This window comes from Sturnira hondurensis, unplaced genomic scaffold (genome assembly GCF_014824575.4).
Source record: "Sturnira hondurensis isolate 20B ecotype Veracruz unplaced genomic scaffold, ASM1482457v3 Scaffold0000780, whole genome shotgun sequence".
Lineage (NCBI taxonomy): Eukaryota > Metazoa > Chordata > Mammalia > Chiroptera > Phyllostomidae > Sturnira > Sturnira hondurensis.
This window is the reverse complement of record NW_028073411.1, coordinates 19,253,860-19,529,344: the sequence shown is the minus strand read 5'-3', so window position 1 is coordinate 19,529,344 and position 275,485 is coordinate 19,253,860. Positions and strand designations below refer to the sequence as shown.

The window sequence follows — 275,485 nt, the reverse complement described above, 5'->3', positions numbered from 1 at the left end:
CCCTCTGGGGTGTTGGCAGAGTCCAGCAGACAGCAGGTGCAGGGCAGGGCGCCTGGCAGGTGTTGGGGAGAACAGCTACTCACACAGGTGCAGGACCACAGGCTGTCTCCCTCCCTGCCCCACTGCTCGCTCCCAGCTCGGGGAGGCACTGAGCTCTAGGGCAGCAGGCTCAGACTCTGGGACTCTGCCCTCCCAGCCCAGGCGGAGAGGAAACCCTACAGCTCCCCAAGCACAGGGCACTGGTCTCCCACAGAGCATGCTGTTAAAAGGTTGGCAGCCTATGCCACCACCTTCCTTGACCCCGTGCCTTTCAGCGTCCCCAGGGGACAGGAAGAGCAGTGAGCTGGTATAAGAGCACAGGCAGGGCCCTGAGGAGGTGGACTATGCCCTCCGCCCCCTGCAGGTGTGGCCCATGTTTCCCGAGAGGCCTGCTCTGGCCTCGTTTTTCACAGTCCCGGCTCTCCTATGGCACTAGCAGCCAGTACCCATTACAGACTTGTCTCATGTGTACTTCCCACCCTTACTAGAACATCAGCCCCATGAGGCAAAGATCTTCCCCCCCTTTCCCCCCCTATATCCCAGGTAACTAGGATAGTAGTTGGTACACAGTACAAAGCAAGTATTCAAATAATAATAAAGCACAGGCAAGAGATACCTCAGAAGCACCAGGCAGATTTAGTGGCTTCCGTCAGAACAGTTCTGAGGTCCTGGTGGCTCTAGCAGCCCTCATGCCCTTCCTGCATCATACCCGAGGCTTGGGGACCATCAAGGAACCCACAGAGTGGGGTTCTGAGGGTCCAGGCGCCCTTCTTCTCCTCGCAGCCTGCACAGCTGATGCTGCCCTGTGTCCTTCAGCTTAGGCAGGTGCTGTGGACAGACAGGAGTGGGCCCTGCCTCAGATGACATTTGCCATCAGACAAGAACCCGGTTAAAACATTTGGCTTAGTTCCTTCATCTCTGTCCCTTACCACAGTCACACTGTCAGTGTGTTTGGATTTCGACCTGGAGCTTAGCGTCAGAGTGAGTCATAGTGTTAACAGTGGCCTTCGCCTCTGGACACCATGTCTTGGGCTCCAGTCCCTCAGGGAAGTCTGCTGAGCAGGAGTCCTGGCTTGAGGGTGTAGGGAAGCTGGTCCTCAGGGACCCCCTGGGGGTGGAGACTAGACCACTGCCTGCTGAGAGCTTGGGTCGGGGCCTCCGAGGGTGAAAGCCGGGAAACCGGGCCACATCGTGCCCTTTGGCTGCCATTGGCTTTGGTTTCGTGACTGGCCTGATCCATTTGCATTCTTGCTGCTGTTTGTGTGGCAGGGCCGATTGGTTATAAGCTCTGAGGTTCTCATCTTTTTCCAGATCCCCAGATACTGAGTTGCTGTGGCTTCTGGCCATGGTGAAATACCTTCTCACCCTGTGCAATGATAAATAAGGGCCGGCATGAGGCGTCACTGAGAAGAGCGGGCATCAGACTCAGGCTCTTCCCCCAGCCTGTGCCTTTTGTATTTCCTGCTCACGCTGTTCCTCCCACCGTTTATCCCACCTCTCTGTGTTATTTTAAGCATCTAGAACTCATCCCTCCGACAGGGTGGGGGGAGTTGAGTAGCTGGGCAGGAGTGCTGGCTGTCCCCTCCTGTTGGTGCCTTCTGCGCTCTGGTGGAGCGAGACTCAGGTGCGGGAGGTTACACTGTGTTCCATCCCTGAGGGTTGCTTCTCCAAGTCAAACCGCCCAGTTCTCAGGTGTCTCAGGAAGAGACCTGAAGACTTTCATCGTTGTCTGTCCCTCTGTTCATTCACCCACATAGGTATTTGGGGCAGGCTAGGGTGGAGCAGCAGCTGCTCCAGAGGGCCCTGTGCTGAGCTGTGGGAACCCAGAAACAAACCTGGTAGAGCCCTGTCTTCTAGAAGTTCTTTCTCACAAGACAGCAGCGTGGGTACAGTCTTGAACCTGGTGGGGCCCATGCTGGGTGCAGGAATGTCAGGGCGCTACCCTGACCTGAGCAGCGAGCAGGTCTGGGTGGGTGTGGCACATACAGATGAACATCTGCTCAGGGGAGGAGCGGATGCGCAGGGCAGCGACTGGGCCGGACAGGCTGGTGCCGTCCAGGGCAGGCTCTGTCTTGTCTCACAGTGCAGTGTGTCTCAGACACCACACCTCTGTTCTGTGAAGGGGACTTGGGCCCAACACATCCCTAGGGAGTGACCCAGGAGGTTTCGGGGTGGGCCTCTGCTGCCCCCAGACCAAAACAGGCACCACTGCCCTGGGTGGGGAGCCAGGTCCCTGGGGACCAGAGAGGAAGTGTTTTGGCGTGGGGCACCTGGCACGCTGGCCCCTTCCGGAGTGCGCCTTGCACCGACTTGCCTCTTCCCCACCCCCCCACCCCCCCAGAGGGAGTGCCAGCAGGCGGCGAAGATGTGGTCCCTTGTCACAGCAGGCGTGTTTTGCATGGAAAGAAGCTGGGAAATAGCACGCGCATCATGTCCCTTTCATAAGGCACTGGGACTGTGTGTGCCACCAGGCCCGAGCACACTGTGCACTCCGGGTGCTGTTTGGGCAGGTTCCTCTGCTTGGCCCTCAGGCCAGCTTCTGGCACCTCAGCACCCCGATCAGCCGTACCTGCTGCTCCCAGTCCCGGGGGCTCTCACTCTCAGCCCCAGCTCAGCTGGCCCCTCACCTTTGCTGCCCCGTCCCTCGTCCCTGGGTCTCCTCTCCATGCGCTCTGTGTTCTGCAGAGTCCTGGTGTGCTTGTCCTGAAGCACTTGGCCTGCAGTAGTGGTGGGAGGGCCTGCTGCACACCCTGTCCTGGTGTCTCTCAGTGTGCAGGCGCGTGGCCAGGCCGCATGGTTCACTGTCATGTCATTAGTAAGGGGTACTGAAACCCTGGAATTGGACTGGAGCAGAGAGTCGTGTCATCCTGTGTCCTTGAGGCTGGTCTCCAGGAAGAATGATGAGGAAGAGGCATCCCTGCTGAGATAGGCACTGCCGCGGGGACCTTTGTACAGCAGCGCAGGTGATCCTTCATGCACGGTATCAGCAGTTTTAAGTGTGAATGAGTATATAAAGCCTTTATTATGTCTTTCTGAAACTTCAGCATTTGAAGTACTGAGCAGTTTGTGTGTTTCTGGAATAATTTGAGCATATATGTATGTTAACACAGACCACATGTACCAGTAACCGAAGCAGACCAGTGGGCTGGGACCAAATGAGTGGGGGGAGACCCAGAGCCTGAGCCCCAGTCTACACTCTCAGAGACAAGGACCACAGTGACACAGTGCCATGACTGGGCAGTGTGACAGAGCGTCCTTCCCAAGGAGCATGATTGGGGGAGGGAGAGGCTTTCCCCAGGGGGAGGGCTGGGGCAGGCTGGGAGCAAAGGTGGTCCCTGGGCTTTGGGTGGGCAGGGCAGAGTGCAGACAGCAGAGAGAGACATGCAGGAGGGAGCCCTAGGTTAGACCAAAATGACAAAGGCCTGGACGTGGTGCCACCACCTCCATCAGGCACAGGCCCCGCATGTGCTGCCCTGATCATGTGTGGATATGGTGGGATGGCGGGTGCCGGAGGGCACCCTGTCTCTACAGCCATTGGTCTCAGTTCCGACTAAATTCCTGGACAGTTGCACCTGCAAGCCCTGCAGGACCTTGAGCAGACCAGCAAGCACCCAGCTGGGCCCCACTCTTCCAAGAGGGTTAGTGATGGCAGAGCAGGGTCCCAGCCCCAGCCCCAGCCCCAGCCCCCGAGTCAGGAATGCTGGCCGTTGCAGCTTGGCGAGCCAAACTGAGGGCCTTTGTCTTATCATTGTCCCATGGTGATGGCCTTGGAAACCTGCTGCTTCTGCTGGGTGGCTGCAGGCCAGGAGGAGGCTCAGGAGCAGGTTCTGTTAGGGAAGCCGAGGGGTAGGTAGGTGACTGCTGGGTGGCCAGCGACTGGCTACACAGATTCATCAGAAATGGGAGGAGCTGGGCAGAGAGTGTAGCTTTTCTGGGTCTTCAGTTATTTATTGAAGTCAGGCCTTCACCTCTGACAAGCCCCGGCTCTGAGAAGCGTGTGGAAGTCAGGAAACTGAGCAGAACCACACCTACAGAGACAGGCTCGGGGCGGGGGCGGGCAGCGATAGTCCTCACGCAGCACACGTCCTCTGGGCCCTGCCCACCAGACATGGGAGCCAAGGGCTCAGCAGGCAGCTCTCCGGTATGGGGCCTCGCCTCTGCCAGCTGAGATGCTGTCCCTCGCTCCTGAAAACCCTCAGCCAGAAACAGGACTTCCCGTCATCAAAAGATTGTTTCCCTTTGTTACCTGTGGGGAAGGAGGTTAACTCAGGATCCTGCTAGGCCAGGGTGCAGCCCCCAGGGTGCTGTAGGAGGCTTTGGTGTCAGCTGGGTGCTCCAAATAGAAGTGCAGAATAAGGAACTGTCAGGCAGCCGTAGCCTCTTCAGCTCCCGCGGCGGGCGGGGCGTGTTGGAGCAGCAGGACGAGCCCTACGCTTAGGACCAGGGCCGGCCTGTCCTGTCTCCTCTCTGAGCATCAGTTTCCCTGTTCCCAGTTTCCACCACAGGGTGGTGGTCATTCAAGCAGAGCAGATGAGGGGCAGTGACAGCAAAGTCCTGCCTCAGTGGTCTCCCACACTGTGACACACGGGGACACTTTTTAAAAAGGCACTTAGAAGAATTTGGCTCGGCTTATGTAACTAACGCATGTTCGCTGTGGGGAGTTTGGAAGTACTTTAAAGAAGGAAGTCACCTGTCAGCTCACCACCTACAGCTCACTGCTGTGCCCGGGTTTTTTCATACATGTTCCGTGTGGGATCTGAGGACAGGCTGTTTTGTAACCGATTTCCGAGTCAGCTTCCTGAAGCACGTGGGCAGCGCTCTCGCTGAGCTCTGCACACTGCTGTCGGTGCTGCCTGTCACCGCGTCGGGGGAGGTGTCCTGGGTGTGTGACCCACCCTCTCTGTTGTTGGCAGTCTCGACCTGTTCTCCCCTGTTCTGAGTAATTGTATCTCTTAACTGTTTCTGTAGGGCAGTGAGTGTTGGCAGAGGGCAGTCTTGGTCCCCACGCTGCTGGCATCTAGAAGTTGGAGGCTGGTGGCGGGCCCCCAGAGAGTCGTCCTGCCCAGATGGCCTTGGGGCCACAGCTGTGGGACCAGGCAACAGGCTCCTTTCCCAGCCACAGTGGCAGTGCCTGGTCTGAATGCCACCAGTGAGGCCGTGATCTCAAGGAAAATTAAGCTCTCCCCTGTTTAAAGGTCTCTGGAGTCCAGAGGAAGGGGAAGGTTGTGGGGCCCCTGCCGGAGGTCCGTGTGCGGACTGCTGAGCACAGGCCTCACCCGGAGGGGTAAGGCAGCCTGAGAGAGTGTGCTCCCACAGCAGGGCAAAGGCAGAGGTCGGTCGGGGCGGAGGGCAGAGGCCCAGCAGGGCAGCCCTGGGGTCCAGCCAGGCGTGGCAGAGCCTGAGGCAGCCCCTGCTGCAGTGAGCTGGCTTGACCGGCTCCTGAGGGCCCAGTTGGAGAGGGCAGGGCTCTGCTCCTCCAGCCTGGGGGAGGCGGCTGGAGGGGCTTCCCTGCCTGGGAAACACTGAGCTTGGCCCTGCCAACTGGGCCTTCCTGGGGGACTCGCCGAGAGGAGCGCCCAGTCTGACGGTGCAGGCAGCGAGATGGGATGTGCCGCCCTTAAGCAGGCCATCGGATGCCTGTCGCCAATCTCAAGGAGGGGCAGAGGCAGATGGGCCGGGAACCTCCTGGTCCCCACGCGGTCACTGCGAAGCAGAGCCCCAGTGGCAATCATATGGCGACACTGGGCAGGGAGGGTGCCCCACGGCTCCTCCTGCCTACTGCACACAGTGCCCTCCAACCCCCTGCAGGGCCGGCCGTCCCAGGGTGCACCTTTGGAGCTCCACTCAGCCATGTGGTCTGACCCAGCCCCCACAGCCAGGGACACTGAGGCCAAGGACTGGGAGCCCTGTCTGATATGTGCCCCTGGCCTGACACTTCCTGGCTGTGTAGCCCAGGGCCCAAAGCGTGGGTGCAGAGCACCCCTCCCTGCCTGTCTTGTGCAAGGGGGCCAGCCCTGCCAGGTGTCCACTCGCAAAGGCTCCTGGGCACCGCCCACATGGGCCCCTCAGACTGGGCCCAGCCCTCAGGCATGTCAGGACACCCTTGCAGCTGTGGCTCCACTGGTGCCCGCACAGCCCCACTTGTCCTGAGCCCCAGGGCCTGGGTTGACAAGTTGCCCCTGACTCCCACTTGACTCAGGTAATGAGCGCCCACCAACCTCAATGGGCAAGACTGCCCAGCCCAGGACAGGGTGTAACCTTGGGAGGGTGAGGGCTGCCCAGACCAAGCTTAAGGAGTTGGGGAACTACAGGCCCTGGAGGGGGTGGGGGTGTAGCAGGTGGCCCTGGCCAGCAGGTGGCAGCACAGACTGTTCTCGGGGCTGAAGGCTTAGAGAAGGAGCAGTCAGGCCCTGGTTGACTCACCAGACCCAGACCCACCTCTTGCTCCCCAATCCCTGGCCCAGTCCCTCAGGGGGCCCACCGAGCTGGGGCCCCAGAGTAAGAGACCCGTCCGGGACTGTGGCACTTGGGGCATGGCTAGACAGCCCCAGTCCTCCTCCTGGCCAGGCACCCTGTGGACCCTGTGGTGGGACCTACTGTGGGGGGCCAAGGGGCTGGGGCACCTGAGGCTCCTAGAGAGGAGTTTGCGCCCTGGATGAGTGGCTCAGTTGGTTGGAGCATCGCCCTGATACACCAAGGTTGCAGGTTCAATTCCTGGTCAGCACACATACAAGCATCAACCAGTGAATGCATGAATAAGTGGAACAAGAAACTGATGTTTCTGTTTCTGTTTCAAATTAATAAATAAAATGTAAAAACTAGTAAAAATGGGGGGGAGGTCCAAGGAAGAGGGAGACTTAAGGGCCCCAGGGCTTCCTGGAAGGAACTGGAGGGCTGGGCCTGGGACCACAGTGGGGCCAGTTCAGCCCAAGGGGAGAGAATCTAGCAGAGAGTAGGTGTTGGGGAGGAGACCAGGATGGTGGGATGGAGTATTTGGGGGAGATTTGTGGGCTCCTACTCCCCTCCTTGTAGCATCCGCACTGCCCCCTCTCTGAGAGATGGGGCTGAGCAAAGTGTCCGGCTCCACCCCGCCAGGCCCAGATGCTCTTAGATGCTCAGGTTGGGGCTCTGCCACCCTGAACCTCCTCCCTCACTTTGTCCCCCAACCCCAGGCCTGCAGGGCAGCCAAGTCAACAGGATGGCCTGGCCCTGAACAGACACAGCAGGGTGACCACCTGCTTGCTCACTGTTCCATCCTACAGAAACGAAGCAGAACGGGCAGACTCTGGGCAGACCAAAACCCTAGTTTATTTCAGCATCAGCAACATCTCAGCCATCACAAAAATAAACTCTACCAAGGGCGACAGAAGTCTCTACAGCAAGGCTAAGGGCTCAGCTGCCAGGCAGCGAGCCTTGGGATGTGTGGTGGGCACTGCCCGGGCAATAAGTTAGGAAGCAGCAGGGCTGGTGGCCATGGCAGGTGTGGGCCGGGCCTTCACTTCTGGGCGGGCACGAGGTCATCGATGGCCTGGCCCTGCTCCAGCCGCTGCTCCATCTCGATGAGCAGCTTCACGCCATCCACCACCATCTGCACCAGCTCCACCTCGGAGAAGCCCAGGCGGTCGGCGTTGGAGATGTCAAAGACCCCGCCCACAGCGGCGGTGTCCACGCCACCTGGGGAGACAACCGGGTAGGCAGGGCTGAGGCAGCACTGCCCCAGGGGGAGGGAAGTGCTGGCAGACCCTGCCTCACACACCTGTGCCTCGCTTCTGGAGCCGCAGCCTCTTGAGCACATCCGGGAACTTCTCGTGCTTGCCCAGGTGGGGCAGCTTGATGTGCACACCTGCCCGCAGCCCTGTGCCCAGGTTGGACGGGCAGGTGAGGATGTAGCCCAGGTGAGGGTTCCACATGAACTCGAAGTTCTTAGACTTGAAGAGTGTTTCAATCTGGAGGTGGAAAAGGCGGCGTGAGAGGCGAGGCCTGTGGTGGGAGACGCCCCTCCCCTGGAGGACCAGCTGGGCCCAGGAGCCCACCCCCATCCCAGCAGGGCCTGAGCTCAGGGGCCTGACCCTGCCCTCTCCCCAGCACCCAAGGCCCCAGAGCCCTAGTCGTGCCAGCTCCAGTGTGGGGGGCGGCCCACCGGACCTGGGTGAGGCCGTTGCAGAAGCGGGTGAACACCTCCTTCATGTTGCCCCCCTTCTGCATGGAGATGACCCGCAGGTGGTCCTCCTCGTTGATCCACACCAGGAAGGTCTTGTTGTCGTTATGCCTGGGGGAGGGGCACAGTGAAGCCGCCTTCCTGGGCTGTGGTTTCAGGGCACATCACAGGAAGAACCTCACAAGTCTCTGAGGTGTCCTTGGGGGGCCGGCCCAGGCAGGGAGGCCAGGAAGCCTTGGAAAGGGTTCAAAAAGCCCTGAGCTCACCCTGACCTTGCCAGTCATGTTCCTGGGGGTGGGCACTGAGGTGGGGGGCAGGGTGCCCACCTAGGAGGTGAAGGCAGGGAGGAGGCTGTAAACCTCCCCACACCCACTGGCAGGTGGCTGCGTCACCCAGCACCTGGCAGAGTCCCGGAGGAGGGGTCAGGAAGCGAGTGAGAAGGAAAACAAGAAGCTCCAGGTCCCAAGAGGCGGGTGGAAGGGAGAAGCCAGCACGATCTGTCCTCCACCTCCAAGATCCAGAGAGGGAGGCCTCCACCCCACCAGCCGGGCCCCTGCGCTCACTTGGGCGCTCAAGGTCACCTGCGAGGAGGCCTGGGCGGCACCCACAGGCCCCAGGAGTGCAGCCCCTCCCTCTTCCTCCAAGGCTTCAGGGAGCGCGGGCGGAGCAGAGGGGAGGGGAGGCCCGCGGAGGGTGGGGAGGGCACGCACCAGATGCCACGGGCGTCGGGCCAGTCCCGGGCCATGCCCGAGGCCAGCAGCAGGGGCGACACGGGCTTGTCGAAGAGGAAGTGGTCGTCGATGAGCTGCTGCTGCTCCGCCTCGGTCATGCTCCGGAGCGCAAAGTACCTGCCGGCCAGGTCGCCCTCCAGGCTGGACAGGGCTGTGGAGAGGCTCGCTCAGGGGGCCCGCCACCTCCCCGCGTGCGCCCAGCCCTGTGGGAAGCCCAGTCCACGCGCTCCTGGCAGCGGTCCGAGGTGGTGACCTCACCGAGCTCCACGCCACTATCGGCGCGGGGCTGGGCTTCGGTCCCTCGGGAAACCGAACCGCGTTTCCAGATAAGAGCGCGCGGCGGTTCGGGTGACCGTAAACAAGGCAGGCAGCCCGGGGCGGGGACCCCTACCTTCCACAGCGAGCTTCTCAATGGCGCGGCGCTCCCCGCGGCTGCAGTGCGGTGGAAGGCAGAAGCCGCGGATGCTCCGGCCCGTGCGCACCCGCGAGCTCAGCACGTAGTTGGGATCCAGGTCGTCGCCGCCCTGCAGGTAGAGTGGAGTTGAGCGCCGGGACACCCCGCCCCGCCCCCCCAGCCCGACCTGCCCCCGGGCCACCTCGCACCTGCAGGTTGTCAGGGTTGAGGTCGGTCTTGTGCTCGTCACTGGGCTTGTAACCGCCATGTCGGTCCTCAATGATGGGGTCGAAGAGGTCCTTGAACACCTCATACGACTCCTCGTCGCCCGCCACGCAGCCCACGGTCATGATGTACGGGTGGCCTGTGGGGGGGAGGGCGCGGAACGGGGACAGTGACGTCACTGCCAGGCCGGAGGCAGCCGCTGAATGCGCTACAGCTGCGCGCAGGGAAGGGGCGCTGAGACCCCGGCCCGAGGCGCGATCCCAAGGGCACTGGACCCCAGCCCTGGGGACGTCCTGCGGGTGAGGCTCCCGCACCCAGGCCCCGGGGCTGGGCTGCCCATACCAGGGTTGTCCACTCCAGTCTGGATGACGTCGTCCAGCGTGAAGCCGCTCGGCGTGCTCTTGGCGCGCAGCTCAGCGTACAGCTCGGGGGTCAGCACCTTGGCCATGTGGTTGTTGTGGCTGCTGAGGTCGGGGAACTCATCCTCCGCGGGGAAGCGCAGCTTCAGCGCGTTGTGGCTGTTGGAGAAGGGCATGGCGGCGGCGGGCTGCGGGGGACACGGGCATCAGCAGGGCCTGGCTTACCTGGCCTCCCAGGGACCTGCAGACCACCAGGGCCTCGCGGCCCTGGCCCCCAATCAACCCGGGACACGCAGCCAAGGCCAGTGTGGTCCGCGGCGGGCAACTGCACCGCCCAGGACCCCCGCCCTGCGGGCACATACACTCCGCACCCCCCCCCCACCGTGCCCCCAAAGCGCATGATGTCGCGGTCCCCACGCCCGTCTGTGCGCCGAGCCCCCGCCCAGGCACCCAGCGCAGCCGCGGTCCCGGCCCTTGGGCCCACTCACCCGGCGACCAGTGGTGCAGGGAGCGCTCGTTCCTTCCACAGCTCCGGAGCGGCGCAGGAGAACAGCGGCTGCTCCGCGCTCCCGAGGCTCTTAAGGGACGCAACTCAGGCCTCCTATTGGCCGCTATTTATAGCCCATTCATTCCATTGGCCCGCGGTGCGGGGTGGTGTCGCCCCTTTGTCCGCCGCCCGTTGCCCCAAACCAACCCCCACTGGCCACCCACCCTAGGGACCCGCTATACGGGACCCAGCACAGTCCACCTCCCCCACCAGTCGCCAGCCCCTGGACCCGGTGGTCGGCACCTCAGACCCTTGGACATCCTGGAGTTCTCCCTGGTCCGCCTCTGGCGGGAAACTGAGTCAGGAGAGCCACCGGGCACTTGAGGACTTAAGGGCTGTTCTGCATCCTGGATCCCCCACTTCGCTCCTCCCTCCAGTCCCCACGGCTGCGGTCAGGGGCCCGGGCTAGAGCGTCCTGGGCTGCCGCAGCAGTTCCTGACCCCACCCCCCTCCTCCCACCCCAGCCGGTTGCCAGAAGCCAACCTTCTTCAAGGTGCCCGCAGGCATCTCCTGGGCGATCTTGGTGCAGAGTGAAAGGCAACCAGAGGCGCAGTCTGGCTGTGGCCCAGCCCCAGGCACCCACGATGCCTTGACCTTGGGCAAGTCCCTGAGAGCTCTCCCGAGTCTGAGCCAGAGATCCCCGGGCCCTGTTTCTGCTGGTATTTGCCGGCCAGAGAGGCCGCTGGTGGGTGCACGGCCTCGGTCTGCAGACCCCCGCCCAGGGCCCTCTCCTCAGGGGACAGGTTCAACCTCACCACCCCACCCCCAAAGGCAGTCAGCCCAGACGCTGGCTAGCAAAGCCTTGAGGAAACAAGAGCAAACAGTAAGTATGTGTGAGCTTTAAAAACCACTGAAAGTCAGAATCACACAAATGTAAACGACAAGACTCCACCTTCCACTCCCCCCAACACGCCCAGATTATCCAAACTGAGAGAGATTGACAGCAGCCAGTGCTGGCTGTGGGTGGATGCGGGGAGGCAGGCATCCGCCACTGTGGATTGCTACATCCTTTTTGGAAAGTCATTTGGCAGTATCCATTGGCATTTAGCGTGTCCGCACTCCATAACCCTGTGATCCCACTTCTAGGAATTCCGCCTGTAGAAAGGATCCAGCTGTGCTTGTCTCCACAGACAGACAGAAAGATGCACACTGAGAAAACACACAAACCAGCACAGACGTGCCCGGTGCCCATCACCTGGACACTGGCCAGGGGTGGGGAGGCCTGTCCCTCGTGTGGAATACTATACAGCTATTTAAAAAGAGTGTCCCTTGTGTGGCTCAGTTGGTTGGGGATCGCCATTTCCTACACCAAAAGGTTGGGGGTTCAAAAAATAAAACATAGGAACCACAGAGCTCCTGTGGTTCCTGTCCAGCATACGTAGCTCCGAGAATAAAGCAAGAACGGAAAACCCTTGTCTGCGTGTGCATGGAACAAAACCCTCCCGGGCCTGCATCGTGAGTGAGCTCTGCCGGCCACAGGGTGAGCGAACGCAGTCGGCCTGCGAGCAGCTGGGGGAACAATGCACCAGATGGGAGCAGCCGGCAGGGCCGGGGAGCCCGTGTGTCGGGCCGGGGCATTCCTCCCCTGCCCGTGGGGGCATCCAAGGGTGTGGAGTCTCCTTCGCTGTCTCTGGCTGTCCCTGTGGTGACCGCAGAGGGGCCTCCTCCTGGCTCTCTCCCCACAACCCCACACCTTGGCATGCTTTGGCCTGTTCCCAGTCAGCATTTTGGGTTTTCTTTATCCCCCCTTTTTTTTTTGTAAAAAGGCAAATGGTCTAGGCTGGTGGGACAGCAGGTGCCTTTAAGCCTGGAATCCCTGCAGTCTGTGCCCCCTGCAGCCCTTTCCCCCAATTTTAGAAATATCTGCGGCCACCCTCCCCACTCCCAAAGGCCTGATGGGCTCAAGTTTCTGTTTCTGGAAACCAGAGCTGCTGGCTCCTGGAGGCTGACTTGACTTTCAGACCCCAAGGGGGGCGGTCACTCAGAGCTTCCTCTTTGTCTTCAGCCTCTGCGGCTTCTCAGAAGGCTGCCCCACCACCCCCACCGTCAGGCCACCGAGGACCTGGCCATGTTGGGGGTTGGGGAGAGGGAAGGTCCACACTGGAGAGGTGGGTCCGGAGGCCTGGGGCTGCTCTGGCCAAGGTCAGGCCCTGGGGGTGTCCTGCCTGGGTCCTGGCACTCCTCAACCTTCCGAGGTGGGTGTTTTGCCCATTTTACAAATAAGCGAAGGGAAGATTCCAAAGTGGAGTCTGGGGGCCAGGTCAGAGGGGCAGCAATCTCTCAATGATGCTGGGTCCTGGAGTGGCTGGCCCCGTGGTAACCTGCCTGGGCCCACCCTGTGGACCTCTGGCAGGCCAACCGGGACTGACAGCAATGGTGCTCGGCAGCTACGATGCAGGAAGGGGAGGAGGCCTTTGAGGCATTTAGACCTGAATGTCATGGTGAGGCCCCAAACCAGGCAATGGCTGCTTGGGAGCCAGGGGTCCAGCACTGGGAAGGTGCTTCTGGCTGGCCTGGCTGCCATCTGGACCCTCCATTTTCCCCGGGGCCCACAGAAGCCGGTTTGGTGGCGTCTAGGAGAGAAGCTGGTGACATCACCTGGCCAGTTTACAGTCCTCAGAAATCACATCTGCCCTGGAGAGGGAGGGGAGCCTCAAAGGAGTCCCTGGCCTTTCATCTGCCACTCAGCAGGGCTGGCAGAGGTGGGCTAGGTGCAAGGGCCGAGCTGGGGACCTGGGGCCACCCTTGAAGTCAGAGCACAGCTGCTGCTTCCTCCTTCTGCCCTGCCCTGTGCTCTGCAGACCCCGAGGGGAAGCTGGCTGCGGTCAGGAGGGCGGGGCTGGCCAGAGAGGAGGGTCCTCATGTCACATGACCCCTGCCAGGGATGTGGGCAGGGCAGCCACCCTGTTGGCATCCTCAGCTTCTCTTTTTCCTCCAGGATGACCTTGACCATTTCCTCTTGCCTGTTTCCACTTTCCTTCAAATCCGCCATTAGTCCTCTGCAGCCAAATTTACTGTTTGGGGGTTGTTTTTTTTTAAGATTCTACTTATTACTTACGGAGAGGGCAAGGGAGACAGGGAGAGAAACAAGGCCTGCCTCCCAGGCATGTACTCTGACCAGGAATTGAACCATCGACTTTTCTGTTGTGGGACAACACCCATGCCAGCCAGGGCCAAGTTTACTGGTTTTAAATCCCAATTCCACTTTGGCCACATTGACTGTGTGACCTTAGGAAATGACTCAACCTCCCTGAGCCTTAGTTTCTCCATCTGTAAAGTGGCCCGTCACAGGGCTGTGGACAGGAGTCCAGGCAGTGACACTCCGAGGGGCTCATGTGGCATCAGTCACTATTAGGAGAGTCCTGAGACACAAACTGGGCCCTGGGCAATCAGCTGAGGCCTGGGGGAGGCCAGTGCAGATGGGCAGCTCTGGAAGGCTACCTGGAGGAGGGGGCAACAGAGGAGCTGGTCAGCCAGTAACTGCCAAAATGGGAAGTTGGGACCTCAGGAAACCACTGCCTAGTCATGCAGCCCTAATTTAGACTTCATGGGCGCCCTGCCTGGGCTCCACACCACAGCTGAGTGGCTGGGAAGAGAGGAACCTGCACCTAGAGAAGTGGAAAATCAAGATCTCCAGGAGCAATTAGGGGTGGTTCAGGCCCAGCGTCACAGGGGGGTAAAGTCGAGTCTCCTGGAACAGAGGTTACAGAGGTGTGGGTGGGGCTGGGTTGTCGCAAATGTCAGTCGAGAGCAGGAGGCAGGGAGGCCGTGCTGCAGCCCCCCCCCAGGCATCTGGTGGCCGGAGTGCTGGCCCCACAGGTACCTGATCCCACAGAGGGCAGGAGGTCACCAGAAGTCCCTCACCTTCTGACCCTGGGGCTCCCAGACCCAGGCCCAGCCGGGGCAAGGGCATAGAGGGGCTTAGGTAAGGCACCAGGGTTTCCACCTTGGACTCCCAGGCACCCATGGCAAGGGCCACAGACTGGCCAGTCCTGGCCCCAGGGGAGAGAGAGTTTAGAGAGCCCCAGGGGCTGGAAGAACTCCGGGGAGGGGCTGGCTGGGCAGAGGCCTGGCCACTCCCATTTTACCAGGCTGGAGCAGCTGGGCCTTCGAAGTGTGGTCTAGGGTCATTGCTAACTGGCCCTGGGTTAAGGTGCAGGCTAAGCCCCAGGATAGCGGGGTGGACTGGCGCTTCTCTAACCGAGGTCCCCAAGCTCTGGCAGCAGGAAGCTGAGTGCCGCAGGCAGACAGTCCGGGGCCCCTCTCCTCCCTGCACTCCGCCCCTCACTTCCCACAGGAGCCAGCTCGGAATCCGCCTTGCTGAGATACTCAGAGAGCCTCACCTTCCCTTTTCTGCCCCTCCCCCAGCCCCTGGCCCCATCCCCACTGAGCCCACAATGCGCCCAGTTCCCAGTTCATCCAGCTCTCGCACCCTGGCCCTTAAGGGGACCCAGCGCCGCCTTCCTCCGGTAGGCAGCTTCCGCCCTCCGAGGGTGTGGCCCTGCGGGACAGGCCCGGGAGGGAGCCACTTCGAAGACCCCGCCAGACCCCCAATCTCCTGCAGCCTCGCTGACCCCAGCCAAAGCCTTCTAGGGCGACCCTCTTCCATGTTCTGGAAGGCACCCTGGGGCCCAGTCAGGGGTGTTGTAGAGTGTTGTGCAGTGACAAAGCGTCCACGGAAAGGGTCCTCCTGGGGGCTGGGCAGCAGGCGGCCCGTGGCTGCAGAGCTGCCGAGGTCCCTGCCCGGTCGCAGCCCGCAGCGGCCGGCTCCGGGGATCGTGGGACGTCCAGCGGCTCTCCAAGCAGCTCTCCCAGCGGCTAGTGTCGACTCAGGAATAGCACACCTGCTGGGGAAGGGGGGCCGAGGGGCGGTGAGGCGCCGTGACGTCATCAGTGGGCGCCGCGCGCCGCGCCGGAGGCGGAAGGGTTGCAGCCGCGGTACCCCAGCCACGTGCAGAGCCTCCCGGGGCCGCAGTCGGCCAGGCAGTGCAGGTGGGACTCCGTGGGGCCACGCGGCGGTGCGCGGGCCGGGGGCAACCGGCGGATTCGGTGCGTCCCAGAGCCTCTCAGCCCGGTGCCAGCCTAGCCTGGCCTGCTCCCCCTCTGCACGGGCCGGGCCGGGCCAGGTCGGTGCCTCAGTTTTCAGCCCGCTGGACGTCCCCAGCCTTTGCCTCTCTTGCATCCCCCTGCCACCATCCGCCCAGAAGCCCGCCTTGGGGGAGGCTGGGGTGATAAGTTTTCCTTTGAATCTAATTCGGAGCCGAAGGGGCCTCTCACAACCGGAGAATGGGTGCCAGACCCTAGGAGAAAGGGGTTCAGAGCGCCAGGTCCCGACTTTGTGGGAAATCTTGCTGTTGCCTGACCCTCATCTCTCCATCTGTGATTTGGGCTGATGGCTTGTGTCTCATGACCCAGACCAAGAAGGGCTTCAAATGCCGGTCCTGTTCAGCCCTACTGGGCTCCCCAGGTGGACTGTGCCAGGGCTTGAGCCAGCCACCCCACCCCCACCCCATGGCTCAGGATCTGGGAGCCACCATGCACACCCTGCCTCCTGGCTCCTCCACACGCTCATGACCCTCTACCTCCTCCCAAGGCCTTGGCACCACCAGAGAGCGGCACCATGAGTTTCGTGGCTTACGAAGAGCTGATCAAAGAGGGTGACACAGCCATCCTGTCACTGGGCCACGGTGCAATGATGGCAGTGCGAGTGCAGCGTGGGGCACAGACCCAAACCCGGCACGGCGTCCTAAGGCACTCGGTAGACCTCATTGGTCGCCCTTTCGGCTCCAAGGTGACCTGTGGCCGAGGCGGCTGGGTGTACGTGCTGCACCCTACGCCTGAGCTCTGGACGCTGAACCTGCCACACCGCACCCAGATCCTCTACTCCACCGACATCGCCCTGCTCACCATGATGCTGGAGCTGCGGCCTGGCTCTGTGGTCTGTGAGTCCGGTGAGTTCCTGCGCTGCCTCGGAAGTTGATGTGAAGGCGGAGGTCAGCCCCAACGGTCAGGCAGCGTCCAGCAGGCCCTTCATGAAGACAGGCACGCTACTCGGTCTCTGTTTTAACAGGACTTTTCTGGGGAGCTCACTGCAGGGACTGAGGGCAGAATTAAGGAAGCTGGTCAGGTGGCTGGCGCTGTAATCTGAGTGAGAATCGATGGGATTTGACCAAGGATGGGCCCACACGAGGTGACTGTGGCTGGGGCCACCGCACTGCTTGGTGCTGACCGCCATTCCCTAACGCTGTGATGCAGGCAGAGGGTGGCTGGCCCAGTGTCACAGACTGCTGCGAGAGGGAGCCCCAGCCCAGGGCTGAGAGACGCCCCTTCCTGGAAGGTGGCCCGGGCTACTTTGAGGTGCTCAGGGTATATGGGGAGCCTGCCCCGTGCACATCCCCAACCATTACCAGTGTCGCAGAGCCCAGGACCTGGGATGCAGGTAGACATGCCCGAAGGCCAGCTGTTCCCAGGTCTTTGCGTGCAGCCACAGGCACTGGGATGGTCAAGGGTGGACGCTGCAACAGGCAGCCTGGCGAAGAACAGCCCAGGCTCAGGCGCCCCAGCTTCCCAGCATGTTCCTTATGGACTGGACAGCTGGGGTCAGGAGTCACGAGGAGTCCCTAGCCCCACTGCTACCAGTTTTCCGAGGGCCAAGGGCCACCCTGTCACTCCCTGGGCCACGTTCTCTCCATGTGGATGGTTGGATGGTCCCTGCTGCCCAGCCAAACACTTCAAACGGGGAAGAGTCAGATGCAGGCCCAAGGCTCTGGGCCAGGAGTGGGTGGGCTCGGCACAGGCCGAGTCCTCAGCACGAGGGCCCCGGGGTGCCGGTGGCAGGTGGGCAGCAGAGCACAGGTGGTTCCAGCCCGTCTTCTGCTGTGTCCTCAGTCAGTGGGCACGCTCTGGGCCCCTCTGGTGTTGCGGCTCTCCTCTAGGGACTGGAGGCACCGCGGTGGACAAGACAGACCTGATTTCTGCTGCTCGGTGGGACCTTTTCTGCGGTGTGGTTGCTTGAGGCTCGGGAGACAGGGCTGCGTGTTTGGAGTACTCAGAGCAGGGTCCCTGCAGCTCCGGGAGTCAGGGAGACCTGTCTGCAGAGGGATGTTGAATTGGAGATGAGGAGGAGGAGGTATCTGCCAAGAGCCAAAGTGTCACCCCGAGGGAGAGCATCACCCCGAGGGAAAGCACACAGGGGCCAGCATGGCAGGAGCGGGGAGCGGCCTGGGCTCAGAGCATCATTAGCAGTCTGACTCCACCCCTTGTGGAAAGGGAACTCAGCCAGGCTGTGCGGAGAGAGCAAGCCTAGTCCCATGGGGCTGTGGGGGCGATTGCAGAGTCAGGAGGGAGGGGCCCGAGCGGGCTTGGCAGGCAGGTGGGGACAAGACAAGTCGTGGGTCCTGGAGAGATGTGGAAGGAGTTCCTGGTGGATCAGATGTGGGTGGGAGAGGACAGAGTCCAGGGCGCCTCGCAGCGTCTGCTGAGCAGTGGGTGTGGTGGGTGAGGTTGGGGAAGGCTTGGCAGGGAGTAGACTGGGTGTCGAATCTGGCCGCGCCGTGCACTTGTCAGTGCCGAGCTCTCCCTGGGTGTTGCAGGGAGTTGGCCAGTGTGCGGGGGGTGCTGGGTAGGAGTCAAGTGGAGGAATGTGGCTCTGGGGAGTTGTGAAGTAGGTGGCAGCTGCGGCTGTGGGGTGAGGGGAGGTCGGGGGGGGAGGGGGACGCAGGCCCCAACTGGGCGCTGCCGGACATGGGGCCCAGCAGAGGGGCAGCTGCGCGGCGAGGAGAGGAGCTCCGTGGCAAGCTGGTGTCATGGTGCCTGGAGGGGCAGCAGGGCGAGGGCAGAGGAGCCTGGGGGACAGAGAGATGGACCAACCTGAGTGGGCGTGAGCTCAGAGACCTGGGGACCAGCCTCCGCATGGAAGGCGATGGGACAGACCCAGGCCACTTTGTCTGCTCTGAGCAGACACTGTGGAGCCTTAGACCAGTCCCAGCCTCTGGCAGAACCCAGTCTCCAGGTCTGGGCAGTGGGGTTTGCTCCGGCGCTGGTCTGGCCAGGGCAGACACGTGGTCACCCCCTGCTTGCCTGCCCCAGCCCAAGGCCAGAGGGCAGCCGGGCTGAGTGGTACCACTGGCACCCGGGGCTGGCCGGCCTTGCAGGCTCTCTGTGGGTCCCTCGGGGCTCTCAGGCTCCCAGGATTTCTGGGTGGACCCAGGAGTCCTGCCTAACACCCGTCCTATCCCCCAGGAACTGGCAGCGGCTCCGTGTCCCACGCCATCATCCGCACCATCGCGCCCACGGGCCACCTGCACACAGTGGAGTTCCACCAGCAGCGGGCAGAGAAGGCGCGGGAGGAGTTCCAGGAGCACCGTGTGGGCCGCTGGGTGACCGTTCACAACCAGGATGTGTGCCGCAGCGGCTTCGGCGTGAGCCATGAGGCTGATGCCGTCTTCCTGGACATCCCGTCGCCTTGGGAGGCCATAGGCCACGCCTGGGACGCCCTCAAGGTTGAAGGTGCATGGGGTTCTGGGAGGGGCATGCCCTGGGCCCTGAGCTCGACCTGGCCACACAGCCTGAGCGAGGGGTCCCTTGGGCTGGCCGGGCAGCCTCAGGGAGGTTATCTGTGGAGCCAGTGGGGGCCAGAGGGGACAGGTATGCGAGAACGGGGCCCCAGCTGGGTGCCTACTGGGTAGGAATGTCTGGAGCCCTGGGGAATGTGGCTGCCCCTCCTATGGGAGAGGCAGCCCTGCGCAAATAGGGTGTGCCAGAGGTCAGCCCCTGACCCCAGCGGTTCCCGGCAGATTCGCCCCTCCCCCTAGCCAGGAGCCAGGCAAGCTGGCCCCTTTTAGGGAAAAAGTTGGTGCAGAGGCAGAAAGCGGGCTTGGAGCCAGCGAGGCGCTGGCTAGGCTCTGGGTCTTTCCCTTTTCTGGAGAAGGAGCTGATCAGGCAACAACCCCCTCCTAGCAGCTGGGCCTGCATCGAGGTGGGGGGGCAGGGTCTGCCCCTTGGAGAGACAGATGCCCGGTGGCTCCTACAGCAAGGCAGTGGACAGCAGGTCCCCTGCCAGCGGCTCAGGCTTACCCTGGCCTCCCCGGGGCCCGGGGCTCTGCCAAGGTGGCCGGGGCCAGGGAAGGGGTAGCCCTAGCTCCCCCACATCTCTGCCGTCCCCAGCTTTGCCCTGATACCAGTGCCGCTCCCTGCCCACTGCTCTGTGGACACTGGCGGGTGCAGGTCCCAGTCCCAGGAAGGCCAGAGCTGGCCACCCAGTATCCCACTGGTGTGCGCTGAGACTCCCCCCTGCTGAGACCCCGCGCTGGTCGCTGGCTGGGCTCCCTGTGTCTGCTGTGCCCATCCTCCGCATCCCTTTCAGCCCCTGCTCTGGGCCCTTTTTCTCTCTGGATCTGCTTGTTTGGGGCTCAGAGATTCTTGACTCACTCACTCGTGGGGCTGGCGTCTCCTGGCGGTTTCTAGCAGCTTCCCCACCTGTTGTACAAGCCCAGCCTAGTGAGATGCAGTCCCTCCTCTCTGGACCTGGGGCTGGCCAGCAGCCTCAGACCCTTGTCTGCTGGGGCCTCAGTTTCCCTGGCAAGGTACACAGGGGCAGGGTCCCCTCTCGGGAGTGATGCCATCCCCTCTCTGGGCTGGCATCCAGCTACACAGGCCTCCTCAGAGCCCAGACCGCCCTGCAGCTCTGGGGGTCAGGGCTGTGGTGTGACCTCACCTCACAGGCCCTGGAGGGCTTGCCGGGTCACACCCCTTCCTTGCCCTGGTGTCCCAAACTTACCCTGCCAATGTTGGGACCTGGGCTGGCTCTGGACAAGGCTGAGGGGCACGGTGAGCACCCCCAGTGGGAGGCGGCAGGATCAGGCCATCAGCTCTCACCCCTACCTCGTCTCCCTCGGCCTTGGGGCCCAGCTCAGAGCAGGCATCTCCAGTTCCAGGAGCCGGTGACAGCCTCTAATTTCCCGTGACGGCAGTGCCCCCGCCTATGCCTGCATGTGTGATTAGAGGCGCGTGGTGAGGGATCTGTGTGGCAAAAGCTGTTCTGGGCCCAGCATGCTGGCAGCTGCCACATCAAGACCCCACCTGACCCCAACCCAGCTTTTGCCCTGACCCCTGACTCCTGACCCCAGCTGTCTGAGGCTGAGGGAGCCCATGGCCAGCCTCAGGCCCAGGGCCTGGCCCAGCATCCACTCTCCTCTCTCTCAGTGGGTTTGTTTTTTCACCAGAGCCCCTGCCAGGAAGGAGTGGGAGGTGCACCTCCTGGCCACACACACCCATCCCAAGGAGGCTGCCCCGCAGGCCAGGTGTTGGCAGGCTCCCTGCCCTCTGACCCTCTGTCCCGCCTCCTGCAGGTGGGCGCTTCTGCTCCTTCTCGCCGTGCATCGAGCAGGTGCAGCGCACGTGCCAGGCGCTGGCGGCCCGAGGCTTCCTGGAGCTGAGCACGTTGGAGGTGCTGCCTCAGCTGTACAACGTGCGCACCGTCAGCCTGCCCTCGCCAGACCTGGGGACTGCCCCCTGCCCGGACGCCGGCCCGTTCCGCAGCGGTACACCCATGAAGGAGGCCGTGGGCCACACTGGCTACCTGACCTTTGCCACTAAGACCCCGGACTAGTGGCCTACGTACCAGGAGACCCAGGGAGCTGGGAGCATGTGGGCCCAGGCAGGAAGGCGCAGCCTGCCGCAGGCCACCTCGTGTGGGCAACAGATGCCTGCCCCGCCCGTGTGTAGACTGGGCGTGGGGTGGGGTGGGGCAGGGCGGGGCTGGGGGCCTCCTAAGTGGCTGAAGTGGGCAAGCAGCCCCAGGCCTCCGGTCCGCAGGGAGGGAGGCCTCTGCCCTGTGTCCTGCTCATTGCCACGTGAAGTCCCCACAACCACAGGGTTTTCTAAGTGCTGAAGCCCAGGGGTGCTGCCATGGACCCCAGACCCCCAAGGCCCAGCTGCCACACAAGGTCTGTGGACCAGCCCATCTCAAGGTCAGCCCTGCCCTGACCCCTCTGCCACCATCCCCGGTGCTGGCAGGGCCAGGCTGGCCCAGCACCCGGGGAGAGGGGGCCCTGCTGTGCTCCCTGCTGCCCAACCTGCTCCTGAGGGGGAGGGCGGCTGCCTTCCCTCCAGTCCAAGGAGGGGCCCTGCCTACCTGCCTCGTGTGCCGCCCCCCGCCCCCTGCCGCCTCCTGCTCTGTGGTATGGGGCTGGCGTCCCTGCCCCCCCACTGTGCATGAAGGGCCTGGGTGTCCACCCTCGGCCTTTGCCTCCTCACGTGGTCCGGGAAGCCCAGGGCACGGCGCCTGGGAGGGGTTGGCCCTGACTGTGCCTGGTGCAGAAATAAACACTGGGGCCCCGCGTGCTGACTGGTTTCTGGGGTCCCAGGAGGCTGGAGCCCTGCCCCCACTGCAGCACCCAGGCAGGACTCTGGTCCTCTAGTCCCACAGCAAGTGCCCTAGGGCTCCAGACTGCAAGGCCAGGTCTTGGGTGCCTGGAACAAAGGAGCAAGTGTGTGGCCACCCCCATCAGGCTGCAAAAAGGGCCACTTGTCCTTGGCATGGGTGGGGCAGGAGGGAGCAAGTGGAGGGTGGCCCTCGGGCCCCAGAGCTCTGGGTGCCCTTCGCCCCCTGGCCACCCCAGGCTAACCTCTTAGTCACAGCATGGGCGCCTTGCTGACTCGCGTGTTCCCTGAAGGGCCCCAAGACCTGTTACTCTGGCCCAAGGCCACCCCCAGGCTTTGTTGGTCCTTGGAGGGGCTCCAGGCAAGGCAGGAGGGCCCATTGCCCTTGACAGTGTCCCGAGGCGGCTTCCCTGCGCCCCTCTCCTGTGCAGCCTCCTGGGAAGACCTTTGTCCACTTTTGTCCCCTCGGAGTCCCTCAGGGTCCCTGGAACCAGTAGTCTTGCCCAAGGGCTCCCACCCCCACTTTCAGGGCCTGCCCTGACCTTGGACCAAATGCCTGGCCTAGGGGACAGAGGAGGGACGTGGCCTCACCCTGACTTTTGGGCGAGGCCTGTGGCGCGTCTGCTGCTGGCGGGCTTTCCAGGGCCTACAGAGCACATGGCCGGGCTCCCACACACCCTTCAGGGTCCCTCTCAACCATGTCTCTGCACCGCCCACCCCTGGGCAGGGGCATCCTGCTCATCCCTGCTCTGTACCCACAGGCCCCGAGCTGGCTCTCGGGGCTGCCTGCCTGCAGGCTGAGGAAGGGGCCTGATGCCCAGAGAGGCAGAGCCAGTGAGTGACCAATTGTCACACCAGTCACTGAATCAGCCCCCTGGGGCTGGTCACAGGGCAAGGACTCAGCCGGCAACTCCCCTGCCCTCCCAGACACTTGGTGGCCCTCAGTTTTTCCTTGGAAATCCCCACACCCTGCCCTGCACCGCCCCGCCCCTACCGAGTAGCCAAGGCGTGTAGTCCAATTCCCTCTATGGCCCTCAGGGCCCCAGGCCAGGGTCCCACCCCAGGGCTTGGCTTGGAGCCCAGGACACCAGTTTCTGCCACCTCCCCCAGGAAGCCCTACCCAGCCTGGCCTGTCTTCCTCCCCCTGGTGCTGGGTACTGGCTCTCCCTGAGCCTTCCCCACCTGTCTGTCATCCAGGCCACATGCCTGCTGCCTCCAGCTGGTGGACAGATGGGCTCCTACCTGACCCCAGTCCACTGCACAGGTCGGGAAACAGGCCCAGAGGAGACTCCACTCACTGGGGTTCAGACCGCCACACCCCCTCCCACCTAGACCTCCCAGATCAGAGGCCCCTGCCCAGCATGTCCCCCTAGGGTGTGACCCAGGCCAGAGGGGGAGAGATTCCTGCTGTCATGTGGGGAGGCTTAGAAGAGGTGGTGCTATGCAGGCCCCGGAGGGGATGCCGCAAGGTGGAAGAGGGCGAACAGGCCTTCTGAGGCAGGAGCAGGCAGGTGGCAGAGACCCCAGGCCAGCAGAAGCACAGGCTGGTCACCGCGCCCAGGGCTGCTCTGCCCAGGGGCTGTTAGGCTCACTGCCAGCCAGGGCATGTCCCCGTCTCCCCTCGGGGCTCCCGATGCACCCAAGGGGGAGTGTGCTGTTGGGGTCTGGTAGCGCTCAGTCCTCGGATTCACGCAATGTGAATGCGCTGAGCACCCCTGCACCCTGGATCCGGCAGGTCAGGGCAGCCTGCCCTGAGGGGCTCCCTGAGACCAGGCACAGTCAGGTGGGAGCAGAGCAGGGGAGGGGGCAGGCCCTGTGCCTGGCAGGGCCGGGGACAGTCAGTGAGGCCTCCTCACCAGGAGGTGGCCCCTGCAGTCACAGGAGGAGGGTAATAGCCAGGCCACACTGCCCTGGGGGCAGGGGACAGGTGAGGGCCCAGGCTTTGGGCCCACCTGGGTCACTGCTCCCCTCTGGCACGGCTGGGTCGGGGAGAGATGAAGTATCGCATCAGTCAAAGGGGTGTTCACAGGTGGTCCCCAGTTGTTACCTCTGGTGGGGCTGCTGCCACCTGCTCCTCAGGAGCCTCCTACTCTCCATGGCAGATTCCAAGGCCAGAATTTTGGGGCTACTTCTGGGTCCATCTGACACTGTCTTTTGTGCTTTGAGGCACTTAAATAGCTTTTTGCCTCAGCGGTGTTTGAATAGTTTATGGGGAGAGAGGACTGGATGTGGGGACTTCTGGCAAACGCAGGTCCTCTTGTCTTTGTGCTTAGTTAATTGCATAATAAAGCCAAGAACAGGGAGCCTCCGGCTGGGCGTGGGCGTGGGCAGGGGGCACTTCGGCTGCCCTCCACAACTTCCGAGGCTCTGCGGCTGCGAGCCTTCCCCACAGACATGCTGCATAACAAACACCCCCACCCCCCGCGCCCCTGCAGAAAATCATCTCAGACGCCTGAAGCAGCCGACGGCTCCTCTCGGGCCTGTGGCCTGGCGGCTCTTGGCTGACCTCAGCCAGGCCTGTTCACTAGTGGGGAGAGATGAAATGTTCCCCTCCAGACAGTCGGGCACACCCTCTCATGTTCTCCCTTCACACACCAAGGGCGAGCCCGGTCACGCGGCGCAACCTCACGGCGGGGGCTGGAGAGACCCGAGGTTTTAGGGCAGGGGCCCATGGCCATAGGCACAGGGGCGGGTGCAGGGGCAGCAGAGGAGGTGCAGAGTGGGTTCCCAGCAGGAGGGAAGGGACTGCAGGGCCCCGCCAGCCTGGCCGCCGTCCCCGGGCTGCATCTCTGTGCCCAGCTGAGGGCATTTCAAAGTCAGGCCGCCTGCGGAGGGCGGCATCAGCCGGAGGGAATTACTCAGCTCCCACCAGGCCAAGAATAGCTTGGAACTGGGTCACTCTAACCAAGCGTTCTGGTCACAGCCTCCAGCCTTTGAGGATAATCGGCTTCCTCCCCGACATCTGTCCCTTTAAAGAGGGGCAGGCCCGGAGTGGGCACAGTGTCCCCATCTCGGGGACAGGGAGGAGAGTGTGTTTCATGGCTGTCCTTTCGTCCCTGCTTCCTTTGTTCTCCTTGCCCCTGCCCGGCAGGCACCCCCATCCTGCCTGCCCCCACGCACGGGCCGGGGGTGGGGGGGGAGGGTCATGGCCCCAGGAGGTGAGGCACACTGGCCTGGCTCAGTCTGGATGGTGGAGCACCACTCCACCGTCCTCCCACCAACCCCCTGACCTTGCCCTCCACGTGCCCTCCAGCCCCCCAGGACCCCTCCCCCGAGTCCCTCCTGTGTGCTCCTCCCTGTGCGGGCAGACCGAGGCGGTGGCAGTGGCAGGAGTGGGCCAGCCCGCCTCTCCAAGGGCTCCCCACCCCTCTGGACCTGAAGCCCTGCGGCCAGGCCGCCTCCTCTTCCCACAGTGACCACACTGGGGAATGCGGTCCTTCCCCTCCTCACAATGCCTCCCGTGGGTCCGCCCCAGCACTTGGCACAGAGCAACCCTATCGGTCCCTGCCCTCAGCCCTGGGACCCTTCTGGCAGCCCGCCCCACACAGCCGGCAGGACTGAGGGTCCAGGGACCCAGGGACAGACAGACAGAAAGCCTGTGTCCTGGGACTCCATGTGGAGCTGGGTCCCTGGCTACCTGAGCTCAGACACTGGTGTTGGGAGAAGAGATGCTCTGTGGCCTTTTGACAGAATCCAAAGCTCAGCACTCCCCGACTTCCTGTCTCCATAGCAACAGCACAGTGCACCCTCCCCTGTGGGTGGTTTGCCAAGCCGCGGCGGGGTGGGGGGTGGGGGGGCAGGCAGCAGGCAATTCTCCCTCCTGGCCCTCAGGCCTCTGCTGGCCACCCTCATGGCCCACGGTGCAGCCCCAGATGTGACCCCAGTTGGGTGCTGCCGGGTGCCTGCCCTGCCCAGGGTTCTTGGCGCTGCAATAATGGGACAGCTCATCTGCCAGCTTCTCTCCCTCCCAGGGACCTGAGAGCTGCATTCGGGCGGGGTCCCTGGATGGCAGTGCCCCCTTCCCAGGGGGCTACTTAGGAGGCAGAACCTGGGCCCCCTCCCAGACCTCCTGATCAGAAAGTGCATTTTAGGTGGATTCCCCCGAGGGGCTTGAGCATCAAAGTGAGAAGCAGAGAAAGGCCTGGTCAGCTAGACTTTGTCTCTGCCACTAGGAAGCCCAGAGCCATCTGCTGCCTTTTGGGAGTGTCCTTGTCATCCCCTGCTGCTCTTTCCTGATGTCTTACCCCCCGGGTAGCCTGAGGGGGTGATGTCACGGGTCCATGAAGCCCACATGACCTTGTCACCTGGGTACACTGACACCAAGTGGTGCATCAGGATGCCAAAGCCGTCCTTGCGACAATGTGGTGACCACCACCCACCCAGCAGCATCATCTCTGCCACCCTTGTCTCAAGTGCTGTTTGGGCCTCTTTAGTCTTCACAAACCCAGAACTGTTCCAGGCGACAGACCGACCCACTCCTCAGCCCTCGACACAGGCACATTCATGACCAGCGGGCTCTGCAAATGGGTCACCTGGCTGCCCAGTGACATGTGGTTCCCTGCCCCAGGCCAGCTGACTTGGCACCTGGGGGTGGGGCAGCCCAGCGGTCACTGCCAGGGGGACCAGAGCCTCTCAGGCATCTGCTTTCCTGCCTTTGATTTCATGAAACAAAACACACCTTTATGAACTCGAGCGGCGCGGTCACAACTCTGGGAGCCTCCGGTGCTATCTGTGCTGTCGTTCATCAGAACTTAACTCCCCCTCAGTTGGGCGGTGGCCTTTGCTGGGGATCCCCAGGCCCCTCTCTCAAGGAGTCACTGTGTCCCCTGGGGGGCCCCATCTTGCAGGTGCCCAGGACCAAGCAAGCCAAGGCGCTGGGGCCTCTGTGGGCCCTGATCTGAGCGTGCACCACGTGTTCTTGGAGAACTGGGACAGTGCAGACACGCATGGGCTTGCTGCGGGCCCACTGGACAATGGGCAGAGAGGAGGCCTGGGAGCACGAGTCTGTCCCCACCTCTGTGACCTTTTACAAGGTAGAAGGGTGTTGACTTGCTCAAAGGGAAAATGCCCAAGGCCACCGCAATGGTGGCTTTTCGGGGAAGCAGTCAGTCAGAGATCCCTGCCCTGCCTGGGGGGTCACTTCTCCAGCCTCTGCTGCCAGGGCCACCAGGCACCCTGGGGCGGGGCAGGGTGTGTCCGGTTCTCTGGCTGGGTAGGGGGGCAGCAGGTTCTGAGGGCAGGTGGCCTGTCCTTACCCTCCACAGGGGCAACAGTCAGCTGGCCATTCGCTGCTACCCCCCAGGCACGATGGCCACCGACTCGGGGGCGTTAGCCTCAGTGGAGGACAGGCCTCCAGGGTGTCCCCGTGTCCCCAGCACTTCAGTTTGGGGAGGTGGCCCCTCTTCTGGGCTCTGCACTCCAAACAGCTGCCCTCTCTTCTTTTTGCAGACCCTCCTGGCAGCCCTGTTGCCCACCCCTGTCCTGCCGCCCCCCGCAGGCTGTCCCGGCCCAGCGCCTCCGGGAAACAGCTCCAACTTCGTCCACTGCCGTCTCGCGGACGGCGCAGACGGCAGGCGCGGAGCCCGCCGCCCCTCCCAGCCCCTGCCCCGCAGGCCCCAGGCTGCCTCCCGCGCCTGCTCTTTCGTCTGCGGAGACGGCGAATCCAGGCAGGGGCGTGGGGCACTGACCGGGAAAAGCGACCCAGGGCCCGACGTCACCAGCGGACGCGGCGGGCAGGGCGCGGGTGGTGCCCGGAATGCCACGTGGGGGGCGGCCGGGGTGGGGGTGGGGGGCGGCTGCGGCGACCCAAGCTTGTTGCTAGGCTACCGGCACAATGGCCCTTCCCGGCAGCAGGCAGGCGGAAGGAGCCGTGTCTCCGCCGGGAGGAGGGGCCCAGGCTGCCCAGCCCCCGCCCCTTGGACACCGGGGCCCCGGCTGCCCAGCCCCCACCCCCAGGACACCGGGGTCCCGCCCTCCTCGCCGGCCTATCCGCCTGCCTGGCCTCCCGACAGCCAGTTCCCTCGACTCCGGCGCAAAGCGCCGGGCTCGCAGGGGCCGGGCAGAGCGCAGAGGTTGGGTGGGATCCCAGCCCTCCGCTGCCCTCGCCCTGGGCTCTGCCCGCAGCCCCGCCCCGCAGGCCCCAGCCCCGCGCCTTTCGTGTCCAGCCTGGCCTGTTTGTCTGGGACCAGTGCCCCACTTCCTCGCTCTGCGGAAAGACTGCCAGGGCGGCCGCTGGCCGGGGAGGGCTCAGGGCTGGCCTTCCCGCCCCCGCAGGTCGTCACCAGGCCTTCGCCCTGCCCTGGCATGCTCCCCTTCCATGCCCCCCGCCCGGCCCCTCCCGGACGAGGCCTCCCTCACTGGGGTGTCCGAAGCCCCCAGCACCCCCACAACCCTGAGGGCGACATCCCCCCGCCCCCGAGGCCTGTCTCTGACCTCACCACGGTGAGGACCCTCACCGTAGTGCCCAGAGTGCGGGCTAAAACCCATGTTCTTTTCCGCCTGGAACGTGTCCAAACCGACTCCGTCCTGGGCGGACCCAGCAGGTGCTGGTCAGTGCAGCCGGGGAAGCAGCACAGCCCCCAGGCCCCGCTGCACCCCCTCCATCCCCCCCTGCAGGGCTCTCAGCCCTGGGGGCTCCGATCCCCGTCGGGCTGGCCTGTGCCAGCGTGGGCCCTGCAGGTACTGCCCTGACTGTTCCAGGGGTAAGGTTAGAAAAGCAGGGGCTGCGCCTTTCCCACAGCCCCACCACTGCAGCCCGGGGCTTGGGCAAAGGGTCTGTCCTCCCTGAGCCTCAGGCCCCCAACCCGGGGGAACAGGGTACCCACAGGCATGCAAGGAGAAGTGCTCAGGGACACCTCGTGGAACTCTCGACCCCCAACAAAGCGGGTGCTGCTGCATAATTCAAAGTCACGCTGGTGGGCAGCTGGCTTGGCCAAGGCCTCCAGTGACATCCCCACTGCACAGGCATGCACACGCAGGCACACGCAGGCACACGCAGGCACACAGAGCACAAGGGCATGAGTCCTGGGTCCAGGCAGACACAGTTTCAGCAGCTGACTCTGCAGCCTCTCTTCTCCTCCTCGTGGCCCCCACTTGCTTTCCTACCCAGGGTACCCAGACAACTGGACACAGACGCCCCCACGGGGCGGAGCCCTCACAGGGGCCCTGGGCCCAGCTCAGCCTCTGGGGTGGGATGGGTCTGCCCCTCAGCAGGGACAGTCACTCATGAGAAGCAAGGCCAGGGAGGGGGTGGCCCTGTCCCCTCCCCCCATGGGGGGAAGTGGCCAGAGTTTCTCCTGGGCTGGAGAAGAACAAAGAGGCAGCTGCCAGCAGGGCGGGTGGGGGCCCAGGCCTTTGTGTGCCCAGCAGCGGACGGTGACCTCATCGCCCGCCGGAGAAGGGCCCATTCTTCCCGAAGGCGGCCAGCCGTTGGGAATCCGCTTGGGGACAAAGCCGCTGCCACTCGGGGGACCAGCGTGTGGCCACCCCCTCATGGCATAAATTAGGGGAGGCTGTAGTGGGGGAAGGGTGGGTGGCTGCATGTGGTGCGGGGGGGCGCACACGCACACACACGCACCTCAGTGACCCCCAACCCCCACTCTCCGGCGCTGCTCCCCTTCCCCCCACTGTCTGGGCCACTCATTCATTCACCTCGACTCCTTCACGCATCCCACACATGGGCCCTGGGCGCAGAGGAGTGCCTGGCAGGTGAAGGAGCCAACAGTTGGGTGTAGGGTGGGCGCTGCCCTCTTGAGGGGAATGTCACCACAACCCATGGGCTCCAGGGTGGGGTTGGGCAAGGCGAGAGCGACTCAGCTGGAGGGGAGGGCTCTCCGATGCCCCAGTCTGTCCCTGTGGGGACACCGAGGCCGCCGAGGCCTGAGCTTACACAGCAGCCTGGTGTGCTCCCCAGGTGTGGGCAGGAAAACATTTGGTTATCGAGCATGGTGTCAGGTGACAGCCACCCCATGGGGCTAAGGACTTCCTGTCCCCAGAGCCTGGGCGCTCCACAAAGCGTCCTCACAGCCTTGCTGGCCCTCAGCCCTCCCTCCTCAGGGAGCCGGCCCCCGCACCGAGATGACCCCACGTTAGACCCTCCCCATCGGGGCAGCCCAGGGCAGCCAGTGGCAGCAGGGCCACACGGACATCATAGGTCCCCCAGAGACCCCGGAGCTGCCCCACAAATGCACCCATCCCCTCTGGCAACTTGCTCAGCCTCCCCAGCAGTGGAAATGTGGGTCTCCCTCCCCTGGGCCCTGGGCCAGGTGGGCTTCCTGCAGGAGGAGGCAGTGAGTGGGGAGCTGGTCTGGACGGGCAGGCCAGGTCCGTCTAGGAGACAGGCCCAGAGAGCCCAGTGCTGCCAGTGGGCCTTAGTGTCAGGCCCAAGGGGTCTCCTCCACAGAGTGACTGTGTCCCAGCCTCTGCCAGGCTGATGACAGAGGCAAGAGGGTGTCCTGTGTGAAGAGCTCCCTGCTGTGGGCCCTGTTCCTTGAGGGGCTGTGCAGTCGGCTCAGGCTCCGTCCTCAGTGGCCAGCCACCCCGGCCCCTAGACCCTGTCCTGACTTGGGGGCTTTGGTCAGAGGCCTTGGGCTGGGGTCACAGGGATCTCCAAGGCCTGCAGTCGCCCAAGCAGCATAGAGAGCCCCAAGATTTCTGGGGTTGGGAACATCCACAACACCCGCCTGCTGGATGCCAGGCGTCTCTGCACCCCCTTTAAGAACGAGAAAACACTCTCCAGGACCTGGGCCAGCATCCTTGGTTGCAGGGGACCAGGAGGAGGCCTAAGCTTCCAGGGCACTAAGCCCCAAAGTCCAGGGCATGTGGGCCCCCCAGAAGTCCAAAGGCCCTGCCCCCTACCCACAGCAGGGAGCCGGGGGCCGGGGGCGGGGCGGGTGTGTGGAGTAAGTAGGCCAGGGCTTTGTGCTGCGTTGCTATGGCCCTGTCAGCGCTGCTCTGCGGGTTTCCTCCCGGGCCTTGTTCCCAGGACGCCTGAGCAGATGCCAGGCGTCCCTCCCAGCCCTGCTGGCCCCGTCCCCATCTCCATCAGGGGCTGCTCCCAGGCTCCCAGCCCTTCGCTCCCCTAGGCCCCTTGCCCACCCACAGGCGTCATAGCAGGGCGTGTGCATCCCACGTCACCACACACGCGCACACAGGCTCACACGTGTGCGTGCAGACAGGCGTGCCCCACAACACGTGCGCACACGTGTACACAGACCACATATCCACACACACAGCATACATGCACACCTTATGCGGTGCTGGGTGAAGCTGCAGGAGCCCCTGCATTTCATGTATCTGAGGGCTCCTGGACACCCTCGGGCAGGGCGGAGGAGGGAGAGCAGGAGGAGGGGAGGTGCAGCCTGGAGCGGGTCTCAGAGGCCTTGGCCAGGGACCACCCAGCTGCTTCGTCTGTTTGCTGACTGTGGACAGAAGGTGGGGTACTCTGCTGGCCTGGGGCTTAGGGGCTCCACAGGCCTAAAGGGAAGAGGTGAGGGTTCTCCTCTAGGAGGTGGGGGGCCCGCTGGCTGCTGCTGCCCCCACCCCCAGGCTCCCTGTGCACCTCACTTAACTCACCCCCACCACAAAGCTGGCTGCCCACGTCACAGACGGGGCCCGGAGACATGCTGGTGGGGAGTGACTGCAGGGCTCACCTGAGTCCCGCCCTAGACTGATGATGGAGGGTGGAGCCTGAGCACTGGGGGGGGAGCTGCTGGAGAGCAGTGGGGAGGCTCCCCCACCCTGCCTGGCTGTGCCCCGGGCCGCCCTGCCGGGCTCCGGGAGAGCAGGCTAGGCCATGGACACCAGTGCTGCCACCCCACCCCCATCCCACTCGGCTGCTGGGGGCAGTACGGGGCCAGCCTCCAGAGGCCTCCTTACATGTCAGGAGCACGTCAGCTGTCACCTGAGCTATCCTGGCGCTGCCGACCCCTCAGTACAGTGTGGGGGCCCTGTCGGTCGGGGTGGGCCCTGGGAGCCTCTTGGAGGGACACTGACGCTCAGAGAAGGACAGGGCCTGGTAGGGCTCCTTGAGCCCCAGGAGCAGACCAGCAGCTACAGTCTCCCACCCACTGCCCACAGTGGCCTTTCCTGGCCCCAAGGGCCCAGGCTGCCCACATGCTGCGGCCCTGCCTTCTCTCCAGCTTCCCTAACTTTCTCAGCTTTACGGCCCCAGACCCCAAAACGCAGCAGCCCCAGGGGGCCCAGGGGCAGAGAATGGTCAGCCAGAGGGTCTAAGTCCAGAGCACCACAGAGCCTTCGGGGTGCACTCCAGGCGTGGCACTGGCAGTGACGTCACATTTGGTGTGGGCGTGAAGGTTGGGGGCGAGTTACCCAGGAGTGGGGATGAGGCTCCCTGGAGATGGGGCTGGACACCCAGACCTCCCCGCCCTGGCCCATGCTTGTCACCCCAGGGCCTGGGCCACGTGGGCTGCGGTGGGCGAGCTGGCCACCCAGCGCCAGGAGGGGCAAGTCAGAATCTGTGACCCCCCACAGGGTTCCCCCGGGGACTCCGGATTGTGGCCCGTGGGTGCGGCCAGATGGGCCCAGCACAAGCGCATACGCCGCTCTCGGGCAGGAGATGCAGCCAGACCGCGGCCACCTGACTACCCTCGCGAAGCAGGTGCGCCCGGCAGGGGCCCAGGCGGACAGCCGCTGGCCAGCTCCGAGCTGCGCACTCCTCGCCCGGGGCTCCACCAAGCCTGGCCGTGAGTGCCGCCTGGCGGCCGCTCGGAGACCCTGCAGGCAAGCGGGGCGCGACCGGCCTGGAGACTTCAAGGTGGAGGTGCTTTGGTGCTGAGGTCCCGCCCTCTCTCCGCTGCCTGGCAGGCCCCGCAATGCGCTGAAACTCTTGGGGGTTCTCAGCTGGAGGGACTCCCTGGGGTACTTACTCTAAGCCTCCAGGGTACAGGCCTAGCACCTGGCCGACATCCAGGGCCAAAGTCACCAGGCCAGGCTTGGTGGGGCTGTTCGGGCTTGGGCCGGGGGAGGGGCTCCCCCAGGAGTGCCCGGTTCCAAAGGGCCACCGGAACTTGGCTCTCTGTTCTGGGAGCCTCTGGCCCAGCATGCAATTCTGCCTCCTCAGGTGCCCACAGATCCTCCCGCAGCCAACGTGGCCCCATGGGGTCCTGCCCTCTTCCTCTGCCCCCCCCTCCCGTGGCAGAGTCAGGCTGGACACTTTTCTGCAGACCACATGGCCCCTCATCACAGGGCCACCCCAATAGCCTCGTTGGTCCTAGGGCACCCGCCCTTCCTTCAAGTGGCTGGGTCAGGGGTGGGAGTAGGGAGATGAAACCAGGGCTTCCCAGGGGAAGTGAGGCAGGTGGACCCAGAAGCCCAGGGCCCTGCTGGTGGCCCTGTGCCTGCCTAAGGCTTCGGGAGGGGCCAGCAGCCAGGTCCTGGCTGTCCCAGGCTCACGGGACCCAGCCGGCCTCCAAGCCCTGGTTGTACGAGGACAGAGGCAGTGGGGGAGGGGCTCAGGAGCTGAAAGGTCTTGGTGCCGATTAACCAGCCACTCGCTGTGACCGCAGGACGAGGGCCAGATGGAGGCAAATGGCGCTTGTCAGACAGGGAGGGAGCCAGGGGCCTGGTGGCTGGGCAGGGTGCTGAGGGGCAAGACCACCCCCACCTTAAGGACTAGCCAGAGGTCCCACTTCCCCGTTGTAATTCAAGACAGCCTCAGGGCAGAGCAAGGCACGGGCACAAGGCAGCCTTTCTGCTCCTCATGAAAGGTGATCCTGGCCTTTGGAGCTCAGGCCAAATCGACTCTATGAGGCCTTGGCCTTGGCCCTGGGTGTGAATACCCCGTATCAGCAGACAGAGCAGGGCCAGGCAGACCCAGCCCAGGGGCGGTGGGGCTCAGGCCCGAGCTGTCTGCTGCCGTGCGGGCGCACGCAGAGCCTTCAGGGGTCCTGAGGCCGGGCTGCACGGGAGGCACTGGCTACCGGGGTCCCATCTGGAAGCAGGGCCGGGGTGGGGTTCGGCGCTCTCCGTGGCAGAGGATTCACCAGGGCTTCCCAGGGGAAGCCCTGTTCCCAGGCTCCCACCCGTTCTCCACTGCAAAGGTCAGCTGAAGGGTTTTTAAATTTCATTCAGTAATGAAGGTTATGCTAATGTACATTTTTGAACAATCCTGAATATTTAAGACATAGGAATATTAGGATAGCCACACGGTCAGTACAGAGGGGACAGGAACTAACATGCAGGAATGACATGCCTTTGGCACACACCAAATTCGACGGCAACTATGTCTCCAGTTATTGTTAAGTGCCCGATGAGTCAAAAGTGGAAAAGCTTTGCTTAAAAAAACCGTGTGTTCAGGGTCAGTTTAGACCCTTAAAAACCAGGGGAAAACTGGCAGATACAACAACTGAGGAAACTGGTTGAACTTCAACGTGCTGGAGGGACGTGCGGAGGAACGAATCATTGCAGAGGAACAAAGCATCGAAGTGTACTTGGTTGACTCGCTGATTGCCTTTATTTTCGTGACGGCAACAGGCTGGCTGCTGTGGCTGGGCCAACGGAGGCAGGGCGAGAGCAGACACCCTCAGATGGGTTTTGTACAGACACGGATTACACCACTGAAGGCTGGCCGCACAATCTTAGGGGGGAGGTTTTGCTTCTAGTATAGGTTCTCACGTCAGATCACAAATGCACAGCACATGAGAAGCTGAACTTAAAGAGGACTCAGGCCCTGGCTGGCGTAGCTCAGTGGATTGAGCACAGGCCTGCGAACCAGAAGATCGTGGTTCGATTCTCCATCAGGGCACATGCCTGGGTTGCAGGCCAGTTCCTGGCAGGGGCCAGGTCCCAGCAGGGGATGCACCAAAAAAGCAACCATACATTGATATTTCTTTCATTCTCTCCTTCCCTTCCCTTCTAAAGATAAATTTAAAAAAAAAAGAGGACTCGGGCACGGACGGCTCCCCGAGGAGGGCAGGAAGAGCTGAACCGTGTTGTGAGGGCTCGTTACGGGTAAGTGTAGTACAAGGAACTTGGACAGACGGGACACAGAAGCCACGCACTGTGATGACCCTCAAGGCCGGTCTGACTGTTCTGGTGACCCACAGGAGCAGCACCAGGGACAGTGGCCGGGTTCCGCGCCCTGCCCCCACACACCCCAGGACTAGCGGGAGCCGGCTCTCCGGAGCCGGCAGGAAGCCTGAGAAATGAACGACAGGCAGAGCTGTTGGTGAAGAATGATGCTTCTGAAGGAGACAGAAGCATCCTCTTACGACCCAGAGCAGCGATCCCACGGTGACTTTGGCCAAAGTGAACCGCCAATTAACTCACACTGAGACAGCGCACTAGGTTGCTGGGAGATGGGTGTGCAAATGGGAGGGGTTCCTTCCCCGGGACCCCGGCAGGCCAGCAAACCCATGCTAGTAGGAAGGAACCAGCAAGGGCTTCGGAGGCCCAGGGACACGCTTTTATCATCTTTCACAAAAGGTGTGTGCGTGGGGGGGAACACAGGGCTGTCTGCGGACCTGTCCTATATTTAGCTGTTCGCACAGTTACCAAATTACTCTGAGGCGACAGATGCCTCGAGTTCCAAAGACGAACTGCAGTGTGGGCACCCTGTGAAAGGCGACCCAGAAAGGGTGGCCTGGCAGTGTGACCCGGTCCGCGTCACCTTGTCAAGGCACTTCGGGACTCTGGGGACACCGAGGCTCATTGCTAGGCAACCCGGGGCCTCAGGAAGAACTTACGGGAATTTATGTGCCCGGCGGCGGCAGCAGCAGCACAACCCCACACTCTGATGGGCTATCCCGGCTCTTTCCTACCCGGGGGACCCAGTCACGTGAGCAGAGGGGGCCCCGCAGGCACGTGGAGCCCTGTCCCCAACCTGGGCCCTGGAGGGCTACGCTGAAGGTGCCAGAGGCTGATGGCCAACGGCCTCACCAGCGGCACAGGTTTGGTCCTGCAGGCACCTCCGCCTGACTGGCCATGGGTCACGGCCCGGCCCTACACAGCACGAATGGCAGAAGCAGCCGTCACGTGCCACCTATGCGGGGCGCCAGCCACTCACCTCGTCCTCGTGGTCCCACCCCATGGAAGGGTGGTCCTTTTTTCAAGGTCCATCAACTTCGTCAAAATGCTCCCATCCTTGTGAGTTACTAAGGAAAACTAAGTTTTTACAAAAAACAACTTGAAAGCGGTTTTAAGTTGTGGGTGTTTGGTCCCTACAAACCGGTCTCAAAGGTTTCTTTGCTATGAATTCTCATCATTTCTCCCGTCACACGCACACATAACCGCCCCTCACCCCCTGCAGAGTCTGGGGAGAAATACACTGCTTTTCAGACAAAACCTTATGAAAGAACAGGCCATTCCGAAAGAGAAGCCCCGCCCAATCAAACTGGGTGGGACCGGTCGGGCTTTACAAACAGGAAGTCCCTGCGCTTTGGCGAAGTGCAGAGCCCTGCTGGGGGCTCGGAGCTGGCACGTGACCAACCGCCCCCCCTGCAGGCACCTGCTCGCGTCCTGCAAGGCTGAGGCTGTTTCCAGATTCTGGAATGTGCATTTTTATGCCTTTGCACAACCTAGTTAAAAACGACAGAAGGTGCCCTATTCCATTTTCGGATGGAAAAACAAACACAACATGCAGATAATCCAAATGAAAAAATCAGTGTGCTGTAATGACATTTGTTTTGCAACATTGGAAGCAGCAGATACTGAATATAATTTGCTTAAATCATAAATACTGAGACTGAAATGTGCACGCGTCAGTCACACGCAGGCCCGACGACCCGGAAGCGCCCCGCGCGCAGGCGCGCGCCTGTGCAAAGTGCAGACCCTGACGCGGCCCGGCGGCCTCAGTACTCCCACTCATCGGACTTGAGGTCCAGGTAGCTGAGGATGCTCTGTGCCAGCTTCACGGCCTGCTTGCGCGCAGCCTTGCACTTCTCCTCGCCCTGCGGGTCCACCGCGTCCAGGGCCAGCAGCTGCTTGGTGAGCAGCTCCTCCAGCCGGATGTAGTTCTTGTCGGTTCGGTTCCCGTCAAAGGACAGCACTTCCCCCAGGATCTCGGACAAGTGGCCTAAGATGTTCCAGACAGCTCTGTGGGACGGGTGCTCCTCGCCCGTGAACGACTTCCTCTTCTCCAGGGCCTCCTTCAGGTCTATGTGTGTGATGAGCGTCTGCACCGCGATCACCGCTCTCCTCCTGGCCTCGCGGATGCACGGGTTCCTCTCCAGGCTCACCTGGTCCAGCTGGCCGATAAGGCCCTGCAGCTCCGTCTTGGAGCTCAAGTGCAGCTCAGGGGGGCTCTGGGCTCGCAGCAGCTCGTCTTTAACTTCCCGCATCCTCGCGAGGACCTTTTCTATTTCTATGATGGAGTGATTCTGCCCCAGGTCGAAGGCGCGGGTGGCGTCTGCCTCGTCCTCTAGGTCCAGGTACTTCAGGAGCTTGTTGATGTCCTCCACGACCTCCCTGCGGTAGTTCCGGACGTCGGTGCGCCCGCACACGTCCAAAGCGTCCAGGTCCGCTGTCAGCCCCGAGAGCACGCAGGATAAGTGCCTGCACGTCTCGTCGCCGCTCACGCCCATGAGCAGCGCGATCAGGGTGCCTCTGGCCTTGTTCACCTCACACATGACCGCGTTGATCCTGGCCACTGAAGGGTGCGCGTCCTCAGGCAGCGGCAGGGACGCCTGCTTCCTCGTGCAGTCCTCGATGATCTCCTGCACCGCACAGATCTTGGCGAGGGTGTGGTACCGCGCCTTCCGCAAGGAGATCTTCCCGCCGGTCTTCACGTGCGTCAGCCGCAGGATGACGTCCTGGATGCCTTCCTCAAACTCCCCGGTCTCGCAGGTGCCGCCACTGTAGAACGGCACGATCTTCTCCTCCACCAGGGACTGGGCTTCTTGGAAGATGTTCTGTATTTCCATCCGGTGCGGGTGGCTCGCGTTCTGCTCCAGCTCCTTCAGGAGCCGCTCTGTCTCTTGAGCCGCCCTCTTCCGGGCTTGCTGGACATCTCCTCTCCCCTCCGTATCGACAGAGTCTATTTCAAAAAGCTGTTTCATTAGCATCCTCTCCAAGTTCTTGTAACTCTTGTCATTTGGCAGGCCGCTGAAGCCGACAACTTGCTGTTCCATACTTTTCACTTCCTTCTGGATTTCCTGCAGCCTGCGGATGGAAGGGTGTTGGTTTCCCATGTCCATGCTTTGGGTGGGTTCGGTTTCACAAGCACTGAAAGAGGACGAGAACGACAGCTTATTACACGGCAGAGTCTCTGCAGAATGGCAGCCACGTATTAATTAATGGATTCTAAAATGCTAATTTTGAAAGGCTGTGTTCAAAAAGGCGGGTCACTACTGCAGTTCAGGAACAGTGGGCGCAAGGGCAGGAAGAAGGGACTCACCAACTCCCGCTCCTGAGAACCACCCACACAGACCAGCGCCCCGGACTGGAGGGGTGACTGTGGTCCGCCAGCTGCAGCTCCGGCCCGGGATGCCAGTCCCTCCAGCGGCCACCAGAGCAGCAGGGCCCTCTTGCTGCGTGGGGCCTGAACTCACCTGAACTCGCCTGACCTCTCAACCCGGACCACGCAGGCATCTTAGTCTAACACTAGATGCTGCTGGTTGGCCCCGGCGGGGCCAGTTTGTGGAATGTAAACCAGCCACTCCGCGGCCTTCCAGGCTGACCAGCCTATCTCGGCTTCCATCTGGCCAAAAGCTATCTATGTCTGAGTTTCCGGAAAAAGTAATTCTAAGAGAAACATACACCCGCAGTTCCCAGACACCCCTGAAGAGCCGCTTCCAGGGTCCTCTGTTCCCCCGGCACCTCACAGACCTTCCCTGCGAGATGTGAAATTCCCCAGGGAGGGAAGGGCGCGGGGTTATGCCAAGGGGTTATACCATCTTGGGCTTTGGAAGCCTCCTACCTCCCCGGCCCTAACATGCTCCCCTCCCCTCCCCCACAAAATGTGACAACTGAATAACGAGTTCACTAGCCTCCCGTCATGCTCCTGGGTTTCTAGGAATCAGCTCACTGGAGAGAAATGGATAATCGGTGGAAACCAGTCCCTCGCGGGTGTCCGAGCCACGAACACGCCTCTGGAGGCCACGAAGGGCAGGCTGCCCGCTTTCTTTCCTCCGCGTTCCGCTTCCCGCCCGGCACTTTACCCAGAAGAGAGCTATCCTGGTTTGGTCTCGGCTTCCCGTAGGTGAGTGGCGAGGTGGAAGATCAGCCCTTTACGGGGTGCGGTACCGGCCCTGGGCCCCAAGCTGCATCCCTCTCGCCCCTCCCGGCTAGGTCTGAACCGGGCAGCGGGTGAAGGGGCCGGCGGTGGCGGTGGCAGCTACTAGCTGCGGCGGCCGCTCCGAGCGTGTCGCCCGGGCCCCGGACGCGCTCTCCAGCCTGACCTCACAATGGCCCGCGAAGGAGGGGGCGGCAGCGTTCCGCCCGCCCAGGGAGCAAGCGGGAGGAGATGCGGGTCCCGCTCGGAGATCCGGCCCCGCCCGGCCCGCGACTGATCCAGAGGCCCCGGCTGCGCCGAGCCCCGCGAGCGCCAGACAGGAGCCGTCCTCGGGGTCCGCGCCTGGGGTGGGGGGGGCACACCGCCCGAGAAGGAGGAAGCTCGCGCTGCCGGCGCGCCGCGCTCACCTGGGCCGCTTACGCCATCGCGCGCGCCTGCGCCTTCCCGCGTCCCGCCGCCGACTTCGTGTGACTCCGGGGCTCCCGCAGTCGCCGGCCCAGCAGCCCCGCCCCGGGCCAAACGCCCACGATCCTGCGAAAACGTCCTCCGCCGTCGGGTCGCGCTTCGCGCGGAGTCCGCTTCTAGTCGCCGTGCCCAGCCGCCTGGAGTGGCCGCCGCCAAGAAGCGGCTGCTGGGGCCGCCCGCGCCGTCCCGCCGCCCCCGCAGCCCATTCCACCCGGGGAACAAGCACAGTCGGCCCGCAGCTCCCCGCCCTCTGGCTTTGCGACCTGTCGTAAGGCAGCTCGGCGCGCCGTCGCGACTGCGCCGTGGGAGCCGGGGGACGCCGCGGGCCATGGCCGCCTGGCGGGCCTTGGGGAAGAGCCGTTATGCTCCTCTGAGCCGCGCCTACGCCGGCCGCGGCTGTCGGCTCGCCCCGGAGCGCGGCGCCGAGTGCAGGGATGCGGCGCCCAGCCGGGTGAGCGGGGTTCCCGGAAGGGTTGGGCCGGGAGGGGTGCCGGCTCAGGCCGCGCCCCTGGGACACCTGTGCCTCCCGCAACCTGAGCGCCCCGCTGCAGCGGCCGCCGCTGCGCCCCCGAGTCCCGGGTCCGCCCTTTGGTCTGGGGAGCTGGGCCGCCGCGCCCGCGCAGGCGGTGGGCTTGCTGCTGTCGCAGGGCCAGCTGGCCGTTGGTACGTGCCTCGTTCCTCCTCGAGGGTAACTGTTCCTTGAAGAACTGTTGAGGCGTACAGTATGTTTTTTTTTTTTTTGTCTGTATTTGGATTTCGTTAAGATTTTTAGTGCCAAGAAAAAGACCGTTAGTGCTTTTCCTCAAGCGCTGGCAGACTTCGTCATCGTATTTTGTAGGACTTCACGTTGACCCCTTTTTCTTCTTTGGAAACTGCGCAGGTGCGTGTATTCCTGGCCAAAGAGCCGCCAAGGCTTGTGTCCGTCAGGCAGGTTCTGTGAGTCGCACTTCTCCGGGGAGGCGTGTTGTGTTTCGGGGAGGCGGAGGCCTTTATTCCAGCAGCCACGTGAAGTGTTGACTAGTGAAATAGTTCAACAAGGCACCCGAACGCCGCGTTTGCTGATGGGCTAACGAGGGGGCTGGAAAGCCCAGTTGCAACAATCATTAACGAAGGGTACAAAAGAGTCCGTATGAAGAATTCGAAAACGTGTCTACCTGTGAGTTTTCGTGCCCTTTGGTCTGTAGTGACTAACATTCTTTTGTAAATGTGGCTTTGCAAGTCTGTCTGGGTGACAGTTTAGAGGAGTTGCCAGGGCTGGGCCCCTGATACTGGATGGCAGCTCTGACCTGTATCATACACGGTGTCACCCCACCTAGCACCCCACTCCTGGCACAGAGAGGTCCTGAGCAGGTTCTGGAAGTGCTCTGGCAGGGCAGGCAGTGCCATCCTCCAGGGGCGCTGATCCCCAGGAGGGACCCCTTCTGTCTGCTGTCGCAGTCCAGTGCTGTGACCTGCCTGCGAAGGTGGAGCTAGCCACCCGTGCGAAAGACCCTGCCCAGCTTCAGCATGACGATGGCACTGGTGGTGTTTTTGGGGTGGGCCACCTTATCCTAGATATAGCAGGGGTGGAAAGGGGCCATTTTCACCTGGGGCGGCTGGTGTTGCGTTTCTGTCCCATTTTTGTGTGCCTCCTGCTGGGTTCTAGTTCCTACTAGAAAAGTGTCACAGAACCTGGGCTTGGGCTTGGGCGCTCCGCTCGTAAAGAAGTGTTCTTGAGCTGCTTCCTGCCTGCTGACCCCTCATCTGTGTAGCTTAATGTCATTGTTTTTTTAACTTGTCTGCACATCTTGATCATGGGGAAGACTCTGAAGGCCACAGCGCGCCCTGGCTGCTGTGGCTCAGTGGACTGAGCGCCTGCCTGTGAAGTGGGGGGTCGCCGGTTGATTCCCCATCGGGCACATGCCTGGTGTGGGCCAGGTGCCCAGTTGGGGGCATGCGTTTCTCTCCCTTTCTTTCTTCCTCTCTTCTCCTTTCTCTAAACATAAATATAATTGATTTTTATTTAAAAACATTGAATCAGTTGGTTGCCTTTCGCACTCCCCCACCGGGGACCTGGCCTGCAACCCAGGCGTGTGCCCTGACCGGGATTCGAGTTGATGACCTTTCACTTCACAGGCCAGTGCTCAATCCACTGAGCCATACCAGCCAGGGCATAGGGCCCAGGATTCTGATGTGAGTGCTCTGGGATGTGAGTGCTGGGCACTGTGCAGTTACTCATTTGTTGGTTTCCATGGTTGGTGTAGTCTCCCCTCCCTTCCCCCGGCCTTCCCAGGTTTATCGAGGTGTGACGTCAGGACTTTAAGGGTGAATCTCCTCGGCTTTCTGGTTGGAGTGCCACTGGACACCTGCGGGGTGCTAACATTTGTCTGTCTGGGTTTGCTGGCCTTTGTGACGATGTTACAAAGGTTAATATTCATTGAGCACCTGCAAGTGCTGTTCCGAGAGTCCCACGTGGTTCGACCTACAGCCCCTCAGAGTTCACGCAGTCATTGCTCTTGCCACCCTCATTTTACAGGTGAGGCAACTCGGGGACGGGGAGACTGAGTGCCTTTCCCGAGATCATCACATCTGCACACAAGAAGTGTGTGTGTGCGCGATGGTTACATCCAGAGGAGAGAGAATGAGCTTTTTCTTCTGGTGACTTTTGCATCAGAAAGAACGAAGAAGCAGGCCCTCTGTGTGGACGGGTAGCACTTACAGGTGACAAAGAATGGAAGTCTGGTCTCATGGTTTGCTTAGATTTTCAGTACGGAGAATGCTCTGCAAACCCCGGAGTGTGGAGTACACATCCTAAGGAGGAAGTTGAAACTCAGAGTAGATGAGACACCAGCGGGAGGTCTCATGGGATTTTAAAGTCAACGTGGCATTTGTAGTACAAAGGGTTTCAGCAAATAGTTGGAAAAATTAAAGCTGGAGGGGAAGACTTCAAAAACCATGATCCACTCCATTGTCATTAGGGTGAGGAATTAGAACCCAGAGCGGTTGGGTGACATGCCTGGTGATGCGCCATGGGGGCCAGCGCCCGTGAGGTTTCTTGCTCTCTTAGCCCAGGGTTCTCATAACAGGGCCCCCCATGCCCTAGGAAGTGGGGGAGGCATTTGCTCTGTGCAGAGGTGACTGGAGACTTGTCCCCTTGCTGAATGCGGCTGCTGGGAAAGGGACACTGGCCCTCGTGGACTGAGCGCCTTGTGGGTTGGAGGGCTATACACACCCACTGGCTTGGGGCGTGCATGGAATTCTGGGAGAGGGCTTCTGAAACCGGGTGCAGGAGGGCGGGTGGTTCCGTCCCCTTTTTTGGGGCGGTGTCAGTGGTGGCCAGTGGGGCCGCAGCTCTGGCAGCCTCCCCTGGGGCAGCTGGATAGTGACGAGACCTGCTTGGCCACCCAAGTTCACGACACCTGGGTGGAAGAAGGGCTTCCTGGCGCAACCTTGGACTGTGCTGGCCGAGGTGACAGGGTGGCTTCTCTTCGGGCGTCTTGGAGGGACCAGCTGTGAGGCAGACGCTTGCCATTGTTCCCAAAGCCCTGGTGATGGCAGCCAGCGCTGGGAGCGTGCGTTTGCTCCCCTGTGGTCTCGGTTCTGGAACCTGTGTGGGCGCAGTAACGGCAGATCTTTCAGCTGCTATTCCTGATGCATCCTCGGACTGACTTCTCCGCCCCTGACTGTTGTCACCCAGCTGTTTTGGGCAGAAACTTGCCATTATTTAAGATTCTTTTCCACCAAACTCTATCTTCGGAGGTTCGCTGGGAAGGTGGTGAGCACCCCCACGTTGGCCTTGGTGACTTTACCAAATGCTTTTCTTCACCCAGTGGAGCGGCACAAGCTGCCCCTCTGTGTCTGTGCGGAATTACACTGGCTCACGGGCTCTGTTCCTGCTACTCAGGACCCTTTGAAAGTGCGTGCAGAGATCGACAAAGACAAAGCTTCGCTCTGTATCCATTACCCACTTCTACAGTGGCCTGTTGGTGGCCGTTTATCTAATCCTGACCCCCACCCCGCACCCCACCTGGGTCCTGGGTAATGCAGTGGCAGTCATCAGACATTGAACTTCATCTGCAATTATTTCAGTACCTTTGAGAGATGGGGACTTAAAAAAGATATGTAAACAGAATGCCATTGTCACACCTAAAAATATAATAGTAATTCCTTAATTCCAGCAAACAGCAATGGTCAGATTTTTTTGGATTGTCTTAGAAATGTCAGGAATGGCTTTTCTTTAGAGGTTTGTGTTATTCTCATTTAAGAGAGAGACAAGCATCAGTGTGAGAGAAACATAGATCGGTTGCCTCTGCACGTGTCCCAACTGGGGATCAAACTGACAACCCTGACCTGTGCCCTGACTGGGAATCGAACCAGTGACCTTTCGGTTTACAGGGCGACCCTCTATCCGCTGAGCCACACCGGCCAGGGCAGGACTATTTTCTTCTACAGTTTGTTTTTGTCAGGGTGGAAAAAGGTCCACATGTTATGATTGGTTGATGTGCTTTTATTTCTCTTAATCTCTAGGTTTTGACTCCATCCCCTTCCTGTAAAAAAAAAAAAAAAAAAAGCAGGGACTTCCGCCAAGATGGAGGCGTAGGTGGAAACACTGTGCCTTCTCCCACAACCAAGTTTGAATACAACAAAGGTTTGGAGAACAAAGACACAGCCAAAGAACAGAAAATTGGATTATACGGAAGTCCAACAACTACTAACTGTTCAACCGGGATGGTAAGAGGGGCGGAGCCAGCAGCGGAGCAGGGTCGGGCAGGACAGGTCCCCCGACCCAGGCGCGCAGGCAGCCCGGAACCAGTCAGGGTGCAGGGCAGACTGACCGTGGTAGCACATTCGCGCACAGTGAGACGGACCACACAGGCCCCAGGGGGCGAGGGCTGACGGTGGTGGCACACTCGCGTGCAGTGGGACGAAACACTTGGGCCCGGTCACCGTGGCAGCTGCTGCACCTGTGGGGGCCGCGGCAGGAGGCTGCAGACGGGCTGTCATTGCTCCTCCCTGACCCCGCCCCCACATACAACGTCACAACCCAGTGACTTAGTTGCCCTGCTCTGGTGAACACCTAGGGCTCCGATCCTGCTACGTAACAGGCACGAACAGCCCAAAAGATGGTGCAAGAAGAACTCAAAGTCCCAGAGCCGATAACTCTCAGCGACTGAGAAATTGCCAGCCTCTCAGAAGCACAATTCAAGACACTGTTTATCAGGATGCTCACAGAACCGGTCACAAATTAGAGGAACATATGAAGGCTAAACTAATTAAAATGAAGGGAGATGTCCAGGAAACCAATAGTGATGGAAAGGAAACTGGGACTCAAATCAAGGGAGTGGACCAGAAGGAAGAATGAAACATCCAACCAGAAAGGAATGAAGAAATGAGAATTCAAAAAAATGAGGAGAGGCTTAGGAACCTCCAGGACATCTTTAAACATTCCAACATCCAAATTATAGGGGTACCAGAAGGGGAAGAGGAAGAGCAACAAGTAGAAAACTCATTTGGACAAATAATAAAGGAGAACTTCCCCAGTCTGGCAAAGGAAACAGACTTCCAGGAAATCCAGGAAGCTCAGAGAGTCCCAAAGAAATTGGACCCAAGAAGGAACACACCAAGGCACATCATCATTACATTAGCCAAGACTAAAATGAAGGAGAGAATCCCAGAAGCAGCAAGAGATAAGGGGACAGTCACCTGCAAAGGAGTACCCATCAGACTGTCAGTGGATTTCTCAAAAGAGACCTTCCAGGCAAGAAGGGGCTGGAAAGAAGTATTCCAAGTCATGAAATCCAAAGACCTACATCCAATATTGCTTTATCCAGCAAAACTTTCATTTGGAATGGAAGGACAGATAAAGTGCTTCTCAGACAAGGTCAAGTTCAAGGAGTTCATCATCACCAAGCCCTTATTACATGAAATGCTAAAGGGACTTGCATAAGAAAAAGAAGATGAAAAATATGAACAATGAAAGGACAGCAAACTCACAGTTATTAACAACCACACCTAAAACAAAAGCAAACTAGGAGGACAGCTAGTTCAGGAGTGGAACCATAGAAATGAAGAACACATGGAGGGTTAGCAGCAGGGGAGTGGGAGGAGGGGAAGGGGGGAGAAGGTACAGAAAATAGCATAGACAGTAGGTAGAAAATAGGGGGGAGGGCAAGAATAGTGGGGGAAATATAGAATCTAAAGAACTTGAGACACGTGGTTATAAACTAAGGGGGGAGAGTGGTGGGGGAGGGAGTGTGTGGGGGGAGGGGAATGAAGGGGGGGAATAGAACAACTGTAATGGTATAATCAATAAAATATATTTTAAAAGTTTATTTGGGGAAGGGAAAGGACGTGCCCTTTCAAAGTCCCTGCCGCCTGGATCTTTCTGGTTGCGTCCCCATGGTGTGACTTAACATGACCATGTGTCTCCTGTGAATTGACAGCTGTGTCCTGGAGCCTCGTCCTCATTCATACTCGACTTTTTTCTTCTTCTGAGAAGACTGCTCCTTGGTGCTGTGTTGCTCCATCCGGACTGATTGCTTTTCTGACGTTAAACCATCCTTGTACCCTGGTATCAAGTCTTCTTGGTCCCGAGGTGCCGGCCCTTTGCCGGGTGTGCTGGTTTGTCTGGGCATCTCCAACCCTCTAGAGGAAAAGGGGGGCTTTCAGCTCCCCCTCAGAGGAGTCAGGACTGGGACCAGGGACCAGGGATGCCCTCCAACACTCTGTCTGTCAGTTCCATTCCTCTCACCCTTGCCTGTTGCTGGGACTCAGGTGCTCTGCATGCTGTACTTGGGAACTTGTGGGGAAGAGGGTGCTGGGTCCTCACCCTGAGTCCTGGCTTCTGGAAGGGGAGGCCCCAGGGTGGGTGTGTGCTGGGGGCCTCTGGGGCCTCTGGGGCCTATGGGGGAGCAGAGGGCTGGAGCCTGGCGGCTGGTGGCTGCCCAGGAGAAGCTGGCAGGTTACAGGGAGGGACAAACGCTGGAAGCTGGGCTCCCAGGCGCAGCCCTGGAGGGGACCTCAGACAGGTGAGAGCACGCACCACCCCACCCACGGGCGGGCGAGGCCAGGGCTGTCAGGTTGCAGCGGGTCTTTGTGGGCAGGCCCCCCCCTCCTTCCGCCCCGCCCACCTCCTCCTCTGGGGAAGCTTGTGCTGCAAGAACTGTAAATTACAGTAATTATCCACACTTCAAAACGATGTTTCCTTTTACAAGGACTTTCTCCCTTGTCCCCCAAGTCCCTTCTCCCTTTGAAAAAGCAGTTCTTGGAGTACAGAGGCAGGCGAGATGTTTATGCGGAGCCCAGAGGAACAGCCCTCCCAGCTTGTAAGGGAAGCTGAGGACCGTGTGGTGCTTGCTCAGGCGACTTGCCAGGAGCCGGGACAGGCCGGGACCGCTGGGGCGGCCCCTGTAACGCTTCCTGGTGGGGACCTAGGAGGGGTGGGGGCTGGGGCCAGTCTGGGAAGGTGGAAACCAGGTGAACAGCACTGTTGGGGTGGGGGGACTCGTCCCTTCGGCCCCTCGCTGCTGGCAGAGCTGACTTCTCGGGGCAGGTGCAGTGCAGGGCAGGAGCCCTGTCCTGACGAGAGCGCTGCCACTGCTCCCTGGGGACCTCTGTGGGCACCACCTTCGGTTTCTGAGAAGGGCCGGGGTTGGGGTGGGGGGCAGGTCCAGAAAAGGTTGCAGAGGGCAGTTTCTAAAAGTGCTTTTTCCAGTTCACAAGCCAATAGGCAGCTGTGATTGGACACCGTTCTTGGAAGGATGGGTGGTGACGTGCAGACCCGCAGAGGGCAGTCCTGCCTGGGCCTCCTGAACGGGGCGCTCAGCCCGGAGCCGACCGGTCTGGTCCGATCTGCGGGTCCGAGGCGCTCCGGGTCTGAGCAGGCAGTGACTCTGCCAGTGGGGCCCTGTCACTCCCTCTCAGGAAGGGTACCCTCCTTCCTGCCCACGGGGCCAGGCCAGCCCTTCGCCTGGAACTTTCCACTTGGGCTGCGCCTCTTAGGGGCCCAGCGTTACGTCTCAGTGACACCAGGAGAGGCCTGTGGAGCTATCAGACCGAGGTGGCGATGGCTTGCTGAGACCTCGAGTCTGCGGGAAGGGTGGAGCAGAAACAAACTCACCAACGACCAGCCGCTGTGGAAGGGCACTCTTTCTTTCCAGGGCTTTATCTACTTTCAGACAGGGGAAGGGAGGCAGAGAGGGAGAGAGACATTAGTGTGTGGCTGCCTCTCAGGCGCCCCCTGCTGGGGGCCTGGCCCACAACCCAGACCTGTGCCCTGACTGGGCTTCAAACTCAACCCTCTGAGCCACAGCACTCCTGACGCGCGGGGACTTCTGGCCTGCTCAGAACTCCTGGGCGTTCTGAGGCCAGTTCATCAGTAATTGCCGTATCTGTAAACTTTCACCTCTGTCCACCAACTCGTTCATCTAAATCAAGCTTTTTGAAGATGATGTGCAATTAATTGACTTTATCAAGGTGTGATTTATATGCACTAAAATGAATACACCTGCCGTGAAGGTGCATTTGATGCATCTGACAGGTATGTAAATCTTTGCAGCCCCCACCCCAGTGAGATCAAGGCCATGCCTCCAGGCTCCTCTCCCCTTACCCCAGGCAACCTCTGGTCTGGGAACTGGAGCCATGTGGTCTGCCCTCGTTGGTGCCTGGCTCTGGGTTGTGTTGGGACCCTCCACGTGCTGTGTGGGGGCCAGCGGCTTGCCCTGCCTGATGCTGAGGGACTTGGTCGTTCCCGGAGGGGGGGTCCCCCCAGGGGCTCTGCAGGGCTGGCTTGTTAGAAAACAAGGTGTGGAGACTGCTGACTTGAGTTGTGTGTTCCCCTGTGAACTTCGGTTACATCGATCCTTCAAAAGACAAATGGAAAGGTGGTCCTTTGATCAACTGAGTAACCTTTTAATTTTAGAATCAGCCCTGGCTGACTTGGCTCAGTGGACTGAGCACCAGCCTTCGAACCAAAGGGTCATAGGTTCAATTCCTAGTTAGGGCACATGCTTGGGTTGTGGGCCAGGTCCCAGGTTGTGGGGCACATGAGAGGTGACTGACTGTTGCTTCTCTCTTTCTGTCTTCCCTCCTCCTCTCTCTAAAAATAAATAAAGTTTAATAATTTAAATTTTAAATAATTTAAAAATCAGGCTTGTTGAAATCCAGTTTACATTCACTAAAATTCACTCCTGACAAACACGCACACCACAGTTCAAGTCATGGAACATTTTCATCGCCCTGGAGACCCCTTTGTACCTGCCCAGCCCCTCCGTCCCTCAGAGTCACTGGCAAAGGGTCATTCGGGCGCTGGGTGGTGGCTGCTGGCGTAGTGCAGCGCGCCTGCCTCCCCCGGGCTGCCTGAGGCTCTCCGTGGCTGAGCGGTGTGCTCGAGTGTGAGCACACGTCACTTTCTGGAGGAGGGATGTCGGGCTGCGCCCAGGTTTGGGTGGTCATGAAGAAAGCCCCTTGCAACCCTCACATACAGGCTTTTGTGAGGACTCTTCCCTTGGATAACAACCCCAGGGGGCAGGGGGATGGGGGGGCTGCATGGGGGGGTGTGGTTTGATGGTGGACTGCCAGCCTTTGGCCCGAAGGTGCACCCCCTGGGGCCTCGTGTAGGCATGAGGTTGCCCCCGTCCTGCACACGGCTAGGTGGTGTGAGCTTGTTTTGTTATTTAGTCACAGCAGTAGGAGTACAGTGGTTTGTCACTGAGGTTTTGATTTGCGTTTCCGAAATGACCGATGATGTTAAGCATGTTTTTATATGCTTATGTGTTGGTTATGTATCTTCAGAGATTTTTATTTTGATAGTTCGCCTCTTTCTTTTTTGCTTGTTCAGAGGCAGCTGCTTTTCTTGGGGGTTATGGATTGTGGGCTGGCTTCATTCAAAGCTCACACATTGGACCTTGAAGTCACCTTCCACTCCCATGTAATTGACGGTCTCTAGGTTCAGGCGGTTGGGGAACTTGAATGTGTGTTCATCTGGCGGCTGGATGGCCAGCTCTGCCTGGCCGGAGCTGATGCTGCCTCTGCGACGCCTCCAGGCTGGAAGGGGAAGGCAGCCCCCCCCCCCCCCCCGCCTTGCTGCTGTTGTGCAGGTTTTGGTGGCGTCCCTGTGCACCTTGAAGCGGGGACCGAAGCGCAAGTGCAGATTGGTGATGTCTGTGCCCAGGTTCCGTGGGAAGCCTGGGGCACCAGGGCCGCCTTGCCCCACTCTCAACACCCTCCCCAGGGTGAGGTTCACGTCGTGCCTGCAGGCGGGGGCGGAGTCCTGGGGACCACCGGGCCGGCCGGCCGAAGACTCCCTGCCCGTTTCTGACTGGGCCGCTGTTTTTTTTTTTAGTATATTTTATTGATTATACCATTACAGTTGTCCCATTCTCCCCCTTCACGCCCCTCCACCCTGCACACCCCTCCCCCACCATTCCCCCCCTTTTGTTCATGTCCATGTGTCACAAGTTCTTTATTTCCCACATTTCCCAAGCTTCTATATTTCCCACATTATTCTTGCCCTCCCCCCTGTCTATTTTCTCCCCACCGTCTATGCTACTTATTCTCTGTACCTTCTCCCCCCTCCTCCACCTCCCACTCCCCTGTTGCTAACCCTCCATGTGATCTCCACTTCTATGGTTCCACTCCTGATCTTGCTGTCCTCCTAGTTTGCTTTTGTTTTAGGTGTGGTTGTTAATAACTGTGAGTTTGCTGTCCTTTCACTGTTCATATTTTTTATCTTTTTCCTTAGATAAGTCCCTTTAACATTTCATGTAATAAGGGCTTGGTGATGATGAACTCCTTGAATTTGACCTTATCTGAGAAGCACTTTATCTGCCCTTCCATTCTAAATGAAAGCTTTGCTGGATAGAGCAATCTTGGCTGTAGGTCTTTGGATTTCATGACTTGGAATACTTCTTTCCAGCCCCTTCTTGCCTGGAAGGTCTCTTTTGAGAAATCCGCTGACAGTCTGATGGGTACTCCTTTGTAGGTGACTGTCCCCTTATCCCTTGCTGCTTCTAGGATTCTCTCCTTCATTTTAATCTTGGCTAATGTAATGATGATGTGCCTTGGTGTGTTCCTTCTTGGGTCCAACTTCTTTGGCACTCTCTGTGCTTCCTGGATTTCCTGGAAGTCTATTTCCTTTGCCAGACTGGGGAAGTTCTCCTTTATTATTTGTTCAAATACGTTTTCCACTCGTGGCTGTTTCTTTCCCCCTTCTGGTACCCCTATAATCTGGATGTTGGAACGTTTAAAGGTGTCCTGGAGGTTCCTAAGCCTCTCCTCATTTTTTTGAATTCTCATTTCTTCATCCCTTTCTGGTGGGATGTTTTGTTCTTCCGTCTGGTCCATTCCATTGATTTGAGTCCCAGTTTCCTTTCCATCACTATTGGTTTCCTGTGCATTTCCCTTCATTTCAATCCATTTAGCCTTCATATGTGCCTCTAATTTGTGGCTAAAATCAACCAATTCTGTGAGCATCCTGATCACCAGTGTTTTAAATTGTGCATCTGAAAGACTGGCTATTTCTTGGTCACTTAGAATTATAGGCTCTGGGGCTTTGAGCTGTTCTTGAGTCATAAGGTTTGGTCTGTTCACACCTGCTATGTTTGAGGAGCAGAGCCTCAGGTGTTCACCAGGGCCGGGCGACCCAGCTGCTGGGTTGTGACGCTGTACGTGGGGGCGGGGTCAGAGAGGGGAAAAAATGGCGCTTTGCTCCGCTCCGCGCTCTCTCAGATTTCTGTCCCTTCTGCAGCTTCCCACAAGCAAATTGGGCCCCTCTGGTGCTGGTTCCTGGGTGTGTGGGCCCGTGTACTCTCCAGGTCCCTGTGGGTCTCTCCAGTGAACTCTCTGTGAGCCTGGGAGCCTCTCCCATTCCCTCGACCCTGAGAAAGTTTTTCCACTTGTTGCTTTCAGGCTCTAATTCCCGTCACTGGGGCCCTAGCCTGCGCAGTCTGTCTCACTGCTCGCTCCTTCGCTCGGTTTATCTGTGCTCGAATGACTGCAGTCAGCCAGCTGCCCTGCGCCCTCACTGGGTCCGCCCGTCGCCACTCCATGCCTGGGATCCACCAACCACCTCCGCCTCCGCCTTCACTCCTGGGTCCGTGGAACCTAATGGTCTTTCCAGCCCGACCGGGTCTGCTGCTGACTCTGCCCCTCTTACCCATCTGGCTGGGTGGTTCTTTGTTGTCGGGCTTCCCTACAGTTCAATTTTCACTGTTTTGGCTGCGTTTTTGTTTCTAAAACTTTGCTGTCTTTAAATTTAGTTGTGGGAGGGGGCACAGTGTTTCCACCTACCCCTCCATCTTGGCCGGAAGTCCCTGGGTCGTCCGTTTTTTTACTGAGTTTTAAGGGGACGTAACGTGTCCTGGAAACAAGAGCGCCTGTGTGTGGGTCTGCCTGTGTTTTCTCCTGGCCTGTGGGTCGTCCTCAGTGGCTTCGCCGTGTTCGTCGGAGAGCAGACAGCTCCTCTCAGCGCCGCCCAGTCAGCTGGACTGTGTTTTTGGTGTTGAGGAAATCAAGGCCTCACCCCAGATCGTGCCGTCTTCCTCTGTGACTCCCAGGTTGTACAGATCAGGTCTTGCACTCAGGTCTGGGGTCTGCCGGGAAGAGACCTTTGCATGTGGTGCGAGGCCCGGGCTGAGGGTCCGGCACGTGTGTTGAATCCATTTGCCGTGGTGGGAATGTGTGTGTTTGTCACAGACAGCCCTGCAGGGTGAGGACGCCCCCAGGACCTCCTGTCAGCCTGGACTGCGCCTTCCCAATGCCGGAGGGCTGTCTGGCTGACTGTGTGCATTTTGTTGCAGGCCTCGGGGTTCCGCCCTCCTAGCCAGTCTCACCGCGACTGGATTGGACCACCAGACAAGCTTTCCAACCTGCGGCCTGTCCATTTTTACATCCCCAAAGACGAATCAGCAGCGGAACAGAAGCTCAGAGAATTAAGACAAGAAACCCAGGAGTGGAACCAGCGGTTCTGGGCCAACCAGAACGTGACCTTTCGCAAGGTGAGGGTCCATGTCCCATGGGGAGGAGCAGTGACATGGGTGGCCACTTGGGGGTGCTAAGTCCTCAGTGTTCGCTTTGTCTCTCAGTGACTTCGGGTTCTTGGGAAGCCCCTGGTTCTGTGCTCTGGGCACTTAACTCTTGTTTCTGTCAGGTGACCGGCAAAACTGGTTTGCTCGCATGTTGCTGGTTCCCAAGAACCTGCCGATGCCCGTGTCTCAGCCCTCCCCCACACGCCTGTTCGTGTGTGGATGTGTGGGTGGACTTTGTACTATTTTTGTCAAGGCTGAGGTTTCCTTTTTTAAAGATTGTATTTATTTATTTTTAGGCAGAGCGGGAGGGAGAAAGGAAAGAAGGGAAACATCAGTGTGTGGTTGCCTCACATGCGCCCCCTACTGGGGACCCAGACTGCAACCCAGGGGTGCACCCTGACTGGGAATTAAACCTGCAACTCTCTGGTCTGCAGGCCGGGGCTCAGTTCACTGAGCCACACCAGGCAGGGCTGCATATACTTTTTGAAACAACACGTAGCTTTACCTGGAATGTATCAGTCAATCGTGGGGTCACAAATCCTGAAACTTTGGAGGAGGGGAAGGGAGCAGCAGAACCTGAACACTGGCCACCGAGGTTCCCGGAGATGGGGGCTTCTGTGGTGCGTGCTCGTCCCTCCTGGGCACACAGACTTGTGCCTCCTGCCGGCAGCACACTTGTGAACCAGCTGCGTGGGAAACAAGCACAGCTGCCCTCATCCAGCAGGAGAACATCTGGGTTTCCTGGGTCCATCTGCTTGGGTGGGCTGCGTGGAGCGGGGTGGCCGCATCTCGTTCTGTGCTCGGTCTGTAGACAGTGCCTCCCAGAGCAGGCTGGTAGCTCGCTGTCGAGTTTTGTCTCAAGCAGGAAACTCGCGAGCACAGTCAGAGAGTGGACCAGAGGCTTTGAGAGGCCATTTCTCTGGAAACCCATGCCTGGGCCTCCCCACAGCGCTGTGTCCTGGCCGGGGAGACGGGAGACAGAGGGCATTCCCATGTTGTCTTCTTTCAGGAAAAAGAAGAGTTTATTCACTCGAGACTAAAAGCTGAAGGCCTGGGACTGAGAGCCGAGTCAGGTCAGTTCGCTTGATCCATTTCTTGGGCAAGTGACCGCATGAGGCGGTGAAAATGGGAGGGAGGCCAGGGGCCAGTCAGGGTCCCCCGCTCTGTGCGACAGCTGTCTGCCCGCCTCCTACTCCCTCTGGTGATCCTGGGTCATTTCTGACCTCCCCCCAAAAACTTTCTGGTGAGAAGTCCGAAACCATGGACCCCAAAAGCCAAGTCTGTCCCTGGGCCAAGGCACTGGCCCATCCTCAGCCTCGCCGGGGCCCTTCTAGAGTGAAGGGCAGGGGCATGGAGTGACCCCGTGCTGGGCTCATTGGCTGGCTCAGCCCCTCGAGTCGGAGTCGGGGTGGCTGAGCTTCCAGTTCTGGCTGTGCTGGGCCCTGTGCTGAGCCCACCTGTGTGTGTCCGTTTTCCTTTCCGAGTGACCCACAAGGTGGTTGCTGTTCCTTTTACATTCACAGGTTGGGGGGGGGGGGGGGGCGTGTCATCTGACCAGAGTGCAGGGCCCTCGGCTCTGACCTGGGGGGTCGGGCCCCGAGGATGGCCCCAGTGGTCCTCAGCTCTCCTGCGCTGCTGTTCTGGCCGAGCTGAGGAACAAGGCCTCCGGCCCTCTGGGCCATGGACCTGCATGGACCAGGGCCAAGGTCAGAGGGTGCCAGCCCCCTAGGTCTGTTGACAGGGTCAGGCAGGGTCTGGCGGGCCCCTTCGGGGGCTGCTTTGGAATCAAACCACCCTTCATGGGCAGGAGAGGGCATTTTGAGTCCTGTTCACAGTGTCAAGGCATTCCTACCAAGGGCATGATGCAATGTCCCGGGCCGGCGTTCACCGAGAGTTAGATTCACTTGGTGTTAAAGCAGGAGAGGGAAGCATCGTCAGCCGTCAGACGGCGGCCAGATGGGGAGGTGGGGGGCAGGCTGTCCCCCCCCCCCCCGGTGGGCAGAGGACACTATGGGTTGGGCCTGCAGACACGAGGGAGGGAGCATGTTCAGTAAATGACGTGGTGGAAACCAGTTACTTTGGTCCAGAAGAACTCACTTGGTTTCCTGTCTCTATGATACAAATGTACCCCAAATGGGTCAAAGCTGATTTTTTTTCATTTTTATTTTTATTTTTTAATTTATTTAACTCTTGTTCAAGTACAGTTTTCTTTTCTGTATTCCCAGCCCTGCCCCACAGTGCTCCCCACCTCCCTCCCGTCTCCGCCCCCCACCTTACTGTCCATGTGTCCTTCATTCTTGTTCATGTGAGTCCCTCCCCTTTTCCCCTGTGATTCTCTCCCCTCTCCCCTCTGGACCCCGTCAGCACGCTCTTCATTTCAGTGTCTTTGGTTACATTTTGCTTGCTTGTTCATTTTGTTGTTTAGATTCCTGTTAAAGGTGATATCATATAGTATTTGTCTTTCACCGCCTGGCTTATTTCGCTCAGCATAATGCTTTCCAGTCCCATCCATGATGTTGCAAAGGGTAGGAGCTCCTTCTTCCTTTCTGCAGCATAGAATTCCATTGTATAAATGTACCATAGTTTTTTGCAAAGCTGATTATCGAAAGTCCGTTGTTTGTGGATTAAAAGTTTAGACACGTAGCTCCCAGCTGCAGAAAGTCTAACAGGCTGAGCTGACCGTTCTCTGGAGGAGCGGTGTGCTGGTGAGGGCACCCTTTGGCCTGTCTGTGGCTCCGACCCAGGACCCTACACACGCAGCCTGGCAGCCCAAAGGGAACCCCGGATCCCCACCCTCTCGTCCCAGTTCCTCTGACCCCACCGCTCAGCCTGCTCTGCTTCCCCCTCCGTTCGTTGCTCTCTGGTGTGAGGAGGCAGCCCGAGGCCCCAGGGGCCAGGCCATGCACTGGAAGCAGAGGCCTGGGGGGGCGGGGGGCGTGGTTGCTGAGTGTGGCTGCCACCAAGGAAACTGGAGGCCCTGCAAGGACAGCGCCTGGTAAACCCGAGGGCTGAGGGCCAAACTGTCGTGTCCAGGAGACGAGCTAGGCGTGAACAGCATGCTGGTAGGGGGCGTGCAGCTGGACTTTACAGAAAGCCGAGCACAGGCGTAGACATGACCACACACCGGTGGACGGTGCCGTGACCACCAGGGGGGAAGTTGCTGGCCCCGAGTCCTACAGTGGGAGTCATACAGTACAAGTTGAAGCCGGCCTGGCCTGGTTCTCTGCGTCTGGCCCTCCCAGGGGCGGGGCCTGCTTCCTGTCACCAAGGCCTAGCAGTGCCACAGCGGTACCCGGCGCCGTGCACAGGTGTGGGGTGTGGGCCGGTGTTCAAGGTGCTTCTACTTGATGTCCAGCATCGGCCTGTGACCTGCGTGCCGAACCTGGGCCTCTGCTGTCCTGCTGGCTGCTGGGATGTGGGGCTGCTGGGCTGGCCCAGCGGGGACTCAGCTGCCCCTCAGGAGGTGCACTGTGGGGACCCAGGCCCAGAGATGAGAGAAGCCATGGCCCCTCCGCCCCGGGGAGCCACTGACTGGCGCTGCTAGGTGGACCCTCACACTCGGTTCCACATGAGTGGCGACTTGCCCACGGAGGGGGTGTGCACACGTGTCCTGCAGGTGCTGGCTGGCACCCCACGCCCTGCTCAGGAGCACTGAAGCCCTCAGGGGCTGCAGCCTGGGTGCCCTTCCTTGGCCCCGCCCTCCCACTCTGGCCCCGCCCCTCCACCAGTTCACCTGCTTGCCTCTTAGGCCTGTGCAGGTTCATAGCCCCTGATGGTTTTTTCCCCATTCTGTGCCTTGTGCGACCCTGGTCATCCTTGGGGACCCAGCTAAGACGTCACCTTCTGAGGCCCTGGGTTCCCGTGGCTCCTCGGGCATCAGGTCGTTCCTTTGTTTCCTCCCGGCCTCCATCTGCGTGGTCACTTGAAGCGTTTGCCGAACATCGGTGCAGATGGGGCCTGGGGGCCCACTGGGGCGGGGGGCCAGGCAGCCAGGCCTTTCCTGTGAGGAGCGGGTGTGCTGACCTGGGGCTGGTGGCACCAGCAGAGCAGCCACAGAGGGTCCTCAAATCCACGAGTGGGGGCCTCTCACCCCTTCCTTGTGCTGGTCTCTGCTTCCTCTCAGATCATTCCCAAATCATTTGTTCTGTTTGGTGCTCTTGTCAATAGAATTGTTTTCTTATCCTCGTTTTCAAATTGTTTATTGCTGGTGTGGCTCAGAAACACAGTTGGGTCCTGGCTGGTGTGGCTCAGGAGATTGGGTGCTGGCCTCACTCCTTCCCTTCCTCTCTAAAGATAAATAAATAAAATATTTAAAAAGAAATTAAAAAAACACAAAGAAACAGAGTTGGATTTGTGTGTTGGTCTGGTGTCCTGCAACTTTGTAAGCTCTTTTTTTTTCTTTATTTATCTTTAGAGGGAAAGGGAAGGAGAGAAGGAGAGAAATATCAATGTATGGTTGCCTCTTGTGCGTCCCCTGCTGGGAACTGGCCTGCAACCCAGGCATGTGCCCTGACTGGGAATGGAACCAGCGACCCTTTGGTTTGCAGCCCGTGCTCAATCCACTGAGCCACACGAGCTGGGGCCTACACTCATTTGTTAGATTGATAGTTGTGTATGGGCTCCTTTCCCTTAAGTATTAATGCTGAAGTTGACATTTACTTTCAGGTCAAAAAGCGACATTGAGTGCTGAAGAAATGGCTGACTTTTACAAGGAGTTTTTAAGTAAAAATTTTCAGAAGCACATGTATTATAACAGGTAGGTGTTTTCTCTTTCTCCTAAAGATTGTAGCACTGTGTCTGTACTGGGTGGGGTTTTTTAACCTGAATTTGATGACGTTCATGCCAAAGGTGGAAGTTGCCGTAAACTCAGATTTGCACTTTCAGAGAAGGTTGACGCTGAAAGCGACTGGCCAGCCACCCTGGGGTGCCTGGACTCCCCTCCAAGTGGAACTGGCTCAGGGGAGGGGCAGCCCTGGCAGAGCCCGGAACTCTCGGGTCTGAGAGTGAGGGGCTCCCTCAGGCCAGAGATGCTGCCAAAGAAACTGTCCTCAGCGGGTGAAAAGTATATAACACATAGAAACATCTCTGCAACCACAATGACACCGACAGGCGTGGGGGCACCTCTGGGGACCATGAGGCAGTCAGCTCTCTCTTCTGAAGATTGACAAAGGGAGGAAGGAGGGGACCCAGAGAGCACCAGGCCGTCCAGGGGCCCTGTGCCGGGCAAGGGCCACTTTCTCTGGAAGAGGTGGCAGCTGGAGCAGGAGCGCAGGGCCCGGAAAGTCACCTGTCCCTACGGAGGAAATGGGCCTGGGCACTGGTCCACCCTTGTGGCTGCTGGGACACCGGGGCAGGGGAGCTGACGGGGACCTCGGAGCGCACTGCCCTGTGCCCAGGGCATCCCTAGGCCATGTCTCTGAGGTATGGGCGGAGGGCCAGGCACCAGGGGGGCCAAGTCAGGCCTCCCAAGGACTGTGTCAGGACGATAGCCTGAGGCTGCACCCCCCAAGGGTGGGGAATTCTGCAAGACAGAGGATCCAGTTTCAACAAGGAACCAGAATTGTGGGGAAAGGTTTCCCTGCGACGGCGCGCAGACCATGTCTGCGCCCTGACTCGGGCAGACACCTGTGGAGGGAGTGGGGCGGGGGTGGGGTCCTAGGTGGCCCTGGTCAGCTGCAGACTCTGTCAGGCGCTGGGCTGGTGCTGTGGCCCGTCTCTGGAAGAGGTGGGACGTGCTTCGCGTGCGTGTTTCCCGGTGAGATGGGCCCGATGCTGGAGGTTCGCTTCAGGCGGTGGCGGTGGCAGCGTTGAGTTGAGAGCTCGGTGGCCAAGGCCGGGTGAGCCCCCCAGGACAACGGGTGCTGGTGCCCTGGCTTGCAACTCTGAGCTGCCGGGGGTTGGGACAGGGGGACCTGGTCCTGCCCCTCCTGGGTTCTCTGAGCCTCACTTCCTCTCCCGGTGGCACTTGGGACAGGACCAGCCTCAGCCGCAGTCTGAGGCACTGGGGCCTCTGTCCTGCCCCCGTGTGAACACAGGAGGCGCTGCGTCTCCTCTTCCCCTGCCCCCCATCCTGTGAGGTCGCCTGTGGGGATGGAGCAGCATGGCTTCTCCTGAAAGTAAGGGCCTCAGTCTCGGCGAGATGCTGCTGCTTGTTTGTCTCCTGGGAGCCTTTCTCCCCCACCCCCAAAGATTTCATTGATTTACTTTTAGAGAGAGGGGAAGGGAGAGAAACATCGATGTGTGAGAGAGACTCCGCTCCTTGTCTCTTGCTCCCCTCCAACTGGGGGCCTGGCCTGCAGCCCAAGCTGCGCCCTGACTGGGAATTGAACCAGCAACCTCTCGGTTCACAGGCCGGTGCCCAGTCCACTGAGTTGCACCAGCCAGGGCTCCTGGCTGCCCTGCTCCTTCGTTCAGGGCACCGCTTCCCCCCTGCAGTGTCAGTGACGGGAACACGAGGGTGGTTCTTGTGTGGAGGGCTGTCTACCCGACCGAGCGGAGGCTGCAGGAGACGGCCTCTCTGCGCCTGGCTGCTGCTTCTCTGAGCCCAGTCGGTTCCGGGGGTTGCACAGCCTCACCTCGGTGCACTGGGCCGCCCAGCCTCCAAGGGCCAAGCGTCGAGAGTGGGGCATGGGCTCCCAGCAGTGGCCCAGCATCAGAAGGAGACGCTGTGGAGTGGGCTCTGTGGGGACGCCTGGAGAAGGACGTTCGGCGCTTTAAGGTGCTGGCACTCAGGGCGGCCAGGGCCTCTCACGGTGGCTTGCTTCTTCTGTCACCTACTGCCCGTGCGGGTGCCAGAGCAGCCTGGTCCCCACCAGCCCAGTCCCCCAGCCCCACCTCAGTAGGATGAGGGGATGCCGCTTGCCCCTGGGCTTCTGGGGCCTTTTGGCCCAAACCAGCGGTGATGGTAGAGCCGGCGGGATCTGTGTGGCTCGGGCACCCGCCAGGCAGGGCCTCCTCAGCCCGGTGATGCTCTGGTGCAGCAGGTGGCTTCCTGAGGGCGGAGAAGGAGGACGCCGGGTCCCCGTGCCCCATTGCCGGTACTGCATCCAGCGGGTCACTGTGCTTGTGGTTCTGTTTCCCCACAGGGACTGGTACAGGCGCAACTTCGCCATCACCTTCTTCATGGGCAGAGTGGCGCTGCAGCGGGTGTGGAACAGGCTGGGCCTGGGGCGGAAGAGGGCCCGCAGGTAGGGGCCTGCCTGCCCGCACCCAGGCCTCCCCTAGAAGCTGAGGTGGGACCTGAGAGCCTGTGAGTGACCTGCGTCCCACCCCTTCTCCCTGGGGCTCAAGTCACTGCAGAACCACCACAGGGCGAGCTGGGAGGAGGCAGGGCCTGGTGTGCCCAGGCCACAAGGCTTGTCCTGCTGGGACTCCCAGGTGGATCTTGGCTGTAGAAGGGCTATGATACCAATTTGAAGTAGAGGAAATGAAGACGTCAAATAAAATGTCACCTGAAAAGTCTGACTCCTTAAACACTGATTGGGAAGCTACTGCAGGGTCACTGGCCCTCGGTGACCAGTGACGCGGCCCACGCCCGGAAGTGCAGCTGCCCCCCACGCAGGTGGAGCCCCTGGGTCACAGGGCGGTGGCGGGTGGCCACCCTTGAGAGCTATGCTGCGTGTGCTTCACGGAGGCACACTCACAGGCTGCCCCTCCATGCTGAGTGCACCCGCTGTGTGCTAATGAGCTGGCTTGTGCTGTGTCTAGGAGCCGTGCGGCCCCGGGGGCTGCGTCCCACCGGAGGGGACACCTGCCTCCGCAGCCGGGCCACATTGGCAAGCGTGTTCATGGTAGGTGTGTGGCCTGGTAGGTGTTTGCCAAGCTACTTGGCAAACAGCTTTTATTCCAAAATGTGGCAATAGAGTAGGAAGACTGGGTTTCTTCTGTGGCTTGTGAAGTTCAGCCACCGAAGATGATTCCCAGGGAGAAATGGCAGGAACCGGAGGGAGCGTGTGACCCCTGGGTGCTCTGTAAGGGCATGGGGGCTCGTCTTGGTCTGTTCACCAGGGTGGGATCGCTGCACTGGGCGGCGTGGGGCTCGGCTCCACAGAAGTAACAGCGAGTTCTCCCCTCTGCTGCCGCTCACCACCGTGCGTGTCAGACGCCAGGTCTGCCCAGCGATGAGGGACAGTAGCATTGGGAGGGGGAAGGTCCCTGTGGGCCCGGAGGCGGGAGTTGTTTCTTAGATTTTAATCCCTCCTGTTAGCTCCTCCAATTCACTGACTGCTGTCAAGGTCGTCTGAAAGTGGTCCTCTCCCTGGGTAAAGTGATACTGGAAATAAACAGGTGCTTCTGGTGGTGTCAATTCTCATTCATTTTGCCCATCAATTCTTAAGAGTTTTTAATGGTGACTTCCTCTTGTCACAGTAAAGCCAAGTGCACTGTCACTTGGAAGGAAATTTGTTTCCAGGAAAGTGAACTCCAGAGTTGGTGGGGGAGGTGAGCGGCCAGCACCCAGAGCGTTCGCTCCCCAGACACTTGGGCCAGTGGGCTCATCGTGGGCCACACGACCAGAGCGAGAGGTTCCGCTGGCCGCAGCCCTTCCCTTCCCAGCAGCTTCCCGACTTCCATGCTCAGACCCCGAGGCTCCTAGAAGCGGCCTCTGCAGGTTGCAAGGGGCAGAAACTCAAATGAGCTCTGGTCAAGAGTGGGGGTGGTGGGCAGGCAACCAGGGGCAGCTAGAGCTCCTCAGACACCGCGCAGTGGCCCTGATAGTGGGAAAGCTGCTGCCTCCCTTCTGGTGGGCCGGGGTGGGGCGGGGCGGGGCAGCGTGGCCTAGGTTCCCATGCCACGCCCACCGGAGCCCTCAGATCTGAGGTCACAGACCCACTGCCATCACGGGCCCAGGGACACTTTGAAGAGTGGCTTCCTTGGCTGGTGTGGCTCAGTGGACTGAGCGCCTGCCTGTTGCAGGTTCGATTCCCAGTCAGGGCACATGCCTGGGGTGCAGGCCAGGTCCCCAGCACAGGATGCATGAAAAGCAACCACACATTGATGTTTCTCTCCCTCTCTTTCTCCCTTCTTTCCCCTCTCTCTAAAAATAAGTAAATCTTTTTTTGTTTTGTTTTGTTTTAAATATTTTATTTATTTATCTTTACAGGAGAAGGGAAGGAGAAAGGAAGAGAAACATCAATGTATGGTTGCCTCTCGTGTGTCCCCTGCTGGGAACTGGCCTGCAACCCAGGAATGTGCCCTGACTGGGAATCGAACCCTGATTGTCTGGTTCACAGGCCCGTGCTCAATCCACTGAGCTTAAAAATAAGTAAATCTTTTTTTAAAAAGCTAATGTTCGTTTTGTGTTCAGAGGCAGGGCCCCACCGTGGGTGGCACAGTCCCCTGGGCGGCAGGGATGGGCTCCGAGTCACAGAAGTGCCCACAGGGCCCAGAGGCCCAGGCAGTTCTCGGGTCATCTGCACCCTGTTGCTCAGGTCTGGGGGCTGGCGGGCGGTTTGAGCAGCTTGGGATGGGACGCGGTGCTGCCTGACGCCAGTGGCCTGCGCACTGCCCTTCGGTGAGAACAGTTTCGCGCTGGACCGTTAGCCCGAGGCCGCGCTGGCCGCACAGTGACCCTCAGACAGGCTGAGTGGATTCCCAGATGCCACAGTGCCATTTTCCTCTTGGGGTCTTAACCCTTTGGATCCTGTGCTTGTGGGAAGTGCTGCTTTGTCCCAAATAACTACAAATGCACTGTAATTGGGGTCCTTCTGACCCTCGAATCTGTGTGCCCAGCTAAACAAGCACTGGGATGGTCTAGGCTGACTTCCCATCCCAGCCACACTCACGCGAAGCCTTTCTGGGGGCATCTGAGTGACCACAGAGTGCAGGCGGTCAGCGACAAGGGTCATCCGCTGTCCCAGGGAACCTCCATGATACAGTCGAGCGCTTCTGTTTTCTGAACTAAAAAGTGAAATGAAGTCAAGTCTCTGCTCTCCTCTGTGTGTTGGGTGGTGTGGTTTGTGGACGTTGGTTTTTCAGTTGCTCCTATTCACTCAAAAAAGGAGAATCTGGGTGTGGCCATCAGCAGTGCAGTGGGGACTCGGGGCCCCAGGTTGGCTCAGGACACGGGCAGGTGGCCACGTCGCCCCGTGTTTTGCTGTACCCTCAATGCTGTGTGGCACTGGGCTGGCCATCTGCCTGTCTCGGCTTGCTGGGTCCCGGTGGCACATGCCTGGCCGAGCCCTGGCAGGGGCCCATGGTGTGCCAGGCACAGGCTGCGCACAGGTGCTGGGCCGTAGTGACCGATGGTCTTGCCCCAGGGCTGGCCCCTGAGTGCTGAGGCCTCGGCTGGGAAAGGCGATGGAAGCCGGCCCACCGGGAGTCAGAGCAGAGCCTCCACACAGCCGGGGGCGGGGGCGGGGGGGGGGGGGGGGGGGAGGCTAGCCTTCGGTCTCCTGCTTCTCCCCCAGCTGTTGGATAGGATGGAGTGCTGAGCGTCTGCTGTCCGCCTCCCACAAGTGCCCACATTGGCTCTAGGCTGGTGGCCTCATGGCCACCCCTTCCAAGAAAACAGTTGCGCCTGGTCCCAAAGAGACCTGCGCCCTAGTGCCAGGCCGTGCTGTGTGGCCCCGGCCTCCAAGGCCCATCATCCCTCCGGGGCGTGTGGGGGTGCGCACAGCAGGCTCTGCGGGACGTGCTTTCCCTGCCAGCATCGTCCGTTCCTGCTTTCAGAAGCAGAAAGGAAGGCGCCAGAGCCATCTTGCTCAGATATTTCCAAGGAGCCTCGGCTGCAGAGTGAGCACAGGGAGGCAGGGAGCAGGCGGTGAGGACCAGCCTCCCCTCCGGAGAAAGGCCTTCCTGGGGAGGCGGGCGTTCCGCTCATAGGCACTTCCCTGCCATAGTTGGGGGGGGTGGGGGGGGTGCTGGGTCCTGTGAGGTCGGTTCCCTCTTGGCTGTCACTCCGCAGAGTGTTGTTTCTGAGCGATCACTTTCAGCTGCACACAAGCATCTGAATGTGCCCACGCGCCTTCCTGTCTTCCTGCAGCGTTTCCATTGTGCCCGGAGTGCTTCGTGAGGGTCAGCAGGTCATACTTCATCCTGTAGCTGGGGAGCCCCTGGGAGCAGCGTCTGCCTGGGGGTGCACTTCTTATGGGCCCCCCTCAATCCCCGGCCTCCCCCCGCTGGCCAGCCACACGGAAGGGAGTGAAAACCTGCGAGCGCCTGTCCATATCGCGTGTCCTGGACACCTGCTCCGCTGGGCACAGGCCGCGACATGGACGCCTCACTGTTGCTTATGTTCTGACCTCCGACAGCAGGAACCCCTCGTTCAGACCTGTAGCAGCACCGTCCAGTGCCTGCCGGTTCGCAAAAGCGGTTTCTTGCTGGCGTCACAAAGCAAAGAACCCCATTAGGTGGACAGCTGGCTTTCGGAACAAAGTGGACAGCCTGCTGACTGTGTGGGCCCTTCCCAGGCCCCGTCCCCCACAGCTGCCCTCTGGCCCCCCATGTCTCAGCCCTGTACCAGCACCTGCAGCCAGCAGCTCACTGTCGGCAGAGCCCATGCCCCGGAGAAGCTGGCCAGGCTTTGCAGGGGCTGGCACTGTCGCGGGGACTCTGCCGTCTCCTGGCTGTTGCGTGGCCCAGGGTCCCAGGGCACCACCCTCCCAGCCTGTGGAAAGCATGGGTGCCCGCAGGGGCCCCGGGTGGCTGCAGCCTCCACCTCCCAGGGGAGCACACCTGTGCCTAAGTATGGGCGACACAGGGGGGGCCCAGGTTGCCAGCAGGGACCCGTCCACTGTGAAGGGAGAAGGAGGGGTGGGCGCTGGGGGAGAGCTCGCAGGGCAACCTGCTTCCTCGTGGGCGAGCCTCACCTCAGACACTATAAGGCCCAGAGGCCGCAGGGATGGGAGACTGACTGTGTGCGTCTGTGTGTGTCTCTGTGTGAAGATGTGCGTTAAGGCCACCATTTCGGAGTTTGCAGCTTGGCAGCATGAGGCACATTTGCACAGCGGTGCAGCCGTCCCCACCGTCCTCTCCGGGCTGTCCTCGTCTTCCCAGACTGAGCTGCTGTCCCTGTCACACAGCAGCTCCCTGCTCCCCCCCCACCCCCAGCCCCACCGTCTGCTTCTGTGTCCGAACCTGTCTGCTCCGGGGTCTCGTGCAAGTGGGATCATGCGGCGCCGGTGCTTTCCTGACCGGCTCGCCCTCCAGAGCGCAGCATCCCCACTTCCTCCAAGCTGTGGCCCTCGGCCCGAGTCCCAGGGGCCCCGAGTCCCAGGGGCCCCGAGTCCCAGGTCGGCGCGCGCCCGGAGCCCTCGGCGCCTCCAAGGCCACTGCAGACAAGGGCGTCTGCAGACACACTCACTGAGCACTGCTCTCGGCAGCTGACCGGCAACAGACACCGGCCTTCGAGGGCCATCCTGCTGTCCGTGCCCCCAGGGCCTGTGCCCACCTGGTGGAGAGGCCGTGCTGGGCAGGGTCCCAGCTCACCCGTTCTGCTTGCCTCACCGGGCTCCCAGGAAAGGAATTTCTTTCCTGCTGGTGAAAGGAATCAGTCGACGTTCCCAATCCTCCGTTTCCAGCTGCGTCTGTAACCCCTCCCTGTTGATTTGCATTAGCCACTGTCCTCCTCTGTCCCGAGTGGACCCTCGGGTGGAGAAGTACAGGCAGGGTTTCTGGGGAAGGGGACGAGGTAGGCAGGAGTCCAGAATGCTTTCTGTTCAGGCATTTGGGCTTATCACCTCCCCTGGACCCCCTCCTGCCCCCGCTTCCCAGCACATGCACCCGAAGACCAGCTTGCCACCAAGACACCCGATTGTGTACCAGCGGGTTCTTTCACCACCTTCCTTCAGTGCCTGTGGCTCTCACGTTAGTCGCACGTTAGTCGCCTCGGGCGGGACTGCTGCCATGCGCACCAGCCCCAGGGGGCTGCAGTGTCCGGGGCAGAGGTGGGCATGGGCGCATGTGACCTCACACAGAGAGCCCTGAATGGCGCTGGCCAGGCACAGGGGGCAGGGGGCCAGTGGCTGGCCGTGTCGGGGGACCCCGCACAGCGTCTGCCTCGCCAAGCCACGGGCGGTTTCATGCCTCCTTTCTCCGAGTTCACAGTCCTTGAGAACGGAACTGTGGTTCATCTGTGTGTGTGACTTGGTGCATCGTTTGCCCCAAACACAGGGCAGCTGCCATCTGCTCCCTGCAGCAGGCGGACCAGCTGTACCGGCTCACAAAAGGTGTGTCCACACCCTAACCCCTCATACCTGGGGTGGTGACCTCTTTTGGAAACTGGGACTTTGCCGAGGTAATCATGTTTAGGATGCCACGGTGAGGTCACCCTGGGGTTAGGGTGTGTACAGATGTACTCAAAGGGAAACACGGTCTCCTGGGGGTGGGGGCTGTCATGGGTCTTCAAGCCAAGGAACCCTCGGAGCCACAGGTTGCTGGGGAGAGGCCTGGACAGGCGCTCAGAGCCACTGGGGGGTCAGCCCCGCCCACAGCTCGGCTTCTCGACCGCTGGGCCCCACAACGGTGAGAGAGCAAGTGTCTGAAGGGGAGCAGGGTGTTGGCCCTGGCATGTTGCCGAGGCCACAGGGACACTGCTGGGAGAGTGAGAGGAGCTGAGTGCTCTGTGGAGTGAGATGGGGCCGGCCGGCCTGGGAAGAAGGAGAGTTGGGTCTGATGGGTCAGCAGCCTCCAGAGTGGATCGATGCAGGCAGCTTTCCAGAAGCCCTGCCGGAAGCCTCTTCCCGGATCCCCCCTCCAGAGCTGAGATAGGGGAAGCTTCGGGCGAATTCACCTTGGTGAGGCGGGCGCTGGGGTGGAGCCTGATGGCTACGTCTGGGTGCAGCCTGGCTCTCAGTTCCACCTTTGCACCCTCGATTTTCCCGTGTGTAAAATGGGCAGGGCCTGGGAAACAGGTGGGAGGTGCTTTGTGCCAACTCGAGGGACGAAGGTGGCCTGTGGTCACTGGGTGTCTGCAGATGGGGTGGCAGGTGCTGAGACTGGGTGAAGGCCAAGGGCGCACACGGCACAGATGGACTGGCCTGGCCCGGTCAAGGTGGGTGGACCTGCAGAGTCTGGAAGGCTGGCTTTTTCCACTTCCAGCCCTTGGCAGTGATGTAGCCTTGCATCCATTTCCTCAGTCAGGCCTGCCTCCTCTTGCATCTTGTCCTGTGGAGCTGAGCTGAGCCTGGCACAGTGCGGCGCTAGGTCAGGGGACTGGACACTGGCAGGGCCCAGAGCCCTCTGGGCTCCCAGGTCTCCTCGTGCCTGGCTCTCCCCCTGCACAGTGGCTGTCCCAGTGCTTGGGTGACTGCTGCTCCGGGGGGACCCTCCACGTCCACCTCGCTGCCTCCCACCCACAGGTGCCCTTTCTCAGGAGCAGTTCCGGAGTCATGTGGTCCAGGCTGGGCCAACCCGGAGGCAGTTCTGGTGGGAGGGGAGAAGTGACCCAAACCTGACTGTGAATCCACCCGATCACACAGGGACCAGGAGATCCGCCACGGGACAAAAACTGGCATGACCACAGTCCACAGTGGCACTTCCTACCTGGCAGGTGTGTCTGCAGGTCCAGGAGAAAAGTGGGTGGGACACAGGGCCAGGGAGGTTTGACAAGCCTCATCGGTGAGCCAGGCCAGCATTGGCCTGGGGGTAGCTCCCCAGCCTTGCACCCCCGGGTGCTGCACGAGGGAGCAGGGCAGAGGGGGAGGCGCAGAGGAAGCCCAGGATTCCATCTGGACCAGGGCATCCAGCACCTGGGTGTCCAGCACCTGGGCGGATGGGGACTGTCCCCTGATTGGCTAGTCCCTTCCTTCTTCCCTCCCTCCCTCCCTCCCTGTTGGTCCCCCTTGATTGAGAGCCACCCTATTCAGGAACCTGATCGTGGGCAGGAGGAAGGGGCAGGAGCTACCGCAGGCACTCAGGTGGGGTCTGGGCCCTGGGGACCCAGGACAGGTGAGAGGAGTCTGGTCTTACGGGGAGAGCAGGGCAGACTCCTGAGCTGAGCGGGTGGCACCTGGCTCCAGCTGGGTGTGGCCCAGGGCCGGGAGCAGCCTGTGCTGATCCCAGCAGACCTGGCACCCGCGTGGCTCGTTTTGTGCAAAACTGGGAGAACTGTTTGTCTGCTGGTCTGAGGTGGCCCATGTCTGTGTCCTCGGACAAGTCCCCCCCTTGGCGGGGGGCCGGTGAGGGGGGCCGCCAAAACACCTTGGCCTCGGGGCACGGAGTTCTGTACAGCAGTCAGTTACACAGGCGGGAGCATTTTTTAACTTTCATTTTTTCCATGTTTTCACTGGCTTTTATTTTTTATTATATTTTATTGATTATGCTGTTACAGTTGTCCTGATTTTCCCCCTTTGCCCAGCTCCACCCAGCACCCCCCCACTCCCTCAGGCAATGCCCCCACCGTTGTTCCTGTTCTTGGTTCATACACGTGAGTTCTTTGGCCACTCCATTTCCGGTGCTGCACTGTCCATCCCCAGGGCTGTTCTGTGAGCACCTACCTATCAGAACTTCTTAATGCCCTCTCCTCTTCCCCCACCCCCCACACTCCCATCTGGCGACATCAGAACGCTCTCTGCATCCATGGTTCTGTCTCTGTTCTTGTTTGCTTTGTTTGTTTTTCAGATTCAGTTGTTGATAACTATTTTTGCCATTTTATTGTTCATGGCTTTGATCTTTTTCTTAAATGTAGCAAAGGCAACTATAAATTGTCCAGGGTGAGGCAACCTGCTTCACCACCTGGAGGCTCTGCTGGTGTGGGGGGGCCGCGGAGGGAACGCCGCTGCCGCTGCCTGGCCTCTGGAGGTGGCCCGGCGCTCACCCCGACTCCAGCCACTTCGCCCACTTCCTGTCTGTGACTGACGCCCCTCCAGCGGCTGCCCTGGAGTTTGTGTCCGTTCTGAGTTCCTCTGGGTCCTTTAAGTGGTGAAGACCCAGCAGGTTCTGTCACTGCCATAATACCCGCTGGTTGTTCAAGCCAGAGGTTGTGGGGGTTTATCCTCCCAGCCTGAAACCCTGGGGTGCGGGGCCAAGTCTGGGGTTGGGACTCCTCGCTCCCGAGATACTGCTGCTGAATTTTTAAAAATATTTTTTAAGATTTTATTTATTTATTTAGAGAGAGGGGAAGGGAGAGAGAGGGAGAGGAACATCAGTGTGTGGTCTCCCCCCACGTGGCCCCGACTGGGGACCTGGTCCGCAACCCAGGCGTGTGTACCCTGACTGGGAATCGAACTGGTGGTCCATAGCCCGCACTCAGTCCACGGAGTCACACCAGCCAGGGCTCCTTCCTAATTTTTATCCACCACATGTGGGTGAGGGACTAGCCCACTCTATGTCTCTGGACTGAGTTGATGGAACAAACTGCTGGAGCCCCAAGCAGTTCCTCTTAAAGAACCCACGCACGGACTCACCTACTCAGACTGACTCCCTCTGAGCTCCAGCACCAGGGAGCAACTTGAAAGGCCCCAAAGGTATACAGGGAGGAACTGAAGTGTCTGACATCCAGGCAAGCAGAGGCCATTGTCTCTTCAGTAAACCCTCCCCTCACAGAGCCTGCAAGTTGGTATCATATCTGAGACTCCATCAACCTTGCTAACACTGTTTGATCCCCTTTGGAGATTCCCAGACTCCACCCTACCCAGTTTCCAAGCTGCTTTTCCATATGAATGGATGGTCTTGGCTCCTGCTTCCTAAATCCTCTCAAACAAGCAGCAGCTGGCCTCAGTGAGCCGCAGGCCTGGCACCAGCAGCAGCCAGCCTGGATGCACAGTTTGGCTCACTTGGGAATCTCAGCCCAAGTAGCCGCCATCTCAGATTGCTTTATAGCTCAGGCAGGGTGGCCCCAGGCAAAACGCTGGTGGGGGCGGACCTTGGCCTGCACCACCCAGGAAACCCCGGGGCCAGCGCACCCAGTGGACAGCTACAGACCGCAGCGGAGCACCACCACCTGCCCCTGCACAGCTGATCCTCCATGGAGGGTGGTGGTGGGTGCTCAGTGGTCACAGCCAGTCCTTGCAGCTGACTGGCCTGGGTAAATTTCTCCCATTGATCTGCCAACAGCCACCGAGGCTCAACTACAAGAGGAAGGTGTGTGCAGCCCATATGAAGGGCGCACCTCAAGGACCCAGCTTGGGTGATGGGGGAGGCTGTGCCATGGACCCTACAGGACACCTACTCCATCGGGCCACACTACCAAGACACGGAGTCAGAGCAGCTCTGCCTAGTACACAGAAGCAAAAGCCTCACAGGGAGGCCTCCAAAACAAGGAGACAAAGAAACATGGCCCAGATGAAAGAACAGATCGAAACTCCAGAAAAAGAGCTAAACGAAATGGAAATAAGCAATCTATCAAATGCAAAGTTCAAAACTCTGGTCATAAGGACACTCAAGGAACTTAGTGAAGATCTCAAGAGCGTGAAAAAGATCCAGGCAGAAGCCAAGGGTTCAACTCTGGCTGAATGGCTCAGTGGACTGAGTGCCGGCCTGTGAACCAAAGGGTCGCCAGTTTGATTCCCAGTCAGGGCACATTGGGTTGTGGGCCAGGTCCCCAGGAGGGGGTGTGTGAGAGACAACCACACAGTGATGTTTCTCTCCCTTTCTTTCTCCCTCCTTTCCCCTTTCTCTAAAATAAATAAAATATTTAAAAAGAAGAACTCTTTAGAAACCAAGGAATTACTAACTGAAATAAAGAACAATTTACAGGGAAACAACAGTAGAGCAGATGAAGCCAAGAATCTAGTCAACAATTTGGAATATAAGGAAGCAAGCAACAACCAATCAGAACAACAGGAAGAAAAAATAATCCAAAAAATGAGGATAGTGTAAGCAGTCTCTGGGACAACTTTCAGAGGTCCAGCATTTGCACCATAGGGGTGCGAGAAGGAGAAGAGAAAGAGCAAGAATTAGAAATCTTTTTGAAAAAACAGTGAAAGAAAATTTCCATATTTTGGTGAAGGAACTAGACATACAAGTCCAGGAAGCACAGAGAGTCCCAATTATGATGGATGCAAAGAGGCCCACTGCAAGACACATCATGATTAAACTTCCAAAGGTTAAAGATAAAGAGAGAATCTTTTTAAAAAAGATTTTATTTATTTATCCTTAGAGAGGAAGGGAAGGAGAGAAGGAGAGAAATATCAATGTATGGTTGCCTCTCCTGAGTCCCCTGCTGGGAACTGGCCTGCAACCCAGGCATGTGCCCTGACTGGGAATCAAATCGAGATCATGTGGTTTGCAGGCCCGTGCTCAATCCACCGAGCTACACCAGCCAGGGCAAGAGAGAATCTTAAAATCAGCATGAGCCCTGGTTGGTGTAGCTCAGTGGATTGAACGTGGGCTGTGAACCAAAGGGTCACCAATTCAATTCCCAGTCAGGGCACAGGCCTGGGTTGTGGGCCAGGTCCCCAGTAGGGGGCGCACGAGAGGCAACTACACATCAATGTTTCTCCTTCCATTCCCCCCTGGCTAAAAATAAAATAAATAAAATCTTTCAAAAAAAAGCAGCCTGAGGAAAGAAGTTAGTTTCCTAGAGGGAATTCCCATAAAACTGTCAGCTGATTGCTCAAAAGAGACCTTGCAGTCAAGAAGGGGCTGGAAAGAAGTATTCCAAGTCATGAAAGGCAAGGACCTACATCCAAGATTGCTCTATCCAGCAAAGCTTTCATTTAGAATGGAAGGGCAGATAAAGTGCTTTCCAGACAAGAAACTAAAGGAATTCATCACCACCCAGCCCCAATGTTCAAGGGATTTATTTAAGAGAAAGATCAAACCCACAAACAGTAAAATGAAACAGCAAATTCACAACTGTCACAACTGAATCTAAAAACAAAAATGAACTATGCAAACCACTAGAACAGAAACAATCACAGAAATGAAGATCACATGGAGGGTTATCAGCAGGGAGGGGAAGGAGGAGAAGGGGGGAGAAGGTGCAGATTAAATACAAATTGGTAGGGGCAGAATAGACAGAGGGCTGTAACATACAGTGTAGGAAATGGAGATGCAAAGAACTCAGGCAGGACCCATGGATAGAAACTAAGGGTCGGGATTGCCCGAAGGAGTCGGTGTACCAGGAGGGGAGTAAAGACAGAAAAGCTGGGACAACAGTAACAGCACAATCAATAAAATCGACTTAAGAAAAAAAGATGTGTGCATTCTTTCTAAAAATGAACAAATACTCAACTCTGTTAATGACATGCATGCTAAGTGTCTGGGGGTGACGTGTACTGACGTTTGCAACTTACTCCGAATTGCACCCCAACAAGAGGAAACAGACGGACTCACAAGTAAAGGGATGGAGCCAGCGTGGGTGCTTGTGTGTTCCCCATAACCTTTGCTGTGAGTTTGAATACTTTCATAATAAAATGTCGAGGGCAAAGTCCCAGTGCAGAATGTCAGTCTCCCTGGACAGGTTGCAGGCCCCTGGGCCTCTTCCTTTTCTCTGTCGCAGTGTCATAGGCCACACTGACACCCCTTCAGTAGGGATCTCCTTCTCTTGGACCCCCTCCCAGCCCGGCCCACCCTGTTCAGACAGCCGACCGCCAGACACGGGTCGGTCTCCACGCACGTATTAGGGGAAGCCCAGCACTTTTTCTCCGATATTGCACAGTTCCTTGAGGGAACAGGACCCTCTTTCTTCCACTGCCGAGACCCTGTGCCCTGGCTGCCTGCCTCTGAGCTTCAGTCTTCATCTGTGGGTGCCTGGGCCCACCGACGGCTCTGTGAGCTGGTCATCCCACTCGGCTTCCCTCACCGGCTGGCAGCCCCAGGGGGACGCTGGAAGGCAGGGCTGGAGCCAGGATGGCTGGGCCTCAGCAGCAAGGAGCTGTCCTTCCAAGGCAGCTCTGGTCCCTAAAGCACAAACTTGAAAGCTTCCAGGCCTTCTTGAGGCTCAGGCCTGGGACCGGCCCCACTCCAGCTGAGCTCAGGAATCAGATGAGCCAGTGATGTATGCAAGGGGCTGCGCCGGAATGTGGGGGACCCCTCACCCAGCAGGACCAGGCCTCCGTTCCCAGGGAGCCAGGGGGCTTCCCCTGGGAGCTTCCACCCCCTCACCCGCCCCTGGGACCCGAAGCACTGCCTCTCCCTCTGTCTGAGGGAGCGGCAGGTGGAGCTCTTTCAAGGAGAGACACCATGGGCCCAGAGAACACAGTTTTCAGAGCTGAGGCTGGAGAGCAGACAGGGTGGGGCCTACAGTAGCCCTGACGGGATCCTGATTCCACTGGGGCACCAGGTGCAGGCTTCCCACAGGCCCAGTGGTGCCCGGGGGGGGGGGGCGGGGGGAGGGCAGCAGCGGTGCCCAGGCTGGGGGTGGAAGTGGGTCTGGGAGGGGGGAGCATATAGGCTACTGCCTGGCTTCCCCCTCCCTCTTCCTTCCCCCTCCCCACTCAGGCACTCCTGGACGGTGTGGGGTTGGGGGGGGCACCCACTGGACGCAGACCCTCAGATGCCAGGGAGATCCCAGCACCTTTGTCCCCTCCGGCAGAGCTGCCCCGGACATACCCAGGGATGTTGGCAGTAAGAGGACTCCATTCTCCGCTGGAGACCAGTGCTACTGTGTGGTTTATTCGTGTCCAGCCCTGTGCTTTGGTTTTCTGCTGCTCCTCCCCTCGGACCTTTATTTGCCCGGTCCTTCAGACCTGCCATGTGAATGTCCCTCTTCTGCAGAGTCCCCTGCTCCCTGGGGGACCAAGAGCTTTTCCCTCCCTTTTGACCCGGGCTCCTGGCTGCGCTGCACAGGTTGCGGGCTGGCCAAGGCGCAGCACCTCGCTCTCCCGTTGAGCAGCCCAGCACCTGCTGTGGGGATGCTCAGTAAACACTGGAAACAGCGTGAACGGGAGGCTGTGCTGGGCTTCCTCTCCAATGCTGGGTGGCCGGCAGCAGGAGGCTGGCGAGCAGACGCTTTCATTCTGCCTGGAGCAGGGACCTCGCTGCTGCTGTGTCCTGTTTCAGCTTCATCTGGGCCTCGGGCTGGGGCTGCTCCAAACCCACCCAGCCCAGCCTCCAGAGCAGAAGGCTGCCCGCTGCCCGGGAACTGGGGAGTAACGGGGGTGGCGGAGGGAAGGAGACAGAGTAGGTGGAGCATCCATCCTTGTGCGGGGAAAGCAGGAGGATGGAGACAGAGGCAGGCAGGGAGAAGGGGGTGCTGCTCCCACCAGACCTTCTCCAAATGGAGGGGTGCTCCCCAGGGAGCAGGAAGGAAGCCCACTGCCCCGCCCCTGGGTTTGTTGGAGGAACCCGTAGGCCGGCTGCAGGGGTTGGGGTGCAGGGCAGGCCCTGGCACGGCTCTGAGCTGCCATCAGGCAGGGACAGGCCCCAGGCTGACCCGGCAGGCTGTGGGCCACAGAGGTGCTTGGAGGCCATGGGATGTGCAGACTGGTGTTTGCTTCCTGGGGCCCTGGTCTTTCAGGCTCTTGTGGAACAGACAACGGGTTTGCTACCCCATGTGGCTCCCGCATGGGGGCGGGGGGGGCATTACCCCCTGCAGTGTCTGCCTCAGGGGCAGGGCTCTCTGCTGGTTCCTAAAGCCAGGCAACCACCTCCCAAACGCAGCAAGCAGACCCCGCCCCCAGCTCGATCCCGTGTGGCAGCACCTATGACAGGAAGGCGGCCCCTCTCAGAGGGGAGGTGCAGGTCAGGGGGGTTGAAAGGGACTGAGGGCATGCAGCCAACGTGGGTGTCTGCTAGGCTCAGAGTGCACCCAGGGAGGATGGCTCAGGCCCGCTGCCCAAGTGACGGGTACACTGCACCCTTTCCAGGTTCGTGAGGGTGGTGGATGCGGTGGATGAACTGGCCTTTTCCCCAGGACTCCAGACCCATTCTACTCCCAGGCTCATTCCTGCCTCAGGGCTTGGAAAAAAGATAACTTATTTTTAGAGAGAGAAGAAGGGAGGGAGAAAGAGAGGGAGAGAAACATCCATGTGTGAGAGAGACAGTGATTGGCTGCCTTTCCTACATGCCCCGACCTGGGACCAAACCTGCAACCCAGGCATGTGCCCTGGTGGGGAATCGAACTTGTGGCCCTTTGCTTTGGGGGGCGGGCGACGCCCAACCCTCTGAGCCACATGGACCAGGGCCTGGGGACTTTTGCCGGGAGTGCTCACTTCTGGCTTTGCTCAGTGGGCTGCTTCCTGTTTTTTAGGGCCCTGCTGACACACCTGCCTCACAGTTCACCCCTGACCCCCTGACTCCATCTGTCATATCATCTCACCTTCATTCTCTGTGTGGCACTGGGAGCGCAGGGGTCTCACTGTCCCGTTGTCCGACGTACCTTCGCTCTTATCACTGGGACCACTGCAGCTCAATGCACGTTTGTTGAGAGAATAGAAGGAAGGAGGTACCAAGGCCTAAGCAGAGGGGATGGAGAGCGGATGGGCTAAAGCAACGTAAGGAAGCTCAGACGTTTGGCCACCCATCGGAAGAGAGCTTAGGCATCTCAGGTTTCTGGCGTGGGGACAGTTCCAGAGCCCAGAGTGACAGGCGGAGAAAGGCTCGCGTGGCCTGCCCCTCCCTTCTGCGGAGCACCTTGGTTGGGGCCGCCACGCCCGCCCCGGCCCGAGGTGCTCCTGAGGAGCCGGTGTCGGCCAAACCGCAGGCTGGCTGAGTCACTGGGGGGGTTGTTTGACTGAGTCACCGCCCCTCCCGCGGCCCCATAACTGCTGTGTCGCCGCAGAGATTCCCCTTTTCAGCAGACCTTTGCATTTTTAAACGAAAGCCAAGTCACTGGACCTCCCTGTGGAAACCACGCAGCAGCGCCTGTTTCCAGGTGTCCGCACAAGGGCAGGGTGAAACGGCCGCAGGTGGGGGTGACTTTTGCCGAGGGCGGCCCGTTGAAAAGCAAGTGGGGCTGGGGAACTAGCGAACGAACCCCGCCCCCGTGGTCAGCAATGTCACGGGCCCCTGCTCTTGGGACTCGTGCAGGCAGTTGGGGGGGAGGGGTCCCAACGTGGTGGCAGACAAAGAAAGCCGCGCCCCGCGGGCTGAATCCACGCGCGTCTTCCTGGCTGGCTGCTGAGTCAGCTCGAGAAGCCGGCGGTGCCGCAGAATGGGGCCCGGGGCTCCCTGGCCGGGAAGCGCCGCCCTTCCCCGGGCTGGAGGTCGCGGCCTTGCGGCCAGGGATGTGTAGGGGCGACGGCTGCCGCGGGGGGCAGCACGGGGTGGCACGGCGGCTCGGCCGGGCCGCCAGCCTTCGGAGACGGGAGAGGGGCCCAGGATCGCCAAGCCCCTCAGGACCTTCCCTCTGCCTGCGGTGGAAGCCCCCCGGCAGGTCTGGGGAGACTCAAGGGGACACACGACCGCAGAAACCCGGAACCCGAGCGCGGCGGAACGCACACGGGCCTGACAGCCAGGTGACCGCGCCCCCTCCGCCCACTCGGGCAGCCGGGTCGGGTGACGTCACGCGGCGCGCGGCATTGTGGGGCGGGGCCGAGTCGGGGGAGGGGCGCCGAGACGCCATTTTCCGCGGCGGGGCTGGAGCCGGCGGGTCTTGGGGCGGCGGCTGTGAGGGAGCAGTGGGGACAGCGCGCGCGGACGGCCGAGGATGCTGCGGGGCGGTCGCGCCGGCGCTCCTCGCACGTGATAGCGGCGCTGCACCTGAGGCGGCCGAGGCGGCGGGTCCCGTGCTGTCCCGCGACGCGCACGCGCCCGCGGCCTCCGGAGCTGACAGCGCCAGCGCGCGGCCCGCGGGAGCAGCACGGTGAGTGCGCCGGCCCCAGCCTCACCCGCGTCCATTCCCTGCCCTTCCCGTCCCCGGTCGCCGCCGCACCCATGTCCCCTGCAGGTTCGTGTTTCCTCGTTCGCGCATCCCCGGCTTCCCCGGCTCAGCCCCGCTGCGGGCGGGGGCGGCCGTTCCGGGAACAGCTGCGGCCCCAGGAGCCGCGCAGGGGGAGGCGGCCGCCCCCGGGAACGCGGCGCGCGGGGCGGGCGAAGCCGGGAGGGGCTCCCGGCCGCTTCGCTTTGTCCGATTCCTCCGTTTCCTTCCGGCCGCCGCCCTCTCCCGCAGCGCCGCCCAGGGCTCGCCCCTGTCACGCTCGCGGGCGACGCGCGGCCCGGCGGGCGGGCAGCGCGCGGGGTCCCGCCCGAGGGGCCGCCGGAGCTCGCCGTCCTCCGAGATCCCTTTCTCATCCCTTTGGTAACCGGACTGGAGACCGGTCGCCCACAACGCCCGCCACCGCTGGCGTGGCTCCTGCCCACAGCAGCCGCCCTGGAATGCAGGGCGGTCGGGTTGGGTGCACCCCGTTCTTTAAAATAGTTAAAATAAAGCATTACAAAAGGGAAATCAGTGCCCGGTGGACTGGATGGTTTTTTATAACGAGGTCTGGAGATGGGGTAGTTTTGTGTCAGAAATTGTGTATTGTAGCTTATTGCTGTTATTTAAACAACACATTCATACATGAAGCGTTTGATGAGGAGTACTTGCAAAACGACGTTTTTAAAAAGGGTGAGAACCACGGAAAATCCGAAGATACACCATTTAAAGTGCTGGGTAAAGGCAGTTGGTTCTGATTGTTTGCATTGTTTAGTTCCAAGGCTTTTTTGAAAAGGCCCCCTTGCGTTTGCCCCAAGGCTAAAATTTTGTACAGCGTGACTAAGCCATTGATCAGAATCATTAGCTCAAAATATATTCCAAGGACCTCCTTAAGTCTCATAATCTTATCAGAGCTCTGGATTGACCTCTTCCAGGGACTGGCCACAGCCTAGAGTGGGAAAGTCGATTCATTGTTCCGTTGCAGAGTGTCAGAGAGACGCCAGCGGCACTAAGTGTTAAACATTCTGGACAAGAGGGTCGGCGTCCTAAGAGCCGGTTTCCCGTCCTCTAGGGCGCGACGTCCTGGTGCAGTGGAGCCTGGAGCTGCTGCGGGCTGGAGGGCGCAGGGGGCCGCAGGCCTTGCTGGGGTCGGCTGCCTCACCCACTGGGCCGCGGCCCCGAAAAACACTGGACACTCTGTGTAGTGAGCGTGGAGAGATACGCAGGGGACTCCGACAGGGATGATCCACAGCGAGGTGGCGCCGTTGGGAGGGGCACAGCCTTAAATAAGTGACAGGTTCTGAAGCGTGTTGGTAGTGTTGAAAGTAGAAAAGCTAATGTGCAGCTTCCCACATAGGCCTGCAAACTCTTTCAATGATTGTGTAAAAAACCCTAGAGATAGAAACATCAAAAGTGGAATAAAATGGAGGATCCGTATAATCTGAGGACAAGTGGAGTATGATAAGAAACGAGAACTTCATGTAGTGAAGTCATCAGTAATACCTAAAGAGAAGTATAGGAAGGTTTTTTTTTTCCATTTTACTTTTATTGACACTATTACAGATGTGCCCCCCGCCCCCGCCCAAGTACAGGGAAGTTTTAAGTGTCAAATTTGGGGCATAAAATAGATGTGATTTGCACATCAAGGTTGTGGAAATTCGGTCTTGATAAACATCTACGGAGAACCAGCTGGGTGGCAGGTGATGTGCTGATGGCAGGTGGTGACACAGAGATAAGAGCCCGTGGCTGTCCCACAGCACCTCCTGGTCCGGGCTGGAGGGAGACAGGAAACGGAGCCCCTGTGGATTGGGATGACACCTGCCTGGGGTCCTGAGGAGGTGACTTCCAGTGGGGGATTCTGGAGGCAGCCCCCCCCCCCCCCCGTTCTGGAGGACCTAAGGCCTCAGGGGCTGCAGTGAGGGGAGTGGGTGGGATGGTCCCATGAGAGCAGGACTGGCTTGAGCAGGGTGCCTGAGGGGGGTTGTTTTAGTCCCCAGTGTAGGAAGGAGGCTTGGAGGATGCAGGGAGTGAGGTGACACTTTAGAAGGAGTTTCAGGTCGTTTGGCAGGTGCTTTGAGCTGAGCTAAGACTAGTTAGGAAGCCATTAATCCCCAGTGGGGATGGAGAGCTTCTGAGCAAGGGCAGTGCGGGGAGGAGCCCGAAGGCGGATGGGTCAGAGTGGTCTTGGTTTGGGTGGAGTGGACTGGGTGAGGGTGGGGCTGCGCTGGCAGCCGGAGCTGGCGTGCACTGCGGTGGCCGTCAGCGGGACCGGGACCGGCCACCCCTGTGGTCCACACTGGCCCCTGTTCTGTGAGTGCCTTGCCCTCTCGGAGAGGCGCCTCTGTCTGGATACAAAAGCCCTCACTTCCCTCCTGCCCTGCAACACTCGTCTCTGCCGACTCTGCTGTGCAGTCTACTTAATATTTTCTTCCTTAGTTGCTGTCTGTCCCTCCACTTCCCTCCCTCATCCCCCTGAGGGCGGGGCTTGTACCTTCTGTGTCCACTGTCTGCCCAGCAGGGAAAGCACCTAGTGCCCATTTACTGCAGGACGCTCCTAGGGTCTCTCACTCGGCCGGCTGGTGGCTACCTCGGGTGACGTGCTGGCGGGTGAGGAGGGAGGAGACTTGGAGCCTGACTCTGGGGGGTTCCGCCGGAGATGTTTGTGGGTGGCCAGGTGTGGAGCACTCGGAGATTCAGGGCAGAAGGTAAAGATCTTAGAGACCTCCTGCCGAAAGCCAGCCACCTGTCCCTGGAGACTGCAGTGGCCCTGAAGGGCAAGAGTGAGCCTTGGGCAGAGGGAAGGGCAGGTCAGTGTCAAACTGGCTGAGAGATCAGGGGAGAGCTGGACGGAGAGCCTGTTGGATTTGGCGTCTCGCAGGTTACTGAGGGCCTTCGAAGGTCCTTCGGAGGCACCCTCGTGTCCTTCTGCCTTGCAGAAGGCTGGTGGGCTCTCCAGGCGAAGATGAACTTTGTTTTATTTAACCAACTTTTAGGGGTGGTGAAAGCAGTTTGGAGCTGTGCTTTGGCACATGCTCAGTGCATTGCCTGTGCTTAAATAGTAAAGCAGACGAGTGTGTGTCAGTGAGTACAGGCTTAAAGCCGAGTTAAGTGCATGTGTAAAGTAGAGGCTGTGTTTTCGGTTCTAAGGTGTCCAGTCATCCTGTGTAGTGCTGGACCCTCCTCTGGCGGATGGTGTGGTGTGGAAGTTTATGCCCCAGCCTCTGGAGTTCACTGTGCCCCCAGGTCACTGCTGAGACCCGGGACAGTGAGGCTGGCACCGTGCCCGATACAATTGGTGCTGCAGCTGCCTGCATCCCACTGTGGAGGAAAGTTCGGGGTCGAGAGGGCAAGGTACTTAGACCAGAGGTGCCTGTGGTGCATGAGGCCGGGCCCGACTCCAGTCGGTTTGTTGGCAGGTCTGAGCTTGGAGCCGCCTTGCTCTCAGGGACCAGGACGCTGCGGCTATGCTGAGTCCTCAGGCTGCTTCCACCAGGAGGAGGCCCTTGTCCCGGCCCCACAGTGGCAGAGCCAAGGTGACATGGGTCTTGCCCTGACTCCCTGCGGTTGCTGGTCTCCATGGAGTGTCCCAGGCGCCTTCTTGGCCAGGCCGAGTTTCTGTTCTTCATGGAGCCTGGCATAGAACAGGTGCCCAGTATTGAGTTTTCCTTCCTTTTTTAAAGGTTTTATTTATTTATTTTTAGAGAGCGGGGAGAGGAATGAGAAAGAGAGGGAGAGAAACATCACTGTGTGGTTGCCTCTCGTGTGCCCCCTCCTGGGGACCTGGCCCGCAACTCAGGCATGTGTCCTGACCATGAGCTGCTGACCCTTCAGGTCCTGGGACGATAACCAACCCACTGAGCCACACCGGTGGGGGCTGATTCCTCATTCTCATGGTGAACACAGGCAGCGTGTTTCCTCTCCCATTCACTTACTCCACCTGTTGCCAAAGGGCTCGCAGTGTTGACCAGATGGGGAAAACGCGTTCAGGTAACCTCTGATCCTTTTAAATTGTGGTGAGAACACAACATTTGCTGTGGTAGCCATTTTTGAGTGCACAGTTCACTAGTCTTAAGTATGTTCACTCGTGCAACAGGGCCCTCAGACTTTTTCATCTGGCACAACTGAGACTTTGTGCCTGTTACACAACAGCTCTCATGCCCTCTCCTAGCAGCATCGCTCTGCCTTCTGTCTCTGTGAATTGGGGAAGGAGCCCACACACAGCTGTCAATCTAAAAAGTGAGTTTAGGCCCTGGCCGGTGTGGCTCAGTGGACTGAGTGCCAGCCTGCGAACCGAAAGGTCCCCAGTTCTATTCCCAGTCAGGGCACATGCCTGGGTTGTGGGCCAGGGCCAGGTCCCCAGTAGGGGGCACACGAAAGGCAACCACACATCGATGTTTCTCTCCCTCCCTTTCTCCCTCCCTAGCTCTCTCTTTAAACATAAATAAAATCTTTAAGAAAAACAGAGTTCTAAAGCTGTTTTGGTGTGATATTTACATCAGTTTTCTGTTTATAAGGTTACTACAAACTTAGTGGTTTAGAACAATCACCTATCTCCCAGTGTCTGTAGGTGAGTGGTAGGTGAGGGGTGCGGTATGGCTTGTCTGGACCCTGGGGAGCTCAGGGTTCACATGCCACCGTCATGTGGGCTGTGAGGGGCATTTCTCCTTCAGAGCTGGAGAGAGCAAAATCTTTTTTTTTTTAATTAAGATTTTATCTATTTATTTAGAGAGGGGAAGGGAGGGACAAAGACAGGGAGAGAAACATCAATCAGTTGCATCTCATGCACCCCCTACTGGGGACCTGGCCTGTAGCCTAGGCACATGCCCTGACTGGGCATCGAACCAGTGGCCGGACTCAGCCTCCTGAGCCACACCAGCCAGGGCAGAATTCGGGTCTTGTGGTTGTGGAACTGGTGTCCTGGACCCATTGCTGGCTTGCTGTCCGCCGGCTCTCGGTTCTGAGCGGTGGCCGCCCCCATCTCCAGACCCCTGTTCCTCCCCTTCTGAGCCTCTGACTTCTAGACTCAGGCGTTCAGGGCTCACGTGACCAGGCCTGGTCCAGTGGGGTCCCTGTCCTGAAGGTCACTGATCTGGGACCGTCATCACACCTGTAGAACCCCTGGACTACAGCTCCAAGATTGGTGTTGCTCGAATCACTGGGAGAAGGTGAGGGCATACCAGGGTCCAGGGACCTTGGAGGGGGTGTCTCACTCTGCCTGTCACAGCTCAATTCAGGTGTTCTCAAAACGAGAGTTTTCATCACCATCTGTTGGTTAGCGCTGGAGTGACAGTTTCTGAGCACATACAGCGTGGAATGTTAGAGAAGTCTGTGTTGGAAAAATTGAGGTATAGTTTGCATACAGTGAAGTAGTAAGATTTTAAATATACCATTCTTTCATTTTTAACAAATTTTATGTATTGATTTTATAGAGGAAGGAAGAGAGAGACACTGATTTCTTGTTCCACTTATTTATGCGCTCCTCAGTTGATTCTTGTATGTGCCCTGACTGGGGATCCAACCTGCATCCCCGGCTGATGGGGACACTGCTCTAACCAGTGGAGCCACAGGCGGGGCTGTTCGTCAGATTTCGAGGAAGGCCTTTCAAAGCAGCCCAGAAAGCCATTTCCCGCCCCTTGCCAGGCATCCGTCATTTCCCTTAGGCGGCACTGTTCTGCTCTCTGTGGCTGCAGGTCCCTTCTACCTGGGCTAGAGCTTCAGTGAACGAGGCTGTAAAGGAGTTCGTGCCTCAGCTCTGTTCACTGTGCACAGCACTGGAAATCACCACGTTGTCTCGCGCACCTGTGGCGTTTGTCCCTTCTCGTTCGGGAACAAGGTCTGCCGTGTGGGCAGCTGCTCTTCTCCAGAGGCGCTTCTGGAGGTGAGGGGCGCCCATTCTCCTCCGGGCTGCATGGGGGCCAAGTCCCTAGCAGTGCGAGGCCAGCGTGTAAGAACCTGTGCTGTTGCGTGGGGGTCGTGTACTTTTATACTCCCAGCAGTGTGAGCGTGTGTCCATGCACTCCGCTCCTCTCCCGTTCTCGGGCTGTGCGTGCCCCCTGGCATGTCTGTAAGACTTCCGTGGCACCGCCCCACCGACAGCTTCCTCAGGCGCCCATGCCTCTCCTCGGACCTGCATCTCTGGGCATGTGTCCAGTGTTCCGCCTGGAACATCTTCAGAGAGCCCAGTTTGAATGCTGGGCTCTCTGGCCTTTCATCGCTGAGTTCGGGGCCGTTTCACGTATTTCAGTGCTGGTCTTTTGCTGGATACATAGGCTGCAAATAAATATTTGTTCCCAATCTGTGGTTTAACTCTCTTTAGACTGTCCCTTTTAAATTTTTTAGAAGGAAACTAGAGGGTTTATTCATTTAATCAAAGCTTATCCCATCTTCTCCCTTCTTTCTTTTTTCCTTTCTGTTGTGTGTTTTACTGAATTTGGTTGATAAGAAGATACCATTTTCAGGTGCAAAGGTTTACGATGCGCTGTCTGCGCCGTGGGTGGGTACCGAGGCTCCTTCTGCCCCTCGCCCAGTAGTTTCCAGTTTTGATGAAGTTCAGTTTAGTGATCCTTTTCTTTCATGGTTTCTGTTTTCTTCTGCCCATTCTGTTCACGTTTTATTCGAACGTGTCCTCTCGGGAGAACTCGTGATTCGGAGAGATGTGAACATGTGAGCGACGGTGGGCCCCCTCCTCCGCCCTCTGCAGTGAGAGCGTGGGTGTTGGGAAGGGCTCCCGTCCTTGCCCTTCTGCAGTCAGTGCCGCGGGAAGGTGTTCTCAGGGAAGTGCGGTCCTGGGCGGCCTGGGGTGCTCTGCTGACGCTTTCCATGCGGGACTAGAAGCGCTCTTCCCACCGCAGAGGGGGCAGTCGTCTGACTTGTACTCTGTGCATCAGACTTGGTCACAACGCCCTACCTGCTTTCTCTTAGTCAACCCAGGACTCGTACCAGAGACACCGCCTCACCGGGGCTTGTTCCGCCCTGTGTTCGGGAGAAGCATGTGTGTGCGTGTTTGTGTGCACACCCTTCCCTGTAGTCTCTCCTGTTTCAGACGTGCACCTGAAAAGCCGGCCTATGGCCTCGGAAACTGAAGGACCTCAGGGCCCTGTCCAGCCACGGCTAGCACGGGGACTTCCTGGGGTGTGTGCGTACCTCAGAGCAGGTGGCCTGGGCAGGTACAGTGGAGACAGAGGACCTGCTGACCCAGAGGGGCTGACTTCAAAGCAGAACTGTGCGGGTCTCCCGGGCAGGGCTGTGGGGGGGCCCATTGCTGGCAGCCTCTGTCCCCTGGCTCTGTGCTGCCATCTTCAGGGAACTCGCGGGTTGGGGGGGGGTGGCAAAGCCCAGCTTTTATTTGACCCTGGGCTTGCAGTTTCCGATGGAAACTGATTCAGAGGCTTCATTCTAACACATTCACTTTATGTGTTTATCTGACTTTTAGACCAGCGTGATTTGTTCATTGATTTCTTTTTTTTTCTTTGATTCCGTCTGTATTGTGTTTCTCCCATTACTCTTTGGTCTCCTTCTGTGCCCCTCCCTGTTCACTCATTTCAGGGCTTAGAGCAGACTAGCCAAAGGGTGAGTCTTGGCCTTGCTTCCCAGAGAGCAGCTCCGGGTGGTCCCTCTCAGTGGGGCTCCCGCCCAGAGGGAGGAGCCAGGGCCATCCCAGCCTCCCGGAGTGGGCAGGGATTCTCAGTTGGAGAAGGTGGGCAGGGAGCAGCTGGGCAGCAGGGTAGCAGAGACTTCGTGTGTTGCTGTGGCGCTCTGCTCCAGAAATAAAAGATCCGACCGATGGGAACTCCAGAGTGTGTGGCATTTGTACCTTTATCCAAAGATGCCATGGTTTGAGACAGATTGAGACTCTCCAGGAGGGGACCGTTTGGGTTTTGGTCAAATATGATCTTCACTTTGTTCTGTAGATGGGGGTGAAGGGTGGGGAGTGTCTCCCCTTCTCCCCACTGCTTGCCCTGGCCTGCCCCCACCGCAGCAAAGACCAACATCTGAAAATTCAGGAGTTACTGTTTTTGTTTCTGTTGATCTGAGAGAGAGGGAAACACGGACTTGCTGATCTGCAGATCGATGTGCCCCTGCGCACACCGGGTCCCAGCCTGCTGAGCTGGCTCAGGGCAGGGGGCACGGCTCGTCTCCCCTCTCTTCAGGCAAGTTGTGTTTCCCTTCAGCTCTTCATTGTGTAACTTTTGTTCTGAAATTTCAGAACCCAAAAATATGTACAGTCTCGCTACTAATATTTCCATTGTTTACTTTGCTTTTTAGTTATAGTAGTTTAGTTGTAATGTATTATGGACATTTGGACATTTCCAAGTCCATTGAAGAGGGCTTGATGCCCTGGCTCGTGTGGCTCAGTGGATTGGGCTCTGGCCGGTGAACCGAAGGGCTGCCAGTTCAATTCCCAGTCAGGGCACATGTCTGGGTTTCTGGGCCGGGCCACCAGTAGGGGGTGCACGAGAGGCAACCACACATTGATGTTTCTCTCCTCTTTGTCTCTCTCCCTTCCCCTCTCTCAGAATAAACTCTTTAAAAATATTCTGTGTATATTTTACTGAGATATGATTCACATGTGAAAAATTACAGCATTGTGCAAGTTTCTAGTTCCCAAGCATTTCCATCAACTGAAAACGAAACCTGTACCCTTTAGCTGTCATTCCCCTTCCCCCCTCCAGCCCTTGGCCGCCACTCACCTGCTGGCTGTTTCTGCAGACACTCCGTGTGAGTGGTGCCTGCTGTCCCCCACTGGGAAGGCCCTGTGCTGTCGGCGCCTGGTGCACATGGTGTCTTAGCAGGCCTTGTCCTGCCGGCCTGCGTGTCCTGGACGAGGAGACTGCCCTGTCTGCTTTGGTGGTGTCCCTGGGTCTGCTGTGCGGGGGCCTGCGGGGTCGTGTCCTCCCTTCACTGGGACCCTGGCCCTGAGCCCCTCCTCTCCAGCAGGGGCTGGTGGCCGTGCTCAGTCCAGTGCTGCAACCTCCTGGTGCCAAGTCTTGCTCCCTGGGCACTGGTCCTCCAGTCTGTGCCTGCGTTCAGCAGGGGCTGTGTGACAATGACAGTGTCATGCGGAGCAGGACACATGGGGCCCTGCTCTCCTGAGCTCACAACAGGCACCGTACACAGCCCCTGCCTTCAGAGCAGGGCTGCCAGTCCCAGGGGTGCGAGACGCCCGCTGCTCGGGGGTGGACACGCCCTGCAGGCTTCCGTCTCTGCAGCTGCGTGCTGGTAGCCACATTGCAGGCAGAGTGGAGGATGGTGGCTCAGGCTTAGCAGTCATCACCATTTTGCTGACGGTGTTCTGTGTGGCCCTTCTCCTCCTTGCTCTTCCCTTCTCTCTCACCACTCCTGCTCGAGGGCCGCTGTGCACGCAGGGCCCCTGTTCTCCTGTCTTTCCAGCTCAGGGTATCTGTGTGTGTCGCCCCTCTCCTGCAGATTTCAGGTGCTCTGGCGCTCCCTCTGCGCCTCAGTTTGTCCTTGTGCTCCTGTGCTGGCTTCTCCTGGGACCCATCTTGGGGCATTGTCGTAAAGAGGCCACCAAGAGTTCACTGTCCCTCCTGCGTGTCACCCAGGAAAGCCACAGCCTGCAGATGTTCAGAGACAGCTCTGTTCATGGAGTCTGTGTTTTGGAAATGCTGTTTGGATATTTTGTTGCTTTTAATCTTTGGCATTAATTTCAGTTGCTGTCATTCTTTCCATAAAGCAGTTCAGACCTAAGCCAGAAAAGTGATTAAATTGGCCTGCGCAGGGAAACCAGCAATGGTGAGCGAGACTGTCTGCCAGGGCAGGGAAGCAGACACACACTCGGTCATCTGCCTGCGTCCAGCAGCTCGGAGGGCTTGCCCGCACGAGCAGGTGCGGTAAGAGTGGGCCTCAGGGCGAGGTGCCTGACATCGTCCCGTTGCAGGATGCACGACAACATGTCCACCATGGTGTGCGCGAAGGAGGACAGGCTGGAGAAGCTGACGCAGGACGAGATCATTTCCAAGACAAAGCAGGTGATCCAGGGGCTGGAGGCTCTGAAGAATGAGCACAACTCCATCTTGCAAAGTTTGCTCGAGACTCTGAAGTGTCTGAAGAAAGATGAGGAGAGCAACCTGGTGGAGGAGAAGTCGAGCATGATCCGGAAGTCTCTGGAGATGCTAGAGCTCGGCCTGAGCGAGGCACAGGTGAGAGGGTGGGGCTGGGCGGTCTGGGACCAGACACAGTGTCTCTGGCAGCAGAGACTGGGCCCAGCTGACAGCGGGCAGGCTGTCCCAGGCGGGCGCCTCCTGGACTGAGGCAGGGCGCCAGCCGCAGCCACGTCACCCCATCCTGGGACGGAAGGGACAGGAAGGGTGTGCATGCCTCCTCCCTTCACTTCCTGTCTCTGTGCGTAGCACTCTGCTTACACTGCGGGGCGCAGAACTTGGTTGCACAGCCCCACCTAGTGTGGGGAGACTGGGACGTGCCATCCTGCCCACTGAGGGTGCTGCGTTCTGGAGCCTGAGGGAGACTGGAGAGCCGGTGTCGGCTGGGGTTCTCGGCGTGCCCAGCCAGGCTGCAGCGTGGATTCCGCCGAGCCTCTGCTTCCATCAGGCCGACCAGGAGGCTGAGACTGAACACATATAGGTGGCCCCCTCGCCCTGTGTCTTTGGGCTCTGCCAACGTATTTTAGGTAAAATCAAACACACCAAAAGTTGGCTCTTCTCCTCCTTAGTTCTCTCTCTCTCTCTGAGTGAGGGAGTGAAGTGGCAGTGGGCTGCGCCCTCCGCTCCTGCCTTAGGGAGGAGCCCCGTCTGCACCAGAGCGGCCGCACTGCACAGCAGAGCTCATCCCAGCCCAGTGCCTCGCTGCACATCTGCCCCCGCGCACCTGCTGTCGTTGGAAAGCACTAGGGGCAGGAGCAACCTCTTCAGTCGTGTAGACGTCGGGGTTAAGAAAAGAAGAAAAGCCCCATTACTGGAGGCCCAGGTGTGACTAGGAGGGTGAGGAAGAGGCAGGGCAGGTGTGAGGTCGAAGGAGACCAGGCCGAGCCTGCTACCCCAGCTCCTGCTTCTGCCCTGCCCCCAGGACCAGGTGGCAGGCAGAGTCCCGTGGCAGTGGGCCCTGCGCTGACGAGAGCATCGCAGCCCCATGACCCTCAGCGCAGCTGCAAAGACTCTTTCCCTTTGTGCGACCCGCCCGCCCCGCCTTGCCCAGTGCTGCTCCAGCCCCCAGCAGAGCAGCCTACATGCAGTGCACACTTGTGGACGTGCACACACATGGGGGACTGGGTGGGAGGGAGCTGTCTCGTTGGACAGTGGGAACACGGCGTCTCCAGGAGAGTGGCCTTGTGGCCTCAGCCCCAAGGCGGCACTCACACACGCTCCCGAGAGTCCATGCCACACGGCTGCTCTGAGAGGGTCACGTTCTCCACTGCATCTCACGGGGACCGGGGCCTTGGGGTGGGCATGTGTGCGGGCATGTAGTGCCATGTGTCTGCCGCAGGTCATGATGGCCCTGTCCAATCACCTGAATGCCGTGGAGTCGGAGAAGCAGAAGCTGCGGGCGCAGGTGCGCCGCCTGTGCCAGGAGAACCAGTGGCTGCGGGACGAGCTGGCGGGCACGCAGCAGCGGCTGCAGCGCAGTGAGCAGGCCGTGGCCCAGCTGGAGGAGGAGAAGAAGCACCTGGAGTTCATGAACCAGCTGAAGAAGTATGACGACGACCTCTCTCCGTCCGTGAGTGCTTCTGCGGCCACGCGTCATGGGTTCCCTGTGACCGCTCCTCACCCCTGCCATGTCGCCCAAGCAAGGTCAAGGTCGTGTTCCTGGGTGTGCATCCCTGGGCAGGTCACAGATGTTCTCTGTGCTGCACTCTTGTCACGTGACTTTTCCGGAGCAGCGGTCGGAAATGTGGAAGTGCTCTGTAGACAGAAGGTCCACTGCAGGGCCAGGCGCCGGTCAGTGAGCTCCAGGCTCCCTGTGGCGAAGCACTTCCCCGGTCCGGCTCTGGATCAGGCGCGGGGCTGTTGTGTCCCCTCCGTCTGGGGCAGGGCCTCTCCAGGAGGGGAGGGGCTTGCCTTTGACGACAGTGAGGCCCCTGGGGAGCGCAGCCCAGCTTTTGCCCTGCGTGTGGGTGGGTCTGAGTGTCTTGAAGAGTCTGCGGGGTCACAGACCCGGGCCTGGTGCGCCTCCCAGGCAACTCCTGCTGGGGGTGGACCGCCAGCTCCCCTGTGTGGCTGCTGGTTTAACCTCTGTCATGGCTCACAGCTGCGAGGTGTCAGAGTGCCCCGGGGCCCTGGGGGCGGCGGTGGGCTCTTTGGTATGGTGCGCAGAGAGCGCCATCTCCACAGATTCACATGGGGGTTTTCAAGTGAGAACCCCAGTGAGGGTCTCCCGCTCTGTGTGCGCGTCCTCAGAACCCAGGCGGAGTCTGAGGCCTGGAGAGGCCGTTGCCGTCTGCCCAGCAGCCTGGCCCGTGTTTCGTAGTCTGAGTTCTGGTCGAGCAAGTTTTTTGTGATTCTGCTTAGTTGACGGAGAATCAGGTTGTGGGTGATCCTGTATTTGATTTAAAAATGGGCCATGTTTTCTAAGGTTTAAAAATGTGGTTTTTTTGGAATTTTTTGATTTTAGAGAAGGGTGGGGGGCGAGAGAGAGAAACGTCTGTTTGTCGTTCCCCTCACTGATGCGTTCATTGGTTGAGTCCTGTGTGTGCCCTGACTGGGGACCAGACCCGCACCCTGGGTCTATCCGGACGGCTCTCCAACCAGCTGAGCTCCCCAGCCAGAGCCTGATGTTTTTTTTGTTTTTTTTTAGATTTTTATTTATTTATATTCAGAGGGGAAGGGAAGGAGAGAGGGAGAGAAACATCAATGTATGGTTGTCTTTTGTGCATTCCCTGCTGGGAGTTGGCCTGCAGGGAACTGACCTGCAACCCAGGCATGTGCCCTGACTGGGAATCGAACCGCGATCGTCGGATTCGCAGGCCTGCGATCAATCCACTGAGCTACACCAGCCAGGGCCAGAACCTGATGTTTTTAACTAAAATTAGGCTGAGGTCAGGCAGCACCGGTGAGACTGAGGTTGCTCTCGTTGGTTCCCAGGAGGACAAAGACACCGATTCCACCAAAGAGCCTCTGGATGACCTTTTCCCAAATGATGACGACGACCCTGGCCAGGGAAGTAAGTCGGGGGTTGGCCATCCACTATAGGCAGATGGGGGTGGCGTGGGCTGGGGGGCCTCACTGTGGCGATCCGTGGGTGCCCTGGTGCTCACGGCGCAGACTTTCTGGGCTGCCTGTCTACCCAGAGACGGGCGACCCTTGTTTGCTGGGATGTTAGGCTCCTGGGCACGGGCCACGTGGGCAGTTCTGTGTGGGCAGCTCCGTGTGCCCCCCCCCCCCCCGGTCCTTCTGTAGTGAGAGAGGCAGAGATTGTTCTCCCGGGGCCAGGAGCAGTCTGGCTACCCTGTGTGTGTGGTGGGAGGGGCATGGGGGGCATCGTGTCAGCCCCGATGGGGGGCTGGTGGTTCCAGCCTGCCCCGGGAGTGCAGGACGGGTCGGCAGGGCTGAGGGGGGCGGGGGCATGTCCCTCTGACGTGGCCGCCTCTGCAGTCCAGCAGCAGCACAGCAGCGCCGCGGCCGCTGCCCAGCAGGGGGGCTACGAGATCCCTGCCCGGCTGCGCACCCTGCACAACCTGGTCATCCAGTACGCCTCGCAGGGGCGCTACGAGGTGGCCGTGCCACTGTGCAAGCAGGCCCTGGAGGACCTGGAGAAGACATCGGGCCACGACCACCCGGACGTGGCCACCATGCTCAACATCCTGGCCCTGGTGTACAGGCGAGTAGCCCTCCTGCCCCTCCAGCCGGCCTGCAGCACATGCTCTTTGTCAGCCGGCTCTTCAGATGCGCTGGCGCCCACCCGCCCAGGCCACGTCCCGGCCTCCTTCCTGGCTCCGCGGACAGCCCCGCTCACCGTGAAAATCCTCCGCAGTCTTGGGCTCGAGGCAGGACACCCAGCCCAGCCCCTCTGGGGCAGCCACTGCTCCCTGCACCCTGGCCACGCCAGACTCTTTGTTGTCCCTACAAGACTGTGCCCTGGGTTCCTGTGCCGGAACAGCCTTCACTTGTGCCTGCCCATCTCCTCCCTGCTCCTAGGGCTTGGTCAGCATCTTCTCCTTCCTGAACTGGTATCCCACTTGGCTGTGTCCCACCTTGACCCTGTGTTCCTGCCTCTCTTGGGCCACTTGTGAACCAGGGTCTTTGGGGCTCTGTCCTCTGTGCTGTCCAGGCATTGGCACACGGGCGCCTTGCGTCCTCAGGGGCCGTCAGAGCCCGCTCTCTGATGTGTAGACCCTCGGCCAGCACGTCAGGTGGGGCTGGTCTGCTTTGTGGCCCGGGGGCTCCCTCTCTGCTTAGGTCTTAGCCACACTGACCTGAGGTCGAGCAGGTCAGAGGTCAGGTGGGCACAGGAACCTGAGAGGGGCAATGAAGGACAGCAGGGCTGGTTTGCTGTGTGTGTTCCAGTCACGGGTTCGTCACCTGCTTCCTCTTCCTTCCCTCGCTTGGTAGTTCCAGTGCAATGGTTGTGAGACCTACATCTGTGGGAGACTTCAGGCTGGGGCCCTGTGGGTGGATGCACGCTTCCTGGTCTCAAGGGGACTTCAGCTCCTCTCCCTGCCCAGTGGCCGTGGGACAGAGGACGGGGCTGGACACGTGGCTTTCCTGAGGCCCTGTCCGTTCCTCCTGTTGCGAGTGGAGGTGGTGACGGCATCGCTCAGAGGGCCAGCCGAGGGCTGGGGGGTGGCACTGCCCGGCAGAGGCAGGAGGCTCAAGCGTGTTTCCTTTCAGAGACCAGAACAAATACAAAGACGCAGCCAACCTGCTGAATGACGCCCTGGCCATCCGCGAGAAGACTCTGGGCAAAGACCATCCTGCGGTGTGTGCGCCCGGTTCTGTAACGCGTTTGCGTGTTCTCCCTGGTGCTCCTCACTGCTGAACTCGTTGTTCTGTTGAGCTCAACAGGGCAGGGTTCAGAGCTGCCTGACCACTAGATGGCGCAGGTAGGGCCCTTGCTGCAGAGGCAGGAGCACCGGCCAGTGCGCGAGCCCCGTGCTGCAGCTTTGGGTCTCACACCAAATCACACGCACGCCTGTAAATTCCTCCTAAAGAATTCATGCTCCTTTTTTATTTGAATCTGCTCAGACTCTCATCTAGATCTATTTCGGTTGGTTTGGTGGTTTCCAGTGAAATTTATGGAAAACAATCGAGACCCCGTTGATTTGGTTCCCGTCCCCGCAGCGCTCTCTGTCCGATCTGCACCCTGCGGCGCCCTGGCTGTGACGGGGCTCACGGGCCTGGCCAGCCCAGAGCTCGTCCTCGTCACACTCACCCTCTGCGCGGTGCCCTGTGTTGCAGGTGGCAGCGACTCTGAACAACCTCGCCGTGCTTTATGGCAAGAGAGGGAAGTACAAGGAGGCGGAGCCGCTGTGTAAAAGAGCCCTGGAGATCCGAGAGAAGGTGCGTGGGGGAGCCCCGGCAGGCGCGGGGGTGGGCCCTGGGGGAGCACGTCCACCGTGTCTACGTGCAGGCGCCTGGAGATGACGTGGGAGGAGGACTTTCTCAGAACGGGTGTCTCCTTTGACAGCAAGGCGTGTGCCTGCCAGTAAGAGACTAAGTTGCCACGTGTGCTTAAAAAGCGTTAAAAAGTTCAGTGGTTGTTTTCAGAATGGAGACGAACTCCTGAGGGTGACGGTGGGTCCTGCACTGCCGGCTGCTCCCACTCACGGCACTCGGGTGCTGAGCGCCGGTGTCTGGTCGTCTCGGTGGTGTCGAGCGCGACTGTGCACTTGGGTGTCAGTCTGTGCTGGGGCAACCCCGGGCGCCACTGTCACTGGGTGTGTCTGTGTGGTCACTCAGCAGTGACGCCGAGAGCTTGGCCATTTAACATAGGGCCGCACAGCAAGGAGCTGGGGCGGGGGCTGACCCTACACCCCGCAGGCAGGCCCTCCTTGGGCTGCTCTCTGCTTAGGAGTCCAGTGATGCAGTCCGGTCTCTCAGGGCGGGGGCGAGGATTCAGAGAGAGCTCCAGGTGGCATGAAGTGTCACAAACCCTGTCTAGTGGTGGGCCTGGTCCTATCCCATGGGTCTGCTCTTTCATTCACTCTGGAAACATTTGTTGAAGACCTGGGGGCCTTGCATGGTTGGAGTTGGTGACTTCGAGTCAGAGACACGGCCCCTCCCTGGAGCTCAGTGCACTGGACAGAGCCTGGCAGGCAGGGGGCGTCGGCCTCTTGGATGGAGCTGGGGATGTTGAGGGCCAGGGCTCTTCCGAGTCCAGGTCTGGAGGCCTGGGGGCCCAGGGACTGAGGTCAGAATTGCCCGTGAGGATGGGAGGCCACACGCCTCCTGGGGGCGCCCAGGTGGAGGCGTAGAGCTGAAAGGGGGGCCTCTGGCTGCAGGTGCCAGGGAGAACAATGTTGTCGGGGGTTGCATGAGGAGGATGAGCCTGCACTCCAGGGCTCACACTTTCTGGCTGAGGGTCGGGTCACGAACCACGGGGCGTGTCAGGCGGTCTCCTGTGGCGGCACTTGCAGAGAAAGCAGGCAACCAGGGGGTGTGCCTGTGAGCTGACTGGGGGCCTGTACTGAAGTGCTCCCTGACTTGGAGAGAGGGCGTCCCGTCTAAGGGGCCTGCAGAGGGCCCTGAAGGGTAAGTGGCTGCAGGGTGAGGGGTGGAGGGGCGTCAGCACATGGGACGGCGAGGCCACAGGGCCCTGCAGGTGTGTTTGACATGTGATGGAGGTGCTGTGAGGTGACCGCAGACACCCTTGGTCAGGGCTGCCCGGGAAGGCAAGTGTCGGTGGGTGTGCACCTGGGGGCTTCCTTTGGAGGCCTGTGAGTTCAGGAGGGAGTTGGATAGGGCCGGCCAAGTCCGGGCTGCTCCGGAACACGGCAGCTGCTGCGCTCTCAGGCCTTTAAAGAGGCCACCTTCCTGCTCTTCAGAATGCAGCAACAATGTGCCCTGCGTGTTGGATCTGTGAGGAAGTCAGCCCCCCTCCCCCCCCGCCCCAGGAGTTCAGAGTTCAGAGTTCAGCACATGCGGCTGAGTTAGTTTTAGGTTTGCCGGGCAGGGTTAGCCATTTAAGGGCCGTGAGCCTGGCAATGAGGCGGGTGCCTTTGTGTTTCTGCTTAGAAGGACCCTTCCCGTGCTGGGGAGCTGAGTGGATGGGGGCGTGGCGAGGGGTGGGTGTCTGAGCACGGCCTTTTGTCCTCAGGTTTTGGGGAAGGACCACCCTGACGTGGCCAAGCAGCTGAACAACCTGGCGCTGCTGTGCCAGAACCAGGGCAAGTACGAGGAGGTGGAGCACTACTACCAGAGGGCCCTGGAGATCTACCAGAGCCGGCTGGGGCCCGACGACCCCAACGTGGCCAAGACCAAGAACAACCTGGTGCGTGGGCGGGGCTGGCGGGCGCTCAGGCTGGTTGGCCGCTTGCTCTCTGTCTCTCTGTCTCTCTAGCACTTTATTGTGCGTGCTGTCACAGCTGTCCCCACTGCCCCGTGCCCCTAGGATTGCCCTCTCTGAGGCTGAACTGTGTGCGGTTCAGCCTTGCAGGAAGACTGCCTCGCCCGCGCAGGGGGCACACTGAGTGCTGCGTTTCATTTGCAGGCCTCCTGCTACCTGAAGCAAGGCAAGTTCAAGCAGGCGGAGACGCTGTACAAGGAGATCCTCACCCGTGCGCATGAGCGGGAGTTCGGGTCTGTCGACGGTAAGGAGCGGACCCCATCCCCAAGTGGGTGCCGTGGCAGGGCGCCATGCCCCCGTGACCCGCCCGCTGCTGCCTGCGCCCCCCCACCCCATCGTCAGGGGGGTTCGGGGTGCCGTGCATTAGACCTTCATCAATGACTTCCCACGCGGCACTTAGAGGGCTGGTCGCGGCCCAGCTCGGGGCTCGTCGGCTCACTCATGTGTCCTCCGGGGGCCGGGGTGACGGCTGCGCCCTCACCCCACGTCTCTGTGCCCTGGATTGTGGCCATGTGCCAAGGCGTGGTGTCTGCCTGCCACTCAGCTCTCCACGCTGCCCTCTGCAAGGCCCACAATTGTTTCAGCCACAGCCTAGATGTACCATTCTGGAAAACCTCCCAGAATCCTTCAGGCTTCCTAGAATGTTTTATAATCCAGTGGTTCTCAAAGTGCTGGCAGGAGCCCGTCAGAAACACGCATTTACCACCCACCCCGGGCCTGCTGGGTTGAGTGTCTCGAAGAGCCGCAGCCTGTCTCCTTTCTACCCCTTAGAGTGCGTGGGTGCTCACACACGGCTTCGGTGAATGGTGCGCGGGGTTCCGGTTACTCGACAGACACTGTGTGTCATGCAGGCATTCGCTTCCCCTGCAGTGGGTGTCACGTAGGCCTCAGAGAGGGGACAGCAGTTTCCGGTGCAGCAGGTGTGGGGGGTGGGGAGGGCTGCTTGCTCCCGTCCGATGCAGGGGCCTGCTTTGTGGGGACCCCAGAACACCTCCTAAGGCTTCTTGTCCTTGGGAGCTCTGGTTTCTTGGTGATTCGCTGGCTCTTTAATCCTAAAAGCAGTCCAGGTAGCGGGGCTCTAGTTAGAAGCAGTTTTCTGATACTTGGAGTTAGCCTCCATAGGAATGTTACAAAGAGGGCGGAAGGTGTGTGTCCTGCTTTACCCGGGGCACACCCTGCACTGGCTTCACGGCCTGGCTTGGCATCGGCCGCCAAGGGCATGGGGGCTGGTGATGCAGTGTGCATGCCCGCAGAGCCAGCAGTTGTGATGGGATTGTCAGGACTCAGCTCTCTCCCTTGGGCCTGCGAGTGAACAAACCCGACTGCAAGGGAGTGTGGTGCACTCTGGGGTCAGTCGAGAGGGGCAGCCCCCGCCCCTGCTCCCGAGACTGCCTGGACCAGAGCGCAACAGAAACCAGTCGTTTAACACGTCTCACTCTCCTCCTGAGACGAGATCCATCCAGCCTGTCTGTTCAGCAGTTTACATGTGAACACGCGTTTGATTTTCTCAACAGCCTGCGCAGTGGGTCAGACATCACCCACTCCAGGAGCAAGGACGCCCAGGGCCAGGCAGCTGGCGGGTGGTTGGACTGGGTGGGCACGTGGTCTCCCCTAGAACTCCTCCTAGGTGCTTGTGCGGGAGCCTCAGGAACTCATGCAGAGGGCGGATGTGCAGTCACCCACCCGTTCGTCACCCACGGGCCCCGCTCAGTTGGTGTCTTCTTCCTGTGCCTGTTGGCGTCCGGGGCGGAAGCCCTACTCTGCGCCACAGGGATGTGAGCCGTCTAAGAACTTGGGATGGGTGGTGTGTGAGAGCATTCTCAGAAGTTAGGGAGACTTTATTTATGCATTTTTTGAAGATTTTATTTACTTTAGAGAGAAAGGAAGAGAGAGAGAGAAGCATCAATATATTGGACATACATCAGTTGCCTCTCATGTGCCCCCAGTTGGGGACCTGGCCTACAACCCAGGCATGTATCCTGACTGGGAATCGAACTGGCAGCCCTTCAGTTTGCAGGTCAGCGCTCAGTCCAGTGAGCCACCCCAGCCAGGGCGAGTTAGAGAGACTTCACAAGAACACTGATGTGTATCTCTTCTGCTTTTACTCCCAGCGTTTACCCCTTCTCATTAGACTTCTGTTTCACGCTGGGTCTCTCAGGTTTCAGAGCCCAAGTGTTGTGTGCAGGTTCTAGCATTGCAAGGGTGTCGTGGTGGGGACCTGCCTGCGTCCCGTGTGCTGGCATTGCCTGCCAGGTCTGGTACACAGGGTTCCGCATCTTCTGAGCACCGAGCACATGAGGTGGCCCCCACCTTCATGTTGTGCTCTGGGTGGGGTGTCCTCCCTGTGAGTATCCCCGCCCAGCCGTGAGCGGTCGGGTCTGAGACGGATTGTGGGAAACAGCAGGACCCCGCGGCCACTGCGGCGCGCCAGCCCCTGCTCACAGGGCTGTGCTTCCTTCCGCAGACGAGAACAAGCCCATCTGGATGCACGCGGAAGAGAGAGAGGAGTGCAAAGTAAGAGCATGCTGTCCCGAGGGTCTTCCCAGTGCAGGGGGAGGGGGTGCTTCCGAGACCCGCTCACCTGCAGCCACCTGTTCTGACTCAGGGGAAGCAGAAGGATGGGCCGTCGTTCGGGGAGTACGGTGGCTGGTACAAAGCCTGCAAAGTCGACAGGTACCTCTGTCCCCTGATACATGGGTAGCCGGGAAGGCTGCTGGCGCTGTCTCGGGCAGGCGCAGTCGACCTCGGGGTGCGTGGAGGCCCCCAGGTGGTGTGCTTGCACCATCCGGTTTCCCCAGATTCCAGGAAAAGACACTGAGGACGGCCACCGCAGTGTGGATGAGATGGGGGTTCTGCCCCTGCGCACTGCTGTGTGCAAGGCTGCCTCCCGAAAGGCGGGACGGGCCCAGTCTGAGGCCGCTGCGGAGCAGTCAGGCCCACAGACCTGTGAGAGCCAGTGTTTCCTAAATGCAGAGCCCCACCCCCTGCCCTTGCCTGGCGGATGCCTGCAGAGGGTGCTGGGAGCCCTGTGGGCTGCCCTGGGAGCTGCTGATGCCTGTGGGCTCCTTCCTGTCTGGGTGCTGAGTACCCCTCTAAGGCTGTGTGTGCCATCGTCTGTTTCAGAGGGGCTCTCTGACCCCCACCTGGGTGCTCCGCGGCGCTTAACAAACATGTCAGAGTCACAGGCAGCACATGTCCCACCCCCACCCCCACGCGTGCCTGGGCCTCTGCATCAGAGGCCGTGTGCAGGTCATCGGACGTGTCCACACCACAGTGAACGGGCTTGCGCTCGTCTGCAGTGCGGCTTCCTGTCGGGACTGCAGGGACAACATGGGCCCTGCCACACTCTGTGCACCCCTTCCGTTGATGCTGAGGCTTGGGTTCGCTCTGTCTCCTCCATGTCCTCCGGACACTGATGCGCCCTCGCTCCAGGAGGCATGGTGGCCACCGGTCAGCCCCACAGATGTTCCCGCTGACGGGGCGGCTGTGGTCTGAGCAGCCACCACTGCAGCCAGTGTAGGGCCCCTGTGGCGGCCTTGCCCGCACAGCCCCGGTGGACAGGGTGTGCAGGAGACAGAGGGGCTCGTTGTGATTTTATATAGAGAAAAGTGCCATAGAAATTTAAAGGGTTTTTAGCCAAATGTAAGCTGCTAGTTCTTCAGATGAAGCACTGGGGACAGTGGCCTCTCTGAGACCCTTTCAGTCATCCGGCCTGTGCTGTCTTGCAGCCCCACGGTCACCACCACCCTGAAGAACCTCGGGGCGCTGTATCGGCGCCAGGGCAAGTTCGAGGCCGCGGAGACGCTGGAGGAAGCGGCCATGCGGTCCCGTAAACAGGTCAGTCCGAAGCTGCTGCTCTGGCCCCCCCACACCCAAACTCTGAGGCTCCCAGTGCTCTTCTGTGACTCCGGAAGCCCTGGTGGAGGGAGAGGAGACCTTTACTAGTTCAGTTCGCTCAGGCGACACTGCGTTGTGTCGGGTCAACACCGTGAACGCAACTCCACGGGCACGAGTAGCAAGGGAAGCCCTCGATCAGCTCGCCTCACTGCCGTCGGAGATGCGTGGGCACCACGAAGGTGCCCACGGGATGGGTGGAATGTGGAACTCTGTGTCTGATGTGGGTCTCGTGTGCAGAATGGACGGAGTTGGAAGGATCGCACATGAGGACCGGGCAGAGGCCCAGAGTGGGGGTCTCTGTGAAGGCGACTGACACACTTGCCCACGCTGGGGGGTGGGGGTGGGGGGGGCAGTGTGCACCACAGCGAGGGGCCGCTCCGCCCTAGGGCGGCAGAGGCCAAGCACAGAGCAGGAGGGTAACTGAGGACCCTTGTGTGCTGCTGGTGGGCAGCTGTGGGGGGATGGTCTGGTGGTCTGCCAGATGGACACCGAGTCCCACTCCCAGGTGGACCCTCGAGAGAACTGAACACAGGCACTCAAAACAGATGCCGCCGGTGGTGGTGGCTCTCTGGAGTTCCAGTCCGTCCAGTCGGGGTGGGCATGCGTTAGCAGCTTCTCCTGTGGAGTCCCTGTGAGCCGCTGGTCACGCTGTCATTGGCTGGCTAGTCTGTGGCCTTGTGTGTGTGTTTCTGTGTAAAGACACCTCGCTTAGCGCTAGCTCCACGTTCATGGCCAGTAGCGCTGGAGCCCAGGTCTGAGGAAGCCAGCCAGCCCCTTGACACAGCTGCTCGCCCCACCCTCATGCAGCCAGGCATTGTGCACATGGGGTGGCCTCTCAGCGTGAGGTCCTGGCAAGAGGACAGCATGTGGAGAGGTGGCCGAGTCCTGTAGACGGATGGGGGAGGGCACTCGGCAGGTGGGGCTGGACCATGCGTGTCAGTGACGGGGGACTGAGAGCCCTCAGGTGCTGGGGGGAGGGGCAAGGGCAGGACCTCAAATCCACTCCAGCAAGCCGGTGAGACCGCAGCCCAACCCCTGGGCAGTATGGGCTGGCAGTGCTCACCCACGCGTGTTCGTGGCGGCAGTGGCGCGCACGCGTGCCCTCCACCCCCCCGTGGACTGGATGAGGAGGCACCCTGCGTGCTGTGAGGGGGGTTTGGCGGCAGTGGCGAGCTCCTGAGGCACTTTCTGTTGACTGGGTTGGGCAAACTGTGAAGAGAACACGGGGAAAGGGCTGGACTCTCGCTCGGAGCAGCCAGTTTGCAAAGTGAGGGGTGTGCCCAGGGGTTGGGCTGAGAGGGGCTCGTGGCTCCAGAGAACAGGGAAAGTGGGCACAGGTGTGGCATTTGCAAGAGCCTGTGTTTGAGACACAGGTGTGGGAGCCCAGGGGGACCCCGAAGCCTGTTGCTCCTGGGCCACCAGGTGGACCGAAGTGATGGGACATCACTGCTGCGTGTGACTGCAGATGTGAGGGCAGTGGTTTGAAGGGACGAGGCGTGGCCGTGTGCTGCGGCCCAGCACCTGCTGGGATTGGTGGCCGGTGTTCCGAGTGCTGCGCTGAGAACACAGCCACCCTCGGGTCTGTGGCCCTGTCTGTGTGCTGGGCATGTGGACCACCAGAGCACGCCGAGGCCCCTGTGCTGGGCGTCTCCCCAGAACCTCACCACAGAGCTTTGTAAAACGTGGGGATCTTGAGGAAACTGGGGCTCATGGACCTGCCACCTGGGCCCCGTCACACTCTTGTCTCCTTGTACTTGGCCTGTCTGTGCAGCATTTCTAGCATGTGTGCCTCAGTGCACCTTACCCTGGGCTGGGTTTTGTCCGCTGACATTGTGGGGTGGGCACACGTCCCCCAGGTGTAGTCCCCAGGGTCCCTGGGGCCGTCCCGCCTGGGCATGAGGACTTCTGCTGTTCCTAGTGAGAGCACTCCCAACACTCCCAAGCCTGAGTGCTGATGCCACCCCTCCTCCATCCAACTGCAGGGCCTCGATACGGCGCACAAGCAGAGAGTGGCCGAGGTGCTGGGTGACCCGGAGAGCTCGGAGAAGCACCGGAGCCGGGAGAGCCTGACCGCGGACTCGGTCAAGTACGAGAGCGGCCCTGACGGAGGGGAGGAAGTGAGTATGGGCGTAGAGTGGAGCGGGGTAAGTACAGTGCGCGCCCCCCCCGCCCCGCCCCAGCCCTGTCTGCTGTGGGCCCGTTCCCCTCCAATTTGTCCCAGCCAAGCTTGTGCACGTCCTCGCCTCTTGCCCACGCTGGGCCTGTCCACTGTCCGCCTGGTTGTGTTCTTCTCAGCTCCACTGTGAGTGCCAGATGCTGATTGAGTGTCCTGGTGGTCGGGCTTCCTGTTAACCGGTGACTAGGTTGGCAGATAACTAACCTGCTTTTCTAACTCACTGATTTCTGCACTGACCCACGCCCTGACCGCACTGACCAGGCTGCTGCAGGGTTTGTAGAGTTGACCTAAACGGGGGTAGTTTCAGGTGAGCCCATCTTCAGAGAGGGGCAGGTCAGGAGCAGAGACACTTGGTGGTGGCTCCCCAGGTCCCACTGTGGTCCTGAGCCCCCAGGGTCCAGGGCTTCACTGCTCTCACTGTCCCCTGCCCCAGGTTTTTGGGCCCAGAGCACGTCCCTGTGTTGGAGACACGTGGGCTCCTGGCTGGCGTGTGGGCTTCACTGTGGCTTCCGGCAGCTCTCACCACAGTGTGCCCAGTTGGTGCTGGAGAGCGCAGCACCCTCAGGCACTGTCCTCCTGAGGCCAGTCAGGGTCCCTCAGGTCACCCGCAAAGTCTGTCTGTCTTGGGTTCTCTGCAGCTGCAGCAGCTGCTGAAGATTCGCCTGCGGAGCAGACGTTTTGTTGCCCATCACTGCGCACACTGCCAGGGAGAGCCCCTTTGGGGCTGTCTGTCCAGCAGCTTCCTTGCCTTGGTCTTTCCTGTGCCGGGACAACCAGTCAGCATCTGCTGGGACTGCTCACCCTTGGGCAGCAGTCCCTGCTCCTGTTCCCGAGGGCCTGGCATGCGCGGTGCTCCCCAGGGTGCTCCCGTCTGCATGCTTCCCACAGGGCAGGTCCCTTCAGTGCTCCTGAGCCTCCAGGGTGCAGCCCTTCCTTGTGGCCTCGAGGGAAGTTCTGCAGGAACTTCCCTTGAGACAGTATTTCTGGGTCAGCCTGCCTGTGAAGTCCCGTGGTCACACGGTCACTGACACCTGTCTTCAAGACAGACTTGAAACAGGTTGTGTCTTCACCACCCCCCCCCCCCCCACGCACATGCTGTCCCATAGGGTGTCACCTGCTGGGCCTCGGATACCTTTGTGCTAGGCACGGAGACGCTGGTGGCTCTCCGTCTTGGACAGTTTGTCCCCGGGCACAGGGCTCGCTAAGGCCCAATGCAGGGGCTCCTGAGGGAAGTCAGGGAGAGCAGCGAGGAAACCAAGGGTCCCCTGCTGTTCTGGGGTGGGGCTTGCATCCCTGTCACTGAGGCCACCGCTCAGACTCAGCCAACATCCCCTCAAGGGAGGACCTCGGCTCCCGGACTGGCTTCCCTGAGGCTCTGAAGTCCGAGGAAGGCGATGCTGGGCTCCCCCAGACTGGGCACTGAGTCTACCTCTAAGGTGGCTTGTTACCTGAGATGAGGCAGTTGAGGCAGTGGGCATGCCTGGGTGGCTTTGAAGTCACGTGGGACGAGGTGCAGTCACGTGCAGTCCCTTCTAAGGGTCACATTTGCTAAGATGTGGATGTGCCACTTCCATCCTTGGCTGTTAAGGCCGGCGTGCTTGCCGTCTCAGCGGGGGCTGGTGTTTCCGGGGTTGCCGTCCCCATGTGCATGGGGCCTTCCCGGTGTGTGGTCAGGGCAAGGTGCAGCTGGAGCTTGGGGCCAGGGAGACGTGAGGACCAGACACCCAAGGGTGGCAGTGGAGCAGCTGGCTGTCTCCCTGTGACACGTTTCTAGTGAGAAAATGCTGCTTAGACTTTATGTTGGGTTCTGCTTCACGTCGCTGCAGGTAGGGAGCGCTGTGGGCTCCTGGCGGGGTCGCAGCAGGACCCCTCCCTGTGGGCAGGTAGGGGCCTCGCACAGGAAGGAGGGCCTCGTGGCAAGGTGGGATCACGGTCCCTGCAGGAGCCAGTCACCTGGCTCGGCCCAGAGCCGAGTTCCCTGTGGGCTGGTAATTTCAAACACGAGGGAAGGAAGGTGCCAGGCCTGCCGGGAACGGGTGTGGGGGTTTCGAATGGGTTCACGATGCAGTGGGTGACGTGTTCAGGAAAGCCCACTCCGGGCCTCGCCCCCCGTCGGCTCTGTGATGGGTGGTTCAGGTCCGTGAGGGTTGGCTTCCTCTCGCGCACTGTGGATCTGAGTGGCACTGTTGAGCGTGTTCGCGCCTCTGGTGACGCAGTGCTGTGTGCAGAGGGCTCCTCTCTGGGTGAGGTTGGTTCCCTGTGTCCTCGCCCACCTGGCTTCTGCCAGTGGCCAGTTCGTGTGGGAATGTGGGCTGCTCTCAGGTGCTGGTGTTGACATCTGCCCCTGTTAATCAGAAACGGGTTAGTCTTTATTTAAAAGCTGGTAGCACGACGACTGGAACACACATAAAAAATTAAAGACACCAAGTCACCTCAAGCCCGAGACAGTAGCCCCCGCCACATGCTCTCAGCCAGCACAGCAGGCTGCTTGTCCCCGCGGGGCGCTCGCTGTGGTGTGGTGGGGGCGGCGGCCCACCGCGAAACCAGCATGGGTAGGAGTTGTCTGCTTCTCCTCTCGCTGGTTCTCACAGAGTCGAGGGGTGAGTGTGAGGGGTGGGTGCACCCCTGCACTGGCCCCAGGAGCCCGGTGGGGGCGGGGGCAGGAGTCTCAGCGAACTGCCCACACTCGGCTGCAGTCCTGGGGGACTGCAGTCAGCACCGAGAGTGAAATGCATTGCTGTTCTCGGAATTATGTTAACGTCGAACATTCTTTTTCTGAAGAGAAGCCAGAACTAATGTGTTCTTGTCCTCCCAGCATTCATTGGGGTTGGTAACAAGTTTTATTTTTCCATTTTAAAGATGAGAAAGATGAAGCTCGGGCTGGTTAAGTGACTTGCTCAGCGTCCATGGTGAGTCAGACTGGGCGGGGCTCAGCTCCCTGCATCTGGGGCTGTGGGCCGGGCCGTCGGGCCTCTGTCCACCAGGACCCAGGGCACGCGGCTGCCTGTGGGGACCTGTTTTCTGGTCCCCAATGAACTTGGCTGTGGATTATCAAATACATGTTTAGAATGTGCAAGGCCTACTCTGCACTGTTTAAATGTTAGTTTTTAGGAGAAAGCGCCCCCCCAAGCCCCGATTTGGAGACCTCATGGCAGAGAGACGCGAGAGGGTTTAACAGTTGGGCACGCTGTGCCTGCCAGCAGCCTCTCCCGGTTGCCGTGGTGGTTTCTGTGGCCGAACCTCCTTTCTGGGAAGCTGGTTCCTAGTCGGTATCGAGGAGGTTCGTGGCCTGGTGCCGACACGCATGTCCGGTGGTGGTCAGGAGTGCCCAGGCCAGGTGTCGGCGGGGCGCGTCGGGCCCAGTGCTGTTGGCTGTGGGCCGGCGGCAGGCAGGCCCCCAAGGCCACAGCCCTGGCAGTGCTGTGAGGCGGTGCGACCTGGAAATACTGGGAGCCATGCGGCGCGGTGAGGGTGTGGGCTGTTCCCCCGAGAGTCTCACCTGGGCTTCTCTCTCGTTTCTGTCCGACAGGCCTAGCCGCCCTGTGGGGCCCACTGTCTCCTGCAGGACGGCGGCGCCCGCGGCTCTCGCCTCTCTCCATGCTGGCTGCCGTGCTTAGCGACCTAGGACTCTGTCAGAGCCGCGCCTCTGTGACTGGCCCTCCCTCTCAGCGCTGCTGTCCTTTCGGGGGTCCCTGTCCTTGTGTACACGTAGCTTTGCCAGATATGTCCTCAGTAACATAAACTGTATCGATAAGAACACGTGCTGTGTGACGTGCGAGCTTAATAGTTAAGAGTGACGAGCAAGCCGCTCACATCGGTGAAGGTAGTTAGACGCGGCCTGCGGGCGTCGCTGAGTGCATGACTGCGACCCTGCCTCTCACCAGGTCTGCGCAGGGCCTGTGTCCCCAGCACCCTCAGGGCCTGGGGCCGCCTCGAGGGGCCCTGCCCCCAGACCCCCTCCCCACAGCCTCGGCTGTGTTCTCTGTGTCAACACTGGGCAGTTCTGCTTTTCTCTACTAATCCCCCCTGTCGAGTGGCCTGTGTACCTGTGTCTCTCTAACCCTAATAAACTCACTCCAGCTGACTGGTGTCTCGGTGTCTGTCTGCTCGGACCCTGTCGCTTCTCCGGGGACGAAGGGTCTCGCGGCTCCCAGTGGGGGTGGGCTGCTGGTCCCTGAGCGGCCCCTCCGAGGCTCTTGCCCCGCCCTGGGTGCTGACCGCACACTGCTGGGCGTGCCTCTGGACCGCCTGCGTCCTCGGGGCAGAGGTGGGCGGTCTTCCTCGCTCTCTGCGGGGTTCTGAGGGGTTGGGGAATTTGTGTAGGATGAGCATTTTATGGAACTTTCTGACCACACTTAGAGTCGGCATTAGCGGAAACTCTGCTGAAATCCGCCGAGGAACAGTGCATCCGTGTGCTGCATTTAGGCGACAGTGTTCACGGGCAGCCCCGGCAGATCTGTGTGTCCGGGGCCCCTGTGTGCGGGATGGGGAACTTGGTTTCAGTGCCGGCCCTGGGGACCACCTCCGTTTTCTTGAGACCTGGTGTCTGTGATCTCCTGGTTCAGAACAGCAATGTCATTGATTTCCTGTGCGGCTGTCACTTTGGTATGAGCTGCTCTGTGTTCAGAGGTTTCCATGGTCAGTAGGTTGTTGACACGAACTTCAGAACGGACGGATTTCCACGAGAACCGACTCCCGCATGGCCAGGCAGTCGGTGCTGCAGGGTCCCATTGCCAGGCCAAAGGGGTCCAGCCCGCGTGCCGGCGGTCACTCGGCTCTGCCTGTGGTGGGGAGGGCGGCTGCCTGCAGCTTCACGTCTGTCCCGTGTCTTTCAGGATGGCACTGGAGCGTTAAGACGCAGTGGCTCCTTCAGCAAACTCCGGGCCTCCATTCGGCGCAGCAGCGAGAAGCTGGTGAGGAAGCTGAAGGGCGGAAACTCCCGGGAGGCCGAGTGCAAGGACCCCGGGTAACTATCTCTGCCCCCACCTCGGCCGGCGGTGCTTCTGCTCCCACGCCGACTGCTGCGCTTTCTCCCATGGGAGGCCGAGGTTCTGGGAGAAGCTCAGGTGCTGAGGCCTCGGGCCGGGGGCTGTCTGGGGGCCGCACCAGGTCGGGGGCGAGGACGGTGGGGCTCAGGCTTGGGCGCGTGGGTTTGTTTCCCCGAGGGGTGCGTGACTTGCTGACACTCGGCATTCGTTTAAGTCCTTTTCCTTTTAAGTTAGTTTTAATAAAAAGACTATAGTTTTAATCTCATCAGACGAAAAGCTAGCCGTGACGATATTGGACTTTGTGCGGGCGCCAGTACGTGCAGGGAAGGGTGTCGGTGAAGGGTTGGGTGCCTTGGGCTTGACCATGAGGGGTTTGCCCAGTGGCCGCACCTCCCAGTGGCTTCAGTTGTGGTCGCGGAGCCGGTATGGACACTTGCTGGCGCCGCCCGGGAGTTGGGGTCTGAGTGACCCTGTGTCAAGGTCGGCTATTGGCCTGTGCTCGGTGTTACCATGTCTTGGTGGGTGCAGACAGCCCCACCCATGGAGGCACTTCTCACGGAAACATGGTTTCGTCAGCCATTCTGTGAAGCTCTTTCAGAATGGCACCTGCTGTTGACGGCTGTCAGACTCGGCTCTAAAAGCAATTCCGCCTCGAGTCCTGGGGGCAGGACTCCTCACGCCTCGGGACGGGGAGGCCAGGTTCCTCGGACAGCGTCCTGGGAGCAGGGGGTCGGGGCCCTCCCAGGGGTCTCCAGGGGCTCTCTCCGCCGTGTTCAGGTGCTGCAGGCTCAGCCCTCGCCTTATGGGTGCCCTGCCCTGTGCCCGGCCTCCCTCTGCTTGTGGGCGGTCTCATGGAGAGGGGCAGTACGGTGTCCACTAGCTCCTCTCTGCAGCATCTCTTGAGCGCGAGGGCGCTGGCTGTCCCGTGGACGTGGACCTGGGCCACGGGGCCCTGCACTACCTCTGGAGTGGCGGTGATGGCCGCATGCAGCTTGGCGGTCTGGGTCTGTAGAGAGGAAGCGGGTCTCCGAGGCCCACGAGAGCCCAGTGGGTGCTCAGGGCTCGCCGAGTTTCCACTCCTGTGCGGCCGTGAGGTTCTGCACAGGCCCTGGTGGTTCTCTGTGCAGAGTCCAGTTCTGCCTTGGTGTCTTGTCACTGGGCCTTGGCCCTGGTGACAGCCCGGAGTCTGCACCCCTTTCTGCCTCGTCTTCCGTCCCCCTCTCCCGGGAGGGGGCGCCGTGTGGGCTCAGCCTGACCTGGAATGAGGGGGCCGGCCCACCTGCTGGCATGGGACATCCTCCTGTGCGGGCTCATTGGAGACAGCAACTCAACGAGCTCTTTAAAAACCGAGTGAACTTAGGAACATCATCTCACGAAATCCTTCCTGCAGTGGAGGGGTCATTTAGGTGGGAGGTGCAGTGGGCATTCACTGACCCCGTGGCCTTCAGAGTTGAGCACACGTCCTGGGTGTTTGTGACACGCATGCTGCTGGGCTCAGCCTTGGTCCCCCGGCGCAGGGCGGCCATGCACTGGGGCAGGAACCGGGCTGGGGACCCACTGAGCTCGGCTCTGGGCGCAGGGTGGCCGTGGGCGTGGCCCTAGTGAGTCAGGCACCACTTGAGGCTCAAGCGCCTCAGGCTTCGAAGGACGTGTGGGTGCAAGCTGGGGCGTGGGGAGGTTAGGGGCAGGAGTTTGTCCTTCTGTCTTGTCCTTCTGTCTCGTTGGGAACGGGGGTTAGAGGAGGGAGGGTGTGCAGCTTCCTTAGGAAAAGCTCGTTGGCTGATCGAGCGGCAGGATGATCACAGACGCCGGTGCGCGCGGGGGTCCTTGGATCGGGAACCTCCGCCTTCGGGAAGGCTGTGTGAGGAGCGCGACGTGACGGGGAAACGGTCCCACTTCCCATCAGAGGTGCAGCGACGTAACGAGTGTCGGCCCGAGAGGGTGTTGGCTCAGGAACTGGACTTTTGCTCAGCAGCCGAGACGTGTCTTTCCAGGAACAACTTGGTCAAGAACCGAATAGTGGGAGCCGGGAGGCGTGGAGAGCAGGGGCTGCACCTGTGACTGGGCTTGGTTGGCTGCCCCTCTGTTTCTGTGGGTCTGGTACAGACGGGCTTCAGAGCCCCGCAGCACCGGGTGGGGTGCCTCGGGTACTGGGCATCCTGTTTGGACATTTGGGGGTGAATTTCTCGCCGCTGGTGTAGTTCATTTCGTGAGAGCTCTGCATCTGCTGTGGGCCAGGCCGCATGCGTGCCCGGGTTCTGACCGTCTGCCTCTGTCCGGTCCTGCTAACCCTTCAGCCGTCGCTCCAGCCTCATGGCTGCGCCCCCTGCAGGTCGGTCGCTTCTTGTGCAGTGAGCCCGGACTCAGGACTGCGGGGGTCGCCGTCAGCAGGGTCACAGACCCCTCCTTCAGTGTCTTTTTGTCCATCGGCACAGTGACGGTGGTAGGCAGCAGTTAATCGCATGGTTGTCTGCAGTTTATGTTCAGGTTATAGGTACTTTGCATGGCATTTCATTAGTATTTTAAAGATATCAGTAGGAGAAAAATTGTATCTGTGAGTCACTATATTTCAACGTAGAGTCGTGAAATCTGTTTCCAATTTTGATTTATAAGCAAATAACTTCAGAATTTACTAATGAAAAAATATTTTTTCCTACTTTTAATGTAGAAAAGTACAGAGATACAGAACATGTATTCATGCATTTGGTCTCATCAGCAAGTTGCAAGTGTGTGTCTTTACAAGGCTTATTCAGGGTAACATGTCCCACACGAGTCCTCGAGGCCCCTTCCCATAACCCACTGGGGACCTGGGGACCGGGCGCTGCGGAGCCTCTGGGCCCCTGTGGGAGCAGGTGTCAGGCGGTGCGCCCGCAGGACGTAGGATGCACCTGCCGTGTCCGGGACGGTTACCTGGTGGGAGGACAGAAACCAGTCTTCTGGCGGGCGCTGCACGCAGGTCTGGGCATCCTCGGTGAGGACCCAGGGGGTGGGTGGCCCTGCCCCAGCGAGAGGAGGCAGGGTCATAGGCCCCAGGGTGGCTTTGCTGTGTCCCTGCTCCCGGCTGACCGTGTGCTGACGTTTGTCCTTGCATGTCCATGTCCTGGTCGCAGCATGAAGCGTGCCAGCTCTCTGAACGTCCTAAACGTGGGTGGCAAGGCAGCCGGAGACCGTTTCCAAGTAAGGAGCCTGGCCCCTCCCACCCCTACTCCCCCGACTGGCCCTCTGCCGTTTCTGCGGTGCTGGCCAGCGGTCCTCACCCCTCCTCTCAGGCACCATGGCGACCTCAGTCTGCAGCAACTTGGCTGGGGACTGTGGGAAAGTTCACGGCATCTGTGTTCTGGGGGAAGTGATCAGTGACCTTGAGAACCAGTCTGACTTACCTACTTGAAGGGAAATATTCTGACAAGTATCAAAACTTGGCAAATTATTAATCTGTATTATTAACTTGTGTAATTTCAGCCTCTAATGAGCTTACGACTAGTTACTGTCTAGTGAAGCTGTTGTTCAGTGTTTAAACTGTTTAAACTCCACTGACGGACTGACATGCTGTCGCTCTGACACCGCGGCCTGAGCACTTTGTCCCTGTCTCCCATGAGTGTGTCACCTTCACACTGAAGACCATGGGTATCTGTTTGCCATCGGAAATGGCCTATTTTTTGTCATTTTTGTTAATGTCTGGAGTGACCACTGGGCGCAGTCAGGCCCCCTAGTGCCTGGTGCCATGTCCCTGGCAAGCTGAGCGACCCTGGGAATGCCCGGGGCGTAGCTGCCGCTCATGACCAGTCGCCCGGGATCCCTGCTGAGTGAGCACTTCCCCAGTTGTCCCCGTCCAGCTGATACACTGACACCCACCAGAATGACAGGCCTGCCCAGGGGTGCTGTCCATCAGGCCTTGCCGTGGGAGCTGCAGGGTGTCCCCGCTGCCGATGGGGGCGGTGCTGGCTCGGGGTCTGCAGTGGACACGGCCTGGCCTGCCTGGGGCTCGGCCTTTGCACCTGAGTGTGGGGTGCGTGTGGCTGTTGTGATCACAGACCCCTTGAGGCTGGTGTCACTGGGCGTGCTGGTCACGCCCTTTCCCATCTGTTTTCTCACACAGGAACGAAATAGCTGTCTAGCGGACTCGAGAGCTGTGAGTGCCAGCCACACAGACCTGGCCCGCTGTGGGCCCAGGCCCAGCTAGATGGGCCCCAGGGACCTGCCCTGCCAGGCCCCTGCCCATGCACCCGGAGGGGAGGCCCTGCCTGGTCCTCGTGACCAAGAGCTACCAACACACGACTGCGACCCCCCCCCCCCCGGCGTGGTGGCACAGGGCACCCATGGGGCCTGGCAGTGGCTTCAGCGCAGACTCGGCCGCTGCTCCCTGATCCGTGCGCTTTTTGCAGGACTCCGACGTCCAGCTCAGGCTCTGCATCATTAACGCAACGCCCGATAGGCTGTAGACAGGAACCTGGGACCCTAAACTACCCTTGGACAGCACCCAGTGACCTGGGGCAGCCCTCGGGCACCCAGTTCCTGCTCCTGTGTGGGGCCTGCCTGCTGCCCGGCCCCGAGCCCCGGGCCCCCATGTCCACCTTGGACCTCTGTCCGCACGCAGTGCCTGCGAAGGCGCGTGCTCCATTTCCGAAAAGCTCCTCCTGTTGGGCTGTGCAGCACAGGGCGGGCCTGGCAGGAGTGTCCTCAGATCCACCCCGAGGGCTGCTCCTCCTGGCGTCTGCGAGCCCCCGGAAATGCTAAACAAATGATCGATTCCCGGTGACGTCTGGGGTGTGTGCACGAGGCACGTCCCCGCCCGAAGCTTGGGGAGCCACCCTTCAGACTTGAGGCTCTGAAAGGCTGCCGTCCTCGTGAAGGGCACGCACACAGCGGCATGCCCATGGAGGCCCTGCCTGTTCATCCCTTGGGGTTTCCGCTCGGGTGGCACTGAGCAGGGGTGGGTGGCTCACAGTGGGGGCGGGGGACTCCCTGAGGTTCACTGCGAGGTGCCCAGAGCTCCAGCGTGGACCTGGAGCTTTGTCATAGCGAGGCCGAACCTGACACTTCCTGTCGAAGTTCTCTTCAGTGCAAGGGTGTCCCTGGGGTGCAGGGTGCTTCTGGGTGACAGTGCACTTCACTCCCTCGGGACTGGCCTCAGTTCACAGTCCCTGCGGCTGACCCAGCCCTGCAGCCCACCTCCCTAGGCACACTGCTGTTTGGCTCCTGACCCCAGTTAGGGTTGGCAGGTCTGGGTGGGTGAGGACTGACTTTCCAAATTACAGCAGAGCGCCATGGGTGGTGGGACACCCCTGTCAGAGAGCTGAGTCCCTGTGGGACCCTGTGGCTCTGAAGGTCCCCAGGGCAGCACAGTGTTGCTTGGCGCCGTGTCCCACCACGGTCAGGAGCCGTCCCCGGGCCTCCTCCCCTCTGCGTGGGTTTGCTTCTCCACAGCCACGATGCTGGCTCAGTGCCTGTGAAACCCGCCGCTTCGCTGGGGACCACGGCCTCGGGGACAGGGCTCAGAGCAGAACCAAACTCGGGGGCTGGCAACCTTGATCGTGCAGGACCCCTCGCAGGGCCTCTTGGAGTTGTGGCGCCTTTGCAGGTTGTGCCAAGTGTGAAGCCAGTGGTGGCAGCTTCCACGTTGGGGGGGGGGGTGCATGGGTGTCAGCAGCTTGAGTGTGGAACTGGCCTGCAAACAGAAGGGCCCATCTGAGCTGCTTCCTGGTGTCTGCACCTGCTCAGTGCTTCCCTCTGCTGGGGAGGAGACCCTGCAGGAGCCAGGCTGTTGGTCCAAGTCCCTGGGGGCACTCCCAGCAATGGAGGGTCTTCCCTCACCTGGGCAGGGGGCTAGCCTGGGTGGCGGGCTCCCTAGCCTGTGGTCCTTGCAGTCTTGGAGGGGTGCAGATGTCTCTTTTCTGGAATTGAGGAGCTCCCTGGAGCATCGACTAATGACACAGCTCCTACAGTACAGCGTCATGTTGCTGTGGACGTGTGGGTCAGAGCAGGGTCACGCGGGCCCAGTGAGCCTGACCGACCAGGCCGACAGCGCTGTCCCTGCACCTGGGTGACATGTCCACGCACACCCTGTTCTGAAAGTGTCCCAAGTGTGATGGTGTGGTGCTGACCCTTGGTGGGGCGGGCAGTCGGGCAGGCAGCCCAGGTGGGGGGGGGGGCTGAGCACTGGGTCATCTGTTAAATGTCTGTGGTCTTGCAGTTGCCGCCGTTTCTCGCTGTCTGTCGACTCAATCAGGAAACCACTTGGAATTGCTTATATTTAATTACAAAAATAAAGTGTCCTATCTCCCGTCACAAAGTCCCCTGTACTTTCGCACAAAGGCTCTGTAAAGCTCCAGACAGACACTTCCTAGTTCACACCGGCCATTCTCCCCTCTTTGGGGTCACAGGCCACTTTGGAAGTGGGGTGAGTTACAAATGGGTCACCCTGCCCAGAACAGTGTCTGAGCAGGAGGCTGCTGGCCAATGACAGATGTCCAGCCCCTCCCCCGGAGCCGGCAGCAGCCCTGGGTTGGCTGTGCCCCAGTTGGAGGGCAGCCAAGTTCCTGACCCTTTGATGCCTCCTTCGCTCGGGGGGCTGGGAGGGCAGGGCCCGTCTCCACGGGCCAAGGTCACTGGTGGATGGGTCCAGGGGCCACTGCTGTGCTGACGGCGTGTCTGTCCGAGATTCCCCTCACCCCCCTGCCCGGGCATCACAGGAGGTGCAGACGGGGTGGGGTAGGGGACAGGCGTGAAGACAGGTGGCCCTGCTGTCCCCACGACCAGAGGCTCCGCACCCACCGAGCTGGGGCCCAGATGCAGCAGGGCCTGTGCTAACGGGAGGTCTGTGCTCCTCTGGAGGAAAAGCTCCTGCCAGGCGTCCTTCCATGTCCCTGTCCACGTGGACGCCCCCAAGCCAGGGCTGATGTCCGAACCTCCCAGGCCAGGCCTGGGGAGGTGCCTCGGACAGGCAGGACAGCAGTCTCGTTTGCCCAGAATGGGTCCCATTAGCAGACGGGCCAGCCTCCCACACTCCAGGGCCGCAGCAGGAGGGGCAGGGACAGACCGAGGGAGTGGAGCCCTCCCGGGGGCTGGGCCAGAGCTGTGGGGCTCCCAGACATGGTGGGTGACCGGTGGGCCGGCACAGCAGTGGGGACACGTCTGAGCTGGCACCCTCACGGAGACCCCAACCCGGGGCTCCGTGCTGACTGGGTGACGGGAGCCCTGGCGCCGGGAGGGCTCTGCCGAGATGGGCTTTCTTGGCGTCAGCCGGACTGGGTCCCGGGTGTCCCACGCACACCTTCTGGGTTGACAGTGTAGGAGCAGGATGAGGGGGGTAGGTGGGGGGCGAAGACCACCCTGAGGGTGCGGACGGGTGGGCCCAGCCCAGCGTCCTCAGGGCGGCGTCGGTCGGCCATCAGTCTCAGGAGCAGCTGGTTGGCCCAGGCAATGCCCAGGGCTGGAGCCAGGTGCTCCCCCGGGGCCCTGAGGGGAGATGCAGGTCACTCCCCACACCCTGGCCCGCCCCCCCCCCGCCCCCCCCCCACCCAGGGCCCTGCTCACCCCAGCGGTCCGGGTGGTGCATCCTCCTCCACGGCCTCCGTCACCTGGAGGTCGGACAAGGGTCAGGGGCAGAGCTTTCCCCTGCAGGGCAGCACGCGGGAGGGGTGGGCGGCTCACCTGGTTGATGCAGAGCACTGGGCTCCGGAAGGCCTGGCTGAGCCTGCGCAGTGTGGCCCCCAGTGCCTGCAGCGCCCGGGCCCGGCATGCTGAGGCCGGCCCATCGAACTGGCAGCGAAACGGGGCTGCCACAGAGTCGATGATCACCAGGCGGGCCACGCCTCTTGACAGCAGCGCGGGCACTTTCTTGCGCACGCATTCCAGCAGTGTGTCCTGCAAACCCAGGGGTGGGGCTGTCACTGCCCACACCCCCCCTCGTGTGCCAGGGAGCCCTCACCTCCTCCCCATCCTATGTCCCAAGTCCCAGTGGGGGCCCCTCACTCTCCTTGAGGCCACAGTGGAACCTCTGTGGCCTCAGGCCTGGTTCTCACCACCTGGGCCTGTGGTTGCTCCCTGCACTGGGCCTCTGCCAGCTGCACCTAAGCTGGCCCTGAGCCTGGCAGGAGGGAGGCCTCAGGGCTGGGGCCCCGGTCAGTCCCACACCCAGCCCCGCCTGGGACCACAGGTGCCCCGAGCTGGCCCCATCCACACTGCAAGGCCCTGCCCTCCCAGTACCGGGTCGGAGGGGAGGGGGGCGGCAGACACTGCCCGCCCCATCAGAGCTCCTGAGAGCCGCCCCGTGTGCTTCCTCGTCCTGAAGCGCAACTCCGCCCTGTGCTCCATCCCCAGGGCCTGTGCGGGAGAGCCCGTGGGGCAGGACGGCGGCGGCAGTGGGCTGGAGGACGCTGTCAACGTGAGTCCTGCTTCCCAGCCCCGCGGGGAGCTCTGGGCACCAGGGGTCGGTGGGCAGGTGGGGGCCAGAACACCAAGGGGCCCGGCACGGAGTTGGGCCCCTGGCGTCCAGGTAGATGCCAGGTGGGAGGGGGAGGCCTGTTCCCCCTGGAGCTGGGTTCAGGGCAAAACACTGAAAGGCCACTGGGTCTTGGTGGCCTGACCCTGACCCACCGCCTTCTTTCCAAGTGAAGCCGCATCGGCCCAGAGAACGCAGGACCACGGTGCTCCTGTGAGGCCACAGCTGGCCCTGTGACAGCCAGGGCCCAGGTGCTGAGGCTGAGGGCCCTGGAGTGTGGGCACCACAACACTGACCACCTCCCGCCCCCCGGGTCCTGCCCCGGCTGCGCCGTCACACTGACACCACGCTGTTCGTCGGGCCGGAAGGTGGCAGGGCAGGCATGGCTTCCCTTTGGGTAGCTTTCCGGAGGCCCCGCCTCCACTCCCTATTCCCTCCCTGCCTGTGATGATGTCTTTTATTGTAAATTTTTTTAAATTAAAAGTTTATACGCCTTTACTTGACGATCTTTTTGTGACAGCTCTCCAGACCGAGGAAGCCCGGCTGTGGGAGAGGCCATCTCCACGCTCGCTTTGGGCTCAGGGCCAGCCTCCCGTGTCCCCCTCTGGGCCCGTCCACTCGCCACTCGCCCCCGCCTGCTCGAAGCCTGACACCCCCCGCCACACCCTGCTGCCAGCTAGGCCAGGGGCAGCCAGGTGGCCAGCAGTCTGAGGGCAGTGCCCCTCGCCGCCCCTGTGAGCAGGGTTGACCAAGGACGTCCAGGACGCCCAGTGCAGCCTGAGTCACGTCCAGGCAGCGGACCACGTTGCCTTGACCTGGGGCCCATCCACCGGGGTCACTGCACTGGCCAGGGCAGATAGTGGGCCCTCAGACACTCACCACGGTGGCCGCATGCTCAATGAAGATGCGGTCCCCAAACGGCAGCTTGTCCACCAAGTCCCCCGGGGCGTCTGTCCGCAGGTCCGGCTGCAGCGTGATCAGCTGCTGCAGCCGCTTGCTGGGGAATGTGTCTTCGGTGCAGATGTACACGGCCCCTGGGGAGCCACAGGGCCCAGGCCTTCGGAAATGTCCCCTCAGGGCACCCTCAGCCCCTCCTCCCAAGGGGCTCAGCCCTGGGGTGACACTATTTGGGCCACACACACAGGCAGTGCCAGCAGCTGAGGCCCCGGGCTGTTGCCATCGCCTTGACTCGGCCAGCTCTGGTTTCAGCAGTCCCCAGGACAGTTCGGCGGGGAAGGGGTCTGTCCCGCAGAGGGTGCCTGCAACGGGGGCCTGGCCTCACACCCGGACACACTCCAGACATGCCCGACAGAAGCAGAGTGGACCAGCAAGAGGCCCGCAGCTGAGAGACACGGCAGGTCCGTGGCCCAGGTCAGGCTGTGGGTCCCTAGACGTGGCAGTGACGTGGGTGGGTCGCCTGTTAGCATCCACACGGACACTTGGCCTCCGAGGGTCCCGTCAAGAAGACGGAGGGACGCCCACTGAGGGAACATGCCACAGAGCAGGCCCCTGGCGTGGGTCCAGTCTCCACGTCGCACCGGCCTTGGCTCAGCCACGGAGACAGAGCACCCGGACTTGAAAACGGGCCGAGGGATCCGATGCTGCTGCAGAGGATTCACACTAACCGGTGCCCAGCGAGCTCCGGGAGGGGCTGGCCACGGGCGGGCTCAAGGTCGTCTCCTGGGAGCTCAAATTTTTTTTTTAGCCCTCACCCGAGGACACTTTTTCACTGCTTTTACAGAGAGGAGGGGAGAGGCACCGACTGGCTTCCTCCCTCACGCACCCTGACGGGGAATGAACCACAACTTCGCGGTTTGTGGGACGATGCTCCAACCACCTGGGCTACCTGGCCAGGCTTGTGGTAGTTCCTTGGTGGGGTGAACGGACAGCTCTCAACGTCCACCCACCCGGGCGCCAGGCAGGCATGGACGGTACTGCAGAGAGTGCCAGGTGCCCGCCCCCAGGCCCCCCTTGGTCAGGAGGCCCCACACTAAAGCCACGTGGCTGGAGTGCCCGGCAGGTGCCGATGCTGGGGCTTCTCCTGAGGCACAGGCCCTGCTCTCACGGCAACCCCACCCCCCACCCGACGCCCCACTGGGGCCCCAGCTGTGATGGGGGTGAGTGAGGGTCAGCGACAGGCCCGGAGTGGCAGGTCTGACAGCGGGGTGTGGGGCAGTCTGGCCCGGGCAGGTGCCCTGTCTGGGGTGCAGGCATGGCGGCCGGCTCGAGGGTCTGGGCCCTGCGTCCCGTGCGACTTCAGAGGCCCGTGGCAGCCCCGCGTCAATACCACGGACTTTTGGGGAGGCCTAGAGCTACTTGGGAGCTTTCCGAGCCACAAACACCCCGGACTTTCTAACCCTGAGGACCCAAAAGGCAGCCTTGAAAACCCGCTCGCCCCATACACCAGTCCCGGGCCCAAGCCCCCTCCACACAAGGAAGAAGTCGGTGCCCTTAGCCCTGCGTTTCTGCCTCTGGGCCAGCCGGCCTACAGGCCAGGTGTGAGTGGCCACCTGTGTGGCAAGGGTGCGGGGGGGCTGCACACCGGCCGCAGCTGGGGAACCTCAGGTTCCACATGGGGTGGGGGCTGGCCACTCTCCCAGGGAGAGGTCTCAGAACCGTGTGGAGAGAGCTGCCAACTACAGGAGCTGGCCAGCCCTTGGTCCCAGCCCCGATGGGCAGCGGCCAAGAACACACCCATGACCCAGAAAGCCGACTGGACTGGATGTCACCCCCTCCACCGAAGTGGCCGGCACTCACCAGCCTCCAGGCCTCCATACTGCTGCGGGAACTGCACAGCCAGGCAGAGCTGCAGTGCCAGCTGGGTTTTCCCCACTGAACTGCGGCCCGCCAGCTCGGTGATGCCGTCCAGGGGCAGCCCGCCGCCCAGGAGCCTGTCCAGCACCGGGCAGCCCAAGCTCAGGCGCTGGTGCTGCTCTGGGAAGCGGTCCCTCTGCAGGTGCAGGTCGAGTGCTGGGGAGGGCGCAGCGTCAGGCCCGGCTCCCAGCCCCTGCGCTGGGCGCACACGTGGGCCGGGAGCCAGGGAGGGGGACCCGTGAAGCCCCAGGCACCACAGCTGCACCGCCCACCTGTGAGGACGCTGCTTCCCCGCAGGCGGGAGGAGATTGTCCTCAGCACGAGCCGCACATCGGGGCCTGAGAGGCCGGTCAGCCTCTGCAGGTCTGGTCCGGAGACGCACAGCACCTCCCGCGCGGATCGCAGTTGGGCTGAAACCGCACAGACAGGTCACGGGAAGACTGGACCGGGGCCTGGCGCCGGCTCTGCAGCGGGGGCTCCAGGGGCCACGTCTCCAGTTCCGGGGACCCAGCAGCAGGAGCCTGATGCACCTGCCCTCCGAGCCGCGGGTCCCGGGCGCAGTGTTGCTGTGATGGAGAAGGGACCAGAGGGAAGGGCCCAGGGGGCTGCCCCCTGACCTCTGCTGCAGCTGCCACCCAGTTGCCACCAGGAAATCACACCTGAGGGGGGTGGTGCTGGAAGGAAAGCTGCCCGATCCCCACAGACACCCCTGTGCCGTCAGCCAGGACGGTTGTGGGCATGGCAGATGGCAGGGATGGATAGTGGGCGCCCGCGGGGTGGGGAGGGCTTCAGGGTGACGTGTCCAAAGGGTCTGGTCACTCGGGGGGCAAGTGAGCAAGCTGCGCTGGGCTCAGATCAATGCAGATTGTGGAAAGAGAGGGAGCTTTGCACGAAAAGCAAAGCTGCCAACATGCTGTCCCCAAAACCAGGTCGCAGGTGGGGGGGTGGGGGGGCAGCACCGGGGGCCTGCCCCTCGCTGGGCCCGAGCTCAGTGGTGGCCAGACCCCCAGTCCACGTGTGCTCCCTATTAGGTGATCGTCCAGCGTCTCCGACAAAGACAACGGAGGTGGGGCGTGAAAGGGGTCCCGGGACGCCATGGGCAGAGCTGGGGGTGCTCGCCCCGGAGACAGACGGGTTGGCGAGCCCTGCGCCCCCCTGGAGTGCTCGGGAAGGAGCCCGCACCTGCAGGCCCACAGGGAGGAGTGCAGCAGGTGCAATGAGAGGCGCCGGGGGTGCAGCGCATGAGGAAAGGGGGCAGCTGCTAACTTTGACAGAAAAACTAAAGATGGTACAAGAAAGCACCCAGTCATTCCCGCCCCGGGTTCCATGGTGGCCCTTCTGTCCCCGTGCTCAGTCCTTCGAGCTGGTGGGACCAGGCTGTGCCAGCTGGGAGGCAGTGGGGCGCCTGCCCGCCTCACCTGGATGTCTGTGTGACCGCTGCCCACCGCTGGCCAGGGGTCGTGGGCTCGGCCTTCGGGGCCCGAAGGTAAATGCAAAACCACTAAAGACTCATGACACACTAGCTGCTTCGATGACAATAAAATGAACTTTCACAAAGTGCTTTCAGTTAAACGCACACACAAGCCCCCAAAGCCCGCCGCCTGTGCTCCAGCACCAGTGCCTGATCCCTCGCAGCCCCCGGGGAAGAGTGTGCGGAGGGGGGGGCCAGGGCCACCTCAGTGCCCACCTCAGTGCCTGCTCACACAAAGGTCACAGGCAGGTGGGCAAAGGCAGGTTTGCACTTGTAGCACAAACAAGCAGGACAATAATTAGCGATGACACAAGAGCTGATGTGCAAACTCACAACTGTAAACCTTGCTCTAGTCAACCCCTGCAAGCTCGCCCGTACACTTTACACTGACACCAACGCACGCACCTTTCCTAATGGCGGCGATAATTCTGGGGTTCAGCTCCAAGTGATCCAGATCCATCGCTTCAGGGGCGACCACAGAGACAAACGACTTCCAGGGACACAGACTCTACTGTGCTTGCTGTCCACTCTGACCACAAGGGAAGCACGAGGGGCAGTGGTGGCGGCCAGGTGTGCGTCCTGGGTCCGCTTCACTCTGCAGGGACATCCCTGGAGTAAGGCTGCAGCAATGACTCCATCAGGGCCCCTGTTCAGGGTCAGAGGCCTCGGGCCCAGCCCGTGCACTGAAGGCTGGGAGACCCCAGCCCCCACCCCTGCAGGCGGAGGGATGCGGATCCACGGCGCTGGGCTCAGATGCAGTGCTCCGCGCACCCCACTTTAACTGCCCTTCCACGTGTCTGTGTGGGGCACCTGGAGAGAATGCATTTGGGACTTCACAGGATGCTCGGGCGCTCGGGACACCCACAACCACCGAGCAGGACCACGCAGACTGTACTGTGTCTGGCCGCCTCCCAGGGAAGGGCAATGGAAGCCCAGCCTGTGGGCTGCCACACACGCAGCCCAGGATCCCCTGGGAGCCCTCCTGCTAGCCTCCTGAGGCCCCCAAAACAGCAGGACCTGTGCAGACACCAAGGCCAGTGCCATTCAGGCCAAAGTGGTGGGCTCTGTCTGCCGGTATGGCAGGGGCTCCAGCTGGCTCACCAGGTCCTAGCACTGCGGGTGGAGGCGGCTACACAGTCTGTGGCGCTGCACTGACCTGGACATTAGGTTGGATATTGAAGCTTCGAGGACTGGGCCCCCACACGCACAGCCCAGTCCGGGAGGCACAGAGCTGGCCTGGGGACCAATGGCGTGAGCTGGGGCCGCCTGGGCTGACACCTGGGAGGCAGCTGTGGGGCAGCAGGAAGCTGGGGCTCAGAGTGCTGGCCCCCTGCCCCGGCGCAAGCCTCCGGAGCCCCAGCCAGGGCGTTTCCCGGCCAGCGGGCTGGTCCCACGTTCCACTCGAAGCAGGGGGACGCGGGACTCCAGGATCGGCTGTTCAGGGCAGGGCTGCACGTCTTAAGCGTGTGCACGTCTTAAGCCCAGGGTGTGCAGCCCGGCTGGGAGCGTCCCCCTCTCCAGGGGTGGGGGCTCTCTTTCACCCTGAGGCTGCTGGAAAGGCGCTTTCACCAGTGACCCGGGTGGCCATCCCGTCCGTCCTCTCCCCCCTTCAGTCCCCGATCCCTCCTGTCCCATAGCTCTGAGCACGCCCCTTCCCCAGAGGCTCCCCTGATCCGAGTGACTGGCCTGGGCCGCCGGGACGGGCCGCGCAGCGCTGCGCGCCCACCTTCCCACCACACACCTGTCCTTCTCACGGCGCAGCCCGTCCCCGTGGTTGTCCTCCCACCACTTTGACCCCGCCCTGTCTCCTCTGAAACACCCCGACCTCGCACGATCCGGGCGCACTTGCCCCCCGCGGCCCCCTCGCAGCCGTCCTGACCAGATTGGGACTGCGGCGGGCGGCTTCCTTCACCCTTGCGGGGTGATAGCGCCGACAACAGCCTTCTCCGCGCTCGCGAGTACTGCCACGCCAGCCTCGGCTTCTTCCCACCGCCGGGGCCCCGCCAGGCCGGTGCCCAGCTGTCCCTCTGCCGTTCGCCGGGCCTCGCCCCCCGCCCCCACGAGCCGCGGCCCACCTCGGTCACGCTGGCCAGCAGCTCCCATCTGGCGCGCGCTCCAAGATTCGCACCGCCCGCCCGCAGCCTCCTCTTCCAATGAGCGCCAGGCGCCCCGCTCCGGATACTCCAATCAGAGAGGAAGCATCGTTACGTCAAAGTCAGACTGGCCAATCCAAAGTCTCAATAGTCTTGACAGAGGCGGATCGTGCCTGGTCCGGCCCTCGCTGACGATTGGCGATTGACCGTAGGGTGGCAGGGGAGGTGCCCTTTCGCAGATTGGAGAGCGCAAACACAGGGCGTGTCCAGAACTCCCATTGGTTTGAGCTCCAGTACGAACGTGCCTATTGGAAGCCGGCGCTGTCAGCCACGCGGTCAGGGCGGGGCTATTGGAGGGGCGAGGGCCAAGTGAGAGCGCTGGGCGAGCGCTGCGGCGGCGTCATGTCCTCCGAGGTGGCCGCTCGCCACGATGCCAAGAAGCTGGTGCGTTCGCCCAGTGGCCTGCGCATGGTGCCCGAGCACCGCGCCTTCGGCAGCCCGTTCGGCCTGGAGGAGCCGCCGTGGGTCCCGGACAAAGAGGTAGGTCACGGCCGCCCGCCAGCCCCCTGTCCGCGTCTGGGCGCCCCAGACCCGGGTCCGCACGCTGGACCGGAGTCCGGGACGTCCGCGTCCCGGAGCCCCAGTCCTCACCTCGGATCCCAGTGTGCACACCTCAAACGTTCCTCGTGCCCGCCTCGTCTCCTCGACGCCCCTCCTCTGGCCCCTGCCGCCTTCCCTGTACCCTCGGGACCGCACTCGGGCACACTGCCTCGCGCCCCTGGGTGGTCCCTGGGCTCCGCTAACCGAGCGCTCCACCCCTCCCTGGGCCTCGGGCACTCTGTCTTCTGCCTGGTTCCCTCTCTCGGGACTCTCAGAGTCCCCTTCCCCCCTGTCCCCCGCAGTCAAGTTTCGGTATCCTTCTCACGGCCCTCCTTTCCTGATGTGTCCCGGGCTTTGCCCACTGGAGGTCATCTGTGAATTCCACCACGTCGGTTGAGCTGCTGGGATGGGATGGTGGGAGCCCAGTTGCAGCCCCCTACCCCCGGAGAGCGGAGCTGCACTCCACTTTCCTGCGGGCGCGGGGCGCCAGGCGGGTTTGCGCCGTCTCCAGCTGGGGAGCAGGAGCGCGTCGTGCCCGGACAGCTGCGCCTGCTCCGCGGCTGCTATGCTTTGGGCGGGGAGGCTGGAGCTGCCCTGCTGGCGGGTGGGTGCGGCACCTTCCCAAGGCCCTTTGGTGTGGCGCCAGGGGTTTGGACACCAGCCCATCTGCCAGTCATCTGCCAGCAATGAAGCCGGGTAGAAGGTTGCGGGCAGAAGGACCACACGCGTTCCTGTAAATCAGATGTGGCTAAAAGACATCAAAGTGCCTTGGCTTTTTCAGGTTAAACGTGTTGAGGTAGCATCGGTTGAGAACGTTGTGTACATTCCCAAAGTACAGCTTTGTAAGGACTCTAAGCCACTGCGTGCTCACCTCCAAAGTCCAGTCCCCTTTCTGCACCCCCTCGTGAATTTGACTCCCTGTCCCCTCTCTGGCCGCACCCACCCCCATCTGCTCCTGTTGAGGAGTTCTGTGTGTGCGTCTTTGCGCGTTGCTTTCTGTTTATCATCCCACACGTGAGTGAAACCATCAGAGGGTGGGAGACCTTGGAGCCCTCTCCCGGAGAGCCCGCTACGGTGGCTACAGCGGCTGGGTTTCTGCAGAGGAATGAAATCAGGTGCTTTTGAAGCAGCGGGTGAAGTGGGGGCAGCTGGTGGGGGCAGGGCTGCCTCAGGTCACCGCCCTCCCTCTCTCTTGCTGCCTGAAGTCCTGGCAGTAGGTGGCAGTTGCTGTTTTCAGAGTTGAGAGGCCAGTGCACAGGGAGGAGGGGAGTGACTCCAGGCCACCAGGCTGATGATGGGGAGTGGTGGTCACTGAGCCAGCCAGGCCACTGGCTCTCTGGTCACCCTGATGTCCCCTTTCTTTCCTGTGTTTCTGCCCCTGGCACCTGTGCCCTTAACTCACAGAACGTGCCTTTCCTCCAGTGCCTGCCTGGTTCGAGATGGTAAAGGACAATTGAAGGGAAAAATGGCAAACGTGACCCTGTTGTCATGACTACATGTCCTAGAGTTCACCTGACAGCCACAGGGAAGGAGCGAGCAGATGTCACTTATCAGGACATCAAAATACCACCAAGTGCTGTGGGCGGAGGCCAGTGAGTGACTGTGCAGATAGAGGCCAACTGGTCTCTTCCACCGTGGGGGAGGGGCTGCAACCTCAGCAGGGACAGATGGGCGTCACCCAGGGTGTGTCCTGCAGGACAGGCCAGTGTGTATGGCATCTTCCCAGCCCCCAACCCCCAGCCCCCAGGAGCCGCTCCAGACTGGGTTCTCTCCCACCAGCCCTGCTGCGTGGCCTTGCGGATGTGTGGGAGTGTGGGAAGCCAGGCCCCCGGTGAGAGCCCTAGCTCTGACTGCGCTCCCTCCTTCCGCCCGCCCTGCTTGGTCCCTGCCTTCCTGGGGGAAGTCCTGGCTGGGGTGGGGCGTGGCTGGAGTCCTGCCCAGGCTGTCTGGAGAACTCTTGCGAAACTGTTTGTTGGGTTGAAATGCTTGGATCAGTGTGGCGCGCCCCTCCCCCACAGGAGTTTCACTCCCCTGTCTGAAGGAAGGATGGCCGGTGCCCCTCCAGAGAGGGGGCTGTGGGGCACGGGCTGCATGCTCGCCTCGCCCTTGTGCCCAGCTGCATACATTCAGACGGGCTCTGCTTCTTCAGTGTTTGGGGGACGCCAGGGCCGAGGTGTGTGGGGAGGTAACCCCGCATGGAGACGACCACTGGGAGTTGGTGGTCTGTGCTGGTGTGCACTGGGAGGCGGAGTCAGGTGACAGGAGGGGCACAGACCAGCGTCCCTGTGGGAGCTCCAGGCTTGCTCCTCCATTTGTCACGTGGCTCTGCCTTCCTGGGCCAGTCCGGGGCCAGGCGTGCCACAAGGCATCTGACCCTGGGCCAGGTCATTGGCTTGAGCCCATGGCGACATCCCTGAAAGTTTTGGGAATTTTGGGGGTGTGTCTGCATGAGTCCATAGTGAAACTGTAGAGTAACCAACTGCAGGGCCCTGCTGCCCATCACCTCTCAGACGAAAAAACCGAGATGGACCGAATTTTCTTTTTTTCTAAGATTTTATTTGTTTTTAGAGACAGGGGAAGAGAGGAAGAGAGGGAAACAATGTGTGGTTGCCTCTCGTGCGCCCCCCACCGAGGACCTGGCCTGCAACCCCCAGGCATGTGCCCTGACCTCAAATCAAACCAGTGACCCTCTGGTTTGCAGGCAGGCGCTCAGTCCACTGAGCCACCCCAGCCAGGGCGGGGACCAGATTCTAACTGCGCTTTTGTTAATCTCAGGGGCCAGCAGTCTGAGGAGGCAGCCGTCTCTCAGGGAAAACTTGACGCCCACCCTCCCTCGAGCCTTCAGAAGCAAATAACATAGAGGAAACTCGGGGAGTTGTGGGGGGAAATCCCTAGGGGAGCACGGATGCGCCGTTTCTCTTGGGAGTTTGGGGAGGCCCGCCAGGGAGTCGGGCGGCTGGTTCCGGCTGCGTGTGGCTCCTATGCATCAGCACCCTCCTCTCCCCAGACACTGTGGTTCGTGGCCAGGGGGGCTGCATGTTCTGTGGTCGGGAGAGGTGTAAACCATTTGCTCTCAGTGTCCTTGGTCAGGGGACATGAGGTCTTGTAGTTCCCCCGCTGGCTGTCCGTTGCTCAGGCTGTTTGGCTGTTTAGTTTTCTCATTTGTTTCCCTGTTCCACTCGCCCAGGAGTTTACCTGGCTTCTTACTGTCCTGTCTCAACAGCTTTCAGCTTGAGGTGCTCCTGTGTCAGAAGAAACTGGGGATGGCTTCTCTAGTGTGTACCCAGAGGGTTATGTGGTCTGTCCTCCCAGGTGCTTGTGGAGCCGGGAGGCCGCTAGTTCAATTCCCAGTCAGGGCATGTGCCTGGGCAGAAGGAGCCTGGGAATGCTCTGGGGGCTGTGAGATAGACTGACATCAAAGTGGCCACAGGGGCCGCTGTCTGCACCCGTGCCCTGAGGACTGGACACAAGCAGCCAAAACACTGTTATCCTTAAAACCCACCCACACAGCTATGCACCCCTTTTCTTCCTGTCCTCCACACTGGGCATCGCCCCCAACGACGACAGGGCGGTGCGGAGCTGGGAGGAAGAGTGTGCAAGTGGGTCAAATAAACAGCAAATCCAGATGACTGTGGGTTTCATTTCCCAGGCTCCTTGCAGGGGCTGGGGTGTTTCCTACTGCTGCAGGGAGGGCGGGCACTGCCACCCTGACCTACAAGGGCTCCAAGGTCACACAGGGGAGAGTGAGTGGGGGTACAGTGCTGTGCCCCGACAGTGGATCGGGGCCTGCGTCGTCCCCACCCAGTCAGCACCTCGGGCCAAGGTGGTCACAGCTCAGGGGCATGTAGGAAAGAGCCAACTGGAGCCTGGTGAGTTGGGCGCTTGGAGACTCAGCACAGCTAGGCAGAGTGGGAGTCTGTCTGGCCTTGTCCTAGGTGCAGAGTGGCATCTGTGAGTGTCACCTGAGTCACGTGGAAAGGGGGTTCTTTGCCGCACACTTCCCAGAACACTAAAGTGGGTCTCGGATCACAGGCGAGTTCACGTCCTGAGGGGCCCCACAGTCCTCTGCTGCCCAGGAGCTGCTGCTGAGGGACCCTGGGGTCCCCACCGAGTTGCTGGGATGTGGTGGTCTCCAGGGTCTGCCCCTGCTGTGCTCTGAGCCGTGTGAAGAGCTGACTGATGCAGACACCTGCCCAGACTCTGCCAGGTCCCAGGGAGCTGGGTTTCCGACAGCCCAGTGGGCCCCTCAGCGATTTCTCCGGAGCAAAGTCTCATTTTGTATTTTCAGAGTCATGCTTCTACTCTTTAGAAAGAACTGTCTTTCAGTAAAGATACATCAATCCATGTGTTCTAAAAAACTGACTTTTATGACTTATGGCATTTAATTTTGAGGAACCTAAGAAACAGTCTAGTGTGGAAACTGGGGACCGGCCAGTGGGAGGGCGTCCTTTGTCACACTGCAGCCTTAAAGGAGGGCCGGCAGCTGCGCCTGAGGCTGTTGGGGACGCTGCAGGTGGTTCTGGAAGGACCGGGCGGACCAGACCCTGGCCCACGTTCAGGAGTGAGCAGCCTAGGGGCAGAGAGAAAAGGGTAGGACGTGGGTCATGGGACCTTGGGAAGCTCAGACTGGGTGCCTAGTGCTGGACTGCAAGGCGGGGCCTGACGAGGCCCCGCCCCGACCACCGTCCTTCCGCTGAGGTCGCGCTGCCTGCTGCCCGCAGGGAGCACGTGCCCACCCGCTCCATTGGGCTCCAACGTGAGCCCACTGCAAGCAGGGCCGCTAGCCCAAATGCCTGCGTCCGCAGTGCGGGTTCTGATGCTTGACCCTCTCTCTCTTCTAGTGCCCAAGATGTATGCAGTGTGATGCCAAGTTTGACTTTCTCACCAGAAAGGTGAGCTGAGGCCGTCGGCGGGAGGGGCCCAGACGGAAGCCCGCTCTTCCTGGGGTTCCCTGCCTAAGCGCTCAGGAGCCAGTGCAGCCTGCCGGGTACTGGCCTGGTCAGTGCCCTGGGGGCGTCTGCTTTGAGCAAGGCTGGGTTGTAGTGCAGAGGTGGGTGTCCTGGCCCCCAGCAGCAGGCTCCTGGACCCCTGTGGAGAGGTGCGTGTGTCCCCCACTCACTGCCTGCCCGCACCCCCCAGCACCACTGCCGCCGCTGTGGGAAGTGCTTCTGCGACAAGTGCTGCGGCCAGAAGGTGGCGTTGCCGCGCATGTGCTTCGTGGACCCCGTGCGGCAGTGCGTCGCCTGTGCCCTGGTGTCCCGCAAGGAGGCTGAGTTCTACGACAAGCAGCTCAGGGTGCTGCAGAGTGGTAAGCGGCCTGCTGGGCAGCCGTGACGCAGGCCCTGGCTGGCTGTGTCTGTGGCCGTCTCTCCATGAGGCTGGCTCGCCCTCCACCTCCTGGGCTCCTGCAGGGGCAAGTGTGGAGCCAGCTCCCCTCTCCAGATGCACATGTGGCCTAAAACGTTGGTCTCACTTTGCTGGGCGTGGGGCCACTAGCTTGGAAGTTCACTGGGTGGGGACCTGCAGGCCTGCGTGGGGTCCTGGGGCCTTGGACAGTGGGCCTTCCTGGCCCAGTTTCTCCTGGCGGAGGGTAGGTGTGTGCCGGCCCCTATGCCCAGGTCTCGGCCTGGCAGTCCTGCAGTGCATGGGTGGAAGGCCAGCACTCTGAGCCAGGCCTCTGGGATGGTGTCCCCCGCACCTTTCTCAGAAGGACATGGTGACTGATACTTCCAAGGCGAGCCTCTGACACAGGGCCCTCCCATCCCGGTGAGGGGTCATGGAGCTCGGCTTACATGTCCCTTCCTCTGTGCCTGGCGGGAGTGGTGACTGGGGAAGGAGCTACTGTGTTCTCATGCTCTTGCTTGTGCCCCAAGGAGCCACCTTCCTGGTAATGTTTGGGAACTCAGAGAAGTCAGAAATAATGGTTTGTCGTCTCTCCAGCAACCAGAGGTAAGAGGCAGAGTCCGCCTGGCCCTGGCAGCTTGTGCCCTGGGGCCTGCAGGTAATGTGCGTGGGTGCTTCTGTCCAACAGGTTCCTGCTGCTGGACGGGGACAGCCACCACGAGATCGAGATTGCACACATCTCGACTGTGCAGACGTTCGCGGAAGGCTCCTCCCCTGCAGGTGAGCGCCCCTGCCCTGGACTGAACAGGAGACCAGGAGCCGGCCACCCTGGGCAGGGTGCTTGGCCTGTCCTCGGTGGGCTGGCTTCACTACGTGGCTCTAGGAGCTCACCAGGTGAACAGGAGACCTTACGTGAACACTGAGGAAGGTTTGCCTGCACAGGTCGTACAGGGGCTCTCCCATGTGCGTCTGGCACCCCTGGGGCTGCCAAAGGGGCTGGAGTGTAGCTGGGGGGCCCTCCCAGTCCCAGTCAGGGGCCTGTGCCAGCCGAGTTCCTGGCTTCCGTGGCCAGTTTTCAGAGCTCTGAGCCTAGCGTGCATCTTTCCGACTAAATTTCTGTGCCTCCGTGGCCATCCTTCCATGGGAAACCCACGGGACTTACCTGTCTTGCTTCCTGTTTTCTGATGGGCTTTGACTGTCCTCCTCTCCTGCCTGCCTACCTTCCTGACTAGAGAAGGACACTCACACTTACACCAGCCTCCTGGGGAGCCAGCCCACCTCCGAAGGTCAGCCTCGCTCTTTGCAGCATGCTGTGGGCCCTGCACCCCGTTCTCTGCTTCTGCCAGGGGTGGGGGGATCCCACCAAGGGTCCTTGGGTTGGTTTGAGAGAGAGGACTGGATCTGAGACGCGGACGTCCAACGTGAGAGAGGAGACCCCAGCGGAAGACGGGTTTTTCGTTTCACTGACTGAAGGAGCAGTGCCACTAGCTGCTTCAGTGCTTTCTCTGTGCTGCTGTCTTCGAGCAGCGAGCCTGGGGTGTCGGCGAGCGGGGCGTAGGTGTCCTTCGCAGCATGCTCCCACCCCAAGGCCAGTCCCCCGCACTCCTCCAGGAGATCTGTGGCCTCCAGGGCTCCCAACTGTCCAGAGAAGGCAGCCAGCCGGGCCAGCATTCTGGCATCTCTGTCCCCTCAGGTGCCTGTGCAGGCTGGCAGTTAGGCCCTGATGCAGAGGCCGGGGTCAGCCCAGGTGGCCCTCTGCCTGTCCCTTTGGAGTCCGAGGCCAGGGAGGTGGGCCAGGTCGCCCCCCCCGGCTGGCCTCTAGATGCCTTCACTCTTTTCCTGGCAGGACCCTGGGCAGGGGCTTCTAGCATCGCACAGCCCCTCATGGTGCTTTCGGGAGCCCGGTGGGCCCTGCTCTGCCAAAAGCTTTCATGGAACCGTAAACCCCACCACGATGTCCCCATGGGGCTGGGGTGCAGGAACAGTCCCCTGAGCTGAAGACAGCCAGGGGAGTGGCCCACTGGCCTGTCGAAGGCCAGGTAGTAACTGTATTCGTCTTCACTGGCCAGACAGGCTGTTGCAAAGTGTGGAAGCGGCAGGAGGACACAGGCTGTGTGTCAGTAAACCTTACAAATGGGCAGAGCATGGGGGACCCCTGCACGGAGCCCGGTCAGGGACAAGCCAGCTTGACACAGAGGCAGCAGTGAGGCTGGGGCCGGGAGTTCAGGAGGCCCTCCGGGCCCTAGGGGACGAGGCACTTCACAGTTGTGGTGGCTTCGTGTTGGGCAGGCCTCTCAGCCACAGCACGTTCCCTCCACTGGTCTGTGGCACTGTCAAGTGATTCCTGCTCACAGTGTCCTCCTGTCACTAAGCCAACACTGTGGGGCCTGCTCTCCACAAGTCTTTCCTGACCATTGCTGCCCTCTGACCTGAGCAGGGGCTCTTAGAACCAGTGTTGGAAGTATGCCATCATTGAGCCCCTGGTGCCAGCTGAGGTGGGCGGTGTCCCAGCAGGCCCATTCTCCACATGGCACCTTGGTGGGAGCTGAGTGTCTGCGCTGGCGGCTGGCCTGGGTTAGTGACCTGGATGGTGGCACTTCTGCTTCTGTGGTGCTAGGCCTCCTGCATGCATGGTTTAGCCCCTCAGCTGTGTCCTTGGCTCTCGGTGTAGGTGGCAGAGACTGCTTGGCCTCTGCCGAGGTGCATGCAGATGCGGCCGGAGCCCAGAGCTGCCTTGTCGGCCTTTCTGGTGGCGGGAACCCCATGCCCAGGAAGTACAGCCGCATCTCCCTCGTGGCTCTCGGTGGCATAACGTGACTTGTTTGTTCCAGGGCCCCCAGGCCAGGAGACTTCCTTTCCCACCCCATGAACCTGGTGCTGGGCACCTACCAGATGAGCTTGTGTTCGCTGGGGACCTCCCGAGCACGGGCCCTGCCCCCACACCCAGGCTGGCGGCCGCTGAGCCTGTTTACCCATTTCCTTCCTCAGGAGGCAACGCTCGGGTCACAGGCATGTCCCTGCAGTACTCAACACCAGGGGCAGAGGGCATGACGCAGCTGAAGCTGACTGCAGGGGAAGATGCAAACACCAGCAGGAGGCAGTCTGTGGCGTGGCTGGCGGCCATGCACAAGGTACTGAGGCTCCCGGGTAGGCAGGAGGCTGGACCCTCCTGCTGAGAGCAGGCCCGCCTTCCCCAGGGTGAGCCCTGCCCCCCACCCAGCTCGGGGGATGTCCACCTCAGCTCCAACGAGGCTCAGGGCCAATCCCATTTCTCTGTTTTCGGGTTACCTGGCAGGCCACCAAGCTCCTCTCTGAATCTCGGGACCAGTAACTGCGCTTGGGCTGGCCCGTCTGCCCAGAGTGGCGGAGCCAACTCTCTGTGCTCCCCGATGCCCCCCGTGCTGGGAAGACAGCGTGACTCTGGAGACCTGTCTGCTCACCTAGTGCAGCACATACAGTGATCAACGCTCCGCACCGCTTCCTGCTCTAGAGCTGTCCTGTTGACACTTAATGGGGTGGGAGAGGCCCAGCCGCACCACTGCTGAGCCATTTCTAGCGTAGCCCCTACCGTGCTTTTATGAGCGCCAGGTTCTGGCCCCTCGTCTCTTCAACCCGTCCACAGGGACGGTCTGGGGAGCGGGCACTGGGGTGGTCTGCTCTGCAGCCTGCCCAGCCTGGGCCACTGACTCATTCCCGTAGCACTACTAAGGGGCTATGAACAAACCTTTGATACTTCACTATGGGGAAGGAGCCAGCTTTGTGTTTTGTATTTTTCACTTACCATTTCACTTTATTAAAATACTTGTACAACAGTTTGTATATACAGCTGGATTAAAACCTATTTTGAAAACACGAGCCAGGCCTCATCTCACTGCGTCCAGACCACTGATGTCCCTGCGGTGGCTCCGTCCTGGCTGCAGAACACACCACTCAGAGCCTCGGTGGGAGACAGCGGTTTATTGTGCGCACTCACACGGCGTCGGTGGTGGCTGGGCCACCCCAGCAGGCGCACACTCCTGCCACCACCACCGTGTGCCATCGGTGCTTAGAGGGAGCTGACTGGAGTGCCGGCGCCACGCACACATTTACATTAAGTGTACAGACACGCACATGGAAAATACAGCCTACAGGCCTGGACGTGAACGAGAAAAAAACACCTCCAATGTCATCTGGTCGTCTTGAGTGGCCTAGTCAAAAATACTTCTGGTGTATAAAAGCCCGTATGCACCACCAACGTTGGGGGAGGGGGGCCTTCCTTGCTCTAAGTACAGAATGGGGTCAGAGGTCACTGCTGAGCCCCACCCTCGTGCCCTGCAGCCACCCCTCCTGACTGCAGCAGGAGCCCCCGCGGCTGCACCATCTGAATGCCTGTGGGCCGCAGGGTCTGCCTGCGCTTGGAACGGGTGTCGGCCCTGTGGGTGGTTAGGAATCACCTGGGCAGCAAGAGCCTGCAGAGAAGGCAGCTGTGCGCACAGGAGGGAACAGTGCTGTGCCGAGGCTCCTGGCTACAGGCTGCTTAGTCTTAAGGGCTCTAGTGCCCAGGGACTTGGAAGTCCAGCCCAGTACCACCAGCTGGAACAGGAAGTGGAGCCCCCACACCAGGATCACCACTGGACAGGGGTCTCCCTACAGGCCTCCTCTGGTAATGGAAGGGAGGAACTTGGGTGGGGTGGGGGACAGGATGGTGGGTTTCTGTGACGTGCAGTAACAGCAGGGTTCCCAGGGGGGTGTGACCCCACGGCAGCTGCACAGTCTCACTGTTGGGTGAGTGATGTGGAGAATGAGGGGCAGCTGTGGGACGAGTCAGTGAGGGCGTCTGTCATCATTGGCAGCCAACCAGGGGTTAAGTCTAGGGCTTCTGTTGGCAGCAGGGACAGTGTAGAAAGCTGGGCATTTATTTGGATTTACAGTAACTGGAGAAATTCAGTTCTTGGAGGTGACAGTGGAGACCCAGCCTCACCTGGAGCCTGCGGGGCTTCACACTGTGGGGCCGTCTGCTGCCATGAGCACCACGAGAGCCCCCTGCAGCCCCTGCCTCCCCGGCAGTGGCCCCTCTGCAACAGTCGCCCCGAGGTGCGCCCACGGGAGGCTCAGGCGAGTGTTCGCTGTCGGGGTTTGATCCGCGGATACAGCTGGGAAGCCAGGAAAACGAGTTAGGATGAGGGGAGGACACACTGAGCATCCTGGTGCCAGCGCACCATCAGCCCAAGACCCGCCCTGACTCCTTAACAGCCGCAACACCCACACCCCCGCCTGTTCCCTTCCTCGCACAGCGCTAGGTGCCACCTGTATAGCACTTGTCACAGTCTGTCCCCCTGGCAGGTGCCTGGCCAGGTACAGTGTTTGCATTTCTGGAGTGAAAGCTTTGCCAGCCCCACTGAGGCAGTGGCGGCTGCAGGACTGGCGTGGGCCCAGAGTCACCCCCCCCCCCCGTAAAGACATTTCTGGGCCTCAGAGAGTTGTGACTGGGGCAAGACAGCAGCCAGGGACTGCAGCCAACTCAGCAAACACACATCTGCAGGGGCATGGAGCAGGGCAGTCCCCGCCCAGGGCCCCCCAGTAGGGTGCGGCCCCCCACTGCCCGGTGTGCTGATTTGGGGCACAGAGGCAGGAGTGCAGCAGCAGCACTGAGTCGGATCCGGGAAAGTGAGAAAGGGTACTCACCCCCAGCAGGTTTTTGGGCACATAACCCTCTCGGTCCCCCAGCCGAGCCCACCACCACTCGGTTTCATTTTCGTCCTTGCGCCTCAGGATGGTGATGGCGTCTCCTTCGTGGAAGGACAGCTCGTCACTGTTCTGGGCCTCGTAGTCCCAGAGAGCGTACACGACTCCCTTGTTCATCACGCCCAGCTTCTCCTGCACCCCTGGGGTGAGACAGTGCGCGGTCAGGTCTCTGGAGGCACAACTGACAAGCGTCCCACGGCGTGACCACAGACACGCTGCTGTGCTCAGTTGGCCCAGCGAGACCGAGGGCTGAGAGGCTGGAAGCCAGGCCCAGCAGGAGAGCACTGCCACTAAGGTTCTGAGTCCAGAGGCAAAGGGACATTGTTCCCAAAGGCACTTCTGAGGGTGAAACAACCCCCACCTAGAACAAACGTCCCAAAGCCAGCGACGAGAGAGAGGCTCCCAAGGGCGGGGAGTGCCCGCGCACAGCAATCAAGAGGCCAGTCCACACCCGGAGCCACTGGCGGTGTTCCATGGGAGGCCAGACATGCTGGTGACCTGGGTACTGCCCTCCTCCCGATGTGGCAGCCACTGTCCCCCACACAGGCCTCCCTAGGCTTCTGCCACCTCTAGGCTCACAGCTGGAGCCGAGGGGCGTGCCTGTTCTGGGGCCCAGCTGAAGGCCGGGCCACAGGTTCCTGCCCTGTGTGGGATGCCAGGCTCACCCCAGACAGCTCACCCCAGACAGCTGCTCCAGCCCCCAAGTGGCGGAGCCGACTGCAGCAGCCTAAGACCTAACAGGCCCCATTCACGATGGTCACCACCTTGGCCTGACCCTGGATGCCCTTGGCCCCGCCACAGATCCCGGGAGCCTCCCGCAGAAGGCGTGCAGATGGCGCTGCCTGCTGCCCGGGCACCCTGCTCCGCATCCCAGAGGGGCAGCCTGTGCACAGAGACAGGGAAGGGGCCTGTGAACAGTGCAACCTCATCTGCCCGACCAACCGGGATGCCCTTGAAGTTAGGCTCGGGCACGCCCGGCCCAGCCTAGCAGCCACACTGTGCACATCACACTGCAGCTGGGAGGCCCAGGACCCACGTACCGTACAGGAACTGGGAACACTGGATGTAGCCCTCCTCCATCTCCTCGCATTTGTCTGCGGCAGTCTCAATGTCGCTGATGGTCGAGGCAAAGATGGCAGCACCGCTCTCCACCAGCTGTTTGCAGAGGTGGACGCTGTTGCAGGAGGCGGCACAGTGCAGTGGTGTCCTGCAAGGGGGGGAGGTGCAGGTGCTGCTGGAGGCAGCCACGCCCACACTGAGCCTCGTTATGGGTGTGACTTCTCCTAACGAACTGTCCTGAACTCCTGTAAGCTCCGGAGGTGTGTGTGGTGTGGGCTGCGGAATGGCCTGTGAAGCAGGTGCTCACAGCACTACAGCATGAAGGGACTGCCCGCTGCTGGCATGTACCTTCCAGTGGCTATGATGGTACAAGTTGCATGCATTTTACCAGCGAGAGACCCAGGTGTTCCAACACAGCAGAGCAGACAGCTGCCTGAAGTTGGCAATAGCCCCTCCAGGTGGCCACAGCCTACACAGGAGCACAGGGCCCCGCAGAGGCCCACACAGGCCTAATGCCAACCACGATGACCCGGCTGTTTACAAACAGCCATGAGTTGCGGCCACAGGACACTCAACTTCCATGTTAACAGCTGGCCACCAGAGCAAACCACAGCTGTGCCCTGTGGTCTAGACTCTGCGTTTCCCTTCTGCACAGTGGGCGGGGCTCACCAGCCATCACTGTCCGCGGCGTTCACGTTGACACCGAAGTCCAGCAGGAACCTCACAATATGGTGGTGGCCCGCGCAAACGGCATTGTGTAGGGGGGTGATCCCTTCGTCATTGGGCTTGCTGGGGTCTTCCACCTGCGTGCAAGGATGTGTGAGCCCTGCCCTGCAGACGGGGACTCGGGGGCGCGTGGGGGAAGCAGCTCTGCCCAGCTCACCTCATAGATGATCCTCTGCACCAAGTCAAACTCTCCTTCCAGGGACGCGTCCAGGAGCAGCGCCAGTGGGCTGAAGCGGACACGCAGCCCCCGGCCTGTGCGCTCTGAGTTAGGCTTCTTTAGGTTGGTCCGTTTGCTCTATAAAGAGGAAGCAGGCTTTTGATTCAAAGGCGACTCACCCAAGAGCCCTTCTCGGGGAGACTAAGGGCTGGGCCAGAAGCCTCAGCCCCTCTGGAAACAGCAGGGAGAACAGGGAGCCAGGTGGGCGACACCCAAGCTTTGTGACTACGTCCAGCCGAGATGGGCAGCTCTTTCCCACCGGCTGCGAGGGACTCCCAACCCCTATGCTCCTTCAACACTGACCCCCCACCAGAGGCCTCTATCTAGAAGCTTCTCCCCATCACTGCCTCCTCCCAGGTGCCAGCAGCAGCTTCCCCTCCTCAGGAAAGCCTCCCCGGCCGAGCCCTGCAGCCTGAGCCTCGCAGCCCTGCACTGTCCCTCAGAGCCCCTTGGTGTGAAGCACTGTCTCCCAGGCCTGACTCACTGAGGGTGGGAACCAGTCTGCCAAGACACCCACGCCCAGCACCCGGCTAACAGAGGCAGGTCCTCCACAGGCAGCGGATGGCCATCGCCAAGGACCACACCCACCGTAGAAGCGGCTGGCCGGGGCACGACAGGGGGAAGTGATGGAGGGACCTGCTCTTCCCCTGGAGACGGGGTCTCCGGCCCAGGGCTGGGGACCTGCTCCGTGGAAGGGGCTGTGGCCACATTGTTGTTATTGTCCTCAGCAGGCTCGGCGGTTTGGCGGGTGGTCTGGGGACAGGTGAGCCCCTCTGGCTCAGGGGACGGGAGCTGGTTGTCGTTGGCATCTGAAGCGGGAGCAGACTCGGGGGGAGGGACCGTGGGCTGGGCGGGGCTGGCCTCTCCCAGGTTCCCGTTGGCGCTGGTATTCCCATTGTCCACGTCGGCCAGCGTGCCCGTGAAGTCCTGTGAGGGGCTGGGCTGGTAGAACGGGGTGCCCTCCATGCCGCCGGCCAGGGTGTTGAAGCGCTGGTAGAGCAGCTTCTGGATGTTGGGCCCACCGGGGCCCTCGGGCTCCGTGATGGAGCTGCGTTTCTTCAGGGGCCGGGGTGCATTGGCCAGCTTCCTGCGCAGAGCCTCCAGGTCAGCGTCGCTCTGATAGCGCAGGGGGGAGTGCACCATGGGCGTGAGCTTGGTGGGGCTGAGCGGCCGGGGCAGGCTCTCCACGGTGCCTGCAGTGCCGTCCCCAGGAGGGGCTGGGCTGTCCTGCTCAGGCTCCTTCTCAGCACTTTCTGCAGGTGGCTGGGGCTGCGATGCGCTTGTGGCAAGAGAACCGTGAAGAAATGGCAGTGGTGACGGGGACGTGGAGCCGGACGGTAAAACGGGCTTCCCGTACACTGCAGGAGACACAGAGGACAGGAACTTGAGCACCCTGCTGGAACTGGGGTCTCGTCACTGAGCACCCCTGGTGACGTGAGAGATGGCCTGGCTGGTGAGCCCTGACTTCAACCCCAAACAAGCCCGTTGGTTCGAGAAGCCCCAGTGACCCTTTGGGAAGGTGGGATGTCTACTCTCGCTGGTTTTGCTTTGGAGATTCCAGGGCCAGGGCTTCTACAGAGGGAAACTTTAAGAGGCTGTGGACCCAGCTTCCCTGCCCAAACCCACCCTCCTTGTTTTCTGGTCAAGGAAAACGATGTCACCTCTGGACATGTATCCGACCCTCGGACTTAGTGGAACAGTATGGAACACAGGCCGACCCAGACAGCAGCGTCCTCCCGGTGGCCCAGGGGCTCTGCTCTAGAGAAGGGTTTCAGCTCTCCAGCATGAGCCAGAGCCCGGCCTACAGGCTCCTAGGTACTGGGTGGCCAGGCACCTGCAGGAACCCCTGGACTATGAGTCTGGAAGCTGTGGCAAGTGCCCAGGAGTGTCCGAGGAAGCCCAGCCCACACCCAACAGGCAGGCCCTACTGTCCGGGCCAGAAGCACCACTGACCTTGGGAGGCATGGAACCCAGCCCTGTTCTCCGACCCGCCTTCCTGGAGCACCATGGCCACCAGGGTCCATCCCCCTCACCCAAGCAGGGCTGTTCTCCCTTGCGGGCTCCAGTGGAGATGCCCAAGCAGCAGACACCTCTTTGCATGGTCACCCCGGGGGTCTGGCTCAGCTGCGGCAGGTCCAGGCAGAGCCCCCGCAACCTCCTGGGGCAGCTCCTGCACAAATCACCAAGCAGCAGCAGAAAGAGGCTGCTGCAAAGGCTTGCCCTGCCTGGAGCTCCGCTCCTGGGAGCGTGGACAGGAGGTCAGAGCTGTGGCCACCCAGCTGCACAGGCACTCTGGGCCCTCCTCCACCAACCCTCTCACACGACACCCACGGTGGCCACACCTTGTGTAAGAATCCAGTTTAACCCTGAATGGCACGTGGCCCACAGGTGAGGACACAGACTGGCATTTTCTTAAGTTAAAGTACAACTTCCTGGCCCCAAGAGGAGAGTACAAACCCACCATACCTGCTTTAACTGACTTATTCACGGCGCTGTGCGTGGCTGGCTGGTAATTCTTAGGCGGCGTGGCTTGCTGGAGGTACACAGAGTATATGGAACTTGAATTCACTGTCTGGGGTCCTTTCCTGGGGGACTGTGGCCTTGACCCTTTATCAGCCAGAAAGGGCCTAATGGCCACAGTCAGCGGGAGTTCGGGTTTGCCATCTCCAGCTGGAAATGCGGGTGCCCCCGCTGGTGGGTACGTGGGGCTTGGAGGCACAGAAATCCTCTGCTGAATCTGCTGGGAGGAGCCCGGCTGGTGGGCGCTGCCCATGGCGGGCAGCGGGCCAGGTTTCTGTCGACTGGGTAGGCCTGCGCTGGGCCTGGGCAAGCTGCCCTCCTTCCTCCTTTCCAAGGAGTTTGTTGACCCTGGACCCATGGGGGCAGGACTCGGGTACGTCCCATAGCTTGGAGGCAGCGGCTTGCTGACACCAGGAGGTGGGGGCGGCATTTTACCCATCTCGAGACCCTAAATTTAGACATTAAGAAGAAAAATAGTTATCCTTCGTAAAGTTAAGCATATTTCCATCCACTCACAGAGAATGCAAAGTAGGACTTGTCACCCTTCAAACTGGCTTGTGACCAGGCACAGGGCACACTGGGGATAAAAAACAGCAGGCTGTCACCTGTCCCCAACAGGACAGACAGCCCTGACCACAAGGCCTGTGTGCTGGCATACTGCCGGGTGCTATTGCCCAGCCTTCCGACTGGTCTAGTTTGGGCAGGAAGGGGAATGCTCTGCCTCATCACCCCTCCCCTCCATGAAGACGAGCGCGAACAGGGACACGGCTAGGGGCATGTGTCACCTGGGTCAAACAGCAGCCTACCAGCTTCTCTGGGGCTCCCAGAGCTGACAAGGGCACAGGCTGGCTAGAGACGGTCCCCTGCTGGAGCGTTCCCTCTGTGCTGGAGTCTGTCCGGCCCACACCGGTGGTCTGCGTTGCTCTCACGGCAGGACTGACGCTTTGTTTCAGTGCTGGCCAGTTTCCATCGCTCGCTTGAAAAGAACACAGAATTTAAGAGACCCTGTCCTGACGTCAGAGGGGCCGACCTAAGAGCAGCCCTGGCAGAAAGGAGAATCACCTCCTGGACAGGGTGTTCTGACGAGGTGGCACTGCCTAGACACTGACCACCCTCCCTGTCCACCCACGTGCCCGGCAGAACTGAGGGCCTCTGTGGGCACGGCCTCGTCAGTGCCCACCTGGCTTTCTGTGTGCGGCCTGCAGCGATGCCTGGGCCGGCGTGGGGTCGGGGGCTGTGGGAACAGGGGCTGGGCTAAGTCTAGGTCAGACCCCTCACATCAACACTGGTGAGTAAAATCAGCCCTGACACTTTTAGCTCAAACACTACCTACATTTACATACAACAATAGTTTCTTTTAACTTCATAACAGGTTTGATCTGTACTACTTCCAGTATTAAAAGGAAAGTTCAGCTTTTAAGCTGACAGAAATCTCTGTCTGCTATCACAAAACAGGACCACAGGAGACTGCACCAGGTCCCCCCTACTGGAGAGGCGGGCTACACCCCGCCGCAGGGGTCAGAAAGCCAGTCGACCCTGCATTTTCAGGAAGGTTGCTGAGAAGCTACATTTTTACAGGGCACTTTCCAAACAGAAAGAGAGTGGAAAAGTGCACTGGCACCCAGCTCGCTCACAGCCAGCAGGCCAGGCGCTGGCCTGACTCATGCTGTCTCCTCCCTGCAGCAGGCTCAGGGGTTGGGTGACATGGTGAGCACCCAGCCACCAGCCACACAGGGCAGCAAGAAATCCAGGGGGACTGTCTCGACCCTGACAGGAACAGTACATCCTGGTCCCTGTCCCTCCTGCCACACTAGGGAGCCACAGAGAACTCTCCCCAGCCACAGCAGCATGCAGGCCCAAGTCTGCGATCTGCGATGGGACGGAGACTCGTTCATGCACTCTGGGCACGACCAGAGAGGCCACGGCGCATGCAGGATGAGCAGAGCCCCTGAGTGCCTGGCTGGGCCTTGGCGGCGGCGGCGGCAGCAGCCACACCAGCTTACTCTGAGGCCACACCACCCTCTGCAGCGGCATGCAAGCCCTGCGTCTGCTGTGACGCTGCTGAGTTCCTGCATGGCTGAAAGCCACCCGGGCTCCAGGTAGCCACAAGGCCCTGCCGAGTCCGGGGCCCCAGTCCATTTGTCACCTCGCTCAGTGTGGCCCATCAACCTATTTGAGGCCAGAAGCGCTTTTCCTCCCTGCCCCTTCCAACTGAGACTGCACATTGTGGGCCAGGAACGACAGGCAAGGCGCACCAAGGCGGAAACTCAGGCTGATGGGGAGGTAGAACCTGTTGCAGCCTCACGGTGGCTTTCCCTTGCCCACTGTCAGGGTCACAGGGAGCACGGCCACCCAGGGGCTCCAGAAATCCCATGTAAAATAAAGGTTTTATGGGAATTAGCCACAGAAGGACCAAGAAGGGATCAAGAATCTTCTTTAGGATGAGACAAGAGGTATAGGAGAAAGATCATTTATTTTTATTATAAAGGGACAATTATCTTTAGGTATGGAGATACTTGTACTGAAGATAAAATCAAAAGCCTCACAATGAACTCAGGAAATCATCTCAATTTGGGAGAAAGAAAACCAAAACCACCTCACTGTGCCAGCACAGCTCAGACCCCGCCCCGTCTGGTGAAGGGACACATGTGCTCACGGGGCCCCTCCTTCAAGTCTGCACAGGAGAGGCAGGGCTTTCTCGGTTTAGAAAGCAGACTGACTGCTGACTGAGCAGTGCTGAAGAGGACCGGAGCTGTGCACCAGGCCCGCCAGCAACACACGGCGCCCCTTCGGGGTGGCGGCACACCAGCACCACGCTGGAGCCCCAAGGCCCGTCCCATTGCATGTCAGTGGGCCGAGGTCGCCACGACCGTCTGTGGACTTTCTGATCCACGAGGACAAGCTGAGTGGGGAAAGGAGCGACCAGCCACAGTGCTCTGTTTGTACATGGTCACGGTGGTAGCACACAGCTCCCAAAGGTGCCCAGAAGACACAGTGCCTCAGGGGAGACTGAGGGTGCCCAAGGGACCCCTCCAAAGTCCTGCCCCACAGCTCCCCTTCCCACTCCCTTCCCAGGAGGAGGGTCTGGCCACTTACCAGGTTTGGACCTTCCATGGGTGGCCCCAGTGAGAGACTGGGGCTTTACGGGGTCCCCTGGGGCTGAGTAGCTGCCAGTGCTGGGGACCTGGATGTAAGGCCCCACTGCGGCAACCCTGCCGGGGGCGCTCAGGGGAGACTGTGGCGATGATGCGCCATTCACACGGCTCAGCTACAAAACGGGAAGAAACGAGAGTTAACATCCCCAGTCTGAGCCGCTCACTCACTGACCTGCACGGAGGCAGCTCTGTCCGCCTGGAAGATGGGCGTCTAAACGGGGAGTTACGAAGGGTCTCACCCTCTGGTCCCGTGGGCAACGCTCTCTGACCACCCCTGTCCTGTGGCGGCTGCACACACACCAGGTCTGCTCCCCAGGACACCACCACCTGGGGAGGCCTCTCCCCACGGGGATGTCTCCTTCTGCAGAAGCAGCAGGCAAAGCCTGGGCCCCGAGTCTGGCTCCAAATCCTGCTCTGCCACGTACTTGCTGCGCAGCCTTGAGCAAGTGCCCTGACCTCCCTGAACCTCTGTGACCACATCTGGGAAGTCGGGATCAGGCCTGTTGTGAGGCCTGAGGGGCAGGCCCTAGAACCAGGTGAGGCTCTGACCAGCTCCCTGAGGGCAGCTGTGCTGTTCATGCTCAGCAAGGACACCGGCCACAGCCAGTGACGCTGTCCCACAATGGCACTCCGCAGAGACGGAGTCTGCTGGGCGATGCAACTAGAGAACCACTGGGGGTCTCCTCAAGGGTCCCCTCAAGAAACCTTTAACCTCCTACAACTGTTTGCAAAGTTCCGCATGCTGGAGCATGTCATTTTGGGGAGAGGGTCCATGCTTTGACAGATGTTGAGAGGTGCCTGGGACCTGTGGGTAGTGACAGATCTCTGTAGGAGCACTACTTCTTCCAGGAGAGAGCCCTGGAGGCATCGAGTGGAAAATGACATTTATCTAGCTGTTTGTGATGGCGATGGTTGATTTTCTGAGTTACTGTGGCTAGACCATGCACAGCACCCCGACATTTGGACAAACGCATCTAGATAAATGTTGCTGTGAGGATATTAATGAATGAGATGAACATGTAAATCAACAGACTCTAAAGCAGACTGCCCTCCATGATGTGGGTGGGCCACATCCAATCAGTTAAGGGCCTTGGGAGAAAAAGCCTGACATGAGTTCTCGCCAATGCAAGAACAAGTAGAAACAGGCCCAGGTGGCCTGGTCGGTGGAGGTCGGAGCGCTGTGCTGTGCACCCAAAGGATGCAGGTTTGACCCTCTGTCAGGGTGTGAATGTTTTTCTCTCTCCCCTCCTCCTCTCTAAAATCAATAAACATATCTTCAAGTGAAGATGAAAAAAATAAGTAAACAACAAAAGCTCAACTTGTGCATTAAAAACCAGAAGGAGTGCGGCCCTCTGAGGAAGAGCGAGCGCTGCCTGTGGCGTCAGGCCCCTGGGGCTCCAGGCAGCCGCCTCCAAAACCACACGGTCCCATTCGCTAGAATTAGTCCATTGGTCTCTTCCCCAACACAAACTCCGACTGGTTCTTTTTTTCTTCTTAATCCTCACCTGCAGACATGCTTATTGATTTCAGAGAGAGGGGAAGGGAGGGAGAGGGAGGGAAACATCCGTGTACAAGAGAAACAACAGTTGGCTGCCCCTTGTGTGCACTCTGACCAGGGACTAAACCCACAACCCAGCCAAGTGCCCTGACTGGGAACTGAACCTGCGACCTTTCAGTTTATAGCACGATACTCCAACCAACTGAGCCACATTGGCCAGGGCCATCCTTTGGTTCTGCTTCCCCGGAGAACCCGCCTGATATACCAGACAGAGCGATGCCACAGACGCAGGCACGAAGACTGTGCACGGGTCCTCTCGTGGCCTCTGTGCTGCTCATCGAAGTCAAGAGGAAAACCGTGACCTGAGATCACGGAGTTTACAGGTTAACCACTGACCTCTGAGCTCTTTGGTTAAAAAAAACAACAGACTTATAAACAAGAGACTTTCCACCCAAGACCACTAATTAACACAGCCCCAGAACCGGCAGTCCCCTTCCTTCTCTAGCACCTTCGGACCCCACCCCACCAGGCAAAGGCCCAGAAGCCGACACCTCCCCTCCTGAGAGCTGCCTTCAGAGCAGCAGGAGCTGACAAGGACACTTGTCAAACCACAGAAGCCCACTTGCTGAGCATGGACAGGAGACCTGGGGAGTCCTGTCCCAGCTAGCCAGGTGGCCTGCTCCATGCTCCACCCCCAGTGGCAGAGCGCCAACCAGCCCTGGCTCAGGCACTGCTTCCCTCCAACCCTGAGCACCAGCCATGGGGGAGGGGGAGAAACACGTCTAGCCCAAGTGCACAGCAGTCCCTGACTGACCGTGCACAAGTCTCGGCCTTGCATGTGCACACAGAAGCACTGAGAGCAACAGCAAGACTTGGGGACACCCGCTCGACAGCAGGGGTGGCAATGGGGCCACAGGCCTCGGACATGGGGTGTTATACGCAAGTGACAGAAGAGATGAGGCAATGACCTGGAAAGGTACCTCGGCTGCAGCTAAAGAAAAGGCTGGGTTCAGAACAGTAAGAACGATGTAACTCCTATAATTCCATTTCAATTAAAAATTAAATACCTCCTGTCTGTATTAAGCAAAAGACTGGAACAATGAATAACTATCATCCCTCAAAAAGTGAGCACAAGGTGGAAGAGACTGTCCCATTTTTCTTTAAATATCTCTGTAATGTTTTAACTTTTTTCAATGAGTACTTATTACCTTTGAAATTCAAAGTACCAAATAAAGATTTTTTTAAAAGCACTAACCACTTTAAATAGAACTCTGCTCAAAAGTTTACAAAGCCCACCCTGGCTGGTGTGGCTCAGTGGATTGAGTGCTGGCCTGGGAACCAAAGGGTCGCCAGTTCGATTCCCAGTCAGGGCACATGCTTGGGTTGTGGGCCAGGTTCCCAGTAGGAGGCACATGAGAGGCAACGACACACTGATGTTTCTCTCCCTGTCTCTCTACCTTCCTTCTCCTCTCTAAAAAGAAACATCAAAGCTGATTCTTGGGCAGGTAAGACAAATCAGTTTACGGTAAGGACACGAGGCCATACAAGGTCAAGGAATTCCCCCTGTGACCCAGCTTAAAACCGCTTAAAACGGCAGAGTGCTGTGACTGCAGAGCCACACAAGCAGAGGGCCAGGAACCGCCTATGGCTGCCCATGGGGTGGCCCTGATTCCAGACAGTAGAAAACAAATGCCCAAGAGCACTGTCTTCTACTGTGGTTTTTCAGGGTTAGGGCCAATTTACGTTCTGCCATCTGGGCAGACGGGGAAAACGCCATTGCAGTGAAGACATGCAGTTTGGGGTGGAAGCAACTGCGGGAGCTCATCTCACAGAAACTCTCTCTCCCCGACATGCCTGGATTTTCTTGCCGTAGAGACGCTCGCGCAGCTCGCTGATGCGCTTGTCCATCATGGCAACCTCCATGTTCCGCTTATTTAAAAGTTCCTTCTGCTGCTGCAGTTTTGAATTCTGTTCCTGGTTAAGCTGGTTACGAATCTACAAAACAGAAAATACAACTTTTATGATTTGCATTAATTAAACAGTCAAATTCTTGTTACCAGGGACACACTGAAAAAAAGAAGAAAGAACTGAGTTCTCACACGTGTTTACACACACCCACTGGGAACATTTACGGGTGCAGCACAGATGAAACCAAAGCACGTTTCTGATGGAACCAAAAGAGGGTGCACATTTGCAAACACGTCCTTTTCTAGGCATACGGAAGGACGGGCACCAATGACTGTAGGGACCATGACCACCGGACTGGGGCGTGGACTTGGATGAGGTCGTCAGGATGGGACCCCATGGTGGGGCTCTTCTTGTAAGTGTCCTTTTCAGAAGAGGAACAGAGACCAGAGCTGTGAGGCACAGTGCGGAGGTGGCCATCTCCAAGCCAGGAAGCAGACCCCCCAGAACCGAACCTGCCAGCACCCTGATCTTGACCCCCAGCCTGCAGAGCTGGGGGAGCTGAGTGTCCGTGGTGGAGCCTCTGTCTGCAGTGCTCTGTCACAGCAGCTCCTGCCGAGCTTCGGACTTAACAACAGGCCCCTGTCTCATCGCAGCAGTGTGCGCAGACACCTTAAATATCACCCAAAGCTCAATACTTCACTAGTTCACTATATTGCCAATCAAATTCTGTGTTGAATCTCTGAACTGAAAACACCCAGTAAATAAGCCAGGCCCAAAGAACTCCACGTGGCACGAGCCCACACACAGGAAACGCCCAGAGAGGAGATCTGCTGACCCAGGAAGGGGTTTGTGACTGCTCAGGGGCCCCGGGTGGGGTCTGAGGGACGGCTAAGAGACTCGGGCTCTACCTGGGGGTGACGAGATGTTCTAAAATGGACTGTGGTGGTAGGTGGGGAATTCTGGGAAGTCAGTAAAATCACTACTTTGTACTTCACGTGGGTAAATTGTATGCGATGTGAATTCTATCTCCGAGCTATTTTAAACATTCTTTTGTACTGACTACATCTGGTGCCACCATCACACCCGAGTCCACGAGCTTGTCTCCAGCCCCTGGTTCCCAGTGCCCACTAGGAAGCAGCTTGAAGGCCAGGCCCAGAGGAAGTTACCTGCAGCTCCTGGTATAGTCTCTTTAACTCCACAGCCGCCGGCCCCGCCAGCTTGCCACTGTAGGGCTGGAACCCGTTCAGCTTCCCCTTCTTCAGGTCTTCCAGCTGCTGGCTGAGCTGGTCAACTCTCAGAATTGCCGTCTGCACTTCCTGCTTCTTCTCCTGGAACATGGCACTGAACCTCTCTATCTCCGCAGCTGTAATACACCACCAAAAGAGAAAACACGTCCCTCAGCTGGTGTTTCTCTGTCAGGCAGTTTTCTTATTTTCTGGTTGGTACCTTCATCACGTCCACACATCTAACTCCATTCCAGCACCGTCCCCGTAGGCCAGCCTGGGAGGGAAGACTGTGGTGTGCACAACCCTAAACACCGGAATGTGCGACAAACAACTGTGTCTGCACTCATGAGTGAGACTTCTGTGACCCAGGCAATCAGTCCCAAAGCAGGCTGGGTCCAGTCACTCGGGAGCCTCACTGCAGCAAGAGGCCAGGCTCTGTCACCACTGTCACACCAAGCAGGCACTGACCGGGTCAACAACAGAAACAAAAAGGGAGCATCTGCATGGCTTATCTCAACCACAGACCACATTCGGGCTGTGTAACCACCACAGCCCCATACGACAAGGTGAGCGGCAACACCACGGGCAGCCGGGCAGCCGTCACAGACATAGCCGGGCCCCTCCTATCACACCGTTGGGGGACCTTCTGCGATAACCTGCCCTAGCCCAGCTCCTGTCCCATGCAGGGGATGCAGCCGGCCTCTGGGCACTTTCTATACCAGATCTGACCCTGATGTGCAACTGGAGGCTGGGCTCCGTGTCGCCTCCTCGACACGTGGGTGGGAGTGGGCTGCGGTGCTCACACAGGCTGCCATTCATGATTTTGCTGTAGTCCACTTGTCCTCTCATGGCACGGATTTTCTTCAGCTTGTTCTCCTGGGCTTCCACGCGCTCCTTTAGTTTCTGGAGCTTCTCATTTTCAGAAACAGACTGCTGCTGATGGCGCTCCTGCTGCTTCAGAAAATGTAGACGCTGCTCCTGATGAAAGAGGGAAACAGCTCACTTTGAAAACTGAAGTGGATGGCCCTGGCTGGTGTGGCTCAGTGGACTGAGTGATGGCCTGCGAACCAAAGGGTTGCCAGTTCGATTCCCAGTCAGGGCACATGCCTGGGTTGTAGGCAGGGTCCCCAGTAGGTGGCACGTGAAAGGCAATCACACACTGATGTTTCTCTTCCTCTCTTTCTCCCTCCCTTCCCCTCTGTCTAAAAATAAATAAATACAATCTTAAAATAAAAAGAACAGCTACAGATTTCCCTTATATATGGAACATAAAAAACAATAAATGAACAAACTTGACAGAAACAAACTCACAGATATAGAGAACAGACTGACGGCCAGGTTAAAAGGGAACGGGGGGGCCAGTGGAAAGGGGAAGAGGTTAAGAAGCACAAATTGCCAGTTATAAAAGCAGACACAGGGATATAAAGTACAGCACAGAGAATATAGTCAGTAATACTGTAAGAACTATGGGGCCGGGTGGGCATCACATTTTTGGGGGCGATCACTTCATAGGTTGTATATAGTACACACCAGAAACTAATGTCATATTGCACATCAATGGTAACTGGGAAATAAAAAAAAAGTTTTTTTAAATCTCTCTAAAGAAAAGTCCGTGAGAGCCCAGGCAGTGACGTTCACATGCTCTCATTACAGCGGCTTCAGGGCAGTTCCGGTCATTGCAACCTGGAATCGTTTCCAGAAGGCGTGCATGATGGGGCTGATCTGTTCTGTGTAGTCCTTGATGAAACCATGATTTAGGAAGATTTTAATCCTGCAGTTACAGAGATTCAACAACAGATGCAGAACTTGTCTACAGCGTGAGCACTAGCTATGCCCCGCCATAACCCACCAGACAAGGGCCTTGCCAGGTGGTATCAAGGGAAGCCTGACAACTCAGCAGCACAGGCTCTGGGGCCTGCAACTGGCATCTGCAGCATGGCTGGCTGGCTGGCTTCCTCCAGGACACAAAGGAACTGACACCACCAGCTGAGGACACCCACAGGGAGAAGGACAGGAAAAACATCCTTGCTGCACGGTTCATCTGCGTGGGGTAGGGCCAACCACCTCCTGGTGTGTGCGTGTGTGTGCACACGCAGAAGTGGGGCGGGGGCCCTTGCTCTGACACCCCCCCACTTCAGGAGTGGCAGCACTCTGCAGTTCCTATCTCGATGGAGATGACGGGACGTGGTGCTCCCGACTCCTGTGGCGTGGGCTTACTGACAAGTGTTAGCCAAGAATGTACTCAGCCCACCCTCTGGCGATGGTTGAAGAACTCTCTTTCCGAAAGCTTCTCCGCTCTGCCTTTAGAACTTACCTTGGCAACCAACATCTGCTGCTGATTTTCAATCTGCTGCTGCTGCCTGGCTGCCATATCCTGGAGCTCCGAGAGGGTCAGCTCAACACGCGGATGCCCGACCTGCAGAGATGACAGCACTCTCAGGCTGGGTGCCTTTGCGCATAACTGACTTCCCTGGCGTTGCAAGCACACACGGAAAGGTCTTAAACAGGTTCCCAGGGCCCTGGTGGGGTAGCTCAGTTGGTCAGAGTGTTGTCTCAACATGCCAAGTTGTGGGTTTGACCCTTGGTGAAGGCCCATAAAAGAATGAAGCAGTAAATGTATAAGTAAGTGGAACAACAAATCGATGTGCTCTCTCTCCTCTTCCTCTCTCTCTCAAATCTAAAAAAGAAAAAAAATGAAGTAAATAGGCTCCATAGAAGTCAGGAGAGTACACATTAGCCTGTTTTCTCATGAGAACTTGCCTAAGTGTTGAGTGATTTTGTTAAATATAAGTAACGGTTTTGCTAATGGACCAGATTCCACATTTCATAGGAGGCCCAGCACCACGCAAAGCTCTGCATACATATGCTGAGGTGGCGGTCCTCTTTGCACTGCTGGGTAACAGGTGCACCCGAGTAACTGGGATGTCAAATGTTCAAGGGTAAACAAATCTCAGGACAAATGTTATGTCACGCCACCTCGCCTCAAGAAACTAAACATACAAAGATTATAAAACACAAGTGCCTCATTAAAACCCACACGCGGTCTACACCAAGGACTGACCCATGACTGGCAGAATTATACACGGAACACGAACACAGCAAGGTAATAGCCAGCGGAGCTGTAACGGGGGGAATTTGGCAGCATCCTCCTATTCTCTGTGGATGACAACCAAACGGAGCATTTTCACTGTGTGTATCCTGTGCTTTGCACAGAACTCTGCTCTCCATTCATGAACTTATTGAAGCCTCCTAACAGCACTGTCAGGTGGGTGCTGTCATATACCCATCTCACAGATGAAAAAACACGCACGGAAGCTCAGACAGCTCATGCGGCAGGGTGACAAGCAGAGTCCTGGTTCTGCACCACCACATATGCACACTCTTCACTACGCACACCCTGCACGCGTGCAATACTGTGCTAATGTGTTTACCCGTGTGTCACATCTTCCTAGCAGAAACGTGTGTGGAAGGGGAAGGGACATGCCGGGGGCCCGGGCTGAGCACAGAAGAGACTCCAGCTCTGGTCAGGCCTGTGCTCCTCTGCCCACCTCTGTGCCACTCACCACGCAGGCGCACGGTCCTTCCTTGGCCCTCCACCCCGACATTTGGGAGCGTCTGTGCTCATCGTACCTCCCGCCCTCCCACCGCCCTATTATCCTCGTAACAGAGGTCCAACCCTGCCCCCCGACTCGACAGTGTTCGAGCGCACTCTTGACTCCTGGAAAACGGAATCAGACTTTGTTCAACAGTCTTAATGAGAACCCCTACCCTGTGTTCCTAAAATCCTGAGCAAGCAATGTGGACCCAGTATTGTAAATAGCCAAGTTACAGAAACTTCCATTTGAAAGAAATGTGTTTACTCTTCAAAAAAATGCCAGAGAGAACAATCAGAAACTCCCAAAGTTTCTGTTTTTATATTTATAATAAAGGGTTGTTAATTTCCACCTGAGATGTTCCAATCACAATGAAAGGCATTTTTTGAAATCTTCAGAACTTCTACTCCTTAAAAACTATGTCCAATCAGCAAATCTTTCAATTTACATTAATTTCATAATGGTACAACATCAAAAAGATACCTGTTTGGTTCCCCCTCCCCACCTGGCTTAGAATAACAGTGTGAAGAGGAAAGAAGAGAAATCCGGCAGTCTGACGTGTGTGCCTGTGAATGAGACAGAGCTCTGTGTGTGCGCTGTGTCGTCTGCATTTCTAAGCACAAAACTGGGATACACCACGCTGTCCTAAGTAACTTGGGTACTATATCTTATATATGTAATAAAGTTTTATTTGCAAGTTGATCTGACATACAGAAAACTGTATAACTCATAGTGTACAGCTCAATGAATTATCTCCAAGTAAACTCACTTGTGTAATTTAATTGTATTTTAAATGGCTTATGAAAACACAAGCAACCATAAACTAGTAAGTCAACAAATATGTAACATGTTAGTACATATCCCCTTAACTGTTTGAAATGAAAATGTAGCAAAAAGAAGCGCCTTCTCAGAGTTTAAGTAAACAAAAACCTTCTGCAAATTAGATCCTCTTACCATGGCCTATCATGCAGTCCCCTCGCGGAGACTCCCCTACATCAATAATCTTCGATTCTCAACACGACCAAATACGTTCAAACAAACAGATGATTAAATTCCTTGCTCATTTCTTTTCATTGCATCTAATAAGAAAAAATCAAATCCTGTTCCCTTGGGCACATCGAGGTCCTTCATTATAGGAGAGTCACCTGATGAGTTCAAGTCCAGGTCACAGGGAGAACAAGCCACTTCCAGGACGAGTGAATTAGTAGAGAAGTTCTCTTGGTGACAGCCAGCAGGCCTGTGCGAACACTTCTCCAGCCCTCTATGGGCTCTGACATTCCTCCTGCAGGGCTCAGGGCTCCTTCTCAGGCCAGTGCTCTTGACCTCTGGGTCCCCGCGAGAGGCCTGCTGCTCTCCAGCCTAACCATGAGAGCACCCGGGTCTCCATGACAAACATGGCCCACCCGACTCCAGGTCTCGCCAACTCTCCACCTTCCCAGACGGAGAAAACAGAAGCCCCACTGCCCACACGCAGTAATCACTTCTCTGGTCCTATCACCTTCTTCTTTCTCCAAACTCCCACAAACCTACTCGAAGAAATAGTAAGAGACTCGATATCTCTAACATACAACACTTTCACATGCAAAATATCGATACCAACCTAACAAAAAACTTACACGTCAGGGACTCTCTAGCTAGTAAGACTTCTAGACTCTGCAGGTCCCAGCTCATCCGGCAGGCACGGCACCTGGCCACAGCCTCCAATCCAGGAGTGTTGAATGGATTTACAAGTGACTCAATACTTCCTTATCTTCCCACCACGCCCAACCACACTCCCTGGGTAATAGCATCTTTTCCAGCTCAGTGTAGACCCCGCCCCCGGTGAGACAGAAAACATTTCCACCCTCCCAGAGAGTGCCCTACTGTGCTCGCCCCTCCCCTGACCACTGGCCTGTCGGGGCTGTGGGTGAGACTGCTCTGGGATTTCACGCCGGAGGGACCCTGCTGAGTGGACTTTTTTGTGTCTGGCTTCTCTCACAGCACTGGCACTCCCTCCTTCCCACGGCTGAGCGGCAATTGGGGGTGCAGATAGACCACATTTTGCTTCTCCATTCATCTGCTGAAGGGCATTCGGGTGGTTCCCACTTTTTAGCTGTGAGGAATGAAGCATCTTGAACATTCACATACCAGGAGTCATGTGGACAAATGTCTGGTTTCTCTAGGGTCTTCCACAGGGGAATAGGTGGCCATGTGGTAGGGGCACAGAGACAGCCAGACTGTTCACCGACGGGGCCAGGCATCTCACACTCCCACGAGCAATGTGACAGTCCTGGCTTCTCCACATCATTGCCAAGACTTGCTCAAATTTTGGTCATCCTCTTTTTAAATAAAATGTATACCTCTTGGCAAAGAAAGGGTTCCACATAAATGGTATTTTGATAAGTAATGAAAAAAGTAGGCATAAAAATTAAGCTGTCAATCCCACATGCACTTTGAGTAGGTTTTCAATAAATAAGCTAAGCCCACAATTTGCCAAAAATCAGAAATGAAAAGGAAGCCTATTTCCCAGGTTAATGTCTCATTTGCACTAATGACGTGCACGAGTCATAAAGCTGTGAAAATACAGCATGTCTGAAATACAGCTACAAGAACTAGAGTTTTAAGAGACACTAAGAAACTATGACAACCCCCTTGAAAATATGGTTGGAATCTTTAGATCACAAGCCAGTCAATGACACAGCTTTTTTAAAAAAAGATTTTATTTATTTATCTTTAGAGAGGAAGGGAAGGAGAGAAGGAGAGAAACATCAATATATGGTTGCCTCTCGTGAGTCCCCTGCTGGGAACTGGCCTGCAACCCAGGCATGTGCCCTGACTGGGAATTGAACCTCGATCATGTGGTTCACCGGCCCACACTCAATCCATTGAGCCACACCAGCCAGGGCAATGACACGGCTTTAATCAATGTACTTTTGTCTCCTTGGGTAATGTTTTAAATATAATTTTGAAATTGGTATTACAGCATTTCAGTTATTAAAAACATATAATAAAGTGTCTCAAAACAAACCATTGTAGATAATTACTCAATATACACGTCTTCCATCCTAAGCCACTAGTGATACATTTTTGTTGGTTTTTATTCTTTCCAAAGTAAGGAGAGTTGGCTGTACACACATCTAAGGTGCTATTGAAACACTCTGCCAACACACACCAAGTGTATTTCCCAGTACACGCCACAGTCTAACAAGGGTCTCCACCCGTGCAAACAGATCTACCCCCTGGCACAGCATCTGTTCGGTTAACGCCTCTTCGTTATTGTGGTTCTTGAAAAATCATGCCCCTTTCCAGACAACTTTTTTTGGTATAATGACTCATCCAGAAACGCATTAAATAATAATGCTCTCTAAAGAGTGGTATTTGGACATTACAGTTTCAGGCAAGTGAACAGTCACTGGTTCACACAATGCAAATGCCCCTCACACATGGCACGGCTCTGAGTGTGCGTCACACTTGAACAGGTGCAGACGGTGTGCCCAGGGACGAGGAGAGGATGTCTTCTACGGCCCTCTGGTCCTTGTGCACCCAGGCCACCTCTGCCTGCCTTGAAGTACTCTCTTGTTTAGCTTTCATCACCCGAAAAAAGCGTTCCTGGGCTGTATACTTTGAGTGTAATCTCCTTCAAAGTGGAAAAAGCAGTGAATGATGCCAAAGGAAAAACTAACCTTTCGAAGCCATCCCAAAGAACTGCTGCACCGCACCCCTCCCCTCAACCAACAACATCCACTGGGAAGCCTTCTTTCCCTCCCCCGGCCACGTGGAACGAGCGTTCGTGACACGACGTGGGATTTTCCAGAACTACTATGTATCATTTATCATGCATACCAGCACAGCACGCCCTCATGGCTTAATTCACATATTTTGTATCTGTGGAGATGATTTGGGCATCAGCAGCCCCTCACGTACATGGACCAGTTTTCTATGCTGAGTATCGGATCACACAAAACTGAGCAGTTTAAAACAACAGCAAATGTTTATTCTGGCTCACAGCTTCTGTGGGTGAAAGATTCGGAAGCAGCTCAGTCAGGCAGTCTCAGCTTGAGATTTCTGGTGCGGTGAGCCCAACGTGAGCCTGTGCTACGGTCCCCTAAAGTCCTGCTGGGCTGGAGGACCTGCCTCCAAGGCGGTGTGCTCCCACGGCCACCCAGCTGCTGCAGGGGGCCTCGTGGCCTTCCCACATGCGCATTCCTGCGTCATGGCAGCAGCTTCCCCCACAGCAAGTGACCCAAGAGAAAGAGCGCGAGGGGCATGGGGACACTTTCATCTTTTCTGTGAACTAGCCTCAGAAGTCGCCTGGGGTCACTTTCTCCACCTTCTCCCTGTTTAGGAGCCAGGTCACTAAGTCTGGGAGAGGTGGGAACAGGCTCCACCTTTTGACAGGAGGCGTGTTAGAGAACTGGCCGACACTCACTGTGGAGTCTCACAAAGACTCTGCTCGCATCCAGCCGTCCATTGCTCGCTACTCACGGCATCTGGTCATCACCCCCAACAACACAGAGACAATCCGTGCTTTGTCAACAATAAACACTGACAGGGGAAGAATGGGTCACTGCAGATGTCAGCCCTTCTCCAGATACGCTGATTTTAATACTCAACCAAGTAACCTTGCCTCTAGTGACAGCAGACCAGAAAGTTGCTGTGACGCTACTTGGGAAAATAATAAATGCCCTATGTTTGCAGTGTCAAGGAGATGACATGCTCTAGTTCAGCAGTTTGTCCTCCTCCTTCCCCCTAGTACTCAGTGTCCATGGAGAGCACCCCTGACCATGGGCGAGCCGAGCCACTCTGGTCTCTCTGAGGGAGTTCTAGGTCCAGTTCCTAGGTCCAGTTCCTGTGGCCAAGTTCACATCTAGTTAGGATGCCCTGCCTGCAGGACTTCAACCTCAGCACGGCTAAAACCAAATTCCTCCCTTTCCCTCTGTCCTTGGCCTCCGCCCTAAACTCCCCACTGCTACTCAGGGCTCTAGCGTCATCTCTGACTGGAGCCCACCTTGCCTCCAGTACCAGCAGCTGCAGCTCAGGGCACTTTCTGACAGCTCGCACTTCTGGGCTGGCCTCTGCCTTCCAGAGCCAGCATCTTTGCTCACATTTTCCCCTGTCTGCGGTGCTGTCCCCTGCTCTCTAAACTCCACCCACCCTGTAGATCTAGCCGCAGTGTCATCTGCTTCCTGAAGCTTTTCCTGCTTCTTTAAGGAATCTCTCATACAACTGTTCTGACACTCAGGACCTGGCATCACTTCCAGGAGATGGGAATCTCAGGCTTTTAAAGAAATTCTGAGTTTTAGAGAGTCCACATACGATGAGCACTTGCTACACAATGTCAGCCACTTACAGACACCCGAGTTCATGGTTTCCTTAGCTGACGCTCACAAAGCGCTGTGAGGAGCACAGCTTGCTTTACAGAAGAGAGGGCTGAGTCCCCGTGGGGTCAGCAGCAGAGGCAGGGCCTCACATCACTCCACGGCAGCAGGCTGGACACTCTCCACCGCAAGAAGGTCCACCCTCCCCGACTTTTCTCCCCAGAGGCACACATTATCAACCCTGATTGACAGCCACGGATCATGTCACTATCAAAAAAGTGAACATGTGCTGAGTTACTGCTACTCCAAATCACATGGAAATGCTGTTTCTGTAGATCAAAAATGGTCCAATGCCAGTAATTTCATATGGGCCAACCTACCAGGGAAGGACTAATCTCCCCCATCTAGAAGCACAGAAGCTAACGATAATTTGGTTCTAGCATAGCGTAATAAAGAAATACAATGAGGAGAAGAATGAGCATTCTAGGTGACTGTTTTTGGATGCTTACGAGAAACCACAAGAGACCGAAGTCACCTGCCCGGCAGCACCAAAGGCTTCCTGAGGAGGCCCAGCCCCACAGATCTGAGCATTTTTCTTGAAAGGAATTTCTCTTCTTGGATAGTAACACTGTTCTCATATAAAGTACAATGTTTAAGATTTCTGTAAAGAAAGATCAGTCTGTTAGCTAATATTGATTTCTCTTATCATGTTATCATCTCAAGGGACCGTTCTTTCAAATTGTGGTTTACAGATAAATGGGATGACTTTTAAGCTTGTATTTACGTCCAAGTATCTTCTTTGAAAGTGCGCCTCTCGGAGGTTCGCGCGCACAGCTGGGGCTCTGCTGTGCATCCAGCCATGGCCTCCCACGGCTCCCTGTCTGTGGTCTCCCTGCCACCCCCCACCCCCGACCCTCCTCACACACTGGCACCAAGAGGTCTTCCTCCTGCTTAAAGCCCTACAAGGTTAAGTCTGGGCTCTCAGCACGGTGAAGCTCTATCAGCTCAGCAGCCCTTCCCCCTCAGCGTCACCCCCACCTTCCTGTGCCCTGGCTTTTCCTGCCCACTGTTAACAGCGCATTCACAACTCTGCAGCCAGAGTGCCAGGCTCTTCCTCCGAGCGGATCGCCACCTCAGTGAGTGACTCGAACCCAGTCCTGTTGCTCCGGTGCCTCCTTCCACTGCCACCACACTTGTCACCCTGTACTGCGATGTGGCTGCTTCTACACACACCCTCAACCCCCTCTCCCTGTGCAATTTGAGGGAGACTTCAAATAGCTGCCACCGAACACCTGGCTTTCACAGCATCTTCGGTCGGTCTCATCAAAATGAACTGGGGAGGGCTGTTTTCAAAAGAATAAAAGGAGAGCGTCTAAGTGAGGTGGCTCCACCAAGTTCCAAAAGAAAACAGAAAGCATATGGAAGAATACCTGTAGCGAAGGTAGAGAACTTTCAAGAACTGGTCGTAGATACCAATCCTCAGAACCAGTAAATTCAACAATTCCCAACAGGAGAAAGTAAAAGAAATCCACACCCCATTCTGCTCAAAATGGAGAGTTAATCCTAATCCCATTAAATAACAAAACTCCACTAGATGACAGCAAAAGGACTTTCAACATCAGATACTACAAAACCCCAGAACAGGGACAACAGGAGGGGAGCAAGCATGAAGGAGAATGGACGAGAAGCAACTCCCCTAGTAGATCTGACACAAACTCAAGCCAGAAACAGTAACAGTGGACAGACCCTGCCCAGTCCCATCCCAGAACACCCACAAGGCTGACAACAACTGACACCGCGGTGTGACTCTGGGAAGGGACAGCAAGTGGAGGGCATCTCGTACAGGGAGACCATAGGACAGTCACGGAAGATGCAGTGGGGTCTGGATGGCCTCTCCCCAACCCTGGAGGGAGTCTAGCAGCTTATTCTCTAGACAACCAAAATATTACCTGGCCCGGGAGGTGATCAGTAGCCAGTTGAATCCTGACTACCATATGGCCAACAGGGGGACTGAGTGACCCCATTAACAAATGCTTCCAGAAACAGCACTCACAGTTACGGTCAACTGCTTGAACAAAGGGGCCCAGACAACTCAATGGGGAGAAAACAGTCCTTCCACTGAGTGGTGCTGGGATAACCGTATACTTGCATGTAACAGACTGGAGTTGGACTCCACTTCACACCATACACAAAAAATAACTCAAAATGGATCAGAGACCTAAATGCAAGAGCTAAAACGATAAAGCTCTTAGAAAAAAAATCGGAGGCAGGATCAAATGACCTTGGCAACTTACTGGATGTACCGGATTGAACCAGAAAGCAACTCAGGTTTCAGCCTGGCTGGCTGAGGAAACTGGAGAAAGTGTTTCCAGAACCTCTAAGAGAGACGGGGTTCCCTGACCACTGTGCTGACAGGCCTGCACGCAGGACTGACCCTGGCTGCCCCTGGAACTTCGGTTTGGGAGGGCCCCCACTGTTCCCTACACTATTAAGAGTGGCACCTGGACTGTCTGTGCAAGTAATACGATGTGTTAGGCACCTGCCTTCCTTCTGGGAGTCTGGAATTCTGGTGCTTCCCAGGTAGAGACTGCCTATGTGAGCAGCTCCCAGCAGAAACCGTGGGCATTGGGCCTCCAGCGAGCTTCCCTGGTGATGTCGTTTCACATGTGTTGTCACCGTGTGTTGCGGGAGGAAATGAGCATCCTGTGTGGCTTCCCTGGGAGAGGACTCTAGGAGCCTGGGACCCTTTCCTGTGGACGTCGCCCTGACCTTCTCCAGTGTTCCCCCTGTTCTGTATCTTGGCGCTGGAGTAAGTCACAGCCAGAGGACAACTACTCCTGAGTCCGTTCAGTCCTCCCAGCAAATCAGTGACACTGGGGGTGGTCTCGGACACCCCAACACAGGCATGCATATACAGTAAGAATCAGTCAGTCTGCCTTTACAACACGAAGTCGAACCAGATCTTCACAATGCTATTGGACAAATAAGTTTTGAAAGCGTATGACATACGCATGTGGCCTGGGGTTCCCAAACCCAGCAGGGAAAGAGAGTCCTAAGGAGAATATTCCAGACCCACCCCAGACTTCTGTGGGGGCCTGGGCACTCACCTCCTAGACGGCTGGACTCACTGACCTGCCGTTTTCAGAGAGCAGCACTTCCCCAGCTTCTGGGCTCAGCGCCCACAGGCATGAGTCACAGCAGTGCAGCCCACACACCCAGCTCTGCAGCTGCTGCTCGCCCGCTCTTGGCGCTGCCCACCCACAAGGCCGCAAGGTTCCGCGCACCGTTACTCTGCCGCCAGGGCATACTCAAAACCATTTTTGGAGAATGAGGTTTTTAATATCTTATTAGCTTCAAAATTGCACAAAAAAGTGTTTTTTGACAACAAAGTGTTTTACAAAGATAATATATTATTAGGCTTAAGAGGCAGGTGTGTGTGCCATAAAATGCAGTAACACCTTTGATGTAATGCTTCCAGCACGAGGTTGTGCCTCTAGACTAGCTATCTACCTGCCTCTAATTACAAGTCGCATAAAGGCTACAAACATATTTAATTTTCGTATCTTGAAATACAAACACTGTCTCCATTTTAACGAGGAACAACTCCATTGGGAAGAAAAGACCACGAGCTTGTCAGCTCAGGCCTCGGCGTTCCCTGTGAGCCCCCCGGACCCCGCTCCGCCAGGCCCCTTCCCTTTATCACCCATGTGCTCACCCCTCAACACAAACCCTACTTTAGGTGTTTATTTCACCCTCCTTGACGTTCAGGTCCTGGGAAACCTTATAGTTCAAAAGAATCTGCCAAATTTAGTTGGACAGGTTAGTTTGGATACTTGTAGCACTGTGTGCGTGTGGCCTGGGATTCCCAATCTGGGGTCCCACCCTCAGCAGGGCAGGAGAGCCCCATGGGGGAATGCCAGACCAAATGACACGAGTCCCACCAAAAGCATCTGGGTCTTTCTATCTCAAGACTTTCCGAAGCAGCTACACCCAGCAGAACCCCACAGAGGCTCTGGATTTGAGCGGACAAGTTTGTCGGACGGCGGGAGAAGAGGACATGAGGAACGACCTTAAGAAACTGGAGGGTAGAAGAGAATCCATGACGACATTGGCAACAGTTCTCCTGAGCGGCACAAGGATCAGGACACTGGAACCGGAGAAGAGGAAATATAACCCAGTATATCACTTGGCTCTGCAGTAGATAGCTGCAAAATCTAGAGTAACAAACACTACTACACGGTTTAAACTCGACAGCCAACCTACAGACAAAGCACAAAAGGCTTAATTGTAGTGAGATAACAGTGCACACATATCACCAGCCTCGGCAACACAGAGTATGGCGAGATGGGGACGGGGGCGCTGTTTAATATCCTCATCTTAGAGGGAGGAGGATCCCGAGATAGGGTTTAACGTAGGTCAGCAGAGAAACAGAAATTTAAGTATATCGTTTAAAGTCAGAATGGTACCCAACTTCTGCTATTTGAAGTAACTCAAATAGCAACTCAATCATAGTAAGCTGGAAAGTGGAGAGACAATGAAACTTGGTCAACCTTCTGGGCCTCCACACTCCAGACCCATGTTCTTCGCCAGCGTCTGGCTGTGCCAAGCACTGTACTAAGGAAGAAGATTACATAGCTAGGTGGTGGCAGAACCAGAAAAGAAACTAATTTTCTAGCTTTAAAATTATTTGGAAAAGTTATTACTAAAATTTCCAGGCTATGTTGAAAAATTTCCCTCCTGCTCTTTCTTTTAACACACACCAGCATTTCTTAAGGAGAGCCCCTCCACATTTCCTCACTCGTAACCAGCGCTGGCCCTGTCTCCAACGCGACACCCTGGGACAAAGGGAGGCTCCCTCCTGCACACAGCTGTAAAGAGGGCATCGGCCCTCTGGCCAGGTGTCTTTCCAAGTGGGGCAGAAAGGTCAAGACACCAACACGGAAAATACAAAGCCAGGCTGCCTGCTCACCTCAGCCTAGAAGCTGAGTCCACCAGCTGCCAGGGGATGGTCTAGGGCCACACACATGGCGGTGCCAGGCTGCTGCTCCAGGACGCACATGGAGGGCACGGCTCTGTGCAAGGCCACCCAACGCACAGACTGAGTGTGGACCGGTGAGCCCACTCAGTGACTGCCTCTCCATAACTTCACAAAAATTTTGAAATAGTCAACAGAAATGATAATTTCTAGTAAAAAATAATTCTTTAAAAATAAAATGTAACCAAAACTAGTACTTGTAAAAATCATTTAAATAATTTCAACATAATCTGACTAGCAGCTAGGATGGAGGCATAGGTGTGGCTCCTCGCACAACCAAAAGGACAACAAATTTAAAAACAAAAACCAACTAGAACTGCCAGAAAATGAACTGTATGCAAGTCCGACAACCAAGGATGTAAACAAGAAACATTCATCCAGACCAGTAGGAGGAACTGAAAAGGGAAGTGGGGGGTGGGGGCGTGGGGGGGCCAGGACTCACGACAAGGTGGCAGCTGGTGGGCAGTCCCACCTTTGTGTGCAGAAAAATCAGGAGGAATAACTGGGGAGTGAGACAGACCACTCAACCCAGGGTTCCAGCACAAGGAAATAAAGCCTCAGAACCTCTTGCTGTAAAAACCTGTGGGGGTTGCAGCGGTGGGAGAAACTGGAACCTCACAGGACAGTTCATGGGAGAGACCCACGGGGTCCTAGAACATACACAAACCCACCCTCGCAGGAATCAGCACCAGAAGGGCCCAATTTGCTTCTGGGTAGTGGTGCCAGGTCACTGAGAGCCAGTCGAGAGCCAAGCAAGCAGGACTGCTCCCCCTCGGACCCTCCCCGACATACAGCACCACAATGCAGTGACATCAATTGCCCTGTGAATATCTAAGGCTCCACCCCATACAACATAACAGGTGTGCTGAGAGAAATAAGTATGGCCCAAATGAAAGAACAAAACTCCAGAAAAAGGGTTAAGCAATAAGGAGACAGCCAACCTATTAGATGCAGTGTTCAAAACACTGGTAATCAGGATGCTCACAGAAATGACTGAGTACAGATGAAAAATAGAGGAAGAAGTGAAGGCTATGAAAAATGAAATAAAGAAAAATATATAGGGAACCAACAGTGAAGGGAAGGAAACTGGGACTCAAACCAATGTTTTGGAACAGAAGGATGAAACAAACATTCAGCTAGAACAGAATGAAGAAACAAGAATTCAAAGAGTGAGGACAGCCCGGGCTGGTGTAGCTTGGTGGATTGAGCGCAGGCCTGCAAACCAGAGGATTGCGGTTCAATTCCCAGTCGGGGCACATGCCTGGGTTGCAGGCCAGTTCCCAGAGGGGCACGCATGGGAGGCAACCATACATTGATGTTTCTCTTCCTCTCTCCTTCTCTTCCCCTCTAAAGATAAATAAATAAAATCTTTTTTTAAAAAGTGAGGACAGGCTTAGGAATCTCTAAGACTAAATGTTTCAACATTCAAATCATAGGGGTGCCAGAAGGAGAAGAGGAAGAGCAAGCAATTGAAAACTTATTTGAAAAAATAATGAAAGAAAACTTCCCCAATCTGGCAAAGGAAATAGACTTCCAGAAAGTCCAGGAGGCTCAGAGAGTCCCAAAGAAATGTGTTCCAAGGAGGAACACATTAAGGCACATAATTATATCACCCAAGATTAAAGATAAGGAGAGAATCTTTTTCTTAAAGATTTGATTTTTTTTTTTTTTTAGAGAGAGGGGAAGGGAGGGAGAAAAAGAGGGAGAGAAACATCTATGTGTGGTTGCCTCCTGAGCGCTCCCTACTGGGGACCTGGGCTGCAACCCAGGAATGTCCCTGAATGGGAATCGAACCTGCAACCTGAGAATCTTAAAAGCATCAAAAGGAAAGGAGACAGTTACCTACAAAGCAGTTCCCATAAGACTATTAGCTGATTTCTCAAAAGAGATCTTGCAGGCAAGAAGGGGCTGGAAAGAAGTATTCAGAGTTATGAAAGGCAAGGACCTACATTCGAGATGACTCTATTAGCAAAGCTATCATTTATAATAGAAAGGCAGATAAAGTGCTTCCCAGACAAGGTAAAGTTAAAGGAGTTCATCATTACCGAGACCTTATAATATGGAATGTTAAAGGGACTTATCTAGGAAAAAGAAGATCAAAACTATGAACAGTAAAATGAAAACAAACAAACTATCAAATGAACATAAAAAACAAAAGCAAAGCAAACAACTTGAACAGGAACAGAATCACAGAAATAGAGATCACATGGAGGGTTATCAGGGGTCGTGGGGGAAGAATGGGAGAAAAGGTACAGGGAATAAGAAGCATAATTTGTAGGTACAAAATAGGCAGGGGGAGCCCTAGCTGGTGTGGCTCAGTGGACTGAGTGCCGGCCTGCGAACCAAGGGGTCACTGGTTCAATTCCCAGCCAGGGCACATGGCTGCACTGTGGGCCAGATCCCCAGCAGGGGGCAAGTGAGAGGCAACCACACATTGATGTTTCTCTCCCTCTGTCTCCCCTCACTCTAAAAATAAATAAGTAAAATCTTCAAAATAAAAAAAGACAGAGGGAGGTCAAGCACAGCATAGGAAAAGGAGAAGCCGAAGAACTCATACTTACAACCATGGACATGAACTAAGGGGTGGGGGGCGAACGCTGATAGGAGAGGGGGTGCAGCACAGAGGGGTGTAAAGGGGAGGAAAAAACGGGACAACTGTAACAGCATAATCATTAAAATATACTAAAATCTATGAAAATTTCAGTATAATTTACTGTTGCTTACCCCATTTTCAGTACGTTTTTCCCCAGGTACATTTATTACATTTCTCTGGGTCCTTTGCTCTTGGGTCTGACGGCCACCTAAGAAAATGAGAAGACCAAAGTTACTGAAAGACATACTAGAAAAACAATGTTCACCCATTTTTTTCACTTACTCAAATACTTATTGAACATAAGTATAAACTACCAGTATGAACAACTCAAGACTCAGTACAGTTAAAGAATGTTTCACAATTAATCTGTGTGTGTATATGTATATATAAAAAGTTGCTTAAATAAAATTTTTTCAATATTCTATTTCAGATTCTTGAAATTGACTTATATCAACAGGTTTTTAACACTTAAAAATGGTCAAAATGGTAAATTTTATGCTCTGCGTATTTTACCACATGAAATTTGTTATTAAAATTTTTAAAGGGTTTTTATGTGTTGGAAGACTAAAATAGAACTTGACATCCATAATGAAAAACCTAATGCACAAAAGCGATCCTCACTAGCATTTTTTTTTAAAAGGGGGTTCACATTAGCCCTGGCTGGTATGGCTCAGTGGATTGGGCACTGGCCTGTGAACCCAGGAGATGCTGGTTCGATTCCCAGTCAGGGCACATGCCTGGGTTGCAGGCCAGGTCCCCAGTGGGAGGCGTGCAGGATGGGATCACACACTGATGCTTCTCTCCCTCTCCTCCTCCCTTTCTTTCTCTAGAAATAAATAAACTAGTTTAAAAAATGGCTTCACATTAAACTAAAAAAGTTCTCTGCATGTCCTGTCATATTTTCACAAAAAGGTACCAGGTGGGTCTGTAGTCGCAGGCATGACTGTCACCAGGCATCAAGGGCCTGCATCCCCTCCTCTCACCTCCCTAGCTTTTATGAGATGCCACTCTGAGAACTGGCACTCACCCATACCAGCTTTATTATCTAGAGCACATGACTTCCAAGGGCCATGAGCCCAATGTTGAAGTAAGACAGGCACACATTGCTTCTATATCCCTCCTACTGCTTTGAAAAATCTGACGAAGGATGGTGCCATGGAAGTGCTGCCTCCCTTTGAACCGTGCATTCCAGAGAGTGACGGTGCCCCCAAGGGGCACAGGCCGGTTCTTGGGAGATAAAACACCCATTCTCTGTACTCCAAGTGAAGGCACACACCGTGCATAAACAGGTATACAGTAGACTGGAGCAGAAGATGGAGGGACAGGAACAGAATCTCCCAGAAACAGGGTCGCAGGGGGGTGGTGATAATGAAAATACGCAACCGATCGATGCTTCTCTTGCACATCGACATTTTACTCTTCTTGTCCCTTCCCCTCTAAGAATAAAGAAAACCTTTTAACAAAAGAATGTGCGTAAGCACAGGCAGAGAGGCAGAGAGGCAGAGCAGAGGGCAGAGCATCACAGGTGGGAATGCATTCTGAGTCAGGGCAGGAGACCGCGGCCACGAAAGGGGTTGTGGTGCAAGAGGCAGAGAAGGAACAGCCGCCCCACACCTGCCAGCAGGGCTGCCAGCGACGAGCCAGCGAGTGCTCGGGAAGATGTGGGGAAAGGAGCTCTCGTGCGTGGCTGGTGAGAGTGCAGAGCAGTGCAGCCGCACGCACAGCAGTATGGGGTATCCTCCAAAAATAAAAAATGGAACTGTCCCATGGCCCAGCAATTTCCACTTCTGGGTATCTATCCAAAGGAATCCAAAACACTAACTTGAAAGAACACAAGCACCCTATGTTCACTGCAGTGTTATTTACGACAGCCAAGCTCTGGAAGCAACCTAGGTGTCCATCAGCAGATGAGTTGAAAAAGAAATTGTGGTCCATATGGACAATGGAATATCACTTAGCCACATAAAAACTAAAACCTTACCAACTACAACAGCATGGATGAACTTAGAGAGTCTTATGCCAAGTAAAGTAAGTCAGAGAAAAACAAATACCATGTGATTTCACTTATATGTGGAATCTAAAGAACAAAATAAATGAACCAGAAATAAACCCCTCAGAAACAGACTCATAGACACAGAGAACAATCTGAAGGTTGCCAGATGGGAAGGGGCTTAGGAGGCTGGGTGAAAAAGACAGAAGGAATTAAGTAGTACAAACCACCAGTTACAAAACAGAACATAGGGAATATGGTCAATAATACTGCAGTCACTATACATGGCTCCAGGTGGGTACTAGGAGATAGCTTTGTAAATTACATGCTTGCGTTATGACTCCAGACAGGTCTCTTAAGTATCCCTAACACTTCTAAACTTTATAAAGCGAGATCAAAAAAACCTCCCCCACCCCACCACCACAGGACATTAGGGTCATGTCACACATTATATTGATAAAACTGAAAGCAGAGCTATGCACAGCTAGGGAAGGGGGCCCTGCACATTTGGAGAGCTCAGGCAGGGAGGTAACGTAAGTTCTTAGCACAAGAGCAGCATGTTAGGGTCGGCCAGTGAGTCCTTAGCAGGCGGGCTTGGTGCAGAGGCAGGGAAGGTCCTTGTCAAAGGTGCACACAGATGAAGAGCTGGACTTGGAAACATGGTCTCCTGACCCCGGGTGACCAGCAGCCAGAGGAATAAAAGCCAGAAGTGACAGTGCACTGTAACAGGAATGACGGCTGTGAAGATGATCTCAAAGTAGAGAATGACTCATCCTAGGGGCAAAATGTCCTTTAATAGAAAATACAAATAAAGAGAGATAACTTGCACAAAGAAATTTTTACAGCCCTGGCTGGTGTGGCTCAGTGGATTGTGCGCCTGACTGAACCAAAGGGTCACCAGTTCAATCCCCAGTCAGGGCACATGCCTTGGTTGCAGGGCAGGCCCCCAGCAGGGGGCGCATGAGAAGCAACCACACACTGATGTTTCTCTACCTTTCTTTCTCCCTCCCTTCCCCTCTAAAAACAAAGAAAATCTTTATTTAAAAAAATCTCTTTTACAGAAGCATATCCTTTCATTGTTTATTTTTTAAATACCAGAAGTAATCCACAATCACTGTTATATAACAAATTAAGGGTCTCTTCACTGTACAGTGTCTATGCTTTAGAAAAAAAGGTGCCCTTTTTTGTTTAAATTTTAATTAAAAAAGAGGCAGTATATTCCCATGGTTCAAAATGCCAAAGGCACAAACAGATGCACGATATGCAGCCCTCCCTCCCTCCTTGGTCTGGCAGCGCCCACTCCCACTCAGATGGCACCAGCTCCTCAGTCTCCAAAGACGCTGCAGCCAAGCAGAGCCAACACGGACACATGCAGTCCCCCTTTTGTCCCTGTCACACAGAAGGTAGCGCATGTGCATACTGTTCGCCATGGTGCTTATTCACACAGCATGTCCGGGAGCTGGGTCAGGGCACAGAGCTGCTTCTCCGCAGCTGCAGAGCAGTCCACCGTTCGGTGCACCACGGTTTGTTAGCCCGATGCCCTGGCAGGCGCGTAGGCTGCCCCCGTCAGAAATGCTCCATGAGAGACACTGTGTCCACGCCAGCCTGTGTGTGTAGGCACAGCTTCAGGGTAAGTTCTCAAAAGCGAGCTTGCTGGGTGAAAGGTTTCGTGCGTTTGTAAGCAGAACAGATGTTGCCAAATCGCCCTCTGCAAAAGCTGCCAACTGGCACTCCCACGGCCATGTGGACGCGCGCCTGCTGCCCAGCTTCCTTGTGGACACTGTTATCATTAAAAGCTCTCGTCTTTGCCAGTGTGGCAGTGGAGTCGAGGATCAGGGTTTCTTTACTAGGAGTAAGGCTGAACATCTTTTCATGTAACCTATGGCCACAGACATTTCCTTTTCTAAGAACTGCATATTAGTATAGGGTTTTTTCATTTTTGTATATATTTTGTTACTGGTTCTTTTCTCTGTGTGTGCGTGTGTGAAATTTTAGGAACCCTTTACAGTGGTACCTCGGTACTCGTTAATTGGTTCCAGAACTTGTGTCGAGTGCCAAAGCCGATGAGTACCAAATGATGAAGCATTTTTCTCTTGTGGGACAGCATTGTGACTGTGAGTTCTACCAAGTGTCATGAGTCCCCAGCAAGCACTGAGTGCGGAAACATTTTTTTCTCATCAAAATGTAACAATGACACGGTTTGATGAGTTCTGAAGTCAACAAGCACCGAAGTATGACTACTCATGTAACAGAAATGAGCCCTTAGCTAATGTGCTATAAATGCTATTTCCCAGTTTATCATTTGTCTTTCGAAATTGCTTAGGGTGGTTATTGCCATGCACACAGTTTTGGGGTTGCTTTTTTAAATACTTTGGTTTGTCTTATCTTCTATGACTTAGCATTACACTTAGAAAGGTCTTGTGCACCATAAAATTTTTTTTAAAAGACCACTTCCCAAAATTCTAATCTTTTCATGATTTTATTTATTTTTTTTTTAAAAAAGATTTTATTTATTTATTTACCTTTAGAGGGGAAGGAGAGAGGGAGAGAAACATCAATGTATGGTTGCCTTCCGTGCGTCCCCTGCTGGGAGTTGGCCTGCAGGGAACTGGCCTGCAACCCAGGCATGTGCCCTGACTGGGAATTGAACTGCGATCTCCTGGTTCACAGGAGATCAATCCACTGAGCTATGCCAGCCAGGACTTACTTATTCTTTTTTTTTTTTTAAATACAAAGCCCAGCCCTAGGCTCTGGGCTGGAGTTTTGCTTTGTCTTTTTTTAATTATTATTTTTTATTTTTAAAATTTTATTTATTCATTTTTAGAGAGAGGCAAAGAGAAGGAGAGAAGTATCAATGTGTGGTTGCCTCTCACGCATCCCATACTGGGGACCTGGCCCGCAACCCAGGCGTGTGCCCTGACTGGGAATCGAACTGGCGACCCTTTGGTTCACAGTTAGGTGCTCAACCCACTGAACTACACCAGCCAGGGCAGTTTTATTTATTATTTAAAAAATTTTTTCTGCCCTGGCTGGTGTAGCTCAGTGGACTGAGCGCGGGCCTGCAAACCAAACGATCACGGTTCAATTCCCAGTCAGGGCACATGTCTGGGTTGCAGGCCAGTTCCCAGTTCCCGGCAAGAGACGCATGAGAGGCAACCATACACTGATATTTCTCTCTCTTTCTCTCCTTCCCTTCCCCTCTAAGATTAATAAATAAAATCTTTAAAAGAAATTTAAAAAATGTTTAAAAAAATTTTTTATTGATTTGAGAGACAGAGAGAAAAAAACAGCAACTTGTTGTTCCAAGTATTTATGCATTCATTGGTTGACTCTTTCACGTGCCCTCACCGAGGACTGAACCACCAACCATGGTGTATGGTTCAGTGAATGGATCTGACCAATGAATGGATCTTCCTGGACAGATCATGGTTGTATTTATTCTTACAGTCTAGTATCTGACCCATCTGGTAGTTGTTGAAAACAATCCCTTTAAAGAGCAAGTGCCCTCCACACAGGTCTGAGTGCACAGCAGTGCACTCAGTGGAACAGGTCACAGGCCTGAGCGGGGAGTGGGGGCCGATGCCCAAGGAGCAGGAGGTCACTATCAGCCACAGTGACAGTGGGACACCAACTCTCCTGCTTACCGCTGTGCGTGAAGGGAGAAAGCATCAATAATTTAGTACTTGCTCCTATTTTTTAAAGTTAAGTTTTATAGCAAAAATGAACACACGGGGGAAAAGCACTTATCTACCTTGTTCACTGCTCTCAGTTGGGGAATCCTCATGTCGAAGAAAAAATTTCACTTCTTCCCTTCGTGGCCCCCACTTCTGCAGATGTTCATACATCATATGATCGAAGGGTATGGGACGCTCTAGAAAAAAACACAACTCATTTCTTCAGAAACAAACCAACTACTTCCTTCCAAAAGTAAAAACTAAAAATGAATTTAAATACACATTTTTACCAGAATTCAGGACACTACAAGCATGAATTCCAACCTGAATGAAGTAACAACAGGAGTGTGAATGGGAAGTGACTCAGGCGACCACCGAACACAAGAAGTCAACATAAAAGCGACCGTCCAGCATCCCACAGGAAACACTGACCAACGTCCTTCACAGCACTTCTCACGAAGCAGTGAGCCTCCCCACTGTTCCAAGGGACCATCAGCAAATCGGTCTGCCCCCGTCGTTCCCTAAAACTGTTACGTGGTAACAGCACATGGAAAGGAAGAAGGGCACACGTCCTGGCAATTCCGTGAGTCTACGCACATACTTGAACGCGAACGTCTGCAGCAGCATCACAGTGGCCAAGAAGTTCAGCCCTAACGTCCGGTAACTGATGAATGAAGGAATAAGATGTGGTGTATCTGACAATGGCTATTATTCAGCCAAGAAGCAAGAATTAAGTACTAATACATTCTTACAGCAGGGATGAAGCTTGAAAACGTTATTCTAGATGAAAGAAGCTAGGTGAAAGAGGCCCCCAGAGTGTATGATCCCATTTCGGAGGCACCTAGAATATCAACTATGTAAAGCCAGAAAGTAATACAGCAGCTGCCTGGCTCTGGGGGAGGAAGGAAGAGGGAGGTACAGAGATTGGTAATGGTTGCGCAACACTGTGAACATCCTAAAAACCACTCCATTTACACTTTAAAATGGTGATTTTTATGTTATGTGAATTTTATCTGAAAGGGGGGAAAAAAGGGAAATCTTGAAATATTCCCTCTACTGCCTGTGTTTGAAACTGAGGGAGGACCCCTGGCTGACACGGCTCAGTGGGACAGGCAGTGTCCTGCAAACCGAAAGGTCACCAGTTCAGATCCCGGTCATGGCACATGCCTGGGTTGCAGGGCAGGTCCTTGGTTGGGGGATGGTGAGGGGCAACAATTGATGTTTCTCTTCCTCTCTCTCCCTCCCTTCCCTTCTAAAAATAAATAATGAAATCTTTTCAAAAATTAAAAAAAGAAAATGAGGAAGGATTATCAGTAAACCCTGAAGTGTCTAGTAAAGTCTGGGAGTGGCAGCACAGAACTGAACACTATCTTTTCTCCCTTCTGCTCACTGACAACCTGACTTCCATTCAAGAGAAAGAACTTGGTGAGCTGCAGTCCTATCATACATTCAAGATGTCCCAAGTAAGTTCAAGATCTCCACAAAAAAGAAAACCCTACTGTTCGCAGACACGCGAACCCCATATGCTGCTCCCCTTTCTCCTTCCTGCATGTGTAGGCGAGTCTGAGGGCACCTGAAGGCAAGGGTGGAAATGGTCTCGTCTCTGTTGAAAATGACAGATGAAGAGATAGAGAAGGTACGGTATATGTACATAATAGAATATTACTTGGCAATAAAAAAAGAAACCCAACTATTTGTAACAAGATGGATGAACCTACAGGGCATTATACTAAGTGAAATAAGTCAGATAAAGACAAATACCATATGATTTCACTTATATGTGGAATCTAAAAAACAAAATAAATGAACAAAACAGAAATAAACTCATAGAGATAGAGAATAAACTGAGGGTGGCCAGATGGGAGGGGCGTGGGCGGCAGGGTGAAAAAGGTGAAGGGACTGGGAAGGACAGATGGCCAGTTACACAATCAGCCCCAGGGACGTGAGGCTCGGTGTGGGAATGTGGCCAATGCCACCGTAACAACCATGTGTGGAGCTGGGCGGGCACTGGATGCTCCGTGGTGACCACTTTGTAAGGAATGAAGTGTCTAATCACCATGTCACGTGCTGAAAACCAATATCATATCGTATGTCAACTATGGTTAAAACCAATTTTAAGAAGCAGTCCCTTGGGCAGTACACACTAGAACTGGGACAGACAGAGAAGACTGGCGTGGCCCTGTGTGAGGTAACACTCTACGAGGGAAGCAGCGTGTTTAAACACGCTTTTTACCGCGTGTTTAAAGTGTGCTGAAAGAGTAGATCTAAACAGTTCTCACTCAAGAAGAAAAACCCTAACTGTGCGTGGTGATGAATGTGAGCCAGACTTACAGTGGTGGTCATTTTGCGACAAGGACAAACATCGAACCATGTTGTACGCCTGAAACTAACATAATGTCAATCCTACCTCAATTTGAAAAATGTAAAAGAAAGTACAAGTCAGACTTCACAGATTATCCCCAAGTGCCCTTAAACGCGTCCATCTGGATGCCCGTCTATCTCACCCCCACCTCAGACTCAGAGTGCTGCCGCCTGGCGCTCCCTGAGCCCAGCACCAGCCCACGCGGGCTGCACAGTCACCTCTCGCTGTGTGAAGGCTGCCTGCTGCCGCCGCTGCAGGCCTTGCGGGAGCCGGTCTGGTCTCTATCCTGCTGCCTCCCTCCCCTCAACACTGTCTCAGGAGCACACACATTTCTCTTGCTTAGTACATTCTAGTCCATCTAAAGTCAGCCCCTCCTTTAAGAGTCCAAATTATCTGGCAGAATTTCTGTATTCACTAGTTATATTAGCTACACTGCCCAGCTAGTGGAGTGGTTAAATGTAGCATTTACTCTTCCCACTTCAGTAAATACGTATTTATGGAGGGCCTGCAATTGAAAGACTTTCATACACAGGGAAACAATGTCTCTGCCTTCATGATGTTATTACTGGTAAAAGAAGAGCAGATGAACCACTCAACCTGTGACTGACACGACACTGTGAGGTTTCAGGGACAGGGATCTTGTCCCTTCAGATGGCTACAGTGTGGATCAGAGCACATGACACACCTGTTCATGACTAGCGTTTGTAAAATCCTGTCCCCATCTAATATCATACCAGTTTTATTTTAATCACCCAACTCCTTATTACCACAGGTAATTAAGAACTAGGAAAAATGTTGTGCAATTGATGAACAGTAAATGTTATGTCCTCAGTGACCTTTACAGGGTCCCACACATACCATTTCCCCTCCACACTTCAGCTAAATGGCAACCACCTTCTCCAGGTTCTTTGCAAAATTCCACAACATCTCGACATGTTGTTTCTGGTGTTATAGGAACTTCTGTTAAAATTTGTTCATTGTTGCTCAAGAACACGGTTAATATCATCTGTAAGAGAAAAGATTAAATTAAAACTGCAACTTAGAGTCATTACCATGAAGAGATTAATCTGTAAATTGAAAAGTGATCCCCCACCTCCCCACAGCCACTGCCACCCACCTCCGCCCACCCCATCCCTGCTCTTACCAAAACGCCTACAGGATCAGTTTTGGGAAATACAGAAACTGATTCTAAAGTCTATGCAGGCCCTGGCTGGTGTGGCTTCAGTGGAATGAGCGTCGGACTGCCAACCAAAGGCTTGCCAGTTCAATCCCCAGTCAGGGCACATGCCTGGGTTGTGGGCCAGGTTCCCAGTAGGGGGGCGTGCAAGAGGCAACCACACACTAATGTTTCTCTCCCTGTCTTTCTCTCTCCTTTACCCTCTCTGTAAAAATAAATAAATAAAATCTAAATAAATAAGTAAGTAAAAGTTATGTAGAAAAATTAAAATGTACAAAACGTCAGGAAAGTTCCGAAAGGGAAGAGCACTGGGAGGGGACCACACTCCCGACACTACAAAGCCCCCAAACAGCACAGCACCAGCAGCGCACAGAGCAGCGGGACCAATTACAAAGACCAGGAACAGCAAACGGGACACGACGGAGGGAAAGCTCTGCAATGAGTGGTGTCTGAGCAACTAAAATACCAGCTGGAGCAAAACGGGCTCACACTGCACACCATACAAACATTTAAATACACATCATAAAATTATGAAAGTTCTGAAATAAAATGAGGTAAATTCCTTTTTATAACCTCGGAGTACAGAAGCCCTTCCTAACTATGACTCAGAAACCCAGACACCATTAAAAGATTATATACTCAAGTAATTAAACAGAAGACTCTTTTACAAAGCAAAAAAAGACAAGCTGGGGGAAAATATTCTCAACTCATATTACAAATAAAAGGCTGATCTCTTGCGCAACATTCAAAGGACTCCTAAAATTGTTAACAAAAGACCAAAAATCCAATTTATTTTTAAAATTTGGCTAAGAAAATAATGTATCATAGTAAAAGAAAAGCAAGTGGCCCTGAAATATAAAAATGCATCACAGTGTATTAGAGAAAATTGAAAATAAAAAATTTTCAGCTTTTTTTTTAACCTTTAAAACATCCTAATTTGATCTAAGATCTGAAGGGATCATGTTGGAAGGGATTTAAAAAAAAAACCTCCAAAGGCCCTGGGTGGTGTAGCTCAGTGGATTGAGCACAGGCCTGCGAACCAGAGGATTGTGGTTCGATTCCCGGTGGGGGCACATGCCTGGGTTGCAGGCCAGTTCCCTGCAGGCCAACTCCCAGCAGTGGACGCACAAAAGGCAACCATACATTGATGTTTCTCTCCCTCTCTCCTTCCCCTCTAAGAGTAAATAAATAAATAAAATCTTTAAAAAACAAAAAAACCTCCAAAACACATAACTCTTAAAGTACTGTTTAAACCAAAGATTTGCTTTTCTCAGACAGCATTATAGAGCATTGCTGTTCAATGTTTGATCAAAATCAGCAAACAAAAATTATCCCCTAACTTTTCATCTTAAAATGCTTTTCCTTAAAAGAGCCCTAAAGTCCTAAGTTTTGAAACTGAACATCTTTGTATCGATTGATGGTCAGATTTTACTTAGCAAAAACCGACCCCAGTATGCACGGGTCTCGCCAGTCTCCCCCCACAGCAGCCCTCCCCACTTCAGCGTGACCAGCCCATCATGTGAAGGCAGTAACGTCACTCCCTCCTGGAAATGCAGGTGGTTCAGGAACTCTGCACTGCTAACAGAAACCCTTTCCCAAGACATTTTTTTCTGGAGCATAAATGAGAAACAGGTGCCCCCCTCTGAGCACTCAGAGGCTGAGGCTGTCCTGTGCACAGACCCTGTCCTGCCCAACTCGGGGCTCGGATTCCCACAGCACACCCTCTGAGGACACCTGGCCTGCAGGAGAAACCACCAACTCCCTTCCTTCCTCACAGCCCCCCAACCTTCAGTCCCAGTGTCTGCCCACACTGGACCTTGACCCCTCAGCTCCAACCCCGGTCTCCCAGGCTGTCCCTCGGCCGCCTTGCTGTTGGCCTGTAAACTCCTATTCACCCTTCAAAACGCAACTCACACACTACCACCTTTGCTAAACCTCTCTTCACCACCTCTCAACAGGGAGGACTCCGTCTCTCCCTCTGTGACTAAGAACCTTCACGCGTGTCTTCATGTTATCAGAGTATGAACACGCCTCACTAGGCTCTCTGCTCCTTCAAGCAACTCACTTCTGAATCTTCCACTTCCCATTGCCTCACCGATATCTAGCGCACAAGAAAGCCTGGGTGTCTCCGTGAACACAAAAATATAAAGCCCCCGCCACACCACGGAACTGAGGGATTCTGCAATAACCTAAGTGACACACCACCAGCCTGCTCAACAAACATGCATTTTTCCTTCTGTTCTTCTTAGATGCCATAAACACATTTATATTTTATAAGGAATTAAAATTACTTCTGCTCACTAACCTATAAGAGAAATCTATATTTAAAAAAAACCACAGGGGCATTTGAGTATTGAAGCAAACAGCCTGCAATCTGTAGAACTGGAATGAAACGGGTAATTCCTGGATTCAGTGTGAACAAGTCCAGACTGAAAGGGCCTTCACGCTTGAAATCCCACCAACACATCTGGGACATGTTTTTATTCTCGTTCACACACAATTATTTTATACTTCTGATGGCGAATATCTTCACATGTGAGCTCACAGCCTAGCCTTCCCAGATCTTGTATTTCCCCAGCTCATGCTTTCTACACCGGAAGTTCGTGAAACTACCGGAACCCCCTCCTGTAAGCGCATCACTACCCCTCTCTGGGCTCGGCATTCGCTGCGGCCCCTGGCTCCTCGCCCCTGTGCCTGCCGCAGCCCCCACGGCCTGTTCTCCAAACCAGTGACCAGCTAGTGAGTGTTACACAATCACCTGCTTCTGGAACACCAGGCTCTGGCCAGAACTGGGCCTCACGTGCTCACTCCCCGACGGGCACACAGCGGCCCTTTTTTTAACACTCAAAAGGGCTCAGCCTGCACTTACTTGCTCAGAAAAGCAGAGTTCTCTATGAACTTGCTGTCAGAATGAACAATGGCATGACACTATTTGGGGGGCACTTTTTGAATTAACAAGATTTTTCAGCTCATGAATTAAGTTGTCGTGAATTAATATGACAGGGGAGGGGGAGAAGAAGGAGAATAGCAGAGCTGTGAATCTGAACGCTGATTTTTTTAAAGGTTTTTAAAAATTGACTGATTTTTAGAGACAGCCAGAGGAATGGGGGGAGGGGAGGGAGAGGAGAGAGGGGAAGGGAGAGGGAAACATCCAACCATCTTCCACTTACTTATACCGGGCTGGCCAAAAAGTCTGTTACGTATTTTTCCGTCTAATGGCTCCAGCAGTGCTCAGTGTATTTAACTTCATTCAAAACAATTTTGTTAGATTGCATGGTTACAGCTGCATATTAGTGTACATTTTTTAAAAACTTATCAAAATTGGTGAATTCTGTGCAACCATTTTAATATTGAAGATGGAAGAAGACATGCAAAGTCTTCAGCATATCACGCTTTATTATTTCAAGAAAGGGAAAAACGCAACCAAAATGCAAGAAAAGATTGTGCAGTGTGTGGAGAAGGTGCTGTGACTGATCAAACGTGTCAAAAGTGGTTTGCTAAGTTTCTTGCCACTACTGACATTCTGGCCAAATAATTCTTTGCTGTGGAGCTGTCTTATGCATTGGAAGATGTTTAGCAGCACCCCTGGCCTCTCCCCACTGGATGCCAATAGCCAGGGTGGAGGGCAGATAGCCAACATACTCAAAATATCCAAATCAATAAAGTTATTGGCGAAAATGAAAAACGTGTCTATTTTACGGAAAAAAACGTACAGGCTTTTTGGCCAACCCAACACATTCACTGGTTGATTCCCCTGACTGGGGAATCGAACCCACAACCTTGGGGTACTGGGACAACAGTCTAGCTAACTGAACTACTAAGCAAGAGCACAAACACCGGTTTTTAAAGACTAAGAACACCCAGAAAATGTACGTAAAGATCACTGAAACACTGCTTTTTAATTCTATTCTATAGTTTTCAGTACACCTATCTTTCCTAATCTTAGTGAAATTCATTTCCCCCAATCTCTACTATTCAACCAAAGCTAATTTCACTATAATCATGATAGATGTAAAAGCCCGAGATAGATTAAGTTGGTGTTGACCTGGACAGGTCAATGTGACAGGTCATGTGACTGCTACTGTTATTACAGCAAGATTTCCTTAGCTTAAAAGAAACCTGAAGAATCTCCAACACAAAGATCATATAGTATTGATCCTAGAAGAAGTCTGTTTATATTGTAACATCACTGAAATCATAATGTATCTTACAACAGACAGCATGTCACAATTTAATGAGTAGCGGGTTTTTTCTTTCTTAATAGTACATATGCAATGGAGATGAAGTCCAACAGGGTTAAGGATTAAGTGAACTAAAAACGCAACAAAAAAAGAAGTTAATGTTTAACTTTCCTAAAAGATTAATATGTTGAAAAGAAAAGATTTGGTTAACTGCAGTTAAAAAAACAGGCAGAGTTATACAATGTGCTGTAACAAGCACGTCCTGTTTATGTCTTTCTGCAAACTGTCCCCTCTGTCCTGCCCCTGCTCCTCCTCCGTAATCCCCAATGCCCACCTCCTCTCAGGGCTGCTCCCTGGGGCCCTGGCTGCACAGTGCAGTTGGTTAAATTGCTGTTCCAATACACCAAAATGGCAGGCAGGTTCGATTCCCGGTCAGGGCACATACAAGAAATAACCAATGAATGCATCAGTAAACAATAAATGAAAACACACAAAAAGAAGTGCTTCCTGGCCCTACTGTCTACCCATCCTGGCCCAGTCAAGACAGAGGATCCTCTTCTGCTCTCCTGTGATGACAGAGGGTGGCTGTTTTTAGTACAACACTCTCACACTGAATCACCAGGGCTTCTCAAGAGTGCATCCTCTACTGGAACAGTGTTTGTGACTCATGGAAGTGACTGGGTCTTGAAACCAGCTAAGTGTGTCTCCAGTTGCACATATTTTTATTTTTTAAAAAAGCCTGAAACACCAGAATGACCATAATGCCTCCGTGGGCAAGACATGTTCTCTAACTCAGCACTTGAGTAAAACACCGGACACTCACGGGATAGCTCAGGAAATGAGGGATGGAGGCAGCCTGCAGGAGGCAACTGCGTCACCCTATCAAGTAACTCAGGAGGCCACCTTATCTTTACTTTCAAGAATGTCTGAGCTATGAAAGAAAATCTACTGGAGTCAATCATTCATTTAAATAATCTACATAGAGCCTTTAAAATGCTTACAAACTTGGTATTTAAAGAATGTTTTTAGTCAAAGGAAATCAAAGCAAAGCATGACTTAGGGATGTATAAGCCACTAAAAAGTAGAAACTATCTGCAAACAGAGCCACACCGAATCATGACACTGCACACAATGCTACACAGTGTTGTATGCCAATTACACAATGGCCCAATGTTACATGTCAATTATCTCTCAATAAAGCTGAGGGAACAACACCCAAAACAAAGACAAGAAAAGGAGCTATGCTATTATTCAAAAATAACAAGTGTTGATGAGGAAGAAAATATAAAATGCTACAGCCATTCTGAAAAAATGTTCATCAGTTTCTTGAAAGGTTAAACATAGATTTACCATGTAACACAGCAATTCCACTCTTAGGTACCTACCCAAGAGAAAAAAATATACACGTCCACACAGTCTCCTATGCAAATGTTCATAGCACCGATATTCATGGTAGCCAAAAAATGAAAACAACCAAAATATCCATCAATTGAATAAATGATAAAGTGTGGTCTATCATACAATAGAATATTCAGCCATGAAAAGAAACAGTCTAACACATGCTACAAACATGCATGGGCCTTAAAAACATTATGCTGGGAGAAAGTGACCACATGCAGAAGACCACAGAGTGTATGATTCTCCTTACATGAAATGTCCGTATCAGGAAAAGTTCACAGAGACGGAAACTAGACGAAACGCGGAGTGACTGCACACAGGCGCAAAATTTCTTTTTGGGAGTGACAGAAATGTTCTAAAATTAGATTGTGGTGATGGTTGCACATCTCTGCAAATTTACTAAAGATCACTGAATGGTTCACCTAAAATGAGTGAATTTTAGCCCTTGCAAGTGTGGCTCAGTGGACTGAGTGCCACCCTGTCAACAAAAGGTCGCAGGTGTGATCCCCAGTCAGGGCACACACCTGGGTTGCAGGCTAGGTCCCCAGGAGGGGGTGGGTAAGAGGCAACTACACACTGATGCTTCCCTCCCTTTCTTTCTTCCTCCCTTCCCTCTGTCTAAAAATGAGTCTTTTTTTTCATTATTTTATTTAATTATTTTTTTAGGTTGCCTTTTCATTTTTTAGTTTAAATTATTTTATTGTTGTTCAATTACAGTTGTCCGTATTTTCTCCCCACCTCTCCCCCTAAAAATGAATAAATCTTTTTAAAAAAGAGTGAATTTTATAGTATATAAATTATAACCCAATAAAGCTGTTTTTAAAAAGTAAACTTCTAGAAAAGAATCTAAGAAACTCTACTGACGTGGCACAGAGAGACCTGAAATAGAAACTCAGTGAACATACAACACAACATACAGATGATGTACTACAGGACTGTACACTTGAAACCTACAAAATTTTATTAACTAACATGACCCCAATAAATTCAGTAAAAATTTAAGAAAGAAAGAAGAAGGAAACTCAAGTTCTATCCTTGGCTCTGCCACTGATTTTACCGTGACTGTGTGGGGAAGCTGCTCCCTGGGCCATCTGTGTCTGGCCCTCTCATCAGGAGCTCAGCAGACAATAGGGATGGGACACCCACTAGGACAACATCTCTTGACTTTCCTGGTAAAGGCATCAGACCCTTTAGCTCTCTAATTCCCACTACTTCACTTTTTAAATTTTTTAATATATTTTTATTATTTTTAGAGAGGATGGGAGGGAGAAAGTGAGGGAGAGAAACATCAATGTATGGCTGCCTCTTACCTGCCCCCTATGGGGGGACACCCACAATCTAGGCACGCACCCTGACCGGGAATCAAACCAACAACCCCTTGGTTTGCAGGTTGGCACTCACTCCACCAAGCCACACCAGTCAGGGCTATACTACTTTCACTTTTTAATGGAAATGGAACTCAGGGAAAACAAAAAATAATTGAGGAGAAACAAGATAATAAAAGCTAAAGCAGATTTTAGTAACTCGTAATATTTACCTGGTAGCTTATGAGTAAACAGCACATAAAAGCCATAGCAAGGATCAATTGGGGTGGGAATAGGGGGACATGAGAAGACCCTTTCAGCCCTGTGGACAGCTCAGTTGGTTAGAGCACTGTCCTGATACACAAGGTTGCTGGTTCAATTCCCACTCAGGGCATATACAAGCATCAACCAATGAATGCATCAGTGAGTGTAACAACAAATAGATAGTTCTCTCTCTCTCTCACTCCCCCCCCCTTTATCCCTCCCCCCTCTTTCCTCTCTCACTCTAAAATCAATAAATAAAAACTTATGCCCTGGCTGGTGTGGCTCAATGGTTGAGTCCTGGCCTGTGAACCAAAGGGTTGCTGGTTCGATTCCCCTGGTAGGGGGCCCGTGAGAGGCAACCACACACTGATGTTTTCCTCCCTCTCTTTCCTCCTCCCTTCCCCTCTCTCTAAAAATACATAAACAAAATCTTTTTTTAAAAAAAGAAAAAAATTTAGAATAATCTCCCCTGTGGTCTTCACATGCTACAACACTGCTCACCACTACAGAACTTCAGCAACACTGGGGCTGTAAGGGAAACTAAATCTCAGACTGTCTCCTTAAATGCCTTGGCTCACTCCCCTGAACCTGCCTCTCTCAAAAACGGAAAAGCACAAACCACACAGACTCGAGAGGTCCCTTTTCGGTCATGCTCCACAAACCACGTGCTGGCAACACTATCACCCCTAATTTCCAAGAACACAGAGCCTGAGAGCTCTTTCCACTGCTACTCCCCTGGCCCAGGCCACCACGCACACCTCTCAGACTGGGCAACCGAATCCGCTGTTTCCACTCTTGCCCTTCAGATACATCGCTTCACTCAAAACCCTCCCATAGGTTCCTTACTCTGTCAGAATAAATTCTGAAGTCCTGAGTCCTGTCGACAAGGTCCCACATAACTGGCATCACAGGCACACCTCTAACTGTACCTCCCACAGCACCTCCATCATTTCCCCGATCCAGTCCCAATGGCATTTTCACTGTTCTCCCAACAGGGCGAGCCAAGGCCCTGGGGCGCATGCCATTCTCACCAGGACCATCTCCCCTCTGCCGCTGACATGCCCACATTACTCTCTTATTTCAGGCCTCTGCTCATGGAAGCCTTCCCTACCGAATCTGTTAAATAGCCCTATTCTATCTCTCTCTAACCTCTCACCCAGCTTCATCCTTTCCTCCTAGCACTTCCCACTACCCAGTCTCATATGTATTTGTGTGCCCTCCGTCTCGCTCACTGCAACACAGGCTCCATGACAGCAGGAACTGCGGCTGGCTCGCTGCTGCACCACCAGGGCCTGGAGTGCTGCCTGGCATGCAGCAGGCACTCAATAAGCTCCCCCAATTAGACAGAAAGTTCCCTTTGACGATAGGTTGAGACATGAAGGGTAGGAGCCTGCCTTCTCATCTTCACGGTCTCTATAGAAAAAGAGTTGATCCACATCAGAGAGAAGGGAAAACATTTTTTAAATTCTCACTGGAGGACATGTTTATTGATTTTTCAGAGTAAGAGGATGGGAGCATGGGTGGGGAGCAAGGGAAACATTGATATGAGAGAGACACTGATCAGTTGCCTCCCATACACACGGCAACCAAGGATCAAACCCACAACCTAGGTATGTGCCCTGACCAGGAATTGAATCCCCAATCTTTTGGTGTATGGAACAATGCTCCAACCAATCGAGCCACCTGGCCAGGGCAAAATAAAATAAAAATCTTTCTTAAAATGTTAGTGTATGCCCTGGCTGGTATGCTCAGTAGATTGAATGCTGGCCTGTGAACCAAAAGGTCGCCAGTTTGATTCCCAGTCAGGGCATGTGCCTGGTTTGCAGGTCAGGTCCCCTATCTGGGGATGTGTGAGAGGCAACCAATCAATGTATCTTTCACACATCGATGTTTTTCTCCCCCTCTTTCTCTCCCCTTCCTCCTTTCTCTAAAAATAAATAAATAAAATCTTTTAAAAATGTTAGCATGAACGTCAGGCGCCTGTGCACACCTTTGTGACATTCATCAGAACTCACTCAAACCCAGACACCACGGACATGCTTTGTTAGAACATTCCCTTTTCCCGCAAGGTGGTACTGCAGGGTACTGGGGTGAGTTTTCCCCCACTGTAAATTTTTTGGGAAAAGAATGAAGTCTAAAGAAAATAAAGAAAGAGCCCTGACTGGTATGGCTCATTTGGTTGGGTGTTGTCCCACAAAGCCAAAGGTCACCAGTTTGATTCCAGGGCAGAGCACGTGCCTGGGTTGAGGGTTCAGTCCCTGATCAGTCCCCAGTCGGGAAATGCACAAGTGCCAACAAGAAAATGGCAGTATTGACTCTGACCCCCTGCTGATCCTTATTTTGGAAATAGAACACTGATTCTCAAACCACAGGTTGTGACCTACCAGGGGGCCACAAAATCAAGTGCCTCAGGACCAGTTCTGTTTTGTAACAGAACAGAATAGAGTAATATAAAACTATTTAAAAAAACAAAAAAGTGCCCTGGCTGGTGTGGCTCGGTGGATTGAGCGCAGGCCTGCAAACCACGCAATCGCGGTTCGATTCCCAGTCGGGGCACATGCCTGGGTTGCGGGCCAGTTCCCAGTGGGAGACTCAGAGGGGCAACCATGCATTGATGTTTCTCTCCTTCTCTCCTTACCTTCCCCTCTAAGGATAGATAAATAAAATCTTAAAAAAATAACAACTATTTTAAAAAAAACGCTAAAAAAGCAAGACCCAAATTGGGAGAAAACATAAAGCACTTACACTTTCAATATACACAGAACTCTTATGACTCAACAATAAGAAAATAAAGAACCCAATTTTAAAAAGACAGCTCATCAAAGAAGACACACAGAAGGCAAATAAGGACATGAAAAGATGCGCAACATCAAACGTCATCAGGAAACTGAATATTAAACAACAGTGAGACACCACTACTCTCCTGTCAGGACAACCGGAACCCAGAACACCGACACCACCACATGCTGGTGCGGGTGTGGGGCACTAGGAACTTGTCGGTGGGGATGCAAACGGCGCAACCACTGGACAACAGTCCGGCAGTTTCTTACAAAGCTAAACATACTCCCACTGTAGGATCTAGTGATTGAAATCCTTGGTATTTACTCAAATGAACTGAAAACTTACATATACATAAAAGCCTACACACAAATATCTGCAGCAGCTTTATTCCTAAATGTTAAAACTTGGAAGCCACTAGGACATCCTCCAGTAGGTGATGGATAAACAAAATGTCCATGCACACAGACAGTGGAATATTATTCAGTGACACAGAGAAATGAGCTATCGAGGCAGCCAGACGGATGTGGAGGAATCTTAAATGCCTACTGGTAAGTGAAAGAAGTCTGAAAAAACTGCATACTCTTTGATTCCAGTCATATGACATTCTGTAAAAGGCAAAACTATGGAGACAAAGAAGTCAGTGGTTGCCAGAGGCTGGGCAGGGAGGAGCATGGGAGCGCAGGGGATTTTCAGGGCAGTGGAACTGCACTGTACGATACTCTAATGGTGAAAACACGACAGTACCCATGTGAAAACCCACGGACTGTACAACAGAAAGAGTGAACCTCTATGTAAACCATGGACTTTTTTAAAAATTAATGTTCATCAAGTGTAACAGATGGACCACGCTAATGCAAGATGTTAATAATAAAAGAGTAAACGGTGAGGCTCAATTTTTGTGTAAACCTAAAACTGCTAAAAAATAAAGTCTATTAATTTAAATTAAAAATAAAGCAGTCCATCACACACGGTCAGTGTTGTCTTCTGAAAGTCTGACTACACACAAGAGTGGGCAAAAGGAGGTTTAAAGTTGTAATAAAACAGACAATATGATAGTTAATAATAACACAAGCGTGAACTCCATGCTTTGTGTACTCACAACTGCAACCCTACTGTCACCCCACCCTGTGTACCCAAACACAGAGAGGTGTGAATGTGGGTATGTGTGAGTTTGAATGAGTCACTTGTAAAAGGGCTTCCTAGCATGGGTCATGGCTCAAGAAGTTTGAAAGACACCCCTCTCAGGGCCTCAGGACCCCCCTGGGACTCAATGCAGAAGCACTGCTTGGGGATGAAAGCACTCCCATCCCGCGCTCACCAGGGCTCAGTATCAGGCACTGCGATGCATACCTCACACTCACTAGGTTCACACCAGCTCTGTGTGCCAGACGCCGCCCTTCATCTCCCAGATCAGAGGGGAGGCCTGGGAGAGGCTCAGTCACTCTTCAAAGTCACTGAGCTGATAAACATGAGCGGTATCAAACCCTCATCTGACTCCAAAGCTATGAGCTGAACGGACACTTTAAACTGCTTCAAAATAAAAAAGGAAAGATAGCAAAAGTCTTAATAAATATCTTGCTACCTACGATATACTCTCTATTATTTAATAACCTTTCAAATTAACTGGTTTATCTCATTTTTATAGCTGAAAATATCTAAAATGCAAAGTTAATCACTAGACAAGGGAACCAGAACAAAGAAAGACTCATGTTTTTCTAAATAATCAACTATAAAGATTATCTCACTAAAACTATATAAATGTTTTAATTAAATTTTCTTTTCTTTTTTTTAATTCTTACCTGAGGATTTATTTATTTACTTATTTATTTTTGTGAGAGAGAAACATCAATTAATTGCCTCCTGTTTGTGTCCCAACCGGGGATCTAACCCACAATCTAGGTATGTGCCCTGACTGGGAGTCAAACCCACAACCTTTTGCTGTATGGGATGATGTTCCAACCAACTGAGCCACCCAGTCAGGGCTAAATTTTCTTGACCTTTCAAAAATTTAACTTAGGTGTACCAACAATTCTCAAAATAAGACTTCCTCTTTCTACATATTTTTTGTAAAAATCAAGATAATATAGTCCTATATGCAGTTTTTTAAAAATCTATTCCTTGGTACATACCTAAGAGAATTAAAACATGTCTACACAAAAACTTGAACACAAATATTTACAGAGGCATTATTCATAACAGCCAAAAAGTGGAAACAGCACAAACTGATGAATGGATGAACAAAATGTGATCTGTCTATTCAATGGAATATCACTCGGTCAAAATAAGGGATGAAGTAAATGCTACAACACGGATGATCCTGAGGCTACGAATTATACACCAACGAAGCTGTTCTTTTTAAAACTGAGCTGTGCCAATCATTCAACCTATATAATCATCACATCATTTCCTTGTATATATTTTTTCTCAAGTAATAAACATTTATAGTTGTACAAACCTTAGTTTATTATGTCTGTTAACATCAAAAGTTGCATACTAATCCTGTTTCCAGCACAAAACAAAGCTTAAAACAACAAAGATAATGAGCAGAACTATACCTCTGAAGAACACCTGAGACAGTGATTTTCATCATTTTTCATCCCATGGCACACAAAAACTAATTACTAGAATTTTGCAGCACATCAAAAACCATATTTTTGACCAATCTGAGAAAAAATAGGTAAAATTTTGGTTCATTCACACGGGATGGTTATTGTTGTCTTGGCTGTTGTCATTTTTTTAATTTGACAACACTCTTTAAGGGAAAAGAGGTCAGTATCCCTGACTAAATAGTCAGGTATTGCATGTTTTAGAAATTCTGCAGCCCGTTAATTGAAAATCACTGCCTTAATATAATCATGTGCATAGATTCTCCACAGTAAATATTATTTGATACAAAATTAGAATGCAACTTACAAAGGAAAAGGAAGTCCAATAGTACCCCAGTCTTTTTACAAATGATTCTACCCATTTTCTCTTTCAGATTTGAGCCAGCTCTTGAAAAGCAAGATGCTACTTTGAATTTGCTTATAATACTCTGAGTTACCGTTTTTCAAAATGTCTCTCATCGTTAGAAAACTAAGCAAAACTCAAATGTGGAAAACAAAAGTCCCAGGCCTGGAGATTACGTACGCTGTCTACAGAGGAAAAACACGTAAACAGAAGTCCCTTAGGCCTGTGGCATCTAAATTCAGGCACTAATGACATGAACCATGATAAGACATACTCATGAAACAAGACAGGCCGCCACTGTCACAGCAGAGTGATAGGGTGGATGAAGTGTCACCTAATTTCGTGAGTCCCACAGAAGAAACTGCTCAGTGTTCCCACTGTTCACTAAGAACTGTAACCAGGATCTGATAACTATTGTGAGAAAGAACATTAAACACTAATTTACTCATCTCCTATGAAACCTATTATAAAACAAGACTTGCCTAAGCTTTGTTGTCAACTTAAAAAAGTAAAACCTCAAAGCTTTTAAAAAGTTTTCACCACAAATAGCTTATTTTTATTCTATGCTTAGGAAAACTGCTTGTTGGCATAAGGTACATACACACAGAGCTGCACACTTTTCCTTTTTTTCAAATTCTGCTAGTGCTAACATATTTTAAATGTCTACAGTCAGAGTGAAGTTTGTAACAGGACACTCAGCATCACGGGACTCTCACGTTCAGTTGGTTCTGAGAAAAGCACTGAGACAGCGCTCAGTGTGCTCACGGAGGGGCCTCTGTCCGCCAGCACCACGTCCCTGACCCCCAACAGGTCTGCAAGTGAGGTGCTGGGGTGACCTTGTTCTGCAGACAGACTGAAGAATGCCCAAGGTCACATGACTAAGAAGTGCCAGAGTGTCTGACCCAACGGTGTCTGACCCAACAGTGTCTGACTCCAAAGCTTAAATTTCTACTCCAATAGCTCAGGAACAAAACAGTGCTTAAACTGATGATCACTTAAAACAACAAACAAACAAAAAAACCCACACAGCTATTCAAGTTCTTCAACTTTACAGATAAAACCATAAGAAACAATCTTTTTTGTTGTTTTTTTTAAAATATATTTTATTGATTATACCATTACAGTTGTTCTATTCCCCCCCTTCATTCCCCTCCACCTGCACACTCCCTCCCCCACCATTCTCCCCCCTTAGTTTATAACCACGTGTCTCAAGTTCTTTGGATTCTATATTTCCCCCACTATTCTCGCCCTCCCCCTATTTTCTACCTACCATCTATGCTATTTTCTGTGCCTTCTCCCCCCTTCTCCCCCTCCCACTCCCCTGTTGCTAACCCTCCATGTGTTCTTCATTTCTATGGTTCCACTCCTGACCTAGCTGTCCTCTTGGTTTGCTTTTGTTTTAGGTGTGGTTGTTAATAACTATGTGTTTGCTGTCCTTTCACTGTTAACATTTTTCATCTTCTTTTTCTTAGATAAGTCCCTTTAGCATTTCATATAATAAGGGCTTGGTGATGATGAACTCCTTGAACTTGACCTTATCTGAGAAGCACTTTATCTGTCCTTCCATTCTAAATGAAAGTTTTGCTGGATAAAGCAATCTTGGCTGTAGGTCTTTGGATTTCATGACTTGGAATACTTCTTTCCAGCCCCTTCTTGCCTGTAAGGTCTCTTTTGAGAAATCCGCTGACAGTCTGATGGGTACTCCTTTGTAGGTGACTGTCCCCTTATCCCTTGCTGCTTCTAGGATTCTCTCCTTCATTTTGGTCTTGGCTAATGTAATTATGATGTGCCTTGGTGTGTTCCTTCTTGGGTCCAACTTCTTTGGCACTCTCTGAGCTTCCTGGATTTCCTGGAAGTCTATTTCCTTTGCCAGACTGGGGAAGTTCTCCTTTATTATTTGTTCAAATACGTTTTCCACTCGTGGCTGTTTCTTTCCCCCTTCTGGTACCCCTATAATTCGGATGTTGGAACGTTTAAAGATGTCCTGGAGGTTCCTAAGCCTCTCCTCATTTTTTTGAATTCTCATTTCTTCATTCCTTTCTGGTGGGATGTTTTGTTCTTCCTTCTGGTCCATTCCATTGATTTGAGTCCCAGTTTCCTTTCCATCACTATTGGTTTCCTGTGCATCTCCCTTCATTTCAATTAGTTTAGCCTTCATATGTTCCTCTAATTTGTGACTTTGTTCCTCTAATTTGTGACTATAATCTACCAGTTCTGTGAGCATCCTGATAAATAGTGTCTTGAATTGTGCTTCTGAGAGGCTGGCAATTTCTCGGTCGCTTAGAGTTACTGGCTCTGGGACTTTGAGTTCTTCTTGCACCATCTTTTGGGCTGTTTGTGCCTGTTCCATAGCAGGATCAGAGCCCTAAAGTGTTCACTAGAACAGGGCAACTCAAGTCGCTGGGTTGTGACGCTGTATGTGGGGGCAGGGTCAAAGAGGGACTATGGCATCCTGTCTGCCGCCTGCTGCCGCAGCCCTCACCAGTGCCACAGTTGCTGCTGTCACCGGGCCCACGCGTTTTGTCCCACTGCACGCGAGTGTGCCACTGCCGTCAGCCCTTGCCCCCTGGGGCCTGCATGGTCTGTCTCACTGTGCTCGAATGTGCGACTGCAGTCAGTCTGCCCCGCACCCCAACTGGTTGCGGGCTGCCTGCGCGCCTGGGTCGGGGGACCTGTCCTGCCCGACCCTGCTCGCTGCTGGCTCCGCTCCTCTTACCGTCCCCGTTGAATGGTTAGATGTAGTCGGACTTCCGTATAATTCAATTTTCTGTCCTTTGGTTGTGTCTTTGTTTCTCCAAACCTTTGTTGTATTCAAACTTGGTTGTGGGAGAAGGCACAGTGTTTCCACCTATGCCTCCATCTTGGCGGAAGTCCCGTAAGAAACAATCTTTACCCAAAGTGTGAAACAATCTTTACCCAAAATGTCAGACAGAAACTGGAGTCAAACTATTTTTTACAGCGAGAGAGCCTACTTTATACATACAAGGTACATGTACCTTTGAAAAGTGAAACATTTTAAGTATGAATATAAAGGAGTAAATCAGTAAAAATTCAATATAAAATCAAAAGATGAATGTACTTAGCCTAGACTGCTTATGGGAAAAAAATCCTATTAAAGAGAAGCTAAAATGAAAACTGATGCCTTCCACTCATGAAGTTATCTCTTTTTTGACCTGGCTGGGGTGCTGAGGCTTGGGTATGCTCAGATACTGAGAGCCTTTGCACAACTTGCAGAATTTCAACACCATTTCTTCTGAAGAGAGAATTATATATTTCATCATTTATTAAAACATTAGGGCCTGGCTGATGTAGCTCAGTGGATTGAGCACGGGCCTGCGAACCACACAATCACGGTTCGATTCCCAGTCAGGGCACATGCCTGAGTTGCAGGCCAGTTCCCAGCAGAGGACTCGCGAGACGCAACCATACATTGATATTTCTCTCCTTCCCTCCTTCCCTTCCCCTCTAAAGATAAATAAATAAAATCTTAAAAAAAAACACTAGGCTGCATATGAGGTTTCCTATTATTATATGACCATATTTTTTACCTTTCCAAACAACAGCCTCTGTTATGGGGAGTGACTAAATTTCTACATGCTAATATTGTTAAGAAGTTACACATTTCTGAAAGGGAAAAGAATAGGCATTTCCTCAGCACCCAGACAAGCACTCACCAGCTGACTCAGTGTTCACAGCAAGCTCAGAGACCCTGGTGGGGAGGCTCCCAGAGGACAGCTCCCCCGCTGCCTCTCACGCACCAGGGGTCACACGTATTTCACATGCCCCCCTCTCTCGCATTGCTGACTCGACTCAGGGAGACACCTGACACAAAATGGCCTTCATTCCACTAGTCTTTGTGCAGGGCCTGCGCTGTGCCAGGCCCTGGGGAGGCAGTGCTGACAACAGACAGGATTCTTGCCCTCGTGGAGTTTTGTTTTGATTACAGTATGGGGAAAGCAACAAAGCAGGTAGAACATACAGTATGATGGGTGGTGATGCAGAAAAACAAAGCAGGCAAAGGACCCTGGGGACAGGACACTTTTAATTTTAAATAAGGCACTTAGAAAGGGCCTCACTGGCCCTAACCAGGTAGCTAAGTCAGTCAGAGCATCGTCCTGATACGCCAATATTTCAGGTTTGATCCCCGTTCAGGGCACATACAGGAAGCAACAAAGAAGACACAAATAAGTGGAAGAATAAATAGACGTTTCTCTCGCTCATCAATTTTAAAAAGAAAGAAAAGAAAAGGCCTCAGCCCTGGCTGGCGTGGCTCAGTGGTTGAGTGCCGGTCGCCAATTCCATTCCCAGTCAGAGCTCCTGCCTGGGTTGCAGGCCAGGTCCCACTGGATGTCTGGTAAGATTCCGCATCCACAAGCAGTCAGTTTGGCTGGAGCACCAGAGTCGATGGGGGGAGAGTAGGAGATGAGAGGGAAACTACCACCTGGGCTCCTGCTCAGAGAAAGACTGGAAGCACTCGGAGGGCCCTGAGCTGAGAAGCAGCACGACCCAGCAATGGTTCACAGGCTCCCTCCGGCTGCTGTGCAGAAGAGAGGGCGGGGCAGGAGCACGGGCACAGAGAGAGTCCTTGGGAGACTGACAGAAGTGTTTAGGAGGGAGGGAGTCCTGCGGGTCACGCGGAACGGAAGCTGAGTAGACAGGAGAAGCTGACGGGCCCGTGCTGATGGAGTGCGCATGGACTACAAGGGAAAGAGGCTTGCTAGGCAGAGCAGGTCAGCCACACCTGCTGAGGAGGTTCCCAGAGCTGCCCCAGTTCCTGCTCCACCTGAAGACTCTGTTACTCAGCTTTCCTTCCAGTGTCCTTCTAATAAAGCCCTCCACCTTTTCTAAGAGGTTAGAAAATAAGAGTTGATTTCTGCCACCTGCAACCAAAATGAACTCCAGTACTAACACTGTCATTTTACAACGAGAAACCTGAGGGATAAAAGAAAGGTCCAGCAGTCATCAAGGCACTGATGTTCCCGGGGAACTGAGCTCAGACGTGAGGAGTTCGCCTGTGGTGTGATGGAAGGCCGTGCCTGTTCCATCACAACACACTGCCTCCCGGGCCTAGAGAGCTTACAGTGGAAACAAACCCAAAGGGGCAAGGGTAGGCAGTAAAGGTCAGCGAGAACACCAGCTTCAGTCCCAGCAATTCCACAGGAGGCAGGAGGAGCGGGAACTGTCCTCTCTTCCCCGCACTCCGTGGAGTCAAGAGCCTCCACAACTCTGTTCTGCAAAGACAGGGCACTCCCCATCCTGAGCCAAGTTGAAAGTTCTGGTTGTTCCCATCCAGAAAAGGAGAGAAAATGGGGCTCAGACTAGCAGATCACCTTTCCCCTGGTCTTGTCTTGCTACAGTGCCAAAAAGTTCTCTTTCCCCACTGGTCTCAAAAAAGCTTAACCTATTATTGTTGGCTCAGCACTCAGGAACTTCTCATTAAGATCTATATTTATTTTATTTATTTATTTATAGAGAGCGGGGAAGGGAGGAAGAGAGGGAGCGAAACACCAATGTGTGGTTGCCTCTTGCGTGCCCCCTACTGGGGACTTGACCCACAACCCAGGCAAGTGACCTGACTGGGAATCAAACCAGTGGCCTTTTGGTTTGCAGGCCATTGCTCAATCCACTGAGCCCCACCAGTCAGGACAAGATCTGTATTTTAACACAAAAATAAAATATTTTGTTCCCTAAGGTAACAAGTCCTATTAATACCATCAAATTTGAGAGCCCAACATACAGGTGTCTCAATTTTCCCCCAAATAGTCACTAAAGTTGTTTGGGAAAAAAATATAATATTTTTGGTAATTTGACTCATTTTAGGGTAAATTTGAGCTTCTTAAATCTTAGAGTAGATTAAGCTTCTTAACCCTTTTGTAAGTATTCAATTCAATGAAAAGAAATGAGAGAGTTTCCAATGAAGGCCGTCACAAAGACCGGCCATCAAATCTCAGAGCCAGAAGGAACCTAATCCAACCACCACTCTTTCCCCATTTCACAGATGAGGAAGCAGAAGCCCAGAGGAGGAAATAATCTGTCAAGGTTGATAAATCTGTTGAGTAACAAAACCAAGACAGAAATCAGGTCTCCGGATTCTCTCGGCCTGGCAGGCTGCTTCCCTCTCAGCAGTTTATTCAGTTACATTGTTTACTTAGTATTAAATGAGAAGGTCTGTAATATGTCTAGCAAGGAATCTGACATACAATATGCTCTCAGATCTAATTTCCTTTCTCTCTTATTTATTTAAATACCTGACAACAATTGTGGGCACTGGAAAAGTTAGGAAAAACCCCAGGACTGTTAAAATTATAAAAATGAACTGAAATTTAATCACAAAAGAGAACCATGAGGTCTTAGCTTGAGAAGCTCAGTCGGTTAGAGTGGCATCCCAATGCACCAAGGTTGCTGGTTCAATCCCCAGTCGGGGCATATACAAGAATCAACCAATCGTCCTGGCTGGTGTGGCTCAGTGGATTTAGCTCGGGCTGTGAAACAAGGGGTTGCCAGTTTGGTTCCCAGTCAGGGCACATGCCTGGTTGCAGGCCGGGTCCTGTGGGGGCCATGTGGGAGGCAACCACACGTTGATGTTTCTCTAACTCCCTCCTTCCCTTTCCCTGTCTAAAAATGAATAAAATCTTTTTAAAAAAGAATCAACCAAAGAATGCATCAATAAGCAGAACAACAAACTGATCTCCATCTCTTATCTCTCCTCCACCCCTAAAATCAATTCTAAAAAAGACAGAGAGAGCCCTGGATGACGTGGCTCAGTGGATTGAGCACAGGACTGCAGAACAAAAGGTTGCTGGTGGATTTCTGGTCACAGCACCTGCCTGGGTTTCGGGCCAACTCCCTGGTGGGGGGTGCATGAGAGATAACCACACACAGATGTTTCTCTCCCTGTCTTTCTTCCTCCCTTCCCCTCTCTTTAGAAAGAAAAAAATTAAATCTTCAAAAAACATAAAATAAAAACAGAACCATCAAACAAAATTGACACAGGAACATGTAATCAAGTGCAAATTATAAACGATGGCAGATCATAAAATAGACCTGTAATATACCTTGAAAATATTCTATAAGGGCTCCATAAATATCAATGGGACCCTGGAAAATGTAAGCTAAGTGACACCTTTTTGTTAATAATTAATCAGTGAAAGGCATTCGACTGGGATATAGGAATTGAGGTGACTACATCATTAAAAGCAAACGTGGCTGCTTTGAGTGGAAAAGGAGCCACCGATAAGACTGCTGGGACAGCAGGCGAAATCAAGACCCCCTTGCATGCCCAATATCAATCATGCCTACAGAAAATTACACCATTTCATCCATAAGAAAACATAAGATGAGTACACAAAGCAACGACTATTTTAAAAATCAGGTCTAAAGAGAAAACGAAACCCCACAGAACAGGTTGTTACATGAAGATTCATTATGACTATCTACTTTACCAGCAGATGAAAGGCACGCGCCCTCTAAGATAACCCATCAGTACAAGCCCCCACCCCACCCTTAGAATTCTCCCCAATCCTTTATCCAACAGGAACAAGGAAAACAAGCCAGCTAAGATATACAAGTGGAAGAGGAAGGCACATCATCCCCAGTTTATAGAGGAAGAAGTGGGTCAAGAGAGTCTTTGATACCTTGCTCAACGTCCAAATCTAAACTCAAGAATGACTCCAAAAGCCTACTAACCACGTTGCCCAGGAGAGTCTCAGGTCTCTTTCAGGACAGGCATCAGGCATCACAACTTGGGGGGCCACCTCTCTCCCTCCCTTCAAGGTGAGGTGGAGGTGGACAATGTTTTTTTTTTTTTTAAGATTTTGTTTATTTATCTTTAGAGGGGAAGGGAAGGAGAGAGGGAGAGAAACATCATTGTATGGTTGCCTCTCATGGGTCCCCTGCCGGAACTGGCCTGCAACCCAGGCATGTGCCCTGACTGGGAATTGAAACGTGATCGTGTGGTTCGCAGGCCCATGCTCAATCCACTGAGCTACACCAGCCAGGGCAGGTGGACAATGTTTTTATTCTCAAAAGAGAATGAAAGGAGGGGATAGAGAGGTGTTTACAGGTGCTTGGCACACCTAATCCATCTGTAGGTTTTGTCTCTTTCACCCAAGGCCAGCAAAAGTCCATGGAAGTGAGGACTTAGATCCCCAGATCTGGGCCCCACCAGACAACCAAGATACTACATTAAGGCAATCAAATGACCTTAGAAATTCAAACTGCAGGGCCCAACTCACCCAGCAAGGGTTTTGCAGTCTAGTAGTCTTCTGGTTCAGCTGCAGCGTCCAGCAATGACAGTAACAGTTTCCATTTGCTGCCTCACTCTGTGCTGGATTTCATGCTGAGCATCTCCACACATTCTGCTGTTCAGTCCCACCAGAAATCCGATGGAGGGCCTTTGGCTTTTTAAAACTATTTCCTTTATTATTTTTGGGATGGCAAATTGAAATACATATATATTTTTAACGGAGGGTAATGTAACAATAAAGAAAATTAAAAATAGTCCCTCTAATGATCTGTATTTTAAACAGTTGGTATACAAAGTCTGTCCAGAAAAAGCCCAGCCATTGTTCATATAATGAGAACAGTCTGCACGACATGGATGTAACCTGGCAGCCACGGAGAGTGGACTGGAATGCTCACGCATGAACACTGACGACATCACTGCACTAGTCGGTGGGGGTGGTAGATGGCACTGAGTGACCATGTGCACCGTGTGGCCACTGCATTCAAAATGACTGTGAGCAGAACAAGGAATCCACATCCGATTTTGCACTAAGCTTGAACACTATTCCATAGACACTATTCGGATGATTCAGAAGGCTTTCAGAGATGGTGATACACGAGTGCAGCGCAAATACAAGCGTGACACACGTGCTTCAGAGACGATCGGGAGTCTGTGGAAAGTGATCCACACTCTGGAAGGCCTGCAACAAGCAGAACACCCGAGACTGCTGACCGGGTACGGGCTGCAGCCAACAAAGACCGGCGACGGACAGTGTGAGGACGAGCTGGGGGTTCCAGAAACTACTGTGTTCGAGAGTCTGACGCAAGACCCTGGCATGAAACGTTTCGTGGCAAAATTCGTTCTGTGGCTTCCGCTTCCAGAGCAGAAGGAACGTCGCGCTGCAGCTGCCAACGACTTGATTCAGACGGCTACCAATGAACTGGATTTCCTCATGGTGGTCATGACTGGAGATGAACCATGGGTCTGCGGCTCATGTGACCAGGACAGGAAGGCCCAGCCATCCCAATGGAAGTCACCTGGTTCTCCATGCCCAAAGAAGGTGTGGCAAAGTCGCAGCAAGGTCAAGGCCATGTTAACTGTGTTTTCTGGTTGGGAAGGTGTTGTCCATCACGAGTCTGCTCACCCCTCCAGACCAAACAATTAATAAGGAGCACTACCTGTGTTCTTCGTCAGTTGAGAAATGCAATACGATGAAAATGGCCGCAGCCGTAGGCAACTGGTGATTGGCAGCTTCACCACAACAACCCACTCATTCATGCATCACGTCTCATGCAGAGTTTTTTGATGAAACATCAAGTCACCCAGGTGACCCAGCCCTTCTACAGCCTAGATTTGGCACCCTGCAACTTCTGGCTTTTCCCAAAACTAAAATCACCTTTGAAAGGGAAGAGATTTCAGACCATCAATGAGATTCAGGAAAATACGACAAGGCAGTTGATGGCAACTGGGAGAACTGTGTGAGGTCCCAAAGTGCCTACTTTGGAGGGGACTGAGACCTCATTGTCCTGTGTACAATGTTTCTTGTATTTTCTTCAATAAATGTGTATTTTTCATAGTGCACGGCTGGATACTTTCTGGACAGACACCGTATAACCACGCAGACTTTTATCTGTACCACAAACTTTTTTCTTCTTATAATGAGACCACATTAAGTAGCATGTTTTTCAGCCAACACTGTATTTTGGACACTTTTCCATGAGAACACATAGTTCTACTTCACTTTCTTTTAAGCTATATAATATTTCTTATATGGCCACATCATAACTCATTCAGAGATGGGTGTTGTTACTTTCATTTTACAGATGAGGAGATAAGCTCCAACAGGTTATATATCTTGTCTAAGGTCACACAGCTAGTCAATGACAGGGCCCACGTTGGCTCCAGGCCTTCCTGGCTCCAAAGTCTGAGGTCTCATCTCAAACAGTCCTGGTCCCATAATGCACTTATTTTGCATGTTTCCATCATCTAGCCTATGAAATCCTTGAAGACAGCAATTATCGTGTCTTCAGTCTCCAGTGCCTAGCACTGTTTTGGCGCACTGAAAAAGTTACCACACAGCTGTTGTGCAAATACTGAGTGTCACCCTTTCTGTACTACACTCATCTTCTCTACGACGCCATGCACAGTTTTCATGATGCACATAGTGGGGGCACAAGCATATCTACTGCAACTATAAATCCAACACAGTGCACAAAACTGCCTCCCCTGTAAGCCTCCCCTTGGCTTCTCTCAATCTTAGAACTCTGCAACTGAAACTCAGTGCCCATCTGCTTCTCCACGAGCTTCCCTAACAGAGGGCTTTGGCATGGAGGTCCCTCTATTCAGCTATAACACATCATGAGAAGTTACTAGCCCTAGCCGGGTAGGTCAGTTGGTTGGGGCACTGTCCCAATACGCCACAGTTGTGGGTTTGATCCCCAGTCATGGCACATAAAAGAATCAACCAATGAGTGTATAAATAAGTGGAACAGATCAATAAATCAATGTTTGTTTCTTCCTCCCTCTCTCCCCCTTCTCTCTTTTATTCTCAAAAAAAACAAAACGTTAGCACTAGAAAGGATCTTAATTATTTGGCCCCCTCCTCATTTTGTAGTAATAGAGATTGCAATTCATAGTTTTATGACAAACAACTGAGCCCTCCACCCACAAGACTCCCAAATTTCTGCTTGTTTTGGCAATTAGACACAGACTGTGCTGAGTACTACTTGGGGAGGGGGCAGGATACGAGTGCAGAGCGATTTTGCACACAGCCAACAAGACAGGTCCCATCTGTGCCCCCTCCGGACCTGGAGCTGAGAGAAGAGATGCCAGGGAACTACAGGGAGAAGCTGCGAGGCCCCGTGAGGTGCCGTGAGGCCCCACAGACAGCTGCCCAACCCTGATGCCGGTGTCAGGGAAGACCCCCAAAGGGACCAGCATGTGGGCTGAGACAAAAGGAGTCAGCCATGGTGGGGGTGGAGACTCTGTCCAGGGGCCAAGGGTGGGCAGATTAGGCTGGGCAGCTGGGTGGGGTCACCAATCAATGACAGATGAAAATAGTCATGATTAAATACTGACCCCAATTAGGCACTGCTTTCTTCTGTGCCAAAAACCTGATGTTTAAATAATGCACTGTAACTTGATTGTGCTTCCAGCCATGCTCCCCTCTAGAAGGCAATGGACCTCCTCTTAAATGTTTTCCACTTGATAAACAGGGATCTTTTTATATTTCGTTTTTATTTTTGATACTTTTCTACTCTACAAATAATATCAGAAGGTGAAAATATCAAAATAACCCCTTGTGTTAGAATATACTGATGGAAAAAAGACTGGATAGTCTCCCCAGACACAGTAGGACCGATGAAATATTTGAGAGCCATTTAATTATAACAGCACTAGTAATTAAGTGTTGATAAAATCATTCTTTCAAATATTCCCTAATTTTAATTATAATCCTAAATCCTTTAATTATGAATTATACTATTTCTGTGGTGGTTAAACAGCCTCAATGTTGCAGCAAACAAGAAAATTAATTACTGAAACACATCAATTATAAAGTACCCTCACAAAATTACAATTTAACATTTTTTTATCTGTGAAAACTTGTTCAATGCATATGTGAAATTAAGCAGTCTCCAAAGCAAGAATGCCTTTAAAATGTATTAGTGATACAAAATCATCTAACATTTTGGAAGAAGAAATGTTTGGGGGATAGTGGCACACATCTACAGCGCTTGCTATATGCCAGCAACTGCGGTAGGTTCTTCATAGTATGACAGAGCCGCTGGCCACACAGGGCTACTGAGAACGGAAGTGCGGCTAGGGCAAAGTGAAATGTGCTCTGTGTATAAAATAAGTTCTAGAATTTGAAAGCCTTAGTATGAAAAAAATGTTAAAATAGCTCACTACTAGTGTTTTAATATTATCTCCCTGTTTAAATAATACTTTGGGGACAGTGAGTTAAATAGAACATTATTAAAATTAATTTCACTTCTTTTTCACTTTTTATGTGGCTCGCATTATGTTTCTCTTGGACAGAGCTCATCTAAAATGTATCCAGCTGCTGTCCTCATTATCGATATTGCTTCCTCTTTCTTGTGACTCAGTTGTCATGAAGAGCTTTACCGCGCTGTGTGTAGTCTGTAATTGTGATCTCTTTGGTGTTGACTTAGCCAGGCTGTCTACCCTCAGACCTCAGACCCAAACTCATTGTGTGTTTCGGCTGTGCTGAAAGCTGTGTATTTCTGTGGTTTCTAGTGGTCTGTCTGCCCACAGCTACAGCGTTCTAGCAACCTCAGATGCAGAGTCCAAAGATTTAGATGCTACGTAAATTAGAACTGTGTGACATGCAAGCATAAAGGTTAAGCGAGGGCTAACGAGGTTCTACAAACTAGCTTCAGTGCCAGCATCTCTGGTAACACTCTGACTGCTCAGGGACCCTCCTCTGCCTTGACTGCCCTAACAGACTCCTCTTCTCGACTCCAGACTCCTGGCTTCAACTTCAACTTACACTGGAGCACTTCACAACGCAGCGTAAAACCCCTCAGCAGTAGTTTCACTGTGAGAAGATGAAAACGTCTGGAGATAGATGGTGGTGATGATTGCTGAACAATGTGAATGTACTTGATGTCGCAGAACCATGTGCTTAAAAATAGTTCAAACGGGCTGTAGCTGGTGTGGCTCAGCGGACTGAGTGCCAGCCTGCACACCGAAAGGTCACTGGTTCAAGTCAGGGCACGTGCCTGGGTTGTGGGCCAGGTCCCAGTTGGCCGATGCATGTTTCTCTTCACACATCAATGTTTCTCTCCCTCTTCCTCCCTATCTTCCCCTCTCTCTAAAAATAAATACATAAAAATAATTATGAATAAAATTATTTATAAAAATAGTTAAAATGGTAAATTTCATTTGTTTATATTTTACCACAATTTAAAAAACAGCTTCAACAGTCTTATGTCTTTCTCAGGACCAACCGTGCCCTCAGAACCTGACCTTGACCTGCCTTTCTCGTCTCCCCCTTGCTTCATCGGGCCTCACGTTCCAGCAGCAATCAGACCTCGATGTCCTGTGCATGTTAAACTCTGCACCTCAAAACCTTTCCCAATCACCTCCACCCGCTTTCCTCACCCCTGACCTCCAGCGTCACCTCCTCAGTGAAAATTCCCAACATCCCAAGCAGACCCCTGTCTCCACTGTGCCCCAACTGTGCCTTGCCACTCAAGCAAACCTTATCTTTCAGAATGGCATTTTTTAAAAAGACTTTATTTATTCATTTATCTTTAGAGGGGAAAGAGAGAGGGAGAGAAACATCAATGTATGGTTGCCTTTCGTGCGTCCCCTGCTGGGAGTTGACCTGCAGGGAACCGGCCTGCAACCCAGACATGTGCCCTGACTGGGAATCGAACCACGATCCTCTGGTTCGCAGGCCCGCGCTCAATCCACTGAGTCAGAATGGCATTTTTTGTTCAAGTGACTGTTCCCTACTGTGAGCTCACGGAGAGCAGGGACTGTTGCCCAGCCCCTGCTGGGCAGCACGTAAGTGGTGTGCCCTGAATGCATGCAGAGGCCACTCAGTAAGCAAGTATCTGCTGGAGGCCTAGGCACTGGGCACACGCCTGTGGGAAGAGGAGACGAAGCCCTGTTTCCACAGCACTTCCACCAATAAATGCCAGGTGAATGTAAGAACCACGGAGAGAAATGAAGCACAGTGAGGGGAGGGGTACTTTGTACAAGGTCACCTGGAAGGGGTCATCTAGTTAGAGACCAGAAAGAGGAGAGTGAGTTTTTCAGTTCATGGGTACCACAGTGAGTGATTCTGTAAGTGACAAACCACTTCTGGTTCTGAGCTGTGGTCTGCACAACAGAAGGTACTAGAAAGAGAAGGTAAACCTTCACTTCTAAGACTAGCAAGCCACTCCCTTTCCATCCTGTCAACTTGACAGATGCGCAACCCCCAGCAGGCTCTCCAACATGAAGAACGAACACATGCCCTCAGTGGGTACGGTGCACGTGCAGCCTGCCCACCTGAATCCTGTCCACCATGAAGCCTCATGGTTGCTGGACAAAGCTTAAGAACTGTGAACATTAACTGAGTCCTTGCTTATTCTGTGTCTCCACAGAATGCTCTAAGTACTTGATGACCCTCACAGCACCCTTTAGAAATATGCCATTATTGAACCCTTTTTAGATAGGAAAATAAGGCACAGAGAGGTTAAATAATTTTTCCAAGGCCACAGAACAAGTAAGTATTATAAAGCTAGAATTTGAAACCAAGCAGTTTTGGCTCCAGAGCCTGAGCTGACAACCACTATGTTACACCATTTCACATTTTTATGTCCTATCAGAAAATACTCTTTATTCCTACTATAGGGTTTTTTCCTGTTAGTCCTGAAATTGTCCATTTTTATTTAATCTGTCTTCACATTTTGACCAAACTTCCCCTCTCATTTCTAATTCTATCACAAAAATCTGTCTATACCCATGTTTATAGCACTTGTGAGGTTAACTATTATTTACTGACATTACCTCCAAGACAGCCTTTAGAGAGAAATATAAACATGCAACAGAGCAAAAAGCAGAACACGAATTATCAGCACACAGACAGATTACACAGCTATAAACAGTGTGCACACAGGGATGGGCAAAGATATGAGTGGCATTCTTTTGAGTTAAGCTACTGTAATCATCATAACTTGCATGTCTTTTTCCATACAAACAACTGTAAACCTGCTTTGGCCCATCCCTCACAACTGTGCCAGTGCTGGGAGCACAGAGCTGGGGGGGACCCAGGGCAGACGCTGCCCCAGGAAGCTTGGCCTAGTGGGGGTTCAGGGTGGGACTGACAGGCCAGTTGACAAGCGCAAAGGATGACGAGTGTGGTGTGCCGCAGATGCCAGGCAGCGGTCTGAAATGCCGGAACACGTTGAAAACCACGTAACACACAGCAAATGATTTTTCTACTTGCTATATATTTAAGTAAAGATTTAAGATTAAGATTTAAGAGTGGCCCTAGCTGGTGTGGCTCCATGCACTGAGTGCCGGCCTGCGAACCAGAGGGTCGCCAGTTCAATTCTTGGTCAGGGCACATGCCTGGGTTGCGAGCCCATAGGCAACCCATCAATGTTTCTCTCCCTCTTATTCTCCCTTCCACTCTCTGTAAAACTAAATAAATAAAATCTTTAAAAAAAGAAAAGATTTAATGTCTTTGTGGATCTAGCAGACGCCCAAGCTCAACACAGCCTAAACAAGACTCGTTCTTCCCCACAGAGCCCTCTAAGCCTATTCCTTCTCAAGTGTCCTCCATCCTAAAGGAAAAACAAGCCTGGCTGCTGAAGCAATAAACTTGTTATCCTCAACTCCAGCCACTGCACTTCCTTCCTCTCTACCACAAACACGCTTACGTGTAGGTACACACGCTCACAGGCATGCACGCACGCAAACACACTAACTTGAGTGCACACTCACTCTTTGCTCACACTGTGTCGGGTCTGTGTCACCTCCTTCTGACCGGATGGATCTCTCTCTCTTCCTGGAGGTCAAGTCAAGCCTGCACCAACTGGTCTCCTCGCTGCTTGTCCTGCTTCCTTTCCACCCCCTCCACTGCACTTTCTCCTCCCCTGGGGCCAGAATTCTCTCTCATATAAGTCTGGCCATATCACTCTACTTTTTAAAAATGTTTGGTGATTTCTGATCACTGACAGGATCAAGTGAGAACCCTATTACTGTGCACACACAACTCTTCACAACTGGGTCCAACACTACCTTCCGTAACACACCTTCTTCATATAACAAATCAGTGAACACCAACTTCGTGCTAGTCCCTGGGACAGGCACTGGTGGTAAATAGCAACTAAAGAGAGGCAGTTCCTGGCCTCAAAAAAATTACAGTTAGGACAAGAACCAGACATTGATCAGTCACACAAGCCAGTGTTTAAGACTGCAACTATGCCAAGTACTGCAAAGACACACCAGGCAAGTATTCTGAAAGCAGACAGTGGAGACATATACAACCTTTTACCTACTCGAGAAACGGCTGAATTATATCCAATTAAAAGGTGCATTTTATGGTATATGGGTTTTTTTTTAAAGATGCACCAGGTTCAATGCCTCTATTGGTGGGTTTAGCCAAGGGAAAAGATCATGAAAACCTTCCAGAGGAAATGAAACTCCATACAAATAACTAACACTTACTGAGCACTTACTTCACAACAGGCGCCTTTCCTTGTAATAATCCACCTGAACACCCTAACCCCCTATAAGGTTACCATTACTATCTTCAGCTTGGAGACACGGAACTGAGGGGTCAAATAACTTTACCCACAGTCACAGAGCCAATACAGGGTGATGCCAGAATCCACACGCAAGCCCAGTGGCTCTTTCGTGCTACAGTGAAATCGCTCAGGCACGCCTGCTACTCATTCCTGCTCACAACACAGTAAATAAACAGCAGCGCTTCACTTCTTCCCGTAAAAAAAACGTCTCTCCACATCCTTTGTTTTCACCACAGTCTGTAAGGCCCTGCCAGAGCCGACACCCCCTTTCGGCCTGGATCTCCTCCAGGACACCCTCACGTACGCGATCGGCTCTGGCCACACAGGCCTCCTGTGCGTCTTCGGTGAGCTCGGTGAGCTCCGTCACAGGGCCTTGCATTTGCTTCGATCACAGTCACAACGTAGGCTGTAAATCAAGATTCTGCCCAGATGTTGGTTAGCGTGTGCTCCAGGTACACTAACAAGCCACTAGCAAGATTCTGTACTGAAATGTACACTTCACTTATTAATTTTCAACAAAACTACCTCATTTTACCAGTCTTTTATTGTTCTGCATGAAATCACAATGCAAAGACTTTCATTTTACAAAACCCAGTAACAGCAGGTTCTGCTCACCAATTATTGAATAGTATGAACAGTCAGACAGCTAGCTACCTTTGCACCAAATATTGGGTTGGCCAAAAAGTCCATATGGTTTTTTCCATAAAATAAAAAACACCTCTTTCGTTTTCACCAATAACTTTATTGATTTGGGTATTCTGAGTATGTCAGGTATCTCCTGCTATTGGCTTCTAGTGGGGAGAGGCCAGGAGTGCTGCTAAACACCTTCCCATGCACAAGACAGCCCCACAGCAAGGAATTACTTGGCCAAAATGTCAAAAGTACCAAAAAAATTCGCACACCACTTCAGACACATTTGATCAGTCACAGCACCTTCTCCACACACTTCACAAATCTTTTTTTTTGCATTTCAGCTGCGCTTTTACCTACCTTTCTCGAAATAATAAAGCATAATATGCTGAAAATGTTACATACCTTCTTCCATCTTCAGTATTAAAATGACTGCACTAAAATTCATCAATTTTGTTAAGTTTTTTTCAATGTATGCTGATATGACAGCTGTCACAATACAATCTGACAAAATTGTTTTGAATGAAATTAAAGATAACTAAGTTGGAACCACCTTATGGAAAAAAAAAACTAAACGAACTGTTTGGCCAACCCAATAAAACAAAGCAATCCAGGCAAGAAAGTGTTCCAACAGAGCGGGATCCCCTCCTTCCCTCCTGGAGCCCGAGTCTGCGAGAGAGCCGTGGCGACAGCACTTCAGGCACTAATCCCACCAAACTTCCACTGAGAAGCTACTGCCCATCCACGCAGACACACACACAAATGCAATGCTGATGACCAGTTATGTAACTTTGACATAACAACTTGGGGATGTTTCTAGTTCCCATCCTCCTAAAAATCCTAAGTATCTCTTAAGCACATATGCTGGCACACACTATTCAAAGTAGGATGCTGAAAAGGAAAAATATAGTTAACATATTTACATTTAAACTAGTTTTCCCTCAAAATCGTGAAAACTCACTTTCTATGAGAATGATTCACCTTGGGGTTCTCTGGAAGAGTAAGCGTCACGTGAGCTGAGCGTAAGGGGGAAATTGAGCCAAACTCGCCCACTAGCACTGCGAGTAAACTCCCTGCAGTGACTGGCGCACGGGCTCGGAGCAGAGGCTCCTCAGACAGTGTGCAAACTGCTTCGCCACAACCAGCTGGGGGACCTGAGCCACACTTCCTGACCCCCTGACCTCAGTCTCCACAAAAATGAAGACACCACCACAAAACCTATGACACAGTGCCCCAGCACACTGATGACACATACTATCAGCTGAGTGATCACTATTACTGAATTGCATTGTAGGAAGTTAAATAGCTGCAAAACTTTATGGCTGTACTCAATACTGTAGCCTTTAGAAGAGTTACCCACACAGACTATTTTTAAGTTCAATAAAACTAATAATAAAAGCTTTTATATACATATCTTTGTATGTTCAAGGCTTTGCTTTTCCTTATGAACTTCTGGGCAGTCCAAAGGCTAGAAATAGTATTATTATTTTAAGTGGTGATATTATATTTGTCATTTTTGTTTTAAAAAATAGACTATTAAGAAAAATTTCTCCAGCCCTGGCTGGTGTAGCTCAGTGGATTGAGGGTGGGCCTGCGAATTAAGGGATTGCAGCTCGATTCCCAGTCAGGGCACATGCCTGGGTTGCAGGCCAATTCCCAGCAGGGGACACATGAGAGGCAACCATACATTGATATTTCTCTCCCTCTCTCCTTTCCTTCCCCTCTAAAGATAAGTGAATGAAATCTTAAAGAAAAAATTATCCAGTCTTTGTGTTGTTTACTGAATTAGGCTATACATTTAAGCCCACCAAGGGACTCAATCATTAATTAATAACAACAGTGAACACCTGCTGGGTGCTTCCTATCTGCTCTATAGCACAAAGACACCCCAGCAGCTAATTTTTGAAAGGCTGCTGGAACTGAGCGTGTCAGCGTGCCTCTCAACTTCTGATGTAGCCAATATGAGTATTACTGACCTTCATGAAAGTACCTGCTATAAAGCAAAACCATACTCCTGGATAATCACCAGGACCAACTCATTGTACAGATGAGAAACCGAGGCCCAAAGAGTGTAAATCCAAAGGTCACACGGTTACTAACAAGAGAGGACTAGAAGTCTCCCTACTTCCAGTTTATTGTTTCATCAATTACATGACAGCTGTTTAAAAGAGAAAGACCTATTTCAATAATCCCAAATGTTTCAACACAATTGGTAAGACAGTGAACACCTGAAATAAGTGAATGTTTGTTTAATGTGAATTAAATAGTGGGTTGGTCAAAAAGTCAATTATGTTTTGCTTAGCTGTCTTTAATTTCATTTGAAACAATTTTGTTAGACTGTATTGTGACAGCTGTCACAGCAGCATACAATAAGAAAAAGTTATTAAAATTGGTGAGTTTTTGTGCAGCCATTTTAATATTGAAGGTGGAAGAAGGCATGCAACATTTTTGGCGTATTATGCTTTATTATTTCAAGAAAGATAAAAATGCAACTGAAATGAAAAAAAAGATTTGTGCAGTGTAGGGAGAAGGCGCTGTGACTGACTGAATGTGTCAAAAGTGGTTTGTGAAGTTTTTTGGTACTACTGACATTTTAGCCAAGTAATTCCTTGTGGTGGGACTGTCTTACGCGTGGGAAGGTGTTTAGCAGTGTGCCTAGCCTCTCCCCACTGCAAGCCAATAGTGGGAGATACCTAACATACTCAAAACATCCAAATCAAGGAAATGACAAAGGTGTCTTTTATTCTATGGGAAAAACTAAGCAAAAGATGCAAAACTAAGCAAAACTAAGCAAAAAACTAAGCAAACTAAGCATGGCCAACCCAATAGTCAGCATAAAGCAATGTAACCCACAGCCCACAGTGGGAAGGATGAATGGGCTCTAGGGACGGCAGGGAGTAGAATCAGCTAGGCACACTGTGCAATGACGTCTCCCGGGGATGCAGAGTGCCACTGCTAGCACAACCAGAACACTGTCACCAGAGAGCCTTTCTTACAAATGAGACACACTTCAGGGCCGTGCAACTTCCTTTACTTAAGTTGACATCCCTTCAGAAGAGGAAAAGTGTCCTTAGTGACATTCCCCAGATACGCACAGAAGTGTGCCCACGGAGGCCCGCTAGCTCAGGGGGCTAGAGCACCACCTGTGTCTGCCAGGGTGTGGGTCCCAGTCGGAGAGCATACAAGAGCCAACCTAAATGAGTGAGATGACAGATCAATGTCTTTCTCTCTCGACCTCGTTCCTTCCTCACTCTCTCTAAAATTATTAAATTAAAAATAAAAAATAAAACAGCCCATTTGCTTCTTGAGAAATCATTTTCAAAATGTCATCCACTGACAAAAAGTGGACAACTACAGATACTACCATGCAAAACTACTTTGATACGGGAAAAATCTACAATATAACTTTTTAAAAGCAGACAGTCACAACTCTACTCAGGGGCAAACTGAAGACTCCTACAAAGCTTGAACGAGCCAGAGGAGAACAGAGTCAGATACTGTCTCGCTGATTCCCACACCTGAGAGCCTGGGTGCTGCAGTAACACCACGTGACCAACTCAAAGGCCCCACCGACACTGCGCACTAACTGCCAATTCTCAAAACTAAAATACAGAATCCAGCACAAAAAATGCACGCCCCCTTAATTTTTCTAAAACTTTTATTTATTTATTTTTAGAGAAGGGAGAGAGAGGGGGAGAGAAACACCAATGTGTGGTTGCCTCTCATGTGCCCCGCACTGGGGACCTGGCCCACAACCCAGGCATGTGCCCTGACTGGGAATCTAACCGGTGACCCTTTGGCTCATAGGCTGGAGCTCAATCCACTGAGCTACACCAGCCAGGGCAACCCCTTTCATTACAAAATCGTAAGCATGCAATTCCGTAACATAGCAACATCACACTCAAGCGTACCATAGGACATTTTAGGTGAACTGTTCACACTAAAACTATACATTATTACACCCGTATTATTACCCTACCAACCACATTCAAGCAGGCCTTACTCCTGCCAGACCCTGTCTACTCCACCAGGGGTGTCCAACCTTCTGGCATCTCTAGGCCACACTGGAAGAAGAGGTGTCTTAGGCCACACATTAAACACACAAACACCTAACGAAAACTAACAAGCAAAAAAAAGTTTTTTAAGTAAATGTACAATTTTGTATTGGGCCACATGCGGCCTATGGGCTAGCCCTGTGTTGCCACTGAACACATATGGCTACTGAGCAGCTGAAATGTGCTGGTCTGAACTGAGATGTGCCGTAAGAGTAAAACTTCAGCAATTCACACTGGATTCACACCGAATTTCAATGACTTAGTACAAAATAGTAAAATATCACATTAGCAAATGTGTCATAGTGAGTATGTGTGAAAATGAGAGTATTTTTAATAAGTTAATAAAAGATATTTTAAAATGCCACCTTTCATAGGAAGTTACTAGAAAACTTTAAGTTGAATTTGTGTGGCTCCCGGGACATCCCTACTGGAAGTGCCGCTCTCCACAAACTGTGAACCAGTTTTGCTTTGACGATACCAGGATGGTGAACACAAAATATACAATAAAGGAAGAAAACCTTATTTTTATCTTGGATATGTGGTTTAAAATAGTGTCAAGTAAGAATCACATGTTACTTAAACTTCTATCAAATTTACAATCAACCCCGACTGTGTTAGCAGAGGAAGGAATCAATCCTACAAGCAGTATTTTTAGGGGTCAAGAAGAAAATACATGTAGCTCAGTGGATTGAGCATGGGCCTGCGAACCAGAGGATCGCGGTTCGATTCCCAGTCAGGGCACATGCTTGTGGGTTGCAGGCCACTTCCCGGCAGGGGACACACGATACATTGTGTGTCCTCGGCAGAGGCAACCATACATTGATATTTCTCTCACGCTCTCCTTCCCTTCCCCTCTAAAGATAAATAAATAAAATATTTTTTAAAAAAAGAAGAAAATACAAAGCTAAAGGCCCCAAGAGAAATACCATTTGTTTCTAGAAGTCATTTTAAAACAAAAGCAGTGTGTTTTAAATAGTTAACATGCTATATGTTTTTTAAAAGCAGTATTTGATTATTTTGACTATCGTGAAGAAAATACCCAAATGCTAGATAAGCAAAGTCCTATAAACAGGAAGCCTGGTGAGACAGGGACTAGAAACCCTAACCATATGGTATAATGGTAAAATTTGAACGTACCATATGAAAAATATAACCAAGTGTTTTTTAACAGAGTATCCAGATTTAAACATTACATAACGATAAAATCAGTCAGAACTTTGTAGATACCCTTCAACATTATTGCAGCACCAACATAATACATCAGTCCCCTGTTACAGGTCTAACTAAAACTGCTTTCAGAACCTCACCACACGGGAACGCCTTTCCGAATCCAGCCCGTGAGACCAGGGGAGGAGGGTTACGGGAGTTGACACTTCAAGGCCACGCTGGCAAGAAGAAGCATCTGCGTGGCACTAGGTTTGACAGGCCCCTCGGGACACATCACCCTGTCTGACTGCAGGGACGGCCCAGGGCCACCGTCACGATTCGATCCCCACGGAACTCCTGCTGGGAGGCCTTGCCTCGTTCAAGGTCACCGGAGCTAAAAAGTGGCAGAACCAGTACCGACTCCGAATCTTCTCGTGCGCATCCAGTTCCACTCCACGACAAGATAAGCGCTCCCGGAAAACCAAGGGTCCAAGGACACAACCCAGCCTGAGGCCGAAGAAGGACCTAAGGCTCAGCCAGGTGAGACCCTAAGGGGCGGCGCACAGGATGCGCCAGAACCCGCTCGGAGGGTGCCCAGGGGGGAAACGACTCGAGGACCGGGGACAGCTGAGCAAGGCGTCCTCGGGCGCCGCACGGCAGAACTGTGCGCCGGCAGAACCCGCTCCTGCTTCTCCCCGCAGAGCCTGCGGGTTAAAAGGATGACTGCGACGCTATTTACTACGAATGCGTCTGAGAATTTCACTGGGCGCACCGGCGCTCGGAGGGCCCGCCGGTCCCTCCGGGCAGCACCCGCGCCGCCTTTTTCCCGGGGTCCCGGCATTTAGCTCACAGAAGCCGGACCCGAACAGCATCATTCGGCGCCGCGGCTCGCGGAGGACGGCGGGCGGGCGGACGAACGGCGGGGATCTCGCGCCTGGCGGGGCGCCTGCACCCCGGGGGCCGGACAAAGGCGGCTCCCGGAGCCCCGCTCCGCCCCCGCGCACCGCGGACGCGGGACCCGACGCTCCCGGCGGCTGTGCAGCCCCCTCCCTGAGCGGGCTCACCGCAGGGCTGCGGGCAGCGGCGGCTCCCGGGCGCGACCACCACATGGGGGCCCACGCCACCGACCGCCGGCACGCGCGCCAGCTGCGGACCCGGCGAGCACCACGCGCCCACGGCCTTGCGGCTCCCACCCGCCAGGACGGACGGAAAATGAGGGGCTCCGATTTCACGCTCTGCCGCCCCTCCCCGGCAGGAAGGGCTGCGGCCGACGGAGCGCCGGCCGGGGTCCGCGCAGCGCGGGGCGGCCCACCCGCGTCCCCGCCCCCTCCCGGACCTCGGACCCCCGCCCCTCGCGCGACCCGCACTGACAGCCCGGCGCGCCCCCACCTGCCCGCCCGGGGGTCGCGGGGCCGGGCGCGCCCGCCAGGCTACTTCCTTCCCCGCCCGCCCGGCCGGCCTTGCGCCGGGCCCCAGGCGGGGAGAGCGGGAGGAAGGAGGCTTGGCCGGCGGCCCGCGGAGGAAGCCGCGGCCTCCTGCACTCACCGGCATCATCGCGACGCGGGTCCGCGACGCCCTCCGCCGCCTGACAGGACGCTCGGCGCCGCGCCCGCCGCTCCGGCCGCCCTCACAGGCCGCGCGCCGCCGCCGCACTCTTGGGCCCTCAGCGGCGAGGCGGCGGCTGCGGCGGGCTGCGGAGCCTGGCCGGCCTGTCGGAGCCGACGGCGCACTGCGTCGCTGCTCTGGGACCCACTGCCGCCGCCGCCGCCCGAACACCTCCCGCCGCCCGCCCGCCCGCCCGCTCGCGGGCTCTCTCCTCAGCTCCTGTTGGCCCCGCCCCCAGCGCGTCGCCCCGCACGGGGCCATCCGCCCCCTCCGATTGGCCCGGCGGGGGCGGGGGGAGGGGCGGAGCGTTGAGGCCCCGCCCATCCAAGCTCGCTCTCAGCGGCGGCCAGGTGCGAGCGCGCTCGTGAGCGTCCGCGCTCCCGCGGGGGAGAGGGGAAGCTTGGCCCGAGCCACGCCGGGCGTGTCAGCCTGTGGGCTGGGGGCCGCGCAGGACCGAGAGCCCGGACTTTCTGGGACCTTGAACATGGGAAAATCGAGGCCCAAAGAGGGAAGGGACCCCGCAGCGAACCACACCATGGCCAGGACTCGAACCGTGGGCTCCAGAAGGCTGGAGTGGGCGGGACGCACCGCGTCTGACTGCTGCCTGACCCCGCTGCTCCCCGCGCCGGGTGGGGCTGCAGGCGAGGGGCCTGGTCGGAGGGGCGTGGGTGTTCCCGGAACCGTCCACGTTATCCGGCGCCGCAGTGCTCAGGATGCACCCACGAACGTGCCTGGCGCTCCGGCCCCAGGACGGGTGACCTCCCCCACCCCCGCGTCTTCTTGTGCTTCCCCGCGCCTTGCTCCTTAGGCCAGAGGGCCTTTCAGGACCCGTCTCCGCTCTTCAGCTTTGGCTCCTCACCCAGGTGCACTTGCGCCCGACCTAGACTGCCTGTGTCCACCGTGCCAGCAACCTTCGTGGCTCCAGCGTCCCAGGGCAGGGTCCAGCCTTCCTCTCCAGGCTCCAGATCTGTCCTTACAGCCTTGTCTCCCGTGACACCCTTTCCTCTGGCCTGCGTGCCTGAGTGACGGAGCGCTGGGCAGAATCGCCCCTGTGTCCAGAGCCTAGCGCGTGGCATGGAGCAGGCCCTAGGAAAGGCCTCCATCAGCGGGCAGACATCCTTCTGTGCCCTCCACACTGTACCAGTCACTCAGAAACCTCAGAAAGATTAGTCTGTGCCCCGTGTACTCCACGGCACCACTGCCACGTCCGCAAGCACCCAGAACATGGAGGTCTGTTTATGGCCCCAAACACCAAAGGGCCAGGAACCACCTTGGAAAGGGCCCTGCTCCTGGGAGAAGCCACAGGTGGTGGTCAGGGTTCCTCTGTAGCCCGTCTGCCCCTCTGTGAGGCTCCAGGCTGCTGGACGGGGCTGGCTGCAAAGAGGAAGGAGGCCAGGCAGAAACCACTGTCCTCGGGAGTTCCCCTGTTCTTCAGGGCTGTGGTGTGTGTGCACACGTGTGTGTTAGTGGCTGAGAGTGTAGGCTTTCTGGTGAGACACTGCCTCTGACATACCCTCACTGCATGACCTTAGACCAGCTACACCGCGCCATATCTCTGCCATCTCGGTAATGGGAGGTTGCCCTAATAGTAGTGCCCGCTTCCTGGGATTTGGGGATCACAGCCGTGACATATGAAAACTCCTAGCACAGCTTGTGGAACATGGGAGCTGCCCCATTAATAGCAGTTTTCTATAGTTGTGCTGCCATGAGTAAACAGGCCTCGAGTACAGGTGTGCCTGGGGGAAGGGTCACTCAGGGACTCTTGAATTCTTGCACACAGGGCATCGCCAATAACGCCATCCCTTCTAGGAGCAGGGTTTGGACAGCGAAAGAAGCTCTGGGTGACGGGAGACCCTAGGCAGGGGCCCAGAGACCCAGGCTCTGGTTCCAGCTCTGCTTCTGACTCCCTACGTGGCCGTAGGGACTTGCACCCCTTCCTGGGTCTCAGCTTCCCCATCTGTAACCAGAGAAGGGTTGGATTCCCTGACCCCAGGAGGGTGTTCAAGCTCTGACATGTTCATGTTCATGTTCATGAGGCATGAAGAGGCCCACTAAGTGGTGAAGGGGCTCCTGTCTGTCACCAGCCCACTAAGCCAGGTAAGGGAGAGGCCTTGCCAGGAAGCTGCAGAGAAACACCACCTGGGGTGAAGTGATCAAAATGAGCCCTCTCTCCTTGGCCATTGGGTCCCACCTTGCCTGTAGAACGAGTGCGAGCAGACAGTGGCAACTGACCCACCCTCACATCACGGTCCCCTCTGCCCTCCAGGCAGGCACCCATTTGAGACTAGGCTGGTCAGAGGCTCCCCATTGAGGCTCTCCCATCGTGCCTGCTCCTCCCTGTCACCCTACTCCTAACACCTGGCAGCAGGCCCTATCTACTGGCATCTAGACCAAAGGGGTGTTCATAAGCGCCCTGCCTGCTCTGACCTCCTCCACGCCCAAACCGCCCCACACACAGCCATAATTAGGTCACACATACATACTCCTGCCCTGCAAAGCTTCTCGGTGCCTCCCTATCCCTCAGACTACAGCTCACAAGGGGCCCTTCAGAAGGCACCACTGATGGGGTCCTAGGAACGTAGGGTGCTGGGAGGTGCCTGCATTGTTCGGAGATGCACATGTGCCTGTTAGGTGTCTGTAATCTACTTTAAACAGCTCAGCAAAAGGGAGAGAGTGGGAGGCAGGGAGAGCACGCCGCAGTGCACACAGCAGAATCTTGACAGTTGTTAAACATGGGTGATGGGTGTGAGGCACATTGTATTTTTCCTTCCACTTTGTATATTTGAACTATTTTATATTAAAATTTATTTCCTTTATATTTAAAGAAAAGAAAAAGGCCATTTCAGGAGAAAAAGCTGTATATATTCATGTTTGCACAAAGGAATTCTTGAAGGGTCCAGACTAACTAATAAAGCAATGACTAGAGGCAGGAACAAGAGCTGTGTAGATAAGAGACAAAATCTGGAATGCTACTTTGCAATATTACTTCTTAAAAATAAACCTTATTTTTAGAACCATTTTTAGATTTACAGAGTAATTGCAAAGACGATACAGAGTTCCAATATTACCTGTCCCTGCCCTATTCCCTATTACTAACATCTTACATTAACATGGTACATTCATTACAACTAATGAATACTGAGTCATTGTTATAGTGTTGGCCAAAAAGTCCGATACACATTTTCTGTAAAATAAAAACCACATTTTTCATTTTCACCAGTAACTTTATTGATTTGGGTATTTTGAGTATGTCGGCTATCTCCTTCTAGTGGGGAGAGGCCAGGGGTGCTGCTAAACACCTTCCAATGCATAAGACAGACCCACAGCAAAGGATTATTTGGCCGAAATGTCAATAGTATCAAAAAACTTCACAAACCACTCTGACATGTTCAATCAGTAGCAGAACCTTCTCCCTACACTGCACAAATCTTTTTATGCATTTCAGCTGCATTTTTACCTTTCTTGAAATAAAGTATAATATGCCAAAAATGTTACATACCTTCTTCCACCTTCAATATTAAAATGGCTGCACAAAAATTCACCAATTTTGATAAGCTTTTTTAATGCATGCTGCTGTGACAGCTGTCACAATACAGTCTAACAAAATTGTTTCGACTGAAATTAAAGACAACTAAGCACTGCTAGAGCCATCATAGGGAAAAGAAATATAATGAACTTTTTGGCCAGCCCAATATAAAGTCAAGTTTGCAGTTTACTCAAATTTCCATACTTTTACTCAGTGTCCTTTGTTCCAGGGTCCCACCTAGGCTGTTACATTACATTTGGTGGCTGGGCCCCTTCCGCTCCTCTGGGCCACTTTCCCAGGCTTTCCTTGGTTTCTAGGACCTGGACAGCTCTGAGGAGGACTCCAGGCGTTGTGTACAATGTTCCTCACTTGAGACTTATCCTGTATTTTTGTCGGGATTAGACTGAGGCGGTGGGTTGTTCTGTTTCGTTTCCTTTTTGGAATACAACAGAGAAAAATGCTATTCTCATCACATCACACATCATCACATTTAACTCAACCTGATCTCTCGCTGTTGCTGTTGACCTCGATCCCCTGGTCATTCTTACCTCCTACGTTTGATTTTGAACCGGGTGAATATACTTTTTGAAGTTAAAATTTAAAAAATGTAAGAACTATATTAATTTTCTAGGGCTGCCATAACACAAAAGATTAAAGACTGGGCAGCTTCAGCAACAGAGTTTATTTTCTCAGAGCTCTGGAGGCTGGAAGTCCCAGGTCAAGGTGCCGGCAGTCCTGGGTTCCTCTGCAGCCTCTCTCCTTGGCTTGAGGGTAGTCACCCTCTTGCGGGCTCTTCATGGGGTCTTTTCTCCACACACACCTCCCTTGTGTCCATCTCTTTTTGTAAGAACACCAGGCACACTGGCGTAAGGCACACCCGTATGACCTTTGTCTGACCTCGGTTACCTCTTTTGAGGTCCTACTTCCAAATGCAGTCACTTTCAGAGGTACAGTAGGGGGTTAGGACTTCCACCTATGGATCTTGGAGGGGACACAATTCAGTCAATAACAAGACCCTTTGCAGCAGGGGACCCAATCTAGCTTTCCAAGTTCATCTCCCAGGCCCCCAGCATCCCACACCTAGATCTTATACCCCAGTCATCCAAAACCCTGGCCACTCCCTGGTCCTTGTCACTCACCTCCCTGTGCCTGAAAAAGCACTGTCATCTTCCTCAAGAAGTACCACCCTGTTCTTGTCGCAATTCAAATCCTTCCTCTTCTTTCAGGGTTTCCCGGATACCCCCAGGACTCATCTCTACTGTCTTCTTCCAGGCTGCTGAGTCCTGGGTCACTTGTCACAACCTGCCACCTTAGACCTGGCAGCACACCTGTCCCCCCCAGGGGCCAGCAAGCCTGCTCAGGGAACAAGTGTTGACTGAGTTTCTCTGTGTCCCCGGCACTGGCCCAGGCCTTGGCCACACCACTCAAGCAACACAGACAAGGTCCCTGTGCTCTTGGAGCTTGTACTCTGGTCAGGGAAAAGGTGGTAAACAAAACACAAAGAAAGTAACTTCAGACAGTGGTAAGCGTATTAAAAAATAACAAAGCCCTGCCCTGGCTGGTGTAGCTCAGTGGATTGAGCGCGGGCCTGCGAACCAGATGATCGCGGTTCGATTCCCAGTCAGGGCACATGCCTGGGTTGCAGGCCGGTTCCTTGCAGGCTAACTACCAGCAGGGGATGCACAAAAGGCAACCATACATTGATGTTTCTCTCCCTCTCTCCTTCCCCTCTAAAAATAAATAAATAAAATCTTTAAAAAAAAATAACAAAGTCCTACAATATGACAGAGACAGCTGCTTTTGCCACCAAAGGGTAACATTTGAGTCGGAACCGCATACCTAGCAGCTGTGTGCATGCATGCTGGCATTTGTGTGTTGGGGGAGGGGGAGGGACAGTGGGCTCACGGGCAGGGCAGGGAGAGAGTGCAGGGAATCGAGGTCCGGGTTGGGTGCGTGTGTGCACCACGATCAGTCTGGATTTTACTTTGGCGGTTTTCCAGGGCAGTGGAGAGAGCTGATCTGTTTTCCAGTGCCCACTGGGCACTCTGGGGAGGCTGGCTGGCGTGGCGAGGAAGAAGGGAGGCCCTTTAGGAGTGGAGGTGGTGAGTGTGGGAAAGGGATCCCACTTAGGTTGTGCTTTGAAGGGTGAGACTTGGGGAGAAGAGAAAGGAAAGACCCAGAATGGCCCCCAGGATGCTGCCCAGGGCTGGGGGGGGGGGTGGCCCAGGCTGCTGGGCATCCACAGAGCCCCCTGCATGCCTAGTGAGCTAGGGACATGCCCAGTGTGGCTGTCCTGCTGCCCCTGGCCTGCCTCCGGAGGGACAGGACCCCCTTTCTCCATCCAGTCTGGGCCCCTGCCCCATCCTGCTGTCCATCATCCAGCACTCTGGCCAGACATTGGCCACACCCAGGGCCTCTCTGCCCACTGCCCCCAGCTGCTTTTCCGCCTGCTCCTCCCCAGTCAGCGTCACCTTGATCACTCTAGTCCCCTACAGAATGAAGGACGTTTCTAAAGTGCAAATCAGACATGGCCATGGCCCTACTGGGACCCCCATGTGGCTCCCCACAGCTCTCAGGGGCAAGGGGGCCAGGTAGTTAGACCCCTGGGGCTTAGGCCTCTTGCTCCCCAGCCCCAGGCCTCCCATCCCTGCCAGACAGCCCTCCACCCCACAATCCTGACGCTCCCATTTCCCTGAGTGTGGGGGTGGGGACAGCGGGGACGCAGGCTCCTGTTCCACCCCCGCAGTTCCCGGGAAACCTGTTTCCCCAAGCGTTGGCTTCGAACCAGTTGCGGTTCCATTAGCTCCTCTGGGGCATTAAGTAATAATTTTGGACTCAAGGTTGGAGAAGAACTGGGTGTGAGTGAATACAGCCAGCGATCTGCTCTTCGGGTTCTGGGTGGCCGCGCCGCCCTGGGTCCCCGGCGGCCCGCACGCAGTCGTGGCAGAAAGACGGTCATGGAGCGCTGACTCTGTGCGGCCTCCGGAGGAAATGCAGCTGAAAACCGAGCGACCCGCACGGGCTGGGGGCGCCGCCGGCGCCGGGCGCAGGGTCGAAGCCCCGGGGACGCCCTGAGGCGGGTCTCTGCAGCCCAGCTAGGTTTCGTCACGTGCCTCGGCCTTCGCTCCACGGCCAGGACTCGAACCTAGTGGAGCAAGTACAAGGCCACGATGGTGGTGCCAGGCGTGCTCCTTCCTGTCCCGCTGGGTCCCGCAGGCTCCCGGGGGCTCCGGCTCCGCCCCTTTGGGCGGGGCGTCAGGCGTGGGGCTTATTATAGCCTTGGGAGAATCTGCGGCACCCACAGGCACCCACAGACCGGATTCTGGTCTGCGGCCTAAAACCTCAGGCTCCCCTCCTCCGAGGGTCCGCCCTGGGGCCTGGGGCCTCGGGGGGCGGGGGGAGGGCGTGGAGACCTACCCGCGCTGGGTCAGGACGCGCATTGATTCGCCCATTTCTGACCTTTACTGTGACAGCAGTGCCAGACTGGGAGGTCGGAGACCCTACCCGCGGAGGCGTGTTGGAGGTCCTGGCAGAACGCGACTTAGCTCCGGGGCGTTTGTTCTTCCCACGCCTCCTACCCCAGGCACCTCCTTCCCGCGCTCCGCTGTAGCGCGTTTTCTCGACCATCCCGCCCAGCTGCTGTGCGGTCTGGATCGGCCTTCCCTCCCCCAGCGCTCGGACACTTCAGGTGCTTCCAGTTTCCGCCATTATTCATGCCGCTGTCATTCATCCCACATCATTCAGGGTCCCGTGGGAAAACAGATGGCTTCCGCAAATTAGGGAAATTCCAGGAGGGTTATTTTCAAAGCAGGACTGCCTACAGAGGGGGCGGGGTGGGGACAGGGGACCCACAGAGGGAGCGCAGGACTCCAGGGCCAGCACAGGTGACACAGTTACCACCACCAGGGCTGGAAGCGGGTGAGAGAGGAAGTCGGCAAACGATAGAAGAGTCACCAAGAGGTGGCCCGACCCTGACAGCAATAACTTTCGGTCAAGTGACACAGGCTGTCCAAGGCCACCCCACAGGGAGAAGCCAGATCTATTTTCTGACCTCCCACAGGGCACTTCTCTGTGCAAACCCCCCGGGGTGCGGAGGACTGGGAAGTGTGGAGGCAGTGAGCCGACAGGGGCCTGCGCAGGCACAGAGCCAAGATTCAGACAGTTCTGACTGCACACACCTTGCTTTCTTTTATGAGTTCAGCATCCATTCTGCAACAACTAATTGCATATTTTGTAACAAGAAGTTAACAAAATGTGCTTCCACATAGCATTGCACCTGGGACCGTGGGCTGTGGAGCTAGACCACCTGCTACTTAGTTCTAGAGCCTGGGTAATTTGGGGCAAGTTATGCAACTTTTCTCTGCCTCAGTCTGCTCCTCTGTCTTACGGGGGTATTTACAGGGCCCACCTCAAAAGATTTTTGTCTGGATGGTATAAAATGATAGGTTGGTACACAGCGAATGCCACACAACCATTCGCTGTTACCCTGCACTGGACAAGACAGTGCTGCCAGGTGGGGAGCGTCTGGGGTCTCCAGAGGCACCATGGTCACCCGAGCACCTGCAGCCTTGGGTGCCCCAGCAGGCCAGCCCGCCCTTGAAACTCCCCTCCCGCTGAAGAGCCGCAAGTCCTCTTGCTGGCTCATCCCCCTCAGCCTCCTCCGCACAGACGCACAGGCAGGGACACGAGCTGGAACAGGGAGATCTGTTCTTCTTGCTGAAAACAAAGAAGGCAGCTGGTGGTGGGGCGGGCCCTCTTGGTGCTCAGAGATAGTGTGACTGCTACCGTTTGTCCTGGGGTGCCTGAGACACTCTGGACAAATCCGGGACACTGCTCCCAAGTGAAGGAGGACGATGCCGGAACTGCCTCCCAGGGACCTGAAGGGAAATCGTCCATCTCTAAGCTTGCCTGCTTAACCAGGTGGGCGGCTCAGCCGAGTGAGTGGGAAGAAGCCTCCCAGGCCATCTGGAGCCTGCAGGAGGGCGCTGGTCTGGACCGGCCCCGATGGGGCTGTCTGGGCCAGAAGGGGGGATTCACATGCAGTCACACTCTCACACGCCACCTGGTGCGGGTGGCAGCACAGCACTTGCTTCTGGTCCCCTTGGGACTGGCTTCTAATCTCCTCTACGTGTGACGTAGTGATGGGTGGGAGTCAGAAAGGCCTGCTCCACATTCCAACTCAAACCAAACATGCAAAAACAACCCTGTACAGAGTGCCTGGCTTTCTCCATGTTTAAAATCCTTTCTCGTTTTTATCAAAATCACCCACAGACTTGATTTTTATCCAGACAAACAGTATGCAAAGGCTTCTGATGAGGCAGCAGGCCCAGGCCTGTCTCCGCATCACACCCCAGGGCCAGCCCCTTTCAGTTTCTGCTTTTGTGTGGTGTGCGCGCGTGTGTTACCTTCCTGTTTGTAAGTGGTGCCCTTGCACTGCTATGTCTTGAGTTTTCAACTTGAGACATCATGACTGACGGTAGCAGCCTTATACACCCTCTCCCAACACATCTTTTCCCTTTTCACACACACTCAAGTCTACGTTCGGTCTAGACAGTGTGTAGGATCCATTATTGTGTGTGTGTGAACACAGCTCGCTGCTGAGCCAAGGAGTGTGCAAGACCAGCCTGCTGCAGCTTTCGGCTTTCGGCTCGGAGGAGGCGAAGGTGCAACTTTCTTCGGTCGTCCCGAATCCGGGTTCATCGGCGGATACCAGCTGCTTCCACCATGCCGCCGAAGTCCGACCCCAACGAGATCAAAGTTGTTTACCTGAGGTGCACCGGCAGGGAAGTCGGTGCCACATCTGCCCTGACCCCCAAGATCGGCTCCCTGGGCTTGTCTCCAAAAAAGGTTGGTGACGACATTGCCAAAGCAACCCGTGACTGGAAGGGTCTGCGGATCACAGTGAAACTATTCCGAACAGACAGGCCCAGACGGAAGTGGTGCCTTCTGCCTCTGCCCTGATCATCAAAGCCCTCAAAGAACCACCATGAGACAGAAAGAAGCAGAAAAACATCAAGCACAGTGGAAACATCACTTTTGATGAGATCGTCAGCATCGCCTGACAGATGCGGCACCAGTCTCTGGCTAGAGAACTCTCTGGAACCATTAAAGAGATCCTGGGGACGGCCCAGTCTGTGGGCTGCAACGTGGATGGCCACCACCCTCATGACATCATAGGTGACATCAACAGCGGTGCAGTGGAGTGCCCGGCTGGTTAAGAACTACAAAGGAAAATATTTCAATTAAAGATCACTTAACAACCAAAAAAAAAAAGACCAGTCTGCTGCAGCAGGTGTGTTGTGAGCGAGAAGAAGCTCCCAGGTGGCTGGTAGGCAGGGGTGGGCTGGCAATCCAGTCCAACCCAGAAATCAAGTTATTCGTGACAGTCTTCCCCGGGCGGACTTCCAATTTGTGATGGAAGCCATCCGGGCAAGCAGTCCCACTGTTAAAAAGAGGGCTTCAACGATACATGAAAGCCTTAAAAATAGGCTCAAAAGTCCCACGGAAAAGCGTCCCCTCAGGGCGAGGTTGGTGTGGTGTCAGACCACTCCCTCTCCGCCAACCTCGTTCAGACCTCCTGGGGAAGCTGAGCCTGCAGATGAGGAAACTGCAAAAAATTCCCTCAGATTAGGACAATTCACTTGCTTTTTATTGTGTCATTAGGGAAGGCTCCCTCTAGACTGTGCTTCTGCTGTTGACGAGACTGGTCTCTTTCAGAGGTGAGTCTCTTCAAGGGTCACCCTCTCCCTGGAGGAAGCAGAAGCCTGAAGGCCAAGGCTGCCGAGGGACCAGCTGTGACTTTAGGTGCTAGTGCCTGAGGGGAAGTGCCTGTTAGCACCTGTGTTAGAATCCTTGTTGTTTTCGGTCAGGCTCTGAGTGCAACGCTCCAAGATGCGAGACATGAGGATCTCATAAAGGACTTGCATCCACAATATGTAAAGAGCTCTTATAACTCAATAGTAAGACAAACAACCCAATAAAAATGAGCAAAAGACTTGAAGAGACACTTCGGCAGACACACAGATGGATGACATATGAGCACATGAAAGAGTCGTTAGTCATCATCAGCAAGACAGCATCACACACGTGCTTAAGGGCTACCGTGAAGAAGGCTGAGGTGTCCCGTGCTGGCTGGGAGACGGGGCACCCGAAAGTCCTGCCCCACTGGTGAGAGGACACCCTGGCTCAGCCACTTTGGGATGCAATTTGGTATTTTCTTTTTTTACTTTTTTAAAACTTTTTAAAATTGTTGTTCAAGTACAGTTCTCTGCCTTTTCCCTGCACCCCTCCCCCATTTTCTTTTACTTTTTAAAAAACTCCTCACCCAACAATTTTGACAGAGAGAGGAAGGGAGGCAAAGAGACACTGATGCGAAAGAGAAGCATTCATCAGTTGCCTCCTGCATGTGCCCTGACCGGGAAACGAACCTGTAACCTTTCGGCGATGCTTCAACCAACTAAGCCACACCAGCCAGGGCTCTTGGAGTTTTCCCTGAAATTCTCTTTGATCACGTAATGTCTTCTGTTTTCTATCGTTTTGTTTCTGTGGGGCCCCTGGCATTCAGCTGCTGGGCCTCCGTTTGGTCTCTCAACTTCCTTTTCCCGCCTTGGCTCTCTGTCTGCATTCTGAAAGATTTCCTCGGTTTGCGGAAACGATCACGAGGCGGCCTGATCCATGTTCGCGCTGTGAACGCTGGTTACGCATCCACCGGCCCCCACGCCACACCTCCAGCCTGGACTTGCCCCCTGGCTCCATGTCCCTGTGCCCAGCCGCCTTCTCAGCATCTCTCTGCCCATCTCCTAGGCTTCTCAGCATGTCCCCCACCAAACCCCTGTTTCTAACTCCCTGTGTCACGGCCCCTCGGAAGAGAACCACATCCTAATCCAGAGAACCTATGGATTTGCTGTTACCTTATACGGCAAAAACAGACTTGCAGTTGTGACTAGGGTAAGGGGCTTGAGACGAGAGACAATCCTAAATTATTCAGGTGGGTTCTACAGGTAATCACAAGTCCTTACGAAAGGCAGGCCAGCCCTGGCTGGTGTGGCTCAGTGGGCTGAGCGCCAGCCTGTGGACCCAAGGGGCGCCGGTTCAATTCCCAGTCAGGGCACATGTCTGGGCTGCTGGCCAGGTTCTCGGTTGGCTGATACCTGTTTCTCTGTACACATCCGATGTCTCTCTCCCTGTCTTCCTCCCTCCCTTCCCCTCTCTCTACACGTCAATAAATAAAATCTTAAAAAATAAAATGAAACCAGTAAGATCGTTTCTCTCTCCTCAAAAACTCTCACTGGCTCTCTATCTCACCCAGAAGCGCCAGATCCCCTGTCGGGGTCTGACGCAGGACCGACACAGGTGCTGCCATTGCCCGTCTCGCTCTCCTCTCCCGCAGCAGCTCGCCACCTGCCTGTGTGGCCAGAAAGGGGGCACATAGAAAGGACCCTCACAGGCCAACCTGACGTGAACGCCCCCCTCCCCCGCAGCCACCCTGGGCAGCCACGCCCAAGCCTGTGACTTTTCAGCGCAAGGGTGTATGTGAGCCAGCCCCACCTGTTGTCCTTGTGCGCCCAGGTTAACACACTTGTGAAACAAGTCACACCCACCCTCGGGAGCACATCTTGTCCCCCGTCCTGCGATGCATCCCCACCGTGCTTTTCCCACCTCCCGGTGGTCTTCCTTGCCTCCCTCCTTCACTTTGATGGCATGGAAGGGGCCACAAGCTGTTATTCTGAGGCACCTGAACGCTTGCTCTCCTTCACCTGCCACTGGTGAGGCTGTCCCTCCCTGCCCCCAACCGGGCCCACCCTTAGCCCTTTGCACTGGGCCAGCTTTAATGTTCCCTGGAGCACTCCAGATGGTATTCCACATGGGTTTGGGTTTTGGGTTTTTTTGAAAGTACATTTATTAGAGCTGGGTGCTGTGAAACCAGGAAGGGTTAGGGCAGAATCGGCGGCCGGAGAGCCAGGCGGGGCTGCCCTGTCTGCCTGGGAAGTCAGAGAAAAGGGGCCTTGGGGACAGGTCAGGGGGTTATCTCCGGAAGAGCTTCCTCTGCCCACTGCGCCCCCCCCGGTTACAAGTCCCGCGGGGTCCCTTGGAGTTTAGGAGATGCGTGCGGGGACAGGGGGAGGGAATGGTGGGGGCCAAGGGGGACAGGGGGAGAGGGGGACAGGGGGAGGGAATGGTGGGAGGTGTGGTCCGGGGAGGGGAGGGGGAGCCCCCACGGGGACTTTAAAGTCTGCCCCTCACTGCCGGAGCAGACGCTCTGTGAGGAAGAGATCTCCCCAGTGACCAGCACATGGTAGGTGCTTAACCAGCACACTAAATGGACAGGTGAACGAGCGAGTGAACAGGTGAGTGAGTGACGACGGGCTTTCTCCCTCAGACCCGATATCTCCTCCTCCTGCTGCGTCTCACCCTCAAAACCAGTGCCAGAAGTGGGTGCGCTTGGGCTCTTTGCTGCCTTGTCCCCTTGCTGCCAGCCGCCCCCCCACCCCCCACTGGAGCCGGGGCCACCAGCTGCTGCCTGCCCGACCAGCGCCTTCCGTTCCCCAGCCCCCTTCCTCCTTCCTGGCACTTTCTAACTTGGGGAGTCTGGGATCCTTGGATGAAGGGGCTGAAGCTGTCACTCCTATTTTTAGGTGAGTGAGCAGAGTCAGAGAGGTTGAGCACCTTGCCTGAGACCACACAGCTGCTGAGCACAGGGCAAGGCCTTGAACTTGAGTTGTGCGGCTCTAACAGCTCTCGTGCCCCTGGCATCCAGGGTGGGCGTCCAGGTCCCAGATGGCTGAGTGGGAGCTCGGAGTTGTGTCTGGGACCAGGCCCTGGGCCGGGCTGAGCCAAGGGCCAAGTGCTTTGGGGGCTGTGACCGGGACTTGCTGTATTTCCTGGGGCTTCCAGACCCTCGGCCCCCAGCAGGGCAGAGGCTGCAGAGGCCTCACAGGCACCTGGGCAGCAGTACAGGCCCTGCCTGGGAGAGGGGCAGTGCAAGGACCTTCATCCGGGAGGGTGACAGGCTGTACCTAGCAGTGACAGGTGCCAGCCATTCAGGTTCCAACAGCCAGGACCACGTGGCAGGGCTCTGAGGAGGGTCTGGACTGGAGCTGGTGGAGGGGCAAGGGGCTCGATGCTGGAGAGACACCAGGAGGGGCCCACGACGGGCTGGCTCCCAGGACCCTGCCTGGTGGAGGCCTTCCTGACAACTCCCACTGCCCCATAACCTCCCCAAAGGTCACACGCGGACTTGCCCGGTAGCGAGGAGCTGCAGCCAGTCTGGGCTCAGCCCTCTGGGGCGCTTTCACACACAGGAGCTTAACCTCCGCACAGCCTCCGGCAAGTGAGTGCGGCTGTCATCCCACTTGGTGGACAAGGAAACTGAGGCCCAGAGAGGACGGACGACCCCAGCAGGCTGGGTGGGGCGGCGCCCTCAGCCCCCACGGGCAGCAGCACGGCTGTGTCTGCTGTCCTACCACCCAAGAGCCCTTTCCTGAGGCCCAGCCCCAGGAGTGGCTGCAGTGCCAGGTGGGAGGCGGAGCTGCAGATGGCAGTCTCGCCCGGGCCTGTTGGCCTGGAACACAATCCACCTGGTTAGTTGTCAGACTCAGATTTCTCATCTCGGAGGCTGTGTGTCTCCTGCGCTGGCCAGCTGGGGGGAGTCGATAGAGCTGGCTCCTGGAGACCGACCCTGCAGCAGGGCCCCTGGGCCCCACCCGCCACCTTCCTAGCTGGAGGCCACTGACGAAGCTCAGTCCTGGTGGGGGGGGGGGCGGCAGCGCTGTGCGGGGGGGCCAGCCCTGCAGGCAAACAGAAGTGGGGCCTCTCTGGTGCCCCTCCAGAAGTGCCCTGTTGGTGATCTGAGAGGTCCCGTGTGCAAAAGAGGCTAGTGTCCCTGCTCCCTACCGCCCCCGGCTCCTGATTCCCTGGGTCCATTCTAGCTCCTCAGGGCAGACCCCACCCTTCAGGCCTCTCCGGGTCACCCTTTCTCTCACCTCCCTACCAGGTGCCCTTACTCCTGGCACCCGACCCCAGGGTGCCCTTGGCTCCATCTTTGGTTAGAACTTCTGGTTTTCAAGGCCCAGCCCAGATGCTTCCTCCTCTGCCCTGGTCCCTGAACCTTCTCACTTTGTCTGCTGCCGGCACTGAGCCTGGCACTTCCAAGCCTTTATCTCCTGGAATCCCATCAACAACCAGACACAGCCTCGGGGAACTCAGCTTTGCCTCCACTTCCTGCTCCAAAACTCTGGGCAGGCCACCAGGAAGGGTGTTGGCTGGGCCCTGCTCCTCTCTCCTGGGAGGCTGCCCCGAGCTTCACTCCACAGTCTCTCTTGGACTGGCTCCCCAGGGATGCAGGGAGGGGTCCTCGGCACTCTGCCCCTTCCCAGTCCCCGGAGGCACCCTCCCGCCCCACCCAGGCTCGGGCCACCCTGCATGCTGCTCACGGACAGCGAGTGACTTGCACCACTCTGACCTTCAGTCTTCTCCTCTCTGAACTGAAGATGACAAGGCTTACCTGAAGGCCCAGGTGTTGCAATGAGTCAGGCCTTTGTAACTTAATAGGCTTCATACATACCTACAGGTAGGTAGTTACCAGTAGCTGCTACTAATGATAACCGATCTGTTCAACAACCAGGCAGTGGGCGAGCCCAGTGATGGCCTGGGGGTGAGGGCGGTGAGGCAACGTCACCACCCTGCCCTCCCCCTCCCTCTTCCCTGCTGACCGTCCCCTACACCGCCTTCCCAGCACACTTGGTCCCTCCACTGGGCCTGCACTCGTCTGTGACCCTACCACTCCGGAAGGGCCTGCTACCCAGAAGGGCACGGGGCGGGGGTAGGGTGAGGAAGGGTCTTGGAAGTCTTCCGCCCCTCTCACTTTGCGGATGGAACATCGAGGTCCTGGAAGGTCAGCTGCTGGCCCCAGGACACAGTGAAGTGGGGCAGCACCAGGCGGCCGCAAGCCAAGCCAGGGACCTTAAACCAGGTCTTCGGTTTGATCTCAGGCGGGGATCTGGGTTCCGGAAGGCTCCAAGGGCTGCAGTTACAAGCCAGTTTTCAGGCCAGTGTGCAGGGCATCCTGGGGACACAGCCGCAGGCTGGCCTGCACCTGCCCTGACCGGAGCTCGAGTGTCTGGGTGTCCACAGCACCCTGGGCAGCTAGGGTGCCGAGTCAAGTGAGCCACACTCCAAAAAGGGGGTTTGGGACAGTGAGAGGTGCCCGCTCTGCTGGGTCTCCAAGGAAAGGGACAGGGTCCCAGATGGTTATAGTGGCATGAGCTATCCCCAGGCATCCTGGGGCGAGCACTGGAGGCCCTCCCCAGCCCCCAACCCCACTGCTGCAGCCTCTCAGCCCCTGCCTGCTCAGCCCCACCCCTTTCCATGGCCCAGGATGTCCCTCACTGGGCTACCTGTCCCCAACTGCTGTCTTGCTGGGTGTTCACAGAGCAGACAGTCGAAACCCAGAGGGGACCCTTCTTGCCCCCAGTGCCTGCAGGGTAAAGTCCCACACCTGTTCGTGATGTTCAAGGCCTTCCATCTCTGCCTCGGCGTCTGCACTGCCCTTAAGTGGGGAGACAGGGAGTGCACCCCAGGAGGAGGGGGCCAGCTGCCCTGAACTGCCAGGGAGCTCGGAGCTTTCCAGGCCGAGGGTGGGTATGTGTGAGAGCACCTGCGTGTGCGCTGGGTTGGACACGCCAAGTCTGGCGAGAGTGCGGAGCTGCTGTGGGATATTCCCAAGAGCTCCTGCTGCTGGGCCACATCTGGGACCAGCTCCTCCTCCGCTGTCTCATAGCAATCACGCTCCTCAGGCTCCACCTTCCACTCCCCCAGGCCCGGGCCTCAGAGAGCTGGGCAGGAAGTGTCCGGCCTTGGTCAGAACGATATGGGGGCACATAAGTGGGATTCCGACGCAGGTGGAGTCGGAATCTAGCCAGATCTAGCCAACTCCCCGCCCCCAGATGGCTGAAGCCACAGAACTGGCGCCTTCCCCTGCCACACCCCCAGCTCCAGCCCTGCACCGGGGGCCGAGCTAGAGTTGAGGCCCGCAGCCCAGAGGCAGAGCCCTTGTAAGGTCCATTCGACCTAAGGGCCCCCACCTCTGATTCTGTCCTGTGCTCTGGCCGCTGTGAAAGAGATGCTCCGGGCTGCAGCCTTGTCCTTGGTCCCACCCCAGGTCACCCACTGGCAGCTGGACCAAGGACACCCTCCTATGCCATTGCTGGCTCTGACCACTTGCTGGGTGGGCCCTGGCACCATCTTCCCCGGGCTCGGCCTCTGGGCACTGGCTGTTCAGGGGGAATCACCCGCGAATGGAGCAGCGGCCCCCAGGTGTGTGTAGGTCAGCAGGCAGCCCCTGTGATGGCTGTGGGTCCATGTCCCTTGTCTGGGCTCCGAGGAGAGGCCCAGGTGGCGCCAGCTCCTTGAATGGAGGGACCTGCCCGGTCCAGCCGCATGCTGGGGTTGAGGTGCCTCACAGAGCCACAGGTGTGCAGGTCTGAGCCCTCCTCATGCCTGTCCTCCAGGCGGTCACACTTTGGCCCCAGGATCAGACAAGGTCCAGCCAGCAGGTCCCTCCGCGCCCCTGTGACTGTTCCAGGTGGGGAGACCGGGTAGCGGGACAGCGGCATCCGGGCGCCACGCTAGCCCTGAGGACAGCCCCGTGAGAGGGGGCGCGCACACCCGGTGAGGACCCCAAGGCTGGCTCGGAGCACCAGAGAGGGGCGTGGCCTCGGCGGCGGGGGCAGGGCCTGCTGAGAAGCCGGGCGCCGCAGGGGGCGGGTTGCGTTGGGGGGCGCCCCTGCCGGCCACACTTCCTTCCCGTTTGGGGTCTTCTGTCTGGCCAGGCGGGATCCCGCGGGGGCCTTCCATGCCTGCATCCCGCCCCCACGCCTCTGATCCAGCGACTTGGACGTGGTGACAATGACAAGGAGAACAATAAGGGGCGCTTTGGCTCTCCCTGCAGCACCTTCCGCCTTTCCCAGGCCCCCGCCCTGGGAGGGTCCTCAGCAGACATCCCGCCGGAGTCTCCAGGCTTCCGCCTCCAGCCAGGACCTTGTACCAGCCACTGGCGCCCCTGGCTCAGCCCTCCTTGCCCGCCAGTCCCAACTCAAAAGCTGCTTTCCCCAAGGGGACCCGGTCCTCCACCTCCTCCGAACACAGCCCGCGGTCTCCGCGCAGGGGACCTCCGTGCTGGGGAGGCGCCAAGGCCCGAAAGGAAGGCAGCCGGCAGGCCAGGCCGATGTGCTGTCGCTGAGGGACAGAGCGGGGCCGCTTCCACAATGACCACCAGCAGCGTGGCTCAACATGGCCACCAGACCCAGCCGAGACTCTTCCCGAAGACGCAGTGGTGTGGCGTGTCCCTGAGCGGCCGGCAACCTGAGAAGCGGGCCATTCCCCCCGGAAGCGAGGGGCCCACAGGAGGCAGGGCCACGCCCGTTTCTGTGTGCTCCCCTCCACCCAAACCACTCCTGGGGGGCCCTGGGTTTTTTAAGGGAAAAAGGTTTCTGTAGCCACAGCCTGGTCAGCAAAATGGCTACCCCAGGGAGATGCCCTGGCACTTCCCTCACAGTGGGCTTCGGGTCCACCCACGAGGGAAAGATGAAGCCCTGGGGTGCTCACAGCTGGTCTGGCCAGGCCGGGGGTCCCCAGTGCAGTCTGTGCCCCTGTGTGAAGCTCACAAAAAGCAACGGGCGTGGACATCAGCCCTGCTCTGTGTACCAGGGTCGGCACTGTCTCGCCCACAGGCCCTGGGGAGGGTCTTTGACCCACAGCTGCGTCCCCAGGGCCGGGCCGAGAACCATGTCTGACTTGTACCCAGTGCACAGGAAATTTGTCCAACACCCCAGAAGCATTACCTGGTGGTCGTTTTTCCTGCTCACACAGGCAGATGAGGGGAGCCCAGGGCAGTCACTGCCCGAGGCTGAGCCCTGTTGGAGATGCAGCCCTGGCCCTGGGACAGGGGGGTGCCATGGGGCCCCAGCTCATCCTGGAGGCCAGGGGTGTCTGCCAGAGTCCCTGAAAACAGTGTCTGTAGAGTGTGTCTGGGGACGCTGTGCTGTCTTTACTGGTGGTGGCACCATGCCAACCCCCTTCCCCCAGCTGGGCGATTTGGCCTTTGGGCCTCCCCGCCTCTCCAGGTCTCTGCTGCCCTGGCTCCCAGGCTGTTTGTTCAAGGGTCCTCCTCACTGTCTCCCCCAAACAGAATGTCTTCCTCGGTGCTCTCAAGGGTGACCTTTGCCCAGCACTTCTGACCCCATGTGGTCCTTGCTGGGTTACAGGTTAGTCTGGTCCTCGCAGTGGGTGTCCCCTGAGGGCAAGTCCCAAGGGGCCAAATCCAAGGGGGCACCAGCAAGGGGTGGATGGAGGGATGGATGGATGGATAAATAGATGGATGGATGGGTGGGTGGGTGGAGAGAGAGAGGAAGGAAGGAAGGAGGGAAGAGTAGGGGGTTGGGTGAATGGACAGGTAGGTGGGGGGGTGGGCAGGTGGATGGACAGGTGGGTGGGGGATAGATATGTAGATGGACAGGTGGGTGGGGGGATGGACAGGTGGGTGGGGGGCATGTTCCCAACAGAGGCCAGCAGATCAGCTTTGCCTCCCTGCACCCCTGAAGTGCTCCAGGACTTCAGGCCCCCCGGAGGCTGCCCGTACAATGTCTGAGCAGGTGGGTGAAGTGCAGCCTGCGGGAGACGGGGTGCAGGGAGCAGGAGAGCTGCCTTTGCTGTTTGAGGGCCTTCCCCGGGGGGAGGCGAGGACGCCTCCTTCCGCCCTGTGTCTAGGGGTGGATGAGGACGGGTGGCCGAAGTGTCAGGGAGGTGAATGCTGCCTCGAGGCGAAGGCACCTGCCAGTGTGCACGCCTCTCTTACTCACAATGTAAAAAGAAGCCAATTTTCCTGCTAGCTCACAATTTCTGTTCTGAAACGGACGGTGACCCTAAGCATTTTGTAAATGACAAAGTGTCTTCTTCACCCAAGCCACCCACAGTCACACCGAGTCCCTCGGAGGTGCTATTGGTGCAAAGCTGAGCTGTGCCCCCACTCCCCCTGGCCCCCCCCGCCGGTGGGTCTCCCATCTTCGCGAGCTGCGCTCCCCTCACAGTTGCTCCAGCAGCTCGGCAGGACACATCTGCCTCATGTCACTGATGTGGCAAGTTTCAGTCCTCAATGTGAAAGGGGGACATTTAACTGCCTTGCCCTACTATCTTCCGTGTGTGCGTGACGGCTTTTGTTTCTCGCACTGTTTTTTGGTGACTTTAAATGGCGTTCTTTCCGTCATACAACCCAGCAACCCCACTGCTGGGTGGACACCTAAGGGGTGATGCGTCCACACGGAAACCTGTGTGAGGGTGCTTGTCGGCACCATCGTTCACCGCTGCCCAAAGGTGGAAACAGCCCGGCTGTCCACCAGCTGATGAATGGACAAGTGTGGTCTGCCCACGCCACAGAGTGCTCTTCAGCCGTCAAGGGACACGAGGTGCTGAGTGGAAGGAGCCAGATACACAAACAGCGTGGACTGTCCACAAGAGGCAACTCCTAGGGACAGTAGACTGGGGGTCGCCAGGGGCTGGCTGCTGATTCGGAAAGGGTTTCTTCCCAGGGCGACGAGAACGATGGAGTCAGATGGCGGGGGTGAGGGTACATCTCTGTGAATGTATGAAACCCACCAAAAGGGCACGTTTTAGAAGGGTACCTTTTACGGTAGGTAAATTACAGATCAATAGAACTGTTACATATTATAAATACATCAATATGCTTTCACGCTGAGTGCTGACCCCCCTCCTGAAGACAAGGTTCCTGTGCCCCCCCAGTCAGCCCCCAGCAGCGAGCCCAAACACCACTGTGTCTGCCCGCAGACACACCCCAACAGCAGGGAGCAGGAGGCGGAGGTCAGAGGACCTTGCAAAGGAGCAGAGTCCTGTTATCACCGTAATTGTGATAAAGAAGGTGGCTGCCTGTGGGACATGCCCTGTGCGGAGGCGACAGGGCCGAGTGTCTTCCGTGTGTCCTCTCATTCGGCTTCAGGATGACCTTGAGGGCAGGCTCCTCAACCCCACTTTACTGACCGGGAAACTGAGGCCGGGAGACATCACGTGACAGCCGGAAAGTGGCAGAGGTGGGACTGGAGCCAAGGCCTCTCCGAATGCACCTGCAAAGCTCTCGACCACCCGGGAGCACGGCCTGCACTTGCTTTCTGTAGCCCGACAGGGGTTTTCTTACGCTGGCGTCAGGACACCCATTCCTTTCACAGGGTTTAAGCTCTTGGAGAAAGGCAAGACCTTCCCTGAGGGCTGCCCCATGGTACAGAGGAGGGCGCTAGAGGCAGAGCCCTGCCCAGCCCCTCTCAGGCGGGCGCCAGGAGGCTCCAACCCTTCTGGGACCTCCATCCGGACTTCAGGTGTGTGTAACTTGTACCGTGACCTTGACCTGCTGAGCTAGGGACAATGGGAAGCCTGTTTGCAGACTGGAGCGCCTGGATTAGACAATACTGAGCTTTGCTTGGAAGGAGGAGCAGCCCCATCCCCCGCTGGGCTGCCAGTCACGGGGCTCCCAGTTCTTCTCTCTGAGGCTGATTTTACAGGTTAATCATTAGCAGGCACTTTTGGCCTTAGGTTACAGGTTGGAATTTGGGAACTGTGCCCAGGACCCATTATCTCAGACACATTATTTTGTGTAAAATCACTTTTAGCTGCCACTAGTTGATAAAGCTGAAATAAAGAGGGGTCTATGAACCAGGACTGGTCTCTTGGCATCCGGGGCTCCATGGGGGGTAACTGAGGGACCTGCCGTTTGGGGGCTGGGAAACAGCGTCTAGAGAGTTTGCCTGGGAGTGGGGCCCTGCTGTGGCCCCGGCCACACGTCGTCCCTCCTGTGGTTTTGGGGGTTGGGCAGGTCCAGCAGAGATGGGAAAGTTGGTGTCCACCTGGGCCTGTTGGTTCTATGGTCCCTGGTCCCTGAGTGAGAAGCCGCTGGGACACACGGCTCCCCGACCCTCCTGGCCCTGGATGGTGGGGGCTGTTTGCCCTGGGAGGAGCAGCGAGTTCTGAGTCCCTGCAGGAGTGAGCACCCTGATCCAGTGTGGATTCCAGCTTGGCCGGAGGTCAAAGCTGGACGTGGCCTCCTGGCCCTGCCCCCGGTGCCAGCAGGCCTGACACCCACCCCCATTTTTGTGCCCTCTCCCAAGGTCAGCCCTCACAGGCACAGGGGCCTCCCGCTCTCCAGCCACCCTGCCGCCTTTCTGTTGCCTTGGCATTTGGGGGGCAGCTGGCTGGAAGCGGTGCTGGGGCTCTCCCCATCTCCCTCACAGGACCCTCAACCCCAGCCCCAGGCTTCATCCCCAGAGTCCCCAGAGTTCCTGCCCTGGGTGGCTCTCCCTCTCCACACCCTCGCTGCCCTGTCGCCTCTCTGGGTACACACAGACCACCGCCTGGACTGAAGTGCTGCCCACCCGAGGGTCACGGTCATAGTGCCCATGGAGGCATCAAGACCGTCTGGACGTCCCCGACCCTCTGCCCACTTCTCCCCAGGCACCTGAGACTGAAGCCTCCAAACCTGCCCCTGGCCTCAGTTCCCCTCAGGCTGCCACCAAGCTCTGCCTGTCTCATCCCCCACCACAGTGGCACGCCTGGCAGGTTGGTCGCCATGGTCCCGCTCAGAGATGCCGCACAGCTGGCCCCGCCTCAGCCACATCCCCTTGTGAGCTGAAGGGCCACAGGCTCTCAGGCCGAGAAGGGATGGACAGGTGGGTGTGAGCCGGAGCAACCAGGGAGCAACTAGGCCACTGTCTGTCTTCCCCAAAGGGTCCTGCCTCCCCAGGGGGCTGGGCTCCACGTCCCGGTCCCCACTGTCCGGCAGGGCGTTTGGGCCTGCCCGCCCTCCTGCCTGCCCCCAGCTCTAGAAGGCCAGACACTCCCAGAGGCTCTGCAGGCAGGCTGTGTGCTGGCCTTGCCCGCACCGGAAGGCTGTCCGGACTACAGGATGGGCACACCCATTGGGGGCTTGTCCACTGCCTCCCTGGGAGCCTTCCTGGAATCCAGGAAGTAAAGGAGGGCAGGGCCAGAGCCCCCAGGGGTTTGACCCCTGACCCGGCTGCCCAGAGCAGGGGTCCCAAAGAAGGGTAGCAGGCTCACAGGGAACGGGCCCTGCAAGCCCCTTCCACCTGTCCCCACCTTTGCACCCCTGTGGCCTCCAGCCCACCAGGCCGGCTCCCTGCTTCGTGTTTGCTGTGACCCAGTCTGCACTGCCCCATTTCTCAGGATTAGATTTTTGATCAGTCTCTGTTGTTTTCAGGACCTGGTCTTAAAGACCTTGACCCACCAGGCAGCTGCGCTGACAGGATAGGCCACTCTGTCTATGGCCTTCGCAGGAAGCAGGTTGTTATTCAGCAGCCTGGCTTCATGGAGACGCCTCTATACCGCGGAGGCGGAAATGTCAACTCCAGGGCAGGGACAGTGTTGTTGTTGCGGGGCCTTCGCGGAGGGGCGTCCTCACCCAGGGCTGGGCTCGGCCGCCTGCTCCCCGCCGGGCGTCCTGTGAAAACAGTTCAGTGAGAAGACAGCACCCCTGTCTTCTGCCAGCGGCCCCTCCTGCCTGGGCTTCACGGGGGCGGAAGGCACACCCCCTGAACAGACAGGCTGTGTAGGCTGGGGCACAGGAGTCGGGGGTGGATGCTTTCCAGATGTTTGGGGAGCGGCCTCCCGTCCCTGCCTGCCCAGGCCTCTCCTGCTGAATGCCCTGTATACCTGCCAAATGATAGCACCAGGGCCCCGGGGCAGGAGGGGCGGCAGGGAGGCTGCAGGCCTGGGCAGGGTCACTTGGGCCCTGGCAGCCCCCACGGTGTGGCCCTGTGAGGACCAGCGCTGAGGGTCTTGGCCTGGCCTCACCCGCCCCCCACCAGACTGAGGCACAGGCCTGGTCACAGCCCACTCTGATTGCGTGCCAAGTGGGACAGGCAGGGCAGGGAGGCTGCCTGTGAGCGGGAGGCCTGGCAGGGGGACCCAGCCAGCCCCTCCCTGCATACCTGACACTTCCTGGCTGCGGCCCCAGAGCTTTTGTCTCGAGAGGCCAGCCCGGAAGCCCCTGTGTACGGGCTGCTGTGATAAGGGTGACGTGTCTCTGCAGGCGACACTCACTGACTTGCAAGTCACTCGCTTCCTGAGCCTCCGTCTCCTCCTCTGTGACATGGGTGGGGACAGGGGGTGCACCGTGGTGCTGCTTCAGTGGGGTCCTCTGGAGGAGACCAAAGAGTCAGATTCGGGCTCACAGTCGGGGCCCAGGCCAGGCCCCAGGGTGCAGACCAGGGTGTGGGGCTCACCATGGGGACAGTGCACCCCGGCGAGGGCNTTGTCTCGAGAGGCCAGCCCGGAAGCCCCTGTGTACGGGCTGCTGTGATAAGGGTGACGTGTCTCTGCAGGCGACACTCACTGACTTGCAAGTCACTCGCTTCCTGAGCCTCCGTCTCCTCCTCTGTGACATGGGTGGGGGCAGGGGGTGCACCGTGGTGCTGCTTCAGTGGGGTCCTCTGGAGGAGACCAAAGAGTCAGATTCGGGCTCACAGTCAGGGCCCAGGCCAGGCCCCAGGGTGCAGACCAGGGTGTGGGGCTCACCATGGGGACAGTGCACCCCGGCGAGGGCCCCTGAGGGCTGGAAGCTTCGAGGCCCAAGCACACCTGTGTGCTCAGAGGCTGCGCACACAGCCTCCCGGCATGAGGTTGAGCCAAGAGGCCGGCCAGGGGGCCAGCAGAGCCTGGCTGCAGGGGGAGGTGGCCAGCCCCCACTGTCCGCCAGGGCCTCAGGATAGCCCAGAGTCCAGGACTCCCACGTTGCCCCAGAGGGGGCCTCTGAGAGTGCCATTGGCCAGGGTTCAGGGAGCTCGAGCTGCAGAATCTGGCTGTGTCCCTTGAAAGTCTTCACGGCCTTCTGCTGTCCGCGCCGCCCCAGCAACACTATGAGGGTGGTCCTGGCTGTTTCTTTACAGAAGAGGAGGACCAGGCTTAGCCTGCATCACTGCCGGGAACCTGAGGCGCCAAAGCAGGCCATGCATGACCAGTAAGGAGGACCCACCCTGCACTGTATCCCAAACTCCTTCAGACCCAAGAGCCCCACCCCAGTATCAGGGGGGTGTGGTGGAGGCCTCACTCTGGTGGTCCCTCCTGCAGACAACAGGGGGCTCGGGGGCAGCCACAGTCAGGGTTGTCCATGCTGGTCTTGAAAACAGCCACAGTCACAGTGGCCTCTGTTGGGCTGCTCTGCGGGCACCAGGGGGCTGGGGCAGGGGCAGCCTCCTCCTATTTGCCCGCCCAGGTCCCCTGTGTGGAGGCTGCTGACCACCCACCTGTGACGTTCACATTCGGGAGTGTGGACACTGCACAAAGCCCAGTGCTGAGGAGCAAGGGTCTGGCAGAGCCCTACGGGTATAAACCACACACGGGGACCGCCAGCCCCGCCCCACCACTCCCTTCCGTGGGGAGCCAGGGGCCCGTCACAGGCCTAGTGGCCACAGGGTCCTAATGTGGGCCTCCTGACTCAAGCTGACCAATCAGCAGCATCTTCCACCTGGAAATCGGACTTCATATTGGCCCTAGGGAAGCCTCTTCCATAAATAAATACTAAAATTGTCCTGGCTGGGGTGGCTCAGTATATTGAGTGCCGGCCTGTGAACCGAAATGTCTCAGGTTTGATTCCTGGTCAGGGCACAGGCCTGGGTTACGGGCCAGGTCCCCAGTAGGGGATACATGAGAGACAACCACACATTGATGTTTCTCTCCCTCTCTTTCTCCCTCCCTCCCCCTCTCTCTAAGAATAAGTTAATAAATACAATCTTTTAAAAAAATATTTTATTTATTTATTTTTAGAGAGAGGGGAAGGGAAGGAGAAAGAGTGGGAAAAAAACATCAATGTATGGTTGCCTCTCATGTGTCACCTACTGGGAACCTGGCCTGCAACCCAGGCATGTGCCCTGACTGGGAAATGAACCAGCAACCCTTTGCTTCACAGGCCTGTGCTCAATCCACTGAGCTACACCAGCCAGGTCTAATAAATACAATCTTGAAAAAATATATCAAAAATTGCATTTCACAACTGTGTTGGCATAACTATGAATATACTCATATTATACAGAGACCCTTTTTTTCTGATTTTAGAACAAACAAATCATTTTGGGGGGCCCTGGCACTGGGCCTGCTGTACCCGTGGAGACGGCAGAGCTCGCTGGTCCAGCTCCTTGTCAACAGGGAGACGCCTGCTCCTCCTGATGGGTCCCCTTGCCTCCGGAGGAGTCCAGCAGTGGCCTCTTGGTGCTGGTGGTGAGAGAAATAAGGGCCTCACCCCGACCCCGCTGTGGCCACGACCCTGAGTGTGGCTGCGTCCATCACCGCTGCAGCCTCCTTTCCAGGTGAGGACCCTGAGACCTGGGAGCTGGCCGCCCTGCGCGGGCCCAGACTCAGGATCCACAGCCAGGGTCTGAGAATTCACGTTCAGGTCATTCCTTTGAAAGACATCAGTTTCTTCTGCTGCTGCTTTCCTGCCCCCCCTCAGGGCTCCCTGCATCCGTTCTCAGGCCGGGTCACGGCGGGTGCCAGGGGGGCAGTGGACAGGACATACTCCCCAAGTGAGCAGGGGGCACTCCAGACCCCTCCAAGCACCCCTCTGGGCTCGAGCCCAATTCCTCCCACCCCCACCCCCCCCACTACCCTGCGTGTTCCTGGCAGGGAAGCGCCACCAAGGTCGCCCTGCTGGAGGAGGGCCCCTTTGGGAGATGCACATTCCACGGTCCTGCCCAGACAGCAGGCTGAGGCCCGGCTGGCGGCCTCTGGCTCCTCGAAGAAGCCCTGGGCCCCTTGGAGCTGCACCAGCCTCTCCCTGGAACGGGAAATGCACTGGGAAGTGTGGATGTAAAAATAGAAGCTCCAGCCAGTCCGGGCAGGCCTGGAGCCTTCTGAAGGCTGAATTGAGCATGCCAAGCATCGGGCTGGGTGCCTGACTGCTGGGCCCTCGCCTGCTGGGCCCCCCTTCCTTACACTTTCTGGGCTCCTCCTGGGCCCCCAGTACCAGGGTGGACACAGATGGGGCCGCCAAGGCCTCTGGGCTGGACACTGTGGTGGGGGCACTGTGAGGCACAGGGGTGGCTGGCCAGGGCCCCACAGGGCAGAGTCAGGCTGCACAGTCCCTCCAGTGGCTGGCCCTGTGGATGCTCAGTGGAAGGGGGCTGGGCATCAGTGCTGGGGGATGAAGTGGTTGGGGCCTCCCGCAACCTCCCCCACCGGAAGAGCTCGCCCCCCACCCCCGTGACAGCAGTGCCCTTCCAGGGCTGTTGTGAGGCTGGGGTGAGCACACACAGCCTGTGGCCGTGGGCACTCGAGGGTCCCTGCTGCCGTCTGCCTGGCAATGTGGGGGGGTCCTCACCTCTGCCCACCCTGTGGCCCAGACAAGCTGACCCCTCCCAAGCTGCCTCCAACCTCTCACCTTTCCCATACAGGTTCTGTGGAGGGCTGAGGGTGGGCGGGCGCCATGCTCTTGGGGAGGGACCCAGACTCTCCTGCCTTGGCCCTGGGCGCAGGGGATCAGGGCCCCCCTCCGGGGCTGCAGCACCTCAGCTCCTGCAGGCCACCCCAACCCCATTTTCCTCCTGACCTCGGGTCCCCACATTGCCGGCCATCTCCCAGCCACACCCAGACGAAGGTGAGGTGGGCACAATGAGTCGCAGGAGCAGAAGGAAGTGGGTTACAACCAGACTGTTTCTGAGAAGCCACAAGAGCGAGGGTGACCTCACAGCCAGGGTGACCTGACCCCCAGGGGCATGGGGTCCCCACCTGAGCCCCGCCAGAGGCCGTGTGCCGTCCAGGGTGTTGGGGCCTGGAGCCGAAGGGCAGGGCCCCGGGGGGCAGGAGGTGGCCTGTGCCCAGAGCCTCCCTCACGGAGGCCTCGACTGTAAGTCAGCCCACTCTGGAAGGAGCTCGGCATGCGGGTCCTTGGAGTGAGCACCCCCCAAAGTGGCACTCTGGGCACCTCACCCCCACACCTGGTCATGGCCCTGCAAGCTTCTCTGTGTTCATGGGGGAAACTGAGGCCCAGCAGCCTTCAGACTAGGCCCATGTCGGGAGCGTGGCTCAGCGTCCCCCTCCCACCCCCAGCAGGGCAACACCAGAAGCAGGTCTGTCCATCCGAGCAGGAAGCAGCGTCCTTCTCCTGGCGTGGGACTGGGCCGCAGGGCAGAGGGGCCCAGTTACTCAGGACATTGAGGGCACAAGCATGGCCGCCAGCCAGGGGGCAGTGGGTGGGGGCTGGGCCCTGCAGCTCAGCAGCTCCTCCAGGCCTGGCCGCCTGCTGGTGGCACCAGTGCCTGTCACTGGGCAGGCAGGAGGGCAGCGCAGGGCGTCTGGACGCTGGCTGGCCAGAGCGCTGAAGTCTCTCCCCAACTTTTCACTCTGCTGTTTTCTTTCTTTTTTCCGATTTAAATTATATTTTATCAATTCTGCTATCACAGTTGTCCCAATCGTTCCCCCTTTGTCTCCCTCCACCCAGGCAATTGTTCCCCCCTGTTCCCTCAGGCCATCCCCACACCATTGTTCATGTCCGTGGGTCACACAGGTAGGTTCTCTGGCTGCTCCGTCCGTTCCCCGTGCTGCACGTTTTGCCCCTGCGACTGTTCTGTAACTGCCACTTTGGACTGTTGCTACATTCTGATGACCAAGCAGTACGTGCTGGGGATGAGACCTCTGAGTACCAAGTGGGCGGCACTATTTCTGGGTTCCCGGAGGGGAGGTGGTGCGCCCCATCACAATTCCTCAGCATCAGCAGCAGGCGACAAGAAGGATTTAGTCAACATCCCTGGGGACGTATCCCCAGTGGGGCAGGGCTGTTGGCTGGCAGAGGGAGTCTGCACCCCGGCCTCTCCATCCTAAATCTGACCAAAAATACAGGTATTTTCTGTACCCTGCTGGTGAGGCAGGGGCTGGTGTGGGGGGCACAGAGCAGGTGGGCAAGGGCACAGGACTCCCCTCAGAGGGATTCTGCGCTGTGACTGGTTCTGTGGTCCTGCTTTGGGCTGAGTTCCTCCCCGCCCCCACGAGAAACACAGGGCACTTGAGTTCATGCCCATGCAGTCTCACCATCAGCTGCTGATGTGACATGACACCCCCACTTTACAGACAACTAAACTGAGGCCTGGGGCAAAGTTCACATCTTCCAAGTCACACATTACTAAGTGGCTGAATTTGACATGAACCTGCTGTGCTCAGACAACAGGAGCCCTGCAGGTAGCCAGGCCAGGCAGGCAGGTCAGTGGCTGTGGGGTTAGGGGTGGCTGTGGGGTTAGGTGGCGGTGGGCTGGCAGCCCGCCCACACCTCCCAGCAGTGCCCTGGGGTGTGTGGTGCAGCCCGGTGCTGAGAGCGAGGGTTCTGGCCTCACAACGTCAGGGTCTGAATCTGGGCTCTGCTGCGCACCGACTGTGCGCCCTTGGACAGCTTCCTCGCTGGCTCGGAGCCTCAGCTCCTTGTCTAGAAAGCAGATTTGAAGACCATCCTGCCTCATGAGCTGTATGTTGTAAGGGTGAACTGAGGCTGCGCGGTGCGTGGGTCTGGGCCCGCTGACCGTGATCGGGAGCAGGTGGCGCTGGTTTGGAGCACACACCTTTGAGAGAGACCTCGGCCTGCAGGCGGAGGTCGCCCTTCCTGGCCTGCATTCTGCAGAAGCTCCGAGCTTGGTGCTCAGCCCAGAGCCCAGCCCACAGCAGCAACTCATGGGCGGTGACAGAGGCCCCCTCGCTGGCCCGAAAGCCACATCTGCCTCAGATCTGTCAGAAGGAGTCTCGGCTGCCGAATGTCCACCATGACTCCAGGAGTGTCTGGCCCAGAGCAGGGGCAGCCCGTGGATGCAGGGTTCTTCCTGCCCCAGCAGGGCTCCTGCTCTTTCTTTTCCTGGTCAGGTCTCAGCCAGCACACTGGATCCCCACTGTGTGCCAGGGGACGTCCCTGGGTGCCTGGCACCTCCTGCTCCATGCCCACCCACTCCTGCCTGCCAGGGCAGCTTCCTCTCCTGCCCCTCACAGCGCCATGCCCAGCTCCCAGCCCACATCTGGCTCTCCATGCCTTGACCCTAGGACAGGATGCTGCTGCCTGCCAGGGAGCAGGGGCTCCCAGGGCCCAGCGGTCACCAGGCAACAGGTGTGACCTCCTGGAAGGCTGACCTTGGCACTTGTTTTTTCCTGGTGCCCTCAAGGGGACAGCATCTAGCACACATCTCTCTTAGGGCTTGGCGTTCAGGCCAAGGCATCCCGGGCTGGGGGACTCTCAGAGCCCCAGGGGGGAGCTGGGGCTCTGGGCTTGCGTCTGGATGCTGAGAAAGGGCCTGAGTGCTGAGAAGGGGGAGCAGTGTGGAATGCTAGCTTGAAGTTCCTAGCAGGGGCGTTGCAGGTGCTGGAGAGTCCGAGATACCTGTTTTCTGCTCCTTCACAGTGCTCACTGTGTGTTTTTCTGTTTGGTTAATTAGTTAAGAATACATCCACGGATGTTCGGCCTGAAAAGCACTCATGCTGGGTCTTCCAGCACCTTCAAATACTTAAGAGATGCTTGTTGAAGCAAGGCTGGGCATGATGTCCCCCTTCTGGTCCAGCCTGCTGCAGTGTCCACCCGCCTCTGACCCACGGTCCAGCCTGAGACTGTCATGGAGCCGGCGGCAGCACATGCTTGTTGAGTGAATAAATGACCTGGATGGGAGAGTGTTCCTTGAATGGAGGGGGCTGACCAGTTGAGAGGAGCAGGGGCAGGAGGGTGAGGCTGCATGAGGCTCTCAGGGTGTAACTCTCCCACACCCTTGCAAGGATGTAATTTAAAATTTTATTTAGTCCTGGCTGGTGTGACTCAGTGGACTGAGCACTGGCCTGTGAGCTGAAGGGTTACCAGTTCAATGCCCAGTCAGGGCACATGCCTGGGTTGCAGGCCAGGTCCCCAGTTGGGGGGCTGTGAGAGGCAACCACACATCAATGTTTCTGTCCTCTTTTTCCCTTCCTTCCCCTCTCTCCAAAGATGAATAAATAAGCCCTTTAAAAAAGAAAAAAGAAAGAACACTTTACTGATTTGAGCACTACAGTAATTCTTGAATGTGGTCGTACAAAACCTAAGGCATTACCAATAAGCTCCAAGCCCACCTGGGTCAATCCCCTTTCGCCTCGCCCCCCTCAGTGCGCTCACTGCTGTTTTGAGGACGTCCCGTGAGTTGCTCACAGGCTGGCACGTGCCCACGTCACCACGTGGTCCGAGCTTTGTGCCTGCGTGTGTGTCTTCAAACCCACATGGGGTCGCTCTGTAGGTGTGGACCGTAAGTTGCCCTCTTAAGCAAACTAAATCTTGGCCATCTTGCCCCCTCCCCGATGTAGACACTCCATCTAATGACCTGTGGGGAGGTGGCCAGCAGGCTCATGTTAGAGATGAGGATGTTGAAACTCAGAGAGGTCACCTGGTTCTGCCAGGGTTCTGGCTGGAGGGAAGGTCAGGGTCTGGCAGAGTCGGAGGGGGCAGGCGTGACTGGTGAGGGTGTGGCAGGAGAAGGGGGACCAAGGCCAGAGTTCAGATGCTGGAGGGAGGAGCCTGGGGCCCCTGGGGCCTCGGGGATTCGGCTGTAATTCGGCTGTAATTCCAGCATTTGCTAAGTGCTCCAGCTAGACGCTGAGGGATCACACAGGCACTGTTCGGCCACACACTGTCCTCCTCCAGGCCTCGACTCCACTGGTCCTCGGTGGCCTGGGTGGCCTGGGCTAGGAAATGACCGGTTTGAGTGGGCCCTGCCTTCCAGGACAGGGTCCGAACCCCCCTGGGTGCCAGGTGGGCTCAGGTGCAGGGCCAGGCCCTGCCCCTTCCTCCCCCCCCCAGAGAGTGGTCGTTCTCACTGTGACTCCAGCTCTGGGTGGCCTCTGCCAGGCTCCGTCCCTTAGGAACTGGGTCACAGTGAGGCACTGTGGGAAAGGCCAGCCCACCTAGGCCGGCTCAGGGTGTGTGACTGGCTGTGAGTCCCAGAAGGCCCTAATTAGGCCAGCTTCCTCAGGAGGAGGAAGCACAGAGGAAGTCGCCTTCAGCCTCCTCACTGTTTCCCCCTGACTCACCGCTGACCCGCCCACGGGATGGTGGGAAGTCACCAAGCCACCAGAAGCTTAGGGGCACCTGCCAGTTCACAGGCCTTGCCCCATTCTTCCCAGTCGGGCCTCAGTTGACACACCTCCCAGGCCTTGGCAGAGAAGCCAGGGCAGGCCCCAGGTGGGGCTGGAGGTGGGGGTGGGGAGGGCGTGGCCCAGGCCTGTGTTCCTGGTGCCCTCGCATCGTCCTTGGCTTGGTTTCCCCAGGGCTGCACCCCACCTCACCGCTTTGCGCCCATCTCCTCGGAGGCCCCTGGCTTATTCACAAGGCCACTTGTGCCCCACAGCTAAAGGGCACCGCTGACAGCAGGTTCTGCCCCCCGCTTCCGCCACAAAGAGTCCCAGGGAGGAGGGCAGACCCCACAGGGCCTCGGGCTTGGTCTGCAGGTCCGTGTGCCTGGCCCTCCTGCTCTGCAGCCTGGACAGACTTTGTGACCTGCGCACTGTCACCTGGATCAGATGGAAGCCTCGGGCACTGCTGGGCGCATCTGTTGCCCTGGGGGTGGGGGGGGCAGGGGCGCCCCTGCTTTCTGAGCCTGCGGCAGGCCAGAGCTCCGGCGGGACTCCCGCTGGACTCACTGTTGAGGTTCTTTTCCCGGCTGCGTGGGGAGCATCTGAACGCGCATGACGTCAAACACGCCCCTGTCTCCGAGGTCAGCCTCTTCACAGAGGTCAGCAGGGCCTACGTGCGACCTCCGCCCTCCGCGTCCCGGCTCCAGGGATCCGCTGGTGCCCGCCGAGTTCCTCCTTCGCGGGCCGTTTGGAATCAACCTGAGGAAGTTGTTTGTGTGTTTGTTTAAGTACGAGTGCCAGACTCTCTCGCCCCGGAATTCAACTCAGCCACCCAGTTGGGACCTGGAAAAGGTGTTCGAGCCGGAAGGCGTTTCGGGGTGGGGCGGTTGTGAGGGGGCGGGACGCGCTCCGAGCCGGCGGGCCTGCGGCGCCCCCTGCTGGAGGCCCCGGGCGACGGCCGCGGGGAGGCTGCGACGCAGGGGCCGGCGGGGCGGCCTGGTGTTCCCGGGAACACGGAGACGCCCCGCCGCCCCGCCCCACTCTTCCCGGCTGCAGGGCCCCGGGGATTGCGCCCGGCCGGGCCTGGCCAGGGAGAGGCTGGGACGGGCGGAGTCCGGCACAAAGGGCGCTTTGTCCACCCGTTAGAGCAGGCGCTTCCCCCGGGTATTTACTCCCGGAGCAAGTGTAATGCGGGGTGTAAGTTACCCTTTAACAGGCGACTTGATCCGGCTGCCGAGCTCCCCTGAGCTCATTCCCGGGAATAGAGGCGCCCCCGCCATCAGGTGTGCATCAACCTACCGTGTCATGTCCGTGGAGGAGAAGCTGGTGTTTCTGTCACTGGGACCCGAGGGTCCTGGGCCCCCTCCCAAGCCCCCCTCTGCGGAGTGACACTGGAGGCTCATGGCTGTTTCCTCGGCCGTGGCCAGAACCCGTCTGTTCAGTTCCCCGTGCGAGCGCGTGCGCGGGCTGGGCTCCTGCTGGGGACTGGGCCATCCTGCACCCAAAGTCCAGTGTCAGCTCACAGGCACCGCAACCGCCCTGAGACCTGCCCTTCTAGGACAGGGTCGCTGGCCGACAGACCCTGGTGTGCCCACCTTTAAGGTTAAATAAAACTTCACGAACTTGGGGCTTTACCAGCTCCAGTCTGCTCTGGTCCTGCCGACGCGTCAAGGGTGGTGGACACCTGGCTGGCTGGCAGCTCATGCTCAGGCCAGCCTTGACCTACAGCTGGCTGCAAACGGCCAGCTGGGCCGATTCATGTCCCCTCGGAACCCGGACCTGAATAGAAGAGGAGAGGTGGCCGCGGCAGGAGGGTGGTGTGGCTAAACGTCAAGGGGGGGAAACAGGGGTCCCACAGGGTGTGACAAGAGGGAGGCGGGACTGGGGCAGGGGCAGAGGGACAGGCACCAGGAAGAAATGCTGGCAGGAGGCGGCTGGAGGCCCCAGAGGGGCTCAGAGGGCCTCCATCTCTTAGACCCAACTCTGGGCTCCAGGAGAACTGTTTGTCCTGCCTGGGCTGATGGAGTGGACGAGCCGAGTAGGAGCACCTCAGGATGCAGGATGTCTGTGGAACCCGGGTGCACTGTCCCTCCAGCCTGCTCCAGCACACAGGCAGAGCAGGAGACAGGAGGGGCCACAGTGGAGTCGAAGAGGTCACTTGCAAGAGACAATGGTGGCTCCGAGTGATGAGTCTTGTGTGGGTCAAATGTCTGCCTCCTGGTAAAGGGAGGTCAGCATGCCCTGGTTTACGGGCTGGGACGCTGGGGCCTGGCTGCTGGTTGGCTGACAGGTGGGCAGCAGGGGGGAAGCCTGTCTCCTAGAGTGTGTGCCTCTTGTGTGTTAGAGGCCTGGTGACAGTGGGGACAGCCCAGCTGGGATAGGCACAGCTGGTCAGAGCTGTCATTAGCTACATCTCTGTGGATACATACATTTGACCACACCTGTGGCCTGGAATGGAACCTGCCTGGAGAGCGCATAGCACCAGGCAGAAAGGCGGGGTACCCTGAGGCCCCCAGCCTGATGCCCAACTCAAGCTGGAGAACAGTGGACAAGCCTAGCCTGCTGGCTGGACCCCTGGGCGTCCGCGGGGGAGCTGACCCTGAGCCCAGGCCTCCCTGCTGTGACCTTGGGCGGTGGTGGGGGCAGGGCTCCGCTAGGGCCCCCAGCCCTAATCAGGGACCTGGAGCAGGAGGCAAGTTCCCAAGCAGTTTCCCCGGGAAGTCTGGAGGCACTTCTTTTTGAAGGAGTGCAGCTGTGTGTGAGGGACACCTGCTGCGCCCACTGACTCACTGACGGTGGAACTGCAGGAGGCTGACCATTCTGCAGAAGGCTTGCTCCAGGCTTCCTTGGAAGGCAGGGTCTTCCAGGCTGGTGGGTCCTGAACCTGGGTGTGATCAGACTCTCCTGAAAGCACAGGCCCTGGGCCCTGCCACACATGCAGCAGCTGCTGCAGCCCCAGACCCGACTTTGGGCACTGCGTCTGGCTCAGCTGGGCTTAGGCGAGCAAACCTTTGCCCTCAGATGGAACCGTGCCTAGGACTGACTACCCTAGCTGGACAGTGCTTGGGCTCTGGAAGGGGTCTGTGCTATGAGCTGAGCCCCTGCCTTCTTCTGCAGTTGGGGTAGAGCTGTCCTGTGGAGAGGGGGTCTTGGCAGGGTTCTCAGGGTCTGGGGGACCTTGCCTCTGAGGGCGGGCAGACGCTTGGTAGCCAGTGACACCTGCAAACACAGGGTGGACTCTGCTGCTGCTCAGGACCGAGTGGGTGCCCAGGGGGCCACGGGGCTGGTTTCACTGGAAGAGCTGCTTGGTTTCAGGCTGGAGACAAGATACAGACACCAGGCTCCTGACGGCTCCTTTCAAAGGAGGGACAGCCTGCCCTTTAGTCACGGTGCCCGCCTGCCATTGTGCACCACAGGGAGGCCGTCCCCACACTCGGCTCTTTGTAGGGTGGCAGTGGGCCTCCCGCCAGTCCCTGGGATACTCCAGCACCCTGCTAGGCCCACCGTGATGTGCCTGAGCCACGAGTTGTGGGTATCAACTCACCTGAGAGAGGTGCTGGCAAGGCAGGTGTAGTAGTGAGCTGAGGAAGTGACGGGGCGGGGGGGGGGGGAGGGTACAGGTGCCCCTGCAGCATGTGCTGCCTGCGCTGTGGGGACATGCTCACAGCCTGTCCTTGAACTCCACTCTGGGGGGGTGCCATGCCCGCCCCCATGCACAGCCGTTCCTACCAAGGGGGTCCCACTCCAAAGCAGATGACCAAATTTTGAATGCTGGCTCTTCACTACCTAGTTTGTTTGGTCCCCAGCTGGTTATCCTGTCTGGGCCCCCACTTCTCATCTGAGAAATGGGCATCAGCAGCGGCTCACAGGGTGGGGACAGGTCCAGTGGGTGTGAGCAAACTGGGGCCTGGCACGGGGCATCTGGGACCTGCTGGCTGGGGATGGTAGGAGCCACACCCTCCAGGGTCTCCGAATGGGGCACAGGCACCCCTGGGACACAGTGACAAGAAGGCTCCTGTGAGCTGAGTTAAAGCCAGGGTTCAAAGTCGCACCCTCAGAGGGCAGAGCCCTGCTCTCTTCCCTCCTGGGAGAAAGGCTGGGATGGGAGGAGTGTGCGGTTTAGGACAAGCCTGCTCAGCTTCCTGCCTGCAGGTAAAGTCGAGGGTTCCTCTCGGCTGCTGCAGCAACCCCCCAGGTGCTCCTTTGAATGGGGGCCCCTCTCTCCCCAGCGCCCAACAGTTCCAGGCAGTCACCACGGTCAAGCTGTCACATTGGCGCCACCTACAGGTCACCCAGGATGCACCCTGCTAATTCCCAAAGTTGGAGAATTGGGGGTGTGGGTGGGTTCTGAGAATGAGGAAGCCCTTGGTGCAGCTTTTCGAGGAGGGGCTGACCCCTGGCCGACTTTCCAGGGTTGGGTGGGTCTGTCTCTCACTTCCTCCAGCTGCCCTGTGTCACTACCTCCCAATCGCTGCCACAGCCGCCAGACAGATACCCCTTCCAGAGGGAGCCTTCAGTCTCGGCTAAGTGCCTGGCCCATGGTGGGTGAGAGGCATCTATTTATTCTAGAGAGGAGGAGACAGAGCAAGAGAAGCATGGATTTGCTGTTCCACTTATTCACGCAGTCATCCATTGGCTGACGCTTGTATGTGCCCTGACTGGGGATGGAATCCGCAACCCTGGGGTACTGGGAAGTCGCCAGGGTGAGACCATAGCATTTTTATTAGATCATTTTTTTTCTTTTACCCAGAAGATTACAACTGAACTAACCCACAGGTAATAAAGGGGCGTGCTCCTGGGGCTGGCACACCAGCACTTCTGTCCAGGGCCACTTCCCTTGGTCTTAACCCTCCCTGTCACTGCCATCGAATGGCCCCCAAACCATACCCAACATCACTGAGCACGCAGCACCCGACATCCTGTCTTCTTCACTCCAGCTCTCATCTTGGCTGAGCGGCCCCGTGGATGGCTGCCCCAGCACCCGAGGTTGAGAGGCCCCGGATCCGTGCGACTGGTCCCTCTGTCCCTTTGGCGTTCCCTCCCTTCTAGGATCACAGGCTGAGACCTGGTCGTGTCCCCATCTGGAACTGCTCCGTCTCCAAGCACCCCCCGCCCCCTCATCCGAGCCTCCTGCCCCTTTGCGAGCCGGCTGCTGCCAGCCTCCCGAGACGTGGGTCTCACGGACCACCCCCCTTCAGCCTCACCGCTCTTCCCTCGGCCACCTGCACGTGTCCTTGCAGGCTCTCGACTGCGTCCACAGCTGACACATGGGAGGCTGGGTTCAGGACTGTGGACCGACTGCTGGCAGGTGCAGCTCCCTTAGTCGTTTTACTAAGTACAGACTTTTCATTGTGTCTGGATTTTGGCACCCACTGGTTGAAGATGAAATGCACATCTTCCGTGTATGTGGAGAACGGAAGTGATTTTGTGTGAAGGGGCAGGCCCTCCCCGCTTCAGTGGAATACGGGCTGGTGAAGGACTGTGTTCGCCTCTCCCTCAGCTTTTACTCTGGCATCTCGGGTGGCCTTGCCTTTTGGAACAAGAGAAGGGTCTCCTCCTTCAGCACATCCGCGGGGCAAGGAAGGGCTTCCAACAGAGAGCTGCAGGCCCCATCCCAGCTGTGGCTTGTTAGGCTGGCTGGGAGGATCAGCTGGAGGGCAGGCGTGTGGCTTGCAGCTTCAAAGGTGACATCCTTGGTCCACAGACACTTATTTAAGTAGCTGGTCATTCACTCACGGCCTCACAGTCGACTTCCAGCCTCTGCAATAGCTTCCTTCTGGAGCAAGGCCTTCTGGTTGGAGACTGATCACTTTCAGGTATGTTTCACAAACCTGTCTTCCAAGATGAAGTGGGACTCGCCAAACCCAGATCCAATAAGAACCAGGAGACAAGGTTGAGGGGACTTGGCAGGATCTGGCTACAAGGAAAGCTGATGGCCAACCACCGTGAGGTCGCAGGCGTGTTCCCACCAAGCAGCCCGATGTCTCCCCAGGACTATGGGCTATGTGGCCTGGGTGCGCCGCCCAAAGGCCTCCGGAGAAGGACCTCATTTCTCCTGCCCACCTACCTGCATGGGGTGAGCACCTAAGTCTGTGCTGTTCCACAGAGGCTCCAGGCTACATCTTTTGAAGTGACAGGTTCCATTATGTCCGAAGTCAGGTTTCTTCAGAGCACAATGAGAAGAGCCTCAAACCAGGGGTCTTCGCTGCCCCTGAAAAGCGGACAAAGGCCCACTGGCTCCACATTTGGGAATGAAGAGCACACATGACTCCCGGTTCCGCAGGAGGCAAAGCAGACTGAAGTTACCAGTAAACTCCTCCGCGAATATTTTCTTTTACCATTTCAGAAACTTGTTGTTGGTCATCCCCGCAATTCCCCAGACGCGTGGTTTTTTTAAAAAATTTTATTTATTTATTTTTAAAAAATATATTTTATTGATTATACCATTACAGTTGTTCTATTCCCCCCCTTCATTCCCCTCCACCCGCACACTCCCTCCCCCACTATTCTCCCCTTAGTTTATAACCACGTGTCTCAATTTCTTTAGATTCTATATTTCCCCCACTATTCTCGCCCTCCCCCCTATTTTCTACCTACCCTCTATGCTATTTTCTGTGCCTTCTCCCCCTTTCTCCTCTTTCTCACCCCCTTTTCTAACCCTCCATGTGTTCTTCATTTCTATGGTTCCACTCCTGATGTAGCTGTCCTCTTGGTTTGCTTTCGTTTTAGGTGCGGTTGTTAATAACTGTGTTTGCTGTCCTTTCACTGTTAATATTTTTCATCTTCTCTTTCTTATATAAGTCCCTTTAACATTTCATATAATAAGGGCTTGGTGATGATGAACTCCTTGAACTTGCCCTTATCTGAGAAGCACTTTATCTGTCCTTCCATTCTAAATGAAAGTTTTGCTGGATAAAGCAATCTTGGCTGTAGGTCTTTGGATTTCATGACTTGGAATACTTCTTTCCAGCCCCTTCTTGCCTGTAAGGTCTCTTTTGAGAAATCAGCTGACAGTCTGATGGGTACTCCTTTGTAGGTGACTGTCCCCTTATCCCTTGCTGCTTCTAGGATTCTCTCCTTCATTTTAGTCTTGGCTAATGTAATTATGATGTGCCTTGGTGTGTTCCTTCTTGGGTCCAACTTCTTTGGGACTCTCTGAGCTTCCTGGATTTCCTGGAAGTCTATTTCCTTTGCCAGACTGGGGAAGTTCTCCTTTATTATTTGTTCAAATAAGTTTTCCACTCGTGGCTGTTTCTTTCCCCCTTCTGGTACCCCTATAATCCGGATGTTGGAACATTTAAAGATGTCTTGGAGGTTCCTGAGCCTCTCCTCATTGTTTTGAATTCTCATTTCTTCATTCCTTTCTGGTTGGATGTTTCGTTCTTCCTTCTGGTCCATTCCATTGATTTTGAGTCCCAGTTTCCTTTCCATCGCTATTGGTTTCCTGGACATCTCCCTTCATTTCAATTAGTTTAGCCTTCATATGTGCCTCTAATTTGTGACTGTACTCTACCAATTCTGTGAGCATCCTGATAAATAGTGTCTTAAATTGGGCTTCTGAGAGGCTGGCAATCTGTTGGTTGCTTAGAGTTATTGGCTCTGGGACTGTGAGTTCTCCTTGCACCATCTTTTGGGCTGTTCGTGCCTGTTAAATAGCAGGAACGGAGCCCTAGGTGTTCACTAGAGCAGGGCAACTCAGTCGCTGGGTTGTGACGCTGTATGTGGGGGCCGGGTCAAAGAGGGACTATGGCATCCTGTCTGCCGCCTGCTGCCTCGACCCCCACCAGCACCGCAGCCACCACCGTCACCAGGCCCACGCGTTTCGTTCCACTGCACACGAGTGTGCCACCGCTGTCAGCCCTCCACCACTGGGTTCGCCCTCTGGGGCCTGCGTGGTCTGTCTCACTGTGCGCGAATGTGCTACCTTGGTCAGTCTGCCCCGCACCCCGACTAGTTCCGGGCTGCCTGCGCGCCTAGGTCTGTCCTGCCCGACCCAGCTCTGCTGCTGGCTCCACCTCTTACTGTCCTCGTTGAGCGGTTCGTAGCTGCCGGACTTCCGTATAATTCCGTTTTCTGGTCTCTGGGTGTGTCTTAGTTCTCCAAAACTTTTGTTGTATCCAAACTTGGTTGTGGGAGAAGGCACAGTGTTTCCACCTACGCCTCCATCTTGGCGGAAGTCCCCAGACGCGCGTTTTTTAAGTCGGTGCACGTGCCTCCTGCTGAACGAGCACACTCCTCAACGCCGTCTGTTTCAAAGACGCCCCTGCAGTGAAACTCTCATCACAGCCCTGAGGCCTGGCCACCGCAGCTCCTTCACAACGCACACACCACTCTTTACTGCCGCCGGGCAGCACCGCGGTCTCCACGGCCGTGTGAGTACTCACTCAAGGATGTGAGCGTTCAGCCTACTTTAACTTCCACCCAAAAGGACCTCTCCTCTCCCAAATTCTCCACGGGAAGCCGCAGGGTGATGAGGAGCACCAGATGAACGTCAGAGCAAGCTGCCCTACATTCTACAAGCGACTTTCTCTTTCTGACCCAAGTATTCACAGCAACGCAGCCTGGGCTCAAGCAGAACCACAGAACGAAGGAACGCGGTGACTCTAATGGTCTGGCAAGGAACAGTGGCAGACAAACAGTGAGACGTTTGTTTCTTCTATGGTGTTGAAAGACCTCCCTAAAACTGACTCGATATGCAACTTCGCCTGTCTGTAATTCTTCCTATCTGGAACTGACCAGGTGTCCTGGAGCCCAGGGCCCAGTCCCAGCCCTGGCCAGGTGACCTTTGGCAAGTCACTGCCCCCCAGCTTCAGTTTCCTCCTCTGTACCTGGGCCTGTAGGCCCACCTTGTTTGGTTCTTAGAACCACCTTACCCAGACACCCAGCTCTGGTGTCGGGGTGCCCCAGGGAGCCGGGGGTGCACCTCGGGCCCTGGTGGATGATGCTCTCTGTACGGCCATCGGTTTCCCCGAGACAGACGGTGTCTCGGGTGCTGCCCAGACCACGAGCGGGCAGGGCCAGTCTGGCCAACACGTTACTGGCCCCCAGGTGACGCAAACACAAGCACAGGTTTGAGACCCGATGGCCCAGTGAGTAACTTCTGAGACAGGGTCTTTCTGAGCCGCAGGGCCCACTTACCCTGGAGGCCCCACAAACACCTCCCAGAGAAGACAGTGTCCCAGCAGGATGGACCTCTCCCCCTCTAGCAGTGTCCCCTGAGGCTGCCCACTGCCTTCCTGCCAGGTGCTCCCCAAGCTGAGCACATGAGGCAGCCACGAGGCATGGGGCACACCAGCTCCCACTCCACAAACAAAACAGAGGCCCAGACACCCCCAGGAAGGGGTGGTCATTGGGCAGACACTGGCAATGGGCTGGCCCAACACTGGCGACACAGAGAAGCGGGGGAGACATGCAGCCAGACCCCCAGTGCCCAGCAAAAAGCCAGGTCTCAAACTGGTGTCACCTGCTGGCAAGCTTACTGCTCGGAATGGTTTTCAACATGCACATCTAGGGGTCTGCTCATCGCTGTGGCTGGAGATGAGCATCACACACTATCAGTTAGTACTGGCCGAACTGAAGGCCTATCAGCTGACTTTGGACTTCCTGAGGAAATCTCCTGGAGCAGGCACCGCCCCCACACGGGGGGCTGAGTGGCCCACCCAGAAAGCACATTAGCCGAAGCACCGTGCTTGCCCACGACCCCCGCCCGCTTCCACAATGACCTTGTTAGACTGTGCACGCACTGTCTCCACTTCCCACGGAGGAGATGGAGGCTCAGAGGTCACCAGGGCAAGTAGGAGGACCCCGTGTAAAAATATTCATGGACACTGAGCACCCATCCAATGGTGGGTGACCCCCACTGCTATGGTGACCGGGGTGTTGGCGCCCCAGCTCCTCAGGGCATCTGAGGCCGGGCGGGCCAGCCAGCGAGAGTCCGGCCCCGCCTGTTGTGCACACGGGCGTCCCGGGGCGACGGGCACGGCAGAGGAACACTGAGCAGACCGGGGTGTCTCACAGGTGCATTTATTCAGCCAGGAGGGGAGCGGTGCTTCCCCAACGCAGCGTGCCAGGCCCCATCTGACAGAGCTCCGACACACAGCCCAGTGACACTCCACCCTCGGCGTACTCGGATCCAGCTGCTTAGTGGTGCCCGTGGGCAGGCGCGGAACTCGAACCTTTGGAAAGAAGCGAAACACAGACCCAGCTTAGACGGACGGACCAGCAGACCCGGGTCGGCGTGAGCACCAGTGGGACACGGAGCGGGAGCAGCGTTCACTGGTCTAAAGAAGTTCACAGAGCTGCCTCCATCAGGGCCCCAGGGAGCCAAAGGGTGGAGGGGGTGGCGCTGGGAAACGCCGCCTCCAAAAGGTGTGAGCAGCAGCTTGGGGTGAGCTGGACTCAGATGGCCAGTTTCCTGGTCTCCTGGGGAACAGGGGGAAGGGCCATCCAGTGCCGCTCTGCCACCCTGGACTGCCCCACCCACCGCCTCGCTGCCCACTGACTGGTCTGCAGCGCGCCTGCAAGCAGGGCTCCCGCTGGGCCCACAGGGGCGAGCGGTGGTTTTTCACATCCAGGCCACAAGAAGCAGAACTTCATGCTCAGAATATCCCCATCGCGTCTTCTATGGAGTCGGCCAAAAAGCCTTTAGTTTTTTCCATCAAATAAGAGACACCTTTGTCATTTTCACCAATAACTATCGATGTGGGCGTTTTGAGTATGTCGGCTCTCTCCCGCCATTGGCTTCTAGTGGGGAGAGGCCAAGGGTGCTGCTCAACACCTTCCAATGCACAGACAGCCCCACAGCAAGGAGTCACTTGGCCAAAATGTCAACAGTACCGAGAAACCTCACAAACCGCTTTTGACACGTAGGATCAGTTCCAGCACCTTCTCCCCTACACTGAAAAGCTTGTGTTTCAGTTATGTTTTTACCTTTCTTCAAATAATAAAGCATAATGTGTTGGAAACATTGCATATCTTCTTCCATCTTTAGTATTAAAATGGCTATATGAAAATTCACTAATTTTGATAACTTTTTTTTTAAGAGAGAAGGGAAAAGGAGAAAGAGGGAGAGAAACATCGATCGACTGGTTGCCTCTCGCATGCCCCTCACTGGAGACCCAGCCTGCAACCAGACATGTGCCCTGACTGGGAAGCAAACCGGCAACCCTTTGGTTTGCAGGCTGGCGCTCAGTCCACTGAGCCACACCAGCCAGGGTGATTTTTTTTTAAATGCACACTGATATGACGGCTGTTACAATACAGTCTAACAAAACTGTCTTGAATGAAGGTGAAAACAGCTGAGCGCCAGGAGAGCCACTGTGTGGAAAGGACCTAACGGACCTTCCGGCCACCCCAGTACATTTCCTGAGTCAGAGTGTGCGTCAATCAGGGCACTGACATGCCCTGCCCAGATCAGTGCAGATGGTGTTTTCCTTCCCCACCCACTTAGAAAGCAAAAACCTTACCTTTCAAGGCTTTACTTCTTTTATCTAAAATACAAAGAAAGGAAAACTGGTCACATTAGTCCTTTACAAAAAGCCCTCGGACCACCCACTGTGGAAGTCAGCTCCTGGCAGGGAAGCTCCCAGCCCTGCCAGGCGGCTGCTGCAGGAAGCTTTCAGGAAACAGGGCTCCCTGTGCCTCACGGCCAAGAAGTCCAAGTCCTGCCACAGATGTCCCGGGAGCGGCTCAGCAGCTTCCCCACGCCTGAAAGGCCTTCTACTCGCCACCACACCCTTAGTCCAGCAGTGCGATTCCAAGTTCTCCCCTTTCTCTCCTCTTTTCGACCAATCGCTTATTCATGCAGGATTGGGCCCCGTCTCTGCTCCACTGAGCACCAAATGGCCACCCTGCTGCGACTTTTAATCTGACCACTTCCAACGTTCAGCGGAAGCGGAACAGTGAAACACTGGGCAGCCCAGTGTGTCCATGTGTCCACACCATGCCTTCAGCCCCAAAGAGTCTAGTCTGCAGCGCTCAAAACTAAGCACAGCTGCTATGCATTAGAAAGAACCACCGTCACACCTAGGAAAAGTCACAATTCCCCAACCCCCCAGGCTTCCTCAAATTCCCCCAGCAGTCCCCTAGTGTCTCACGGCTGGCGTGTGCCCCCACCATCTCAGCGAGGTGCACTGTGACTCCTGCTGAAAGGCACCCCCTTCCTGACCTCCAGTGGGTCAGGCGTGGAGACTCACCAGCGCTCCTGATTTTGTAAATGATGAAGCTCATCAGCCCCATTCCTACCCAGATCTCCTGGTAAACCTGGGTGTAGTAGGGCTTCATGGGGACCCAGACATTTTTCATGAGGCTCTGAAACATCTGCAAAGGAACACAGTGATCAATATTAACATGACCGTGGCTTTACACCGAACTGGCAGGGACTCCCCTCTATTTATTTATTTATTTATTTAAAATTTATTTATTTATCTTTAGAGGGAAAGGAAAGGAGAGAGGAAGAGAAGTATCAATGTATGGTTGCCTCTTGTGTGTCCCCTGCTGGGAACTGGCCTGCAACCCAGGCATGCGCCCTGACTGGGAATCAAAGCTCCATCCTCTGGTTCGCAGGCCCGAGCTCAATCCACTGAGCTACACCAGCCAGGGTTCCCCTCTATTTATTAAGTTCACCTGATCTCCCCCAACCATGCAGCAGGGACCAGCGGACACCAGATGTGCCCCCAACACCTGCACCCACGCGGGGCCCCTGCTCGTGGTTTTGCGAGTGCCCCCTCCCCTCAATGCCCCAATGCTCCGACCTTGGCCACCCCAGCCCTCAATCAACCCTCGCTTCTCAAGCCTGTGCCACCCTGCAGTGTCAGGGAACGCCCCGCCCCCAAGGGCTGCCCTCCACTGACCGTTGCCCCAGACCATTCTCACTGCGTTTAAGCTGAGACCTCGTCTGTCCGCAGCACCCTAAGGGCTGTCGGCGTGGCGTTCCCTGTGGGCCCGAGGCACAGGCTCCGCTGCACCTTGGTGCTGCTTTGAACTTCAGCCCCACTGAGGTTGGTCTACGTGTAAAAGTGTGATGTGTTGAAAGTGTGCGTTGTGGTGGGGACTTCATGCAGGTGTGCGCTGTGAAAGGATTCCCGCCCCGCCCCCCCCCCTCCGTGTGGCAATCCACACGCCCACTACCCCACTGCCCGTCTCTTGGTGACACGACACAGCACAGGTTGTTAACCGCAGTCGCCACGTTTCACGTGCACCCCAGTCTACAAGTCCGCTGCCAAATATGGCACAGCTGCAGACGCCAAGGCCACGCCCTAAGAGCTGCGATCACCACACAACTTATTTTGTGAATAAAAATGTTTACCAATCACTGAATTTGACCAGTAAAAGCCATCAATTTCAGCACTTCCGGTTCACCTTTACGTGCAGGTCTCAAAGCAATGTTTTATTCACGCTCATGATTTACTACAAGCTCTAGGTGGCACGACCGCCTTCATCTCCTGGAGCTTCACAGCACTGGGTCTGCCGCCTACAGCCATTCCAACTGCTGTCAGGAATCCCGAGCCGGTGGCCTCCCCATTTTGCACAAAAATGCCCCTGTGCTTCCCTGGTGACGCAGCCTCACACCTTCGTGAGCTCTGGCCCCCCGACCGACCATGGAAGCCCAAGTCCTGCCCTCACTGCTCATTCGTTCAGCAGCGGTGACCTGAGCCTGCACTAGGTGGCGGCCTGCACACTGGGGCACCAAGGTCAGAGTGCGTGTGGAGGGTGGGGGCGTCGGGAAGAAGGCTGGGGGCTGCCCAGACCCCAGCTCCAGCTCTGTCACTCCCCAGCTAAGTTAAGCTGCCTCAGGTTCCACATCTGCAAATAGGGCCCTAAACAGTGCCGGCCTCAGAGGGCTGTTAGGAAGAAGGGTTCCTCCACGCCAGGTGTTCAGTGTCTAGCGCCCTCTGTTGTGCGCTTGTTACATAAGATACCTCGGCTGCTCTAGGGAAGGGGAGACCCGCAAGGCCACTGAGGGCCTTGGAGGCCATAGTCAAGACCCCAGCTCCTACTGTAAGAACGTCACGCAAATTTGCCAGCATTCACGAAGTGCTTCCTACCCCTGCAAGTAAGAACTTGGAGCAGGTTGTCTGCCATCACCCACACTGCTCCTCGAGAATCAGCCCCGAGACCTGGCTTCCAGCTCTTCCCAGGAGAGCCTGGAGCTTGACCATTGCAGGAGGCGGCCCTGTCCTCCTCCCGGAAGCCCTCACAGTCCTTGTCCTCAGATGGAATCCAGATGCTCTGCCAGCATGAGGCTCTAAGAGACCAACAACCTGCTTGAGAAGGAGCCTGAGGGGATCCTAACAGGACCGAGGCTGCATCTGGAAGCCTGGGAAGGGCGGAGCTCAGAGGCTCAGAGTGCAGGCCTCTCCTGCTCGCACCCAGCAGTGAGTGCGGAGGGAGGTGCTCCAGGGGGCCAAGGGGCCAGAAGCCTGGAATCCTGGGCTGTGTTGGAACCAGGTCTGCCTGCTCCCCTCTTGACCTTGGGCAAGTNTGAGAAGGAGCCTGAGGGGATCCTAACAGGACCGAGGCTGCATCTGGAAGCCTGGGAAGGGCGGAGCTCAGAGGCTCAGAGTGCAGGCCTCTCCTGCTCGCACCCAGCAGTGAGTGGGGAGGGAGGTGCTCCAGGGGGCCAAGGGGCCAGAAGCCTGGAATCCTGGGCTGTGTTGGAACCAGGTCTGCCTGCTCCCCTCTTGACCTTGGGCAAGTTCCTAAAGCTGTCATTTCAGAAGTTTTCCTTTCTATGAGACAGGGTGCCTCCTCCTGGCCCCCCAGGCACCTGGTGGAACTCGAGGTATCAAACCCAGCCTAGTGTCTGGCATGGAGTGAGAACTCAGTAAACAATCAGATCGGCCCTTTATGGAGCTGACCGCAACACATCTGATTACAATAGGCGGGCGTAGAGGAGCAGCTCTCAGAGAGGCTGGGGTGGAGGGGTGGGGGCCCTCTGAGCGAGGCCCAGTGCTGATCATCTGGAGGGTGCAGAGGAGATGAGTAAGAAGGGACCAAAGACACGCCCGCTGTCCTGAAGTTTTTCTTGAGACCAGGGGCCCTGGCATCGTCCACTCATCTGCAATTATCCTGACTGCTATCCCTTTACTGCAAACTTACCTTTCCCCGGGGCCTTTCCTTTTAACTAAAGCTGCCATAATGGGCTGGACAAGTGACGTGTTCTCAACGTCTAACAAAAGGAGGCCCCTACTTTCGCCGTCTCAGTCCCCTCTGGCCATCCACATTTCCTGTGCACACCACAGGCCCATTCTACTCAAAGTCCTACCGGGTGTCCATCGTGTCTGTTTCAGTCTGCAGAGGTTTTGGCACCTTAACAGCAAGCCACTCTCTGACCTCACTGGAGGGAACGTCTGACCCCTTGCGCCCCAGGCCGGGGCTCACAGGCCAAGTTCGACCCGGTCGTTTCCCGTCCCCCATGGCATACACAGTTCCACCTGGAGACAAATGTGTTGCGGGAACTTAAGAGACTCGGCGGGGGGAGGTGGTGCGGGGAAGGTGCTAAACGCGGGTAACGGTTCATGCTTGGACTCTGGCTCATCACTGGCCGTGGCGTGACCTCGGCTCAGCGGCTCCCCATCAAAGGGGAACGGGGGCGGCTGCCGCCCACTAACCCTAACCCCTGGACCGGCTTCTCCAGTTTCGCGAGCCGGGGCGGAAAAACTTGCGCAGGCAAGGGAGGGGCTGGGCCCCAAGGTCAGCAGGGCGGGGGGCTGCCGTAGGGCTGGGGAGGGTCCCCCTCGCCGCCGGCTCATTCACCACGGATACAATCAGGCCCGGGCCTCCGCCGGCCACCGTCCCGTCCCCCACCGTCCCGGCTGCCCGCACCGAGTACCGGGACCCGATTCCAGCACTCACCTCTTCGCAAGACCAACGGCCCAGGTCGCTCCAACCTGCACAGCCAACTAGCCGGGAAGGTCACCGAATGCGCAGGCGCCGCGCAGGGCCTGCCGGGAAAGCGGAAGGAGCGGCGGCTGCCCAAAGCCGGAACACTTCCCAGGCCGCGGCTGCGCACTACAGTGCCCCCAGCGGCCGCTCCGATGACGCAGGCTTGGAGGCCAAGCGCAGGGGAAGGGGCGTGGGTGGGTGTAGAAAAACGGTAACAAACCCTCGGGATTTGTCTGGGACGGGGGACTTTCAGTGCTGAAACCGGGAAGGGCCTGGACAAAGCGGATGAGTTGGTCAACCTGAAAAAGGGACCGTTTTTACTTGCTCAGATTAAGCTCGAGAAATTGAGTCCTCCGTCTCTGTGGCTTTCTTGCCATTTCTCTTTGAACTATTAACATCTTTGTTCTGTATGGTATAATGCATCTATTCCGTGCCTAGTAATTCTACTCAATAACCAATATAAAACTTTCCACAGGGGCTTCTGACACTGTATTCAACACACACAGGCTTTAAAAACAACTGTGCCCTGGCTAGTGTGACTCTGGATTGAGTGCTGGCCTGTGAATCCAAGGGTTGCTGGTTTGATTCCCAGTGAGGGCACAAGCGTGGGTTGTGGACCAGGTCCCCAATGGGGTGCACGTGAGAGGCAACCACACACTGCTGTTTCTCTTCTTCTCTTTTTCCCTTCCTTTCCTTCTCTCTAAAAATAAATAAAATCTTTAAAAAATGAAGAAATCTCTTTAAAATATATTTTATTGATTATGCCAATACGGTTGTCTGATTTCCCCCTCTTCATTCCCCTCCACCCTGCACACCCCTCCCCCTACATTCCCCCCTTTAGTTCATGTTCCTATGTCACAAGTTCTTTAGCTTCTACATTTCCCATACTATTCTTGCCCTGCCCCTATTTTCTACCTACCATCTATGCTACTTATTCTCTGCACTTTCTCCTCCTCCCACTCCCCTGTTGCTAACCCTTCATGTGATCTCCATTTCTGTGGCTCCGCCCCTGATCTAGTTGACCCGTTAGTTTGCTTTTGTTTTACGTGTGGTTGTTAATAACTGTGTTTGCTCTCCTGTCACTGTTCATATTTTTTATCTTCTTTTTCTTAGATAAGTCCCTTTAACATTTCATATAATAAGGGCTTGGTGATGATGAACTCCTGGAACTTGACCTTATCTGAGAAGCACTTTATCTGCCCCTCCATTCTAAATGATGTCTTTGCTGGATAGAGCAATCTTGGATGTAAGTCCTTGCCTTTCATGACTTGGAATACTTCTTTCCAGCCCCTTCTTGCCTGTAAGGTCTCTTTTGAGAAATCAGCTGACAGTCTGATGGAAACTCCTTTGTAGATGACTGTCCCCTTATCTCGGAAAGAAATCTCTCAGAAATAAATCTTAAAATAATGGCTAATCTGGAATTCATTGTGTATGGAAATTGACATTCAGTGAAGAAGGTGAAATGACATTTCAGACAAACTAAGACTGAGGGAATAATTACCACTGGATCTGCAAGGGGGGAAAAAAAGAGAAAGAAAGAAAAGCACTCATTATTCGGGCAGAAGGAAAGGAGCGGAAATGGAACGGTGGAGATGGGGGAGGGGAGATCAGTGGAAACGCCCCACTCCTGCTCCCGGGAGAAAAGTCGTGGACTTTAGTGGATTGACGCTGTATGTGAAACTTGGAAGGCTTGCTCGCCACTTCAGGATGGTGGTTCTCAAAGTGTGGTTTGGAGGTTTCCAATGCCCTGAGGGAATCAAAATTATTTTCCTAATAATGGTAAAATGTTAATTGTCTTCTTCACTCAAATTTTCCACAAGTGTATGGTGACTTTTCCGGAGGCTATGTGACTCGTTGTGTCACAAAGAGAATGAATACAGAAGCAGGTATGGGAATCCAGCTGTCTTCCAGGAAGGCAGACATGAACAGATCTTTGACAGTGTTAAAACGTCACTCTTCTCCCACAGAAAACCATATTTTACTTATTTTTTTAGATTTTCTTTATTTTTAGAGAGAGGGAAAGGGATGGGGAAAGAAAAGAAACATTGATGTGCAGGAAACAACCATAGATTGTCCCCATAGGTTGAGGGTTGCACGCCCCCAACCAGGGACCTGGCCCCTAATCCAGGAATGTCCCTGACTAGGAATATAACTGGTGACCTTTAGGTTCACGGGCTGGTGCTCAATCCACTGAGCCACATCAGCCAAGGCAAAAAAATTATTTTAATTTTTAAAATTATTTTTTAAACATTTAGTTAATTTATTTATTACACCTTTTTTGTTTTTTTTAAAAGACTTTATTTACTTTCAGAGAGAGAGGAAGAGAAGGAGAAAGAGAGGGAGAGAAACATGGATGTGTGGTTGCCTCTCGCACATACCCCCACTGGGGACTCTGCCCGCAATCCAGGCAGGTGCCGGGACTGGGAATTGAATCAACAACCCTTCGGTTCGCAGGCCGGTGCTCAGTCCACTGAGTCACACCAGCCAGGGCAAAATTTTAAAAAATATAGTTACTTTTTATAAAAATATTCTCTTTAACATCATATAGTTTTATTATTTTAAAATAAATTAAAAAGTAAAAAAACCCTGTAATCCCTAAAAAGGTAGTTGTAACACACATAAACAAAAATTCTTTGGGGTCTTCAATTATTTTAGCGTGTAAAAGGGTCCTGAGACAAGCACCAGGTCTGGGAACCACTGTTTTAGAATACGGATGATTTGGACTTAGAACGTTTTAGAAAACTGCTAAGGACCACAAACATTTAGGTGAAACTTGAAGAGCATCAGCGTAAGCTATTTCAAGACAAAGCTTTCAAACTTCAAACTTGACTTGAGATCTATAGACTTTTAATGTCTTCGGTTGAAAATCCAACACGCCCCACAAGCGGAACCGTGCAGCTCTGGCATCCACAGCAGCTGAAACTGCTGTCGGTTGTCTTCCCTCGAGGTCTGCAGCTCACGCTGCCCTGGGAATGCAGATATGCAAACCTTCAAGGCCGCCGGTCTCCAGCGGCCCTCCCACCTGCTCTGGCCTGGCTGTCTGCAAGCCTACTGGGAACCATCCAGCTGTCTCTTTTTAGCTGAACTTCAGACAGGAATGCAAGATGAGCGGGGGTATGTGTGGACTTCCTGCACCGAAGGAAGGGTGCTCAGAGCCATTCAGTTGGGGAGACAGTGAATGCTAACGAGTGTTTAGTCAGGAAAATGGCAAATGAGAAGTGATTATACGAGAAAAAAAATCTCCAAACTGAAGAATCATCAACACACCGTCTTTAAGCTGTAGTCAAAACCTCAAAACTCAAGAGGATGTAAGGAGATAGTAACCCCAAAGCATCAAAGACCATAAAAAAGCCCTCAAGAAAATGTTTTAAACGAAGCCTTTTCAAAAAAAGAGCAACTTCTACTTAAACTCATATTCATTGTGACATTAGCAAAGGACAACGGCCAGTGGGAACAGTGACCTACCTGGAAACACAAACACCAGCGAGTTGTTAGTGGTTACATTGTATTTTGTGAAATTTAGAACATGTGCTAGCTGGACTTCAAGTATAAAGTTGAAGTATTTTCCAGTCAAGGCTGCAGTATTTGGAATAGTCCGAATACATGGCCCAAAGCTCATATCGGGTTGGCCAAAAAGTTCATGTAGTTTTTTTTCTGTAAAATAAAGGACACATTTTTCATTTTCAGCAACAACTCTATTGATTTGGATATTCTGAGTACACCAGCTCTCTCCTGTGTGGTAGATTGTTGATTGTTCTCAATTAACATCTCCATGTACCCCTGTCAGCTCCAACTCATCTACCTGACCACAGAGTACTGCCCAGCAAGAAATCTCCAGCACAAAACTTCACGAACCGCTTTGGACATGTTTGATCAGTTGCGGTACCTTCCCCATATACAACACAATTTTTTTTTTGCATTTCAGTTGTTTTTTATCCCTCCTGAAATAATAAAGTATAATATGCTGAAAATGTTGTGCATTTTCTTCATCTCCAACATTAAAATGGCTACACAAAAATCACTAATTTTGATAAATTTTTAAAAAGATTTTATTTATTTATCTTTGGAGGGGAAGGGATGGAGGGAGGGGGAGAAATACCAATGTATGGTTGCCTCTTGTGTATCCCCTGCTGGGAACTGGCCTGCAACCCAGGCATGTGCCCTGACTGGGAATCGAACTGAGATCCTTTGGTTCGCAGGCCCGTGCTCAATCCACTGAGCTATACCAGCCAGGGCTAATTTTGATAAATTTAAAAAAAAAAGTATGCTGCTATGGCACCTGTCACAATACAATCTAACAAAATTGCTTTGAATGAAGTTAAAGACAACTAAGCACTACTAGAGCCATCCTATAGTAAAAAACAAGCATTTTGGCCAACCCAATACACGTAGGTGGTGAGGCCAGGATTTGGACCCGAGACTCCCAGTGCAGCGCCATGCTGGGCTCTTCTCTTTTTTTTTTGGCGAGACACCAGGAGGTCAAGCTTGCCTAGTCTGATTTACGCTGCAGTTTCTTGAGCTAATCTATTTGAGCCTTTTGGGGGCATATTCCAGTCCTTAACTGATGGGACTTCACACTGTTGGTCCTTCTACAGATTCTTTCTCTCCGCTCTTTCCTGAGCACCACCCCACCCCAGCCCACTACCACGGGATCAGATGTTGCCCTGGGCTTCGACAGTGCCGTAGGCAGTCTAGTTGTCATTCTGCTGACCCGCCCTGTGGTATTCCTTCCTTTGTACACCTTTGCTGTATTTTCCCATTGCCTCTCCCCTCAGGCTGTTTCCTAGGGTTCTGTCCTCCGCCTCCCTTCACTCATCTAGAGTTTGGTCTGGACTGTTTCCGCAGCTCCGGGGTTTTAACCACCGTTCATTTGCTGATGACCTCCAAATCTGTGCCTCTCACCACCTGCCCAGCTGTAGGTAGGGCAGTGCACCTGAGACACACATTTAGGGAGAAGGACGATGCATTCAGTTTGTTTATGACATAAATTTTATGCTCTGGCCTCAGAGAACTTCTTCCAGGTCCTCAACTCGGCCATGAAGGCTTCCAGTGTCTAGAACTCCGCCCATGTGCTCCTCTCCCGTGCTCCCCTCTGAGTCCTCCCTGTTCCAATTCTTCCTTGGTTGTCCCCCAGGTGTCCACTTAGGTGTCGTTTTCTCCGAGAGGCCTTCCCTGACCTCCTTGCTCCTCTCCCCCAAATTATATGCAAGGTGTTCCAGTTTTGCAGCCACAATAGGACAAGCACAAATCCCTTCCCGGGTTTGCTTTCTGCCTCCGCACCCTGAGCTCCATCATCCCGCGGCCCTGCGCAACCCAGCATACAGGCAGTGCTCCGTAAATGCCGTGTACCAACCTCCAGAGGGAGAGGGCAGAAACCCGAGGCCAGGTCTCACACCTCAGCGTCTGCAGACACCTTGCCCAAGCCCAGAAAGCGCAGGAACCTCCTACGCTGCCCCCCGGGGACCTCAGACCCACGCCCAGGCCTCTTTGACGGGGAGGGGCGAGCCAAGCGCCCCGCAGGCCGAGCGCGCGGCCCGAGGCCCAGGCCTTGGGCACTGGCGCGCTCTGATTGGAGGGCCTGTAGTAGGGCGGGGCTGCAGGCGCGTCGACGCTGCGTGGCGTTCCCGCCACGCCGGGGCGGCCGACGCCGGTTTTCAACACTTGGTCCGGCGGTTGAGGTGGCGCCGACTCTAGGCCGCGACCATGCTACGCAAGCTCACCGTGGACCAGATCAACGACTGGTTCACCATCGGCAAGACCGTGACCGACGTGGAGCTGCTGGGCTCGCCGCCCGCCTTCCCGGCGGAGGCGGCCAGGGACGAGGCCCGGCGCCGTGCCGGGGTCCCGGGGGCCCACCCTGCCGCCTCGGCCCCCGCCCAGGCCCAGGGGCAAGTGCTCCAGGCGGCATCCGGGAGGTAGGAGGCCAGAGGGGTCTGAGGGTGGGGGTGGGGCCTGGACCGTGCACTGGGGCCCCGTGGCACTTCGCTGGCCCCCGACGCCCGGGCGTGAGAGCTGTCTGCGGATGAGTCCTATGCGGCCACCGACACCAGGCTCGCCCCTCCCGACCAGAAGAGGAGCTCGACCGAGTTTTTTTATTAATGGACTATTTCTTAGAGCCCTTTAGGGTTCCCGAAGAATTGAGCGGAGAGTACCGAGTGCCGTGCACCCCCCTCCCCCATTTCCCCTCGTTGTTAGCATTTGCTGTAGTTTGTTACATTTGGTGAACCGGTGCTGATGCATCGTCAGTAACCACAATCCATAGTTAAGATGAGGCCTCACTGTTGGTGTTGGTACAACGACCTGTGCCCACCACTGCTCTGAAAGGCCTTCTGCTCTGCCTAGGGGCCCCCGGCCACCCCGGATCTTTTTAAATAGCTCTGACCACAGGTACGTGACCACAGGTACGCAGCCTTTTCACACAAACACAGGTGGCTTTCACTTGGCAACAGGCGTTTAAGGTGACTCCGCGGCTTTTCATGACCCGATAGCTACTGGGTTGGTCAACATTCCCTTAGTTTTTCTGTACAGTGGGTCTAGTAGTGCTTGGCTGTCTTTAACTTCATCTGAAATGGTTTTGTTAGATTGGATTGTGACAACTGTCGTATCGTTGTGCCTTTAAAAAACCCCATCAAAATTGGCGAATTTTTGTGCAACTATTTTAATATTGAAGATGGAAGAAGACATGCAAAATTTCTGGTGTATTATATTTTATTACTTTGGGAATATGCAGCAAATGCAAAAAAGATTTGCGCAGTGTGTGGAGAAGGTGCTGTAACTGATCCAACGTGTCAGAAGTGGTTTATGAAGTTTCTCCGTCCTGTTGACATTTTGGCCAAGTGATTCTTTGCCGTGGGGCTGTCTTATGTGTGGGAAGGTGTTGAGCAGCACCCTTGGCCTCTGCCCACTAGAAGCCCATAGTGGGAGAGCGGACATACTCAAAACATCCAAATTGATAAAGTGATTGGTGAAAATGAAAAGTATGACTTTTATTTTATGGAAGAAACATAACGGGCTTTTTGGCCAACCCAATACTTTTTCTTTAAGTGCCCAATACCACTCCGTGTCTGGATCTACCACAGACTATTTACCCTCCACCTGCTGAAGAGCTTCCAGGCTGTGGTGGTTAGGGACCGGCTGCTGCGAGCATCCGTGTGCAGGTGTGCTGTGGGGTTGGAGGTTTTCAGCGCACCTGAGTGAATACCGAGGTGTGGGATGCAGGACTGTCAGTCTTATTAGTGCCCCACCCCCTGCGGGTTCTGGACTCCAGCACAGCGGCTGCTGTCAGTTAAGCTGTTGGTGGGGTTTCGGTGCAAACAACAAAGCTAGAGGTTGCCTTGTTTTTAGAAGACCCAGGTCGCTGGAGCAGAAACCTGCTCCCTCAGGGAAGGCCAGTGGGGAGCACCTCTGGCTGGGGCCCTGGTGGGCCCCTCTCCCCCAAGCTGGGCACCCTGTACTGTGGAGAGAGTGGGTTTTGTTAGTTTTGTAAGCTGATCTTGTTTGTTGCTCTGTCTGACCTCTGGGTCAGCTTTTCATGGCTCCTTTTCAAGCCTTTGAAGAGTCAGGCGCAACTTGGGATCTTGGGTGAATTTGTTTCCTGGAGGCTGGGAGGGGACAAAGAGACCCTTGTGCCCTGAGAGTGGCTGTTGAGTCCGTATTTTGGACACTGTGTTTCCTCTCTGCTCACTCTGCTGACGGGTCGGGGCTGCCATGCGTCCTGCTCCGGACAGGCCAGCTCCGAGACTGGGGGCGGGACTGGGGGGGGTGGGACAGTTGGAAAGGCTCTGCCTTTGAAGAGCCTGTTGTATGTAATGTTGGAAGTGAGTTTTACCCACTTTGTCAGAGACGGGAAGGATGGATTTAAATGTCCTTGTAACTACTAACGACCGCTTTTTAAAATTTTCTGTTCTTTGTGGACAAACTTCTGTAAAATCAATGAAAATTATTTTTCAGAGTAATGAAAAGACAAAATACAAGCTCTGTTTAAGAAAACACTACAGTCAACGTGGGCAAAGTTACTCTGTAACCCTGCTTCGAGAGTTTCAACCTCCACAGTTACCTAGGGCCAGGCAAACAGCGTGGGAGTTCTTCCTCTCTAAGCGGTTCTCCTGGAAGTGCTCTCTCCAGGGAAGTGGCCCGTGACCTGGGCTGTGAAAGGATTCACAGGAGAAGGAAAGGCCGAGAGCAGAGATTTATTTTTACTTCCTCAAGAGAGGGAAGGGGCTGGGGGCGGAGATGTGCACCAGCCCTGGGGTGTGGGGGCTGTGAGTTTTCTTTGGACCAAACAAGGGGCGGGACTGTAGCTGGGTAGTCCAGGCCAGGCCAGTGGTTGTGAATCCGGGTTTCAGGCTGGTGGTGCAGCCTCAGGTTGTTCGCTGTTACCCGTGGGCCCAGGGTCTGGGAGCTCTGCTCCGGCCTGGCTGTGTACATGTGCAAGCACCTGTGTGGGCCAGGCTTTCAGTGCCCCTCCCAGTCCTGAGGACGGGCTCCGAGACACATCCACTGTGCCCGGCAGGCTCCAGGGGAGGGCCTGAGAGGGGCTTTCCTTCCTTCCACCTCTCGTGTACACCTGCAGTGCCAGGGGCTCTGACGTGGGGCAGGCAGGTGGCTCGCTGCAGCAGCGGTGCTCTGTCATTGAAACAGCCCCTTAGGTCGATGGCTTTTTGATTAGAGCTGAGAAAAAAGACCTGGGTGGCAGAGTGGCCCACTCAGTTGTCCCTGGAGCTTGTGGACGTGTGACAGGGCACAGGGACTTTGCCAGCGTGACTGAGGGTACAGACCCTGCAATGGGGAGCTTACCTGACTGTCTGACCAGGCGCCCTTCAGAGCAGACGCCTGCTCCCAGGACTCAGAGGTTCGGGGCTCCAGCGGGCCCTGACTGGCCACTGTTAGAGGGGTGGTGGGGAGCGTGGGCAGCACAGGCGGAGACCAACCTGGCCAGTGGCCGAGGGCTGCTGGGAAGCAAGGAAGCGGGGCCTGCAGCCCGCCGCTTCGACATTGAGCCTGGCCAGCTGCGCAAATGGTCTTCTGCAGAGAGGGCGGCCCTGCCAGCTCCTGGGTTTGGGCCTTTGTGGCCCTAAGCAGAGAACTCAGGTTGAGCTTATCTGGATTTCTGAGTTACAGAAACTGAGGTAATAAACTTCTGTTTTTTAAAAAAACCCTTCCCTAAGGACATGCTTATTGATCTTAGAGGGAGGAGAAAGGAGGGAGAAAGAGAGGGAGAGAAACATCACTGTGTGGTTGCCTCTGGTGAGCCCCCTACGGGGGACCTGGCCTGCAACCCAGGCAGGTGCCCTGACTAGGAATTGAACCAGCGACCCTCTGGTTTGCAGGCTGGCACTCAATCTACTGAGCCACACCAGTCAGGACTGATTGGTTACCTCTGGCAAGCGCCCCAACTGGGGATTGGGGATTGAACCTGTAACCCAGGCATGTGCCCTGAGTGGGGATGGAACCTGCAGCTTTTTTGGTTTATGGGATGATGCTCCGACCTACTAAGCTACACCAGCCCCTGTGAGCTTTTTGTTAGAAGTCACTTAAAAAAAGTGGCCGTGTCCCTGTGCGGCTGGGGAGGAGGACAGCATGGTCACTTCTGCTGTTCCTGGCAGCTGGAGGCGTCGTAGAGGGAGAAGGGAGTGTTGGGGCTCCTCCTGGTGCCTGCTTCCTGGTGGACATGGGGGGGTGCCAGGTCTCACTGTGGAGGTGACAGCGTTGAGACTTGGGTTTGCTGTATCCCCTTTGTGCTGCACGGCGAGGGGTCCTGCCCGGGGGCCCCGCACGTCTCCCACAGGTGCTGTCCACTTGTGCTCTCGCAGTGCGGACCCACGGGGAAGTGTGGTCACGGGGACTGAAGGACAGGGACGGGAGCGAGCGCTTATCACCAGGCCCTGGCCAACTCCGCACTGCTTAGGAGAGGGTTCGCGGTGAAGGCCGCATGCCTCCCACTCGCAGCGGGGTGCAGGGAGACTCAGGCAGGCTTTCTGGGAGCGGTGTCTCGCTCCACTCTCGGTTTTTTTCTCTTTAGATGAAAAGAGAAAAAAGTCTCTTCTCCCACCCCCCACATCTCCAGATAGAAAGTTGCAGACATTAGGTTCCTTGAGAATTCCTTTTAAGTGGTGAAGCTCTAGCACTTCATCATAAAGATAAACACGACTAGGGAAGTGTCCTACTTGGGTGAAATTTGAGACGTTAATTTAGGTGTACAATATTGTTACTTTAAATGAACACAGTGCCATTTGGAAGTATACACCAGCATTGCTTTCTTTGGGAGCAGCAGCTACCAGGGCTAGGCCAGCCGCCCTCGCTACCGACACAGCTCGGAGGGTTGTTCCCACGCCTTCCCTCAGTTCAGAGGAGACTGAGACGAGTGTGAGTGTCGGGGTGAAGCTTTGTCTTCAGCGGGTCTGCTTGGTGTTGTCCCCCTCCCTGCTGTGGGGCCGCTCGGGGACACCGTGGGTCAGAGGAGAGTGGGTTCCCATCACACGTCACTTTTGTTCTCTGCACGGTTCCCTTTAGAGATCAGAGTCAAGGTTAATGTCCATGTTTCACTCTGAATTGGGCAAATTCTATCCTAAAGCAATGCCTTAGTTCCTGTGACATGCTTTGAGGTACCAGAAGATACTTTAGAAACTTTTTCAAAGTATTTAGGAAGCATTTGAGTTGTTAAGAAACACTGCATTTTTACAGACGTTCAGAAAGAAGCCCCATTGAAGAGAGAGGGTACCCCCATGGGAAGTTTAACTCTGACCTTGGGGCAAAGAGGTGCATGGTGTCATGTTGCTGCTGTTCTCATTCCCGATGTCGCGTGCCCTGACCCGGAGGTGGGCCTCCGAACGCCTCTGGTCCCGGCAGCCCAACTGGGAGGGGGTCACACGGCAGGTCCCATGCCCTGCATGCGAGTGCAGGGAGCCTGCCCTCCCTGTTTCTGTCCACGTAGCTGGAAACAGTGGGAATCTCACCCCTGTCTGTGCTCCGGGCGTGGTCCCCTGGGCAGGCAGGCGGGCTGGGGCCCCCCGGCTGCCCGCCCTTCCTACCCAGGGTGTCCTCTAGAACCTGCTTGAAGAGGTAGACGATTTCCCAGGGCAGCACGTCATTCTCTGCCAACACCTCTCGGAACCTAGAGGGAGAGCAGTAGAGAGGGCGCAGTTCAGACGTCTCGGTGGCCCTATCCTTTGCTCTCCAAAGTGTGGCCTGTGTGGGGCCGTAGTGTGGCAGCAGCCCGCCCGGAGTGGGGTTTGAAGGCGTCTCCTAGCCAGGGAGATAACCACAGGCATTTTTCTCTGGCCTCCCATTAGGGATGTTGGTTGCTGGGGATGTAGGAATTTGGTACGTACAATTAAAGAGTTTATATGATGGCCCTCATTGGTGTGACTCAGTGGACTGAGCACCCAGCCTGTGAACCAAAGGGTTGCCGGTTCCATTCCTAGTCAGGGCACATGCTTGGGTTGCAGGGCAGTCCCCCAGCAGGAGGCTCATGAAAAGCAACCACACATTGATGTTTCTCTCCATTTCTCCTTCCCTTCCCTTCCCCCTCTCTAAAAGTAACCAAAATCTTTTTAAAAATAAAGAGTTTATAGTATAGAATGTGGTGTCTCGTCTGAATGGGTGAGGCGCTAGGACCTGACGGTGCACGTATTGCAGGGCAGGTCAGCCTTTACCTGCGGAGGATGGCCCCGGTTTGGTGAGGCTGCACTTGGGAGCAGAGAGCTTCAAGCTGTCTCTGTCGGGCAGCCGGGATGCCTGTGCGGGGGACCTGGTGGTTTCTCAGCCAGCGGCAATCCACGCCTGTGCTTTTCCCTTCCGGCCCGTTTTCCATCTCTTGGAGTGCCCTCTCTTGCTCCTCCAGCTGCCTCCGCAACTCCCGGAGCAGCGTCCTCGCTGCCCCCTCTGGGCTGGGGCAGTGGGTGGGTCTGTAGGGGCTGTGCTTTGGCCCTTTCGTCCAGCCAAAGAGGGGCATTTTAGCCTGTGGGGAAATTCTTGCTCACTTACGTGTGTGAAGCGTTATGGTTCTGATGAGCAGATACTCATTCCTTGGTAACGTGTTTGCCAGACGAGTGGGTGGGTTTCCCACCGGTCAGGTGTGCCGGTCAAAAACCAACCTTTGGAAAGGCCTTTCTGTGGCAGGAAGGAAACGCACAGCGTTAGAGACCATCGGCAGACTGGACGTTTCCTGAAAGCAGCGCTTGCTGTTGGAAGTGACACTGGTACTACACGTTCTTGTTATTAGGGCACACGTACCGGATCGAGGTCAAGTGCCACCTAGAGACACACTCGTACCTAGTTTGAACAGAAAGGGCTGAAAGCGCACCTGTTAGGTTGGTGGGCCTGCTGTGGCCACTCTGCCGGACTCCCTGAGTCGGTGGGGGCGCGGTGGCGCTGGCCGGCCTGCTGCTTGGGGCTGGGGCCCCTGCTGTGGGAGCGAAGCCTGCTGGTCTCCCCACTGAGGCTGTGCACAGCTGATGTGTGAGGGACGGGGTCGCGATGTCTTCGGGGGAGAGTGCTTACTGCCTTCCCTGCAGACAGGCCCAGGGAGGCAGCAGGACTCACCACTGAGTCCCCCATCATGACACACCTGCTGGCCTGCCCTTTGGGGGCAGCACAGTCACCTGCAGACATGTGGCTGCTGTGGCTCGGGCCTCTGTGCACTCGGATGTGCTGAGTGTCTGGTGGGGGTGGCGAAGTGACACAGCTGTGCTCGCCTTGGAAGGACGGTCCTTGGCTGCGCTGCCCGCTGTGCGCTGCCCCTCGGGTCTGGACTCCGGAAATAGCCCTGCCGCCCTGCTTCTCCAGCCCGACCTCCAGGCCGTGTAGAAGCTGGGTCTCTGTCCCTCCAGTGAGAGCAGGAGGAGGACACGCGACCGGACTGCTGGCAAACGCGTGTTCCGAGGAGCCTCCTTATCTCGAGGGGCCGGGCAGGGGTGCGGTGTCGGTGTCCTCGGGCTGTCAGGTGAACGTGACACCCTGCTCGTCTTTCTCACCACCGGGCGGGTGGCAGCGTGGTCGGAGCAGGCTCAGGTCCTGGAGGGTGTCCCGTGGGTATCGGCAGATAGCTGTGAGGTGTGTGTGATCTCTTCAGTGACAGGGTGTGAGGCAGCAATAGGTCAAGGCCAGGAAAGATGAGTTAAGCAGGAGGAATTCGGTGCAGGAAATTGCTCCCTCTGTGGGCAGGTGCTGCCGCACCATGGGGTCGCCGTCCGGGCCAGGTGGGCGCCGTGCTGGGGAGCGGTGGGCCTTGCACATGTGGCTCCAGGTCACTCGACTGTGCGATGGCTTTCCCATCGATGACGCTGCAGATCGTTCCGCTCCTGCTCTCTCCCCCCTGTGCGCGGGAGAGGGCAGACACGGCTCTGGCAGCCCTGCGTGTCGTGTGTGAGCAGCAGTGCTGCACGCGGCCGTTGCAACCCCCTGCTGCTCCTGGAGAGAGAGCTGTGGACGTCAGGTTTCATCACCGTCAGCGGGGAGGCTGTCACCTCACATGGCCTGTGGCTCCACAGACTCGCCCTGACAGACCTGCCCAGTGGGTTTGTGGCTGTGGGGGACAGGCACTGCTGCTCCTCCCTCTGAACAGCCTTGGTGGCCGCTGTGGTGGTCCCCGCTGTGGTGGTCCCCGCTGTGGTGGTCCCCGCCGGCCCCGGCAGGCGGCATCTCGGAATGTGCTGCGTGTAGAGCACCGTGGGGCCTCTGCTTAGGCTCTGTCGTCCCGCCCGGCCCCTCGTGTGCGGCCCAGGTGGTCGTTTGTCCCAGTGGGACTGCCTGGCAGGCGCCGTGCCCCTCTGTCCCTTCTCCAGCACCCCTTGCCGCCACCCCCCCCCCCCCCCCCGCCGGCTGTGTCCCTTGAGACCCTTGTCTCTGTCGTATCTGTGGACCCACCTTGTGACACTCTCCTCCAGGGCCTGGGTCACTGTCTCCTCCCATCTGCGGGAGGATGTCACCGTTGTTTCCTCGGTGGTCCCCGTGACCTCTGGCTCATTTCTCTTTGCTCTTAACTCGGAGAGTCACTGGTCTGCGTTTCTGTCTCCCTTCATTTTCCAGTCCTTTCTGATGAGCGGGCCACTGGGACAGCCAGCTTCCCGGCTCCCAGCACATGTCCCTCGTTTGTGCCGTGGCCTGGACACTGGTGAGGGTGGGGGTGCAGCAGGGACCAGCGCCAGTGCAGGGTTGCCCGGCAAGGGCGTCAGAGTGTCTGCAGCTGTCCAGCACTCGAGCCCCGCCCACTAGATGTGGAATAGGGACGTCGCTGGTCAGTGTACTGCCGTGCGGTGCGCTCCCCGGTGACGTGTCTCCCTCCTCCGCTTGACCTGCTGGCCCCTCTCCCCAGACCGTCCAGACTCTGTCCGCGCCTGATTGTGCGCAGTGGCCCTCACCTGGGCCCGTGCTCGGAGCGCCTTCCTCTGCCCTCACTCGGGTCGGTGGAGGCCAGGGTTAGGTGCTCCTTGTACAGTTGTGTGTTCTGGGCTTTGTCCTGTCTCCTGAGACGCCGGGTTGGTGCGGAGCCACTGGCCATTCCCTGAGTGCAGCGGTTTCCTGCCGCCGGGCAGCTGGGGACACAGTGTGTGCAGGCGAGGAGGGGCACGCCTTTGCACTGATCCTTCCCGTGCACCAGGGCGTGGCCAGATCAACCCTGGGTGTTTATCAGACGTATCAGTGAGTGGAAGGGGAGTGCATTGTTGCTAGTGAGGTGTGGCCCCGTCCAGTCCTGTCGTGTGGGACACGCGCAGCTGAGGCCGTGGAGCAAGCGGGATAGCTCTCTGGTCCTCGTCGTGGTTGGGTCCATCCATCAGCTGAGTCGTGCACAGTTTCACAGACGCGACGTGAAACAGGACTGTCATTTGTGACGTGTGAGAGAGTGTGCACGCGTGTGAAGCTGTAAGGTGTGTCAGGAAGCAGGTAAGAGGGCCGGTCTGGGAAGGCGGAGTCGTGGGGTCTCGGAGGGCAGGCCGGAAGCTGGGGTCACTGTTCCGGGCTTGCTGTCAGGGCCTGTGGCCCCGTGTGGGGTCTTGGCACTTGAAGGCAGCCTCGGCGCCTGCAGGTGGGCAGTCTTCTGCCTCCCCCTTGGCTTCTAGATGGAGGACCCTGGGTCATGGTCCTTCTTTTCTGGCTGTTGGAGGGGAAGCTGTGACGTTAGATGCCCCCCCCCCACCACTTCCTCTGGGGACTCATGAGTCAGCCCGTGGTGTCCGGCCATCTGGTCGGGCTGTGCGCTCCCCTCGTAGGGCTTGCCGTGCCCTGTGCACAGGTGCCTCCCCGCCTGCGCCCGTGAGCTTCTCGATTCCCAGTCGGTGCCCGCGAGCTTTAGGGGGCGGTCTCAGTGTGCTAGTCCTTCCCTTTCTGACGTTCCCTTTCTCGTGTTCTTGTGTGGGAAGGCCTTCTCTGCTCTCGAAGTTACAGCACACGGGAAGATACTAGCTTTCTAGGCTTAAAAAATGTGGGTGCCTGGATGTTGGCTGGGAGCCGACTCTCGGTTGGGGTGGGCTGTGGCAGTCGGACCCTTGTCCCCAGATTGGGTGCCCAGTAGGCAGAGTGTGTGCGCATTGCTCCAGCCAGAGGCCCGCCTGGCCCTTGTGGTAACTGGTGTGTCCTGGGCACTGGGGCTGGGGAGCTGCAGGGGGTGCAGCAGGCCAGCCCAGTTCAGGTTCAGGTTCCTGTCAGCCTCTGGGCTGTGGGTCAGGTCCCCAGGCTCCAGAGCCTTCACAGTGCCCCGGGGCTGCCCTGCAGGAGCCACCCGCGGAGCCACCTGGAGCTCCCAGCAGCTGTCCCAGCTGGCCTGGCCCTAGGTGGGCCCGGGGTCTGTGGGGTCCCAACACTGGGCCGTTCCTGGTTGGGCCTTTGTTGCCCTGCTCAGCCCTGCACTTTCTGCACCTGCTCTGTCCACGTGCCTCCCGGGTGCTGCAGTGGGAGGGCAGAGGGCCAGACGGGGGCGCTGGTCCTGTCTCCCAGCCCCTGCTGCCCCTGCAGGGTGGAGAAGGCAGGGAAAAACCCCAAGTAGGGGCTGCCCCGTTTTGTGCATTTGGAGCCCCTTCCCTGCTCATGGGGCACACTGCCTGTGCTGTGGGGGTGCAGGCCATGGCCAAGGGCAGCAGTCTCACAGCTGGCTGCTGGTGCCTGCCTCTTGGTCCCCCGGCCAGCCTGTTGTGTGGACTTCCCAAGCCGTCCAAGAGCTGATGGCGGTCTGTCCTGGGCCACACCTTGTTCTGTGGGCACACAGGTGCGGGCCCAGGGTTGCTGGACCTGGGACCTGGTGGTCAGCCTCAGCCCTCGGTCTTCTTTTCCTGCCCGGGTCTGAAGTGCCCATGCAGTCTGTGGGCTGCCACATTCCCTCTTGCTGCCTGGGCCCCTCACGGACGCCCTGGAGGTGGTCTCCCTGCCTCTGCTGTCTGTGTCCTATCACCCCACCTCTCGCCGGTCAGAGCCGTCTGTCGCCACAGGAGCCAGACTGACCTCTCTCTCTGCCCAGACCGTTTTGCTGTGTGCAGAGGCTGCCGACCTCACTGTCGGTCCCTGCCTGGGCCTGGCCCCTCCTGGTGCCCCTCACCCACCCATGCCCTTCAGGCCCCCACTGCGGGCACCGGGCAGGCGTTGCAGACGGGGTGCCAGACCCGTGTCCCTGTGGGCGGGGAGCTGCTTATTTTTTCCAGTTTGAAGGATGAAACAATGGTTTCTCATCATTTTAATTTGCATCTACTTGGTAAATGACTGTGAATTTGGGTGAATTTTTGTTTATTTATTGACCATTTGCATTTCCTCTATGGCTTAATGTAAAAGTAGTTGAGGATTCCTCCAGCACAGCGATTTTCAACCTTTTCATCTCATGGCGCACGTAAACTAATTACTAAAATTCTGTGGCTCTCCAGAAAATTATTTCTTGCTGATCTGACAAAAACTAGGTATAGTTTTTATTCATTTCACACTGGATGGCCATTGCTGTGTTGGCTGTTGTCATTTTTCCAGTTTGACAGCCTAAGGGGGAAGCGGTCATTGCCCCTGACTAGATGGTCAGGTATCATCGCATGCTTTAAGAATTCTTGCAGCACAGCTGTTGAAAACCCCTGCCCAGCCCTGGCTGGGTGGCCCATCGGTCAGAGCGTCGTCCTTGAACTCCATGGTGCAGGGCTCCACCGGTCAGGGAGCCTGTAGGAGGCGGCCGTGAAGCCGAATCAGAAAGTGGGATGACAAATCAGTGTTTCGCGTTCACTTTCTCTTCCTCCGCCCCTTCCTCTGTCTCTAAAGTCAGCCAGTAAGAAATTGAAAACGTCTTTGCCGTAGCGCAGGGGGCCCCTTGGCTTTGTGGGAGCTGTGCGTTGACTCGACGTTGTTCGCAGGCCCGTCAGCCAGAAGCCCACGGAGCTGGAGTACGTCGACGCGTACAGGCAGCTGGAGGCGCAGGAGCTCCATGTGCGCGGCGCGGACCTCCCCAGCAGCCGGCCAGGTAGCGTGGCAGGGCGCTCGCGGGGCGGGGCGGGGCGGGGCGGGGCGTGGGAGCTGTCCGTGCACCTGAAGGCCCCCTTCCTTCTCCCAGACTGAATGTAGGGGGGTGGTGTCGGGGTACACAGTCACACGGGCTTCAGGTGGACAGTTCTTTCATGTGTCACTTACGTGTTGAGTTGTGCGCTCACTGCCCCAAGTCCCGTCTCCCAGAACGGTAAGTTCTTAAAAGTCCAAGAGACGTAGTATCTGGCCAGTGGAGAATTCATACTACTTGTTAATTTGGAATTTGGGGGAGCTAAATGGATTATTTCTCTTCCCTTTTAAATATAGTTCTTAAATAGTCTGTTCTTTGGAAGACTAATAATGGTCCTATTAATTAGGAATTTATTTTAAAATTACTACAACTTTTAGCCCTGGCTGGTGTGGCTCAGTGGATTGAGTGCTGGCCTGACAACCGAAGGGTCACTGGTGTAATTCCTAGTCAGGACACGTGCCTGGGTTCCGGGTCAGGTTCTCAGTGGGGGGAGGGGTGTGTGAGAGACAGCCACACATTGATGTTTCTCTCCCTCTCTTTATACTGGCCTTCCACTCTAAGAATAAATAAGTAAATCTTTTTTTAAAAATAAAAGTTATTACAGTTTTTAAAAAATAAAACGATTTTAGGCAGTATATAAGTATATAAAATAAAAGGTGGAAGGTCCTTTTTCACCCTCACCCACCAGTGTATAGTCGTTCTGAGTTGGGCTGGAACTGCTTCCTATGAGTAGGCAGTTTTTTCTGCGCTGATTATATCTTTTTTGAAGAAAAACATTTTACTTATTTATTTTTAGAGAGAGGGGAAAGGAGGGAAAGGAGCATGGACCAGTTGCTTCCTGAAAGTCCCCACAGCCCAGGCACATGCCCCGACTGGGGATTGAACTGGTGGCCTTCCAGTCCGCAGGCTGGCGCTCGGCCCACTGAGCCGCGGCAGCCAGGGCCGAGTCAACTCTGCATCTGCCGTTGGGAGCTGGAAGTCAGCCTCCGGTGTCCTGCGTGGTGAAGGGTTATGCGCGGACTTCCCACCTGTGCAGCCAGGTGGCGCCTCCGTGCTTCTCCTTGCGCCTCGGGCCCAGCCGGGGGCGGGGTCCGTTGAGTGGCAGCTTCCCCCCTCCCCGGCCTCGCGTGCAGTGGACAGCAGTGCCCCTTCTCCTCTCTGGGCTGGTCGGGGCTTCCTGACAGTGGAGCGGCTGGTGGCTCTGAGCGGGTCTGTGTCCACCGTCACTGACGGTTTGGGGTTTCTGTCACGGTACTCAGGTTAATTTGTCACTCTCTGTTGTTCACCTTTGCCTCCCCCCTGCATGCTCGCCTGCTGCAGACCTTGGCCTGGTGTCTCCTCACTGTCCTCTCAGCCCTTCGGTCTTGTCAGGCAGTGCCTGTGTGGTTTGTCCAGCATCTCTGGTGGCCCTGGAGGAGGAACGAGGGGCAGAACCGCCGCCTGTGCTGTCCCCAGGCGTGGCAGTTCAGAGTGAGTGCCTCCCTTGAGCAGCCCTCGCGTGTCCAGAAAGAGTCCAGTTTGTGGTCTCGGTGCTTTTCTGTGGGAAGCCGTGGACGTCTCTTAGGTGTCCGTGGGCTGGTGAGTCACGTGCACAGGGAAGGACAGGCAGCTTTAGGAGCAGTGTGGAGCAGCCATTTGTGATGTGTGTTGTGGGAAGACACGGTCGTCCAGCACCTCTGGGGAGGCACATTGTGGACACCCGTGGGCTCAGGCCCCAGGTACCCACCCACCCAGCCATAGAGTGCTGCAGTGGTGCCCGCAGGGCCCCGGCTGTGGAGGAAGCCAGGCCGCCGATAATGCTGTGGCTCCGAGGATTGCTCGCTCCACGCGACTTGGAGTCACGTGACATCGCTGTTCGCTCCCTTGGCCCCTGCGTCCTGGGGCGTGTGGGCTTTGCGCTGGGCAGGGCCCCAGCCGGTACTGCAGCTACCCTCCGAGGAATCCCTGCACTACAGTGTTTGCCAAGGCCGTGCCAGGGCTGTGTCAGGCGGCGGCTGCGGTGTGTAGGGAAGCCCGCCCTCTGGCGGAGGTGGCTGTCCCTGCTGCAGTCTGTGGCACCTGCTTGTGCAGACAGGTCTGGAAGGTGGCTCTGTGAGAGACAGCCGCGTGGGCGCCACAGTGCACAGTGACTTAGCTGATTTTCTGTAGCACACAGGGTCCAAATTTCAAGTTAAAAAATGTTACTGTGTCGTGCAGTTAAAATTCACCCCATCCTTTTTGGACCCCTTGCCACTGACTTTCCCAATTAGACCGCACAGTGGGGCAGCCTCAGGGACAGAGCCCAGCGTGTCCCATGGCTCCAGGTCTCCTGGCCCAGGGAGGACAGTTTGGTGTTGCTGGTGGAGGACGGACAGGCAGCAGACTCCTGACCCGCACACTCTGAGGCTGAGCCTGTCTCGAGTCACTGTGGACCTCGCTGTGCTGCAGGCCTCCCCTGGGGCATGCGGCCGTGGTGCTTTCCTGCCACCTGCCTCTGGGCCTTGGAGCCTACAGGGCTGTGAGCAACCCCGGGTGTCCTGCTGTCCCCCTGGCACGGGCTTGGAGGCGAGCTCCACAGTGGTGACCTGGAAACGTCAGCCTGCCTCTGTGTGAGGGGGACAGGGAGGGCTGTGATTTAGTCAGCACGGTTAGGGCTTCTGGCTTTTCCTGGTGAAATGTCTGTCTTTCGGTCACAGCCCTCACGGTGCATGTGGCCAGGGTGTCAGCCCCCAGCACTGTCAGAGGAGCTGGGCCGGGGACCCAGGCTTTGAGTCGAAGCGAGAGCACCCGCTGCCGACTTCGTGTCTTCCTGAGCGTCTCGGCCCGCAGCTCTCCCCGTGGGTGGCCGCTCCCTGAACCGCCTGCTCCACTCGGTGCCCACACTCGCCTGCCCGTCCGTCTTCTGGCAGAGCCCTCCCCTCCGGTGCCCTTGCTCACGGGGCCCTCCTCCTCCTGTGTAGCGTGTGGAAGGCCTGCTGTTGGCTGAGAAGCCTGCAGCGTCGAAAATGGGAGGTGTGAGCCGGTGCTTCCTTATCTGTAAGTAAGTGCCTTCTCTGTTCCTAACCCTGGGCTGGCGCAGACACCCAGCCTCTGTGCGGAGCTCCCCAGAGTGCAGTGACACGCTGGAGCCTTTTGTAAGTCAGCAGCTGTTTCCATGTGCGGTGTTGCTCACACTCAGTGTTTTGAAGGCGGAGTGGTTCGTTCGAAGGCTGTTTCGGTGAGTGTGCTCCTGGAAGGGGGCCTGGGAGGAGGCGCACCACCTGGGGAGACAGGGAGGCTGTGGGGAGCAGTAGCAGGAAGAAAGTGAGGTGCAGCCACAGGAGGAAGTGCTGGCTGAGCGGCAGGCTGCCTGGGGCAGGTCCCAGACAGACGCCTGGGGTCAGTGTCTCTCATGCCTCAGGAGGGGACTTAGCCACAGAGAAATGGCTTCTGCTTGGTGAGGTCTGCCTCTCCTCTTTTTAAAACTCAGGATTTAAAACTCGTACCCTGGTTCAAGTGCAGGCAGGTAGCCCTAGTTACTTGTTCGTTATTAGACCAGCTAGTACACTGCAGGTGCAGGGAGGGAACGAGCACAGAGAGCAAAGAGCTCGAATGTATCAGGCCACAGGGGCGATGACCAGGCAGAGGGGGCAGCGGACCAAGGGCTGGAGGAAAGGGTGGGTGGGCCAGGGGCAGGCGTCTGGGGAAGGGACTGAGCCTGGGCCTAAACTTGGGAGGGGGGGCGCGGATGGGTTTGTTTGGAAGTAAAAGCATTTCCCAGTGAAAGGTCGTGCACCACGAGTGTTAATGCTTTTTCAGCCTACCAAGCGGCATCTGTCTAGAGGTCTAGCATGATAGGAGGACTTCGGGCAGATGGTGGTCCAGTAAGCCGGGCTGAGTGCTGCCGTGTGCGTCCCTCCGGGTGGGGCTGCCCCTGTCCAGGCTGCCTGCACTTCCTGAGTTGGGTGGGGCCGTCTGTTGCCGCTTCATTGTGGGAGCGAGGAGCGAACGGGAACCTGAACAGAGCAGTGTGGTCTGTAAGCTCACCCTCTGAGCACCATCCTTGAGCAGCGAGAACTCTGCTTCCCAGGTCTTGTCTCGGAAGGTGGTGCTGAGCCTGCAGCATCCGTGGGTGTGATGGAGGAGTGGGGGTGCCCACGGGCGGGAATGTGGACGGTGGGACCAGGGCACTGGCCAAATCACCCTGCCCCCAGGGTCAGCCTGTGGAACGTGCACTTGGTGCTTGTGTGTGGTGCCTCTGTGCGTGTGGTGGGTGTGCAGGTCAGAAAGGACGCCGGGTTGTTTGCCTCGTCTTTTTTAGATGAGAAGTAGCACTGTTTTTGTTTGTTTTGTCTCAATCCAGGTCCAAGGCCAACACCGACTAGATTAGGCAATGCCATGTGCATCCCAGAGATGACTTACAGATACCCTGATCTGCCTATAAACCGATGTAAGGAAGAGGTAAGAACATCCCTGTCCTGGCGCAGGCTTGCTGTCCCAACAACTTCCGAGCCC

The 275,485-nt window shown here is 56.3% G+C and overlaps 11 protein-coding genes and 1 pseudogene across 33 annotated transcripts in view; 6 read left to right on the top strand and 6 right to left on the bottom strand.

Annotated features, from left to right (window-relative positions):
* Positions 1-21,790, top strand: part of TRMT61A (tRNA methyltransferase 61A) — a 25,135-nt gene extending 3,345 nt beyond the window's left edge. Inside the window, exons 1-4 of one of the 5 annotated variants that reach the window (XM_037047808.1) lie at positions 15,340-15,445; positions 16,047-16,404; positions 18,695-18,961; positions 20,803-21,790. In XM_037047808.1, the coding sequence (XP_036903703.1) occupies positions 16,074-16,404; positions 18,695-18,961; positions 20,803-21,062 (858 nt within the window). In that variant the 5' untranslated portion in view covers positions 15,340-15,445; positions 16,047-16,073 and the 3' untranslated portion in view covers positions 21,063-21,790. The other 4 variants (XM_037047816.1, XM_037047830.1, XM_037047825.1 and 1 more) reach the window with 4 other exon arrangements.
* CKB (creatine kinase B) lies at positions 7,319-10,499 on the bottom strand. Its single transcript, XM_037047777.1, has 8 exons — positions 10,395-10,499; positions 9,890-10,094; positions 9,532-9,686; positions 9,320-9,452; positions 8,908-9,079; positions 8,185-8,308; positions 7,796-7,985; positions 7,319-7,713 (listed from the first exon to the last, which is right to left on the bottom strand). Exons 2-8 carry the CDS (start codon positions 10,080-10,082, stop codon positions 7,535-7,537), a joined length of 1,146 nt encoding a protein of 381 aa, XP_036903672.1. The 5' UTR covers positions 10,083-10,094; positions 10,395-10,499; the 3' UTR covers positions 7,319-7,534.
* A 14,648-nt stretch (positions 21,791-36,438) lies between the features above and the next one.
* BAG5 (BAG cochaperone 5) lies at positions 36,439-39,511 on the bottom strand. Of its 6 annotated transcripts, none has more exons than XM_037047746.1 (2): positions 39,431-39,511; positions 36,439-38,014 (listed from the first exon to the last, which is right to left on the bottom strand). In XM_037047746.1, the coding sequence occupies exon 2, from the start codon at positions 37,984-37,986 to the stop codon at positions 36,643-36,645; it is 1,344 nt and encodes a 447-aa protein (XP_036903641.1). In that variant the 5' UTR covers positions 37,987-38,014; positions 39,431-39,511; the 3' UTR covers positions 36,439-36,642. The 6 variants fall into 6 exon arrangements, with proteins under 6 accessions (XP_036903641.1, XP_036903658.1, XP_036903650.1 ...); XM_037047763.1 differs by lacking the exon at positions 39,431-39,511 and adding an exon at positions 39,190-39,326; XM_037047755.1 differs by lacking the exon at positions 39,431-39,511 and adding an exon at positions 38,950-39,175.
* A 285-nt stretch (positions 39,512-39,796) lies between these two features.
* On the top strand, positions 39,797-59,953 carry COA8 (cytochrome c oxidase assembly factor 8). 2 transcript variants are annotated; one of them, XM_037047863.1, is made up of 5 exons: positions 39,797-39,939; positions 52,265-52,462; positions 53,502-53,565; positions 57,158-57,248; positions 59,578-59,953. In XM_037047863.1, exons 1-5 carry the CDS (start codon positions 39,817-39,819, stop codon positions 59,681-59,683), a joined length of 582 nt encoding a protein of 193 aa, XP_036903758.1. In that variant the 5' UTR covers positions 39,797-39,816; the 3' UTR covers positions 59,684-59,953. The 2 variants fall into 2 exon arrangements, with proteins under 2 accessions (XP_036903758.1, XP_036903769.1); XM_037047874.1 differs by lacking the exon at positions 59,578-59,953 and adding an exon at positions 57,341-57,475.
* Positions 59,954-75,869: 15,916 nt separating this feature from the next.
* On the top strand, positions 75,870-113,643 carry KLC1 (kinesin light chain 1). 10 transcript variants are annotated; one of them, XM_037047696.1, is made up of 17 exons: positions 75,870-76,118; positions 86,068-86,329; positions 87,630-87,860; positions 89,225-89,303; positions 89,735-89,960; positions 90,971-91,058; positions 91,538-91,639; positions 93,396-93,569; positions 93,789-93,888; positions 96,109-96,158; positions 96,250-96,317; positions 97,373-97,481; positions 99,524-99,658; positions 104,553-104,683; positions 107,816-107,882; positions 113,025-113,088; positions 113,316-113,643. In XM_037047696.1, exons 2-17 carry the CDS (start codon positions 86,069-86,071, stop codon positions 113,360-113,362), a joined length of 1,932 nt encoding a protein of 643 aa, XP_036903591.1. In that variant the 5' UTR covers positions 75,870-76,118; position 86,068; the 3' UTR covers positions 113,363-113,643. The 10 variants fall into 10 exon arrangements, with proteins under 10 accessions (XP_036903591.1, XP_036903572.1, XP_036903608.1 ...); XM_037047677.1 differs by having other exon boundaries at positions 99,524-99,685; XM_037047681.1 differs by having other exon boundaries at positions 76,114-76,202; positions 99,524-99,685.
* XRCC3 (X-ray repair cross complementing 3) lies at positions 111,013-119,499 on the bottom strand. Of its 2 annotated transcripts, XM_037047795.1 has the most exons (8): positions 119,343-119,499; positions 117,836-118,025; positions 116,232-116,369; positions 115,903-116,115; positions 114,025-114,179; positions 112,356-112,568; positions 112,239-112,282; positions 111,013-112,160 (listed from the first exon to the last, which is right to left on the bottom strand). In XM_037047795.1, exons 2-8 carry the CDS (start codon positions 117,888-117,890, stop codon positions 111,941-111,943), a joined length of 1,038 nt encoding a protein of 345 aa, XP_036903690.1. In that variant the 5' UTR covers positions 117,891-118,025; positions 119,343-119,499; the 3' UTR covers positions 111,013-111,940. The 2 variants fall into 2 exon arrangements, with proteins under 2 accessions (XP_036903690.1, XP_036903682.1); XM_037047787.1 differs by having other exon boundaries at positions 111,981-112,568.
* A 370-nt stretch (positions 119,500-119,869) lies between these two features.
* Positions 119,870-129,321, top strand: ZFYVE21 (zinc finger FYVE-type containing 21). 2 transcript variants are annotated; one of them, XM_037047838.1, is made up of 8 exons: positions 119,870-120,063; positions 124,965-125,015; positions 125,263-125,431; positions 125,997-126,072; positions 126,155-126,246; positions 126,699-126,752; positions 128,455-128,597; positions 128,762-129,321. In XM_037047838.1, exons 1-8 carry the CDS (start codon positions 119,926-119,928, stop codon positions 128,795-128,797), a joined length of 759 nt encoding a protein of 252 aa, XP_036903733.1. In that variant the 5' UTR covers positions 119,870-119,925; the 3' UTR covers positions 128,798-129,321. The 2 variants fall into 2 exon arrangements, with proteins under 2 accessions (XP_036903733.1, XP_036903743.1); XM_037047848.1 differs by lacking the exon at positions 126,699-126,752.
* Positions 129,322-129,472: 151 nt separating this feature from the next.
* On the bottom strand, positions 129,473-206,324 carry PPP1R13B (protein phosphatase 1 regulatory subunit 13B). 2 transcript variants are annotated; one of them, XM_037047614.1, is made up of 17 exons: positions 205,965-206,324; positions 168,902-169,049; positions 165,759-165,878; positions 160,149-160,225; positions 145,814-145,915; positions 144,303-144,477; positions 143,440-143,636; positions 142,220-142,360; positions 138,809-138,980; positions 136,519-136,688; positions 135,659-136,160; positions 133,781-134,550; positions 133,133-133,270; positions 132,919-133,052; positions 132,231-132,397; positions 131,131-131,330; positions 129,473-130,598 (listed from the first exon to the last, which is right to left on the bottom strand). In XM_037047614.1, the coding sequence occupies exons 1-17, from the start codon at positions 206,283-206,285 to the stop codon at positions 130,557-130,559; spliced, it is 3,576 nt and encodes a 1,191-aa protein (XP_036903509.1). In that variant the 5' UTR covers positions 206,286-206,324; the 3' UTR covers positions 129,473-130,556. The 2 variants fall into 2 exon arrangements, with proteins under 2 accessions (XP_036903509.1, XP_036903520.1); XM_037047625.1 differs by lacking the exon at positions 165,759-165,878.
* An 8,935-nt stretch (positions 206,325-215,259) lies between these two features.
* LOC118989868 (60S ribosomal protein L12-like) lies at positions 215,260-215,810 on the top strand (annotated as a pseudogene).
* A 31,869-nt stretch (positions 215,811-247,679) lies between these two features.
* ATP5MJ (ATP synthase membrane subunit j) lies at positions 247,680-253,629 on the bottom strand. Its single transcript, XM_037047600.1, has 4 exons — positions 253,528-253,629; positions 249,867-249,990; positions 249,138-249,161; positions 247,680-247,847 (listed from the first exon to the last, which is right to left on the bottom strand). The coding sequence occupies exons 2-4, from the start codon at positions 249,988-249,990 to the stop codon at positions 247,813-247,815; spliced, it is 183 nt and encodes a 60-aa protein (XP_036903495.1). The 5' UTR covers positions 253,528-253,629; the 3' UTR covers positions 247,680-247,812.
* A 10,713-nt stretch (positions 253,630-264,342) lies between these two features.
* Positions 264,343-265,510, bottom strand: RD3L (RD3 like). The gene is made up of 2 exons (XM_037049925.1): positions 265,212-265,510; positions 264,343-264,670 (listed from the first exon to the last, which is right to left on the bottom strand). Exons 1-2 carry the CDS (start codon positions 265,508-265,510, stop codon positions 264,343-264,345), a joined length of 627 nt encoding a protein of 208 aa, XP_036905820.1.
* Positions 265,511-270,542: 5,032 nt separating this feature from the next.
* TDRD9 (tudor domain containing 9) overlaps positions 270,543-275,485 on the top strand; it is a 53,949-nt gene continuing 49,006 nt past the window's right edge. Inside the window, exons 1-3 of the mRNA XM_037049918.1 lie at positions 270,543-270,550; positions 270,873-270,979; positions 275,334-275,431. Of these exons, the coding sequence (XP_036905813.1) occupies positions 270,543-270,550; positions 270,873-270,979; positions 275,334-275,431 (213 nt within the window). The remainder of the gene's footprint in view (positions 270,551-270,872; positions 270,980-275,333; positions 275,432-275,485) is intronic.

Coding starts and splice junctions, on each gene's coding strand:
- PPP1R13B (XM_037047614.1), bottom strand. CDS start 206,285: ATGGCCCCGTGCGGGGCGACGCGCTGGGGGCGGGGCCAACAGGAGCTG. Junction 165,879..168,901: donor TGAAGTGTGGAGGGGAAATG/GTATGTGTGGGA, acceptor GTTTTTTTCTAG/AGCGTCCCATACCCTTCGAT. Junction 142,361..143,439: donor GACTATACCAGGAGCTGCAG/GTAACTTCCTCT, acceptor TCTGTTTTGTAG/ATTCGTAACCAGCTTAACCA.
- ZFYVE21 (XM_037047838.1), top strand. CDS start 119,926: ATGTCCTCCGAGGTGGCCGCTCGCCACGATGCCAAGAAGCTGGTGCGT. Junction 125,432..125,996: donor GCTCAGGGTGCTGCAGAGTG/GTAAGCGGCCTG, acceptor TTGTGCCCCAAG/GAGCCACCTTCCTGGTAATG. Junction 126,073..126,154: donor CGTCTCTCCAGCAACCAGAG/GTAAGAGGCAGA, acceptor TCTGTCCAACAG/GTTCCTGCTGCTGGACGGGG.
- BAG5 (XM_037047746.1), bottom strand. CDS start 37,986: ATGGACATGGGAAACCAACACCCTTCCATCCGCAGGCTGCAGGAAATC.
- COA8 (XM_037047863.1), top strand. CDS start 39,817: ATGGCCGCCTGGCGGGCCTTGGGGAAGAGCCGTTATGCTCCTCTGAGC. Junction 39,940..52,264: donor GGGATGCGGCGCCCAGCCGG/GTGAGCGGGGTT, acceptor ATTTTGTTGCAG/GCCTCGGGGTTCCGCCCTCC. Junction 57,249..59,577: donor AAGCACATGTATTATAACAG/GTAGGTGTTTTC, acceptor GTTTCCCCACAG/GGACTGGTACAGGCGCAACT.
- ATP5MJ (XM_037047600.1), bottom strand. CDS start 249,990: ATGTTTCAGAGCCTCATGAAAAATGTCTGGGTCCCCATGAAGCCCTAC. Junction 249,162..249,866: donor TTACAAAATCAGGAGCGCTG/GTGAGTCTCCAC, acceptor TTTGTATTTTAG/ATAAAAGAAGTAAAGCCTTG. Junction 247,848..249,137: donor AAGAAGTAAAGCCTTGAAAG/GTAAGGTTTTTG, acceptor TTCTTTCCAAAG/GTTCGAGTTCCGCGCCTGCC.
- CKB (XM_037047777.1), bottom strand. CDS start 10,082: ATGCCCTTCTCCAACAGCCACAACGCGCTGAAGCTGCGCTTCCCCGCG. Junction 9,453..9,531: donor TCAACCCTGACAACCTGCAG/GTGCGAGGTGGC, acceptor CTCTACCTGCAG/GGCGGCGACGACCTGGATCC. Junction 7,714..7,795: donor GCTCCAGAAGCGAGGCACAG/GTGTGTGAGGCA, acceptor TTGTCTCCCCAG/GTGGCGTGGACACCGCCGCT.
- RD3L (XM_037049925.1), bottom strand. CDS start 265,510: ATGCCCCTCTTTGGCTGGACGAAAGGGCCAAAGCACAGCCCCTACAGA. Junction 264,671..265,211: donor ACCGGGGCCATCCTCCGCAG/GTAAAGGCTGAC, acceptor CTCTCCCTCTAG/GTTCCGAGAGGTGTTGGCAG.
- KLC1 (XM_037047677.1), top strand. CDS start 86,069: ATGCACGACAACATGTCCACCATGGTGTGCGCGAAGGAGGACAGGCTG. Junction 86,330..87,629: donor TCGGCCTGAGCGAGGCACAG/GTGAGAGGGTGG, acceptor TGTCTGCCGCAG/GTCATGATGGCCCTGTCCAA. Junction 104,684..107,815: donor GCCGAGTGCAAGGACCCCGG/GTAACTATCTCT, acceptor TCCTGGTCGCAG/CATGAAGCGTGCCAGCTCTC.
- XRCC3 (XM_037047787.1), bottom strand. CDS start 117,890: ATGGATCTGGATCACTTGGAGCTGAACCCCAGAATTATCGCCGCCATT. Junction 116,370..117,835: donor TATCGCCGCCATTAGGAAAG/GTGCGTGCGTTG, acceptor GTGCGGTTTCAG/CCCAACTGCGATCCGCGCGG. Junction 112,569..114,024: donor TTGAGCATGCGGCCACCGTG/GTGAGTGTCTGA, acceptor CTGGGTTTGCAG/GACACACTGCTGGAATGCGT.